The 244738-nt window shown below is 40.4% G+C and overlaps 5 protein-coding genes, 1 long non-coding RNA gene and 3 pseudogenes across 18 annotated transcripts; 3 read left to right on the top strand and 6 right to left on the bottom strand.

Annotated features, from left to right (window-relative positions):
• Positions 1 to 6915: 6915 nt before the first annotated feature.
• SUPV3L1 (Suv3 like RNA helicase) lies at positions 6916 to 33691 on the bottom strand. Of its 4 annotated transcripts, none has more exons than XM_077894793.1 (15): positions 33341 to 33691; positions 26082 to 26159; positions 25579 to 25686; positions 24260 to 24374; positions 22945 to 23113; positions 21227 to 21338; positions 18337 to 18414; positions 17174 to 17265; positions 15596 to 15776; positions 14681 to 14774; positions 13525 to 13744; positions 12034 to 12114; positions 11484 to 11660; positions 8266 to 8414; positions 6916 to 7398 (listed from the first exon to the last, which is right to left on the bottom strand). In XM_077894793.1, exons 1-15 carry the CDS (start codon positions 33615 to 33617, stop codon positions 6963 to 6965), a joined length of 2367 nt encoding a protein of 788 aa, XP_077750919.1. In that variant the 5' UTR covers positions 33618 to 33691; the 3' UTR covers positions 6916 to 6962. The 4 variants fall into 4 exon arrangements, with proteins under 4 accessions (XP_077750919.1, XP_077750920.1, XP_077750921.1 ...); XM_077894794.1 differs by lacking the exon at positions 33341 to 33691 and adding an exon at positions 32800 to 32818; XM_077894795.1 differs by lacking the exons at positions 21227 to 21338; positions 22945 to 23113; positions 24260 to 24374; ... (1 more) ...; positions 26082 to 26159; positions 33341 to 33691 and adding an exon at positions 20875 to 20949.
• A 17566-nt stretch (positions 33692 to 51257) lies between these two features.
• Positions 51258 to 82886, bottom strand: VPS26A (VPS26 retromer complex component A). 4 transcript variants are annotated; one of them, XM_077894788.1, is made up of 9 exons: positions 82739 to 82886; positions 76202 to 76351; positions 65063 to 65138; positions 63756 to 63912; positions 63008 to 63172; positions 60577 to 60683; positions 57928 to 57996; positions 55342 to 55484; positions 51258 to 53060 (listed from the first exon to the last, which is right to left on the bottom strand). In XM_077894788.1, exons 1-9 carry the CDS (start codon positions 82739 to 82741, stop codon positions 52947 to 52949), a joined length of 984 nt encoding a protein of 327 aa, XP_077750914.1. In that variant the 5' UTR covers positions 82742 to 82886; the 3' UTR covers positions 51258 to 52946. The 4 variants fall into 4 exon arrangements, with proteins under 4 accessions (XP_077750914.1, XP_077750916.1, XP_077750913.1 ...); XM_077894790.1 differs by lacking the exon at positions 82739 to 82886 and adding an exon at positions 82419 to 82698; XM_077894787.1 differs by lacking the exon at positions 82739 to 82886 and adding an exon at positions 82102 to 82210.
• Positions 82887 to 82984: 98 nt separating this feature from the next.
• LOC144312288 (uncharacterized) lies at positions 82985 to 181102 on the top strand. Of its 6 annotated transcripts, none has more exons than XR_013377778.1 (7): positions 82985 to 83244; positions 110994 to 111120; positions 137927 to 138082; positions 148214 to 148359; positions 153987 to 154176; positions 157451 to 157639; positions 160274 to 161492. It is a non-coding gene; the product is annotated as an uncharacterized LOC144312288 (long non-coding RNA). The 6 variants fall into 6 exon arrangements; XR_013377776.1 differs by lacking the exon at positions 160274 to 161492 and adding an exon at positions 180978 to 181102 and having other exon boundaries at positions 82986 to 83244; positions 110997 to 111120; XR_013377775.1 differs by having other exon boundaries at positions 82986 to 83244; positions 110997 to 111120.
• Positions 102778 to 116995, bottom strand: SRGN (serglycin). Its single transcript, XM_077894792.1, has 3 exons — positions 116836 to 116995; positions 107713 to 107857; positions 102778 to 103718 (listed from the first exon to the last, which is right to left on the bottom strand). The coding sequence occupies exons 1-3, from the start codon at positions 116909 to 116911 to the stop codon at positions 103463 to 103465; spliced, it is 477 nt and encodes a 158-aa protein (XP_077750918.1). The 5' UTR covers positions 116912 to 116995; the 3' UTR covers positions 102778 to 103462.
• Positions 168301 to 168379, top strand: LOC144313126 (U4 spliceosomal RNA; annotated as a pseudogene).
• Positions 168948 to 208424, bottom strand: KIFBP (kinesin family binding protein). The gene is made up of 7 exons (XM_077894786.1): positions 207921 to 208424; positions 201820 to 201918; positions 188035 to 188114; positions 187535 to 187718; positions 184732 to 184816; positions 176636 to 176751; positions 168948 to 170389 (listed from the first exon to the last, which is right to left on the bottom strand). The coding sequence occupies exons 1-7, from the start codon at positions 208344 to 208346 to the stop codon at positions 169514 to 169516; spliced, it is 1866 nt and encodes a 621-aa protein (XP_077750912.1). The 5' UTR covers positions 208347 to 208424; the 3' UTR covers positions 168948 to 169513.
• Positions 171025 to 172707, top strand: LOC144311984 (nucleolar and spindle-associated protein 1 pseudogene; annotated as a pseudogene).
• Positions 199146 to 200629, bottom strand: LOC144311818 (ubiquitin-conjugating enzyme E2 N pseudogene; annotated as a pseudogene).
• A 5031-nt stretch (positions 208425 to 213455) lies between the features above and the next one.
• DDX21 (DExD-box helicase 21) lies at positions 213456 to 238385 on the bottom strand. Of its 2 annotated transcripts, XM_077894779.1 has the most exons (15): positions 238208 to 238385; positions 235818 to 236267; positions 233510 to 233585; positions 232676 to 232854; positions 231131 to 231248; positions 229627 to 229812; positions 228543 to 228688; positions 226682 to 226831; positions 226141 to 226302; positions 224484 to 224603; positions 223021 to 223094; positions 220900 to 221059; positions 219955 to 220089; positions 217253 to 217297; positions 213456 to 216199 (listed from the first exon to the last, which is right to left on the bottom strand). In XM_077894779.1, exons 1-15 carry the CDS (start codon positions 238292 to 238294, stop codon positions 215930 to 215932), a joined length of 2358 nt encoding a protein of 785 aa, XP_077750905.1. In that variant the 5' UTR covers positions 238295 to 238385; the 3' UTR covers positions 213456 to 215929. The 2 variants fall into 2 exon arrangements, with proteins under 2 accessions (XP_077750905.1, XP_077750906.1); XM_077894780.1 differs by lacking the exons at positions 235818 to 236267; positions 238208 to 238385 and adding an exon at positions 234081 to 234164.
• Positions 238386 to 244738: the final 6353 nt, after the last annotated feature.

Raw genomic sequence — 244738 nt, 5'->3', positions numbered from 1 at the left:
ATATATATATATATATATATATATATGAAATAGAAGAAATTGTTTTAAAAATCTAAAGTATCTTTAGGGAAATTAAATACTGCATCCAAGAAACAAAATAACTAAAAACAATGGAACTTGGGGAGGGAGGAAGTATATGACACTTTAAAAAAACTCAGTACTCCTAGCAAGAGTTTTAAGTTCAAAGAGAAAAATTTAACTTTGGGCTAGTTAGAAAAATTCGTAACTGATAAAAAGCTTATATGACTCTATGAGGAATTTCCTAGTAAGACTTTCTGGGAATGATATAAAGGCATACTTTCTGACACATTTTCCAATATTTTTTATTTTGATAGTATTTAAACATCTATATTCTCTGGTTACATTTTATAGCATTCTTAAATTAGCTTACAGCAGTTTAAATTCAGCTAATTAGATAATGGCCTCTAAGAAATACTATACCTAGGTTGTCAGTAAATATAATAGTGTGTGTGTATATATATATATATATATATATATATATATATATATATATATAAACTTTGCTGTAACAATACAAGATATGATGTATTTATTACATTAGTAAGGGAAGAAAGCATTAGCCTAGGAAAATCTGTGAGATAAGCTTTAACATCAGGGCAAGATTTAGTTAAAAGAATATGTGGAAATACATGAATTCTAATACTATTAAAAATTAAATAACAGCAGGCAGAGTTGGTAATTCGGTTGGAAATCTTTTATATGAATTTGGTATATATATCTGAGTAGTCATGGTATATGGACCAGGTGGTGATGAAATTAAATCACTGTGTAGAATGTAGAAGACCAAATCATGGGAGGTTTTCTTCCATCATCTCTCAAGGTACAGATTCTGCGCTTCTAATGGCAAAAGTCTCCACAAAACACCCAGCACTGAAAGCATCTACTTTCTTAGAACTCAGGATCATCAGCTATTAGAATAACAACATTCTCACATGAAGCAACAAAATTCTTATCTTCTTTTTCCCTCAACACCCCAATATACTCTTTATTCTTCAGAATTCTGTGACTCAAAAGTGTATCTAAATCTATTCTCAGATAAAGACATTATGTCATTTATTGTTATTCCTCTTAATAATGAGCTCTAAGAAACAAACACTATGATAAACTAAGATTTCGAGAGGTTAGAAAATAAAGTTAGAGAAATGACCTGTGAAGTAGTACAAACGTCATGAACATAATTTCTAAATACCAATTTAACAACAATAACCCAAAAAAAGGAAAAAGGAAAAAAAGAAGCAACAGCTATATCAAAAAGGAAATAGAGAGAATGAGTTAACTTAAGGGGAGATTTAAGAGAGCTAAATCCTCACCTGAAAACAGGAAATCAGTAGCTAAGTTCTTAAAATAACTCAGGAAATAATAGGAGAGGCGTATTATGTCGTGTCAATGAAGTAAGTACTAGAAGAAATAGAATAGAGTTGAAAGTACTTGCCTCTGGCTTTTAAGCTGTGTGTGTGTGTGTGTGTGTGTGTGTATAGTCCTTTGACAAAAAAAATTTTTTTAAGTAGTTTAAGCTTATTTAACTTATGTATACAGATTAAAGTTAATATGCAGAAGTGTGGCTTAAAGTTTTTTTTTCAAAAAAAGCTTTCTTTTGAATTTATATCATGCATTTCTTTTGAATTTGAATTTATTATACTTTAAATACTCATATGCAAAGGGAATTTTATAGATAAAACGTGATCCACATCCACCTATTTATCAGGTTTGTTTTTTGTTTTGTTTTTAAAGAGAGAGAGTGCGAGTGAGTAGAGGGAAAGAATCTTAAGCAGACTCTGTGCTAAGCATGGAGCCCAATGCAGGGCTTAACCTCACAACCCTGAGATCATGACCTGAGCCAAAATCCTGAGTCAGACACCTAACTGACTGAGCCACCCGGGCACCCCTATTTACATTTTAAAAGGACTAACAAGTGCTATGCATATTAAGAAGATGAAAATGCAGCTGTTAAAACAACAGGCAATTTGTGAACATTACAAATTACTTAAGGAATTAAAAAAAAAATATATATATATATATAATAAACACATACATATGTACGTACATACCTACATGTCTTGGCCTGATTACAAGTACTTGAGATTTTCCAGCAGGGATTATCAATTTCACTGCAATTTACAGGTATGTCAATTGGCAATTCAAAGTAGTCACTAAGGTTACAAGCCTTTCCCAGACTTCTAGAAGAACCAGGGGCTTTTAAGGACATGGAGTGGATAGGGAGCACATGGTATCAAATTTTAGGGTAGATAGTAAAAATGTAGCCTTGAAGGACCAAGTTTAAGATCACATCCTCTACCCAAATTTACCAAAAGTAGTTCTTGAAATGTCTTCTAAGCCCAATCTTATTTCAAGTTTTTTGTTGTTCTCTAGCATTTTTGCCCATAAAGACAACTGTTACTTATCTCTGTCTGAAATTGTTTCCCTATGTTAAGTGACAGGCTTTTAGATAACCGTGATAATTCAGAAGTCTGTTTAAAAATGTTGCTATTTCTGCTCGTTTATATATTTTATGGCTTTGAAATAGAGCAAGAAAATAGCCTGATTTATTTATCCATTTGCCAGTTTCTTAACAAACCATAACTTTTCATTATATCCTAATAGGTTTGAGTCGGAAACACCTAGAATGACTGCATCATAACTACAGACTCCTGGTTCTAAGTTATAAGAAACTGGTGTTTTGATCGTTTTGTATGTTTTGAGTCACAGTAAGTGATTTTTTCAAAGCCCCCAATTCCACTTTGCAGGTTTATACTAGTCCACAAATACAACGTACAAAGCATTATAAGGCATAGATTATTAATCCTAACCAGTTATGTTACTGTTCACAATTTATTAAATTACCTAGCTCTGTTCTGCTGTAACTCAGGTGGGCATCTGAGCCTCATATTGATGTACAGCTGAATCCACAGTAATCTGAGGAGGGCTTTCATGCAAGTACTTCAAAACCTGCTAGAAAGCTACAAGGAAAAACAAAACAGTCATGTTTTAGAATCACTGAAAGCATGACCTTATTGGAAGGGAGACCAGGCTGTTTCGTTGGCGACAAGTAAACACACTGCAGAGAATTACTCAGGGCCATTCCAATTACATTTTTCCTTTTTGCTGCACCTATCATCTTTCTTCAGTCTCTTCTGTCTAACCATAAAGCTCTCCCTCCCCTACAAAGAAGGGAAGGGTTAGAGGGTAAACAATATTACTCTCCTTAATTCAGTGTTCAAGCAGCCCTTCCCTTACAATTGCCCCTAGCCCTGCTTCATCCGAGGCTTCATTAACATTTACCCAGAAGTCAGTGGCATTTCTATACACTAACAATGAGACTGAAGAAAGAGAAATTAAGGAGTCAATCCCATTTACAATTGCACCCAAAAGCATAAGATACCTAGGAATAAACCTCACCAAAGATGTAAAGGATCTATACCCTCAAAACTATAGAACACTTCTGAAAGAAATTGAGGAAGACACAAAGAGATGGAAAAATATTCCATGCTCATGGATTGGCAGAATTAATATTGTGAAAATGTCAATGTTACCCAGGGCAATATACACGTTTAATGCAATCCCTATCAAAATACCATGGACTTTCTTCAGAGAGTTAGAACAAATTATTTTAAGATTTGTGTGGAATCAGAAAAGACCCCGAATAGCCAGGGGAATTTTAAAAAAGAAAACCATATCTGGGGGCATCACAAGGCCAGATTTCAGGTTGTACCACAAAGCTGTGGTCATCAAGACAGTGTGGTACTGGCACAAAAACAGACACATAGATCAGTGGAACAGAATAGAGAACCCAGAAGTGGACCCTGAACTTTATGGGCAACTAATATTCGATAAAGGAGGAAAGACTATCCATTGGAAGAAAGACAGTCTCTTCAATAAATGGTGCTGGGAAAATTGGACATCCACATGCAGAAGAATGAAACTAGACCACTCTCTTTCACCATACACAAAGATAAACTCAAAATGGATGAAAGATCTAAATGTGAGACAAGATTCCATCAAAATCCTAGAGCAGAACACAGGCAACACCCTTTTTGAACTCGGCCATAGTAACTTCTTGCAAGATACATCCACGAAGGCAAAAGAAACAAAAGCAAAAATGAACTATTGGGACTTCATCAAGATAAGAAGCTTTTGCACAGCAAAGGATACAGTCAACAAAACTCAAAGACAACCTACAGAATGGGAGAAGATATTTGCAAATGACATATCAGATAAAGGGCTAGTTTCCAAGATCTATAAAGAACTTATTAAACTCAACACCAAAGAAACAAACAATCCAATCATGAAATGGGCAAAAGACATGAACAGAAATCTCACAGAGGAAGACATAGACATGGCCAACATGCATATGAGAAAATGCTCTGCATCACTTGCCATCAGGGAAATACAAATCAAAACTACAATGAGATACCACCTCACACCAGTGAGAATGGGGAAAATTAACAAGGCAGGAAACAACAAATGTTGGAGAGGATGCGGAGAAAAGGGAACCCTCTTACACTGTTGGTGGGAATGTGAACTGGTGCAGCCACTGTGGAAAACTGTGTGGAGGTTCCTCAAACAGTTAAAAATATACCTGCCCTACGACCCAGCAATTGCACTGTTGGGGATTTACCCCAAAGATACAAATGCAATGAAACGCCGGGACACCTGCACCCCGATGTTTCTAGCAGCAATGGCCACGATAGCCAAACTGTGGAAGGAGCCTCGGTGTCCAACGAAAGATGAATGGATAAAGAAGATGTGGTTTATGTATACAATGGAATATTACTCAGCTATTAGAAATGACAAATACCCACCATTTGCTTCAACGTGGATGGAACTGGAGGGTATTATGCTGAGTGAAGTAAGTCAGTCGGAGAAGGACAAACATTATATGTTCTCATTCATTTGGGGAATATAAATAATAGTGAAAGGGAAAATAAGGGAAGGGAGAAGAAATGTGTGGGAAATATCAGAAAGGGAGACAGAACGTAAAGACTGCTAACTCTGGGAAACGAACTAGGGGTGGTAGAAGGGGAGGAGGGCGGGGGGTGGGAGTGAATGGGTGACGGGCACTGGGTGTTATTCTGTATGTTAGTAAATTGAACACCAATAAAAAAAAAAATAAAAAAAAAAAACATTTACCTGGCCTATGTTTGCAAGTGTCTTGCCTATCTTCTCGGACTTACCAACGTGGCCCCCAACCTGGAGTAAGTAGGAGAATCACAACACTCCAAGTGACGTATGTTACCACTTCAATACAATGAGATCACATCCATTATCCAGGTCAATTCATGAGTGTTTCTTGAGACCATCTAGGCAAGAATGGACTAGGTCTACTATAGTATAAATCACAGAGGAAAGCAAATTCAAGAAGGTGAAGTTGCTTAAACGCAGAATATCAAAAGAAATATGTCCTAGGCATTTCACTCCTGTTTACCCACAAGCAAGGGAGAAATATAGTCAGTGCCACCTGTTTAGACTTTATTTCCATGAAAGCAAAGGATGGAAGAATAAAGATTGCCATCTCAATTACTTTTTAATTTATTCATTTCAGACAGAGAGAGAAAAAGAGTAGGAGCAGGGGAGACAGGCAGAGGGAGAAGGAGAAGCAGATTCTGCTGAGCAGAGAGCCCAATCCCAGGACCCACAAATCATGACTTGAGCCAAAGGCAGAAGCTTAACCATCTGAGCAATCCAGGTGCCCCTTGCCATCTCAACTAAATGAAATATCTTCTGAACTCTGTACTGAAGAAAAAGCCAGAAAGAGAGGACTAGCTTGGCAAAACTTGGCTGTTCCTTGACCCAATTTCAACCAAATCAGGTCTAATCCCTAGCCTGAAGTCAGTCTCAATTTAGAAGTTAAGAAATTAGCTCAGCTCCTGAAACAACCTAAGAGCTCAATTCACAGTGAACCCAAACATTCAGGTTCACTTACAAAACACTTCTTGTATACCAAATCCTGTGCTAAACAGGATCTCATCATACTTAACCTACTGGACAATTCCAAGTAGGTATGTATTATTGTCCATGCAGAGACCAAGCACCAGAGACAGCAAGGTCACTGAGCTTAGCAGTGATGAGCAAAACTGTACCCTGATCTGTACAACTCCAAAGCCTTGTCATTCTTTTCCCTTATTCTATTTCTGGCATTTCTCTGAAATTACATCCATTCATTTCAGACTGATTGTGCCTCTACTGTATTTCGGTATAGCAGTGAACTACATAGACAACAGTCTCTGCTCTCACAGAATTGACATCATTTATTAACTTACTCCTGTTTGCTCCATATCAAAATATAATCTCCATGAGCACAGAAACATTATGTCTTGCTTCCTGCATAATTCCAGCACCAAGAACAGCCTCTGGTACACGGATACAATAGACAACAATGTGGTTCAAAAATCTCTATGGGGGCTCATGGGTGGCCTTGTTGGTTGAACAACCAACTCTTGGCTTCAGCTCGGGTCATGATCTCAGGGTCGTGAGATTGAGCCCTGCATCAGGCTCTGCACTCAATGGAGAGTCTGCTTGAGATGCTCTCTCCCCCTCCCTCTCCCCCTCCTCGCACTCACTCACACTAAAATAAATCTAAAAACAAAAAAACAAAAACAAAAAACAAAACCTAACTCCAACTATGACATCTTGGGCAATAGTGTAGGAAACTGATCAAAACAACTCACCGAACTGATTTTATTCCCATACAGTTCCTTATAGTGCATTATCTTAGTGCTATACTACAAATAGCCACTATATAAAGCTTTAAATAAAATCTCTAAGACATTCATAATTAAATGTTGAAATTAACAGCAGTTTAGTTATCTTTAAGAGCTAATTTTCCCAAGCAAAAAGACCCCAGTAAGAGATAGCCACAATACCACAGCAGGCAGTAAATACATAGGAGAAAAAAAAAAGGGTTTTAAAATACTTTTATTTGCAAAAATAAAAATAAAATAAAACTAATCTGAAGGAGGCTCCTTCTTCTTTCTTCTCGTCCCTTTTGAGTGAGTTCCAGGCTCTGTTTTTTCTTTGCCATGCTCAGTTTGTTGTGTCAACCATTCTTTTTCTAGCTGTTTCAACATGTCTGCAGTGAGGAGGCCTTGCTGCACCAATCTGGAAGCAAGAGATTTCTCTTCCGCGTTGGAGGTAGGTGGCTCCGTAGCTTTACTCCCTAAAGTTTTGGTGCTACGCATCCGTCTAGCCTGGCTCTTTAAAGCTCCTGACAATCGCGACTGGTTCTCTGCTGACAAGCTCTCCAAATTCAACAGTTTATGTGTCTCAGAAATTTTAATCAGTTTGGTGATGTTGTGTACACCTTCTTGGATAATGCCATCTAGTTCTTTCTGGAGGTCTCGAATAAAGTTGGCATCTGGAAACATATCTATAAAGCGGTAGCTGGGAAAGAGAAATATTATGTTATAGCAACAGTTCTTATCAGTCATTGGACTTATCTCCATGACTTAACTACTTCTTGACACTCACTGATCCCACATGTTGTTTTTGCAAACTCTGTCCAGTGCCTTTGCTCAACCTTTGTTTCTGCCCCAGCACACCTGAGGAATATTGTCATTATGAGGGTAGGTCATTACTCGTATCTTAAGTGATTCCGATATGCTCCCCTGGTGGGACATGCCCTACCTTTGAGAATCAATGATCTAGGGACGCCTGGGTGGCTCCGTAGTTTTAGCACCTGCTTTCGGCCCAGGGTGTGATCCTGGAGTCCCAGGATCAAGTCCCACATCGGGCTCCCTGCATGGGGCCTGCTTCTCCCTCTGACTGTGTCTCTGCCTCTCTGTCTCTTTCTCTCTGTGTCTCTCATGAATAAATAAAATATTTTTTAAAAAAAGAGAGACAATCACTAATCTAGCACAGTACCTTTCAAATGTTAATGTACAAGGAAATCATCTGGGGATCTTGTTACAATGCATCTGATTAAGTCTGGGCTGAGCCTGATATTCTCTAGTTCTAACAAGCTTCCAGGTGATACAAATGCTTTTGGTCCAGGGACCACCATTTATGTAGGAAGGATCTGTAAACCTTCTCATCTACCTATCCTAACTAGAATCATAAGAAGTCCTTAAGTCATTTTTAGAATGGATATAAGCAAGGCTCAACAGCCATAATGGACAATAAGCATAATATAGAGCACACTGCAAAAATATGTCTATCTTGAGGGAACAAAAGATCATTCATTCATTCATAAACCTTTGATTTCCCCTATTACTCAGAATAATCAGAGTCCATAAAGGAAAAATCTGATACCTTAGCCATAGGTAAAGATCCAAGACATCATGGACAGCTTCTAGATCCATGAGGTCTTTAATATTCTTAGGTGGAAGTAAAGGCCATTTAATATATCGGCGTAACCATGAGAAGGTCAGCGGTTCATTCCTGCTATACTGCCTGGCAAACTGAAAGAGAAGAAAAGAGTTTGGTAAAAAACTCAAAATTCACTTAAATCTGTGATTAGAAAAAGAAAGCACAATAAACCATTAACTGTTATGTTTTAATAAAGTTCTTTATACTTTTCTATATTTTTTAAGAACCTTTAATACTTTATAAAGATACTTTGAAAAAATAGGGGTTTCCTTCACTTTCCAAAACCAGGGCAATAATATGTGCATCCGAAGTTGTACAGGAATTAACTTTCCAGGGACGCCTGGGTGGCTCAGCAGTTTAGCACCTGCCTTCGGCCCAGGATGTGATCCTGGAATCCCAGGATCAAGTCCCACATCGGGCTCCCTGCAGGAAGCCTGCTTCTCCCTCTGCCTATGTCTCTGCCCTCTCTCTGTCTCTCATGAATAAATAAATAAAATCTTTACAAAAAAAAAAAATAATTAATTTTCCAGAGCCTATGTCTGTTAACTTTTATGAACGTTTAATGTTCTAAGTTCTAGACAGACATTGAAGACTCTCATTTCTACTCTTTCATTAAACTACAAATATGAGCTGTATCTTTCTAATGTTCTCCCTTATCTTAGAGAAACTCTTTGAGGCGGTTTGGTGCAAGGTTGGGCATGAGTCAATCAAACTGGTAAAGAGACTACCTCTTCACTCAGCTGTATTGTTTTGGCCAAGCCACCACTCTGCGCTTCAGCTTCCTCTTTAATACCATAAGACCATCAGAACTCCTTCTTGAACCACAGGACACTGTTGGGAGAATGTGGCTGGAAAACCAGGCTGCTCCCAGTCCCCAACAATGCTAAGCATTATTACACATCAGACCACAACCATATGAAACAGATATGATCTATCTATAGCAGACAGACCACAACCATATGAAACCTCTAGAGCAAAAGTTTAAAATCTTTAGCTTCAAAAATAAGCTGATTTCAAATGGTTCATTTCTTAATTAGGGAAAATTATCCCTAAATGTTTAACCTAAGCAAGGTCAATTCTTCAGAGAGGCAAAGCAGTTTTAGAACAACTGTGGTTAAATAATGTTATGATTTTATTAAATTCAGTCGTACATTCTAAGCTTAATAAATGCCAAACAGGATAGCCAAGAAGACTGGAAATGTGATGATACTAACCTGCTAAACAGGACAAGCCAAACTCAATTTCTCTTACAAAGACAGGGTCTTTAATATTTTTTACCACATACTGGGGGAAACCCAGTATATAAAAGAGTTAAATACAGAGCTGCCCAGAGAAGGGAAGGGAGAGATGCCTATCGGATACCTCTGTCCAGTAGCCAGCCCCAAAGGAACTCCCTAGAACACTGATTCCAAACAACTATCCTGGGGGGCATTAGAGGCATCAATGAGATTGAGCTCTTTTATAGTTCAGTAATAATAGTGACAAGGAAAAAGGAAAAATCTCTACATTTCACATAATAACTAGTTACATAACATATAAGCAACTGTTAGACTGTACCATTCCAGACTTCTTACTCCTAGTAAAATGCTTCTGCTTCATTAGAACAGCTATTTGGAGGATGGTATAAACAGATTGGGTGCCATGGACTGAAGGTCCATCTAGGTCAATGTATAGCATTTGAGACTTTGTTCCATAAACCTCAAACTTATCCTAACTCTCCCATAAATGCCAGCTCTAAGAAACACATTATCTAGGTAAATACCTGGACATGAATACTCTAAGACATATTAATGGGAAAAGAAAAAGGCAAGTTGTAGAATAATTCATTATAACATTTATGGGAAAACACACCCATGCAACAAAACTAGAATTTCTATATGTACACATATGTAGGCAAACACAACAGAAGAGGTCTGCAATGACAAACTGTTAACTGTAGCTCTGTTACAGACTGGGATTGGGGGTGGTAACCCAATTTAACTTATCTGTAATGTTTTAACTTTGTGCAACGAGAAAGCATTTATGTAGTACTTATGCAATTTTAAAGTAATTTAGAACATAAATTTAGAAACAGATTTGGTAGGAACACAGCTAGTATGCAGAATGCTGAGTTTTACAGAGAAGACAGTAGTGAGACTCTAAATTTGAGGAAGATTCAAGAGGAGGCCTTCTGGGGGTATAGTGGGATGGTGCCCCAGGCAGAGGCAATAGGAGAGAGGCAAGGGCTCGATGAGGTGAGAGGACATGGCAGGGGGCTGGAGGTTCAGCTTCCACTACCCTTCCCTATCCCCCTTGTGTATCTTGTGTTCCTCAGAAGACAGTGGTTTGTACCCTATGCAAATGAATGAAAAGAAAAGGGGCTGGAAGCTTGGCACCAAACTCATCTAAAACCACAATCTCTGGCTCAGTGCCATATAATTAGGAAAACTGAATACTACTGCCACAGCTACCCCTATACCCTTCTCTTTCCAAAAAATAGTAACCATTGCCATCAAGAAAGAAGTATATCGGGACACCTGGCTGACTCAATTGGTAGAATATGTGACTCCTAATCTCAGGGTTATGAGTTCATATCCCACATTGGGCATGGAGCCTAGTTAAAATAAATAAACAAATATTAAAAAGCAGTCCCGGGCAGCCCGGGTGGCTCAGTGGTTTAGCGCCACCTTCAGCCCAGGGCCTGATCCTGGAGACCCTGGATCGAGTCCCACATCGGGCTCCCTGCATGGAGCCTGCTTCTCCCTCTGCCTGTGTCTCTGCCACACGCGCTCTCTCTCTCTCTCTCTCTCTCTCTGTGTCATTCATTAATAAATAAGTAAAATCTTAAAAAAAAAAAAAAGCAGTTAAAAAAAAAAACCCCACTTAAAGAAAAAAAAGGAAGAAGTATAACATTAGGCAAAGACACACTTTCTTAAAAAAAAAATTATAGTTGTTGTTTCAGATTCTTCACAAAGGCTACCATATAAACCTAAATACAAAACAACAGTTCCCCTTTCCCTCAAAAAATTGCCCTGTAGGAAAAAAAGAGCCATTTTATATTTAAGTTCTTATATAGTATCTCATACCGAAAACTCTCCAATTATTTTACTTTGAATAACAAAGTATTGTTTGGGGAAATGCACAGACTTGAAACAACTCAAAATATAAAGACAAAGGCTTACCTGTAACAATGAAGAACAGACAAAGGGCTGCTTCTTATTGATAGGAGCTGTGCAGAAAACATACCTCACTCGTAGACTTAATGGAATATGTTGGATCAACTCTGCAGAAAATTTAAAATCATCCATATTGCAGACAAAATACTGCCCATCAACTTGTGAAAAGTCTACAAAAATATCCTGGAGGGGGAAAAGATGTATTACTGGACTGCCTAAATGGGCATGAATAGAGTACTCAACTCTACAAAAGACAATCTCTTTAAGTCTCTAACAGTTTTCTAGTAAGGCCTGCTTAATTTGCTGTCTTCACAAGCTAGAAGACCTTCCCCACAGCCTTCCCAACCTGAAATACTCAGAAAATTCCTCAGGACAAAAGTCCCAGAAGATTCTGAGAGAAAGTTTTCACTTTCAAGATAAACTTCACACAGCAATGTCACAAAAACAAGACTTTCCACTGATGCCCAGGACGCTAACCAGCAATTGTCTGACATATTAACGTTTTTAGAAGAGATTTTAGATGTTAGAAGAGATTTAAAAGTGAGTTTGTACTTACAATGAGATTAGAAAGTGTTGTATCAGGGAGATGGTAGGCAAACATTTCAATCTGTTCAGCAGTTGGATGAAGACCGGCTGCCTTGAGTAAAAGAAAGAACTGTGAGTTTTTTTTCTTTTTAAAGGAAAACTTTTCTTAAGTTATTTCTAAATAAAGTCCTATATTCAGGCTAAGTTCTCACCAAATAAGTTAAATGACAAGAATTTGAATAAAAAAGAAAAATGCAACATCACTTTCCCATTTATTACCAATTAGGAAAGCTGATGAGATGATTTAGTAAAACTAAGCAATTATACCTACTGAGTCACTAGTCAATCTTTCATATATATCTTAGTTGTACTCCTAAACTCTACGATGACCTGAGTACCAAAACTGCTTTCCGGGGTCTCAGTTATCTTCACTCAACAAAAATAAACAAGGAAAACCCAATCACTTTAGCCAAGGCAATAAAACTGACAAACATAAATAAATACAAGAGACAGTGTCTAAACTGGAGGCCAGTGATCTCTTCAACGACAATCCAGTATTAATAAATGCCTACAGTAAGTATATGAGGGTGAGGGGGAGAAAGGGAATGAGAAAGAGAAAGAGCAAAGGATGAATAGAGGAAAGAAGTGAGACCTGGATCATGGGAGGAGGAAGAGTATAAGCACAGGAAATAAGGTGCACAGGAGAAAAGCGGGGGCTGTGTCATTGTCAACTGCACTCTTCACAAAAGCTACAGGAATTCTCTCAAGCACAGAATTCCCCCAGGAAATGTTTCTTTGCATCATCTCCTTTCTATCCCCCTTACCAGTGCCACTGGAAAGTGAGAAGAGCCACGTTAATCTCTAAGTGAATTTTCCAAGCAACTTAAATTGTAACAGTTTGTTTAAAATATACAGGCTGCTGCCTCATTAACTGCACTAACCAAAACTGAAGCTTGTCCTTACTGGCTCAAGAGTTTCTTCTACATTCAAGTTTCTCAAAATTCTTCATTTTGATGTAACTGTGTGTCCACCAGAAGTAAATATCCCCCTACCCCATCCATTGCTTAGACTATAGAAAGAGGATGCCCGGGTGGCTCAGCAGCTGAGTGTCTGCCTTCGGCTCGGGTCATGATCCCAGAGTCCTGGGATCAAGTCCCATGTCGGGTTCCCTGAGGGGAGCCTGCTTCTCCCTCTGCCTATGTCTATGCCTCTCTGTGTGTCTCTCATGAATAAATAAAATCTTTAAAAGAAAAAAAAAAAAAGGACTATAGAAAGAACTAAAGGAAAATCAGGTTCACTAAACTTATTCAGTCTGAATCTTTCACTTGCACACTCCCTCTGATGAAGGGGTCCCTATGCCTCTCCAAAGCAGTAAAGTAGGGCTTTCTTGACGTGATTTTCATGACACAAAACTTTCTTTTGCTTTTTTCAGTTTCCAGGTGTCAGAGTAATAGTTTGGAAGGTGGGTGAAGGAAGGAACCACTGTCCTCCACAGAGAAGTAATTAACACATTACACCTTACCTTTATAGGATTCACAGGCCTTTTCAAAATTTCCTTTAATAAACTGAGGTCTTCTCGATTCATTGTTGTCACTTCTCCTTCTTTGTATTTTGAACTGAATCTACCAGCTCTGCCAGCAATCTGCAAGGCCTGAGAAGTGGTAATCGGTTCTATTTCTTTCTCTCCCTTTTCATTGATGGTGGGTTTTATAAGGGAGTAAAAAATAATTCTTCTTATGCTCCTGAAATAGAAATAAAAGCACTCACACAGACTACTATATAAAAAACTCTCCATCATTTGAGTCATTGCAGAAATGCTCACTGCAATTCTAGTTTAGGCTTGCTTACAATCTTACAATCACTGTTTACAGAATAAGGAAAAGAGTTTTGTCAGTAATTCTTTTCCTTCCCATTAAAAAGTATTTTTTTAACAAACACGTAAATTTACTAAATATCATTAAGCTGTACATTTATAAGGGATAAACTGTGGAATATGTAAATTATCCTCCAATAAGGTACTGAAAATCTTTTTTTTAAACAAGTAAACTACATAAAGTACTCTCAGGCTGCTTTTAAAAGTTGGCTGTTATCCCTGGGTAGCTCAGTGGGTTAAGTGTCAGACTCTTGATTTCAGTTCCAATCATGATCTCAAGGTTGTGAGATGGAGCCTCATGGTGGGCTCTGTGATCAGCAAGAAGTCTGCTGGAGATTCCCTCTCCTTCTCCCTCTACCTCTCCCCTCTCACATACTCTCTCTTTAAAAACAAAACAAAAGAATTTGGCTGCTATTAACAGCTTTGAGTAGTTCTTTGATTCATAAAGGTATAATTGCTTTGATTACCTAGAGAGGAATATTTAGGCATAATACTGTTATTCCTAGAGCCAATGGCTAGCCCCACATTCCTAATGGGCATTCATTCACACACTTGCTGAAAAACTGAAAATACAGTGAGATAATATAATAGGTTAGTGGTAGGGAGTATCACTCAAAACTCCTAGTACTATGTGATACTTTCTTTTTATTCTCTCAAGAGATGAAGGCAAGATAAATCTCAGATCTGTATTATAATACCCACTGTCCTAAACCTAAGTACTTGGTCACTCTAATGCCAATTAGAAAATGTTTAATTGCCATCCAACCCATTGAATATCCATGATCATTAAAAACAAATTACTTACAAATTAAGTCCCATGCCAATTGCATCTGTAGCAACCAGGATTTTACAAGGATCATCAGGATCATTAAACTTTTTTGCTTGAGCAAGTTTGGTCCCTAAAATAAGAACAGTTTATGTTAGGTTCAGTGTTTTAAATCTTTTACCACATCACACTAAGTATATCTTGGAACTCCTCACCTTCTACTCTCTATTTTTATAAATAAAACTCATTGTTTCTGTGCACCCGGGTTTTTCAGTCAGCTATAAATAACCAATTCTTGGCTTCAGCGCAGGTCATGATCTCAGGGTCATGACAACAAACCCCACGTTGGGTGAGCATAGAGTCGGCTTGGAATTCTCTCTCTCCCCCGCCCCTCCTCCCTCTGCCCCTCTCATCCCACTTGCACTCACACACACTCTCTCTCTTACAGAAAAGAGACTTCAGGACTACAACTTCCCAATTACCAAGCTCATATTTCACATTTGAATGTTTTTGTTTGGTTTGGTTTTTAGAGAGAGACAGAGAGCACAAGCCAAAAAGGGCATAGGGAGGCTCCAGGCCCACCTCAGAGCCCAATATGGGGCTCAATCTCATAACCCTGAAATCATGACCTGAGCCAAAATCAAGAGTCAGATGCCTACCCAACTAAGCCACCTTGGCACCTCTTTAATGACATTTCTGTAAGAAAATCATCAACTCAACATTAAAATACAGTCCAACAACAGCAGCAAGAGCTATGAATAATTTAAAAACTCTATTCCCACCAAAACAAACCAGAGAAATTTTATATGACCCATAGCAAATGATTGTGCAAACAACTTAATATCTTTTACTGTGCTTTCTATACATAGCTCAGCATAAATGCAAAAATTAGAGACTTCATATCCCTTTATATTCCCATATCCCATCACTGTTATGATGAAAGCCAATAATTACCAGGTGGGAGACTGCCATATATAACAGCTGATTCCAATCCCCGAATTTCAATCTGTCGACTCACAGAATAAATATCATTCTTGTTAAAACAGACAATGCAGTCCCCAGGCCGAAGGTTATCTAATGATTCGAGTGCATGATCCAGCACGGAAATGGGGGTAAGCCTCTTATAGTTTCGAACCTATAATAAAGACATGACATTGTAAATTAAAGACACCTAACTCAACTTCTTGTGACTAATAACTAAGTGAAAAACTTGCAAAGCCGGGTGCCTGGGTGGCTTAGTCGGTTAAGAGGCTGCCATTGGCTCAGGTCATGATCCCAGTATCCTGGGATTGAAGGACTGAGCCCCACACTGGACTCTGCTCAGCTGGGAGTCTGCTTCTCCCTCTCCCTCTCTGCCAAATAAATAAATAAAATTAAAAAAAAAAAAAAAAAAAAAAAAAAAAAAAAAAAAACCTTGCAAGGCAATCAAAAGTAGCTAAAACTGACAGGTTCCAACATTTTTCAAAGGAAAAATACAGAAAAACATTTATTTTCATATTATGAATTTTACCATCAGTTCTCATTGGTATTTCTTTTTTTATAAAAAAAAAAAAAAAGATTTTGTTTATTTATTCATGAGACACAGAGAGAGAGAGAGAGGCAGAGACACAGGCAGAGGGAGAAGCAGGCTCCATGAAGGGAGCCTGATGTGGGACTCAATCCCGGGTCTCCAGGATCAGGCCCTGGGCTGAAGGCAGCACTAAACTTTGAGCCACCCGGGCTGCCCTCTGATTGGTATTTCTAAATTAATAAGATGCCATAAAGCACTTCACAAATTTTTAAAGTACTTTCATATATATTCAAGTTTCATGGCAATTTGGTAACATCATAATGGTTATTAGCTATTATTCCCATTTTATGAAAAAGTAAATAGAGCCCATATAAAGACCAGGTCTGATGAGGATTCTTTCAGTTTTAATCTTCCATAATTTGCCTAAGAATGCAAAGCTGTTAACAGCAAACCCTAGAATGCAGAATTTCTTCCACTACATTCCAACCTCTCCCTGAAAGCTGAACACAAAACTAATGGACCAATTTTTAAATATTTCCTCATCTTATTCAAGAACTATAGTAATAAAAAAAAAAACTAGGATTAAAAAGAAACTCGTTACTTTCCTACTCTATGAATTTGAGAAAGGGATATAAACTATCTCTAGCAATTAGATGTAGATCAAAGGCCCTAATACCTGACATCTGAAGCTCTGAAAACCATGAACTTTTGCTAAGCTTCAAACTTCCAACATTCCTGACTTAATTCTAAAGAGATCTGCTCAAACTCCAAAAGGTTTTGTCAAAAGAAGATGAAGAGAGTCTCTTGTATTTTTGGAAGGCTTAAGGGATGGGGCCATTCTGTCAGGATTTCAGATCATGAGATTCAATCAAGTATGTATGATCTAGTCAATTGTGAGGAAATGAAGCTTTCTTTTTAGTTAAGTTCTGATTTTGCCACTATTTGGAACCTAAGAAGCCACTGCTGGGGTACTCTAGGCTATTTGCTGTGCCACCTTGAGAACAAAACATATAATCTAGTACCTCCACTTCTTCCCCAGTCGTGTACATAAGCTCAGTAACCAGGTCAATAGCAGCAGATTCTCCACACAAATGAACTTCTTCAGCACAAAGTCCTGTTAAATGCAAAATCGGTAGTTTTTTAAAGATATGAAATTAAATATGTAACACCTTATGTAGCAAAAATACTTTAAGTTTGCTTTATGACTTTACCAAGTGTTTTCATCAATATTATCTCTGTGATGCAAACCTCAAAACATCTTTTGGTGGGCAAAGATTATCTCTAATTTTATAAATCTCAAAGCTTTTAAACTGCTTTGGTCCAAGGTTTTGAGTCTATTAGAGGGTGAAACCACCCAGGACCAAAACCTGGTATTCTGATGGTTAGCAATGAATCTTGTACTTGTGTTTTTCAAAGTAGGCTCCAGGAAATCACTGAGGTACCTCAGAGGTTAAGGACTGGAGGGTAAAAGAAACTCCAAGCTCCTAACCACTGAGCAGATCTACTCTCATCTTATAAACTTTAATGTATATGCTTTGTTTGATGAAAGAATTCAGCTACTTGTTTTTAAATTTGAAAGCACCTGCCCTACCACACAATGATCAAAAATTCACTCTAATATCAAGCAGTGGAAACATTCGTTCATGTCCATGTATCTCAAGAACTCCAATTCCAGAAGCCTATCCTAAAGAAACAAACTAAATAAAAAGCTATGGCCACAAAAATTTTTACTGTAGTTCTATCGGTAATAGAAAAAAATGTTAACTCTATGGGAAAAAATAGTACAGCTCTTTAGTGGAGAACATACAGCATTAATATGTGATATGAAAAAAAGTATGAAACAAGAGAACTGAAGAAAAGCAAAATACAAAATAATACATTCACAAAACACTATATGCATGAGGAGAAAGACTGCCAAGAAACACCACTGTCAATCCTGGTTTGTAAAGATAGCAAGATTGAAACATTTTAACTTTAACTGGTTATGCTAACTTTATAGTAAGAAAATTGGACTTCTCATTATTAAAATAATATTTAGGATAAGAACTCCCACCAGGCTAACTTTTTTATCTGATTTGTATCAAAAAGAGAGGATCCTAGTGACTCTATTTGGTAATGTCAAACAGAGGAATGAAACTCCATGCACATGTCAAAAAGCATAGATCTTAGCATTAAGACCACTAACCTAGAAGTGCTCTGGTCCAGGCCCATCCTCTGGCTGGATCTTTAATCATTTGAATTTCGTCAATCACGGCCACTTCATCTACAATAAGAAGTTATCATGAGCAATTCAGTCTACTTAAATAGTTATGAACAAATTATAGCACCAGAACTCAAGCTTTCATCATCACCATTGTCATTCATTAAGCACTTCTTTTCTGGCAGGCTTGTTCTAAATGCTTTACACTGTAACTCATTTAATCTTTACAACAAACCTATGTGATGAGTATCATCATCTAGCCATTTTACAGAATAAACTGAGACCCAGAGAAGACAAGTCACTGGCCCAACGTTACAGAGCATCTGCAGTGTACGATCTAAAAACATGAAATTCAAACCCAGGCCACCTAGCACCTAGTAGATTCATTTGTCCTATTTTCTGCAATCTCAGAGGCAGCCTAGAGAATCTGCTTAATAAGAACTAACACACCCAGGCACAGGTTCAGTCACTTGAGCATCTGACTCTTGATTTTAGCTTGGTGTGGTGGGACTGAACCCCACATCGGGTTCAGGCTTAGTGGGGAGTCTGCTTGAGATTCTCTCTCTCTTCTTTTGTCCCTCCTCTTGCTCACACACATGCTCACGCTCTCTCCCTCTCTAAAATAAATTTAAAAAATAAAAAAAAAAAAAACCTCACTCACAGAGACGTAAAAAAAAAAAAAAGAAGAAGAAGAAATTATGCTTCCAGGAACAAGAGTAGACAGCCCTGCAATAAATGAAACTTCTCTATCACAGACACCCAGAGGGGCGCCAGGAGCAGAAAGTGCAACAGAAAGTGTAATTCCCTAAGCTCTAGCTTTGCTCATTCTTAGGGGTTTCAAGCTCATAACTGGCAAAAATTAATACCTCATTTTTTTTCTAATGCCAAAATGCTTTCAACCATATAATTTTCTTTTTAAGTCATATAAATTATATTTTACTTTACTTCCTCAAATACCAAAGAGTTGAGAAGATCACACTTAAAAAAAATTAACATGCCCACAATAACAATTAGGAAACAAAAGAAAGTTCATTTTATCCTGAACAAACATAAGAACATTATTGCAACTGGGTACATAAAGACAAGATTAGAAAAAGAGGGGAAGAGGGAATTTTGATTTATAAACATCTGCGCTATCTAAATTTGTATAATGTGTTACTTTTATAATGAACTCATTTTTAAAAAACTATCCATTTACTCAGAAAGTTGATTATTAAAATGAAAAAAGCTAACCAAAGTGCATAATGTATAATCCCTATCTATTTAAACATACACACCCATAATGCACACATAAGTATATGCATACACAATACAAACAGAAACGTAGAAGAAATCTGGAAAATACACACCACAGGGTTAACACTTGTTGATTCTGGATGGGTAGGACTAGGAGGCTATGGGTTTTTTCCTTCTCTTTGCATTTATTTTTATATTTTCTATAATGAAGATATGATTGCTTGCTGGTAAGGAAAAGTTAATTTTTATTTAAAATATTTTCAAAACTATTTAAATAGAAATTCATTGCAGTGCGATATGTAATAGTGAAAAACTTTAAACCTAAATATTCTTTAGTAGGGAATGAATAATTTTAGTCATAAAATGGAATTTTAGTCAGAAGTTTAAATGAATAAACTTGATATATATATTTAAGATATACACAATACATGTATAACAAGACTAGATCTAGAAACACGCTATGTAGAAAAAGCAAGTTATGGAACAATAATACGATATGATAAACAGGTCACTGTTTTATTTATTTATTTGAGAGAGAGCACAAGCATGGGAGAAGGGCAGAGGGAGGGAAAAGCAGATAGCCCACAGACTGCTCCACCACCAGGGAACCCAATGCAGGGCTCGAAACAAGGACCCCGAGATCACAACCGGAGCCGAAAGCTGAAGCCCAACCAATGAGCCACGTAGGTGCCCCACATCAATGTTTTAAAATACACAGTCTAGGGGTTGCCAAGCTGGCTCAGTCAGAAAAGTACACGACTCCTGATCTTAGGGTTGTGAGTTCAAGCCCATTGGGTACAGAGATTAGTAAATAATAAATGCACTTTATTTTTTTAAGGTTTTATTTATTTACTTGAGAGAGAGCACAAGCGGGTGGGGGAGGGCAGAGGGAGGAACAGACCCCTCCTGGTGAGCGTGGAACCTGACCTCGGGCTTCATCCCAGGACCCTGGAATCATGATCTGAGCCAAAGGCAGATGCTTAACCAACTGAGCCACCCAATTAAAAATAAATTCTTGGGGCACCTGGGTGGCTCAGTCAGTTAAGCATTTGGAACTCCTGACTTCAGCTCAGGTCATGATTTTAGGGTACTGAGATTGAGCCGTGCCCCCTCCACTCTGCCCCTGTCAGGCAGGGAGCCTGTTTCCCCTCTTCCTCTGCTCACACTCTATCAAATAAATCTTTTTTTAAAGGTCTTTAAAATAAGTAAATAGATAAATAAAATACACGGTCTACAGTACTGACAGGTAATATGTATCAGTGATATAAAAAAAGGAAAGATATGTACCAAATACTTGATAGCAGTTGGATCAAAAGAGGAATTGAGTTGAGGAGTGGTACAAGGAAACATCATACTTGTTAACGTTTTAGTTCCTTGAAAAGAAAAAGGGAAAGGAACATTCAAAAGCAAACACCATAGCGAGTTTGGCATTTATCAGCAGTGGTGAGTACTGGGTACTTGTTGTCCTGTTCATCTCAATTAAAAAATTTTTTTACAATAAAAAACATATCTCATATGTTCATCTGTATTTTAGAATAGAAAATTACTAAATCATAAAGTGTTTTAAATGGCACGTACGTTACATGTTGGCAAACTGAATTTAAATAAAGTAAAAATTAAATAAATGGCATGTACATACAAGGAGTTGTAACACTGCACATCTCAACTGTACAAGCAACATGGGCTGCCTGTTTCCCATCTGGTCCTACGGTCACACGTTCTTCACCTGTTACCAAGTCACATGGAACACCCTAGGATGACAAAAAGAAATCTGGAGTTATTACCACCTTTAAAATAATAGCAAAAAGAAGTTTTAGGTGTTTAATAGAGTATTCTCACCATTACCATCAAAATTATTCCTAATCCTGTATAGAAAATGTTTACAAAAAATAAAAGCAGCTGTCTTACGTAACTTACGCAAACTTGGAAACATCTCAAATCAGCTAAATTCTTGAGTAACAAAACATGAGAAATTATAGCAGTTTCACTTTTTAATTTTGTAGGTTTCCGTACTATTTTGGTTTATTAAGATAAAATGAACATGGATTGTTTCTATATTCAAGAAAATATTATAAATAATATTTAAGAACATAAAGACCTCTTAATAGAATTCCTTGAGAAAGAACAACATTAATACTATGGTATAATAGTTTGGCCAGGACTGAGGGGTTCCTCAGTCAGGCTTTTGGTGCTAAATGTGGGAAAGTCCAGGCAATCTGGGACAGCCTGTTACCCTAAAGGCCTGAAACTAATCATGAGAAAATATGACATATCCAAATTAAGTGACAGTTTACAACACAAATAACTGGTAGTCTTCCCAATGTAAAGGTTATAAAGGACAAAAAGATTCCTGAAGAATCATCCAAGATTAATGGAAACTAGAGACATGATAATGAAATGCAGTGTTGAGACTGTGGACAGAATCCTAGGGGGTTGGAACAGTGGTGATGGTGTTATTGACAACTGGCAAAAATTTAAATATAGATTGTGAATTAAATAATAGTATTGTCAATATTAAATACTCTGCCTTAGAGAAATACCATGTGGTTACATAAAAGAAAGTCTTTGTTCTGAGGAAATACATTCTTACTTATAGATAAGGAGGCATAATGTATGCAAATTATTCAGAACAAAAAACAGAGAATAAAAATTATCTTCCCAAACCTATTCATCTCACATTACAAAGTCATAATAAAACAATGAACCAGAATGTGGCCCGTTTAGTGAAATGATGCCTCAGACAACAGGGCATTCAGTCCTTTGCACATCTCAACAGGTGGCTTCAGTCTTTATCATTAGTTTTAGTTAACAGATCAGAGGTCTTAATTGAAAAATAGATAAATATCATAACAGAGTAGGTTAACTCAAAGAAAGCAAAGGAGGGCCTCAGAAGAGAAGTGTCAACTATATCAATATTTTATTTCTTAAAAATATAAATAAAACAAGAAGTATGGTGAAATGTTAGAATCCAATTCAGGTTATCTGCATGTAATTCAGGTTTGGGTTATTGCATGGGCTCAGGCTACTTGCATGTAATTCTCCACATTCCTCTGTATTTGTGAAATATTCCGTGATACTGTATTCCATTTATTCTAATACACATTTTTTTTCACATTTTAGTATCTCTGAAATAGATTATATCTTAACAATTGATGGCAGGTCAGAGTTCAGTTAGCAGTATGTTTTTCTTTCTCAGTTGTACATAAAATAACGGTGTATCTTACGAAGTACAATGAACTATGGCAACTTTTGTTAGTGGTAAATTACTACATGTGCCCTTTCCCACCTCCCACGTTCACCCTGCTCAGCCCTCTCAAACTAACAAGAAAAAGAGCAAATATTTGGTAATATACTGACAGCAGCATTACTCTTTTCGAAGATCTCATGTGCCAGTAATTTTAAAGGGCCACAATACACTCCAGATTTTGCTGACAAGTATTTCTGGATTGCATGGTAAGTCTTGCCACTGTTTGTGGGGCCTGAATGGAATATTATCTTCCGCTGTATAGCTCTGGCTTCTGGGTACCTAAAACATAAGTAAACAGTTTATTCCCATTAACCTCAAAATCCATCCTGGCAAAACATCAACTGAAAATGATTTCAATGAAACATCCTGTTAATATGCACAGAACAGGATCTTTGGAAAACTAAATTAAATGACGAGTTTCAGATCCACACTAAAATAATGACTGTTTTCCAAGACTGGCATTTACTAACTAGAAGACAGACAAATTTAAATGCAAATCAATTTCTTTGATATTTTTGCCATTGTACAAGTCCCTTCTCTTCAAGAGTTACTTAAATTTAAACTGCCATCAGCTCCACAGATATGTTGACATCACTTCCACAACTCTAAATACAAGACCCTGTAAGTAAATATTTCTAGGCTTCTGAATTTCAATATATATAATGTAATAACTGACTCTTCTGTTTCTGGCCATGATGAATGGTTCGGGACTTGCCCTCCCACCACAGAGAAGTACAAAACTGGACAAAATACATGCCACAGCTGCTTGGGGGCATAAACAACAGGCAGTGTAGGACTACAAGCCCTGAAACAAAGGAACACTTGAGATGAGCCCTACTGCACTCCAGGAGGGCACAGGAAAGTGGAACCAAGAAAAGTATGACAGTCTCAATGAGGTGAGCAGCAGAGATCAAATTCAGAGACACTAAAGCAGGTGGAATTTGAAGGTCAAAGTGTGGAAGAGAAGAAAAGGTTCAGTGGAGGGGGTGCCTTGAAGTCTATGTGAGGCATAGAAGAACCAGTACCAAGGGCTGGACTGAACATTGTACAGGGCCTAGCAAAGAACAGCTTGCTAATGGTTTGAGCAGGAAGTCTCAAAGAGGCAACAAAGCACTAGATGTTGGAGTTCCAGCCACAGTGGCGATAGTGGTGAGAGCTCATTAACATCAAGGAATTCAGCTGACACTAGAGAGGCCACATTTAAATTGCAGGGCCAACACCTTAAGTATAGATTTGTCCTAATAAAACCTACAACCTAACTTGATCAGAATCAAATGGAGACACCTGAGTTAATTGCCCGTTTTTCTAAAGATAACAACTCCTAGACTCCTTATAATTATCCAGCCTACAATAAAAAAAAATGTAGTGATCGCTAAACTTCCCAAGATTAGAGACTATTTCAAATTCACAAGTAAAGAAACTAACCAGTTAGGTGGTATTCTTAAGTCACTGATTTTACGTAGGTCATCCTTACATTCCAACACAGGAAATATCTGTTTCGCATGTCTCAAGAAAAATGGAAATAAATCATCCACATGAGCTGAAAAATAAAATACTGCATTAACATGTGCAACCTACATGTTATCATATCCAGGCTTAGTGAAACTTCCTTCTTAGCGAGCTAGTCAAAGGGACATTGCCAGAATAAAAAGAAAAACTCTAGAGCAAGGAACTCTATCCTTTTCTCAGATCCTGCTTTGTCTTATGTTTTCTTCCTAATTTCACTTATGTTTTCTAGCAAAACAGCAAATTGGCTGTCAACTATCACATTCTACTCCTCTAATATAAACAGGTAAAGATCAGCATTGGTGAAAATAAAGAACCTGGAAATACACATTAACAAGAAAACCCATGGTTACTTAAGAGAAATGCAGGTGCTAACACTTTACATTTAAAAAATATAACTAGGGCAGCCCCAGTGGTGCAGCGGTTTGGCACCGCCTGCGGCCTAGAGCGTGATCCTGGAGACCCGGGATCGAGTCCCACGTGGGGCTTCCTGTGGGGAGCCTGCTTCTCCCTCTGCCTGTGTCTCTGCCTCTCTCTCTCTGTCTCTCTGAATAAACAAAATCTTTTAAAAAATAAAAAAAAATATAACTAAAGCCAACCTGCTGATGGGAACACAACAATGATGTTCTTACATGTTTTTTTCTCTTATAGCAAAAACTCTATCCTGATATGAGGGAGCAAAAAAGTCAGTAGCAATAACAGATGGAATCCATCATGGATCAATTCTATCTTCTGTGTGAGTCCATGTCACTGTGGCCCAGCAAACACACAGTAAAGAGCATAAGGTCCCAGGCTCTCTCCAGTCTAAGATGGATGGCTGATTTAATAACTAGTACAGGGACCCACTATTAAAGCAAAACGACCTAGGGACGCCTGGGTGGCTCAGTGGTTGAATGTCTGCCTTTGGCCCAGGGTGTGATCCCAGGGTCCCAGGAAAAAGTTCCACATCAGACTCCCCGCAGGGAGCCTGCTTCTCCCTCTGCCTATGTCTCTGCCTCTCTCTGTGTGTCTTTTTATTTATGAATATATAAAACCTTAAAAAAATAAAAATAAAAATGAAGCAAAACGACTTAGGAGGCCTCCCATGAAAGCACAGAATTGTTTACAGAAGGTGTTAACAGGGCCCATTCTACAAGAGACAAGCTCTGATTGGAAAAATAAACATGAAGCATGGGAAGAAATACAAAGGATACTCAACACATTTCAAAAGAGATTTTTAAAAGTCTCTACACACTTACCTGCACTGAAGCAAATATCATTCAAAATGATGTGAATATCCACATCCAGAGAATGAGACTGCATGATATAATTTCTAAAGCTGATGAAAGCTTGATGGAAGAGACGAGCTGCGGGAAACACAAAACCAAAATAGGTAGGGCTTAATTTTCATTTCTCATTTAAAAGTGTGAGAAACCTAACTCATCATAGTGTCCTTTCTTCTTTTTCTTTCTTTTTTTCTTTTTCTTTTTTTTTGGACCTATAACTGGCTTATTATGAAATCCTACAGTGAAATCCTAGTGCAACATGAAGGAAAGGTGAATACACACCTCCTTTGCCATGTGTCTGGCTCACCAGGTATACCCTGCCAAATTCCTTCCAAGACCGAAGCAAAAGTCAGAGACCTCCTCCAGACAACATGTATGTACTTGTTTCCCCGGCACACTAGGTCTCACACAAGGCTGACAAAGCTCTAATCTAAGAAATAATAAAATGTCTCTAATGGAAATGCCATTAGCCTTACCATCAAGTCCATAATCAGCACCCAGCTTCTGAATTTCTTTCCTCTTGTAAAACTTGTCTAAGATCTTCTTTACTTCATCTGAAAGAAAGATTTGCTTAACATTGGTTTTTCCAGATGGAGAAATGCTGAAAGAGCAAAAGAAACCTGAGTCCTAACACTCAAGGCACCAATCTATGAAGTGTTGCAAGTACTCAAAGGTTTAGGTCGATCAGAAGCTCTTTATGGTTTGATAGTGCACTGGAGTGTCTAGAAAAACTATAAAGTCAAATAAAAGAATGTTTCTGTTATACTGCAGAGGGATAAGCAAGGTGTCAGAGGATTAGATATCATCCTTAGCCTTCATCAGGCCACTCTTAGATGACCATATTCAGTTTCATTTACTTACAACCGTTCTAAACACCTCATAGTGAGCAATTAAAAGGTTATCTAGAAAGAACCAGTACCATAAGGACCAGATCATCATGCTTTTATGCAAATGACTAAAGAGATTGGGGATGATCTTTAGTTTGAAAAAGATGATTTTAAGAATAGATTATACTTATTTTGTTCTAGATGGCATAATAGTGGGAAGTGAGGAATGCAGATTTCAGTGAAATTTATATAAGAACTTCTAACAGAACAGTGAAAAGGGGCTGTCTCAAAGAAGTGTCAGCTCCTTGTCACTCTAAGTACTCAAGCAAGGCTTAGAAGGCTGTATTCCAAGGGTGATGATAGAGGAGGGGAGGGGTACTGGAGGGGAGGGTAAGTTAGATGGCCGCTGAAATAATACACCAGTATGAATCAATAATTTCATAACTGAAAACATTTTAATCAATCAAGCTGCAATTTTATCAACATCGTACATGTTAGATACTACTGCATTATTCCACAGAGATAAACATTCTAATGATCCAGCCACACACACCATATTTCTGGGAAAGCAAGCCAAAATGGAGGATATAGTCTTTGCCTATGAAACACAGGCCAAGTGGCCTGTGTTTCTACGTCCTGCAAAAGTACCAACCACATCTTCATGTAGTGACAATACACATAATACGTACTGAAGAAATTAAGCCTGAAAAAAGCATCCCACTAATGAAAATTTGTTTTACATAATGAAAAATTTTTAAATCAGTGGCTTAGGCACTAGATTTACCCACAATGAAATGTGAATTATACACATATATACATATATATTACCTATCACAGGCAGCTATCCTGCTATTTCTGGGTATGTTACTTTATACCAATGGGGGCAATGGTCTCGTTCCATCAATAGTGGAAAAATCAGTGACAAAAGATTGGAAAAAAAGCACATGCAACTGCTTGGGGAAATTCTGCAGACCTATAGACTCGATATAAACTGAAGACATCACATTTGTTTAGAATTAACCCATTTTCTACAACTAACCCTCCAGTGTTATGCAAGAAATCAAGATACTTAAGGAAACTTTACTCAGGACACTTTATTCAAGCATAAGGTTTCTCGTGCTAAGTGAAGGATGCTAGTCAAGAAGGACCATACTACTGTATGATATTATTTATATGAAATATCCTAATAGAAACAGAATATGGGCAGCCCCGGTGGCCCAGCGGTTCAGCACCGCCTTCGGCCCAGGGCGTGATCCTGGAGACCGGGATTGAGTCCCACGTCAGGCTCCCTGCGTGGAACCTGCTTTTCCCTCTGGCTGTGTCTCTGCCTCTGCCTCTCTCTCTGTGTGTCTCTCGTGAATAAATAAATAAAATCTTAAAAAAAAAAAAAAAAAAAAAGGAAAGAAAGAAAGAAACAGAATGTGAGGGCAGCCCGGGTGGCTCAGCAGTTTAGCACCGCTTTCGGCCCTGGGCCTGATCCTGGAGACCCGAGATCAAGTCCCACGTTGGGCTCCCTGCATGGAGCCTGCTTCTCCCTCTGCCTGTGTCTCTGCCTCTCTCTCTGTCTCTCATGAATAAATAAATAATATCTTAAGAAAAAAAAGAAACAATGTGAATTAACAGTTGCCATGGTCTGGGTGAAGTGGAGTAGGACTACAGGAATGTAGAGTGACTACTACTGGGAATGAGATTTCTTTTTGGGGTGATGAAAATGTTCTAAAATTAGAGTATGGTGACAGTCATACAATCCTGCAAACATACCACTGCACCTTTAAATGGATTAATTTTATGGCATATGTTATTTTTTAAAGCTGTTGTAAAAAATTAATATTACCTACATAAAAATCTCTGTATCAACACTTAATTTTACCTAAAAGGATGTTCCAAATCCACTACCAATTTTTGGAAAAGAAAACTGCAAAAAACATTAATGGAAATAGCACTAATTTTCTTTTTAATTTACAAAAGTATATGAAAACATAAGTTTTGTTTTTCATAAAAATTAAGCTCTAACAGTTTCACTATTCTTAACAGAATGACCTGATTTTTGGTCATAATTACTTCTCATTAAAATTAACAGTGATTAAAGGAGACACCCTCTGGATTTCAGCCACAGTAGAAATGACTCAGTCACTACAACTTTTCACCAGGTAATAGCGGTCTTCTAGCTTCCTGCAACGGGAGCCTAGGATTTAATGTGGCTATGTTGGGACTCAACTACATTTGCTAAAATTAAGAGGCGGGCTATGCTATAAACTCTAAGACAGCTACATTGTTTTAAATGATTACATTTTCTTTCTAAAGAAAACAAAACATTCCAGACAGCCCATCAGGACAGGTTCTCTTCTAAAATGTGAATCTACCTTACCTGAGGGTTACACAAAAATAATAGTCCACTTTACATCATGATAAAGAACAAATTACCCACTACCAATTGGGGTTGCTTAAACCATATGCTTTACCCATTTTGTTAAGATGTTTTAGTTCACTCGTTTCACTGTACACATCCATAATTAATGAGAATCCCACCTCAGTACATCAAAACTACGAGCTCACTTGAGGGCTGGAGAAGCAGATGGAAAAGTATACAACTCAACCTCTCTGCATAACAGAATTGGAAAGGCCAAAGCCACAGTGGAAATGCAGGTGGAGGGAAGTGATAAAAGTTAGAAGATCTCTAGGATCCACAAAGGAAAGGCAACATCAATCCTGAAGAGACTGTATCAAACCACTTAGTGGTGGCATTTAGTTCCTATCCCTCTAATATTACAACTAGTATTACTACCCCAGTCATTGAATATGAAGATGTACTAGAATATTGTTTCTAGTAGTGGTCAGAACTCATGCTGAAAACTTTTTTTTCCTTTCCAACTTTTTATTTAAATTCCAGTTAGTCAACATATAGCCTAAAGAAAAAAAGCTAAGGGAAAAAGCCTTGTTGATACACTAACCTAAAAATACATTATTTTATTAAATCCTCACATCAACCTATTTATAGGTTGGGTAGATTATCTAGGCCTCTAGGGGAATAGTTTTCCCAGTTTCTACACATCAGATTCCTCCTGCAGGGTGACAATTCAACTTTTAATTCCATTTTTCAAACAGCAAATGTTTAGTACAAATATTAGTCTATATTTTTTCATCCCCTTACATTTTTCAAAGTGCTTTGCTAAACATGTCCTGATGATCACAATCCAGAGATGTAAGCAGAGAAAATATTATGCCAATGTTACCAACTAGGAAATGGAGAAAGGTAGGTAAGTGATAAATCAGGCCAATGGAGAAAAGGTAAGTAACTTGTAAATCAGGCCAATAATTTAAGTGCCGTATGACTATCACAAATATGCACCATCTTTCTACCTAAAGTCAGTCAATCGACATCCACATGACTAAATCTGTTATAATCAACATGAAAATATAGACAAGTAGCTATTCAGCACCTCCTGTGTGACTAAAACAATGTTTGGCACATAGTAAACATACAGATCAGTTTTTATTGGAGGTAAAGACACTGTCCACCATATAAGAGTTATTAGAAAAACTGAGTCATGTGCTTACAATGGTACCTGTCTCTAGCAAACACTCAGTATTAGCCACTGCTTAAAGAAAAAAAATTTACACAGGGGTATTCTAGGCAGAGGAAATAGAATGTGTAAAAGGCCTGGAGCCTAAGTGCAGATTTCATCAATATGACTGAAACATGGTGGGCAGCATGCAATGAAGCTGGAGAGGTACCAGGGCAGACCAAGTAGGGCCTTACAACCCATATTAGTGATTAAGGACCCTTTTAAACTGGGAACAATGAAAAACATTAAACAATTTTTTGCAGGGGAGCAACAAGTTTCGATCTTTTTAAAGAACATTCTGGGGGATCCCTGGGTGGCGCAGCGGTTTGGCGCCTGCCTTTGGCCCAGGGCGCGATCCTGGAGACCCGGGATCGAATCCCACATCGGGCTCCCGGTGCATGGAGCCTGCTTCTCCCTCTGCCTGTGTCTCTGCCTCTCTCTCTCTCTCTCTGTGACTATCATAAATAAATAAAAATTAAAAAAAAAATAAAATAAAAAAAAAAAAATAAAGAACATTCTGACTTCAGGTAGAGAATGGAATGGAGATGGGCGCCTGTGTGGCTTGGTGGTTGAGCGTCTGCCTTTGGCTCAGGTCATGATCCCGGGTCCTGGGATCGAGTCCCACAGGAGCCTGCTTCCCCGTCTATGTCTCTGCCTCTCTCTCATGAATAAAAAAATAAAATCTTAAAGAAAAAAAAAAAAAGAGAATGGAATGGAATGATGAAGGTGTTCTAGGAGACACATAAGAACTATTTCAACAGTCTGGTCAAAAGATGGAAGCTGGTGCTTTAGGCTAGATTAGTTGCAGCAGAGAACGAGGTGAGTGAATTAATTCGATACTTACTGAATACTTGGGAAGTAGAATCAACAGCACCAGTCAACTGGACTTTCTAATGCACTGATGTAGCAGGTGAGGAATGGGAAGAACCAAAACTACAAGGGGTTTTTTTTGTTTTTAAGTTTTATTTACGGGATCCCTGGGTGGCTCAGCGGTTTAAGTGCCTGCCTCCCGCCCAGGGCGTGATGTTGGAGACCCGGGATCAAGTCCCACATCAGGCTCCCGGTATGGAGCCTGCTTCTCCCTCTGCCGGTGTCTCTGCCTCTCTCTCTCTCTCTCTCTCTCTCTCTCTCTCTGTGTCTCTCATGAATAAAAATAAAAAATAAAAAAAAGTTTTATTTACTTAAGTAATCTCTACACCCAATGTGGGGCCCAAGCCCACGACCAGAGATGAAGTTACACGCTCTTCCGACTGAACCAGCCAGGCACCCCTAGACCACTAGGTACCTGGAGAAAGAGCATGTTGAGGGGAAGGTAAGTTCTCTTGGACATATGAAGGTCCGGTGTACATAATAAATCTAAGTGGAAATACCTGGTAGGCAGCTAAAGAAGTGCTGAGAGGAGTCCAGGCTAGAGACAAAGATGAGGGAAATACTGACTTGAGGAGAAAGGAGAGAATGCAGAATAAGAAAAGCAGAGTGACACAGAATATAGTACGCTTTTTGAACTGAGAACAAGCCCAGAGACTGGGAGGTGGAAGCTTAACTCAATCTCTATGTGAAAATCTGTTATCTTAACCATGTGGCTATATAGGATTGTAGTAACTCACTGTTCTCTGCAGCCCCCCTTGCAACGCTGAATTCCAGTAAATTCAACATCTGGACCAATCCCAGCCAAAGGAAACGAAAAATCCTCCAGCACAATGGACTCAATGAGATATCTAAGCATTCTTCACCAGAAGAAACCCTGGTGCTGACAATCTAGATCTTCATTCTATCTTTTTTTTTTTTTTAGATCTTCGTTCTATCTTACTAGGTGCATCTACACCTTGAGGTAAACTGGAATAACTGCACAAAATATAGAACTTTGTATATTTAAGTATAATAAATAAGGCAAATTATCTCACACAAATTACTATGCCTTAAAATAATAAAGAATGAGGAAACTGTTGTTTAATGGGTTTAGGTTTTCAGTTTTGCAAGATGAAAAAGTTCTAGAGATCTGTTTCACAACAATGTGAATACACTTCATGGCTACTGACCTGTATACTAAAAATTAAGATGGTAAGTTTTCTTACGTACGTTTTGCCACTTTAAAATAAATAATACCAATAATCACATTATTTAAATCATCAAAATAATATAGATTTCAACTCCAAGTTAAGTGAAATGGCTTGCCTAACACAGTCATTAAAGAGCTGGTTAAAGAATAACACATACTGAATTCCACCACATTTTCCAGTGAAAGTGGTGGACCCCAAAACAAGATTTAGCCCATAGTATGCTGCAGTTCTACATGTATTTTTTAAGATTTTATTTATTCATTCATGAGAAAGAGAGAGAGAGAGGCAGAGACACAGGCGAAGGGAGAAGCAGGCTCCATGCAGGGACCAGGATGACGACCTGAGCCAAAGAAAGATGCTCAACCACTGAGCCACCCAGGCGTCCCTGTAGTTCTGTATTTTTAAGTTACAACAGGAGTCACCCGTGTTGCTTGTTGACCTGAACTGCCTGAAGACAGCTCCTGGAGAGCTTGTGCCCTGCCAAGCTACACCATTCCCTCACCCTCCCAGGGCTTCATTTGGTCAGAGGATCCCTTGCCTCCCTAATCATCCAGAAACCGAAAAGGTACAATCCTATAATCTGAAATTCCCCTTGAGACCATTTGCACCCTCGCTGTCAAGCCCATCCAAAGTTAGTTGCTGCCGGTTGGCTGATACTGAGCGATTCCTCTCTCTCTCTCTCTGGAGACCTGGATGATCAAGGATCCCACCTTTGCCGAGGAACCCCTTCCCATGTTCTACCTTGTATTACAGTTGGTTATCCATACATCCTTCCTCCCCGCGAGACTGTTAAGTTTCTGGAACGTAAAGGATCTGGGCCTGAGTCTGGTTCCTCTTGGCAACTACCATACAGCCTAACGGTGCCGGGATGCGGAGATGCCAGTAAATGACAAGGAATCCCGAAAGAAATCCTCCTCCGGCTTCTCACTGACCATTCCCTTGCCCCTTTCAGGGGCAATAGTTCTGGGCAGCGGAGGAGGAGCAAAGAAGGATTCTAGAAAAAAGCGGTCGTCCACCTAACGACGCAAGAAAAGTGAATCGTCGCATCAGATGAGGATTTAGACGACTCAGAAAGGAAGGCGTGAAAGGGAAAAAGACCACTCCTGGGGCAGCGCGTGAAAGGATAAACAAGACGCAGTCCCAAGCCTCGGGGGGCTCACGAACCAGCGCGGCAGGCAGACACGGGCAGGCACGACGGCAAAGCGCGAGGGGACCCGCGGGCTCCAAGGGAAGGTGGTGCAGCTTCCTCGCGGCCACGCCCCCCGCCGGGCCCCGCACTCACTCTTATCCAGAGGGCGGGTGAGCTCTGCCCCGACGTCGCCATCCGCGCTGGGGCCCTGAGGTTTCACAGTCAGCGGTACGAACAAGGACGTGTTCGGGGCTTTGGAGCCTCCTGAGGCAGAAGAGGAGGAGGCGGAGGCTACGGCAGACACGCGCCCTAGAGCCCCAGGAAGGGGTTCAACGCGGGCGCGAAGAGCAGAGCAGGCGGCGGCCCGGTGGCCCACCCGGCGCCCCGCCGGGAGCCGAGCCCACAACAGGGCACACCTGGGGAAGGACATCGAGGCCACCGGCCCTAAAGGAGGCTGGAGGGAGCCGCCGAGACCTTGGCGGTGGACAATGACGTGCCCCGCCAGCGCCTCCTGTCCAGAAAGACCCAGACCGAGCCGGGGAGCTGCCCAGGATAAAGCCCGATCGATAAATAGAAAAGGTACTGTCGCGAGATCGTTCATAAAGAAGAGGAAGAGCTTAGAAATAAAAACGCATAGAATAGAAGTTCTTGTTCTCGTTCATCTTTTTCATTATTGATTGGGTCAGCTTTCTCCAAAGAAAAGAAAACAATCAGGCACCATCGAAGATGTCACAGGTCCCGGGAGGGGCCTGCGAGCCGTGTCACGTGACGCGAACCAGGCCTGTAAGAGAGCGCGAGCCCAGAAGCACGTGGGCAGCCGGGTGCGCGGTGCGGGCCGGGCTGGCGGGGTGGCGGGTGTGCGTGCTGCGGGCACCAGCGCGGCCCGCCGACCCTCACGCTGCAGAGCCTTTCTCCGGTTTACTGGGTTCCTAGCTTGCGTTTTCTGGTTAGAGTAGCGTTAGAGAACATGACTTGATCCGGCCTTTTGAAGCGTTGCTAAGGAGTTTTTCTCCTGCGAGTTCTTAGGTGATCCCTCGCGTGACACCTGTTTTTATGATGGGAGCAGTTTGTGTGTATCGTCCAAGCAGCCGAGGTGTCACAACAGCGTAGCAAAAATAAGCCCTCCGTATCCCAGCCCAAGGTCAGTTTCATTTGCATAAGTTGAATAATGTGTGATAGAAGGTTGCAACGTGTTAATTCAACACGTTATATTTTCCACATCTCCCTTGTTAGGCCTAAAGCAACACCTTGCAACTTGAAGAGACGGGTCATGTAATATGTAATATCGTGTGTCAAATAGGATACCAGTAACATTTGCTAGTGTTCAATGTGCCTTTCATTCACAGAATGTGTGTATTTTTGTTGTTGTTGTTGTTTTTAAGATTTTACTTATTCACGAGAGACACAGAGAGAGAGAGGCAGAGACATAGGCAGAGGGAGAAGCAGGCTCCATGCAGGGAGCCCGACGTGGGACTCGATCCCGGGTCTCCAGGATCACGCCCTGGGCTGAAGGCGGCGCTAAACCTCTGAGCGCCCCCGCCCCGCGTCCCTTTGCTGTTGTTTTTTAAGTAAATTCTACCCCCAAGGTAGGACTGGAACTCAGGACCTCTAGATCAAGAATCACATGCTCCGCACTGAGCCAGCCAGACGCTCCGCAGAATATATTCCAAACTTCAGAATACAAGTAGATAACGCCTTCTCAGAAAGTTTCGGATCTGGTTTTGGTGGTATGAATGTACAAGTTAAATAATGCAAATGCTTGTTAATCTTCCGCTAATGAGAGTTCAAAGAAAGGAGCAATTTCAGATCCTTAAGGAAGCCTCTGCCAGACTTGGAAGCAAACGACAAGTAAGCTGTAAGGAAATTCTAGTCAGAGGAAAGGATATAAGCAGAGGCTTAATTATGGAAAAAGCATACCGAAAAAAAATTTAAGTAATGGAATTAAGGCGGGCTTCTTTCTGTGTTTGGCAGAGTTTTTAAATTTTTGAAGAATCAATTAGTAAGTGCCTAGGAGAGAGTGGAACAATTCCTCTGTCTCCCCCGACCCCCCTGCCCAAGAAAAAAAAATCGGGGAGGAAAACCAGTTATAACTATAGCAAAATTTCTAGCTAAAGATGGTGGATTAGTGGGTCTGAATTATGGTAGAGACCCTGTATATAGAATGGAGATAATTAACAAAAAAATCCTTAAGACAATTTTAATGTGACGGAAAATGCCACTAAATAGGGATGTCTCATCAGATTTGGACACTGAGAGAATGAATAACCCAAATACTTAATATGCAAAGAGGTTGATGTTAGTCCTTTTGTTAATATTCCTGACAACCATTTTTAATTATTGGGCCAGAATCAGCAGCTGTTATTAATCTTATGGACGTAATTACATATTCTAGTATAGTTTTACAGAAAAAAAAATCTTAAAACAGCTTTAACTGGTAACTGCACCTACTTGCTGGTCTAAATTGTGGCCTAAACTTTATGATAATGTCTATGGGTTATCCTCTTCAGCTATTCATAGAGTTCTATAAACATTGAAATGGGAATATTCAACCTAAGATTTTTACTTTTACAGGACAGAGAGCTGCGATTTCCCTTTGGGAGTTCTATCAGCAACTAGTACATGTTAGAGCCTCCATAAGTGGTTTTTTTTTTTTTTTTTTTTTTAAGAAATGAATGCAATAACCATAATTGATATCCTTGCCTTATCTCAGGCCTCCCTCATACTCTGCACAGTCACCATAATGATCTGAAAACACAAATCTGGGGACACCTGGGTTGCTCCATTGGTTAAGCATCCAGCTCTTGGTTTTGGCTCCATTTGTGATCTCAAGGTTGTGATATGGAGCTCAGTCAGGCTCTTTGCTGAGTGTGGAGCCTACTTGGGATTCTCTCTCCCTCTGCCTCTACCCCCACTCACATGCGTACACACAGTCTCTCTCAATATAAATAAATAAGATTTTAAAAACCCACAAATCTGAATAACTTATTCCTGTTTAAAATCCTTCAGTGTATTCTAAGTGTCGTGATAAAGCACATACTCCGTTCATTTGTACGGCATCCAAGGCCGTTCCAAAATTGGCTCTCCTTATGTTGTCTCTCTACTCCCCATATCTATCATTCTATTCATGCCAGAACTACACACCATTTATGATGTCTTCATTACTCACCTCTGTACATCTGAACTCATTGGGTGCCTCTCTTGTATGTCATAGGATCTAGTACACCTGCTATCAAGCGCCAAAATTGGGTCATAACTGAGTCTCTAGAGTAGTGCAGTTGAACAACACAGGTTTGAATTTTGTGCGTCTACTATTGTATGGATTTTTTTTATAAACACAGTTTTGCACATATATTTTCTCATGATTTTCTTAACACTTTCTCTAGCTTATTTTATTATACAAATACAGTAATGCATATAACATGCAAAATGTGTGTTAATCTACTGTTTATATTATTGGTAAGACTTTCAGTCATAAGTTTTGGAGAAGTCAGAAGATACACACATATCTATTCCACAGGGATCAGTGCCCCTACCCCCTGCTTTGCTCAAGGGTGAAGTGTAGTTTTCAAGCTTTGAGTGCATCAGAATCATCTGGAAGTCTTGTTGAAAAAAAGTTTTGAATAGGTGCCTGTGTGGCTCAGTTGCCAACTCTTGATTTTGACTCAGGTCATGATGTCAGGGTCCTGGGATTGAGCTCTGAGTCAGGCTCAGTGGTGAGTCCCAGAGATTCATATTCTATCTATCTATCTACCTACCTATCTATCTCTATCTCAAATAAATCTTTAAGAAAAAGTGTTGGGGTCCTACCGCCGGAGTTTCTGATTCAGTAGGTCTGGTGTAGAGCCCAAGAGTTTTCATTTCTAAATTGTTTCCAGGTGATGTATTTCCCTGCTGGTGTGGGGGCCACACTTTGAGAACACTACCATGGATTATAGCTCCATCAGGGTAGGTGGGGCCAAGAAAACAGCATATACAGTCAGAAAACATGCTGAATATATGCATAAATACCGAAATAAATGGGGGAGAGGGAAAGAAGTGGAGAAAGTAAATATAACCCAGGTGGCTGGGAATAAAATAAGCAAGTTCCTCTGTCCTTTGCCTTTGGTATTAACAAAATCTGGTATAGAGGGTTTCACAAAGCACATCCTGATATATTTCTCCCCTCATATCTTGCCTACCAAATTATGTCGCGTCTAGAATTTTTCCAATGTAAGGTTATCATGACCTAAATACTAAATTGCTTATCCTAAGTGAATTTTTAACATTTTTCTTAGAATCATGGAATATTAGAGCAACAAGGGGTCTTAAAGATTATCTGGTCTGGTTTCCCCAAACTAAGGAAAGGGCAACTATCAGATGCATTTATGGGACCTGTAGATAGCACCATCATGGCCCTGCTCTGCTCTTTCTTGCTTTGCCTCCCAGGCCTAATAAAACTAGACTACCTAGTTTGTTTCCTTTATTCTAATGCTGAGGTGCATAATAATGCTTATCCATAATTTCATTACATTTGGACTTTTTACGGATTGTTGACCATGATGGCCAAGAAAGAATTCTTGAGATATTCTACAGTACAACATAGTAAATTTATTTAAGTAGCACAGGGACAGGACCCATGGGTAGAAAGGGCTGCACTTTTGCTGTATGAAGCTGGTGGTTATATGTGTAGTACTCAAGGTGGAGGGAATGTGCAGGGAATATTAGATCATAACTGTTTTCTTCAAATTTCTACTTGTAAAACTACTTTTGAAGATTTCTCCATTGCTTCTCATTCAACTTGGTATTAACTCCTGATGAGATGTACAGGCAGTCATGAGACCCTTTAAGAATGTAGCAGCCAGCACCTATGTGATCCTTATCGAAACTGCAGGCCATAGGTCAGCTTTCTAGGCTAAAGGTGAACATTTTTCTGTTTCTGTCCCTCATGATTTCCCTCCTGTGAATTTTCGGTACTTAATTCTTTAAGGTGGTTGGAGGACAATAGGCTCATCTTCTGGAACTTCTTCAAGCTGACAGGGGTCATAGAAATGTCCCTACACATGGATCGAAATGAGTTACTGTCCGTCTCCGCATGTAACTATTACAGAAGACAATTGTAGAGTACAAAGGTGACATCGGGGTGAATTTGTTTCAAGTAGTAAGAATCATCTGCCGACTGGGCAAAGGAGTTGGGAACTGCTTGTATGTATCTCAACAATAGGAGAGAACAAGGTAAAAGACAACATATTAAGATTAATATAATAAGGGACGCCTGGGTGGCTCAGCAGTTTGGCGCCTGCCCTCGGCCCAGGGCCTGATCCTGGAGTCCCCGGATCGAGTCCTACGTTGGGCTCCCCACATGGAGCCTGCTTCTCCCTCTGCCTGTCTCTCTCTCTCTCTCTGTCTCTCATGAATGAATAAATAAAATCTTGAAAAAAAAAGATTAATATAATATAAATGTGATAAGGTAAACTATAGTCCACCTCTTACCCAGGAATTCAACCAATCATTAAATGACAATGCACGGGGGTCTTTAAGAGCACCAATTTGATTATTCATGTCAGCAATTCTGTTATATTTTTGTCATAATCTGGAATGTAGACACAACACTCCACTTTAATAATGGCACCTGTTTTTCCTTGTGCTGCTCTAAGACATCTAATGCCATTCTGTTTTGTAGAACTGTGTTTTGGATCATTTTAGTGTTTAATAATGCTATTTGGGGGGTTATTTAAGGCCTTAGTTGTATATTTGCCAAGAGCTCCATGTGCCATATGACATCTAAACTTACTGATGGAAGAAAAATAGATGCCAGATGGTCACACCAATGGAACACAGATCTGTCATTGTCTTAGATATGGAAAGTTAGCTGGATTTGTGCTAGTCTTACTGCTATGATTGTGCATCCAGGCATAACCTATGGTACATCTTCCAGTCCAGCCTAGTGGAAGCCATGACTACAAATTGGGCCCACATAACCACTGCATTCCGTTAGGGGCTAGCCATCTGATGCCTGGTTTCCTGTTCAGTCAGTAGCAAACTAATTGGTTGCCTGTAAAAAGGCTTCCAGGGAGAGCCATCCCACTTGGCAAGTATATTGGGCCATGAACCAAGGGTATGGTTTTTCTGTTCCCAGCATAACAGAGCCTTTGGCTTAGCTGTCCTATTATGGGAGTGAGCCACATATATCCATCCCATATTTGATATAATCTTTCCTGAGTGTATTGATGAGAGGTACTATGTTTTCATAAGCCTATCACTGGTTTGGCATATTCAGTTAAAATTTTGATAGTTTAAGGATAAGAGAAAGGCTTCTTATGGCCTGGAGAGTTCCATGGAACATTTAACGTAGACCAGAAAGAAACATTCTTTCTAGTAATAGAAATATCCCTCTATGTGTTGGTATTGGGGTGATGTGCCATATCAGCTATGTATTGATGTAAATAATGCCAATCTGTACCTTATGGTGGAGAAACCCACCAAGGGAGATCTGAAGTGCTTGATATAGGCAGGAAGCCACAAATATAATGCAAAGATTGGTTTTGTAGCTCAGTGTAATGTTGTGCCCATTGTAAAAAAGTTATTACTTGGGTAGGATGTGCATGTCTGCTAAAACTCTGGATGCATTAGCAGAGTCATCTGGTATATATATAAAGCATTTAGTCTTGATATTAGCATAATAACTTTTTCTTTGACTTGCAGTCAGGATATCAAGGGTCGTTAGGTTTTGTGGTGGGTTTTTTTGTGGGGGGGCGGTTTGGGGAGGTTTTGGGTTATTTTTAAAAAGATTTTATTTATTTGAGAAAGAGCAAACAAGCAGGGGGAGTGGGAGCGGGAGAGGGAGAAGCAGGCTCCCCACTGAGCAAGAAGCCTGATGTGGGTCTGGATCATGACCTGGGCTGAAGGCAGATGCTTAACCGACTGATCAATTCAGGTGCCCTGGGCCATTAGGTTTTGGAGGGCCAGTTTTCAAATTTGTGGGTGACTTCATGTTGGTTTTGGTTAAAGGTAGTTGCTGTATACTTGGCTAAAGCCTCTGTTGGTAATTTCACATCAATAGAGGTGGCTCCCAGGACAAAGATGGCTAAGGGATACAACCATTAAAAAGTTTTCTTTGGAAAAAAAAAGTTTTCTTTGCCTGATGTCTAGTCTTAATATCCTAATTATGAGGAAATGTTGGCATGTGGGATATGACTTGTCTGGGGAGGTAAGGGTGTCCCCAAGTGTATTCTCCAATCCAGTTATAGGGAAGGTGGGGCCATCCATTATCTCCACAGAGTAACAAGCGAGAAGATTGTCTGTATATGAGCTATTATGGCAATCTCTGAAGTTTACCTCGTTATCTAGCTTAAGCAAACAACAAACAGTTAAAAACAAAACTAAAATGGAACATCAACAAAAGAATGTTATTGAAATACAATTTTTCTAAATTCACCTTACCTCCAGAAATAGCCAAATCAAGACTAATTCACTTGTAAAACAAGTCCAGTTTTATTTACATAAGCTCAGCAAAAATAGTGATTGATCATGTAGATCCCTTAAAATCTGCTTTGCTGGAACTTTTCATAAGGAATCTCTAGATTTAATTTTTAATAGCCTCTTAAGGCCAGACCCAACCGAAATACTTGTCATTGGACTTGCCTGTAATACCTGAAAATTAAGATGTATTCCTCTTCTTGAGGTCCCCAAAATATCCTAAAGTTCCTGGACCTGCCAGAAAGTGACATTCTTTACTCACCTGGTAAGGCTGCTGGGAACTCTAAGCAAGATATCAAGCCAATGTTTCTAAAGGGCTCAATAGGCTCCATAAAGTCTACTAATTCCTTAAAGCTGTCTGGTCATACCTGAGTCTATGTATGTCTCTCTCAAATATTACATTCCAGTCAAAGTCTTGGTAATATAACCAATATTTCCAATGATGTCCTGTTATAAGGAGAATAGATTCTTACTGAACTTATGCAAATAACTGTAATTGCCATGAAAGAAAGAATACTCACTGAGAATTTCTGAATTCTGAGGGTTCAGGTAGGGAGAAAAGTTTAAGTGCTTCAATTTGTACACATTTCTGTAAGTCATGGGTACCGTAAGAGAAAATTTCTGGGACACCTGGGTGGCTCTGTGGTTGAGCGTCTACTTTTGGCTCAGGGCGTGATCCCAGGGTCCAGGGATCCAGTCCACATCGGGCTTCCCACAGGGAGCCTGCTTCTCCCTTTGCCTGTGTCTCTGCCTCTCTCTGTGTGTCTCTAAATAAATAAATAAATAAATAAAATCTTTAAATAAAATTAAAAAAAAAAAAGAAAATCCCTTAAATCTGGAAGAACAAACATTAGAGAACCAGCAATGTTTCATACTTCAAAGAGTCACAAGGGGCGCCTGGGTGGCTCAATTGGTCAAGCATCTGACTTGATTTCAGCTCAGGTCATGCTCCCAGGGTCCTGGGATGAAGCCCCATATCAGGCTCTGTACTCAGCAGGGAGTCTGTGAGGATTCTCTACCTCTACCTCTGCCCCTCCCCCCCATCAAATAAATAAATAAATCTTAAAAAAAAAGTCACAAAAACTATAATCATCTTCCTCAATTCAATTAGTGCCATATTACTAATTCTAGTGGTTTGGATGCAGCTTTTTTGTTTTTTGGTTAGTTCTGGAAATTCTTACCCAGTTTATTTTTTAATACTTTTCCCAGTTTAGTTCTATGATTTTAAAGATATCAAAAACCGTCATTTATTTCTTAAGGTTTTATTTATTTATTCATGAGAGACACGGAGAGAGGCAGAGACACAGGCAGAGAGAGAAGCAGGCTCCCTGCAGGGACCTTGATGCGGGACTTGATCCCAGAACTTGGGGATCACACTCTGAGCCAAAGGCAGATGCTTAACCACTGAGCCACCCAGGAGTCCCAACAACCTCCATTTATTAAAAGTCTTTTTAAAATGAATCTCCTGGGATCCCTGGATAGCTCGGAGATTTAGCACCTGCCTTCGGCTCAGGGCGTGATCCTGACGTCCCAGGATCGAGTCCCACATCAGGCTCCCTGCATGGAGCTGTTTCTCCCTCTGCCTGTGTCTCTGCCTCTCCCTTTCTCTGTCTCTCTCTCTGTCTCTCATGAATAAATAAATAAAATCTTTAAAAAATAAATAAAATGAATCTCCTTGAAGACAAAACATGCTCTTCAAGAGCATTAGAACGATAACTATAAATAACAAAAAATCTGAAATGAACATGGTTAAAGATCTCGTATAAGAATTAATTATAATGCAATCGACAAGGAAATCCAGTTATTTCTGTGACACAACATTTCAATAGTTGAAGTAGTGACCTTATACCAGGGCATATTAAAAGTTCAGGAATTTTATATATATATTTTTAAAGATTTTATTTATTCATTTATTCATGATAGAAAGAGAGAGGGGCAGAGACCCAGGTGGAAGGAGAAGCAGGCTCCATGCCGGGAGCCCAATGTGGGACTCGATTCCGGGGCTCCAGGATCACGCCCTGGGCCAAAGGCAGGCACCAAACAGCTGAGCCACCCAGGGATCCCCAGGAATTTTATATATTTTTTAAATGGTTATAGCATTTACCCATATAACACAACATAAGGCTTATCATCATTGGTTTGACAATGCTTCCCATGTAATTTAACATACCAAATTAATAAGCCTCAATAAGTCAAAAGACTTCATTTACCATTTAAATCTCCAGAAATTTGTTAAAAACCTTAGAGTGTTTTAAAGCACATATTTAAATAGGATTACAGATCATTATAAATATAATATTTATATTTAACCAAGGTGACAATAAGGGATTCTACGGGAAGTTAGATAGTTGTTAGCAAAACTTAGGTCCTTTAATATTGAGAAGTTTTAACTTTAATCAAAGACCTGATACAGACAAAATGTAGAAGCTTTCGTTTTCTGGGCAGATAAAAAAACTTTGTTTACATTTTCTTAACAAGAACAGGCCAACAGGGCTGCCTGGGTGGCTCAATTGGTTAAGCGTTTGCCTTTGGCTCAGGTCATTATACCAGGGTGCTGGGATCGAGTCCTGGGATTGAGTCCTGCATCAGGCTTCCTGCTCAGCGGGGAGACTGCTTCTCCCTCTTCCTCTGCTCCTACCCTGTGCTTGCTCTCTCTCAAATAAATAAAATCTAAAACAAAACAAAACAAAAAAACAGACCAACAATTCAAGAAAACTTTGTCTTCTTGACACAGAGAAATGCAGAATTTCAGTCTTATTATCAGTGTACTTTTAAAATCCATTCATTTTGCAGTGCCTGCCTGGCTCAATCGGTGGAGGATGTGACTCTTGATCTTGAGGACATCAGTTCAAGCCCCGTGTTGGGGATGGAGCCTACTTTATTTTTTTTAAAGATTATTTTATTTATTTATTCAGAGAGAGAGAGAGAGAGATGCAGAGACACAGGCAGAGGGAGAAGCAGGCTCCATGCTGGGAGCCTGATATGGGACTCGATCCCCCCCCTCCCCCAGGGCTGCAGGCGGCGCTAAACCGCTGCGCCACTGGGCTGCCCTGGAGCCTACTTTAAAATAAAATAATAAAATCCATTTCAACCTTATTTCTCACCATACATAAAATTCTTTTCCAAGTATTTCCCTTCATAAACCTTCTGCAGTTTTCTTTTTTATTCATATATTGCCCTAAGCCTTTTTTCTCTAAACAACTCGTCCCATCTTAGGACAAAATTACTTTCTTTTTCCCTCAACAAAAGGTATTCCCATTCCTTATAACTTTCTTATATATCTCCTACTTTCCTACAGGCAAAGTTGATTTCCTTATTTCCTCAGTCTTAATTACATTTAGTAAATTTTTAACTTTTAGAAACCTTTGTCTCTAGTGAAAATTAAGTAATAACCAATTGTGAACTGTTACCCTAGGATTCTTTTAGAGCTAAAATCCATGAATACATTTCATAATTGCTAAAAACATAAGTTTTTCCATAGTACAATCAAAAGAATAAAGCACATTTACCAACAGACTCAACTTTCCTAGGTTTCTCTGCAATAAGAGGCCAAAAGCAGACAAACCTGTGTTAACTAATGCTTTTTTTTGTTTAATTTTATTTATTTATTCATAGGGACAGAGAGAGGGGCAGAAACACAGGCAGAGGGAGAAGCAGGCTCCATGCACAGAGCCCGACATGGGACTCGATCCAGGGTCTCTAGGATCACGCCCTGGGCTGCAGGTGGCGCTAAACCGCTGCACCACCAGGGCTGCCCTAACCAATGCTTTTGTATTTTATCTTATCTGGAAAAGACTTAGATAGATATTCAATGAATTCAGTTTATCATTTAACTTAGCAAAACTTCAGTTTCAGGTTATTACCAAAGACTTTGAAAGCTATTTAGAAGTTTTACCTATAAACCTTTTTATTTAGCCTACTTATTTTTTTAACAATTATCCATGAAAATTCTGATGAAACAAACACAATTAACCCTCATATTAAGTCATTTTTTGCTGATGACTTGCAACAGAGATAACGAGCTTATTTGACCTTTAGTAAACCTTGGTAGAAGAAAAGTTTTATATTTAATGCTGATAACTCTAGAGACATGTCTACCTTAATTAAATTACCAAATTTAAATTAGCTTAAATACCAAATATAGGGATCCCTGGGTGGCGCAGCGGTTTAGTGCCTGCCTTTGGCCCAGGGCGCGATCCTGGAGACCCAGGATCGAATCCCACATCGGGCTCCCGGTGCATGGAGCCTCTGCCTATGTCTCCCTCTGCCTATGTCTCTGCCTCTCCCTCTCTCTCTCTCTCTGTGACTATCATAAATAAATAAAAATTTAAAAAAAAAAACAAATATACTACACCTGGGTCCACTAAAAGTCAACAAATTTGCTCCCCACTGTCAGTTTTTACCTGAGGCACCTGTGGAGAAATTTGAAGTGGGCAGTTTAAGTCCAGGGTGGGGTGCTCTTGATAGTGAGAGCAGGAGGAGCAGGAGCCAACGGTGCCAAGAGCATGGAGGGGCGTATAGGAGCCAGTTATGTAAGCCAGCCCATGGTGGTGCAGAAACAGGGTAGGGAGGTGGAGGCAGAGTAGGTAAGGTGCTACCAGCAAGCCTGGAGGTGGATAAAAGCCCACAGGGCAGAGAATTCCTGGTTCTGTAGATCCTCAGCTCTAATGGATGAGCAGATGGACGTTTGCTTTTTTCAACCAACAAAAAGTGAAAATAGTCCATGTTGGACCAGAGAAGACAGGGAACCTTCACCAAAACAAAGGGAGTTTTGGCAGTTGCTTGGGAATATTCCTTAAAGTCCCCACCCCAAGGTAAACTAACCAGACAATTGATTCCAATTATCGCAGCTATTAATCTGGGAAATGAATGATGGTGAAAACCCCACATACAATAAGAGTCAGACAACATTCATCCAGTCGTCTCAAGCATATGTTCCAAATCTGACACACAAAAGAAGCAGCAAACAGAGGAAACTAATGACTTAGGATAAACAGGCAGGCAGGTAAGGATCTTGGCAGCAACCTGTTTAAAAGAGAGCTATGTTGGGCAGCCCGGGTGGCACAGTGGTTTAGCGTCGCCTGCAGCCCAGGGTGTGATCCTGGGGACCCGGGATTGAGTCCCACGTTGGACTGTGCATCTTGGGGGTTGGGTTTCTTTTATAGCCGAATAGCTTGGGGGGCTTTTTCTTTAAATCCAAATTGACTTCGATATGCTAGGAGACAGCCCAAGAGGGAATCCTTTGGGATGAGGGAGCTGATCTCATAGTCAATTCCTATAAAACGAAGACAGTACATTAACTGCCTAGGAGTCCATTCCCCAAATCCCCTTCAGCTTCTGAATGGCATCCCATCAGAAATACTGCCAAAAGTTCCAGAGGTTCAGAGTGGTGGTAGGCAACCGTCCTCTCGACCACTCTGAGACCTTTGTACTACCTGAGAAGGGATATTGACCTCCCTTCCCTTCCCTTCCCTTCCCTTCCCTTCCCTTCCCTTCCCTTCCCTTCCCTTCCCTACCCTACCCTACCCTACCCTACCCTACCTTACCCTACCCTACCCTACAGAGGCTGATGAATGGACTGAAACACCATACAGATTGGGGCTGCCTCTTTCCATTTTGGGGGAGCTGATATATTTGGTAATCAATGATAATATCCTTTGAAAGCTTCTGGATCTAGTAGCAATGGGAGGGGTAGAGGCCCTGGCCTTTGTTAAGAAGGGGCTGCTATTTTATATTAAGTGTCATATATTTAAGCTAGAAGTACTTTTATTCTGAGAGCAGGACTGAGAATGCCAAACAGCCCATGGGTAAGGACAAATGAGGGACATAAGAAAATGAAAGTGTGAAACCCTCTCTAATGCAAGCAACTTTGAGGGCTCTAGCCATCATCTAGTCCCAAGGGAGTGGTCCCCATCAGGTGAGTGCCCCAACTGGGTAATAGCTCTGGGTCCCTTTCAGGAAGCACACAGACCTATCTCTGACTTTCATGCTTATCAAGAGATCACACTGAGTTACTTTAGGAAGAAAACTTACATAGGAGTCTTATGATTGGCGGCCATGCCTGAAAAGAATTCAAGTATTAACAGGTAAAACAGGGAGAGCCTGATTTCTAAGCCTAGTGCCATTATGGCCAAGGTACTGGTGTCCAGTCAGGTGGCAGGAGTTTGTCCCTCCCCATAGTGTAGGCAATGGGCAAGAGGTTCTCTCCTGAGCACTCCACAAAGACTTGTTCCAAAGGGTTGTACTACTGAGGACATTTTTGGAAAGGAACAAGTAAAAAACAGACTGGGGATAAAGACGACTTACCAAGCCACATCAGGGCTCTGGGATTCACTCCATAATCCCTGTACACGCCACCAAAAATGTGGGATGGTTGAGCTCGACTGCCAAGAAGTAATTCTTGGGACGTTTTACGGTGCAACTTAGTAAGTTTAAATAGCACGGGGACATGAGCCCTGGGCAGAAAGGGCTGCACTTTTGCTGTATGAAACTGGTGGTTAAATGCTTGGTGCTTAAGGGGGCAGGGACATGCAGAGATCAAAAGTGTTTTCTTCGAATTTCTTCTCATAAAACTACTTTCATAAGATTTCTCTGGTGCTTGTCATTGAGCTCGATATTAACCTGATGAGATGTACGGGCAGTCAGGACTTTTTTAAAAAAAATATTGCTTACTAGGGAGAGAGAGTGAGCAGAGGGAGGGGCAGAAAGAGGGAGAAAGAATCCCAAGGTAGACTCCCCGCTGAGCAGGGAGCCTGACTCAGGGCTTGATCCCAAGGACCCTGAGATCACGACCTGAGTTGAAATCTAGAGTGAGTTGCCTTGAGACCTTTTAAGAACATAGCAACCAGGGGCACCTGAATGGCTCAGTCAGTTAAGCGTCTGCCTTCAGCTCAGATCATGACCTCAGGGTCCTTGGGATCAGGCTTCCTGCTCAGCGGGGAGTCTGCCTCTCCCTCTGCTGCTCCCCCTGCTTGTGCGCTTTCTCTAATAAAATCTTTTTTAAAATGTAGCGAGACTCATGAGACTGTTTTCTAAAGGAGGACACCTAATTTTATAGTCACTAGGAAAATAAGGTTCAATTATTCAGATATTGAGTGTATATCATGTCATAAGCACAAAGTACACTAAAACGAGACTGAGCCAAGAGGCTTAAAATCCGTAAAATTAAAGTCTTTTATAAAAGTGTGCTAAGCACAGTCCTGGAGGTATGCATACCCTGGCAGCATGATAAAGAACATCAGGCACTGACTTTGAGACGGAAATGGTGTCTGGCAAGACTGGCTAGGGGAGCCTTACAAAAAGCTGGCTGGAGTTCAGGCAGGAAAGCGGGCATTCTCCAAGGGGTCTAGAATAACTGGAGCTGTTTATAAGCATGGAATTTAAGCTTTCTCCTGGAATCAAGTCCCTAAAAGATTTTAGATAGAGGAGAGACATAAGAATTATGCTCATAGAAGGCCCCAAGCAGGGTGGTGCCTGGGTGGCTCAGTAGGTTAACCACTTGCCTTTGGCTCAGGTCATGGTCCCGGAGTCCTGGAATCCAGCCCCACCACATCAGGTTCCTGCTCAGCGGGGAGCCTGCTTCTCCCTCTCCCTCTGGTGCTCCTCTCTCCTGCTTGTGCTCTCTCACGCGCTCACTCTATTAAATAAAATCCTAAAGAAGAAATCACGTGTGTCCTTCACCTCCTTTCCCCTACCAATATCATATAAGGGATTCCTGGGTGGCTCAGGGGTTTGGCTCAGGGCATGATCCCAGGGTCCTGGGATAGATTCCCACATAGGGCTCCCTGCAGTGAGCTTGCTTCTCTCTGTGTCTCTGCCTATCTCTCATGAATAATTTTTTTAAAGATTTTATTTTTTTACAGAGAGCGAGAGGCAGAGAGAGATACAGGCAGAGGGAGAAGCAGGCTTCCCCAAGGGACCCCGATGTGGGACTTGATTCGGGACTCCGGGATCACGTCCTGAGCCGAAGGCAGATGCTCAACACTGAGCCACCCAGGCGTCCCTTTTATGAATAAATTTTTAAAGAATCATATAAGGCCCCAAATTCTAACTACCCCTTTAAGTCACATTTTTGTGAACTCCCTCAGTCTTTTCTCCTGCTTGTCTTTTGTCAGCTTAATCAGCAGGCTCCCAAACACAGAATCTAAGAAAGTACAAGAGAAGTTTTTCCTCCCCAACAATTCAAAACACTGCCAGCCACTTATTTCTATTATATAGTTTCCCCCTTTTATGATTTCAAAATAATAAAACTTTTAGGGACTGCTTCTCAAATTTAATAGAGCCTAAGGTAGAATTGGTTAAAGTATTCTAGTTTTTAATCTGACAAGTCCACTTAAAAGGAATTGTGATTCTAGATTTCTGTAATTTGTTACTGTGGTTTCTTTAAAAGCCCAGGGTGCTGGATTTACACTCTAAAAACCTTAGTTTAGGGCAGCCCCAGTGGTCCAGCGGTTTAGCACCACCTTCGGCTTTGGGTGTGATCCTGGAGACCCAGGATCGAGTCCCACATCGGGCTCCCTGCATGGAGCCTGCTTCTCCCTCTGCCTGTGTCTCTGCCTCTCTCTCTCTCTCTGTGTCTGTCATGAATAAATAAAATCTTTTAAAAAACAATAAAAACCTTAGTTTAGGTGTTTTTTGTTTAGAATTAACATCTTTTAGATGTTAACACAACCATGTTTATGTATAACTGAAAAACCTTAAATATGACAAATTAATGCTTTTTGGTACTTAGAATTAAGAATTGCAAGGTAAAGTAGGAAATCTGAGAGTAGGGAAAGTAGATATTTACCAATAATTATTGAAAGAAAACTTGTATAAGAGGGTGTAAACTGAGCATAACTGATCAGAAGGGTTAAGAATTACTAAAATTTTAGTTTTCCTAAAAACTGATTTGTTTTTTTTTTTGTTGTTTTTTTTAAGATTTGGAGAGCGAGAGACCGAGCATGAGTGGGAAGGGCAGGGGGTAGGTTGGGGCAGAGGGAGAAGGAGAAGCAAACTCCCCACTGAGCAGGGAGCCTGATGTGGGGCTGATCCCAGGACCCTGAGATCATGACCTGAACTGAAAGCAGACGCTTAACAGAGCCACCTAGGCACCCTGTTCCTGGTTTTTTAAAGATTTATTTTTAGAGAAGAGCACGTGTGCACGTGAAGGGCAAAGGCAGAGGGAATCTCAAGCAGACTCACCACTGAGCCCTAAGCAGGGCTCAATCCCAGGACCCTAAGATTATAACCTGAGCCAAAATCAAGAGTCAGACACTTAACCAACCAAGCCACTCAGGCACCCCCATGACTTTTTAATTCATGAGGTTCTCGCTATTAGATTCCCTAACAAATTCAAAATGACTAAACGATGTCCATGTTGTATTTTTTTTAGTTCTACTTAAAAAAATAAAGTTCAGGGGATGCCTGGGTGGCTCGGTGGTTGAGCGTCTGCCTTTGGCTCAGGGCATGATTCCTGAGTCCCGGGATCGAGTTCCACATTGGGCTCCCTGCACAGAGCCTGCTTCTCCCTCTGCCCGTGTCTCTGCCTCTGTGTCTCTCATGAATAAATAAAAATCTTTAAAATAAAAAAAATAAATAAATAAAGTTCAGGGGCGCCTAGGTGGCTCAGTTGGTTAAGTGTCCAACTTGATTTCAGCTCAGGTCATGATCTCAGGGTTATGAGATCAAGCCCACTGGGCTCCCATTTGGAATGGAATCTGCTTCTCCCCCTCCCTCTGCCCTTCTCCCTGTTTGCATGTTCTCTTTCTAAACTAAATCTTACAGTTCAAAACTAAAAAAAAAAAAAAAAAAAATTACTAGTGACGGAAGCAACCATTCACTTGGTTTGGACAATGGTTCTCAAACCTGGATGGTTTTCTGTAACGCTCATACCCTGCCTCTGAAATTCTGATTTTATTGGTCTGGGTAGGACCTGGCATTGTTATTTTAAAAAGTTACAGTGATTTGAACATCAGCCAGGATTGAGAACCACTGGATTAGATATTGTACTTTTTAAAAAATTAAGTAATCTCTGCACCCAACATGGGGCTCGAACTCATGACCCTGAGATCAAGAGTCACATCTTGGGTCACCTGGGTGGCTCAGTTGGTTAAGTGTCTTCAATCTTCATTTTTGCTCAAGTCATGATCTCAGGGACCTGGAATCAAGCCTCACATCTGGTCCCATGCTCAGCAAGGAGTCTGCTTGAGGATTCTCTCTCCCTCTCCTCCTGCTCACCCATGCTCTCTCTCAAATGAATATTAAAAAAACAAAAGCCATATGCTCTACCAACTGAGACAGCCAGGTACATCTGTCCTTTCAATAATGACACAAATTTCTCAGTTTATTTCTAATTAATTGGCCAAGTTTTTACTCAGTTCACCAAATATTTCAAATTTTATTCTTGGTTATGCAACAAAGTCTTAAGCAAAGTGAATAAGCATCCTATTTATAAGTTTTAAGCCACCTAATTAAAAGTATTATATAACTATTTGAAATTGGAACTGACAATATTTATAAAAACTTGTCACAAATATAGCTTCCTAAACTATGAGCAATCCTGTCCTCAATGATAAATCTGACCATGAGATTTGAGAATAGAACTATTTTAATCATTCAAATAGCAAGCTCAGGATCATTTCAAATTCTTTATTATACATCATGGTTGCACAATTTGAGGCTGGTTAAATACAATTGGTTTTCAAAATTTCGAATATTTCCTAGATTACTACATGCAAGTGACCATGAAAATATTTGGCATTTTTAAATTTTGAAACTCTGAACAGGCACTTACATGAAGGAAAACATTACCATTCACAGATAGCCACATTTAAAATAGATGCTCCAGCACATGGTACATGGAACCTTTTGTCAGTAAAGAAGTTGGTTACTGACCATTTTATCAAAGTGCCATAGTAGTAAACAGGTTTAAAGAAATGTAATTTGGGTTACTTAGCTTACTCAGAAAGTAAGGTTAACTGACAAGACTTGCACTGAAGTGTATAAAAAAATATTGGTACAAAAACCAGTGAACCCTAAGTGAAAGTAGTTTCACACAGCAGGCTTCATTTTAGTTCCTACACTCCACATTTAGTGTATCTGAGATCAGACCCCTATGCATATAAACAGATGATTAAAATCATCTTTTTGAAGACTTTGAATAAATGACTTGAATTTAGTGTTAACAAAATTTAAAGAAAATGGGTGAAATTACATTCAAATTTGAACTAGCCAAAGTTCCAGTTTAACAAACATGAAATTGTCCAGATCTAGATAACTACATGCTTCCCAGGTCCTCCTGAGTTCCCCATCCTCAAATTTTCCCCTGGAAAGAGATGAGAGTATTTATGAAGGCAAGAAAATTATATTTGTATGTATGTGGTAAAAATATGCCCTAAATTTTAAAAAAATTCAAATTTATGGAAAAATTATATAGTTTTAACAAATTCTAAAATGCCAACATAGTCAACTCTACATTGCAAAAAACATACAGTGGTACCTGCTGGATAGTAGTAGCAAAATAGTTACTTAATATGGCAAAAAAGAAAGAATGAATGAAAGAAAAGAAGAGAAAGAAGGCAGGGAGAGAGGGAAGGAGGGAGGGAGGGAGGGAGGGAGGAAGGAAGGAAGGAAAGGAGCAGCAGCAAGCGTCAACAGTGACAGGCCACATAACCTCAGGGACAAATTTTACATTCCCACCACAGAAGATTTCAAAGAGGATACAATTCAGGAAGTCATGGAATGGTAGAATCAAAAGCACCTACAGTGAAACCCTCTGTATGCATTTCTCGAACACACATGTAGAAACATAAATGTATTTCTCAAAAATATTGAGATGCCATATTTTAAATCTTTCCAGGATGTTAAGGCCCACTCAATTTTTCTATTTTTATTTGAACACAAAATATTTAATTTTTTGCATGTAGAGAGTAAGAGGTAATTATTAGCATGAAAAAGGAGAAAAGTATTTATAATTAACATTACGAAGAAAGCAAAATTACAAATACCAGCCTACTTACATGAAAATCTTTAATGTTTATGTTGATGCATATAGTGCTCATCATCAAAGTGTGCAGTAAAAAAAAGAAAAAAACGGCAGCTTAAGAAATTTCCAGTGTTTCAAAGAAAGCGCTTTTTTTAATGTATATACATGAAGAACATTTAGTTGTATCATAAAATAAATGCAGCACTGTAAGATAAAGGAAGACTATTGTAAATGGAGTTTTGGCCTTTTCCCCCCCTACAAGCTGCAACCATCTTTAATCTGAATTTAATCTCAATGGATATAGGAGTTTTTTGCTTTTCTTTTTCTCTCCTATTCAGTTCACATTTCAGGCTGTTCAGGAGATGCCTGTGATTCTGGTGATTCAAATCGCTGGTGGAAGTTTGTTCTCTGTTTCCTCAATTTTTCTGGAGCTTTTCTCCATAAAATGATCTCCTAGTAAAATAAATGGAAGACATCAACAAATTAATATTCTCATATCATGTCTTAAATCTTCTTGGATTTATGGAAATAATGCCACTTCAATTTAATGACATCAAAATTAAATTCTTCCCAAGGAAAGCTGTTCTCTTTGTTGAATGACCTACTTTCTTCCAATTCTAAACTTGGACCACCCCTTCTACCAGCCCTGGTCCCCTCTCATCAGCACCTATGCACAACACCACCACCAATCCTATCTGGCACAAAATCCTAGCTCTCACTGCTTTAAAGAATTCCTAAAACCTGTCCTTGGTTTGCTATTTTGCCCTTATCCACATTCAAACCTTTGTCACTTCAACCTTAGACACTCAGAACTTCTTGGTAGATGCTCTGCCTCTAGTGCCTGAGGCCCCTTTCTAATCCATCTTCCAATCACTACCAGATTAGTCTAAAACATTGCTTGGATTGTACTTCAGTAGTTCTCAGCACCTCTAAGATAAATCTCAAATCAGACATTCGATATCCTTTAACACCTTTATCCAATTTACCAATATCACTGTGTTCCCACCACCAGCCAGTTAACTCTCTACTCCCAATGCACTCTAAATACACTTGCCCTAAAATTTCTCCTAAATATTCTTCAAATATTTATTCCTCTATCGAAATCTTGCCCTAACCAATCCATCCTGAGATCTCTTTTAAATTCCTAAAGTTAAAAAAAAAAAAAAGTCCTATATTTGCTTCATAAAGTCATGACAGGCTATCATGGTTATCAAACATCCAAATGAATGTCCATGGGAATCAATGTACTCATTTTCAACAGGGCTACAAATATGTGATTGATTTGGAAACTGTAAATAGTTTGTATAATCTTTTTTTATAGACAGAGTTGAGGGGCAGAGGGAAAGGGAGAGGAAGAATCCAAAGCAGGCTCTACACCCAGCAGAGATCCCAATGAGAGGCTCTATCTCACAACCCTGAGATCATGACCTGAGCTGAAATCGAGAGTCAGACACCCAACTGAGTCACCCAGGTACCCCTATTTCATCTATCGTGAGCTACAAATTGCCTACGTTTAATTTTACAGCATTACGACAATATTAGCAGAAAAGGTTTGCTCTCTTCTATTGTCAAACTAAGTTTTCTGTTAATTAGCTTATATATCTTTCTCTTTCCACACATGCAATGTGAGGACCTTGAGGTCAACCTATGTTTATAAAAGATAGTTTTTGCATTCTTCACAATACTCAGTGCAGAGTAGTTTTTTTTAATTTATTCATGAGAGACACACACAGAGAGAGGCAGAGACATAGGCAGAGAGAGAAGCAGGGAACCCAATGCAGGACTCGATCTTGAGACTCCAGGATCACGCCCCGAGTCAAAGGCAAATGTTCAACCACTGAGCCACCCAGGCATCCCAGTGCAGAGTCATTTCTAATTTAGTTCTGAATACTCAACTGACATTCAAATTTTATTAATCCAATTCATAATACAAAAGACCATTCCAATCACAATCTTAATTGAAAAATTCACCAATGGCTTTTAATTGATTTTCAAATGAGAACAAGTTTTATGATAAACATTTTATATAATGAAAGTAATGATTAGATTTTGGTCATCTCAGTTACCTTCATAACAGAATGGAAATCCCAGAATCCATCAAGTTAATAAAATCATTCAAAGTGATAACAGAAATCTACATTTGTTGATAAAGATACTCAAAATACTACTGAATGAAAAAGCAAATTAAAGAACAACACACATAATATGATCTAAATGCACTTATGCAAGTTTTTCTGGAAAAATAACCACAATGGGGATCCCTGGGTGGCTCAGCAGTTTAGTGCCTGCCTTCGGAACAGGGCATGATTCTGAAATCTGGAGATTGAGTCCCACATCAAGCTCCCTGCATGGAGCCTGCTTCTTCCTCTGCCTGTGTCTCTGCCCCTCTCTCTATGTCTCTCATGAATAAATAAAATCTTAAAAAAAAAAAAAAAAAAAAAAACCACAATGGTGGTGGAATTTTTGTTGACTATTCTTTATTGCCTGATTTTTTTAAACAAACAGTAGGTATTATTTTTATAAAAACAAACTTTCAAAAGAAAACTAAAAGCTCTGTTAAATGACAGCTCATTATGGAGTCCTGTGTAATGACAGGGAAGAGATCTGTCCTAACCCTATTCCATTCACACCTACTTCCTTATCATTAAAAACCCCACTTGCTTGGTACGTAAAGCTCAGAAAAGTGTTTTCATAATTGCTGTAGAACAAAACATCAGTCCAACTGGCACCATACCTGCTGCTTGAAGTACCTTCTGTCTTCCTCATCAACAAGGACTAGATTCAAAAAGTACCTTACTGAAAATTTTTTGTTCACATCTCTCATTGTTGGAGTTGGGTCATATCCCGCTAAAAATAGTCTTATTGGAATTGATTCACCTGAAAGAAAAAGCAAAGTCCATTTAATTCTAAAGATGATTAAATATAGTCACATAACACTTAAAACTAAGCATTATAGAGAAGGCACTAACACTTTAGTTCTTCATTAGATGGTAGCATAAAAAAAACTTTAGACCAGGGTTTCTCAGCCTTGCAATACTGACATTTTGGGCCCAATAACTTTTTGTTGTAGGTAAGGTCCTACACACTGTAGGACATTGAGCAGCATCCCTGGCCTCTACTTTCTAGATAGCAGCATTCCCCAAGTGTGGCAACCAAAAATAACTCCAGGAAACAGCAAATGCCCAGGGGGTGGCAGGGGTAGCAAAACTGCCCCTAAATGAGAACCACTGCTCTGGAGTCAGAATGCCTAGATTCAGAGGCCAACTCACGGGATATGTGAATTTGGCCAAGCCATATAACCATTGTTTCAAGTTCCTTTTCTGTGAAATGGAGAATACCAATAATATCTGTCTTATAGAGACTTGTAAGGACTATATGAGTTAATATATGTAAAAAGCTAGGAATAGTGCCAGCAAGTAAGTGCTGTTTTAATAGTTTTGTTATTCTTTCAATGAAGTTTACCATAATTTCTAATAATATGCATAAGTTCTTCAATACTTATTAACTAATTCATCCAAAGCAACAAACTGTTCTGAATGATGATTATTCCTCCGTTACCAAAAAGATTGCTATTCAGATTCTCATGGCTTCTTTCCTAAGAGTAACTATTTGCATATTCTGTCTTGAAACTTTTATATGTAATACTTTTCTGATGCACATCCATTTCCTGAAAGATATATGACCCATTACTTTACATAAAACTTTGTAGCTGCTGAAATTTTACAAAGTAATGTTGTATAACAGGAGTGTACACACACACACACACACACACACACACACACGCAGGTCTTGAAGTCAGAAAGGCTGGGGCTCAAGCTCCAATTCTGCAATGATTAGCTATTGAAGGCAGATTATGTCACCATAAAATCTGCCTCTTTGACATAAAAATTATTTTGAGCTGAAGGCAATTTAGAAGCAGCAAAAAGCAGAAAAGACTCCTCATATTCTGCCTAAAGGCAGCATATAAATTCTCCCTTTAATGAAGACAGAGTCTCATCAGCCCAGGGATGGCTGGCTGATTAGGAATCAGCAAACAAACCTTACTCCAGCCATTTCCTCCCTTAGATTTAGCTTTGCACAGCTTGTCACAGCCCTGGAAGCCTACACCTGCTTTCCTTTGTCCAATTAACTCTCCAAATTTATTGTTCTTTTGAAGATGCCATACCTGCTGAAATTCTAAGCCACTATTTTGAATTATTTTCTGTTCAGGTTTCTCCTGTGTGACATGCACTGCATGCATTAATAAATGTTTTTTTTTTCCTTTATCAATCTGTCCTTCTGTTAAGAGTCCCAGCTGAAAATCTAAGATGGGTAGAAATAAAGTTCTGCCTCCCTTACGCTTTACCTTTAACAAATTTTTTGAACTCTTTGTATCTCAGTTTAATCTGTAGAATAAGGGATGTCATACCTAACTCAAAGGAAACATTAGAGCACCTCAGACTACAATGCCTAGTCTATAGTTGACACTCAGTAAATGATAGCTACTTTTTGAAATAAATACTAACAAAGTGAGAAAGGCCGGGGTGCTCACTTTGGCAGCACATATACTGAGAAAGGCCAAAGATATAAATGTAAAATGATAAACAGTGAGGTGTCTGGCTGGCTCAGTCAATAGAGCACGTGACTCTTGATCTCAGGGTTGTAAGTTTGAGCCCCATGTTGGGTGTAGAGATTACACACACAAAAAGGTTAAAAATCCTTTTAAAAAAATTATATATACCGGCTTCATTATCTTGGATACTGAAGATGATAACAGAATTGCTTATTTTCTTGGGGGCCAAAAGGACTACCAAATCGCACAGAAATTAATGATCAGCTACACTGAACCATGTATTCAGCATGAGTAAAAAAGACTTACCAAGATAAACTACTGAAGCAGAAGACAACCAAAACATTACAAACTCAGAACTAGAGAGGAAATAATACAAATGTGTCTTATAAATACTAAATTTAATTTTTTTCCCTTTTTTTTTTTTAAGTAGGCTCCATGCCCAGTATGGAGCCCAGCTCCAGCCTTGAATTCACAGCCCTAAGATCAACACCTGAGCTGAGATCAAGAAACCAACTGAGCCATCCAGGCACCCCTGAATACTAAAATTTAAACTGAATAAAAAATTAAACCTTATTTCAGACTAGGAAGTACTATTATAGTCTTTCAGTATGTATACAAAGATTATTTTAAAAATATTATCATAAGAATCATTTTAAAAATCCACAAATACGTTTACACTACATAAATATTTTCAAACTAAACTGCCATGAACACTACCTATTTGTACTACCTATCACACAAAAGTAGTAAATGAAAAAAGTATGTTACCTTTTACGGGTGCACCATCCATTATTTCATATTTTGCAATTGTTTCTGTTTCTGTGGTGGTACTGGGTCCTAGCACAATAATGTAAATAGCATTTAAAAAAATAATGTAAATGACATTAAGTTAAATATTTCCAGAATATAATTTCCAACCTTCTATCTTATTTTCCAACTATATTATTTTAGTTTATTATTTTAATTTATCCTCCCATTTTGTGAAAATGTTGGTCATTTTTTCTTTTTTTTTTTTTTTTAAGATTTTATTTATTTATTCATGAGAGAGACAGAGAGATGCAGAGACACAGGCAGAGGGAGAAACAGACTCCATGCAGAAAGCCTGACGTGGGACTCGATCCAGGGTCTCCAGAATCATGCCCCGGGCTGAAGGCGGTGCTAAACCGCTGAGCCACCTGGGCAGCCCTTTATTCTATTTCTTGATCTACACTTAACATACTTATCACTCAACTGAATGTTTCACTCTTCTTCCCAAATATATAGTTCAGAAAGAATCTTCTCCACAGAGTTCCTTCTATCATTTCTAATATCTACTAAAATAGAAACCAGCAATACACATCAGAAATAACCACCGTCATGCTAGGTTTCTCTGCAATATCCAAACTTTCTTTCAGTTAGTTAACTTTAAATGGAGAAAACATCAAACTGAGTTCTGAGAACTATTGATATAGTTCTCTTAAATTTGGGTATTTGACTTTTAAGAGATTATTTGACCCCAGTCATCTGCAAAAAGTCAATGATATGATAAATAAAAAAGCATACTGAAACATACATTAATGATCCCAATGTTGTAAAATATATAATATGCAAAGACTAATTAAACTCTGTTCTGAATGGGTACAGATTATTTTTTATTTAAACTTTTCTAGAATCAGGGATCCCTGGGTGGCGCAGTGGTTTGACGCCTGCCTTTGGCCCAGGGCACGATCCTGGAGACCCGGGATCGAATCCCACGTCGGGTTCCCTGCATGGAGCCTGCTTCTCCCTCTGCCTGTGTCTCTGCCTCTCTGTCTCTCTCTCTCTGTGTGACTATCATGAATAAATAAATAAAATCTTTAAAAAAAAAAAATAAAAAAAAAAAAATAAACTTTTCTAGAATCAGCACAATTTTTTAACCAAAACAATGTTTAAATAATTTCTTTTTAAATAACGAAAAGAAACCCGACAATTGATTTTATTTTTTTTGACATTTGAATTTAATATCTTTAAATCATTTAAACTTTTATTAGCAGGTGAAAATGGAGATTAAGAAATCACAGATGTTTCTAATTATGACTCCAATTATAAATTCTTAAAAAGTGTTGCCTAAAATCATTTTCAGCAAAAACCCAACAAAGGAAACAAATTAAATCTATACACTAATTAAAGTTAAAAAGCAGTTAAAAATAATTCTGGGGCAACTGGTCAGCCATCTGGAAAAAACTAAAGTTGGATCCGTATCAAGATACATTCCAAATAAATTAAAAATTTAAACAAAATCTCAAAACTGTATTATTTTAGGAGAATCAAGCACAAAAAAATTATATTTAGAACCTCAGTGTGAAAAAGGCCTTTCTGTGGCACAAAACCTAGAGAGTATAAAAGGAAAACCTGGTAAATTTTACTACACAAACAAAAAGAACTTCTACATGGCAAAAACCATCATAAGCAAGACAAACAAGGGAAATTTTTGCTGCTTTTAATACAGAAAAAGGAACTGCTTTCCCTAATATATAAAGAGTTTCTACAAATCAGTAAGAAAAGACCAATAATCCAATAGAGATGGAACAAAGGATATGGATAGGCAGTCGGTACAGAAAGAAATACAAATAGCTTTTATATACATGAGAAGATGCTTACCCTCATTAAGAATGAGAAAACTAAATTAAAACTACAACAGCAATTTTTTCCCCTACCCATCAGATCAGCTAAAAAATTTTATAATGTGTTGGTAAGAACAGGAGGAAAAGAGGCACTCTTCTACATTCCTTGCTGGTAGTAATGCAAACTGGTATAACCCTCAAAGAGGACAAACTGATATGTATCAAAGTCACAAAAGAATATACTCCTTGAAATAACAATTCTACTTTTAAGTTTTTCATCTTGCAAACACACTTGCATACATGCAAAATGACATTATGAAGCACTGTTTGGAATAGCAAATGACTGGAAACAACCTGTAGCAGACTGGTAAAATTCTAGTAAACCCACAGAAAGGAATACTACAAAAAAAGATGAGAAAGTACTCTACACACTGATATGCAAAGATCTCTAATATATTAACTGAAAAAGCAAAATATACATTGTACATAAACATTTAACTTAACGGGGGGGGGGGGGGAGGTATAATATAGAGATACTTTGTATACGTATAAATATCAAGAAGCATTTTAAAACTTATAAACATATGACTTATGAGTAAATGGAGTACTACAAATAGGATGCTTTTTACTATATATAGTCTTTTATCATTTATTTTTGAACCATGTGAATTTATAACTTATTCAAAAATTAATTTTTAAAAAAGCATAAATATTAAGCAATATTAAGTATCAAAGTTAGTATTAATATGTATATTTATGTTATGTCTAAACAATATTTTAAGATTTAAAAAATTTTAAAACAGGAATTTTAATTCAAATATTCTTTTTGACTTACCAATTCCTGTGATCTCTTTTTTGATCAGCTGTAACTCCATATGTTGGATTTTTATTCTTACTAATAAAAAGTAAATTTTTCCAACAATCACATCCTTTAGATGATACCTTTGGGGAAAGAACATACCTCATTTACTAAAAATCAACTTAAAAAATATGAAAACATAGAGGGGCACCCGAGTGGCAGAGCACAGTCAGTTAAGCATCCGACTCTTGGTTTCAGCTCAGGTTTAATCTGAGTCGTGAGATCGAGCCCCACATTGGACTTTGGGCTCAGTGTAAAGTCTGCTTTGGATTCTCTCTCCCTCTTTCTCCCTCTGCTCATGCACGTGTTCATTTGCTCGCTCTTTCTCTCTCTCAAATAAATAAATCTTAAAAAAAAAAAAGGTGAAATATGTCCCGAAAGGCTTTAGCAGACATCTTTAGGGCAGTAACTAGGAATAAAATACCATTTGGGGGGTACCTGGTTGGCTTTGATGGTTAAGTGTCTGACTTTGGCTTGGGTTATGATCTCGGGGTCCTGAGATACAGCCCCCCTATGTCTGGCTCCTTGTCAGTAGGGAGTCCACTTGTCCCTGTCCCTCTGCCCTTCCCCCTGCTCATGCTCTCAAATAAATAAAATCTTAAAAACAAAACAAAACAAAAAAACCCAAAACCATGTTCTTTTTTTTTTTCCATCATTTTACTATAAAAATAGGAATCAAGCTTTTACTTGACCATCAATATACCTCAAAGGGAAGAATTAGCCTGATTTACTGATGGGTCATTTACTTAGAGATTAGTTTCCAAAGAAGTTAAGCACAGAAAATTAAGATTGTTATGCTTGCGATATTTATTTGGTGTATAAAGATGTTTCTGAACATTAAAATTCTACACAAGAGTTTAGTGTCCTGTTACTCTAAATGCTAGGATAGTGCAGCTAACAAAGCACTTGCCCACAAAAAGGAGACTCCACAGGTTTATTGCTATGATAACAAGTCATCAAAGTCCTTTCCCACAAACTCTGAAATGATGTGGTAATAAACCTGGAAATTACAATACCCAGAGGGCTTTTTAACCTTCTCCCAGGTTTGGATCTCAGAATAATATCCCAGGAGTTGACCAATGTAATTATGTCATCCTGAAGGGAGGCTTCCAGTGACAACTTTTTAGGTCCTAAACAATCTGATAATTTTATTAACGATATAATTTAAGACTCTGAAGGCATACTTATATCACATTTTTAAAAGTGACATAAACTGGCGAGTGGCAACTAATAAAAGTCATGTAACAGAAGGCTGTCTGTCAAAAATAGATGAATAAAAAAAAAGAATAAAAAAATAGATGAATAAAATCTTTAAAAAATAAAAAATAAAGATTTTATTTATTTATTTATTTGAGAGAGAGAGAGAGAGAGAGAGAGAGAGAGTAGTGGGAGGGGTAACCGAGGGAGAGGCAGGCTCCCCACTGAGCAGGGAGCCAGACATGGAGCTTGATCCCAGGACCCCGGGACCATGACCTGAGCTGAAGATCAAGGCTTAACTGACTGAGAGCCACCAAGGCACCCCATAAACTAAAAGAAATTTAAGAGTCAAACAACCAATGTGTCTGGATGCCATGTATTTGAGCAAATTTTGTCTGGATACTGATTTGAACAAAGCACATGGGAAAAAAAGACATTTATAACAGTATTATAGTTACATTAAAAATGATACACAATCTTTATGGATAAAATTCTATGTCTGGAATTGGCTTCAATATTATCTCGTGGGAGTGTCAGGGCTGGATCCAGATAAAACAGATCTGTGTACTGACAACTGCTGCAGCTGAGCACTGAGCACCTGAGGATTCACTGCACTGTTCATGTACTTTGGACTATGCTTAAATTTTTTCATAATAAAGTTTAAAAAGGCATTAAAACAATAAACAAAACAGGAGCCCACTTCTGTAAAGATACAACATAATACGTATCTTTCCCTCTCCCATGGAAAGATATACAAGATATACAAGATAATTATGACTAAGTGGTAAAAATAATAAACACATCAAATAAAATTTAAAATGTGTTTTTTTTATATTGCTAAAATTTTCAATAATGAAAACGTATTGCTTATGTAGGCAGAAAAAAAGTATTTTTGTTTAGTTTTAAAGAGGTAACTAGGCTAAAGTTCTATCAACCCAGAAAGGTAAATTTTTTAGTCAGAAGGGATTAGTTGCCTTTTGAGATGATAAGATCCTCTACAAAAAAATCACTAAGCACAGACTTAAGAAATGAATATGAAAGACACCTGTGCTGAGTCTGAAAATACTTTTTTCACTCAGAAAAATAGTCTGTTGGACTATTAACATTAATTTCAATTCTATCCTTACTTTGACCAATTTACAAAGACCTGCAAAGCTTATTTCTTCATTTTCCCCAAACATTTAAGTTATCTGTTGTTAAAAGTACTTACTTTGATTTATTATATTCAAATTCTATGTGTAGACAATCTTCAATACCCACTTCCATCTTAATAGAGTTGTTAACATCAGGGTATGTGGCAAGCTGGTGAACAATAAGATCATATTCTTTTACCAAGTCTGTCAGTCTTCTTACTATTGTCACTTTAAGAAAATACCTACAAAGTCAAAGGAGAGATAAGTTAAATCTCATATGATAAATTTTAGTGTTTTAAATAAGCAAAAATTAATTGCAACCCAGCTTTCTCCTTGCTGATCCTTTGGGATCAACTTACTTCATGAAAGAGTTCTAATTTTTAAATTCCCCTACCATTAAAAAAAAAAATACAAAGTGCAGTATTAAGAATAACGTACATACTTTTTAGATGCATTTGAAGTGCTACGGTCATGCCTACCTGAGGAAATCTCATCGTTTCTTAAGTATATGTCAAATGAGATTTGCTGGGAAACGAATGGATTTTGAGGTAATTCTGTTTATGAGACAAAGGAAGTACCTGGAAGAGGATTCATACCAAGGAAGTATATGACTAAAACTTCTCATGATGGGGTTCTCTAAATCTATGATAGAAGGCTCTTATTACCTCAGATGAGCATTAGCTAGACAAAACTATTTGGCAGAATTCTTAAAAATCTGAAGCATATCAGTCCAGAATTATAATTAGAAGTTCTAATAAGACATTCGATAGTAGCCATTACTTTATGGTTTTGACACCAACTATAGCTGTTAATACACATTCATACCTCAAGCGGACATTGGCACCGATGTAAGATTCATATGGCTTTTCAACTTGCATAAATTCAAAATCATAACTTCTGCTCTGAGTCAATTCTCCAGGCAAGGCTAGTTCTTTCACTAGGTTTACAAATTCATGAGTATTACTCTTGTCATTGAAAAGTTCTAAGAAATTTTAAAAAACAAAAAGGACCAATTACATTTTATATCTATTTCATTAAAACCCAAACTTCTACCTCCAAAGCAAATAATTTTTACCAAAAGAATTAGCTGGACTTGTCTCTAAGATACTAGAGCTACGATATAAATTCCATTATCCTCCTCATTATGCTCCACCTAAGCATAAAAAAATTCAAGGCGCACAGCACAATGAAAATATCTATCATAAAAAATTTATTCATTCCTTTAACGTAGTAGGGTTTGTCCAATATGAAGCTGTTTTAACAGAAACATTTCCAGCAATTATCTGAACTTCCTCCCTTCAAGGCAAAAAGCATTTGTTGTTTTGCTTTAGTTAGGCAAATATGTTACCTTGATGGAAACTATAATATACAAAAGACTTATCAACTATCAATGAATTATTATAATTTGCCCCTCAAGTATAATCTCATCTGTAGTAGATATATAAACAAATATCTACCAATTCTAATTTTGGTACTCTAAAAATGTAGATCTTTAGAAAGCTAGATTTAAAATCTAGCTATGTACATGGTATTAGAAAGACCCATTTTCTTTTCTCTTCTTGAATGTGTAGTACCAAAAGATTTATCCAGTTTAACTCCTACTAAACCAAGAATGCCTCTGAAATACATGTGTGGAAATGTACACAAGCTGATCTAAGTCAGGAAGAAATTACACCTTTCCTTTTCACATAGAATTTTCTTGACAGGTGAGGCTGGCTATAGGCACACTAGGTTAGGAATACAAATGGCATGGGTAATTAAAGGCGAAGGATGAAGGTGACGACACTGGTAATTGTAAAGCTGGTGAAAATTGTAGGCAGATGGAAATTTCAGTGAGTCGACTAATTTACTTGAATTATTTTCCAAGGCTGGTAGCTTACATAATTCCTTTCATTTTTAGTAATTAAGGTTAATAACAAATAAAAGCAGGAAGAGTCAAATATCATTTAACACAACTTAAAAAAAACACGATTTAGTGTTTATAAAATAATATTATCCTCTTTTTTATGCAAAATAAATTCCTTCCTTCCATAAAGCTAAGCTCTAATTCAAGTATTTAAGTGCCAAATCCAACCCTCTTCAAACTCAGTTATCATTAAGGAAAAAAAAAAGTAATACTATTTAAAACTCACCAATTTGACCTACAAATTCAATTCTAATTCCTTGGTGCTCTAGCCTCTTTCCAGGTTGCTTAAAGGCTAGGTTTACCTGCCAAAACATGAAATTGTAAGATGTTAACAATCCTTTGAGTGGGCCTAATAGATTCCTTCCAGATGAATGTGATATTTAAGTATTTCAGATGCTCATTTCTCAAGTTTGAGATACCACCACATACCTAGATCATTATGACTTTATAGTACCAGAGAACTTATAACTTACTCATATACAATCACTCATACATGTGCTTAAAAGTACCTGTTTTGTTAGGAAGGAATTCTTTATAAGCTGGAGAACTATACAGACTCAAATCAAAAAAAGGGGAAATTTGCAACTAATCAAATGTGTTTTCTGGTCAAATAGTTAAACAATTCTACACAACAGCATTTTAATGTAATCACTAATTTGAAGAATTTACCTAAAAGATCACTTTTAGCTCTTTACAACCAAAAATATATTTTAATTCCTAACCTTAAAAGTAATGTTTATTCCACTGAATCTGCTACTAACGCTAAAAACAGAATGTCTAAAGATTTGAGTATGACTTAGCTTACATATTTTTGAAGTAAAATATATAATCTGGAAATCCCTAAATTCACATCTGCCAAATGGAAACCTTAATTTTATCATTTTTTTAAATTTTATAAATTTTTGACTAAATATCTATAAAGCACATACATATTAAAATTTTTTCCAAATGTTTAAGGATTAGCTAACATACAAAAAAGTGTACTTTCAGATTTACTTATTTTTATTTTATTTATTTATTCATGAAAGACGGAGAGAGAGGCAGAGACACAGGCAGAGGGAGAAGCAGGCTCCATGCAGGGAGCCTGATGTGGGACTTGATCCGGGGTCTCCAGGATCACGCACTGGGCCAAAGGCAGGCGCCAAACCGCTGAGCCACCCAGGGATCCCTCAGATTTATTTTTTACTATAAAAAATATTAACATGACTCTTAAAAGCTTTTTTTAAATAATGCTTCTCTAAAGGTAACAGTAATCAAGGGCCAATAAAAACAAAAATCCAATTACTTTCTTCTGTAAACTATACTAAAATACTCACTTTTTCTATCTTCCATATCTGTACCCAGAACAAGTTAGTTACTTTGCCTTCCAAATTAATTTCTCAGAAAAAAGTAAATAAATAAATTATGGTACATCATATGATGGAATATTATTAAAGTTTAAAAATAATAAGATCAAAGAATTTTTAATGATGTGGGAAGATGTGCATGATATGTTACATGAAGGAAGCATGGTCAATTTTTTTTTTAAGATTTTATTTATTTATTCATGGTAGACACAGAGAGAGAGAGAGAGAGAGAGAGGCAGAGACACAGGCAGAGGGAGAAGTAGGTGCCATGCAGGGAGCCGGACATGGGACTCGATCCCTAGTCTCCAGGATCATGCCCTGGGCCAAAGGCAGGCGCCAAACCGCTATTCCACCCAGGGATCCCAGCATGCTCAAATTGTATACAAGCATAACGCCAATTAGATTTTTAAAAACTACATAAAAGAGATACTCTTAAAGCAATTATTTCTGGGATATATAATATGAGTAATTTTGTTTTCTTCTTTGTAGTTTTTAAGATTTTGGTTTTTTATAATAGGCAAATAATACTTTCAAAGTCAGAAAAATATTTAAAGGAAAAAAAAGTATACCTGCAGGCTTCACATACACTAACAAGTCGCATTTTAGCTTTGAACCACAAATTAAACAAGCCTAACTCCGAGTTATTTCATAAGCCAGGCAGTAATTAGAGCTATTCTTTAATTTATACTAATAAAGCACATAAAAACAATATACTTTTTTAAATGCTATTTGGCAACAGTTTTGGGAAATGTCTTCATTTGAACATGGCTGTGTCTGATATTTTTAGAATTTTACAGTTCTTCAAAAAACACTTTGAAATCCTATTTTTAAGGTAGAAATATAAAGTTATTCCATTTTTCTACCAAACTGCCTAACCTCTGAAATTGTCCTTGGTTTCCCGCCAATGTCAAAACACAGTTGCTTTTAAGACTAATGCAAGATATATGGAATCTGAAGGATCCCAGAGTTGGAAGGCATAATTAAGCATTTTTATTTAAAAGCTGTTCTCCAAGGGAACATAGAACCGTAAATAAAACTATGACTGTGAACTGAGTTAAAGAATTTTAATACTAAGTCTGTTATACTTTTATAACTTTTATTGTAATTCCAAACTTACAATGTAGTTCCAGGAACAGCACAAGGAAATCCCACATAACCATTATTTAGATTCATGTTTGTATTTTGTCCCACATGATTTATCAGTTTTCTCTACATATACACAGATGCATGCATACATATACAACTTTTTTCCACAATTGAGAATAATTTGGAGACGTCATGCTCCTCCTCTACCCATAAACACTTCATCTGCACCTAAGAAAATAATCTCTTACATAATTACAGGGGAATTATCAAAATCAGGAAACTTACAACTCTATAGTTTATATTCAAACTCCAACAACTGTCCCAATAATATACTTTACACCCTTTCCCCCTCCTGTCCTGGCTCCAATCCAGGATCACGTTACATGTAGCCATCTCTCCTAATCTCCTTTATTATTTTTTTAAGATTTATTTTATTTATTCATGAGAGACACAGAGAGAGGGAGAGACATAGGCAGAGGGAGAAGCAGGCTCCCCACTGAGCAGGGATGTAGGACTCAATCCCAGGGCCTCAGGATCACGACCTGAGCCAAAGGCAGGCAGACACTCAACCACTGAGCCACCCAGGTGCCCCCCTTAATCTCCTTCAATCTCAAACATTCCTCAGTCATTGCCCTTTTTTTTTTTTTTTTTTTTTTTGAGAGAGAGCGTGTGCACAAGCAGGTAAGGCAGGGCAGAAGGAAAGGGAAAGAATTTTAAGCAGGCTCTATATACTCAGTGTGGAGCCCAACATGAGTGAGGCTCAATCTCAGATCCCAGAAATCATGACCAGAGCCACAATCAAGAATCAGACACTTAACCAACTGAGCCACCCAGGTGCCCCCAGTCATTGCCTTTCTTGACCTTGATATTTTTTAAGAATACAAGTTACTTATTTTTTAGAACATCCCTCAATTTGGGTTTGTTTGATATTTTATCACAGTTAAACTCAGCTTATGCATTTTTCCTAAGAATACCACAGAAACGAAGTTGTGTCCTTTACAGTGTATCTTATTATGAAGTACATGATGCCAAATTGGTGATTTTAACTTTGAGTTAGGGTAATCTACCAGATTTCTTCAATACAAAGTTACTATTTTTTCCCTTTACTATTAATAAGTAATTTGAGAAATGTGAGACTATGTATACATGTTTAAAAGGCCATGAAAGGGGACACCTGGGTGGCTCAGTGGTTGGGCGTCTGCCTTCAGCTCAGGGTGTGATCCTGGCATCCGGGATCGAGTCCCACATCGGGCTCCTTGCATGGAGCCTGCTTCTCCCTCTGCCTGTGTCTCTGTCTCTCTCTCATTGTCTCTCATGAATAAGTAAATAAAATCTTTAAAAAAAAAAAAAAAAGCCATGAAAGATGCCTGGGTGGCTCAGTCAGTTAGGCATCTGCCTTTGGTTCAGGTCATGAGTTCAGGTCATGATCTTGCGGTCCTGGGATCGAGCCCCACGTCAGGCTCCCTGCTCTGTGCAGAGCCTGCTCCTCCCTCTCCTTCCTGCTTATGTCTTTTTTTTTTTTAAGAAAGGCCATGAAACAAAACATAGGGAAACAATCTGTATATAAAACATATTCACTGCTCTAACAAGCCAATCTCAAAGCTCATTCTTCAGCATATAATATTTTGTAGATGTCTCAAATAATGCTGTCTTCAGAAACTGTATAAGGAGTAAAATTCATCTATATTGTAATTAAGACAAACATCTATCAATGTACTACATACCATTTATAGTATCATTTATAGTGAATTGCCAAGATATTTGCACTTTATTGTTGCTGGATATTGTGGTTATCCAAAATTAATTTCCAACTGCTGCCAGAAGAATATGGTCCATATTCATTTTGGTGAAAGATACTGCAATAATATTCTTTGTTTAAAAAATTAAACTATAAATCCCTATAATCTCAGAATAAGCATATGCCTGTGTTCACTTTTGTAACAAGGAATAGAGTTTACGTTAGGTGACTTGGCACTGGCACCACCACTTTAAAATAATTTATCACTAACCAATCTAAAAGAGTGTTAAGGAATTATATCTTATGAACCCATCAAAAATATACCCAAATTACTATGAAATTTTTCACAATTATTGTAACTCAATAATTAATCAGTAAGACTTTCAGAATTACTCAGAAGATATAGTGATACAAACTATATTTTTAAAAGAGGAAACCCAGCTTAAATATATTCTTTTTTTTTTTTTTTTGCTTAAATATATTCTTAAAGCATAAAAAAAAAATTCAAGATATAGTCCAACTGTTCCAGACTTAAGGAAGATTTGCCACTTGAACATGAACCAAAGCAGTAAATAGTCTACCTAAGGGTTAAAAAAATCTAAGTATCTTTTAAGAATTTCTCTATCTTTTAATAATCTAAATAGTCCAATTTATCTTAAGAAATGCTCCAAAAACACTCCAAAAAACTTTTAACAGATAGCAATTAATTCTAACTTTAAAAAGTATATGCGGGACACCTGGGTGGCTCAGCGGTTTGGCGCCTGCCTCCGGCCCAGGGCATAATCCTGGAGACCCAAGATCGAGTCCCCTGTCAGGCTCCCTGCATGGAGCCTGCTTCTGTCTCTCTCTGCCTCTCTGTCTGTGTCTCTGCCTCTCTCTATTTCTCATGAATAAATAAATAAAATCTTTATTTAAAAAAAGTGTATGCAAAAAAAAAAGTGTATAAGAGTCCTAAAACATTCTTTTTAACAATAGTGCTAGAACTGAATGTCAACATACAAAAGAATGAAGTTGGATCCCTACCTCATGCCATATACAAATATTAACTTGAATGGATCAAAGACCTCAATGTAAGAGGTAAAATTACAAAATTCTCAGAAGAACGCATGGGTGTAAATCCTCACTGCTCTGGATGGGCAGTGATTTCCTAGATAACACCAATGCATGAGCAATCAAACAAAAAGACACAAATTTGGACTTCATCAAAATTTAAACCTTTAGTAATTCGAAGATGTGACGAAGGAAGGAAGGAAGGAAGGAAGGAAGGAAGGAAGGAAGGAAGGAAGGAAGGAAGGAAGGAAGGAAGGAAGGAAGGAAGGAAGGAAAGACAAGTAAAGACAATTCAGGGAACAGGAAAAAATATTTGTGGAATATAACTGATAGTGGACTTGTATCCAGCATATATAAAGAACTCTTACAACTCACAATAAAAAGACAACCAAATAAAAAATGGTCAAAGCATACAAATAGACATTTCTCCAAAGATTTCTCCGGCAATAAGCATGTGCAAAGATGCTCAGTATTAGTCATTAGGAAACACAAACCAAAACCATAATGAGATGCCACTTCATACTCACTAAAATGGCAATAAAAAATACAGAATATATTTAGTACTGCCAAGAAAGCAAAGAAGCTGGAACCCTCATACATTGCTGGAAAGAATGTAAAATGGAGCAGCAGCTTTGGAAAAGATTAGTGGTTCTAAAAGTTAAACACAAAGTTAACATATGACTCAGCAATTCCATTTCTATAACCAAGAGAAATGAATACATACATTCACGCAAAAATGTGTACACAATGTACAGCATTATCTGTAATAGTCAAAAAGTAGAAAACCAAATGTCCTTACATTCTCTGAACTGTCTTCACTAAGTTATTGTTTAACAAAGGTTCTGTTTGGGGTGATGAACAAATTTTGTAAATAGTGGTGACTGGTTGTACAACCTTGTGAATGTAATTAATGCCACTGTAATTAATGTAATTAATGCCACACTTAGGAATGGTTAAAATGGCAAATTTTATTATATATATATATATTTTTTTTTTACCATTTTTTAAGTAAATGAATGTACTTTTAAAGCATCACGCTAAATGAAAGGAGCCAGACATAAAAAGCTACATATTTTGATTCCATTTATATAAAATTCCAGAGTAGACCAATCCATAAAGAAAGAAATCAGATTTGTAAATTAGTGGTTACCAGGTGTTTCAGTTCATTCAAGCTACTGTCACAAAATACTGTAGACAGGGTGGCTAATTAACAACAGATAATTGGGATCCCTGGGTGGCGCAGCGATTTGGCGCCTGCCTTTGGCCCGGGGCGCGATCCTGGAGACCCGGGATCGAATCCCACGTCGGGCTCCCTGCATGGAGCCTGCTTCTCCCTCTGCCTGTGTCTCTGCCTCTCTGTCTCTCTCTGTGTGACTATCATAAATAAATAAATAAAATCTTTAAAAAAAAACAAAAACAAAAACAGAAATTTATTGCTCACAGTTCTGGAGGCTAGGAAGTTCTAGATCAATGTACAGCAGAACTCTCTTTCTGGTTCACAGATGGCTATCTTTTCACTGTGTTCTTATATGGCTGAAGGTACAAGGGATATAAGAGAACTAATCCCATTCATGAGGGCTCTGTCCTCATGACCTAGTCATGTTCCAAAGGTCTCATCTCCAAATACCATCACACTGAATATTAGGTTTCAACACATGAATTTTATGATGGCACAACTATTCAATTTATGGCATTAAGTAAATGAATGTTAATGGTATGGTGTTTCTTTTGGGGTGATGAAAATGTTACGGAATTAGAAGTGATGGTTGCACAATTCTGCAAATACAGTAAAAACACTGACGTGCACACTTTAATAGGATGAATTTCATGGTCTGTGAATTATACTCAATAGGCTATTTTTTTAAAAAAGAAAAGAAAGTAAATGTTGCAAATAGACCAATGGAACAGAACAGAGAGGTTGGAAAAGAACCACACAACCTCTGTTTATGACAAAGGTGATATTGTAGTACAGTGAAAGAAAGGATTATAAGTTTTGGGTTTGTGAGATATCCATACAGAGGAGTAAAAAAAAAACTAGCTTTAACTTCCATGTCACACAGACAAAAGCAACTCCAAGCAAACTAAGGATCTAAATGTGAAGTGTAAAATAAAAAAAAAAAATTTTTACAGGAGAATATCTTCATGCCCATAAGGTAAGCAAAGATTTCTTAAATAGGATACAAAACACACTAACAAAAAGGAAACATAACATTTGCAGTATATTAAATTTAAGAATCATTCATCAAAAGATACTAGTAAGATAGTGAAAAGTCATACCAGAAAGTGAGAGAAAATATTTACAAAACGTATACAAAGGACTCTATATAGAGAAGCATAAAAGCCTCTTACCAAGAACATACAAAAAAAATATTATGCATCAATGAGAAAAAAAGTCAACTGAGTAGAAAAACGAGCTCTCCTCACCATCCCCCCAAAACTTGAATAGGCACACTTCATAAAAGATATCAAATGGCCAATAAGTCTATGAAAGGTTGCTCGACTTCAGTGGACGTCAGGGAAGTCAAAATTAGTATCAAGAGAATGAGACCATGAGAAGACAAGCCATAGACTGAGAAAAAAATGTGCAGAAAACACATCTGATAAAGGACGATTATCCAAAACATACCAAGAACTCTTAAAATTCAGCAGGAAAACAACAAATTTAAAAGTATGGGATCCCTGGGTGGCGCAGCAGTTTAGCGCCTGCCTTTGGCCCAGGGCACGATCCTGGAGACCTGGGATCGAATCCCACATCGGGCTCCCGGCGCATGGAGCCTGCTTCTCCCTCTGCCTGTGTCTCTGCCTCTCTCTCTCTCTCACTGTGTGCCTATCATTCATAAGTAAAATAAAATTTAAAAAAAAGTAGGCAGAAGAAAATAAATAAAAGTAGGCAGAAGATTTGAACAGGCACCTCACTAAAGATGATATACACTTGGCAAATAAACATAGGAAAGATGTTCAACATCGTATTACCACTATACACCTATTAAAATGGACCAAATCCAAAAGGCTGACAACACCAAATGCTGGCAAGGATGTGAAGCAACAGGAACTCTCACTGCTGAAGGAATACAAAATAGTAGCACTATGCTGGAAGACAGCTTGGCAGTTTCTTACAGAGCTAAAGATAGGCTTACCATACAATCCAGCAAGCACACTCTTAGGTACTCATTCAAATGGGTTGAAAACTTATGCCTGTACAAAAAACTGCACAAAGATGTTTATAGTAGCTTCATTCATAACTGCCAAAAATTGGAAGCAATCAAGATGTCCTTCAGTAGGTGAATGGATAAATAAACTGTGGTACTTCCTGACAATGGAATATTATTCAACACTAAAGAGAAATGAGCTATAAAGCTGTAAAAACATAGAGGCGCCTTCAAAGTATATTACTACGTGAAAGAAGCCAATATGAAGAAGCTAGATACGGTATGATTCCAACTACATGACATTCTGCAAAAAGCAAAACTATGAAGACAGAATTAAAGGTCAGGGGTTTGGGAGGCAAGACGGAAGAGATGAAGAGGCAGAACAAAGAGGATTTTTAGGGCAATGAAATACCTTGTATGGTATTATAATGATGGACGTACATCATTATACATTTGTCCAAACCCACAGAATAACACCACCAAGAGTGAACCCTCAGGTAAACTACAGACTTTGGGTGATTATCATGTGTCAATATTGGTTCACCCTTGGTAAGAACTGTACCATTAAAAAAAATAAATAAAAGAACTGTATCATTCTGGCAAGTAATGTAGATAATGGTAGAGGCTATGCATGTGTAGGGGCAGGAGGCATACAGGAAATACCTGTACTTCCCTCTCAATTTTGTTATAAACCTAAAACTGCTCTAAAAAAAAAGAATTCTTAAAAAAAAAAAAAAAGATCTAGAAAAAAAGTGTGCAAACAGAAATTCACATGTCAGGAATATCATAAAAGGGATTTATTCTTGCTCTGGGTGGGAGGTCAGACTCTCAGAACTTCAAAATTATATCTAAGGTAGAAAGCATTTTTATATAGAGACATCATAATACAAATCCAAGTTTGGAAACCAATTATTCAGTCCAACCTCCTTAATTTTAAGGTGAGATCCAGAACGTTAAATGACTGCCCAGAGTTACCTACCAAGACAGTGGTAAGGTCAAGGCTAGATCTTCCAACTCGAACTCAATGATCTTTTTATTATACTCAGTTATTTCAGAAAACCTAGACTTGTTCTTAGTGAATGTTACCTTAATGGGCCACAGGTAACCAATGCTTGTTTTCTTCTTTCTTTTAAGCTTTCTTTTCAAAGTACTCCTAAGTCATCTAAAGGTATGCCAGGAATCAATATTAACAGCAGCTACATCACTTGCAAAGGAGAGAAAATCAAACATCATGTACCCCTCTGATAAAAAAAACAAAAACATACCACCACATATACTCTTGCCAGAAGAACTGAATTTGACTCTGATCAAGCTTCTAGATACATCTACCAACTTATAGTCAATAACCGTATCATGAGTATGCAATCACAGAGAACTCTACAGTTCAAGTCTCCCACGTTCTTCAAAGTATAAGAAAGGCATGAAGAGAAAATTCGAGATTAAAAGATATTTAAAAAGCTGTATCAATATTTTTAAGGGAGCAAGACTCAACAAGAGACACGAAGAATTTTATTATTATAAAAGCCAGCATAGTAGTTTCTTTAAAAAGGAAGAGGCTATGTTTGGATCAGACACAGGCGTAGCTGGCAAAATTCTCCTTCTTTACTTGAATGGTGATTACAAGAAGATATGTCTTATGATTATTTGTTTTGTGGTTTTCAATATGTGTTTTATTTTACAATAAGAAGGTTAAAAATGAAAAAAATCTCAGGCCAATAAATAATCAGATTCCAGGTAGAGTACCTTTTGAGCAAAAGAAAATATTTATCTATAAAAGATGATAAATGTAATCTAAAGGCCCACTATTTTTTTTATAAACCACACTGAAGTAGCTTTATTCCCCTTAAACATTCCATCTTCCTTTATTTGTCCTATAAACATCAGCCACAAACTCCTAACTACCCAGATAACCAGACAATGAGTGTTCCCTACTAGACTTAAAAACAACCTAAAAGGGGTACCTTGACTAGCTCAGTCAGTAGAGCACATTACTTTTTTTTTTTTTTTTTTTTTTTTTTTTTTAAAGTAAGCTCCAGGGACAACTGCATGGCTCAGTGGTTGAGTACCTGCCTCTGGCCCAGGGCGTGATCCTGAAGTGCCAGGATGGAGTCCCAGGATAGAGTCCCACATTGGGCTCCCTGCATGGAGCCTGCTTCTCTCTCTACCTGTGTCTCTGCCTCTCTCTGTGTCTCATGAATAAATAAAATCTTTAAAAAATAATAAAGGAAGCTCCATATTCAGGCATTCACCCAACACTTGAACTCGTGACCCCAAGATCAAGACCTCAGCTGGGATCAAGAGTTGGTTGCCCAACCAACTGAGCCATCCAGGCACCCTTACAGACTCAACTCTTAATATTAGTCAGGGTCATGAGTTCAAGCCCCATGTTTGCCGTGGAGCCTACTTAAAAAAAATTATGATTAATGAGTATTAATCATAGTCGCTAAGGTATAAGATTGTTTTTATACATCAATCAATAAGGAAAAGGTGTAAAAGTGAAACCTTACAAAAGGAATCACAAATATACCTTACCATGTATAGATACATTCCAAATGTACACTAAGTCGTCTATAGAGTACCAAGAAATGAGATCAACAGACAGAATGGTAGTAGGATAGAGAGATAAAGTATAAAGAATGAGAAAGAAACATTTAAAGGTATGCTAAAGAATTATCCTCAATCTCTCTAACCCAACTTAATGTAAAAAGAAAAACAAACTCAATGAATCACAGCCCTACTGGAGAAACTGAAGCAAAATAGGTCCATAGTCACAAACATAAAATTCTGCTTGCAATTTTAGACCTTGCCTCTGTAAGCCTTCCAGTTTTAAGAGTCTTTCCTGTAGAGGTTCTAATGAATCAAGGATTTTAGCTAACCCTCGCCCCCCAAAAAACCTTCCACCTCTAACAAAATCATTCAAATTTAGAAACAGCACAGACAACTTTGATAATTCTAATATCCTACAACTAGATACTTCTCACAAGCAAAAGATTTACCTTTCCTGAAACGGATTCTCCATCATAGAAAAGATAGTGTTTTTCTACTTTGCCATCTTCAGTTTTCATTTCAGCCATTTTTCTGGTTTCCCCATCATTAAGGACAACATCAATCTCACAAATGGGTCCAAAAAAGCCTCCAAGAAAACTCTGAAATAAAAGGAAAATGCTCATAATTATGTTTTGTCAGACACCACATTTTGTACCACCACATTTTGTACCACCACATTTCAAGTCTAATTATCTATGACCTACAGTTAAACAAATCTGTAAGTCCAACACAGAAATAAGAACTTACATCAAATTTTACATCAAAACTAAACAAATTTAGTATAACAATGTACATACAACTAATACTGTACTGTACACTAAAATGTGTTAAGAGAACAAATTCATATTGTATGTTTTTTACCACAGTTTTTAAAAAGACAAAAAGAAAACTAAAATTTAAACATGCTATAATTTCAGGGACACCTGGATGGCTCAGTAGGTTAAGTGTCTGCCTTCAGCTCAGGTCATGATCCTGAGATCAAGCCCTGCATTGGGCTCCCTACTCAGCAGGGAGTCTGCTTCTCCCTCTCCCCTTCCCTCTCCCTCTGCCTGCTGCTTCCCCCCCTCCCCGCTTGTGTTCTGTCAGATAAATAAAATCTTTTAAAAAAATAAACATGCTATAATTTCAATCATTTCCATAGGTAACCACTATAAATAATCAATTACTATACACCAGTAATCTAAAAAGTTAATTAACATCTAGATTTGAAAAGTTACCTTCAGTTATACTTCTATGCTGTTATTTCATAAAGCCAAACTCATACAATCCAAATTACTTGTACAAATCCAAATGAATTATTATAACATACTGCTTACTATAAAATGTACTGCTTTACAGGTCTGAACAGGATGTGTTACATTGTATAAATCCTTGGAATAAAACTGACTCTAATGGAGGAGACTAAGTTTCTATTAATTTTTCCAAAAAAAATGCATATGCCTTGTTATGTAAATGCTGAATAGGACAGAAACATAAGGGGCAAAGATCAATTGCTTGAATGCCAAAACACATCAGTTGATTATAATATACAATCCATTAGCAATTCCAATATCAGATATAATTGTGTATCATTTTTGTCACTATAGAAAGCTCATCTTCCAGCCTTTATTAAAATTTCCATTAACAATCTCCTATCCTATCATCCTACATCCCTTCTTAGTCTGCCCTACACAACCATAGTAATCTGTTAAAAACATAAATCTGATCATATTCTCTGCTTAAAATCCTTCAATGGGCTGGTAAGAGTACAAATTCGAACTACTTTAGAACAACAGTTGGCATTACCCAGTAAAACTAAAGAGAGACATATCCCATGACCCAACAATTACACCCATAGATTAGATCTATTCTAAAGAGAAACTCTTACCCACATGAAATAGAAGCAAATATAAGAATGTTAATATAAGAATGTTAATCATTGTTCACAAAGCCTCAAATAGGAAACAATCCAAATATCCATCAAGAGAATGGATACAAAAAAAAAAAAAAAAAAAAAGAGAGAGAGAATGGATAAATCTTATTCTAAAAAAATATTTTATTTTCTATACAGTACACAAAGGAGTAAAACACAACTATAGATAAGAATGGCTCTCACACACACTATATAATTCCATTTATTAAAAAGCCAAGAATAGGGATCCCTGGGTGGCGCAGCGGTTTGGCGCCTGCCTTTGGCCCGGGGCGTGATCCTGGAGACCCAGGATCGAATCCCACATCGGGCTCCCAGCATGGAGCCTGCTTCTCCCTCTGCCTGTGTCTCTGCCTCTCTGTCTCTCTCTGTGTGACTATCATGAATAAATAAATAAAATCTTTAAAAAAATAAAAATAAAAATAAAAAATAAAAAGCCAAGAACATGTAATATACATTATAGCATTAGAAGTCAGGAAGTGGTTAGAAAGCACAGAGTTTCTGGGGTGCTAATTACATTGTTTTTATCTGAGCGCTTCACACACAGGTTTGCTCATTTTGTGAAAATACATCAAGTTTTACACTTATTTGTGCATTTTTCTGTACTTCAATGTTATTTTAAACACACATGTGTGCAAGTGCTCATGTACACAAAAACACACAGACACAAAGACACACACTGTACTCCCTAACGTGGCTTACATGTATCTGGCTCTATCCATCTCTCCAGCCACACCAGCCTCAAATTATCCAAGTTAATCAAATTTGACAGGTTCCTTCTCATCCTAGACCAAGTATCCTTAACCTAACTAATTCATCCTCTGAGACTCAGCCTGACTCATTTCCATAAAGAGGCCTTCTGTACCTTCCTAAATTGAAACTAGTGTCTCCAAATTTAGGCTTCACAACACCATGTAGTTTTATTACTTCACCAATTGTTATAGACGTGTACTTATTCAATACCTGAATTCCTGACTCAACTGTAAACTCCATGAGGATAGATACATCTTTTGTTCATCACTGAAGACATAATAGCTAGGGATAGTATGTGGTATGTAGTAGAAAGCACTCAAATATCTTTTGAAAGTTAAATTGATTTTGAAAAAAACACATACTGTCCTAACAAAAAAAAAAAAAAGGATACACAAAAGAAATGAGTTAAATCAGAAATATCTGAAAAGACTAGACCTCCCCCAGAAAATTAGCTTTGGTGCAGTAGCTAAGTCTAGAGCAAGGAACTTGCATCAAGCCTCAGTTTTGTCCTAAGTTGGCAGAGTAACATCAAGCAAGCTAATGATCCTCTTAAAACTCTGTAGGTCTACACAGTGATACTGCCATCAAAGACAGCGTTTTCCTAAATTCTGAGCTTGCTTTTTTTTTTTGTTATTATTAATCTTATATTAACAGAAAGATTATAATTTCAAGAATCAACTCAAAGAAATGCCAGATTCATACTTCTGACATACTACAAAGACACAAAGAGCATTTTTCCCCTTTCGATATGTTTTAATCTTTCCTGGTAACATAACAAATAACAAAGTCAATTTTAACCAGAAAATTTGATTTTAATCAGAAAATTATCCTGAACTTCTTGTGGAAAAAAAAAAATCACATTTACTGTACCCAGTTAGCTTTCATACTTTCAAGTTTTAAACTCAAAGCTTGCACAAAAAGGTCTATTTTTTCGTAAAGGTTACAGATATGAGAATGTACAGCTCAAAATCAGGCTGCTGATATTTACCAATTATCAACCATGTACAAACTACAGAGCCAGTCAGGGTGGGGGGAAGTTGCTGTGGGAAGAGCGATTATAAAAGGGTAGAAGACAAGAGCCTCATTTAAGATATAAAATAGAAGAAGGAAAACAAAATTTAATTTTCTCACTCCCCCTTAATACATCCCAGAGCTGCTTCTGGGAGAAATGAGATTTGAAAACTAAAAATTGTTCCATGGATAAAAGAAAATATTATGGTAACTTTTTCCACTTATGGATACTTAACACACAGAGCTGAACTTAGGATTTGAAAGCTGATATTAAAAGATCAAGTAGGGGATCCCTGGGTGGCTCAGAGGTTTAGCGCCTGCCTTGGGCCCAGGGCGTGATCCTGGAGTCCCGGAATCGAGTCCCACGTCAGGCTCCCTGCATGGAGCCTGCTTCTCCCTCTGCCTGTGTCTCTGCCTCTCTCTCGCTGTGTCTCATGAATAAATAAATAAAATCTTTTTAAAAAATGAAAAAAAAAAAGATCAAGTAATCAAAAATAACAAAACCAAAATTGCCACTAAATAAAGTGATGCCGGGCAGTCCAGGTGGCTCAGTGGTTGAGCGTCTGCCTTTGGCCCAGGGCGTGATCCCGGGGACCCGGGATCGAGTTCCGCATCAGGCTCCCTCCATGGAGCCTGCTTCTGCCTCTCTCTCTCTCTCTCTTAGTCTCTCATGAATAAAATCTTTTTTAAATAAATAAATAAAGTGATGTAAAAGAGACTCAAGTCTTATAAAACTTCACAATTAATAACACAATTGAACAGTCTTATTTTGACACCATCAGTAAAAATGAAAAATTACTAGACGTTAAAAAATGTGAAAGCTATGTGCTATCTTCTATTACTTTCTGTATGCACGAAGCATTTCATAACCAAAAATTTAAAAATAGACTTACTTTTCAACACAATCAAAACACTAAGATGGGGAGAGATCAGAAGCTATTTTAAAAAGTCTAGTTACGGCACACACATGATACATTGACTAATAAGCCACAATACTTTAACAAGGTTAACACCACCATTAGAATTTAGCACCAGGTTAACATCCAGTTTTTCACACGAGGATACATGAAAAATGAACAAGTCTTACCAAAAGCCACAGAAAACTGTTCATGTCTTACATTTAATAAGCAAATGACCGAAAAATATCTGAGAAAAAAGTTTGTCTTTTTTGTTTTCCTTCTAGAAGGAGTTGAAAGAAAAAGATTTCTCTACCCAAAGTGCTGCTTTTTAAGTTTTTATTGCAAGATGTGCTTCTGTCATTTCAAACAAAAAGTCATAAAATTAAAATCTTTTACTTACTCACAAATTATAATTCTTGTGATATGTAAAGAGGAAACAAAATACATAATTGACAGAATAGTAAAGACTAGTAGGAGGCAGAAAGGAATGAAAATTGTAAAGGTTAGGATACATTAGCACAAACTTCTGCTGAAATTACAAGAGAGACACTTTAAAGCGAAAGACTACCCAGTTCTGGCAAAGACATCTTCACGGGAGCATACATAATGAGAGATTTTCAGGAGCATCATTAGACAATAATGCAGAAGTCAAAACTCAGGTAGACTTTAAGTAACTAAGCTGCAAATATGTATGACTGTTAAAAGATGACAGCATTGTTTTTACGGTTTTCTACTTGTGGCATAACCCCGGCACCACCTTTGGGTTAATTTAAGATTTTTCATATAATTCGTAATCCTGTATTGAGCATTACCATCCAGCAAAATTACACGTGGGTATGTTAAAAGTCCACAAACTTTCTAGCTCACACTCAAGAAATCTCACTACTTCCAGTGGATGTAAAGAAATGCAACTCAAGGTGAGTGGAAGAGGAGGCTCTCAAAATTTACACAAGCAATGAAACAGCAGATTTCCACACATAGATTACATTTATGCCCATTTCAGCATTATTAAGCTTTACAATTTGGTTTGATGAGTAACTAAAGTGCTCTTAAACTAATCCAAAAACTCATTAAAAGCAGTAATTTTTAAAATAAACAAAAGATGGGAAAGCCTTTTGAGTCTTCTTGGCAAATCGTATTCAATTAAAGAAGACTTCCCTAACTCCCTGGCTGGGCAAGGTCTCTCAATACTTCCTGGTTAGGTTTAGCACAGCTGTTAATTTCCACGTTAAATAATTACACAAAGAGATGTTTACCTCCCTCTAGATTGTAAGCTGCAAGACAGCAAGGGCTGTTTCAGTTTTGCTAGTGGCCCTTGAATACGTCTAAGTAATTATTTGCTGCATGAAAAAAAAGAGGCCCCAAGTTTAAGAAGGGATATGCCTGTCTTTACTTTTCTGATTTTTAATCAAATCAACACGCCTTCTGAGTTTAAAATGTATTTACTCAAAACAGTTTTTTTTTTTAAATAAACCTAGCTTCATCTTCGGCCCAAAGTCTCAAGCAGTTTACTGAACTGGTGAGCTCTGGGGAGGCTGACAGTCGCAGGAGCACACAGTAGGCGCCCAACGTATGCTCGCTAAATCAAAACCATGGAGTGAGCCCAACGAGATCCAGCCTAGAGCCGCCGGCCAGCACGCAGAGCTAAGCGCACCGTGCCCCACTGACTGGTTAGAGTCCTCGGACGTCCCTCCCTTCTCTCTTCCCCAGGCCATTTCAACATCCCAAAGCGGTAAGTTTCTAGAAAATGGCTTAGGGAAGGAAAGGAGAGCCAAACCTTAAAGCAGCGGGCACAAAACCAGTGTCTTTTCATTTGAAGACGTCCCCACTTCAATGTCCTTTTCCTTTTCCGCTCCCGTTCTACAAGTGTCAACCTCAAGGCTGAACTGGGGTCAAAGATATCGCAGAAATGTCACCAGAGAGAGAAAAAAAAAAAAAAAAAAAAAAACAAGGCGAAAACCCGGAGTTGTATCAATCTCGTGACACGCCGGAGAGGCGTGCCCCAGGCCGTGCCCGCAGCCCGGAACTGGGGGCCCCCGGGTCGCTCCACCTGAAGGGAAGCGGGGCCGCCCGGAAGGAGCGGGGTCGGGCTACCTTGGAAGGGGAGGCGGCGCGGCGCCCCCGCAGAGGCGGGGTCCGAGGGCCCAGCCAGGGCCCCCACAGCCGCTCGAGGAAGGCGGGGAGAGGCTCCGACATGCCCGGAGAGCGCGCCGCCGCCCGCAGGTGCTCGGGCCTCGGCGAGACCGGGAACAGGCGGCGGCGCCGCCCGCCCGCCCTTCCCCGACCCCGCGGCGGCCAGCCAGGCCTAAGCCGGCGCCCCGCCGCACCCGCGACACCGAGCCCGCCGTTGGCCGGCCCGCCGCGCGCTCTGGGGCCAGGGCTGCAGGCGAGCGCGCGGGCCGCCGCGCACTCACCATTGTCAGCGCCGCCGCCGCCGCCGCCGCGTCCCCACCACTTCGCTCCGCTTCCCTCAGGAGAACTCCCGGTCCAGACTCCCTCCTCCCCGGCGCCCGTCACGTGACCCCGAGCCGCCGGCCGCACGTGACCCCTCCCTTCCTTTCCCTGCCTTGCCTCCGCCGGCTCCAGTCCCCTCGCGGCCGCTTGCCCCGCCCCACGGCCAGCCTGGCCCTCGAGGAGAGGCGGTTTGGGGGCGGGGCCTCGCGCCCCACCCCGCGGCCGAGGAGGCGGGGCCGCCGCGGCGCCGTCAAGTGGGAGGGGCCTGCGCGACGCAGGCTCCCCGGGCTCGCCCCGCCTTCCCTTCCGTCACGGGGGGGCGCCCCGCCCAGTGCAAGTTGGAGTCACTGGGAGAGGCCGGGGGAGGGAGCGTTTGTCCCGGAGGCGCTCTCCCCGGGCGGGCTACGGGGCGGTCCCGGCGAAGGCGCGCGGTTACCCGAGGCGCTGCTTCCTTCGGCCTCGCAAGGTACGTGCTCCCTTAAGTGCAGGGATGAGCCATTCTGCTTCCATCTTTCTGGAACCCTACCCAGCTCCCTCTCCCGCTGAGAGCTGCTGGGTTTTGAGAACTTGCTAGCTTTATAGCCTCTGAAGAGCCGCCCAGTGGGGAAAATGTGAGGGTGCCACATCCGCTGCTTTGTAAAGTACGCGGATAGCTCGCAACCCAGCCACCTGAGCGCTGCAGGCCTGCGACGGGGAGGGGGCGGGCGGGGGCGGGGCGGCTTCGGCGGCTTCCGACGGCAGGTGGTGCCGCTAGCAGGTGCTCCGGCCTTGACCGCATCCCAGCCCTGTGGTGTAAGCCTGGAGCCCTCCAGGGAAATGGGATGCAGTTTTCAGGGGGGTTTTATTTATTTTTATTTTTTTCTTTTTTATTATTATTTTTTTATTTTATCGTTCTTTAAAAGCAGTGTGGAACCACCACAGTGTATACTGACCAAAGCAGAAAAAAAGAAAAATGATCATCTGAACTCACCATCGTAGCAAAACAAAATCAGGTTTGTGAGTCAGGGCCATAAAGCAAGTATAAAATTTTAAAAAGCCGAACGACTGGGTGGCTCAGTGGTTGAGCGTCTGCCTTCGGCTCAGGTTATCTGATCCGAGTCTCGGGATGAGTCCCACATCGGGCTCCCCGGAGGGAGTCTGCTTCTCTCTCTGCCTATGTGTCTGCCCCTCCCTCTGTATCTCTTATAAATAAATTAAACATCTTAAAAAATAAAAATTAGAGCATGGTGTCTACAGTAGAATTCACCTAGAGATAACAAAAAAAATAGAAAATGCACAAATATGTGGTAACTAAGCAACATAATTCAAAACCTCTGTGTCAAAGAAGACATCAGTGGAAATTTAAAAATAGTTTGAACTAACAAAATTATAATACAACATATAACTTATGGCATAGAGCTGAAGTAGTGATTACAGGGAGATCTGTAGCTTTAAATGCATATATTTGAAAAGAAGAGCTTTAAACTCGGCAGTATAAGTTCACATCAAGAAATAAAATGATACTAGCATGTGCAGGGAAGCAGGGGATATTCAACTTTGCTGTGAACTTAAAACTTCTTTAAAATTAAAAAAAAAAATTTTTAAAGCCCTCACATGGGTAAGTGCCATGACAAATCAATGGGGAAACGACAGTCTCTTCAACAAATGGCATTGGGAAAACTGGATATCCACTTGCAAAAGAATGAAGTTGGATCTTTATCTTACGCTATATACAAAAATTTACTCAAAATGGGTTTAAGATCTAAAACTATAAAACTTGTAGGAGAAAAATCTTCTTTGGACTTGACAATGATTTCTTGAATACGACACCAAAAGCAACAAAAATGGCACATAGGACAGGTGACAAAAGCAAAGATAGAAAAATGGAATGGTATCAAACTTAAAAACTTTTTTGCATCAAAGGACACAACAGAGTGGAAGAGAAACCTATGGAATGAGAGAAAATATTTGTAAATCATATATCTGATAAGATATCCAGAATTTTTAAGTTACCCCTACAACTTAACATGCCCTTAACATCTAAAATGTATGAAGAATGACTACAACTCAAAAAAAATAATAATAACCCAGTTAAACAATAGGCAAAGGACTTGAACAAACATTTCTCCAAAGATGATAATACAAATGTCCAGTAAGCATATAAAAATACACCTTTCAGATAAATGCAAATCAAACCACAAGGTAGCATCTCACACCTATTAGGATGATTACTATTAACAAAAACAAAAATAGCAAGTATGGGTGAGGATATGGAGAAATTGGAACCTTTGTGCACTGTTGGTGGGATTGCAAAAATGGTGAGCCCCCTATGGAAAACAGCCTGAAGGCTCTTCAAAAAATTGAGAATAGGGAATGTCATGACCCAGCAATCTCACTTTTGAGTATATATATCCAAAAGAATTGAAAGTAAGGTCTCAGAAATATTTGCATATTCACATTCATAGCACATATAAACATTCACGTTCATTCATAATACCCAAGAGGTAGAAGCAACCCAAATGTCCATGAACAGGAAAATGGAATATTCATCCATCTTAAAAAGGAAGGAAATCTTGTCACATGCTGCAACATAAACACTGTGCTAAATGAAATGGGCCAGTCACAAAAAAGACAAATACCATATGATTCCACTTATATGAGGTATCTAAGCCAAATTCATAGACACAGAAAATAGAATGGTGGTTACCAGAAGCTGGGGGAAGCGGGAAAGGGGAGTTACTATTTAATGGATACAGAGTTTCAGATTTGCCAGATGGAGATCTGTTTCACAAACAATGTGAATATAATAAACCACTACTGAAGTGTACACTTAAAAATGGTTAAGGTGGTAAATTGTATGTGCTCTTTACTACAATAAAAAATAAACTCTGAGAGGAGGAAGAACAGAAGTTAATGGAATAGGGGCACCTGGGTGGCTCATCAGTTGGGTGTCTGCCTTTGGCCCAGGTCATGATCTGAGGGTCCTGGGATCAAGCCCTGCATTGGGCTCCCTGCTCAGGGGTGAGTCTGCTTCTCCCTTCCCTCTGAAATCTCTCTCACTCTCACTCTCTCTCAAATAAATAAAATCTTTTTAAAAAGTCAATGGAATGGAAATAGGCAAGCAATAGAGAAGATCAAGGAATCCAGTAGTTGGGGTTTTTTGGGGGGGGATTGCGTATATTCTACACAGAATTTACTCCCAGACCATAAGTTTTTGTTTCTTCAGTTTCTTCTAGGATATCTTTTTCGTCAGTGCAACCTCCCCTTCTGGTTTATGAACAATCTGCTCTTTTTCAGTAAGGATCAGATGATGTGGCAGGAAGAGCTCATGTATGGGTTAATCCAGCCATGAGCCCTGTAAATTCTACACCATATCCTAGGGGCTTTGTTCACCTGGATGTGCTTAGTGACTAGAGAATCTACATCTAAACCTTTAAGTTCAGAATTACTGTCTGCATTTTTAAGCATGTGTAATAAAAATTTTATACTCATCTTGGGCCACTGACCCTGTGTCCAGCCCCACTGTTTGGCCTGGACACACCTACCAACTCCATCTTGTAGCGATGGAATGGCACACACTGCTTCTGCAAAGTGACATCTTTCGGATGGTTGGTGGATTTTCAGATATGCATACCCTTGATGGCCTGGGCAGTTTCATCTGTGTTCTTAAAATGAACACGAAGATTTGAACCTCTTGATTTACATGATTTTGTAGGGTTTTCTGGGTTGACCAAATAGTGAGCCATTTTCAGAGGTCACCCCAGGCTGCTTAGGGAAAGAGCCAATAGTTGGTTCTTTGAAAAGAGTAATAAGGCACCTGTGGCTCAGTGGTTGAGCGTCAGGTTGTGATCCCAGGGTCCTGGGATCGAGTCCCACATCAGGCTCCTGGCAGTGAGCGTGCTTCTCCCCCTGCCTATGTCTCTGCCTCTCTCTGTCTCTCATGAATAAATAAAAAATTTTTTAAAAAAAAGAAAAGATTAATAAAGTGGATAAGCCTCTGGCAATACTAATCAAGAAAATAAGAAAAAAGGTAAATTAACAGTATTAGGAATGAAAAAGAAGACATCACTTCAAATCCTACAGACATCAAAAGGATAATAGGGAAATATATGAACAACTTTTATGCCAATAAGTTTGACAACTTAGGGGAAATGGACACTTTCCATTAAAACAGCTTTTTGAGGGGTGCCTGGGTAACTCAGTCAGTTAAGCATCCGGCTCTTGGCTTCCGCTCAGGTCGTGATCTCATGGGTTATGGAATCAATCCCCACGTTGGGCTCCATGCTCCATGGGGAGACTGCTTGAAGATTCACTCTGCCCCTCCCTCCACTTGTGTGCCTTCTCTCTCTCTCTGTCTCTCTCTCAAATAAATAAAAGGATCTTTAAAAAAAAACTTTTTGAAATGAGCATAAGAGGGGCTCCTGGGTGGCTCAGGCAGTTGGGCATCTGCCTTCAGCGTAGGTCATGATCCTGGGGTGGTGGTATCGAGCCCCGCATCAGGCTCCCTGCTCCACAGGGAGTCTGCTTCTCCCTCTCCCCACAGCCTGCCAGTCCCCATGCTTGTGCTCTCTCTCACTCTCTCTTGCTCTGTCAAATGAATAAATAAAATATTGGGAAAAAAAGGAAATACAAAATCTGAACGGTCTTATTTCAATGAAATTGAACAGTAAATTTTATTGAACAGAAATCTTCCCACTCCAAAACTCCTCTAGGCTATAGAATTCACTGATGAGTTCTACCAAAATGTAAGGAGGAAATAACACCAAGCTGTTTATACAAACTTTTTAAGAGAATATACGAGGAGAGAACACTTGCCAACTCCTTTTCTGAGGCCACCATAACTCTAATATCAAAATCTAACAAGGACATTACAGCAAAGAATACTGCATGCCAATACCCTTCATCAACTTAACTATAAAAATCCTAAACCAAATTTATAAAGCAGAAATTTCTGTAAAAATCATGACTTGCGGGTTGGCCCTATACTGGTTAAATGTGTTCCTTTGCATATAAAATTCCTATTGAATGGAGTAAGACAACATTTTTATATTTTTTTAAGATTTTATTTATTCATGAGAGACTCACAGAGAGAGAGAGAAAGAGGCAGAGACACAGGCAGAGGGAGAAGCAGGCTTCCTGGAAGGAGTCCAATGTGGGACTCGATCCCAGATCCCTGGGTTATGCCCTGAGCCAAAGGCAGACACTCAACCAGTGAGCCACTCAGGCGTCCCTTTTTATATTTGTTTTAAAGTTCATTTCTGTTATTGTTGATCCTCAAATCAGTGTTAAATATAGATAAATGAAACAAAAATAAATGAAACTTTTAATCTAAGACAGCAAAGATAAACTTAAGGAGAAGGAATGTGTTAGGTTTTCTCCTTCTAGATCATATATTTATATATATTCCTCTATCAAATAACTGAGAGTATTTCCTGGAGATAGATATTTGGATTCTGGGATCCAGACAAGGATCCAAATGTTTGTTTATTAAACATATACTTATTGAGTGCTCACTAAATGGCAGGTGTTGTTTTAGGCTATGGAGATAATTAGAAAAGAAGAAGAGGAGGAAGGAGGAGGAGGAAGTTGTTCTTGTCCCCAAGAATCTTATATCCTAGTGTAGGAAATGGTCAATAAACAAGTAATTAAATATAATATTTTCAATTAGAAGAAACATGGTGAAATAAAAAGAAATAAACATGGTGACAAAAAAAATAAAAAAAATAAACATGGTGACATGACTGGAAAAGAGCTATTTTTAGATACGGTGATGGGAAAGTGACATTTAAACTGAAATCTGAAAGGAGGGGTCCATCCCAGGCAGAACAGTGAATGCTAAGGTCCTGAGCTAGGAAAAAAGTTTGTTCTTTCCAGGAATGGAAAGACAGCATAATTGAAGCTTAGTGAATGACAGGAACAGTAATACAGGATGAAGAGCAGTTAGAGAACAGCTGACTATAATAAGGAGATCTAAAGATGTTGCTCTCCTCTCTAGATCCAAGGATGATTGTAGGGTCAGAATTTTATTTTTTTTATTTATTTTTTTAGGGTCAGAATTTTAAAGCAGTATTTCCTGATTTAGCCTGTGTCCATTCACAACCTTGAGGAGAACTATCTTCCATCTCCATTCCAATGGAGGACTCTTGTTTATTGCCTTAGAATAGTCTGTCTTCCCCACTAGACTTAGGGAAAGTACCAAAAGCTACAACTTCATCCCATACCTGTGGCCAACTGCATTACCAAAAACCCAGTAAGCCCACAATAAATATGTTAACTTATTTTTTAATTATAGCTGTTGGACTACTTGGAGATCAACTAATCCAACTCTTTTATTAGGATTAAAAGACTATACAACTGTTTACTGTAAAACAGCTGATGTCCTGACTCCAGTTCTTTTTAACTTCTAGCCTACCCACTTGACAGTAGTAAATAAGACACTAGTCAAAGCACATTTAATAAGTCAGATAGAGGGGATGCCTGTGTGGCTTAGCGGTTAAGCGTCTGCCTTTGGCTCAGGGTGTGATCCTGGAGTCCCGGGATCAAGTCCCACGTCGGGCTCCCTGCATGGAGCCTGCTTCTCCCTCTGCCTGTGTCTCTGCCTCTCTCTCTCTCTGTCTCTCATGAATAAATAAAATCTTTAAAAAAAATCAGATAGAACCTGGATGGGGTCCAGTGATTTCTAAATTTCTAAAAGCTATTTTAAAGCCATATCAGGTATTAGTATATTTGTAACTGTACTAATATTTTCATTGAGTTGTGATAAGAAAACCATTAAGAGATAATGCAGATCTTCATGAAATAACACGTTATTAATAAAAGAGGAAGGCGATTTTTTTTTTTAACTTAGATTTGGGAACGCAGGGGTGGCTCAGTGGTTTAGCGTCTGCCTTTGGCCCAGGGCGTGATCCTGGGGTCCCGGGATTGAGTCCCACGTTGGGCTCCCTGCGTGGAACCTGCTTCTCCCTCTGCCTATGTCTCTGCCTCTCTCTCTCTCTCTCTCTCTCTCTCTCTGTGTGTGTCTCTCATAAATAAATAAATAAAATCTTTTTAAAAAACCCTTAGATTTGCCTGTTATCTTGACTGCTATTCTGGTTCCCACCTACTCTTGTCTGGAGGCCTGAATATCAACACATCAAAGAGAATCAATGAAAGAAAAGTAGCAGCAGCAAAGAAATACTGGAGAAGCCAAGTATAAATAAGAGCTGGCAAATAAATAAATAAATAAATAGATAGATAAATAAATAAATAAATAAATAAAGCTGGAAAAGAAGGTCACACCAGAGGCCAATTTATACTAATGACTTGTCCTACTGATCAAAACCCAGTAACTGTGCTACTGTAATAAATGCAAGGAGCAACAGAACTGTCAAGCAAGTTATTTATCTATTTACCCATCTACCTATTTGGCAAATCAGAATGTTAAAGTTAGATGCTAAGAAGTAGTGTTTTAAAAAAAAAAAAAAAAGAAGTAGTGTTTTGACAGGCAAGGACTGTGACATCACTAAATTTGCCCTTTGGGGGGGAAAAAAAAGATGGGGAAAATGTGACTAACTTATAAGCATTGACTTTCATAAACAATAGTACTAGATTTAGGTAAAAAAGTATTGGGGGAGTGGGGGGGCAGCCGGGATGGCTCAGCGGTTTAGCACCGCCTTCGACCCAGGGCCTGATCCTAGAGACCTGGGATCAAGTCCTACGTCGGGCTCCCTGCATGGAGCCTATGTCTCTGCCTCTCTCTCTCTCTCTCTCTCATGAATAAATGAATAAAATCTTTAAAAAAATTATTAGGGGAAAAGATAATCTAAGTTTTTATCTACCTACCAGGAACCACTTAAAAGAAAAATAAGCACTTATTGAAATTCATGAAGACTAAAAAGTCCTATTAATAACTGTGACAGTGTAAAGGAGCAACTGTTTGCAGAGTTGACAACCAAAGCTAAGTAAAAAGAACCAAGTACAAATACACCAAAAGAATGAAAAAAAAATCTAAAGTATACTGAGAATAAAAATAGTTTTTCTCAGGACATCTGGGTGGCTCAGCGGTTGGGCGTCTGGCTTTGGCTCAGGGTGTGATCCCAGGATCCCGGGATTGAGTCCCATACTGGGCTTCCTGCGTGGAGCCTGCTTCTCGCTCTGCCTGTGTCTCTGCCTCTCTCTGTGTGTCTCTCATGAATAAATGATTAAAATACAAAAAATATATATTTTTTCTCAACTTAGAATAAAATCTGTTGAATATATAATTATGAATCTATTTCTCAAGTTTTTATTCTGTTTCATTGATCTATCTACGTTTATGCAATACTACATTGTCTGGATTACTATAGCTTTATAGTAAGCCTTGAAGTAAGGAAGTATAATTACTACAACTTAGTTCTTTTCTAGAATGCTTTGGTTAAGTTCTTTGTATTTCCTCATAAATGTTTGAATTATTAATCCACCTCTTAAAAAAAAAAGCCTGCTATGATTGTTATTGAGATTGATAGCTCAGTTTGGTGGAAATTGACATCTTAACAATACTGAGCTTTCCAATCCGTAAGCGTGGTTTACTTCTCTATTTGAGTCTTCTCTAATTTCTCTCAGCCATATTTTTTAGTTTCCAGTGTAGAAGTCTTGCACATCTTTTTTTTTTTTTTTTTAATTTTTTTATTTATTTATGATAGGCATGCAGTGAGAGAGAGAGGCAGAGACACAGGCAGAGGGAGAAGCAGGCTCCATGCAGGGAGCCCGACGTGGGATTCGATCCCGGGTCTCCAGGATCCTTGCACATCTTTTGTTAAATTTAGCCTTAAGCATTTATATTTTTGATACTATTTTAAGTGGAATTTTAAATTTTCATTTTCTAATTCTTTAATGCGTGTGTGTGTTTATGCATGTGTATGATTTTCTATATTGACTTGTATCTTGCAACCTTGCTAAATTTCTTTGATGATTTCCTCTCATCTATTTTCTGTCCTCTTTTCCTGGATCTTCTATTAATCATATATTGGGCTTAATGGAGTGATTGTTTCATTTTCATATTTTTTCTTTCCTATTTTCCTCCTATCTGGTGGTTGGTGGTGGTGGTGGTGGTGGTGGTCGTTGTCGTCGTGTTCTCTTTTCTAGGTGATTTTCCCCAATTTTATGTTCCAACACTTATAATTTTTTTATTGCTGTTTTATGGTAGCCAGCTTCTAAGATGGCCTCCAAAAAACCATACATCTGTGTAGTCCCTTCTCAAATTCTTCAAGGTTGATCTGTATGCCCAACACAAAAAGGGGGAAGTGGTAGTGTGTGACTTGCAAGGCTGCTTTTGTTTTGCTCTCTTCTGGATCATTCACTCTAAGAAAAGTCAGCAGCCATATCATGTAACCCAATAGAGAGGTCCACATAGTGAGAGATGGAGGCCTCCCGTGAACACCTAGCACTAACTTTCCAGCTATGTGAGTGAACTATCTTGGAAAGATGATCTTCCCACCCCAGTGAGGTCTTCAGATGACTGCTACCAAAGCTAACATCCTAACTGCAATCTTATGAGAAGACATCCCCCACCCAGGAGTCTAGACCAGAACTATCTAGGTAATCCATTCCCAGATCTGATCCATAAAAACTGTGAAATAATTAAAGTTTATTGTTTTAAACCAATAAGTTTTGAGGTAATTTATTAACAGCAATAGTTAACTAAAAGATACTATTTTATTTTTAATTCCCAAGAGCTCTTTCTTATTCTCTGAAAGGGTCATTTTATTGGCATTTTGTCCTTGTGAAGATAAAGAAATAAAACATCCAGTAATCAACATATAAACATTTAAGATATAGATTTGTGCATAAATTACTGAGATAATTTCCTCTGTAACAAATCACATACCAAATAGCTTCATGATTGTGATAGTAAAGTTCCAAGTTTCTATGGACCAATGATAAGTAATCATACTATACCATTATAAGCTGGAAATATAACTGATAAGACTTAAGTCCAAAAATAATCATTGGTTTAGTGCAGTGGTTCTCAAGGAGGAGTATTTCTCCCTAATGGGCATTAGTCAATATCTGAAGACATTTTTGATTGTCAGGTCTGTAGGAGCACTACTGAGATCAGAAATGCTGCTAAACATCTTGCAAGCACAAAAAAAAAAAAAAAAAAAAAAATCTTGCAAGCACAGGACAGCCCCCTACAACAAAGAAGCATCCTGTCCAAAATGTCAATAATGCTAAAGCTGAGAAACTCTGGGTTAGTATTAACCTAAGAAGACAAATAGAGTTGTGAAAGATCAATTGTATTAATATTTTAAGCAGTGACTCAAATGCTAAAACAGACTACATGCTGAGGGAATGGAGACAAAAAACCTTTTGCAAAATCAATCATTCTCTTTTGCATCTTTTTGTTTGTAATTATTATAGATTTGAAAAAATATAATGTAAAATGTATTATAGCTATTTATGTGCTTCCCCTTCTACATTGTAAGTACTCTTTTTTTAAGATTTTATTTATTTATTTATTTATTTATTTATTTAGAGAGGGAGGGGGGAGGAAGGTAGGAGAGAATTCAAGCAGACTCCACACTGAGCACAGAGCCCGATGAGGTGCTCAGTCTCATGACCCTGAGATCATGACCTAAGCCAAAATCAAGAGTCAGATGTTTAATGAACTGAGCCACCCAGGTGCCTCCATTGTGAGTACTCAACTATTTATTTATTCCTGTTCCCTTGATCCTTTGTAGGTTTTGTCGATTATATAATATGAGAAAAAGTGACCATGAATTAATTAGTCAAAAATACAAATTAGAAGAAACCCTAACTCCTCTCCCTTCAAAAAGCCCCATAATTATGATAAATTATTGACAAATAAAATCCAAAAGGTAAAAGAGAATTAGAAAAAACCTGCATGGGTCCCATTTTTCTTAACGTGCCTGAGAATTTTTACTTCTACCTACCTACCTTCGTTTGTGCCAGGCAAGACTAACACATTCATTCTCATTCAATCTCTGTTAGACTCTAAGCTCAAGGACAAAGGCTATCTTGTGTCTTTGTTTCCCCCTGTATCCCAGGACCTAGCACAGTACCTGGCACATAGATGGGATCTTTAATCTTATGAAATAGCTGTAACACATGTTTTCGTGATTATAATTGTTTTAGGGGCTTACTATGTGCCAGGCACTGAGCTAATGCCTCATTTGATCTTTACCACAACCCTATGGGCAAATATTGTTACCCTATAGTATAGATAATGATAATAACCTAGGTTTATTGATCACTTACTCAATAACATTGTTCTGAGCACTTTACATACATTTATTTAATCTTCTCAATAAACCTGTAAGGGAGGCACTATCATTATCTTCATTTTAAAGAGGAAACTAGGTATGAAGAGGCTAAGTAATTCATCTAAGCTTACCTAGTTGGTAAGTGACAGAGTTTTGAATCCAGGTAATCTGTCCTCAGAGTCCACACAATTAACCCCTTCACTACATTGCCCTCCCTGGACAAGCTTAGCAAAATTAAGTAACTTGCCTTGAGCTACAAAGCTAATCAAGAGTGAAATTGATATTTGAGCCAGGACTTTGCAATTCTAAAGCTTATACTTTTTCATGTGATCTAATTCTCTCTCCAAAGATAGAAATAGTCTACATTCCCTTTGTGGCAAGTATAAGATCTTTCTCCATGAAAGTGTCATTTTTAAAATAAAAATCAAGCTAGGCTAGGGATGGGTTAAATGGGTGATGGGTATGAAGGAGGGCACTTGTTATGAGCACTGGGTGTTGTATATAAGTGATGAATCACTAAATTCTATACCTGCAGCCAATATTACACGGGATGTTAACTAACTGGAATTTAAATAAAAACTTGAAACTACAAAAAAAATTAAACTATATTCTTTCTTCAAATGTGTAAAACAGGGAGTACCTGGGTGACTCAATGGTTGAGCATCTCCTTTGGCTCAGGTCATGACCCTGGGGTCCTGGGATCAAGTCCCATATCAGGCTCCCTGCAGGGAGCCTTCTTCTCCCTCTGCCTTTGTCTCTGCGTCTCTCTCTGTGTCTCTAATGAATAAATAAATCTTTTTTTTAATGTGTAAAACATAACACTTAAATAGAAAACTCAAATCAGTATGTGTATTTTCTAAAACATGCCTTTTTTTCCCCTCTGCTATACTAGTTATAGGAGCCAAAAAATAGGTCTCATTACAGTAACACCCTACTGAACATAAAAACTCACAAAGTTCCTGTTAAACAATCACAGATTTATTAATGGAAAGATCAGGGTATAACTTAACAACTGTCACTAAAAGTAAAATGCTATAAAGATAATTCCCAGAAGTTGGGTTCTATGAGAAGCCAACTTACAGAGGACATTTACCAGGGGGTGTTCTTAGGATCAACACCTGTGCAGAATCAGAAGGTACCTGAAAGATGACAGCCATAGCTTAAAGTTCAGTAGGATTCTTATTATGTCCCCTGGTAAAGAAGTTTCCCATAAGGAACTGTAACATCAAAATCTGCAAAACACAGAGTTACAGGGATAGGAAGCACAAATTCCCCAAGTGGGTTTGATGTTAAGTACGTCCTATCCTATTTCCACATATTGTTTCCTGGAACCATGTAATCTACATATTATGGACCCAGCACAATATAAAGTTTATTGAGTTAGCATGTATACTGCATCCTGGAAGTTGGCATCCCAGCCTCAGTTTATTATATCAAAGCTGGTATCTTGGCTGTACCTTCAACAGATTATCATTCTATTATGTTGGTGGCATCTAGGAGATGTGATATGTGATAGAATCAGTGGGTCCCATAATCATGTGCCACTGCTAACTTCTTTGCTGTAAAGTGGGTCCCTAGGTTTGATGCAATCATGTTTGTGGATCAAACATTCTATAAGCCCTTAGATATTGATGTTGCTGGAGGCCCTGTGGATAAGAAAGGCAAATCCATACCTAGAATACATGTCTGTTTCTATTAGAACAAATCTGTGGTCCCTCCAGGATGGAGGGGGCCTAATATAGTCAACCTGCCACAGAGGTCTCCTTGAAGAATGGTGCCATATCAGTGGCTCAATAGTGAGCTCTGTTGGTAGCTTATGGGACTCTTGGAAGCATCAGTACCTAGATCAGCCTTGGTCAGTGGGAGCCCATGCACAGCCTCTATCCCTCCCATCATGGCTACTCCTTCATGAATGTACTGTGCTAGCGTTAGGGTAGCTGATGACAGAAGCTGACCGACATTTGCCCAAGTCTTTCTGCTACCTGGTTCTTTAATGTTTCTTCTATGATGGATGCTTTCTGATGGGCATTACCATTTGATACAAAGATTTTCACACTGTATTTTACCTTATGCCATTTACATGCCTCTACCCCAGACTTCTTAGTTCCCAATATACTATCTTTCTTAGGCCCCTGACCAAAACATTAACCACAACCCATGAAACTATATATTCCAATCTTGGGCTACTTCTCTTTCCACACAGAGTAAATGACCAGGTACATCACCTGAAGCTCTGCCCACAGGATTTCCTCTCACAGTTCTTTTCTTTTTTTTTTCTTTTATTATAACTGCTTTCAATACATATTTTTTTAAGATTTTATTTTTAAGTAATCTCTTCACCCAATGTTGAGCTCCATTTATAATCCCAAGATCAAGAGATCATGCTCTACCAACTAAACCAGCCAGACGCCAGACCCCCCTACAATACTTATATTTTTTTTTTAAGATTTTATTTATCTATTCATGAGAGACACAGAGAGAGAGGCAGAGACACAGGTAGAGGGAGAAGCAGGCTCCATGCAGGGAGCCCGACATGGGACTCGATTCCAGGTCTCCAGGATCACACCCTGGGCTGAAGGTGGCGCTAAACTGCTGAGCCACCCGGGCTGCCCAAGCTGATTCTTTAAAAGAATTGCTAAGATTGACAAACCCCTGGCCAGACTTATCAAAAAGAAAAGATAAAGAACCCAAATAAATAAAATTATGAATGAAAGAGATCACAACCAACACCAAAGAAATACAAACAATTATAAGAACATATTATGAGCAACTACCAACAAATTAGACAATCTGGAAGAAATGGTTGCATTCCTAGAGATATATAAGCTACCAAAACTGGAACAGGAAGAAATAGAAAACCTGAGCAGACCTATAACCAGCAAGGAAATTGAAGCAGTAATCAAAAATCTCCCAACAAACAAGAGTCCAGAGTCAGATGGCTTCCCAGGGGAATTCTACCAAACATTTAAAGAAGAATTAATACCTATTCTTCTGAAGTTGTTTCAAAAAATAGAAATGCAAGACGCCTGGGTGGCTCAGGAGTTGAGTGTCTGCCTTTGGCCCAGGGCATGATCCTGGAGTCCCAGGATCAAGTCCCATGTCAGGCTCCCTGCATGGAGCCTGCTTCTTCCTCTGCCTGTGTCTCTGCCTCTCTCTCTCTCTCTCTCTCTCTCTCTCTCTCATGAATAAATAAAATCTTAAAAAAATAAAAAGAAATGGAAGGAAAACTTCCAAACTCTTTCTATGAGGCCAGCATTACCTTGATCCCAAAACCAGACAAAGACCCCACCAAAAGGGAGAATTACAGACCAAAATCCCTGATGAACATGGATGCCAAAATTCTCACCAAGATACTAGCTAATAGGATCCAACAGTGCATTAAAAGAATTATTCACCATAACCATGTGGGATTTATTCCTGGGCTGCAAGAGTGGTTCAACATCCACAAAGCAATCAATGAGATATACTACATTAATAAAAGAATGAACAAGAACCATATGATCCTCTCAATACATGCAGAAAAAACATTTGCCAAAGTACAGCATCCTTTGTTGATTAAAACTTTCATGGTGTACGGGATGAGCACTGGGTGTTATTCTGTATGTTGGTAAAAAAAAAAAAAAAACTTTCATAGTGTAGGGATAGAGGGAATATATGAAAAGCCCACAGCAAATATCATGCCTGGCTTCAGCTTCACAGCACCGACTGATTCTCTTGTTAGGGGCTATGTAGTTGGTGAGTTTAAGTTGAAGCCAGTTCTCATTTACCACTCCAAAAGTCCTAGGGCCCTTAAGAATTATGTTAAATCTACTCTGCCTGTGCCCTATAAATGGCACAGTAAAGAAAACAGTCAATAAAACCAAAAGGCAACTTACAGAATGGGAGAAGGTATTTTTGCAAGTGATATATCAGATAAAGGGCTAGTATCCAAAATCTATAAAGAACTTATCAAACTCAACACCCAAAGAGCAAATAATCCAATCAAGAAATGGGCAGAAGACATGAACAGATGTATCTCCAAAGAAGACATACAAATGGCCAACAGACACATGAAAATATGCTCGTCACTTGGCATCACGGAAATACAAAACCACAATGAGAAAAAAAAAAAAACCACCACAATGAGATATCCCCTTAAACTGTTGGTAAGAATGCAAACTGGTACAGCCACCCTGGAAAACAGTATGAAGGTTCCTCAAAAAGTTGAAAATAGAGCTACTTTATGACCCATCAATTGCACTACTGGGTATTTACCCCAAAGATACAAATGTAGTGATTTGAAGGGACACCTGCATCATCCCAATGTTTATAGCAGCAATGTCCACAATAGCCAAACTATGGAAAGAGCCAGATGTCCATCAACAGATAAATGGACAAAGAAGATGTAGCATATATAGATATAGATATAGATACAGACACAGATAACATATATAGACATAGATATATACAATGGACTACTACTCAGCCATCAAAAATGACATCTTGCCATTTGCAACGTGGTTGGAACTAGAGGATATTATGCTAAGTGAAATAAGTCAATCTATCATATGATCTCACTCATGTGGAATTTAAGAAACAAAATAGAGGTTCATAGGGAAAGAGGAAAAAAATAAAACAAGACGTATTCAGAGAGGGAAACAAACCATAAGAAACTTCATCATAGAAAACGAAGTCACTAGAGGGGAGGGGATATGAAGGAGGACATATGATGTAATGAGCACTGATGAATCACTGACCTCTACCTCTGAAACCAATAATACAATATATACAATATATGTTAATGAATTTAAATAAAAAATTTTAAAAGATGTTTATATAAAAAAAGGAGAAAGCAAAGTAGCCTTATGTGAATATGGAGTAAGTTTGAGTGGTCTGGATAGAAGATCAGACCAGCCACAACATTCCCTTAAGCCAAAACCTAATCCAGAGCAAGGCCCTAACTCTCTTCAATTCTGTGAAGGCCAAGAGAGGGGAGGAAGCTGCAGAAGAAAAGTTTGAAACTAGCAGGGGTTGGTTCTCAAGGTTTAAGGAAAGAAGCTGTCTCCATAATATCCAAATGCAAGATGAGGGGTTGCCTGGGTGGTTCAGTCAGTTAAGCATCTAGCTCTTGATTTCAGCTCAGGTCATGAACTCAGGGTCGTGAGATCAAGCCCCAAGTCAGGCTCATGAACTCAGGGTCGTGAGATCAAGCCCCAAGTCAGGCTCAAGTCAGGGCATGGAGCCTGCTTAAGATTCTCATTCTCTCTCTCTCAAAGAAAAAAAAAAAAAGGTGAGGAACAAGTGCTGATGTAGAAGGTGCAGCAGTTTATCCAGAAGATCCAGCTAAGGTATAATTCATGAAAGTGGCTGGCTACACTCAATTAAAGATTTTCAATATAAACGAAACAGTCTTCTACTGGAAGAAGATGCTGTATAGGACTTTCATAGCCAGAGAAAAATCAATGCCTGGCTTCAAAGCTTCACAGCACAGACTGATTCTCTTGTTGGGGCTATACAGCTGGTGACTATAAGTTGAAGCCGCTTCTCATTTACCACTCCAAAAGTCCTAGGGCCCTTGAGAATTATGTTAAACCTACTCTGTCTGTGCTCTATAAATGGAATAAACCCTAGATAATAGCACATCTGTTTACAACGTGGTTTACTGAATATCTTAAGCTCACTGTTGAGACCTACTTGCTTAGAAAAAAAAGATGTATTTCAAAATGTAACTACTCATTGACCATGCACCAGGTCACCCAAGATCTCTAATGGAGATGTACAAAGAAGCTAATGTTATTTTCATGCCTACAAATACAACATCTATCCCACCACCCTGGATCAAGGAATCATTTAGACTTGAAAGTCTTAACATTTAAAGAAATATATATCTTAAGGCTATAGCTACCATAGATAGTGATCATCTGATGAATCTGCACAAAGTAAATTGAAAACCTTCTGTAAAAGATTCACCATTCTAGATACCATTAAGAACATTCATGACTCATGAGAAGTAGTCAAAATATCAACATCAATAGGGTTGTGGAAGAAGTTGATTCTGACCTCATAGATAACTTTCAAGGATTCATGACTCCAGGGGAGGAAGTAACTACTGATGTGGTGGAAATAGCAAGAGAACTAGAAGTAGGAATGGAGCCTGGAAATGGGACTGCATGACTGCAATCTCATGACCAAACTTGAACAGATGAGGAGTTGCTTCTTATTGATGAGCAAAGAAAGTTTCTGGAAGTGGAAACTATTCCTGGTGAAGATGCTATGAAGATGCTTGAAATGATAACAAAGGATTTAGAATATTACATCAACTCAGTTGATAAAGCAGCAGCAGGGTTTGAGAGGATGGACTCCAGGTTTTTTTTTTTTTTAAGATTTTATTTATTTATTCATAGAGATGCAGAGAGAGAGAGGCAGAGACACAGGCAGAGGGAGAAGCAGGCTCCATGCAGAGAGCCTGACGTGGGACTCGATCCGGGGTCTCCAGGGTCATGCCCTGGGCTGCAGGCGGCGCTCAACCGCTGCGCCACCGGGGCTGCCCTGGACTCCAGTTTTGAAAGAAGTTCTACTGTGGGTAAAATGCTATCAAACAACATCACATGCTACAAAGAACCATCCAAGAAAGGAGGAGTAGATCATTGTGGCAAAATTGTTTTATTTTAAGAAATTGCTGCACCCTCCCAATCTTCAGCAACCACCATTCTGTACCGTCAACAGGCATCAACATCAAGGCAAGACACTTCACTACCAAAAAGATTATGACTCACTGAAAGAGAGTGGTTAACATTTCTTGGCAATAAAGTATTTTTAAAGTGTGTACATTGTTTTTGTAGATGTAACACAATTGCATACTTCATAGACTACAGTATAGTGTAAATATAACTCTTACATGGAATGGGAAACCAAAAAATTCATTGGACTCACTTTATTGCAATACTCACTTTATTGTGGTCTGGAACTGAACTTGTAGCATGTCTGACGTATGCCAGAATGCTGCAGAGGAAGCCCATTTGTATTCATATTCAGCCTTTAATTCATTATCCTTGATTTTTCATTGTCTCTTTTAAAAAGTATTAATTGCCTCCAGCAATAGCCATCTAATACTATTGTCTTTATGTTACTACTTCCTCATATTTCTCAATGCCTCATATACTACACCCTGGTACACTTCCTTATGCTGTTATACCATCCCAGTCCATCATCAGTGAAAATTTTAACAACCTGTGCTGCATCTATGACCAGGAATGGGGTCCTCATTGCCAGCCAGGCAGCAGGGGATCTAGCTCCAAAAATCCCATTTTAAAGATTTTATTTATTCATTTGAGAGAGAGAAACAGAGAGCGTGTACATGAGAGGTGGGGAGGGGCAGAGGAAGAGGGAGAAGCAGACTCTCCACTAAGTAGGGACTCAATCCCAGGACCCAGAGATCATGACCTGATCATGACCTGAGCCGAAGGCAGGCACTTAACTGACTGAGCCACCCAGGTGCCCCATAAATCCCATTTTAGTATCTGCTTTCTACCCCTCCGGGCACCAATTGTCAAAGGTTGGATTCTTCATGGAGCAATGTAGAGAGTTTCTAAGGGAGCACTCTCAGGATAGGTATCTGTAAGGGGAATGAAAGGAAGCAAGACTAAGTAAAGGAAGAAACTGCATGCAAAGCAGTCCCAACGAAGTATTGGCTGACCTGTGAAGAAGCTCTAAATCTGTGATGGTCCTTCTGAATTTCCTCAAGTTCGGGAAGCACCTGGCATTCAGATGTCTACATTAACTAGTCATTAGATGCATTCTGCCCTGGGAAAGTGTGTGGCCTTGAACAAGATGGATTTTTTCAGCAGAGATTGATTTAAATAAATCCTCAGTTCTGAATTGGTGATCTGGACTGTGCAGAGCAAGATTCATGACAAAGATGCTGGCAAGCTTTTCAGAACTCAGGGGAACAGAGATGGGAATAGGCTTCGAGAAGAGGAAGTGCTTGAACAAGAATAAGCTTCTTGCTTTCCCATAATTGTTTTCTTGATTTGCTAGTTTTGGGGTTTTTTTAAAACAAATGTTTCAGGTTTTAAGATTTTATTTATTTACTCATGAAGGGATCCCTGGGTGGTGCAGCGGTTTGGCGCCTGCCTTTGGCCCAGGGCGCAATCCTGGAGACCCGGGATCGAATCCCACATTGGGCTCCCGGTGCATGGAGCCTGCTTCTCCCTCTGCCTATGTCTCTGCCTCTCTCTCTCTCTCTCTCTCTGACTATCATAAATAAATAAAAATTAAAAAAAAAGAATATTTACTCATGAAAAACACAGAGAGAGAGAGAGAGAGAGAGAGACATAGGCAAAGGAGAAGCAGGCTCATTGCAGGGAGCCCAATGTGGAACTCGATCCCAGGACCCCAGGATCATGACCCAAGCTGAAGGCAGACACCCAACCACTGAGCCACCCAGGTGCCCTACATGGTGGCTTTATTTATTTATTTATTTATTTATTTAATTTATTTATTCATGAGACACACAGAGAGAGAGGCAGAGACACAGGCAGAGGGAGAAGCAGGCTCCCTGCAGGGAGTCTAATGCAGAACTTGATCAGGACTCTGGGATCATGACCTGAGCCAAAGGCAGACACTCAACCACTGAGCCACCCAGGTACCCCTTGATTTGCTAGTTAATAGGATGATTCTAGTTACAAACTGCTCTGTAAAATAATCTCACAGATATTTTATGAATAAGACTTCTAGAAACATCTGAACAGAAATAATTATTTCCTGAGTTTAGAACAAGAGATCCCAGACAGCTTAACACATTGGTTATAGTTCTGCTTTAATAAGGTAACGATTGAAAATACACAGATATCTAAGGAAAAAGTAAAGCAGTATGAAGTAATGAGAGTACAGCTGTTCTTTAATTTGGGTCTTAAGTGTCTCATTGTAACAGCAATCGTAGTTCTCAACAATGTCCACCAGCTCTACAAACACATTGGATGGTAACATAAGAGCAGTACACTTTACACTGGACTTGTCAAAAACCCACTCTAAATTCACTGTGTGTTTCATCTGGGTTTTCATAAGAGATAAGACGTATCTATAATTCACAACCAGAGTCATGTTTCTGAAGACTTACAGAAATATTGCCTGTCAATTTGCCTTTCAAATTGAATTTTTTAAATAGTATAATTTATTCTTTAAAGCAATTTTATAGACATGGGCTTTCTGGTTCATTTCATAGTGATATTGGTTGAACATGATACAAAGGAAATACAGGTATTTTCCAGGACAATAGGATAGATAAAGGAAGCTTTAAGAATTCATGAGGGGAAAAAAAAAAAAAAAGAATTCATGAGGGGGGAAAAAGGGTGATAAAACCTAAACTTCTTTTTCAGATGTTTTAAAATTTCTATAAAACCTTTTGTTCCAAAATTAATCACTTAACTATGGTACATAAAATGTATTGAATGCATTCCCTGACATCAAGATGGGAAACCCTCTCTTTTATATAATAAAATCCTCTTCTGGTCCATCTTGGCCCAAGTCCTGGTTGTCTGAGGGCAGATTTCTCTTAAGAGGCCTAAAGTTATCATAAAAATCATTGTTTTCATCTACTGGTTGGTATTCCTGTTCAAGTTCAGGTAAGAAGCCACTTCCAGAGCCACTTCCAGATCCTGAGCCAGAGCCAGAGCCAGAGCCAGATCCAAAGTAGTCCTCAGAAATAGGAAAGATATCATTCAAGTTCTGGGATCTTGACATTCTGAAGATAGAAAAATGAAAAAAAAAAAAAAACAGTAAAGCTTGAGACATAAGGATAATCATAATAAATTTTTTAAGATAGAAAATTAATGTAGCCATCCAGTTGCTCAAATTAAAAATTAAAGTTTCCCAGTTATTCAGTGCTTTAAAACAAAAAAAATGAAATCTTTCTACATGTTTGCCTATAGTTATTATACTTAACTCATTGCATTTATCAATCAACATCTATGCATTGCAGACTCATATAAACAGTGCTAATTTTCTTATAATTAGTATTCCTATATTTGGTAAATTTACTTTTAAGAGGTCATTTATTTTTTTAAAAAGATGACTTTTCCCATTTTCTCCCATCAAAGAAAGGACAAACAAGTGTAAGTTAGCCCAGACAGATGACATTATTTTCTAATTTAAAATTTCTACAAAACATCTAATAATACACAGTGCTTAAACAAACTCATTCTTAAATTCTTTGGAACAAGTTAAATATTATGTTTGCCTCCATATTGACATTCAGTTTCCTCTCAAAAAGTGTATTCATTCAGCTGGGTTCAGTTTGTGGTTAGAAGTCCACACAGCACCAAAGACCAGAGCAATGGTGCTACCCCTCAATGGTAGAACAAGGCAACTAAGTATCAGAGACAAAAATCTAGTTTCATAGTCTGTGGGACATTTTTTCCAGGGAAATAATGGAACTACGAGCCATATAACAGATTAGAGCATCATTCATGCGTGCATTCAGTAAATACTAAACATCTGATCCCTGTTCTAAGTGCCTGGGATAGAATGGTGATTGATAGATGAGGTCCCTGCTCAAGAAATTTATAACTTATTGGGGCAGACAGACAATAAAAAGGAATAAATCAGGAAAATATGATTTACGATTTTTACTTCTCTTTTGCAGAGAAGTGAAATAGAAGAATGTAATAGAGGGTGACCAGGAGATTAGACTGTGAGGTCAGGAAAAAGGCATCAGAGCTGGAAACAGATGTGGTGGTTACACACACACACACACACACACGTGCACATGCACACCCATAGTAGAAACCATGGAACAGGATGTGGCCACCTAAAAAAAAAAACATGCAGAGAGAGAAGAGGTCCAGGACAGAGCTGGAGCCACACCAATACATTAAACATTGAACAGAGGAGAAAGAACAATGAGGGAAGTAGAAAACTCAAGATAAGGTGGGGCCATGGAAGCCCAGAGAAGAAAGCATTTCAAAGCAGTGGGGGGAGGGAGGCAGTCAACTGTTTTTGAAGGTAATGAAGTTGACCAAGTAGAGAAGTAGGTAAGTAAACAGTGGTGGTGTTAACCAGGAGTAACTGTGACCTTAGCAAGCATTCTGAGTAGAAGTTCAAGCAAGCAGAAGGGGTAGACGGAGTGGGAGACAGGAAGCATCCCTTTCAGTGTTACTGGGAAGAGGAGCAGAGAACAGAGCAATAGCTGGAAAGGATGCAGAGTCAAAGAAGAGACTTTACCTAACTGTACAAGATGCTAGAGAAATTCAGCACACTTATGGGAAGGAGAACCTAGGCTCAGAGGAGGAATCGCAGAACTGAAGTCCTAGAGAAGATGTGTGGGGATAGGATACCCAGTACAAGGAAAAGTGGCCTTAGAAGCTGCCACAATCAGAGTCCAATCAGGAAACTCATCTAAGTATCTAACACAGGAAATTACTTATACAGGTGATGGAAAAGCAGTGGAAGCCAAATAGGAAACCCAGAGATGAGCGACAATCAGAAACTATTTCTCTCTCTGGGCTAAAGGAACAATAGAATATGGTGGTGTTGCCTGAGCCCAGCATCTGGTGGGAGCTGAAGCCATGGATGACACAGCCCTGCCAGAGGTGCCACCCAAGGCTGGGATTGAGAAGAAACAACCAGTCTCTCCCTGCCTCCCATGCACCCCAGTCTCCCTCCTCTGCCTTCCATTCACCAAACTCAACCACAAATCTGGGAGCCTAAGAAAGGCAGACGATAGGATGAGCCCTCATCCCACCCCCAACCTAATAGAGCAAGAAGGAAAAAGGAGAAATAATGGATAGGAGGGCAAATGGGCCCAGGACCAATATAAGAGCAGGGACTGTTCATTCATTCTTAAGTATCAGGAGTGTGAGAGTAAGAAGAAAAAATTCCTGGCTGAGGAAAGGGAAGATCATAGAGATTTAATTTTTTTTAAAGATTTTATTTATTCACAAGAGACACGCACAGAGAGAGAGAGAGAGAGAGAGAGGCAGAGAAACAGGCAGAGGGAGAAGCAGGCTCCATGCAAGGAGCCCGACGTGGGACTCGATCCCAGGTCTCCAGGATCACAACCTGGGCTGCAGGCGGCGCTAAACCGCTGCACCACCAGGGCTGCCGGATCATAGAGATTTAAGAAGAGAAGAAATGATGTAAAATAGTTGTTTTGTAAAACTTGCGTTATTCCTCTAACATTTTAGATTTAAATGAATTACTATGGAAACTCATGAGTTCAAATAATGGAGAATGCTATAAACTCAGTTTCAGGCTTAATTCTGTGGACTAAAAGTAGAAGCACAGAAACAGGATTGCAGAGTGGCATTTTGAGGATGGTGATATCCTCTCTCATGCAGCAAATGCCAGTGATGAAGAGAGTCACCAGGATGAGGGCCTTACCTGGTTTGGGCATGAGGATTTATTTACCCTGCTTCAAGGAGAGTGATTTTCTAGATTTAATCTTCTAAATCTAAAGATTAAACTTTTTATGATTATCCTTTTCATAATATATTTTTGCTGCATGTTCTATAACCTTGATCTTCATTGAAATCATTGATTCTAAGACAATTCAATTTTTGTTACTTAAGAATTCCTACTGGTATCTTTTTTTGCAAGTGCAAAGCAGGTTTTGTTTGATCAAGAAGGTTTGGCTTTCTCTTTGACAAGTCATGGCCCATTAATTCTTCCTTCCCCTAATTTCTTGGGTTTTTTTTTTTTTAATCACTGCTATCTAATCTCAGGACATTTTTTAAAAATATTGTATTTAGGGCAGCCCTGGTGGCGCAGCGGTTTAGCGCTGCCTGCAGCCCGGGGTGTGATCCTGGAGACCCGGGATTGAGTCCCACATCGGGCTTCCTGCATGGAGCCTGCTTCTCCCTCTGCCTGTGTCTCTGCCTCTCTCTCGCTCTCTCTGGGTGAATAAATAAATAAATCTTTTTTAAAAAATAAAAAAATAAAAATATTGTATTTATTTATTCATGAGAGACACACAGAGAGAGCCAGAGAGAGGCAAAGGGAGAAGCAGGCTCCCTGCGAGGAGCCCCATGTGGGACTTGACCCCAGGACCCTGGGGTCACACTCTGAGCTGAAGGCAGATGCTCAACCACTGAGCCACCCAGGTGCCCCTAATCTCAGGACATTTTTATCACCCCTCAAAAATCCTGTACCTGTACTCCCCACTCTGTATTCCTCTTTCTCCTCCAGCCCCCAGTGATCACTGATCTATTTCCTACCTCTATGGATTTGCCTATTCTGGACATTTCATATCAATAGAATCATGCAATATGTGGCTTTTTGTGTCTAGTTTCTTTCACTTTGCATAATGTTTTCAGGATTCATCCATGTTATAGCATGTATCAGTACTCTGTTCCTTTTTTTTGGCCAAATAATAGTCCACTTCAGGGATATACTATGTTTTGTTTATCTATTCAGTTGACAGACTTCTGTTGGATTCTAATGTATAACATGCTCTACTTATATAAATAGAATAGCGTTAAGTCGTTTTCAATACTTGTTGGTGAGGAGTACTTGATTTTTTGTCTTGCTACCATGAAAAGACCTTGCAAAAGTATAAATGAATCATGCATTCTTGCACTCATATACCAGTAAATACAGTACTGTTTTACCATGTACCATGCAATGAAAACCAAACCATCAAAGCAAGGGCCTGAAGAAAAACACTCTGGACAATGCTCCCATCTCCAAGGCAAGATCTCAACAGAGGTTGGTGAAAGTAAAATCAGAGAAAGTGTACTTACGAAGAACGGTCAGTCGGAGGAAAGATTCTGTTGGATTCACCTGGAAGTAGGTCAAACATTGGTTCCTTTTCATCAATGCAGTTTGCGGAATTACTGTCAGGACTGCAGTGTACCCACTGGTACGTGGCTCTCTTCACAGGAGAACCTGTCCAAACAGGAACCCACATGGTTAATAAGTATCTCATACACAGCTTCTAATCACTCTGTCCCTAAGAAATTTTTGATTAAATTGATTCTGAATTTGGTAGAAGATAAAGTGTGAGCAGGTTTTATGATCATAAATGTAACAGGAGTATGCACTGTGTGCCAACCTTTTATATACACTTGTCCTCCCAACAACCCTAAAAAGTAGCCCAGAGTTTAAGGTTAGAATAGGTTTTGGCAATCAGCTGCCTGTAGTAACATCCCAGCTCTGCTACTGGTGAATTGTGAAACCTTCACTTCTCTAAAAGAATAAGTAAATAAATCTAAAAAAAAAAAAAGGAGAAAGAAAGAAAGAATGAGGCAGCTCTCTGGATACTGATATAGATTCTCCAGGGTAAAAGAAAGTAAGAAAAAAAAAGTAAGGAACACTGTGCATTGTGTTATAACATTTGTGTGTTTGTGCTTTGAAGACTACACTTACATATATGCTTAAATATATGTATCTTGAACCTCTGAACAGATACACAACAAACTGCCTCTGTCAGGGAATTGGCAGGCAGAAGACAGTGGAAGGAAGGACACTGACTCCAAAATATTCTTTTGAGTGGCACCTGGGTAGCTCAGTGGTTGAGCATCTGCCTTTGACTCAGGTCGTGATCCTGGAGTACTGGGATCGAGTCCTGCATCAAGCTCCCCATGGGGAGCCTGCTTCTCCCTCTGCCTATGTCTCTGCCTCTCTCTCTGTGTCTCTCATGAATGAATAAAAATATTTATATATATATATATTCTTTTCAAGCTTTTGATTTTTGAGCCATATATATGCCTTCTCTATTCAAAATTAATGATTTATTTTTAACAGGTTCATTGAGGTAGAAATGACATATGCTGTACACATTTAAAGTGTACAGTTTAATGTTTTGACATATCTGTATACCTGTGGAACCTTCCTCAGGCCATTTTAAAATCCTGCCTAGTCCCTTCCTTCCTCCTGACACATTCCCACAAGTTCCCTACAACCATTAATCCATTATCATTATAAATTAGTTTACATTTTATATTCTATAATTTTACATAAATGGATTCATACAGCAACTCGTCCGCGGGTTTCCTGACAACATTTTAACTCAAGGACTAATTGGGAGGACAGTCTGTTTAGATATTCCTTACATCTAGACTGCTTTTGGTTTTATTTGTTAAAATAACACTTATGAAAAAAATAAAATAACACTTCTGTTAGAAAAAAATATGTGTTCACTCTGGGAAATTTTGAAAAATGTAGCAAACAAAAGAAAAGAAAAATTACCCCTAATCTCATTCTCAACATCCCCAGAGATCATGAATTTTGGAGTTTGGAGGGTTTTTTCCTCCCCCGAGGTATCTGTTTCTAGGAAAGTATGCACAAGTTATGTCCTGTTCTCTTCTGACAGCAGCTATCAGAGGTTGAAATGTGGAGCTTCTACCAAGGTCAAGTTCACTTTACCTCTCAATAGGATGACCAAGGATTTTGTTCTTAAGAGATTGCAGAACCACAGAACTTTTTGAAAATATCCTTTCTTTATGAGTCTCTGTCAATTTGTGCTCAGTTTTGTCCTAGCTAGTATCTCTGATTAATTTTATAAATACAGCATTACCAAGTTATTGCATCAATATATTTATGATATATATTTAAATATCTATAGATATATAAATAAAACATAATGTATAAAAGATACATATAGCTGTTCACTTTATTATTTATTTAAAATAGGCAAAGAGGAAATAACTATATCAAAACATCTGCAAATACTGAGATAATGAGGCACTCATATGAGAAAATATAGACCAAATGGTAAAAAAAGCAGTGGTTATAGAAAAGACTCTGGACCATCATAGGAAAATCTATATTTAAAAATAGTGGAAAATAAATAAATAAATAATAAATAAATAAATAAATAAATAAATAAATAAATAAATAAATAAATATAGTGGAGGGCAGCCCCAGTGGCTCAGCGGTTTAGCGCCACCTTCAGCCCAGGGTGTGATCCTGGAGACCCGGGATCCAGTCCCATGTCCGGCTCCCTGTATGGAGCCTGCTTCTCCCTCTGCCTGTGTCTCTGCCCTTCTCTCTCTCCCTCTCTCTCTCTCTCTCTCTCTCTCGAATAAATAAATAAAATCTTTAAAAACAAATAAATAAAAAATAAAAATAGTGGAAAAGCAGAATTACCACTCTGCATAATAGTTGTTAATGCAACTACTACAAACAGATATTAGGGGGAAATCTGAGGAAATAACTCAGAAATATAACGGTGGACTCTGGTGATGTCTCATTTTGTCTTATAAACTTTTATAATTAACAATATTCCTTTAAAAAATAAAAGATTCTAATGTAGAAAGTAAATATTCTCCCATTTTCTCTCTTTCTTCCTATCTTTCTTTCCTTTGTAACTACTGTTCTATCACAATGTTCCCCATGGTTCCTGAATATCACTTACCATATTGGTCTGGGGTAGCTAGTCATTCGAAATGGGTTAACTGGGCAGCCCTGGTGGTGTAGCGGTTTAGCGCCACCTTCAGCCCAGGGCCTGATCCTGGAGACCCGGGGATCGAGTCCCGCATCGGGCTCCCTGCACGGAGCCTGCTTCTCCCTTTGCCTGTGTCTCTGCATCTCTCTCTCTCTCTCATGAATAAATAAATAAAATATTAAAAAAAAACAAAATGGGTTAACTCTGTCACTGCCTGGAGACTGGAGGTAAAGTAGCAAGATGACACCCACTGTCTGTCTTCTGTCCTTGACCAACTTACTTAACCTCCCTGTACTTCAATTTCTTCATCCATAGAATGGGGACAGCAATAGATCTAATAACGAGATATAAATGCTAGGTTCTTAGAATAATACCCACCACCATGGTCAGAGCTCTTTAAATGGTAACTTCCCTGATGAGGAAGAAGACCAAGGAACCAATCTCTGCTAGTGGACAGCTTATAGAGATCAAAATTTAAGTACTCATTCTACCATTCATCTTTCAAAGATGAATAATAGTGTCCCAAAAAGTTCCCGTTCAAATGAGACAAAAGTATGTAAAACATCTAGCACAAATCTTTGCGCATGGCATTTAATATGTTTTCTTTCTTTTTCCTTCACTGATCCTTTCCTGAAGCAGCCTAAGTTTGGACCTGGTTGTTACATAGAAGCCCCGCATTGCAGGTAGCATAAAAAAATCCAACATCTCCAGCAGAGGGCAACGGCTTCACACTCTGCTGGCTAGGACAGCGCTGCCCAATAGGGTAAGACACCCACGTATCGAATTTTCATGGTCTAGCAGACCTAATTTTAAGTCAAAAAGACAAATGAAAGTAATGTCAACACATTTTACTTAGCCAATTTCTTCAGATATCACAATTTAACATATAAACAATATAAAGGTTATTAAGGAGTATCTTACATTTTTCTTTCATGTAAGTCTCCAAATCTGGGGTATATTTTGCGCTTATAGCACATTGCAGTTTGGACTTGCCACAATTCAAGTGCTTGGTGGACAGAGTAGGTCTAGGCATTCTCCTTTACATGCAATTGATGTGCTAAATATCAAACTGAGGTAATCTTTGCATAGATAGGAAGTTAAACAGAAAAGTAAAACTAAAACTTTGTAAGGAAGCATCCGGGTGAAAGACCATATCTTTTCACTGGTATAACAAATGCACCTCTGGCAAATTAGTGAAAACAAATTCTAAAATACAAAATTACTCCCCAGAATTCAAATTTCTTTTGAAATGTATAAGGAGGGACTTCTTGGGGTGCCTGACTGGCTCAGTTGGTAGAGTATGTGACTCTTGATCTCAGGGTTATAAATTCAAGCTCCACTTTGGGTGTAGAGATTACTTAAAATCTTTTTTTAAAAAATGAGGGGCTTTGCTTCAGAGGGTGATAAAAATGTTCTAAAATTGACCGTGGTGATAGTTGCATGTATCTGTATTTTTTTTTAAGATTTTATGTATTTATTTCAGAGTGAAAGACTTGGAGAGCACAAGCCAGGAAGAGAGGGAGCAAGAGAGCGAGAAGCAGACTCCCTGCCAAGCAGGGAACAGGGCTCAATCCCAGGACCCTGGGATCATGACCTGTGCTAAAGGCAGACACTTGACCTACTGAGCCACCCAAGCGCCTCTAAATGCTTTAATGGATGAACTGTATGGTTTGTGAAGGCTATGTCAGTAAAGCTGTTTAAAAACTTGTAAAGAGGGTCGCCTGGGTGGCTCAGCGGTTGAGCAACTGCCTTTGGTTCAGGGCGTGAGCCTGGAGTCAGAGATTGAGTCTCTAGTCGGATGGAGCCTGCTTCTCCCTCTGCCTAAGTCTCTGCCTCTCTCCTTCTGTGTCTCTCATGAATAAATAAGTAAAATCTTTTTTTAAAAAAATAAAAACTTGTGAAGAAACCAAAGATAGAGGTCCCCTCCCTCTCTCCCACCAAGTTTATCTAATTTGGGGCTAATCCTTTTCAGTAGGCTTTAAATAAAGAGCATGGTTACAGACACAAAGTTCCCTGCATATTTGTTGAAGGATGTTGGCAGGATGTGAGTTCAACAGTTTCTTTCAGCCCCTGACGTTGTGGGAATACCTTAACTTTATCTTGCTTGAGAGAAATGTCTTACGATTACCATAATTGAAAAAAAAAAAAACTAAAGGGAGAATGCTAGCGGACACAAAGGTTATCTTTCTCAAAGGCCCCACCTACTAGATCTGCTGGATTCCAGGGAAAAGAATGGTGTTTATTTAGAATTCTTTCCCTCACTGTCCCTCACCACACACACAGTTGCTAGTCCTGCTTTACAAAAATGCTTTCTGTGAATGAACATTACTCCAGTCATCTCTCTGCATCTTTTTTCAAAAATATTTTTATTCCCTTTTTATTCTGTTATTTTTTTAAGTAGATCTCCATGTTCAACATGGGACTCAAACTCAGAACCATGAGATCGAATCACATGTTCTACCAACTGAGCCAGCCAGATGCTCCTCTCTGCATCTTTTTATATCACAGTACCAAATTTCCCCTCCAACATCATCACAATTTACTAATTTCCTATTTTTTTTAAGATTTTATTTATTTATTCATGAGAGACAGAGAGAGAGAGAAAAGCAGAGACATAGGCGGAGGGAGAAGCAGACTCCCTGCAAGGAGCCTGATACGGGACTCAATCCCAGGACCCCAGGATCGTGACCTAAACTGAAGGGAAATGCTCAACCACTGAGCCACCCAAGCACCCCCCAATTTTCTATTCTTACTGGAGAGTTGCTACAGGTGTGTTACAGAAACTTAAGCAGAAAATGCCATGAGGGGGGTGATTAAAAGACCATTTTGTTCATTGTTTTGGTAGCATTGAAACAGACATCATTGCCCTACTGGGCAATCAACTCTACAAGATAGATAAGGTTCCCCCACCCTTGTATGGTTTGACAACTATTTATGTTCTAAGTTTACTTTCAATTTCTCACTCTCTATCCCTCAATTCAGTGGTAAACTTCATAACAAGTTTATAGTCAAAGCAAAGTTTTTTGTTTTAAATAAAGAAAATCTTGGGGTGCATAGCTGGTTTACCCCATAGAGAATGCAACTCTTGATCTTGAGGTAATAAATTCAAATCCCACATTGGGTGTGGTGATTACTTTAAAAATAAAATCCTTAAAGGTATGCCTAGGTGGCTCAGTCAGTCAAGCACTTGACTCTTGTTCTCAGCTTAGTTCTTGATCTCAAGGTCATGAGTTCAAGCCCTCATTGGGCTCCATTATGAGTGTGGAGCCTACTTAAGAAAAAGATATTTAAAAAGAGAGGAAGAAAGAAAGAAAATCTCTAATCCACCTGGAAGACAGCCAAGTTGCAGGAGAAAGTTAATTCTGCCCTGAAATCAGATGACCATTTCTGTCTGGTATTAATTAGTTGTAATGGCCTAAAGCAAATTTCAAATATTTTGCAAGAGGTTGATCTGCAGAGCAAATGAGGTGGTGAATGCAAGATCAGTTTTCTCCTCTATAAATTGATGTTAATTCCTCCTCATAGGGAATACGATGATCATTTACAAGAGAACAAACATGAAATCACTGTGCAAATAGCAGCACACATGGGTAGAATCTGTATCTACTATAAGAGTGTGGAGTGAGTGCATGATCCGGCCACACCTGCTCATGGATTTTCCATTTTCTCTCTTTATGGGCATCTTTTTAAAAAAGAGGTAATAAAAGAGTTTAGGATTCACAGACCCTATCAATAATCAGTAATCCCCTAGAGTTCTACATTAAATCGGTAGCCACCTGTGCTCTCCAGGATCCCCATGCAATGCCAAATTTCCCATTCTTTGCACCTGATAGACACGATTTTACATCATGTCTTTACTTGGGTTTGACTTAAAGTAACTGATATGGGCTGAGTTATGTCCCTTCAATTCATATGTTGAAGTCCTAAATCTCAATACCTCAAAATGGAATTGTATTTGGAGATAGGTCCTTCAAAGAGGTATTAAGTTAAAATGAGTTCATTTGGATGAGCCCTAATCCAATAAAGCTGGTGTCCTTCTAAGAAGAGGAGATCAAAACACAGACACACAGAGAAAGGACAATGTGAAGACAGAAAATGGGCTTCTGCAAGCCAAGGAGAGAGGCTTCAGAATGAAAACAGTTCCACTGATGTCTTGATCTTGGCCTTCCAGCCTCCAGAAATGTGAGGAACCATTTCTGTTAAGCTCCACCGGTCTGGGTACTGTGCAGCCTTAGTAAACTAATACAGTCACCTAAGATGTTTTGAATATGTTCAGTAAAAACAAGCCAAAAGCCTAGTTTGAGCAGTGCAGTCAAACCAATGATTTAAATATTTAAACTTTTTTTTTTAAGATGGTGAAAGAATACTATCAAATCCTATCTGGCGTCACAAGAATGTATGGGGAAATAGTGGTGTGGCTCTGCATTACTGCCTTGAGGTGCTGTCACACACGCAGCCATGGGTGGGCATCTATTCCCCTTCTTATTCAGATGTAGGCACAAACCCTTAATTCCAAACACCAAGTGCACTCCTCCTTTGGAAATACCCTAGTTTTTCAGTTCATTCATTCTATCTATTTTGGTTCCTTTTCCAACAAAGAGCTAAACCTACCAGATGATGACATAAATGCTAGTACTTTATACGATTTCATAATGATTTCTTCACTTCTTTCTGATGAATCACCTACTACATAAGGAACGTTTTTGTCTATTTAAAGATTTTATTTATTTATTTGAGAAAGAGCATGAGCAGGGGCAGAGGGAGAGGGAGAAGCAGACTCCCTGCTGAGCAGGGAGCCCTGACTCAACGCGGGGCTGGATGCCAGGACCCCAGAATCATGACCTGAGCCATCAAGGCACCCAGGAATGTTTTTGTTTCAATTCTAGGTTTACCTACTGAATCGTAGTGGGGAATGTGATATTTTGGGGGAAATCTTGAATATGTAAAGACTGACTTAGTTCTGGCAGGGGTAGACCCTTCACCACCACCACCAACTGGTCACTCAGGTCTGCATATAGACCTCATTACTCTGGGTCTTGTCAGAACATATTAGGGAATTATTTCATCAAGTTCAAGATTTTCCCTAAAAGATCCAAGCCTATTCCCTAAAATCAGTAATGTTTTGTACTTTAGAAAATACAGATTAGTAAAAAAGTTTCAGCAACACTTGCTGTTATTTTCAATAATTGCATAACAAGAAGAAAATTATTTTATAAATTTCCAGTACATAATGAATGTATGTGAGATTATCTGTACGATCTCATTTCCATCAGAAGTAAAAACAAGACAACTAGAAGTCACTTTGAAGAAATAAATCCAGGACATATGTTGTCACTGTGAGTCGATATTTCCTGTACAAATTGGGGGAACTTAAATATTTTTCTACTACAAATTCTCCCATCTATATATCAGGCCATGACCTTCTGCCTTATTTAGACATAATCCCTTATTTACCAAAGGAGAAAAAATTATATTTTTTTTACAAACTGATCCTTTCTGTTATCTTAGTCATAAGGATTAGAAGTTGTTTCAGTCTGACTAAACAACCCTGAATGATAAAGAAATCTAACAAGAAATTTCCAGATGTAATGTATCTCCGAGCAACAGCACAAACACTAAAATTCTTTGGTCTCTCTTTAAACTGGGAGGGTCTGTACTATGTCTAACCACAATTGAATTTTCACTAAGAACTAAATTAGAAAAAAAAAGGAAAAAATAGAAATTTACTCTGATTTTTAATATCTGTCATTTCCCACTGTTGCAGTAATTACGACACCACCATAATATATTAAAACTTGAGACTGGGATGCCTGCGTGGCTCAGTGGTTGAGCCTCTGCCTTCGGTTCAGGGTGTGATCCTGGGGTTCTGGGATCGAGTCCCACACCGGGCTCCCTGAATGGAGCCTGCTTCTGCCTCTGCCTGTGTCTCTGCCTCTCTCTGTGTCTCTCATGAATAAATAAATAAAATATAAAATAAAACTTGGGACTGATATAAACCCTTAGGGACAGATCAACATGCCAAAACACTCGGCAGTGCTATCTTCAACAGATAGGTCATTTTCTATATTCCTTTCTTGAGTTTTTTCAATTTGTAGCGTAAAATTCAATTCAATTAACACATAGTGTATGATTAGTTCCAAGGTAGAATTTAGTGATTCATCAGTTGACCTTCTTGAATTTTTTTTTCCTTTTTGAATTTTTAAAAGTTCATTGACTATACCTGTTCATCCAACAATAAAATAGCGAGTCGCAATCATTGTGAGAGTTTACAAGGCTACACCTGCCTCAGAGTTTCACTTTTCTTGGTACCAAACTTAACCAAACTCGCATTAGGGACTTCAGCCCACCCCCCAAATCCTTTCTCTTTGCCTCCTTTCCCATAATATAATACATTCTGTACCTTAAAATGAATACAATCATTTGTGTGGATCCCCAGGGCTTACAAAGATTACAGGGGGACAAGATTCCTGGGTCTTACCTTGAACTGAAAAATCCAAAACCAGGAGGAGGGCAAGAGCCAGTACAAGCCTACTGCCCTGGAGGAGCAACTGCATCGTGACCAGTTCACTTCAGTTCTACTGCTCACACACCAACCTCACGATTAGGAAATGTAGCAGGGTGCACTCTGTCCCTTTTAGAAAAAGTTCCAAAACCTCAAACCCTGCCCAGAACACACGTCACAATTTCCTGAACAAATAGAAAGAGATCCACATCAAAACCCAGAACGATAAAAAAAAAAGAAGAAGACAGCAAACTAACTATTCATACCCATTATGAAACTGCACTGGACTCTCCCCAGGTCTGCTTTTTCAAAAGTTTTGTTGTTTGTCACTTGCCTATTAGTAATTTTTTCCCACTAAAACAGTAGAATCAACATTCAGTACAGTCTTTTTCCTTTCTTCAATAAATAATCTAAACACAAGTTTGCTGAAGAGTCTGCTGTACTGGGGACGAGTGGGAGCTAAGGTGCTGCCTTTTCATCGCTGAGGACCTTCATCATAAAGTACTAATTTTCTTTTTCATCGGGCTTAGCATAACTCACGGAGTCAAGCTCAAGAAGTGAAAGTTCAAAGCTGAGTTCTCATCTACAAATAAGTCTTCTCAGATTTCAGATAACTGGTTTCTTATTGGATACAGATGCTTCCACTGGATCCCTGGCTCTCCCTCTACCTCAACAGTGAGTGAGGATTTTGGGTTGCCAAGAGCTAGGTAAAACAGGAAAAAAAAAAAAATCTTGCATTTCTCTGCTCTTTCACACAAAGTATTTCTTATCAATTTGATTCCTTTTATACTTTTCATCTTTTCTCTTGATAGAATTGCCCAACTTGATCTTGGGGTCCTCTGGCCGGGAAGAAGCCAAGGAATCAGAAACAAGATGTGTGTGTGGGGGGTCCTCTCAGTGGGCTGCTGGAGCTAAGAAAACACACTGGCCTCTGCCTCCTTCTCCAGGTCCTGGGGATCATACCTACACTTCTGGAGGCCAGAGGAAGCCCGGGTATAGACAATACACACGGGAGTTTATCTTGCATTCTGGCCCCGGGGGTGCACACTGTTTCCTTCTATTCAAGGCTCTCCCCCTGGATGTGCCTCTCCCTACAGGCCCCCTTGCCAGGCACACACTCGCCCTCCAGACCTCTGGCGGGAGGGAGGAGTTTCCCTTCTCTTGTCTTCAGCTTCCTGCTGATTCCTTTACCATTTCCTGCCAAGGACAGGCCTCGGAACCTAATCGCTGGGTGGCTGTGGTGAAGTCCATGAGGGTCCTCAGAACCAGCTAGAAGGGTGGCGGGGGCTCCTCTTCAGTTGGAACCAGCCCCCAAATTCACAAACCCAGTGAACTCCCCACTGTGGAGAGTGGTTTCAGCTTGAAGTAACAGCCTTCATCGTCGGTCCCTTTTAACCCTATCTCCCAATTTAAAACCCTGGCAGCAGAACACTAATCCCCTTCCGTAAACCCTGCAAAGCCTCAGAACTGGTAGAGCTCGAGCTTCACCGTGGTCATTTGGGCGGCCTTTTATATTTCCGTCCTTCATTTTTTTTCTTTTATGGGCCTTGGTAATTCTTAGAAAATGGCTCAGGGGCGCCTGGGTGGCTCAGTGGTTGAGCGTCTGCCTTTGGCTCAGGTGGTGATGCTGGGGTCCTGGGATGGAGCCCCACATCAAGCTCCCCTCGGGGAGCCTGCTTCTCCCTCGGCCTATGTCTCTGCCTCTCTCATGAATAAATAAATAAAACCTCTTAAGAAAAAGAAAACGGCACAGTCTTCTCAAACGTTTCTCTTCTCCCACTGACACTGACAACCGGCTGTTTCTTTTCCAAGGTAGCCATCCCTCACTTGCATGTCCGTAGTCCCTGCTTCAAGCTGTAGAGGAGCGAGACAAACTAGTGGTGGCCAGAAGTCCTGGGGCCCAGCTTGCCTCCCTTACTTAGCAACTGAGAGATGGTGGCCACCTCCTTGGTGCTGTCCTTCTAGTACTGACAGTGGTGAGGAAGCCAACGAGAGGGGCCCAGGAAAGCTCGTGCACACTCTGTGAGGGATGCGTGGGCGGTGCTCCTCTGCGCTGGATACCTACCGTCTTCTTGCCGCAAATTTCCTCCATTAACCAAAAACGATCATCTGTCTCTAAACCATACCCTCTACAGTAAGCCTCTTCTCCATAATTTTAAAAGACAAATTCTTCTCCAGACTTAATCCTTCATTTACCAGGCAATCTTTTTTTTTAATATTTTATTTTATTTATGACATACAGGCAGAGACATAGGCAGAGGGAGAAGCAGGAGAGTCTGGTGCGGGACTCAATTCCGGGACCCCAGGATCACCACTGAAGCCAAAGGCAGATGCTCAACCACTGAGCCACCTGGTGCCCCCACCAGGCAACCTTAAATACACCTACTTTACTTCACTCTCAATTGATTTGCCTGTAAATTGAGCATCCTTATTCCTTGAGCACCAAAAAAAAAGCAATCAGAGGGAAACTGAGGAAAACAAACCATGAGAGACTCCTAACTCTGGGAAATAAAGGGTTGCAGAAGGGGAAGAGGGTCGAAGGATGGGGTAACTGGGTGACCCGCACTTTAGAGGGCACTTGATAGCATGCGCACTGGGTGTTACACTATATGTCAGCAATTTGAATTTAAATAAAATTTTTAAAAGATTTTATTTATTCATGAGAGACACAGTGAGAGAGGCAGAGATACAGGCAGAAGGAGAAGCAGGCTCCCAGCAGGGAGCGCAATGCAGGACTTGATCCCGGGACTCCAGGATCACACCCTGAGCTAAAGGCAGATAGATGCTCATCCACTGAGCCACCCAGGCGCCCCTAAATAAACTATTTTTAAAGATAAAAATAAAAAAATAATTAAAAAGCAATCAATGTGCCTGCCTCCTCCCCTCTTCATGCAAACATGGCTTTTCACTAATTATTAGTTTCAGGGTAGTCTTTTTATTTTTTAAGAAAGATGTTATTTATGTATGTATGTATGTATTTATTTATTTATTTATTTATTTATTTATTTATTTATTTAAGATAGAGCACAAGGGAAGGGGGTGCGCAGAGAGCAAAGGGAGAAGCAGGCTCTCTGCTGACCAGGGAGCTCGGTCCCAGGACCCTGGGACCATGACCTGAGTCAAAAGGAGACACTCAATTTACTGAACCACCCAGACGCCCCAAAGGTGATCTTTTTAAAAAGCAGATCGTTTTAGAGCACTTGAAACGTCCTTGCATCACAACTCAGCAGAACACTTAAGATGAATTGAGGTTGTCAGAGGAGATACTGAGGGCAGCACAAAACAACTCTGAGGGACGGCTCCAAGACTCATTTCTTTTTTAAAGCTCCAAGTTAAAGGTTCTGCACTCAGCAGCTGCTAAGACTTCCTTAGGTCTTCACTGGAGATCTTGACTCTGAACTGGGCATTGTGCCAAAAAAAAAAAAAAAACCCAAGAGCAAATAGACCCCATACCAAATCTGTCTCTAGAGTCTTAAAAAATGACCCTTGCATGAATATTTGATTTCTAGGATGGGAGGAGACCTTAGAAACCACCTCCTTCACCCAATCAGGTGGAGACAGTGCATGTCCAGAAAGGTACACGACTTGCTTGCTGCTGGTCATACAGCTGGTGATTGGCAAAAGCAGGTCTAGAACTCAGGGTTCCTGATTCACAGTCAGTGACAGATGAAGGTGAAGATTTGTAAGTCATCAGAGGTCTTCCTTTTAATCTTTTTCTTTTTTTAGAGGTACATACTGAGGTACTGTTTGGAATGAGAAAATGATTATGATTTGCTTCTAAATAATCCAGTTTCAGGAGGGGGATGAAAGAGGGATAGCAGTAGATTGCTGAAGCTGAGCAATGAGAAAAATCAAGGTTCATTACACTAGTATCCCTACCTTAATATATTTTTTAGAATTTTCATAACAAAGTGCTTTTTAAAGAAAAAAATCAAATTTATAAAAAATATCTTTATCTTATTCAGAGTTCATATAAGAAAACATCACCTTGGAGGGAAAAAAAATTTTTTTTTTTTAAAGATTTATTTACTTGAGAGAGAGAGAGTCGAGCAGCGGGGAGGGCAGAGGGGGAGAGAGAGAAGCAGACTTCCTGCTGAGCAGGGAGCCTGGATGCAGGACTCCATCCTGGAATCCTGGGAACATGACCTGAGCCAAAGGCTAATGCTTAAACAACTGAGCCACCCAAGTGCCCCCCCCCCCGAAATTTTTTTTTTAAATTTTATTTACTTATTCATGAGAGACACAGAGAGAGAGGCAGAGACACAGGCAGAGGGAGAAGCAGGTTCCATGCAGGGAGCCCAACGTGAGACTCAACTCAATCCGGGGCCTCCAGGATGAGGCCCTGGGCTGAAGGCAGAGCTAAACCGCTGAGCCATCAGGGCTGCCCCCCAGAATTTTTCTTTAAAAAATGACCTCTTTAGTCATGGATACCAGGCACCTTTGAGTTTCCCATTCTTTCAGTTCTGCTCTCATTCCATCTCCACCCCTTTAGCGGATGGGGAGTCTGTGGCCAAAACAGTCTTGGTCCCAAAGGAGTGGTGACTATTGTATTCTTAATCCCTTTATAGAGTATCAGTGGATGGGTCCCTGGAGAGTGGTGCTCTGAGAGAGGGCACAGGCTCCCAGGCATCCCCCATTGGGCTCCTTCCCTAGCTCTTCCCTTCTTATCACTAAAGCCACACAACTAGAACAGGGTCCCTCCTTGTTGAAGATCTCCATTGTCCTAAACAAGAAGCTTGCCCAGGTGTTGTTATCTAAAAGTTTAATAACTTCAGGGTTTTCATCTTGGACTAGAAAGAGGGGAGGGGCAGAGCTCCCCCATCATAGTTTGGGTCTATAATTTGACAAGAAAAACAAGGGGCAGCGGGTATATAGGCAATCTCTGTACCTTCTGCTCAATTTTTCTGTGAATCTAAAAATGCTCTAAAAAATAAATTATATTTTAAAAAGGCATAAAAGAACTTCTCAGTTGCTACCTGAGTCTAGTAGAAGACATTCCAGCTCCAAAAATTGTAGGGCTTTAGAGAACCAAAATTTGCAATGAAAGAGCCATGTGAAAAATACTATTAATATAATAGCTGGGGATGGGGGAATGTGTTCCTTCTCTTGGAAATATTTTCACAGAGTCAAAAATATTGGAAACAAATCTTTTAGAGAAAATTTCAAACATAAAGAAAGAGGAGTATGCATGTGGGTTAGAGGGAACCAACCAGGCCCTGGATGGTTCAAGGAATGACCAAGAAAGACGGTCCTGGGCTCTGGGGTGTCTTAGTTGGTTAAGTGTCTGCCTTTGGCTCAGGTCATAATCCTGGGGTCTTGGGATCAAGCCTCAAGTCGGGATCCCTGCTCATTTGGAAGCCTGCTTCTCCCTCTCCTCTCCCTCTGCTTATTGTTACCCCTGCTTATTTCTCTCTCTCTCTCTCTCCCTCTCTCTGTCAAATAAGTACAAATTTTTTTTAAAAAGAAAGAAAGGAGGTCCTTATTTGACTTCTTTTCCCCAAGACATGCTATCTATCAACACTATTTATCTTTAGGAAATTATATTTTCTAATTAAAAATCAATAAATGCTCATTATGGAAAAGCAGGCAATTGGGGAGGAGCAATGGGGGGAGGGATGCAAAAGAAATGACAAATTCCTCATCACCTTCCATTCAGAGATTACCACTGTCATGATCTGCCTTTGGTAATTCAAAGGGGCACACACCACTCACTTGAACACTGGGTTCCCTCTCATCCCCCCTTATGGCCAGTATATTATATCCTACTCTATGGCACCTAGCCCCATGTGTTCCCAAAACCTAGTTGTCAATTCTAGCAAATCCCATAACCCACCCATCAATTCACCACCTCAAGGCTCTGAGCTTCCTCTGCAGAGAAACAAGCTATCCAAGTTCCCAAACCCAGTGACAATATTTCCTATGCTTCACAGCCCAACCTCATTCCTACTCCCCCAAACACACACACTGAAGTTCCATTTACATACCTGTGATTATGTTTAACGTTATTGGTCACTAAGGAAGAGGGAAGTTCTTCTCCCTTAATTTGTAACCACAGAATATTAACCAGATATTCAACGGCTTTTTGATGTCAATCCTCTGAGGCTGACCGCATTTACCAATTAAGTTACAGCACTTTAGTTTGTTCTTATTTTTAGCCAAACTCCATGCACCACCCCCCATCTGCTTTTTTTTTGGTTTTGGTCATTAACATGAAAAATGAACAGAATCACTTAATAAAGTTCTGTTTAGAAATTTCACGGCTTGGTGAGGTTATTTATTACATTGATGTGGTAAAAATTTTTCTTATGGTCAATCTTAACTTTTCACCCCCTCCTAAAGAATGAAGGGATACTGCTCACCCTCCACCCAAACAGATAGAATCTGCTGGAATCAGCTGTTTTTCTGACATCAGTGATATGTCATTTGATGACCTATATTTGATTATATCCTTAAATGGACTAAACATCTAGACCAGTTTAACATGTTTCTGTACATCACCCATGGCACTGAATGAATGAGTGTAGGAATTCATTCCATATTGAATAATTCTTATTTTTTTTCATGTGCTAGTCTTGTCTTCTCATCTAGATACTCCAGGGATATAGTTTCAGTTTTGGCTGTATAGAATATAATGGGGCTCAAATAACTGTTGATGACCAAAAAGTTAGTAGTGGTATTTCCTAGACAGTCGGATAATAAATGTTTTTTCTTCATCCTTCTCAGAGTATGCCAAATTTGGTAGACTAAAATTGTATATCCTGTTAGTAATCAAGGAAAAAACACTCAAGAAAAATATTTTGATTGTTGACATAAATTTAACTTTAAAAATTACTAATGGAGAGCATTCTTCGGATAATTTCCTAGGGACACAATAAGACCAAAGAAGTTGAATCAAAGATTAGCATTCAAGAACTGCCTGATAAAAGCAATTCTCCTCTAGGCAATGGGGCTGGGCATACTAAAGACTGGTAAAAAGTAGTAGTCAGGAAGGCTGAAGGAAAATATCATCTGTGGGATAAACAGGGCAATCTCACCACAAATGAAACAAGAATAGAGTTTCTTTTCAGATTTAAGAACATCCATGGAAGTAACAATACTACTAGCTCATGGAGATGAGAGGCCTCTTCCACCCTTCCCAAAGCTTGAAAATAAGGACATGAGGCCCTCTTCAAACAAACTTGTAATGACAAACTGGAGGAAAGACATTCAAATTCATGTCTGAAGAGGCAAAGAGAAGAGGTCTTGTCCTCAAAATCAAGTGAGCCTTCCCCAAGGCATATCCTACTTTGAACACCAAACTGAAATTTCCTTGAATTGGACAGAAGGGCATTTCACCGAGGGGAGATGGGGTGGTCTCTCCTTCCTGGCTGGTGAGAATGTAGACAAAACAATTCAGCAAAATTCCTACTTCAAGGGACTCCTGATACAGTTTTCAGATAGGATGGGGCTGGTGGGGAGAAAGGAAAAGACGGTTAGAGGCAAGCAAAGAGCTTGCTCAATAGATCACAATTCAAAACCACACTCTTGAACTTGCAGGGTTTGCATCAAGATCCTCTTTGTTCCATATGACTAGAAGACCCCCATCCCAGAGGCCTTTCTGCACATCATAGTGGTGACTGGGAGGGACTCAGGGCCCAGCCTGACTTGCCCATCCCAGTTCACTGCCAAGAACTATCCTCCCATTACTTAGAACTGCACTGTCCAATATGGTAGCCACATGTGGTGAATCTGAATTGAGATATGTTATATTTGTAAAATATACATTGGATTTCAAAGATGTAGTAAGGAAAAATGTAAAATCTCATTAATAATTTTTATATTGACTATATGTTGAAATATTTTGGATATATTGGGTTAAAATATATTAAAATTAATGTCACTTGTTTTACTTTTTAAAATGTCACTACTAGAAAATTTGAAATCACATATAATAGCTATGTACATTTGTGGCTGTGTAGGGGAGGAAAAATGTCCCTATACTCTTCAAGACTTTTCCAACTAGTCTAAGAATTAAATTGACATCAGATAGATTAATAGGAGGAAAAAAACCCCAAAGTTTAATTATGTGCACATGGAGGCACAATAATGAAATTGAGACCCAAAGAAATGACCAAGGCAGGCAGTTTTTAGACCTTTTAGACAGAGAGACAATAAATCTGTGAGGAATTGACAACACAAAGAAAACTTTGGAATCTTCAATTAGTAAGGAATAATAACTGGAATCTGGGCTGGGATAGTAAATTAGTAAAGTAACAATGGTTTTTTAATACAGCCTTCTTGGCTCTAAATTTCCCATCCCTGATGATAAGATGTCTCTTTACCGCTTGGTACAGGGAGGGAATCTTTCACATGGGAGATTTATTTGTTGCTTTCTGGAGACAAAGATAGTTGTCAGAATGTTCTTTTTGCTTTGACTCTCTCTTAAGTGAATTTTATTTAAAACAATCAATATGTCAAAGTGACACATTTTGAGGTGACCTGCCCTTGCCCCCTACACCATTTCTACAACATTGGCTTAAAAAATGATGACTCAAGGGATGTCTGGGTGGCTCAGCGGTTGAGCATCTACCTTTGGCTCAGGGCGTGATCCTGGAGTCTGGGGATCGAGTCCCACATCGGGCTCCCTGCATGGAGTCTGCTTCTCCCTCTGCCTATGTCTCTTCCTCTCTCTTTGTGTGTGTCTCTTATGAATAAATAAAATAAAATCTTAAAAATAAAATAAAATAAAATAAAATAAAATAAAATAAAATAAAATAAAATAAAAAAATAAAATAAAATGAATAAATGATGCTTCAAGATTAAGGAAAATCTGGGTTAGGAAGAAGAGAGCTACATAACCTAAAAGTATGCTTACCTGGAAAACATTCCCTGAATAAGCAACCTCAATGAAAAGCACTCAAACATTGCTTAGAAAGAACTCATACAACCCAGAGCATCCACTGTTGGCTATTTCATTAGGACATAGGTACTAGGGATGCCTGGGTTGTTCAGTGGTTGAACACCTGCCTTCAGCCCAGGGCATGATCCTGGAGTGATCCAGGATCCTGAACCACATCAGGTTCCCTGCATGGAGCCTGCTTCTCCCTCTGCCTATGTTTCTGCCTCTCTCTTTCTGTGTCTCTCATGAATAAATAAATAAAATCTTAAAAAAAAAAAAAGGACAGAGGTACTAGACTAAGGACTTTATGTGTGTTAATTTACTTGCATATTACAACTGCCCTGTGAAGTAGGCATCATTTGTATATCTATTATACAGATGAGGAAACTGAGACACAGAGGTGGGATTTGACTTTTGGCAATCTGACTTAAGACCCTAACTGTTACTTCACACCCTATACCCCAACCCACTTCCTTTGACCCCTCACATGAGCTCTCCTTTCTGGATGTACTTCCTTTCTGGATGTACTTTCTGAGAAGGATCTTTTCTTTATTACTTCTATTTCCCCAGCAAGCCCATCCCACCTCCACCTTGGCATTAAAAAACCAAATACTACCATCTGTCCTGAATAGGGAAAGCCCTTCCCTAGAATCACAGGGTCCCGAATCCTCGAGTCTGGGGCAAAACCAAGTGTCTGACAATATGGTGCTCTCAAATTTCTCCTTTTAGCACCTCAGTGAATTATGAGAACACAGTTTTATATTTCTGGCCCCTACAACCTAAAGGCTAGGAAAATTTACCAGGTTGTATCTTTTTAACGGCAAAGACTGGGTTGGTTTTTGTTTTTTTTTTTTTTTTTTTTTACCTTTTGCATAATACTTCCCAAACCTTCCCAAACTGACAGTTGGCTGTTTGCGGATGTTCTGAACCTCAGCTAAGGAAATACTCTAAGGAGCAGCCAAGAGGGGCCCTCTTGGAACACAGTTCCCACAAAGGGAAGACGGTTAAATGCTGGTCAGATGAAGCCTTTTGCCTCTTTCACCTCATCCCCCCCCCCCCCCCCAACTAAAGGCCATGCTCTTTCTCTCTTTTCCTCAGAAGCCATGGAAGTTAAATGGTTTTGCTTTTGGTTTTTAAGTCTCAATAATAAGAATAATTAACTTATTCATCCCAGAAAGATGCTGCAATGGCCATCTTATTTGTGACGTTACTGCAATTATTACTTAGTACTACAAAGGGCACTCAGGGAATGAGGAGGCAGGACACCAAAGAGTGGTCACATGTTAGCTGTCTTCTTTTGCAGATGAGGCCACTAAGGCCCCAGGGGTATACAGCTCAACACAAGGCCATGTCCCAGTTGTGAAAGAGCCTGGGTCAGAGCTGATTTCTGTTGGCCCAGAGGTTTGGGCAGAGCCTGGTCCCCAGGGTCGGATAAATCACCCCACCCAACAGAGCCACCACCATGTGATTAGCATAGGCATGCAAGCCCTCCTGCCTCCCCTTGGCCCTTTCTCAGACTTCTTATCTTTCCGGTGGCCCCTTCCTGATGTTTGTGTTGGATTTTGTTTATTTGTGATTTTAACTATTCCTGCTGCCTGAAACACTCTATTTTCAGATACCCACATGGCTAAATCCCTCATCTTTTTTCAAGTCTTGACTCAACTCTGGTTTTTTTTGTTTCTTTGTTTTTTTAAGTAAACTCTACACCCAATGTGGGGCTTGAACTTATGATCTTGAGATCAAGAATCACATGCTCTACTAAGCCAGCCAGCCACCCCAAATCTGACCTTAAGAAGGCTAATCCTGACTCCCATTTCATACTGCAGCCTCTTGCCACACCCTGTACCCCAGCCCACTTCCTTTTCTTTCTTCTATAGAATTTATCAACTCATTGTCTGCCTTCCCCACTAGAACATAAGCTGTAAGCTCCACGAGGATAGGGATCTTTTGTTTGCTGATGTACACCAAGCACGCAAAAGAATCCTTGGTCACAGCAGATGCTCAGTAAATACTGGTTGAAATGGAAAATGTCCAAAGCTGTTCTCCACGTTCACCAGCTCAGACTGTAAGAATATCAGGACAAGGATTGGGTCTCTGCCACAGGCCCTTGCAGTGCTAAGCATATAGGCAGGCCCTCCCTCAGGTTCAAAGTCAAGTCTAATTCATATAAAAATGTCAGGAGACTCCTCTGACTCCCTAAAATAATATTAAGGATTATTTTATTTCCCTACTTCTTTATACTTTTATTTCATTTCTAACTGTTCTAGAAAATGAAAATAACAAATTAAGGTAAAATAAAATTCTGAGGAAGGAGAGAGCCTGAAAAACTCTGAACAGGTTTCTCAGGGATGTGGACTGGAAACCAATCTAGTGGGAAGGAGCCAAGTCCCTTTTGCTTCAGAGAACTGGCTCCGAGAGATTTTGAGACATCATAAGACTATTTTCCAGCACGTAAAGAGGTGATCAGCAGTTTCCCATCTCTACAGAGCAAGAGGATGTGTCTCTTTCTGAGTATAAGAGAGTTCAATGAAATTTAGAAAGAATGCCTTCCTTAGGAGATGCAATGCTAGAACAGAACCAGGAGAAATTTGAGACTTCAAACCTTATTTATTTATTTTTTAGATTTTATTTATTTATTCATGAGAGACACACAGAGGGAGGCAGAGACATAGGCAGAGGGTAGAAGCAGGATTCCTGCAGGGACCCCATGCAGGACTCGATCCCAGGACCCCGGGATCACACCTTGAGCCAAAGGCAGATGCTCAACCACTGAGCCACCCAGATGTCTCAAGATTTCCAACTTTAAAGTAATCTTTTGACTTTTTAAAAACAAACAAATAAAGCTCCATCATCCATAGGACAAAGTCGGTGTTTCCTTTCCCAATTCCTATGGATTCTAAACATTAGGGTCAGGGCGCCTGGGTGGCCCAATCAGTTAAGTGTCTGTCTTCAGTTCAGGTTGTGATCCCAGGGTCCTGGGATGGAGCCAGGCTCTCTGCTCAGTGGAGAGTCCACTTCTCTCTCTCCCTCTGCCCCTCCCCGCCTGCTTGTGTGTGCTCGCTCACTCTCTCTTACAGAAAAATATGTAAAATCTTTAAAAATAAATAAATAAATATTAGGGTCTTACAGTAGCAAGAAAAATGGAGTGGTTGGGGGTCAGGGCTTGGCCCGAGACTTCGAGGGTTCCAACCTGCCACTTCCTAGCTGTGATGTCAGGCGTGTTGGTTAACCACCCGGGCCTCAGTTTTATCATTAAATGAGATGATGATTGCACCAACCTCCTAGGAACACGGGATCAAACAAGTATCCGTGTGAAGAGCTGGCACATGACAACAAAGAATAAAGTCAGCACCCAGTCAGCACCCAGCAAATAAACTCCCTCACCATCGGGTGTGGTATAGCTGGAAGTCCTTAAAAGCCTACATTACTTCCCCGAGGCAGAGGGCTGGAATAGAGACCGAAAGGGTAGTCTTAGTTGAGGCAGAAGCTATAAGGAGGCACACTGGATCTGGGAGCTGAAGATGGGAAATTGTGGGGAGAGGGTGGACAACTGGGAAGTCAGGACACGAAAATGGCAGGAAAAAATCTGAGAATCTTAAACCCATTTTCCTTGATCTTGGGAGAGGAGGGACCTACAATGTGTCAGGAGACCATGATGGTGAGGTCCGATCCTCACATACTTCTGCCAGGTTGGCCTTACCATCCCCTCCCCACATCCCCTCGGTGAAAACCAAGGCGCAGGGCTCCGTTAAGGGGAGAGTAAAGGGGAGGGAGCCAGGACACGCACATCTCTGTTCATGAGGCCAGGCGGAATTACAATTAGTAGTCCAGGTAGACTCTCTAGAAAAAAGATAGAATTGCTGTGAGCATCCCTTGCTATGGGCACATCATGACTATCTCCTTTGCTCTGCCTTGGGTGAATTCTTTCACTGCCTGTGCCACTGGCCCCACCCAATAGGGATGCCCCACAGCTCCCAGGTCCAATATCCCCCAGCTTGATCTGTTGGTTAATTTTTCCAGAGCTGAGTCACCTTGTAGTTCTTTTTCCACTGGAGAAATGGCTCAGAGAGTCTTCTTTTCCAGATCGGGAGCCTTCAAAACCTTACCCTCAAGGAGGAACTAGTTAGTGGTTGTATTTCAGACAGGGTGTGGTTTAGTAAGGGAATATTCTGAGGCAGGACCTTTACCAGTTTAGCAAATGCCAAACCAAGCCAAAAACACCATACTCATTCTTTGTTTATAAGTCAAGTCTTCCCACGTGCTGACAAAAGGGCTCCCCTTGACACTGGCACCGGGATCCCAGGAAGGGAAAGGTGACAGCGAATGCCCTACCTTCCAGTTCCACAGAGGCGCATACTTGAAGCAAGATGGAGGTGGAATGGAAGACCAAAGAGGGAAGTCAATTAGGCAACCACTCCTCCCTAAGGGAGGCCTTTATCACCCTCCCTGAACTCTGAACCTAGAATGGGATCCCCATGTGGACAAAGGGGTCTTCCCTCTTTTTTTGTGATTTTATTCACACTCACAGAAAACTAAAGATAAAAAAAAAAAATTAAAATTTTTTCACTTAAACCACTTTAGCTGAAAGGAACAAATTTACATGAAATCAAGCCAAGAGGTCACAGTACTTAAACTTCCCCTTTGGTTGGTGGTTTGTGGATCAGATGTGTTTCTTTTCCCAAGTCTTTTTCTTTTCGAATCAAATTACCTCGGACCCCTGTGAAAAATGCCTCAACCTCTGCTACAAGCTGCCCACTGAACCACTAGTTGAACAAGTATTTATTGAGCGCCTGCTATGTGCTAGGTGTGGGGCCCTGGGTGAGGCATGAACAAATCGAACCAGGCCCTCGAGAAGCTCTGTCTAGCCAAGACAAGTAAAGGACTTTCAGCTACCCACACCCTGGTTATGTCTATCATGAACCCTACCGCAGAGGTTTGGTTTTTATGCTATAATGCTGTTGCAACAGTCAAAATTTAAGAAAAACCTTCGCCAGTCACTGTCCATGATCTCACTGCCTTAGCACAACCATTTCCATCTGCTTCTTCTTCCAACTCCTTACTACAACATACCCATATTTTACAGCAGGCGCAATCACAATACATTTACCAGATAATATTTTTGCACCATTTAAATTTTTCTATAGGGATCCCTGGGTGGCGCAGCGGTTTAGTGCCTGCCTTTGGCCCAGGGCGTGATCCTGGAGACCCGGGATCAAATCCCACGTCAGGCTCCCGGTGCATGGAGCCTGCTTCTCCCTCTGCCTATGTCTGCCTCTCTCTCTCTCTCTCTCTCTCTCTCTGTGTGTGTGACTATCATAAAAAAATTTTTTTTTTCTATATTCCTGCCTAGTCTTCATCATTAGCCTTTCCAAAAGGCTACGTGCTATCCTATCCTGATAACTGTGCCAGAGTTACAAACTATTCCCCTACTGTTGGACTTTCATGTTTTTGTGGGGTTTTTAGAGTTGCAGTGTTCACTGACTTAGCAATGCCTGTGGAGCACGTCCTCCATCCGAGGTCATGTGCTGACAGCACGGGGCCCACAGCATCAGGGCCCAAGGAGCCACAGGCCAGCCATGGTCCTCACAGAGCTCAAAGTCGCATTGGCCCTTAAAGTCCTTAAAGGAACACCAGCAAACTGTTTCAATAAAGTGCAAAGACCCCTTGAAGGACATACCAAGTGCATCATGCTAAAAAGCCCCCCTAGAAGGAACCAGAGCCTGAGAGGCTCTACATTTTCACAATGACTGAAGTGTTTAAGGAAGTCCCAGCTCCCAAGGTTCGGTCCCTAGCAGAGCTGAAAGCACCTCCACACAAAGCTGTGTTTCTAAGTGGCCATTCTTCGGATTTCACTGGCAACAGAGGGAAATCCCACGTGTATTTCAGAAGGAACTCCCTAACCCTGTGGACCATCCTGGAAACCCCAGACCCCCTCCTACTCATGGAAGAGTCTGGCATGTGGGGCTGCTTCACAGTCTGGCCTGTCTGTGGACCTTTCTTCTCTTCTCCACTTCTCACTCCAGGTGGATGGAAAAGGAACCTGGAAGGTGACCCATGGCTTGGTTTCCCCACTGACTGACTTTCCTTCCTACTCTTTCCTTAGAAATAAGCTTTCTAAGAACTTTCTTTTCATTTACCCTACCCACCAACACTCTCTTTCCCATAAAATCCCATTCTCTGGTCCCCACCCTACTCTAGCTGCCAGAAACTGATGTAGAAGAAAAACCAAAGGTACACAGACGAGCTGGAAATCCCAGCCCCCAGGAAGCCTTGGGTTCAGTTTATGTGCTTGTGGGTTCTCCCTTTCTCAAGACTTTCAGTTGTGTCTCTAATGGTGGGAGGAGAGATGGTTACTGGTCAAATTTGCCCTTCTGCCCTTCTGGCACAAGAGAACTCCTCGTGTTCTCCCCCTCCAAGGTTGGCTCCAAAGGCCCATCTCCAGTGCTTGGCAAATTTTGAGAGGTTTGGCAAAGCACTTATCACATAAGATCATGCTGTATTGTGAAGAGCAGTTCCCTTGCCCCTAACGCCTCACAAGCAGGCACAGATCCCACAATGACAGCCTGGCTGGAATAGCAAATAAGGAGTCTTCTCTGGAAGCTTCAGCCTTTCCTAGTCTTTGTGAGACAGGGGATCCGAGACAAGTCATATCCAGACCCAGTCCGGCCTGGTGATGGGATGACAGAAGGACCCTCCCCACCAGCAGAGGGCCACATACCAAGTACACTAGGCACTTTGGTCTGGATTCCAGAACTAGCAGCAGACCTGAATTAGGCTCCAGGAGTCTGTTTTGTTTTTTTTGTGTGTCTTTTTTTTTTTTTTTAAGTAGTTTCGATGCCCAGTGTGAAGCTTAACCCAGGGCTTGAACTCATGACCCTGATCAAGACCTGAGCTGAGATCAAGAGTCCAATGCTGGGCAGCCCAGGTGACTCAGTGGTTTAGCACTGCCTTCAGCTCAGGGCCTGATCCTGGAGACCCGGAATTGAGTCCTGAGTCGGGCTCTCTGCATGGAGCCTGCTTCTCCCTCTGCCTGTGTCTCTCTCTCTCTCTCTCTCTCTCTCTCTCTCTCTCTCTGTATGTCTCTCATGAATGGATAAATAAAATCTTTAAAAAAAAAAAAAAGAGTCTGATGCTAACTGACTAAGCCATTTAGGCACCTCTGGAGTCTTTTTTATAAGCACCCCAGTGATTCTAATGTTAACCAAGGCTTGGGCCCAAGTCCCTCCTCATGCCAGCCAGGAGCTAAGCCTCTAGGAGGGCTGTGCCTTGGCCACAGCAGCACAGCGTCGAGGAGGAGGAGGAGGAGGAGGAGGAGAAGGGGGAGGAGGAGGGGGAGGAGGGGGAAGAGGAGAAGTTCTCGGCTCTATGCTCCACAGCTACTCCTTGACGTACCACCTCCTGTATAGTATAGTACCCGTTATTTATCCTGTATAGTAACCGTTATTTATGTCAAACAGCTGTCATTGCGGGACCCCAGGCTCCCCATCTCCCTTACTGCAGCCTCCTAGTTTTCAAGCTTGGCTGCATATTGTAATCACCTGGGAGCGTTAAAAACTCCAGAAAGCCTTCAGTGGAGTACAAGAATCGTCCTCTGGTATTGATGAAATTTTGGAATATAGATGGGGTCTGGAGCCGACAACCAGGAAAGAATTCTCGAGACGTCTGGTGCAAAATGGTAGTTTTATTAAAGCACGGGGACAGGACCTGTGGGCAGAAGGAGCTGCTGCCCTGGGCCTGTGAGGAGTGGCTGATTATATACCCAGGAGTTGGGGGAAGTAAGCAAAAAGGAGATTCCAAAAGGATTTTTTTTAAAGATTTTATTTATTTATTCATGAGAAACACACACACAGAGAGGCAGGGACATAGGCAGAGAGAGAAGCAGGCTTCATGCAGGGCACCTGATGTGAGACTCGATCCTGGGACTCCAGGATCATTCCCTGGGCTGAAGGCAGATGTTCAACTGCTGAGCCACCCAGGCGTCCCCCAAAAGGATTTTCAAATGCTAAGGAGGACCTACAAGATCCTGGAGGCCTTGCCATTGTCAAATTAAAGATGGCTTTTCCCTCTGGCAAGGCATTAAGACAATTGGAAACTTCCCGAAGACACACATATCCCACTCTGAGGTATGGGATTGTTTGTGGGATATCAGCTGTGCTTTGTCCTCAGCCAGCCCTGCTCCCTCATCAATATTCCATCTCCACCATAACCCCCTTCCCCCAGGGCTACCCCCAGCCTCTGGCAATAGGCTAGAAGGGATTTCTGTGACTGTCTGAGATTGAATGCTCATTTTGCTCCGTCCACTTTATGAACCAGCTGCATCAGTGGGATCTAAGCTTGAGAAGGACCGAAGACTTCAGGGGAAGGGAGGTAGCACTTCACTCTCCTAGGCCCCCAGCGGGGGCAGGAGGCCTTAAGGTTAGACAAACACAGCTATCTGCTCCAGAAGCAATCGAGGCATGCACTGCCCTCGAGCCACCCAGTGGAACATGGGACCTTCTCGCCCCCTGAACATGTTGCCAAATACCAGGGGAAGGAGCTAACAGGGTGGTAGGAGCTACAGCAGGCAGAGAGAGCCAGTGTCTGAACCCTGCTCTGTCTGCCAAGATTGGGCCCTTTCAGCTTCTAAAGTAGCCAAGCTAGGACTCAGATCCAAGCTTCCAGATTCCACATCTGGTGGTCTTCCCCATTAGTTGCTGTTGAATAATCGCATGAAGATCTCAGAGCTCCCCATGAAAGTCATCGCCAAGCTCTCCTCAGAAGAGGGGTGCTGACAGTGACACCTCCAAGTCGGCAGCCCCCAGGCCCCCGTGCACTCTCTACCTCTCAGTCTCCCCAGCTCTGGGTCTAACTTTTCCTTTCTTCGTTATTCCAGATCCTTGGTCTCGGTATTTCTGGGCCAATGTGACTGAGGTCTAAAACAAAACATGCTTGAATTTTTTAAGAAATAGACCCTACTGTGTCCCAAACCAAACCCCCACCCCACCCCCACCCCCACCCAAGGAGAATCACTAGTCCATGCCCAGAAAAGGCAGAAAAGTTTGGACTTGTAGCAGCAACTCATCTCTCTCTCTCTCTTTCTTTCTCTCTCTCTCTCTCTCTCTGTCTCTCTCTCTCTCTGGCTCCTGTCCCAGGCTGTGTCCCGGCCCTGAGCTGCATCTCCAAGGACAGGGAAATCTTGAGTATTTTACATATAATAAGACTATCTTCAGGTCAGCTGACAATCTGGTCCAACAGAGGACTCAGAGATTGCTTCCCAAGGTCTGCTCAACCTGGAGAGCACTAACACGCAGCCAGCCTGGGAGATAGCTTGGAGGGGCGGGGCAGTCAGGCTAGGCATCCAAGGTCCTTGGTCCTTGTTGGGCTGGGGTTGACTCCTTGCCATTTGTGACTTGGTCAAAAGAGCACTGAAATTAAATGGAGGAGATGGGTTCATTTGTCACTCCATTAATCTATTCACTCCTCATCCATTCATTCATTTGCTCATTCAATAGTTAGTTTGAGGGATCCCTGGGTGGCACAGCGGTTTGGCACCTGCCTTTGGCCCAGGGCGCGATCCTGGAGACCCGGGATTGAATCCCACATCGGGCTCCCGGTGCATGGAGTCTGCTTCCCCCTCTGCCTGTGTCTCTGCCTCTCTATCTCTCTGTAACTATCATAAATAAATAAAAAAATAAAAAAAAATAGTTAGTTTGGAGGCATCTGCTATGAGTCTGGCACTGCTATGTACTAGAACAGTAACAAGACACCCCAAGGAGCTTAGTTATGGTTTTCTCAAAGGAGTCCATGCCCCTTAAAGGGTGCTTAACTTCTAAAACCATTAAAGAAACCCCTTAAGACAATGATGAACTTTCTTCTGAGAAAAATGACTAACCATAAAATTATTTGTGTAATTTTAGGGATCTCAAAGAAACTCCCTCCCCTCAGGTTACATCTCCCTGTCTGATGACTTCTCCCTGGGATCTGCCACCAATACTCATTCATTCCCTACTGTAGGCCTAAGTTTCCCCATTTGTAACATGAATTCTCTGGACTCCCTTGGCCAAATGATTCCTGACCTGGTCAAATCTCAGAAATCACAGATTTTAGAAGTGACCATCTAACCCTCCAATTCTTAGAGAGCAGGGCCGGGGTGAAATGAGAACAGGATGAGGAAAGTATGTATGATCTTGGAAGTACCTGAGAGTGAATAGAAGGTAGAAGACAGAAAGCGTTGTCCTTAAAGAGAGGTAGAAGGAAAGAATACTCCCACCCCAGCCCACCGTATAATTAATCTTCCCCCAGGACAAAGGTTGTCTGGATGGAGTAAGAGTTAAATCCCTTTTAGGTGCTAAGCTTGGGTGCTAAGATGACACCCAGAAGCCACTCCTTTAATCAGAGGAATTCCCAGGAGGATGAGGTCACCAAATCCCTCATTCATTTAACAAGTAATTATTGAGGAATGGTCCAAGGGAGACCCAGGTGAACAGGCCAGAGGAGACCCCTGACCTGGAGGGGTTTCCTTTTGGGAGGAGTAGAGACAGACCACTTGTATGTAAAACAAGCAAGATCATTTTAAGTAGTCATAAATGAGGAGAGAATAGAGAGTAATGGGATAATCAAGGAGTGGAGGCTACTTCACACCACGCAAAAAGTGATGTTTGAGATTAGGCCAGAATGATAAGAACAAGCTAGCCAGGAGAAGATGGGGGGAGGGGCTTTCCCGGCAGAGAGAGCAGCAATGGGAAAGGTCCTGTGGTAGGAAGGAGTTTGGCAAAGCAGCAACAGGGAGAGTGGGAGGCAGTGGTGTCTGAGAGGCAGGGCGGCCTTAATAGCCAGGAGCTGGAAGCCACTGGAAGTTTTCACAGAGAGGCAAGAACGGAGGCCTTTAAGTGGGTCCTCCTCCCCTTCTCCCTCTGACCTCATCGCTTCCCTCCCTCCTCCTCCTCCCCCAGCCACACTGGCCTCCTTGCTTTTCTACAAATTTTCTCACACGTGAAATCATCTGCGTATTCATGGGTTTATCGCTGTCTCTCTGCCGAGATGTGAGCTCCTGAGGGCAGGGGTTCTGTGCTGCTCCCTCCTACTCCCCAGCACCTGAAGAGTACCTGACACTAGCAGGTGCTCTGGAACTATTTAGGATTCATTCTAGGATGAATGAAGCACTGAGGAGGCAGTTGCAGTAGTGGCTGACAGTAGGATGACAGTGGGCTTGGAAAAGGATGGTAGCAGATGAGATGGAGGCAAAGGGCAGGAAAGTGAGGCTGAGCAAGTCCAGAGCTGGCTGGTCCGAGGTCCAAGCTCTTTTCTGTGCCCACATAGTAGGCCTGCAAAGCTGAAAATGCCAGACCCCCCATCTCGGACTTGCTCTTCTTCATCTCCCTCCTTGTTGCCTTTCAATTAGCATAGACACCTGAACTAGATCAGAGACAAAAAACCAACAAACTAATTTTTAAGACTATGCCCAGACCCCTAAATTCCTACAAAATGTCAATAAGGGGGACCTAGGTGGCTCAGTCGGTTGGGCATCAAACTCTTGGTTTCAGCTCAGGTCACCATCTCAGGGTCAGGGGATGGAACCCAAGGTCAGGCTCCAGGCTCAGTGGGGAGTCTCCTTGAGATTGTCTCCCTCTCTCTAAAATAAATAAATCTTCTTAAAAAAATGTAAATAAGTAGCTAACCTAAATTTACAATAGAACTTAGTATATTGTTTTCTTTTTCTTTTGAGATATAATGCCCATTCCACTATATGCACCCTTTTAAATTCAGTAGTTGTTTTTTTTTTTTTTTTAGCATATTCACTACTATCTAATTCCAGAACATTTGCATCACTCCAAAAAGGAGCCTTAAACCCATTAGCAGTTGCTCCCCATCCACACTCACACTACCTCAGGCCCCAGCAAGCACTAAATCTGCTTTCTGCCTCTATGGATGTGTCTATTCTGAACATGTCATATAAATAAAATCACACAATAAGGAGCCTCTTGTGGCTGGCTTCTTTACCTAATATAATGTTTTTGAAGTTTGTCCGTGGTGTAGCATGTACTTGTGGCTGAATAACATTCACCTGTATAGATGCACCTCATTTTGTTGATCCACCCATCCGAGGATGGACATTTGAGTCATTTCCACTTTTTGGCTATTATGGTTGTGCTGCTATGAGCATTCTGTACAAATGTTTGTGTGGACATCAACTGTATTTCTGTTTTTCAGCATATACCCAGGAGTGGAACTGCTGAGTCAGACGGTACCTCTGTTGTGGAACATTTTGAGGAACTACCAGACTGTTTTGTAAAGCTTCACCTCTGTTATCATCCTCTGTGTTGCTGAGGTGGGGAGGAAGTGAGATGACTCACTCACGATCACCAGGTAGGAATGGTGCACCGGGGTGGGGTTGCTGCTCTTACAAAGGAATCCTCTGCTTCCTTGTGGTGCATTTCACCCATGCTTCAAAACTTTTGGGTGCTCTCTGGATGCCAGTCACTAGTCTAGGTGCTGGAGATACTAGAGGTATTTGAGAACAAGAGAGACATGACCCCTGCCTTCTTGGAGACACAGTCCAGTGGGGAAAACACAGTGACCAGATAATTGCAGTTTTGACAGTGCAATGGGGAAGTCCGGGAGAGGATGTACCTCAACTTAACCAGTCCTTTGTGCAGTAAGAGCCTGGGCTCGGAGCCAGCCAGCCCAGGCTTAAATCCCTGCACCCCACATGCCAGCTGGAAGACTGGGCAAAATCCCAAGTCCCCATGCTTTCATTTCTCATGTGGGAAACAGAGTAATAGTATCTACTCTGAGGGTATCAGGTGGATTCAGCGCATCAAAGCCTATAAAACACTTCAAACCTGGTGCTGGTAAACCCCAAAGAAGTACCAGCTGTTGACATTGCTGTTAGACTCTCTACACCTTACCCATCACTTGGGAACATGAATCCTGGTCCCTCAAACTTGCGCTGTTTCAACTGTTCCTATTTGCAGCACCCCCCCCCCCCCCACACACACACACACACTGTCCTGGCCGGAATCAAACAGAATTCCCACAATGCTCTGTTCCAGCATCCTGCAGTGTGGCTCATCTGGTTTGATGCTCCAGTTAGAACCCCTGACTGCCAGGTTCCTTGTTGTACAGGAAAGAAATGCTTTTTTTCTGTTCTTTTCTCCCTACCTAGATTATAAGCTCCTTGTAGCCAATCTTTCTCACTCCTGCAATGCTAAAACATGCTGGCAAGAAAACAAATGGAGGCAAAGTCTCAGAGTGGGTGGTAGGGGCTTCAGAGCACAGGCTCTGAAGCCACACAGACCTGGTGATGAGCCCTGCTCTGCCCCCTTGAGCCACCTGACCTAGGGCAGTTTGCTGAGAGCTTCTGGGCCCCCTTTCCTCATCTGTGAAATGCAGCCAGGGGCAGCTGCTTCTCAGAGCCATGTGGGAGGATCAGCAGTGGGCTGTAGAAGTGCCTTGTTGGGGCCCAGTTGATACCCCATAGCGGGTGGTTGCCACAAGTCACATCATGGCAGAGCTGCACAGGAGCCAGAGCCCTGCCAGGGCAGCACACCCTGCAGAGGCAGCTAAGTACAGGAAGTACACAAGGTCAAAAGGAAAATGAGCTCTCAGAGATGTCTTCTGATCACTATCATGTATACTGGGTAAAATGGAACAGAATTTGCTGTTTGGGCTTCTTTTTTTCTCTCCTCTCCTTACCTCATAGATGCTTCTTTTGCTATTTTTATTAAGTGCAAATGGTACCAGAAAGTATTCGTGTAAACCTACCTGGGAAATTATTAAGAAATGCACAAGAGCAGGGATTATGCAATCCCCAAACTGCCAGGCCTCCTCATCAGCCCACCAGCTGGAGAAATACTCTTAACTCCTGAGCTACACTCTTTCTAACAAGTGTCCTGGGTTGGCTTTAATACATTATTCAAGAGTTATGACAGAGCATAGTTAAAAATTCCTCCCACTAAAAAATACAAATAAAAATAAATTCCTCCCACTCCATGGTGTCCTACAAAGGTGACCGACCACACATCAGCAGTGCCTGTCCCATATTTAATCTTCAGAAGTTTGTGAGGAATAATAACATGTTGCCTTTGAAACATGTCTTTTCTTCAAGTGGGCTTCATTAAGGATGAACTGTTTATTTGTATCTAAAGCAGTCACAGAATTTGTCTATTGCAATAAGCAAGGATCCAGAAATATAAGTTTTGTGTGTATATATATATTTGTGTGTGTATGCACATTTAAAATGCATATATATATTATTTTTCAAAAGATTTTATTTATTCATTTATTTTGAGAAAGAGAGATAGTAGAGGAGGGGCAGAGAGAGAGAGAGAGAGAGAATCCCAAGCAGACTCCTCAATGAGCATGGAGCCCGACTCAGGCAGATCCCACGACCCCAAGATCACCACTCGAGCAGAAACCAAGAATCAGATGTTCAACTGATGGAGCCACTCAGTGTCCCTTTATATATATTATTTTATAAGTGGCTTCCCATTTTTTCCCATGGCCATTCCAAGAGGCAGCACTCATGTGGGGAGGGTCATTGCCCCTGCAAGTCTCATTGTGGTACCTGAGCTTCTTCAGGTATCCAAAAGAGGCCCCAGTGGCCCGGCTTCATGTCCGTTTTATATTCAGGAGCACTTATAAACCAAGAGAATTCTGCACAGGAGGAACTCCTAAATATAATTCTGGACTCAGAGAACTCTCTTTTTGGTAGGGGTGGACCTGAAACTCACGTTTACTTAGCAAACCCCTGAGGTAGAGTGAATGAATTGTGCAGACGAGGTCAAGTGTGTGTGCTGGGAGGGCGATGGCAGGAGTGGGTGGTAGAGACGTCCTTAAAGATTTAAGAAAACTTAAGAGAACAAACTCTTCTAAGACCCCAGTTTGGTCAAGGCACATGCTAATTATAAACCATTCTTATCTAGATTCCCTTTTTCAAATATACACTCAGACTCTTCACTAATCTGTATTTTGCCCCAAATTGATCAATTTTTTTTCAAGATTTTATTTATTCATGAGAGACACACAGAGAGAGGTGGAGACATAGGCAGAGGGAGAAGCAGACTCCCTGGAGCCAGATGCAGGACTTGATTCCAGGACCCCAGGATCATGACTTGAGCCAAAGGCAGACACTCAACCACTGAGCCACCCTGGTGCCCCTGCTCTAATTTGACTATGAAATAAAAAATTGGTTGGAGGCAGGACAAGAGAATTGGCTTCCCTTTGGTGGTGCCTTGAGCTGGGCAATAAAGAAGAAAAGAAGAGAAGGAAAAGAGAAAACAGAGAAGAAGAATACTCTGGTCCAGACTGAACTAATATTAAAGGAAACCTGGAGAGAGGACTCTGGAATCCATGCACTGCCGAGCCCTACCCATACCAACACCCCAAGGCTTTGCCCCCAGACTTTCTGAATCAATAACTGAGGAGAAATAGCATACCTGAAATACACCCTGACTCAGATGACTCAGGGCCTGTGGGCATAGCTCTCTCAAACCCCAACCTCAGATGCCTGCATCTTGAATCACTCTTGATCTCTTTGGGGATTTGAGTCTGCCCTGACTCTCAGAGGGATTTACGAGAGGCACATTCCCCCCACATTTCCTCCCTGTTTGTAGGTGGAGGCAGTTGAGAGATTGTAGGTCATCCTCTACTTATTTCCAGTAGGTTCCTTTGGTCACCAGCAGCAGGCTCTCCACCACTGCCAAGAGGTATTTGGGGAGGGGAGTCTAGGCCCACTTCTGGGGCTGCTCAGCTTATGAAGGGAAGACACCACTTCCAGGCAGCCTGGATGCAAAAGCCTTTGGCCTACTTTCCTTTCGATTTCAGCAAGGGTGAACACTCTGTGCGTCTCTGCAGTTTGGTTCTTGTTAAAATCCTGAACCTTCTCTCTGATTGAGGAGGAAGGTCTTGGATGCAGAAGAGGCTAAAAAAATCCTGGGACTTCCCTAGGTTACGTCTCAGGGAGAAAACCTGTTCTTTCACAGTCAATCAAGAGTTAGGAGGGAGGGGACACCTGGGTGGCTGCCTTGGGCTTGGTCCTGATCCTGAGGTCCTGGGATTAAGTCCCACATTGGGCTCCCCTCAAAGAGACTGCTTCTCCCTCTGCCATGTCTTTGCCTCTCTCTACATCTCTCAAGAATAAATACATAAAATCTTAAAAAAAAAAAAAGAAAGAAAGAAAAAAAAAGAATTGGGAGGGAGGATGAGAACTGGGAAGGATTCAAAGCCTCCGCTGCCTTCGCCTTGGGTGCCTATTGATATCCTGTGTTTATTTCTACCACTTGGTCTCCCTGGTTTGATGTGGAACCAGAAGGCCTGCCCTCCATCCCACTTCCTTCTCTCCAAGGTTGATGCTGACACGGAGGGGAGAGGGCATCAGACTAAGCCAGCAGGGACCTGGGGTCCTGGCTCTGCCACCTGCCATGCGATGGGCCTTGGGGGATTCACTGCACATTTCTAGCTTGATTTTTTTCTCCCCTAAACACGGGGCTTCCACCGCGGGGGTGAGAACCTCTGAAATGGCACGCAGAATTTGAATGATACACATGCATTCTCCTGAAGAGAAGAGTCTGTGGCTTTCCCCAGTGGCTGAAAGCATTCCCTGACCCTCATGTCTGAGGACACCGTTCTCTGGCTCTGGGCACCATGGGGGCCATTTCCTGGGTTTGCCATTTGTCAGAGGTTTTTTTGTTTGTTTGTTTTTTTCATTGTCAGAGTTTTATGCAGGCTCTTACCTCAGTGACTTCCCACTCAGACATCTGCCCAGAACCCTCTGACCCACTCGGGGTCTCCTGCCACCCACAACTACTATTCCTTTGCTTAACAAGTCTTGTTCATGGCTGCTGAGCCAGGAGGTCAAGTTCCACAGGCTGACACTGTCACCTCTCACCAGCTGGTCACCAGAATATGTGCCTTCCACAGCAGGCACATCTGCGGGTGGGGGGTGGGGGGGGTGCACCCCAAGGACACTGTTAGGGTCTGGACAGCTAACACCCCAGCCATTGCTCCACCCAAGACCTTCCTCTTGGAGCAGAGAGAAGATTCAGGATTTTAACAAGAACCAAACCACAGAGACTCACAGAGTGTTCACCCTTGCTGAAATCTGAAAGGAAAGTAGGCCAAAGGCTTTTGCATCCAGGCTGCCTGGAAGTGGCATCTTCCCGGCAAGAGCTGAGAAAGCTGAGTGGTGCAGGAAGTGGGCCCAGACTCCGCTCCCCACCCCTTCCCTGCGTCCTCCAAACTCAGCCCACAGAGCAACCTACGGAGAGCCCACTCTCCACAAGCCCACAAGCCCAGCCGGTGGGAGAAGGTGGTGGAAACTTCATTTAAAACGAACCCAATGGGAGGAGGGGAAAAAAATAAAACGAACCCAATTGTTTCTGATTTGCTCTATGCACCTATACCAGCTCCAACCCCAAAGCTTCCCAAGGTGTTATTCTCTTCTTCCTCGGAGTTCCTAGCTCTGCTTCCCCGCCACTAGGCTGAGCGCTGCTCCAGGGCTGGGGCGTGTCTGGGTCAGGCTTGGGTGCCCCGAGCCTGATGAATTGAAGAAGGGAGCACCGACAAAAATCCACAGGACTCCTGTGTCTTTCTCTGATAGCAGGGGCAGGACAGGACAGAAGGGCCAGAAGGCAGCGAGGAGCCAGTGGCTAGCAGGTGCCAGCCCACCGTCCTCTCCCCCGGTCCCAGAGACACAGAAGGGCCCCCCAGGCTGCCACGGGAGGCTCTCAACACAAACAGAGGCCAGACAACTCTAACCAAAAACTGTGTGACCTTTGTCTGCAGACCAGACAGGCGAGAGAGGGAGTTACTATTTCTACTAGATGCCATTTGTCTTCTCTTGGGGTCAGCAGGGACCCTCCTCTTAAAATACATCTTCACCTGGGTTGGGGAGCATTTTGGCCATTTAGGGCTGTCCAAGAAGCCCTCCTCAGAATCGTGTTTTAAAATACATGAAAGAGAGGCACCTGGGTGGCTTAGTTGGTTAAGCGGCTGCCTTCAGCTCAGGTCATGATCCCAGGATCCTAGGATGAGCCCTGCATCTGGCTTCCTGCTCAGCAGGGAGCCTGCTTCTCCCTCTCCCTCTACCCCCCAACTTGCTCGTGCTCTCTCTTTCTCTCAAATAAGTAAATAAAATCTTTTTAAAAACACATAAAAGATACATAGAATTTCAATAAAAACACTCATATTGAATACCAGTAATCAAAATATCTATTTGTGATATTGTGACTCATGCTTTTTTTTTTTTAAGATTTTATTTATGTATTTGAGAGAGAGAGCAAGAGAGAGCATGAGCAGGGGGTGGGAAAAGGTGAGAGCAAGTCTAATACTTCCCTTAATTTTGATGGGGGGGGTGAACTTAAATGATATTTCAAGATACACACAACAACCATAAAGTAATATGAACATGCCTGTGATTTCTATGGGTACAGAGTCACTGTTCACATTAATGTGGTTTGACACCCACATCAATAACGGAAGAAAATGCTCAATTTCAGTTAGTGGTTGGTGGAAATTAAGGTGTAATTTATTCCCAGGCCAAGTTCACATACTCCTTTAGATTTAATCTTGTATCTTCAGGATTAAGTATCCTCAGTCCAGATCCTTCCACAGCACTGGTTCTCAGCCACTTGCAGCAGTTCTCAAATCTGACTGCACAGTAGAACAGCTGGTGAGCTGGATGCCCAGGCCACACCTGACCACCTAGAATGCAATCTCAGGGACACCCAGGGTTGCTCAGTGTTGAGCATCTGCCTTTGGCTCTGGTTGTGATCCCAGGGTCCCAGGATCGGGTTCTGCATTGGGTTCCCTGTGAGGAGCCTGCTTCTCTTCCCTCTTCCTGTGTCTCTGCCTCTCTGTCTCTCATGAATAAATAAATAAAATCTTAAAAAAAAATAGAATGCAATCCCTGAGGATGGGGCCCTGGAATGCTGTTTTTGTTTTGTTTTAATTTTATTTTATTGAAATTCAATTAATTAACACATAGTATATTATTAGTTTCAGAAGGAGAGATCAATGATTCATCAGTGGCATAGAACACCCAGTGCTCATTCCATCATGTGCCCTCCTTAATGCCCATCACCCAGTTATCCCTTACCTGCAGGGATTGCCCCCACCCCCCTCCACTTCAGCACACCTCAGTTTGTTTCCTAGGATTAAGAGTCTCTTAAGGTTTGTCTCTCTCCTGCTCTCTGATATCATCTTGTTTTATTTTTCCCTCCCTTCCCCTATGATTCTCTGTTTTGTTTCCTAAATCCCACATATGAGTGAAATCATATAATTGTCTTTCCCTGATTGATTTATTTCACTTAGCATAAAACCCTCTAGTTCCATCCCTGTTGCTGCAAATGGCAAGATGTCATTCTTGTTGGTGGCTGAGTAGTAGTCCATATATATATATATATACATACACATATGTATCTCCCACATCGTTATCCATTCATGTGTCGATGGACATTTGGGCTCCTTCCATAGTTTGACTATTGTGGACATTGCTGCTATAAATTTTGGGGTTCAGATGCCTGGCATCCTGTTTTGCCTTGTTTTATTAATTCCCCAGATCCTACCATGCAGCCAGGATGAAGAGCCACCAGCTAGAAGAATAGTACCAGGGGAGTGAGCCTCACTGGGTTAGAGAGATGGGCACGACAGCAAGCCTGAACTCCGCTCCCATGACTAGAGTATGGGCATTGCTGCTCACTCACCACGTCTTTAAAGACCTACTGGGTGCTAGCCCAGGCTAGGTGTTGTGTTGGGCATAGACAACACCACAGAGACCATCCTAGACCTGCACTCCCCCCAACCTTTGGCTCCTGATGCTCTTTCTTGGGTTGGGCCCTCCCTCTGAACTGTCAGACCCTGCAGGGTTGCGTCCACTCTCTCTTTCAGCTCCATACCCTGGTCCATGCACACTCTCTCCCCACCTACCTCACCCCTACGCAGCTGCCTTGAACAATTGTTCAAGGGGCACCACTTGCTTTGTGTTCTATGAAAATGGCACCTCCTGGAATTGTGCAAGGACGGACACTGCCTGCCCAGCTCTGCACCCAGCTCTATTCCCCACTGCCTCTCTGCTTCTGGCACCAGGCCTGGCACACTCTAGAAGTCATCTGAAGAATTCCTTTTTGGGAGCACCTGGGTGTCTCAGTCAGTTAAGCATCTGCCTTCGGTTCGGGTCATGATCTCAGGGTCTTGGGATTGAGCCCCACGTTGGGCTCCCTGCTCCGTGGGGAGCCTTCTTCTCCCTCTCTCTCTGCCCCTTCACCCCCATTCAAGTGCTCTCTTTCTCTCTCAAATAAATAAATAAAATCTTAAAAAAGGAAAAAGAAAAAGAATTCCTCCATGTTCTCTGTATCTTAGGTCCTGTGTCAGGAAAGACACAGAAGAGCAATCCATCATTCTGGACTCTCCCAGTTCTACCATCTAAGATTCTTCTTTACAACCTATTCACTTGTTTATTCATTTCAGTTTATAGATATTTGAGTACCTACTATGTGCCAGTCACTATTCAAGGTGCTTGGGCTATCTCAGGGCAGAAAAGGCACAAATCTTTGCCCTTGTGGAGTTGGGCTGGGAGTGGGGTTTGGGAAGACCTGAGCAGCACGTGATGCTTCAGAACTTAAGGGCATGCTACCTGGGGGAAGTGAACTAGAGTGAAGAGGACAGCCGGGCAGTTGGAATGCATTCCTCTTAGATAAGGCAGTTGGGGAAGCTCACCCAAGAAGCGAAGCGGACATCTGAGGGAAGACTTAAAGGAGGGGAAGGAGTGAGCCAGGTGGAGAGCCCACCTAGGCAGGAGCCTGGGGCGACTTACCCCGTTGCAGAGAAAACCAGAAACCAGCCTCAAACTCTGAAGAGACAGAGTGAAAAGCCTCAAGCCTATCACTGCAGGAAGCGAGAAGACATGGAAGAAGGGATTTTAGGACCTTGAGCTTCAAGAGTAAGTAGCAAAGAAAAAAAAACAACTCTGTTCTTATTGGGACAACAGCACTGGATCACTTTGGCAATAGCCACGGATAGCCAGCCTCCCCCCAGCCAAACAATGAGGGAAGGAAGGGGGCTGGAGGAAGTGAAACCCTTGAGCTAGAAATCTTGGAAGGCCCCGCCCCACTGCCACCCCACCCACCCAAGGCCAGAGCTCCAGAGGGACTGCCCAGGCCTTCTCTGCTTGGGCTGAGCCCCGGCACCTTGGGTGGGTGGGTGACCCATGTCACTTGAGCCCTTCCTGCATACCTTGAACTCATCAAGCACTGTCCTAATTTGGGGGCCTTGTGCTTGCTCTTAGCTCTGCCCCGAATCTCTGAGCCCACAGGCTTCTGTTACTCCCTCTGTTCTCAAGTGTTTTCTCAGAATTGTCTTCCCTGCCCGTCCTCTCCTATCAAACATAGCCCACCACCTCTACCACCTGCCCTCTCCATCCCCCCACACGCAGTGCTTACCACGACCCGACATTATATTGGGTACCAATGTACTGACTGTCTATTTCCATCACTAGAAAGCGAGTTCTATGGGGGCAAAAACTGTGTCATATTCATCATTGTGTCCCTAGAGTCTAGACCAGTGCCTGGCACACCCTAAGCACTCTGTTCTGCCCTTTCCTGGCTTAGGAGATGCTGTGGAAACTACCCAAGGACTAACCAGATTCTTTGGAGATATCTTTCCTAGCAAGATACTCCCCAGTTGCACTGGATTGAATAGTATCCTCCCCAAAAATTCACATCCACTGAAACGTCAGAATGAGATTTTGCTTGAAAATAGGGTTTTTGCAGATGTCATCAAGTAAAAATGAGGCCATACTGGATTTAGATGAGCCTTACTCCAATTGTCCTTATAAGAAGAGGAAATTTTGGACATAGAGGGAAGATGTGGGTCAGAAGGAGAAGGCCACGTTTTCACAGTGGTAACGATTAGAGTGATGCATCTACAAGCCAAAGACTGCTGGCCACTTCCAGAAGTTAAGGAAAGGGAAAGAAGGATCCTCTCGGAGAGCCTTCAAGGGAAGCATAGCCCCACTGACACCTGATTTTTGACTTCAGGTCTCCAGAACTGTGAAAGAATACATTTGTTTTAGCCACCCAGTTTGCAGAGCTTTGTTAGGGCTGCCCTGGGAAACGAATACACCAGTGTTACCTGGAACTCTGATCTCAAAAGTGGCACTCCATTTGCTGGGTGCCTGTCTCTGGAGGGACCCAGAAGCATCAGACATGTCCCTGGCCTCAAGCTTTCAGTCTAGTTTTGGGAAGACACAACTTACAGCCTGTTCTTGCAGATTTCCCAGCAGATTCTAGTAACCACATCCTGAAAAAGAGGAAGTGCCCAGCTTGCAGTGAAGCACCCACAGTTGTGAGGAGCACCCGGGGAATGAGGGGAGAGGGGGTGAGTCCTCGCCAACAGGATGTCATCACAGAGCAGCGCTATCCAATAGATACAGCGTGCCAGCCACATATGTCATTTTAAGTGTTCTAGCCATATTTTAATTTTATTAATTTTTTTTTCAAGTAGGCTCCATGCTGGGCGGGGCACCCAACCAGGGCCTGAACTTACAACCCTGAGATCAAGACCTGAGCTGAGATCAACACACAGCCGCTGAACCGGCTGGGCCACCCAGATACCCCTCTAACCACAGTTTTAAAAAGCAGAAACAGGTAAAAGAAATTTCAATAAAATATGCTCTTTAGCCCCAAACAGCCAACATATCTTTTAATATCTAATCAATATAAAAATTACTAATGGGATCTTTTCGTTCTCTCATACTCGGTCTTCAAAACCCGGGGTGCGGTTTGCACGCAGAACCCATCTGAATTCAGACCAGCCAGAGTTCAAGGGCCCAGGGACCACCTGCGCTGGAAGGTGGCTTCGGGACCGACCAGCAGGGCTGCCCGCGGGGCCCACGGACCCCGGGGTTCATCAGTGAAGTCTGGGAAGTCCACCGAGTTCCCTGAAACCGAGTCGAAATTTGAGCGTCCCTGCTTCCCTCCAGCCTCCTCCCTCCCCGCGCCCCCCGCGCCCCCGGACAGGGCTGGAAGTCCCCGGGAGCACCTGCCCCCCCCCCGCCGCAGCGGGGGATCCGCGGGCGGGGCGGGGCGGGGCGGGGCGGGGCGGGGCGCGCGGTCCCGGGCTCCGGGTGACGTCAGCAGCGGGGGGCGCGGGCGGGGGCTGAAGTCCGCGAGGCCCGGTTCCCCGACCTTTCGCAACGCGGGTGACACACTCCCCCGCGCACGTCTTAGTTCTCACACGAGTTTCCACGGAAAGAACCGCTTCCTCCGGGCTCCGGCCGCTCCCTCCTCCCCAGAGCGCGTCCTCGGTCGCAGCCCGGCTCTGGGAGGGAGGCTCCCTCTGGAAACCCTCCAGCCCTCCCCAGGCCGACCCAGGAGGACGGGTGTGGACCGTGCAGGTCGTCGCCTCGGAGTCGCCTGGGGCGGGGGGTGCCGAGAATGTCGGTGCCTGGGCCGCAGGGCCGTCCGTCCCCGGGGGCTGGGGACAGGGCCCAGGGCTCCTCTGCTGAGTTGTTCCAGGCTGCCCTTCCCTTGCTCTTGCACTCGCTGCTTTTTCCGAAGGGAGGTGACAGGTCAGGCACCTGACTTTTCAGGCTGGACTCCTGCCAGGGTCTGGTGCTCTGACTTGGGCAAGTGGTTTTTAACCTCCCTGCTTCTTCATGTCCTTTCATGCAGCATGAAGATACCACAAGAATAAGTCCTGCCCAGCTAGAACAGCCCTGCTGTCAGCCCAGCCCTCCCCCTCGCTCACACCCCTGCTTAACCCCGTTGACTGCCCACTCTTCCCCATCCAACCGGGAAGTTCCTTTCAAGTCCAGTGGCTTGAAGAAGAACCAAAAGTTTCAGCACATATACGGTCAAGATACTTCCTTGAGTTCCCCCAAAGATGCCAAAATAGAGCCATACTTATTTTCCCCCAAAGGATGGAAAATGAATCTTCCTGCCACCAGTGTCGTAGTCTTTACATGATTCCAAGCAACACTACAGACTTCCCTATAATCTCCATCCACAGAAATGTTGACGTTGACCATCAGCCACACATAGGGATGATTTCACACATGGGGATGATCACATGTGGGGATGATTTCTTTTTAAAGATCTATAAATTCTCAAATAACATACTGTTTCAGAAAGATCCCTGAGGGCGTTGACATGAGGACTAAGCATGGATTCTCCTCTTGCTGGGTGGACAATGGGGGAGCAAGGAACAGCGCTAGCAGGCTTGACCCCCTGGAGCATCCTGACGTCCACTCTCTCTTCCTCTTTCCCCCTTCATGGACCTCTACTCCAAGCAGGCTGGGCTCCTCCTGGTGACTTGGCACCACTGGACTATCCTAGCCTAAGCCCTTACCACCACCCATCATCCCATCCCCTTTCCTCTTTGTCCTGTCTCAGCCTCCCCACCCCACCTCCTCCAAGAAGTTCCCAGGCCTCTCCAACTTTTCAGACTTCCCAAAGCCTGGAAAACCTACCCCTCCTCTTTGGCCTCTGTGCTGGAAGCTGGAAGCCTGGGTTCCAAAGCAGGGCCAGTATGGGGGCCTTGCACCGAAGAAGTGCTCAACACAGTTTTACTCATCACTGCTCGATAGGCTGCTTCAATGGTTAGAAGTGAAAATTCAGATAACTTAGGGCCTAGACTAAAGTATATCAGACTAAGAACTGGCCTGTATGACTCATGTTTACATCCAGTCCCACTGAACTTGAAATTGCAAAAGAGAGGAAACAAGGGTTACTACAAAACAGCCTAACCACAGCGCGCACTCATCTTGTTTGTTATCTTCATGTGACGCTTTTGGTTTTAGAAACATGGGCCTATTGCAAGATGAGTTCTCTGAGCCAGGAACTAGGTCTTCTCTATTGGATCAGTGGGCGACAGAGAGGGTGGGCCTCTACTAAGGGCTAGGGCCTTCGTCACATTCAGGAACACCTTTCCATAAAAGGGCTTCCCTTCAGTAAAATGAATAACAAAGTCAAGGAGGAAATATATGGAGAAGAGAAAAATCCTACCCAGGATTTGTGTGTTTCTCCTGAGTTATCAGTCTCTTTTACTTAATGGACACAGTATTAAACTGTGTGAATGATCTAGTTTCCCCTTTCTCATTGGCCACTGGGAAGCTCAGAGTCAATCCCAGGACCTGCCAAAGTGAGGATGTCCATTTCTTTTTTCTTTTTTCTTTTTTTTTTTTTGCGGATGTCCATTTCTGTATTAGTCTCTTGGCTGGCTCCACTTCATGTTTCCATATTCATTTTTTCCTCCATTTTTCTCATCAATCTGCTGAAATTTGCTTTAAGTTCTCTTAAGAATAAGGAGGAGGGAAAAGGGGGAAAAATGGAATCAAGAATAGACAATATTACAGAAGTGAACATTTATGTAGCACGTATGCAAGGCACTATGGTATATGTCATCTCACTAAATTCCCCAACAGGCCCAGCAGGTAAGTACAGAACTATTATTTTCCCCAAATCAGGATTACGGATGCAGAAAGGGTAACTGAGAGAGGTCAGGATTAGACCACTGGGGAAGGGTGTGGCTGAGACCAAGCCTAGGTCCGGGTGACGCCAAAGCTTGGGCTCTTAGGCGGCAAATCTACAAAAGCACATGTAAGCCATGTGGGGTTCCCACGGAGTCTGTGGAATTAAGGGTTAGAGAGGTCACTTACGGCCAACCCGCTAGGTTCTCGGTACCTGGGTTGTTATGACAAACAGCTAAGATTGAAAGAGCCTGTGGGTCCCAATTCTAATGCCACTCATTGATCCCAAACCCAGACCTTGGGGGTGACACTGGGACAGCACACCCCCTGAGGGCAAGGCCTGCATCTTGTTTCTGTGGGTCCCCAGAGCCCAGCATGGTACCTGGCCCAAAGGAGGCCCTCATAATAAGTGTTAAACTAATAAATGAATAAACAAGTTCACAGATGCTTCACAATCATTTTTGGAACTGTGCACATGCGGATGCCTTGGTGGCTCAGCGGTTGAGCATCTGCCTTTGGCCCAGGTCATGATCCTGGAGATCCAGGATCAAGTCCCACATCGGGCTCCCTGCAGGGAGCCTGCTTCTCCCTCTGCCTGTGTCTCTGCCCCTCTCTCTCTCTCTCTCTGTGTCTCTCATGAGTAAATAAATTTAAAAATCTTAAAAGAAAAAGAAAAAGGAATTGTGCACATGAAGAGAGCAATGCCCAAACCACACAGATGTATTCTGATCGCATACACAACACAGACACACAGACACGTTCAGACGCCAGTTTCCTACAGAGGCCCTGCCTTTTCCACAGCAATGCTTACATAAGTGCTGCACAGTTTTTCAAATTTTAGTGAAAAGGGAAAAAAAAGTAAGTTGTCTTGACTAGTTTATATCTAGGGTAAAGTGGAAGATTCCAGGGGCCTAAGTAGGTCATCACACTTAGATGGCTGAGACATTGGATTCTGACAGCAGGGAAAGCTGGAGCTGACATGGAATCAGTAAAACATGGAGGTCAGCCCCTGGGTGCCCCTCACCAGGCAAGGCCATGGGAGTCTCTGGACTTTTCAACTCCCCACATCTGTGCTCAGTTGAGGCCTGGATTGTTCTTTTTGTCAATAAGCACTATCAGCAACTGGAAGGCAGAATGGATAATGAGGAAACTCCAGGGTACTGGAGTCCAAACTGGGCTCCATCCCATCTCAAGCACTGTACTGTCAAGGTTCTCCAGAGAAACAGAATGTGTGTATATACAGAGAGAGAAAGAGAGAGAGAGATTGGGAGAGAGAGAAACAAATAAAATAAATTTTATTTATTATTTTTTAAGATTTTATTTTTTATTTATTCATGAGAGAGAAGCAGGCTTCATGCAGGAGCCCAACGTGGGACTCGATCTCAGGACTCCAGGATCAAGCCCTGGGCAGAAGGCAGGGGCTAAGCCATCCAGGGATCCCCAGAGGCTGTGTTTAAGAGCAGTCTGCACACTTGAAACTAATACAGTACTATATGTTAATTATACTTCAATAAAGAAATAAGAAAAAAGAAAAAAATGAGAGGTCTGGAAACAGAATTCCTTCCTCCTGGTGGACATGTTTTTTCTTTTAAGACCTCGATGGATTGGTTGAGGCCCATCCACATTACGGAAGGTAATCTGCTTTCCTCAAAGTCTACTGATTGATTGAAGGTTGTTTTTTTGTTTTTTGTTTTTTGTTTTTCATGAGAGACACACAGAGAGAGAGAGAGAGGGGCAGAGACACAGGCAGAGGGAGAAGCAGACTCCCTGCAGGGAGCCCGATGTGGGACTCGATCCCAGAACCCCGGGAACACACCCTGAGCTGAAGACAGACGTCAACTGCTGAGCTATCCAGGCATCCCAAAGTCTACTAATTTAAATATTAATCTCATCTGCAATCAACCAATGGTGTACCCCCCCCAAGACCCCCCAACATTCAGATGTGGAAACCCTATTGTCGGTGTGACCGTATAGGAGTATTAGGAGGTGGGAACTGTGGGAAGTAAGTGAATCACCATGGTGGAGCCCTCATGAATGGGGGGCAGAGAGCGGGCTTCCTCTGAGGAGGCTGCCAGAAAATGGCTGCCTGCAGCCTGGAAGAGGGTTCTCACGAGAACCCAACCCTGCTGACACCCTAATCTCACACTTCCCGCCTCCAGAACTTTGAGAAATCAATTTCTACTGTTTAGAAGCCATCCAGTCTGTGGTACTTTGCTACAGCAGCCCCCCACTGACTGAAGCATCGTCTTTAAAACACTGTCCCAACAACGTGTCTTCACTGGTGTCTGACCAAACAACTGGGCGCCACAGCCTAGCCTAGCTGATGCATAAAGTCAACCATCCTGGGCACTTACTAGCTTTGTGACTTGGGCCTCAGTGACAGTCGCAGAGTTGTTGGCAGGGCGGGCATGGGCGCATACACGAGTGCTTTGCACAGCGGCCAGCACATGGGGTGGGGGCGGGTCCACACAGGGCCCTGGCAGCTGAATTAGGATGGGGACCCAGGCCTCAGGAGTCTCGTGTGCATTAGTGGCACCTGAGCCACCTTTTCAACCAGGTACGTACATCCCGCCAGGCTCAGTAGAAGACAGCAGCATGGCAGCAGGGACACATCCCGACTCACTCCTTCTGGCAACACAGAAGCCACGGGTAGGAGCTCCCTCTCTCTACACGCTGGACCATGGGGTCACTTTTGAGTTCACCCTGAGGGCAGTGATGCTAATGCACTAGCTGAGGGGAGACCGTATTCCATTCTGAGGAGGGCCAACTCCAGTGACTGTCTCTGTGTGCTCTGTCACCCTACAGGAGGGACCAGGTATCAGAGACACCCATCGAGAAAAGATGACCAAGAGTCTTTCAGCAGAGTTCTCATGACCTGAGATCATGATCTGAGCCAAAGAGTCCAACACTTAACCGACTGAGCCACCCAGGTGCCTCCAAAGTCTTCACTCTTAATTGCCAATGACGGGAACTCGAATTGATCTAGGCAGAAGAGGTAATTTGTTGGGCCAGTGGGAGCTTCAGGCACACCTGGATCCAGGTGTCATAATCACCATCAGGAATCTGATTGTGCTTCTCTGGTTCTCTGTTTTCCCATCTGTGAAGAGTTTGTGCTGTTGTGCTCAACCTCACAGTTTCATCAGAAAAATGCAAATTAAAATAACAATGATGGGGCACCTGAGTGGCTCAATCGGTTGAGCATCTGCTTTTGATTCAGGTCACATCTGAGGGTCCTGGGATCGAGCTCCACATCAGGCTCCCTGCTCAGCAGGGAGTCTGTTTCTCCTGTCCCCTTCTGTGTGCTCTCTAACTCTTTCTCTCAAATAAGTAAATATAATCTTTAAAAAAAATAAAATAAGATCCCATTTTCATCCACCCGGTAAGCAAAAAGTTGCACAAAGTGACATCTAAAGTTAGAGAGGATGTGGGGAAACGGATACATTTGTTCATTACCTGAATTGCTACAATGCTTGGAGAGAATAATATGGCAATGTCTTAAAATATGTGCATTGTTAGAGGTCAGGATAGGAGGTACCCTTGGGAGGGTACTGCAGGGGCAGGAGGCAAGCTCCTCTGGTGCTGGCAATGTTCTGGGGGTTTGTTGTTTTATTTTTCAAGAACAGTTGACGCAATGTTACATGACTTTCAGGTGTACAGTGTAGTGATTCCACAAGTTCATACCTTCTGCTGTGCTCACCACAGGTGTAGCTTCCATCTGTCACCATACAGCGCTGTTACAATACCTCTGACTGTTCTCTATGCTGTACGTTTCACACCCATGACTTATCCATCCCTCATCCGGAAACCTGTATCTCCCACTCCCCTTCACCCATTTTGCCCATTCCCTGCCCCTGACAACCATCAGTTTGTTCTTGTATTATGTCTGTTTCTGCTTTTCCTTGTTGTTGTTTGTTTTGTTTTTTAGATCCCACATATGAGTGAAATCATATGGTATTTGTCTTTCCCTATCCGACTTATTTCACTTAGCATAATACCCTGTAGGTTCATCCATGTTACAAGTGGGAAGATCTCATTCTTTTTATGGCTTAACAATATTCCATTATTGTGTGTGTGTGTGTGTGTGTATCACACATATTCTTTATCCATTCCTCTACTGATGGACGCTTAGATTGCTTCCATATCCTGGTTATTATAAATAACACTACAGTGAACATAGGGCTGCATTTATCCTATTTTTGTTTTCTTCGGGTAAATACACAGTAATGGAATTACTGGATTGTATGGTATTTCTATTTTTAATTTTTTGAGGGACCTCCATACTGTTTTCCACAGTGGCTGCACCAATTTACATTCCCACCAACAGTGCATGAGGGTTCCTTTTTCTCCATCCTTGCCAACACTTGTCTTTTTGATACTAGCCATTCTGACAAGTGTGAGGAGATATGTCATTGTGGTTTTGATTTGCATTTCCCTGATGGTTACTGATGTTGAACATTTTTTCATGTGCCAATTGGCCAGTTGTATGTCTTCTTTGGAAAATGTCTGTTCAGGTCCTCTGCATTTTTTAAAAATTGAATCATTTTTTGATGTTGAGTTATAGAAGTTCTTTGTGTATTTTGGGTAATAACCCCTGATTGGATATATCATTTGCAAATACCTTCCAATTCTGTAAGTTACCTTTGCATTTCATTGATGATTTCTTTTGCTGTGTAAAAGCTTTTTATTTTGGTAGTGTCCCAACAGCTTATTTTTACCTTTTTCCCCCCTTTCCTGAAGAGACCTATCTAGGAAAATGTTACTAAGGCTGATGTTAAAGAGATTACCATCTGTTTCCTTCCAGGAGTTTTATGGTTTCAGGTCTCATGTTTAGGTCTTTCACCCATTTTGAGTTTATTTTTGAATATGGTGTAAGAGAACAGTCCAGTTTCATCCTTCTGCATGTAGCTGCCCAGTTTCCCCAACACCATTTACTGAAGAGACTCTCTTTCCCATTGCATTTTCTCACCTCCATTGTCATAGATTAATTGACCATAGAAGTATGAGTTTATTTCTGGGCTCTATTCCATTGCATTGATCTGTGTCTACTTTTGTGCCAGTACCATGCTGTTTTGATTATTATAGCTCTGTAGTATATCTTGAAATCTGAGGTGGTGATACCTCCAGTTTTGTGCTTCTTTCTCAAGATTGCTTTGGCAAATCGGAGTCTTTTACAGCTCCACATAAATTTTAAGATTATTTGGTCTATTTCTGTGAAAAATACTATTGGTATTTTGATAGGAATTCCAATGAATCGATGTTCTGCTTCCTGATCTGAGTTCTGATCACATTTTTGCGTTCTATTCATGAAAATGCATTAAACCATACTTTTTTTTTAAGATTTTATTTATTTGAGTGAGAGAGAGAGAGAGAGAGAGCAGAAGGGGAGGGGCAGAGGGAAAGGGAGAACAACATTCCCTACTGAGCAGGGAGCCTGATTCAAGACTTGATCCCAGGCAGGACCCTGGGATCATGACCTGAGCTGAAGGCAGACACTTGACTGACTGAGCCACCCAGGCGCCCCAAACCATACATTTCTTATGATGCACTTATATATGCAATTCCTTTGATCCAGTTATTCTAGTTTTAGAAACTTATCCTATAAAAACATCAATATGTATTGACATGTGAGGATTCATTCACAAGCATGTTTATTGGTTTATAATTACATAAAAACTGAAAATAACATGACTGTTCATCCATGGAAATAGGTGAATAGACAAGATCTATCAATGCTACAGAATCAGAATCTACTTATAAGAGAAAATTATATCAAGGGCACCTGGGTAGCTCCGTAGGCTGAGCATCTGACTCTTGACTTTGGCTCAGGTCATGATCTATGGGTTGTGCGATCGAGCCCTGTATCAGGCTCCATGCTCAGCAGAAGTCTCCTTCTCCCTTTCCTTCTGCTCCTACCGCTGTTCTCTCTCTCTCCATAAAATAAATAATTCTTTTTTAAGAAAAGATTTATACCAATCTGTGTTGGACTGGAGAAAGGTTTATGAGAAATGATTAAGTTGGGGGGAGGAGCAAGTTGCAGAGTAAGACTATGATTCCATTTTGGTAGAAGAGCAAAATGAAGGAACTCATATCTGTGTTCATATGTTTGAATATATGTATTTGAGTACAGATACAGGTGAAGAAGGACACCTCCAACACTGTTAACTTAGATTCCCTCAGGGGTGCAAGGCTGGAGAAAAATGAGGAGAGATTTTTGTATATCTCCACACTTGACTGCTTATAACAAGTATCTATTACTTTTTGAATTAAAGAATTGAATAAACCAAGAAAAAGGCAGATATGGGACCTAGGAGAATACAGCTCCATCCTGAAGAAAAGCATCAAAGGAAAGTTCGGGGATGAGAGCTGAGTGTGGGATCCAGAGAACAATCGTGAGAACCGAAGCAGGAAGAAGCGGTCCTTTGAGGGGGAAGAGGATCGATAGAGATTATGATATGATGGTGAGTCTAACAACCAGAATCATAAGGGCAGATACTGAAGGGGGAAAGGGCAGTTAGAAACCCAAAATGAATATAAATCCATAGCTCCCCAAAATGAATATAATCATAGTATATTTTACTTAATTCTGCAGTGGGTGATATTTACATAATATTGCAATGTAGTTTATTAACTTTTAGAATCTTACATTAATATAAGAACTTGAAAAAAAATATAAGAACTTGATAATGATGGGGTAAAATGTGTACATATCAGGGCTTCCAGTGTAGAAATGAATGTATAAATGGTTTGTGAGGTCCATGAAAGTTAGAAAGGAAGGGTGAGAACACCAATATCCTTATCTTAGCAGGTGGTCAAGACATGGGACACACGTGTATATGCATAAATATTAATATTGAAATAGTGAATGCATATTAATTACATGTTTCTATGTACATATTCATTTCATATTGTTATACAGACAAGCATACCTCATTTAATTGTACTCTGCTTTACTGCACTTCACAGATAATTGCATCTTTTGCAAACTGAAGGCCTGTGGCGACCCTCCCCAAGCAGGTCTATTGGAGTCATTTCTCCAACAGCATTTGCTCCCTCTGTCTCATTTTGGTAACTCCCACAATATTTCTAACCATTTTCATTATATTTGTTAAGGTGACCTGTGATCAGTGATCTTTGATGTGACTGTTGTGATTGTTTTGGGGTGCAAACCATGCCCATAACAACACTGTGAACTTAATCGGTAAATGTCATGTGTTCTGGTTGCTCCACTAACCAGCCTTTCCCTCATGTCTCCCCTTCTACTTCAGCCTCCCTGTACCCTGAGGCACAACACTATTGAAATTAGGCCAGTTAATAACCCGACAATGACCTCTAAGTGTTGAAAGAAATAGGTGCATGTCTCTCCAGATCAAAAGCTAGAAATGATTTTTTTTTAATTTTAAAGATTTTATTTATTTATTCATGAGAGACACACACACACAGAGAGGGGCAGGGACACAGGCAGGGGGAGAAGCAGGCTCCACGCAGGGGTCTCCAGGATCATGCCCTGGGCTGAAGGCGGCGCTAAACCACTGAGCCACCCAGGCTGCCCTAGAAATAATTATTAAGCTTTAGTGCAGAAATCATGTCAAAAGCTAAGATGGGCTGAAAGCTACGCCTCTTGTGTCAATTTGTGTCAAGTTGTGAATTAAAAAAAAAAAATTACTGAAAGAAACTAAAAGTGCTCTTCCGGTGAACACATGAATGATAAGAAAGCAAAACAGCCTTATTGCTGACATGGGGAAAGGTTAGCAGTCTGGGCAGGTCAAACCAGCCACAACATATCCTTAAGCCAAAGCATAATTCCGAGTTCTCTTTAATTCTACGAAGGCTGAGAGGGGAGAGAACTGTAGAGGAAAAGTCTGAAGCTAGCAGGGGTGGGTACCTGAGGTTTATGGAAAGAAGCCATCTCCGTAACACAGAAGTACCAGGCGAGGCAGCAGGTGCTGACAGAGAAGCTGCAGCAAGTTATCCAGAAGATCCAGCTGAGATCACTCACGAAGGTGGCTGCACTAAACAACAGATTCTCAATGGGGATGAGACCGTCTTCATGAGAAGATACCATCCAGGACTTTCCTAGCCAGAGAGAAGTCAGTGCCTGGCCTCAAAGCTTCAAAGGCCAGACTGAGGGGCTAACGCAGCTGGTGGCTTTAAGTTGAAGCCAATGTTCCTTTATTGTTCTGAAAATCCTAGGGCCCTTAAGAATTATGCTAAATTGGGGGCGCCTGGTGGTTCAGTCAGTTAAGCATCTGCCTTAAGCATCTGCCTTCGGCTCAGGTCATGCTCTCAGGGTCGTTATCAAGCCCCATTTCAGGCCCTCTGCTCAGTGGAGAATCTGCTCTCTCTCCCTCTGCCCTCCCTCCTGCTTGAACTCTCTCTCAAATAAATAAAATAGAAAAAATAAGAATTATGGAAAATCTACTCTGCCTGTATAAATGGAACAAAGCCTGGATAGCAGCATGGTTTACTGGGTTTTTAAAACCCATTATTGAGATCTACTGCTCAGAAAAAGATTTCTTTCAAAATATACTGCTAATCATTGACAAGGCACCTAGTCACCCATCATCTCTGATGGAGATGAAAAGGAAATTAATGTTCTTTTCATGCCTGGTAACACAACATCCATTCTGCAGCCCTGGAACAAGGAGTGATTTCAACTTTCAGGTATTATTATTTAAGAAATACATTTCTTGGGATCCCTGGGTGGCGCAGCGGTTTGGTGCCTGCCTTTGGCCCAGGGCACGATCCTGGAGACCCGGGATCGAATCCCACATCGGGCTCCCGGTGCATGGGGCCTGCTTCTCCCTCTGCCTATGTCTCTGCCTTTCTCTCTCTCTCTCTCTCTGTGACTATCATAAATAAATAAAAAATTTTAAAAAAAGAAATACATTTCTTGATGCCATTGATAGTGATTCCTCTGATGGATTTGGGCAATGTGAAAACTACTGAAAAGGATTCACCATTCTAGATGCCATTAAGAACATTCTTGATAGGAGCATCTGGCTGGCTCAGTTGGTAGAGCATGTGACTCTTGATCTTGGAGTTTTAAGTTTATTATCATTACTTTTTTAAAGATTTTGTTTATTTATTCATAGAGACACAGAGAGAGAGGCAGAGACACAGGCAGAGGGAGAAGCAGGCTCCATGCAGGAAGCTCGACGTGGGACTCCATCCAGGGTCTCCAGGATCACACTCCAGGCTGCAGATGTCACCAAACCGCTGCGCCACCTTGGGGGCTGCCCCGAGTTTTAAGTTTAAACCCCTCATTGAGCATAGAGATTACTTAAAAATAAAAAATATATATTTTAAAAATATTTATTTATTCATGAGAGTCACACAGAGAGAGAGGCAGAGACACAGGAAAGGGAGAAGCAGGCTCCTTGAGGGGAGCCCAATGCGAGACTTGATCCCAGGACCCCAAGATCATACCCTGAGCCAAAGGCAGATGCTCAACCACTGAGCCACCCAGGTGCACCCAAAATAAAAAAATCTTTAAAAAAAAAAAATGATTCACGGGAGGCAGTCAAAATATCAACATGAACAGGGATGTGGAGGAAGTTGATTCCAGCCCTTACGGATGACTTTGAGAGGTTTGAGACTTCAGTGGAGGAAGCAACTGTAGATGTGGTGAAAAGAGCAAGAGAACTAGAATTAGAAGTGGAGCTTGGAGGGCAGCCCCGGTGGTGCAGCAGTTTAGCGCCGCCTGCAGCTAGGGGTGTGATCCTGGAGACCCAGGATCGAGTCCCACATTGGGCTCCCTGCATGGAGCCTGCTTCTCCCTCTGCCTGTGTCTCTCCCTCTCTTTCTCTATCGCTCATAAATAAATAAAAATTTTAAAAAAAGAAGTGGAGCTTGGAGATGGGATTGCCTGGCTGCAAGCTCATGGCCAAACTTGAACAGATGAGTTGCTTCTTGACGAATGAGCAAAAAGTGTTTTCTGGAGATGGAATCTACTCCTGGTGAAGATGGTTGAAATTACAACAAAGGATTTAGAATTTACATCAACTCAATTGATAAAGCAGGAGCAGGACTTGAGAGGATGGACTCCAGTTTTGAAAAAAAAGTTCAATTGTGGGTAGAATGCTATGAAACAGCATCACATCACCCATGAAAGGAAGATTTGATCAGTCAGACAAAATATACTGCTGTCTTAAGAAATCACTGCAGCCACCCCAACCTTTAGCAACTACCACCCTGGTCAGTCAGCAGCCACTGATATTGAAACAAGACCCTCCCCCAGCAAAAAGATTACAACTTGATGAAAGCTCAGATGGTGGTTAGAATTTTTTTGATAATAAAGTATTTTTTAATTAAGGTGTGGACATTGTGTTTTATAAACATAATGCTGTGGCATACTTAATAGACTACAGGACAGTATAACCATAACTTTTATACTGCACTGGGAAACCAAAAAAATCATTTGACTTACTTTATTGCAACATTCACTTTATTTTGGTGAATCTCAGTATCTTTGAGATATACCTGTAATACATACAGTTTAGCCAAAAACAGTAGTAATATTGAGAGATATTAAAGAGGTAAGGAGGGGTAGTTGGGAGCTGTAAGTGGAAGAGCCAAAAGATGATGCTATCAATTGATAAATCAAGAAATGCTGATATGAAGTATTATTACCACATATCTGAGTAACCACCAAAAGACAGTTAAACAGGTTCCCTCTTGGGAGTGGTTGAAGGGGATGTGTGGGGAAGGACAGTAGCAGGAACTGCTACTTTTTACTTTAAACTCCTTGAAACTATTTTTAAATTAAGCATATTTCTTTATTTTTAAAAACTTTTTAAAATACTAATTCAAAGGGATACATGCACCCTGCATTTATAGCATTACCTACAACAGCGAAATTATGGAACGAGCCCAAGTGTCCATTGACTGACAAATGGATAAAGAAGATGGTGTATATACACACAATGGAATATTACTCAGCCACATAAAGAATGAAATCCTTGCCATGTGCAATGACACAGATGGACCTGGAGAGTATAATGCTAAGCGAAATAAGTCAGAGAAAGACAAATACCATATGATTTCACTCATATGTGAAATTTAGGAACCATAACAAATGAGCAAAGGAAAAAGAGAGGCAAACCAAAAAACAGACTCTGAACTACATAGAACAAACTGATGACAAGGTGGGAGGTAGATGGGGCGATGGGGGAAATGGGATGGGGATTAAGGAGTGCGCCTGTTGTGATGAGCACCAGGTGTTGTATGGAAGTGATGAGTCCCTAAATTCTACACCTGTAACTAATATTGCACTGTATGTTAACTAGCTGGAATTTAAAAGCTTGGAAAAGAAAAATGTTAACTTTAAAAAGAAAAAAAGGAAATGAATGCAATTGTGAGTATAAGTAACATTTGGCAATTAGAGAACTAAAAAAAACTAAGAACTACACATTGATGATAACCAGTACCTTACGAATGGATGACACTGCCCCAGGGGAGCCTGCAGTGACTCGAGAACCTACATCAAATCCTCACAAGGTAGTAGTGCAGTGTCGTGGAAGGATGGGAAAGAAGCGTTTCAAGGAAGGAGTGTCAGCCTGTCAAATGCCACACTAGCAAGAGGTCAGGAGTGACGAGGACTGAAAAGCTTCCATTCCAAGGCATGGCAGCACGGAGGTCCGGGATTTCTGGTCAGTGGCTAAGTCCGCCATATGCTACATCACATATGCTGCTATATGAGATAATGTGCCCCGAACGTACGAACACTGGCATCTTGGACTGTCTGGCTACTGAAGAAACAGGGGAGGATTGTACTTTTCTCATTCACAGAGTTGTAATTTCTCATCCACCCAGCATGCGACTCTCCTCCAAAAAAAAAAAAGACAGTATTAATGGCAGGCCCCAAGTTACAAACCTAGGTCTCTGTTCTGCAAGTGGGAGGGGTTCCCAAGGGAAGGGCCAGGCTGTCTACTATTTGAGAAAGGACTGCATCTTCATAAGTAGACACTCAATTTTTCTTTTAACCATAAGTCACCAGAACACAGGCTTTCTTAGGGTATGAGGGCGAAGACATCTGTGTATTTGTTTCACCCTAAACTTGTCAGTTTCCTGAGAGACAGTCCTGGCTCTCACACCACTGGGAAAACAATTTGGGTATTTCCATTCAAATCTCCCAAGAATTGCTGCTTGGCAAATAATCTCTCCATTTCTTCGCCTCCCTTCAGGCATTCTAGAACATTTTTCAAGGGTCATTAGAAAGTCCCTAACTCTCATCCAGGAGGCTTCCCCTTTGGCCCCAAGAGACCTTGGGTTGTGGGTACCAGTCTAGGTGCCTCACTGGCAGGTTGGACCAAACAGATTTCTCCTAGTGCAGGGAGATGCTCAGGGAAGTGGGAAAAAGAGAGAGTTGCAACTTCTTAGCCATCTAAAACTGCTGGGAATGTTCATTTTGTCCTCTGTCCCCAGGCCGGGTTTTCCTTGGGATCCAGTAACTTTCTGGTTCTGGAGGCTTCTCCCTGAAAAGCTGCTCCAGTACACTCTAGCTCTATCTCTTTTCTCTTAGTTCTAAGCAGCAGGGGTTCTTGCATCTTAAGTATAATTATCCCAATTATTCAACAGTTATTAACTATCACTAAATAATAAATTCCCGCTGCTGACCCTGGAACAACGCAATAGCCCATGTGAGAAGCAGCTTCATTAGCAGTCGGTACTTGAATTTGGAGCTCGTATTTGAAACCTACAGTTTGGCAGCTTAGTTCCATGTCTGCTGAACAGCATCACCCAAGCCTCTCCTACATCACCAGCGGCCCTGGACGGTGGCTCCTACATCACCAGCGGCCCTGGACGGTTCTTGAAGCACTCCAAGGAATCCCGAAGAGACTTTTGTTTACAACGTGTAATCATATATTGGATCGGATCATTCCAAACATACCTTCTGTATTTGGTATACAAGCTCCACTGACTTCACGTGGTAACATATGCATAGTATTTTCAAATTAAGGAGGTAAAAGCAGGCCCATTAATTACAACCTAAAACACTCTGGCACATGCTCAAGTGAAACCTAATCTATTCTTCCAGGTGAGCTTGGGAATCATTTCTCTATATTTGTAAATGAAACATAATGAGATTTTTATGGTCTCATTAAAATGTGAGTGCACAGAAAAACATACGAAGGATTAAATACTCAGAAGCAGAGTTCAAAACTCTTGAGTCTAAAAGGACAGTAAGTTCTTAACATAAAGCCATCCCATAGTTTTGCATAATCAGTAGAGCAGATTGAGATTATTCTGTTCTCATTTTTACAATTTCTTACATGATTGTACCATTTTCTTAGTGTTCAAGCAATAGGTTTTGGCTGAAAATTAAAAGCACAAAAGTCATCCAAATGAGATAATAGATGACTTTTAAAGGTGATGAGTCTCTTGATAACCAAATCTGACTGGGGGTGCTAACAGGAAAGGCAAAGTGATTAAGATAACCAGTGGAGAAAAAGTGAGTGAGATAACTCAGAAGGAAGTGGGGGAAAGAGCTCTGTGCTGATCGTTGGCATGCGGCTGCTTGGGTTATGTCAGACTCAGAAACTCATTATCATCCAGCAGGTTGATTTTCTTTCTTTCTTTCTTTTTTTTTAAGATTTTTAATAGATTTATTAGAGAGCGAGCACAAGTGTGCACACACAAGTGGGGGGAAAGGCAGAGGGGGACAGAGAGAAAATTCCAAGCAGACTCCTCACAGAGTGCAGAGGCCAACAGGGGGCTTGATCTCATGACCCTGAGATCATGACCTGAGCCGAAAACCAAAACTTGGACGCTCAACTGACTGAACCACCCAGGTGCCCCTTAAAGATTTTAAGTAATCTCTACATTCAACATGGAGCTTGAACCTATAATCCCAAGATCAGAGTCACATGCTCCATTGACTGAGTCAGTTGGGCACCCTGGTTTTTTGTTTTCTTAACTATGATGTTGAACCCTATTTTTTTTTTCTTTTCAAAGATTTATTTATTCATTCATGACAGAGAGAGAGGCAGAGACATTGGCAGAGGGGGAAGCAGGCTCCCTGCAGGGAGCCCCATGCAGAACTCAATCCCAGGACCCCGGGATCATGCTCTGAGCCAAAGGCAGACACTCAACCACTGAGCCACCTAGACGTCCTGAACCCTATTTTCACATAGGACATGTTCAAGGCCTTCTTGTCACTTCCTGTAGATGAAAAATAATAGGTCATGGCCTGAGAAAGAAGTTACTGGCTTAGAGTCTGGTTGGATTACAAGTTGTATGGGTTATCTGGGGCAGAGTTTATGAGAACTGTACTTTTTCTGGGGTTCTTCCTTGACACACAGTTCCTGGATGCCTTCTTGAATTGCTTTCCATTCTAGGTTTTCTCAAAGTCCAATAATAATAAAACAATTTGAATGGATACTGTGGCCTCCAATTTTTTTTTTTCCTAAGAAGATTACACATCTCTAGAGTACAAAATGACTAAAGGCCTGTTTATATTCGGCCACCTACAATATGAGTTCACCTATACCTACTAGGCCATTTAGAAAATACTGTTGCCCTGACATATTTTTCTCTCTTCATATTTCATAATTAGAAACAGATTATGATAATTAAAAGCAGACATGCAATATGGGTAGCTAGGAAGAGTTTGGAAATACTGCAACAGCTACTTTGCTTACAAAATAGATAATTTTGGGGGTGCCTGGGTGGCTCAGTGGTTGAGTGTCTGCCTTTGGCTCAGGTTAGGATCCCGGGGTCCTGGGATTGAGTCCCACATCAGACTCTCTGTGGGAAGCCTGCTTCTCCCTCTGCCTATGTCTCTGCCTCTGTGTTTCTCATGAATAAATAAATAAAATCTTAAAAAAAGTCAGACATTAAAAGGTATTTGCAAAGATGTAAAATATGCCACTTTTTTGGAAAATAATTATTTTAATAAAAGTTTATGTTTAAATCCAATGGGTTTACTGCCATTTTAACATAAACTGCTAAAATTTTAACTTGAAAAAAAAATTAAAAATAAAATTTTCTTTACTTGAGTTTTAAGTAGGGTAAATACAGAATGTTATACATAAAATCCCTTTGGCATCCTCAATAATTTTTTAAAAAATTTTATTTATTCATAAGAGACACACAGAGAGAAGCAGAGACACAGGCAGAGGGAGAAGCAGGCTCCATGTAGGGAGCCCAGTGAGGAACTCGATCCTGGGACCCCATGATCACACCCTGGGCCGAAGGGAGGCTCCCAACCGCTGAGCCACACAGGCCTCTGGGCATCTTCAATAATTTTTTTTTAAAGATTTTATTTATTTATTCATGAGAGAGACAGAGAGAGAGGGAGGCAGAGACACAGGCAGAGGGAGAAGCAGGTTCCATGCAGGGAACCTGGTGTGGGACTCGATCCCGGGTCTCCAGGATCAGGCCCTGGGCTGAAGGCGGTGCTAAGCCTCTGAGCCACCCGGGCTGCCCTATCTTCAACAATTTTAAGAGCAAAGCGGTCTTGAGACCAAAAAGTTTGAGAACTACTAATCTAGAGAAGCAATGCAGTGTCAGAGGACAGCTGTCTTTAGGAAGCAAGCCTCAGGAAAAGCAGTTTGTAGAGTAGGATATGCAAATAGAATGCAGATTGCCAAACAGCCAGTCAGCTTCTCTGCTGATAACTAAAGACAGTCCTTAAAATATGAACAGAAACCACAGGCAACAAATGACAAACAGCAGAGTATATGGATGGCTATTAGGACAAAGACTGGTTTCAAGACCAGTGCCTGTTATACCTGAATTTTATCTTTTGAACTCAAGTTGAATAACACAGTTGGAAGGAAGAAAAGTGACTAAGGTTTATGAGGCTGTCTTACAGACCATATTCTCAGAGCTTAAAACAATGACTAGCGCACAGAAAGAGCTCAGCATTTGTTAAATGAAAAATGAGTGACTAGATAAATGAAGTTACGAAGGTGAGTAAGTTGGAAGCAAAATGACTATATTAAGAAAGGCTTCTAACAGGGGGATTTGTTCTAGTATCAATTTTCAAGAGCTGAAGAAATGAGAGTAGCAGAGTGGTTATCACTATCCCAAGAACCCTCCCTCCCATCTCTCAACCCTCTTCACTTTCCTTTTAGAGTCTGATTGGGGATGTTATTAGCAACCACTTCATCTCAAGCATCTTAACATCCTAAATACCGTATGACCTAAATAGAACTCTTAATTCTAACCCCTCACTCCCTCATAGAAACATGCTTCTCCTGCACACTCCAGCTTAATATGGTTCTTGATTCTTTTCCCCTCATGGCTTCCATTTATGTCCTGTCCTTCTATTTGCAAAGTGCATAATTTATTCACTCCTTTCTTTTTTCTTTTTAAGATTTTATTTATTCGTGAGAGACACAGAGGGAGAGGCAGAGACACAGGCAGAGGGAGAAGCAGGCTCCATGCAGGGAGCCCAATGAGGGACTTGATCCGGGGTCTCCAGGATCAGGCCCTGGACTGAAGGAGGCACTAAACCGCTGAGCCACCCAGGCTGCCTCCACTCCTTTCCATCCCTACTCTATCACCCTAGTCCAAACCACTCGGATTAATCTTAACAGACCCTAGCTCATCTCCCTGTGACCTACCCCCGTGGTGTCTGATCCACCCCACTCCAATGTATTCTCCCCCTAGGAGCCAGAGTGGTTTCTTAAAAATGCCAAAGAGATTATGTCATTCTCCTTTTAAAATTCTACAAAAGTTTCCCACTGTGCCTAGAATAAAATTCAAACTCCTCCTCTACAAAACCTTCTCCATTTGGACTCTCTTATCCCTGACTGACTCCATCCCATTCCACAACCCTCATATGCTCCAGCCACCCTGGCCTCTTTCTCTATTCAGTTGTAAATTCCTTCCTAAATTTGTTTCAGCCTGACTGCCCAGCACTCTCTGGAATACTCTACTAAAGAAGCTTTACTGTCATTTTTTCCCCATTTAGTTCTCCATGTCATCTTCTGCATTTTCAGAGGCCTCTCATGATCATAACAGCTAAACGAGGCACCCCTTCCTATTAAATGCTTACTGCATCACTCTGGTTCCTTCCTTAATAGCACTCAGGACTGAAATTACTTTGCTTCTGTTTCCTTGCTCCAGGAGAGCAGTACCTTGTTTATCTTGTTTCAATATTGTACCCTTTACGAGCTTTGCACAGTGGCAGTATCGTAGCCAATGAGGTTTATCCAAGGTGCAATTATTGCTAATTGTACCCTTTACGCTTAGGAAAGTAAGAATAGTACCTGACCCACAGGAGACATTTAATAATCAATATTAAATAACAAGTGAGTTATACATCGCTGTTAAACTCTATAATTTTTTTCCTGGAAAATGATCTCAGAGGTAAAGCAAGGTGTTCACCACACATATATAAATGTTACAGAATCTTAGAGTCGACTGAGTCCTAGCCTTTCTGAAGCAAATTAATAGGCTACATACAAAGCTATCCTCTGTATCAGATCTTACAAATGATGTTGATTTTTGTGCTTCATAGGGACTCCATTTCAATTCTGCATTTCTTGAAATGACTAACATATATTAACAATATTATTTTGAAGTACATATCCTTTTTCAACAGTACTTAAAGGTTTATAAATATACCAAAATGCTCTAAGAAACTCAGCCAGTAAGATTTTTCTGGCACAGAGACTATCTCAAATACTTCTTCAATGAATGAGGTTTTAATGTTTTTCTAACTGTGCAATAATGCCAAAGAAATAGTCTTCTCTGGCTTCAAATAAAGCAATACCTTTAGAGCGTAAAAAATAAAACTCTTACAAGAAAACAAAAGAGTACATGGAAGCTTTTATTAGTGAAACAAGTCAATTTATTTTATTTCCAACAAGGCCTTTTCCTCTAGAAATGAGACAAACTACTTTATATTACTTTACAACAACATAACTTAGTTTTTTGATGTTTTCAGAAAAGGAACAATTTCTCTGGGAATTAGGAAAGTAAATATTTTGGGAAGAAAAACTACAGTAAGTTACTTTTCAATTAACAAGGCCTGTCTACCAGGCATGTAACTCCAGAATTGTTCCTCTTAACAAATCTGTCAAGTACCAGCCAAACCTATCTTTGGAAACTGAGGCAGGAAAGATTTCTACTTAAATAGGAAACAAGCAATCTAACATACCAATCACATGTCACCTTAACAAGGCAATTTACATAATTAGGTATAAATTATTATCTTTATGTTGATTAAGGTCCTAGCAAAGACTCAACCAGTCTGTTACGTCAAGTTCAAACTGCACTCATCTGGCTATAAAGGTAAACATCACAATGGAATTGGGCCTGTTTGACTCAGGGGGAAACTCTCTTCAATATTGCACATTTTCTTTCATTAAAAACAAGGATTATTAAGTCAAGGCCATCTTAGTTCGGAATCTCTCCATTTTTGTTGGAAGAAGACTCACCATCTCTTTACTAAGCTCTAACTCAACTTCTATTTCCTGGGCAGCCTCAGGGTGCTTTTCACAGTAATCAACAATAAATTTGTAATGTTCCAACGATGTTGCCAAATTTTCTAGCTCTTTCTTGGGATCTGCAGTGATGATTTTGCCATAGAGACGGGCAACTCGAAACTTAGCTAACATGGCAGGACGAAGAACATCTTCCCCTATATGCTCAGGAAATACTTTATTCGGGTCTCTCAGGGAGTCTAAGAAGAGCTGGTAGTACTTCAATGCTGACTTATTGAGATTATTTATTTTTTTTACAATGTGTGAATCAGGGTCTCTCAGCTTGTCAGCAATGGCAACCTTCAAATCCATCATATCATAGTAAGCATGTGCAATCTCAAACTGAATCTGTCTGTTGACCAACAGGTAATACTGTGGATTCAGGTCCACAATGAGGGGCTCTAGCATGGCTATTCTACGTTTATGCATCTTGCACCGTCTCTCCATATCAGTTTCAAAGAATGCAAGCACCTTAAACAGAGCACTGTGGTCTTGGACAACTTCAATATGGTCAGTGACATAACCATCAATCTGAAAGAACTCTTTTGCCTCAAAGACATAATGTTGACCCAGTAAGAAAAGTTCTCTGGCTTCTTCAAAGTCTAAAGGTCTCAGATAGCTCACTTTCTCCTCCACTGCAGAGATGGCATCACACAGCTCACCGGTTCCAAACTGTACAGCTTTTTTCCTCACACTTTCCTCCTCATCTAGTTCTTTTTTCCGTAAAGCTCTCAGCTCAGATTGTTTATCAAGATCAAGCTCTCCTATGTTGTCCTGAAAGAAAAAAAAAAAATTACGGTGAGGTAAGACACTGGTCTCCCGCTGTCAAATAATATTATGGCAAACTTAAGAGGAAAGAAAATAAAGCCCTCTTTCTCAGCTGGGTTTATGGAGGTATTACAATCTTACACATCTTTTAAAACTCCTTTCTTCTAATTATATTTCAAGTGTATTAAGTATGTAAGAAATAGAAAAAGGTATTTACATCAAATAAGCTGCTTATATATGACTTTCCTCTTTGGGAAACAAACACTCATTTATAGTTTCTCCTTCAGGCAAGATAAATGCATATGAAAGAACTTTAGAGACTGAGAAATATTATACACCTGTAATACATTAATAGTATTTTAACATTAGAGTAAGACTGTATTCTACATCCTAAGAATATTGCACAGAAATGCCATTAAGATGAATGATATGTTTATGCTAGAAGTTACTGAGTGAAATAGAACTGTCCTAGGTCTCAAAGACACTAAGGTGAAGACATAATTAAATCTACCATCATAAAGTTATCTCTCAGGGCCAAAAAAAAAAAAAGGTAAAATGGGGCACCTGAGTTTTAAACTGCTTTGCTGAGTGTGGGGTACGAGTTCTTTGTGTGGTGCCTGGATGCAGCTCGTGGTGCCTGGATGCAGCTCACCACGGCCACACCCTCCCTTGAGGAGCTTGACTCCTTCAAGTATAGCAACCTGCAGAACTTGGCCAAGAGTCTGGGCCTCCGGGCTAACCTGAGGGCAGACAAGTTGTTAAAAGCCTTGAAAGCCTACCTTAAAGACGAAGCAAAAAAAGAAAATGAGAGTCAGAATGGAAGTCAAACTTCTGCGTTCTCTTGGGATGAGACTGAGATGCATATCAGCAGCCAGGAACAAACTAAGAGGGAGCCAGTTGGCCACATCACCAAAACAAGGAGAAGGTGCAAGAACCCTGACTCCCAGGAGGAACATTCAGAGAGAAAATGAAATGATCACACTGAATTCCAGAATCAAGAGAAGCAGGAAAACCAGGATCTCAGAACTGTTGGAGAAGTTCCTTCACCACCAGATGAAAGCCAAGGAGAGGAGAATGCAGTTTCCGCAGGAAAAAGTAGAATAAATGGTAATGAAGATTCAAAGGTACCTGCAGAAAGAAAGAAGCCTCTCTATGCAGATGGGTTTTCCAAACCTGGGACCTATAAACGCTACTCCAAACTTTAAGAAGCTTCATGAGGCTCGTTTTAAGGAAATGGAGTCCACTGATATATATTGAGAGGAAAAAGAAACATTTTGAAGAACGCAACTCATTTAATGAACTGAGGAAGCAGCCGGTCACCAAAGAAGTGGTGGGGACTCCAGTTCCTCTCCGGGGAAGGCTCCCTGAGGCTCGAACTCCCTCTGGCCAGTGACGCTCGCAGGGCCAGCCCCTGGGCCCTGCAGGCCAGAGCACCTTGTGTGGGAAGGGGTCCGCCAAGCGGTCCATTCTATCGGCTACTAAAATGAATGTCAGGTTTTCAGCTGCTACCAGAGATAATGAACTTAAGTGTTCATTGACCAAGACTCCAGCCAGAAAGTCTCCACATGTGACCGCACGTGGGAGTACTCTAAAAGGCCAGGCTGTGCTTGGACATGCAAGTTAAAGACCGCGAAGGGGAATTCTGCTTCTGTTGTTAACCCATTTAAGTCAACAACTGAGGCAACACGGACTCCAGTCTCCGACAAGAAATCTGTGTTTGATCTCAAAGCAAGTCTGTCTCGTCCCCTCAACTATGAGCCACACAAAGGCAAACTGAAACCATGGGGTCAACCTAAAGAAAATAATGCTCTCAAGCAACATGTCAACAGAGTTAGCTTTCACAAGAAAACTTATAAACAACCTCCTCTCCAGACTCGGGAGGAACAACAGAAGCAACATGAACAAAGACGAAAGGAGAAGAAAGCAAAGGTTTTGGGAGCTCGAAGAGGCCTCATTATGGCTGAAGATTAATTTTTTAGCATCCTGTGAATATTACTTCATTCTGAATCCTTTCTTTAATGTAAATATTTTTCTATCTTCCTCACTTGAGTCAAGACTTCTTTCTGCTGTTTCTTGTTCACTATCTATGTAGTGTCGGTGGGTTCTTCACATGCTGTGTCTCCGAAAAGACCTTATTAACCTTAAAACTCACAAATTCTTTGAATTTTTTCTTTTACCTAAGTGTCCATACAATTCAGTTTTCTGAGACTCATCCTATATATAATCTTGAGCTAGATTTTTAATGTCAAGTTTCCTCTGCTGACAGAACTGGAATCCTCTTCTAGACAGAAGCATTTACCTGATGGTAGGTAATTCTACAAGCTTTAGTACCTCTTCCTCCTCTAGAGAACCACGTAGTCTCACTGAAATGGAGAGCCATACACATCGGTAATGGCATCTTCTACCTATGTGAAGTGTTTTATTACCTACACAGGTCTGTTCAGATCACTTGATGTAATTGCCATCTATCACTCAATATATTCTTAAAAACTCCATAGCTCATTCTAGCTTTACTTATTTAAAAATATCCAGGCCTATATTGAAATCTGAGGATTGCTGCTTCAAGGATCAGTACATTCTGTCAGTTATGTCTTACTCGTTTTATGGGAAAGACTAGAGTTGGTTAGCATCATAGCCATGTTTGTTGCCCCTAAGTGGAGCTTCTGAACTTTGTACTGATTAAGATTTTCATGAATGTTTTCTCATGATGGTAGATTCTTTGCAAATAAACGGACTTCCAGATTGAGTTGAGCAAAAAAAAAAAAAAAGTTAAATGACTTAAAAAAAACTGACTAAGCCTACTCTTGGTTTCAGCTAAGGTCATGATCTCATGACTCCTGGATCAAGCCCTGTGGCAGGGTCTTCCCTCAGCAGGAAGTCTGCCTGAGCTGCTCTCCCTCCCTCCCTCTCTGCCCCTGCTACTCACCAAGCTCTCACACAAAGAAATAAGTAAATCTAAACAACAAAAAAAGACTAAGCTCACCTTCCTCTTCCTGGCCAATAAAACTGAATATCAGATCCCTCTGAGCTTCACTCCCAAGCCTTTTCTTCCTATCAGACAACACTATCCCTAGATCTGCACTGTTCAAAACAGTAGCCTCTGAACACATGTGGATGACTCCCAGGAGCTGGAAATGTGGCAAGTTCAAACAGATGTGGGCTGTGTGTACAACATACACACCCAATTTCTTTCTTTTTTTTTTTTTAAGATTTTATTTATTTATTCATGAGAGACACAGAGAGAGAGAGGGAGGCAGAGACACAGGCAGAGGGAGAAGCAGGCTCCATGCAGGGAGCCCGATGTGGGACTCGATCCCGGGTCTCCAGGATCATGCCCTGGGCCCGAAGGCAGCGCTAAACTGCTGAGCCACCCGGGCTGCCCACACACCCAATTTCTAAGACTTAATACAAAAATAATTTTAAATATCTTTAATTAATATTGATGACCTATAGAAATGACAATTTTTTAAAAAGATTTTATTTATTTATTCATAGAGACAGAGAGAGAGGCAGACAGAGAAGCAGGCATCATACAGAGGGCCTGACGTGGGATTCAATCCAGGGCCTCCAGGATTACGCCCTGGGCTGCAGGCAGCGCTAAACCGCTGCGCCACTGGGGCTGCCCTAGAAATGACAATTTTTAAATGTAATCTGGGTTTTAAAAAGTATAAAGTTAATTCACCTTTTTTCCTTTTCTAATGTGGCCATTAGAAAACTGAAAATTACATACATGGCTGGTATTCTATTTCTATTGAACAGTGCTGCCCAACAGGAGACTCTGTTCATACCCATGGCTCTAACTGTCATCCGCAGGAGGATGACTCACAAACATACAGCTCTAGCCCATACCTCTTTTCAAGCTTCAGACCCCTAGGTACAGGATAACCTCTCCTCCAAGGACACGCAAAAGCTCTTCATCTGCAGGATGTCCACAGTGGAACTCCTATTCTTCTTCACTGTTTCTTATTCTAGAACTGTTTTAGTGAAGAAGCCTCCATCAATCTGGACCACCTAGGAATCATCCTTGAGACATCCCTCTCCTCACCCCCCTTTATCCTGCACCTTCAATCTATCACCAAGTCCTTTGCATTTTGCTTCCTGAATACCTCTGGAATCCATGCTTTCCTCTTCCATCTCTTGTGCTACCACCCTAGACCAAGCTCTCTACACATCTGACCTGGACCATTCCCATGGTCTTCTAGCTAACCTCCCTCCTCTACTATTGCTTCGCCTCAATTCTTTCTTCATTCTGCTACCTAGATGCTCCAAGCCTTCCAAATTCTTCGAAGGCCCTGCTTGCTCCAGCCCTTTCCTAAGTCTCACATTACAGGCTCTCCCATTGTGCTCCTACCTCACAGGCCTTCGTTCTGTTCCATTTAACACCACGCTCCCTGTGCCCCAGAACATGCTGTTGCAGCTCGCTGGAATGCTGAACCTTCTTTTCTAGCTAATTCCTGCCCACCCCCAGAGCTTCTTCAGTTACTTCCTCCAAATGTCCTCCATCACGTGTCTCTCCTTTGTGGAACTTATCAAAGCTGCACTTTCACATGAGGTAAAAACCCAAGTCTATTCTTTTTTTCTCACAAGACAACAACTAGCATAGAGCTGGCATAAATAAATCTGTGTAGGTGTTAAGCTTAAATTGAAAAAGGCTTTTCAGGTAAACAGATGATCAAAGGATGAAGTTAAAATAACAAAGTCAGATTAAGAAAAATCTGAGTAATTTAATGGCAGGCAACTATTTAAAGTAGTTTAATCGGGTGCCCAGTCTGGAAAACATCAACTAAATGAAGGGTATGAATTAAATGGCAGTGTATTTTGCTTGGCACAATTACTTCAAATGCAAGCCCTAGTCTCCAAAATCTTCCTTCTTTACTTGCTTCCCAGCTCCTTGCTTATTTACATGCTTTCTAGGCTGCTTTCTGAGCAGAAGAAAGCTGACAGCTTTTCCTGGCTCTGGCTTCTCTAGACGTAAAACTCCCCCGTTCTCCCTTACTTACTTTCTTTTTCAGATGCCTCATCTTTACCATCTACTTTTAAAATGCTCTCACCCTTGCACAACATAGGCCTCCAGGATTTTGCGGTTTGTCTGTTTGGTTTTATTCTGTTTAGTAGTTTCATAAGTTCTGTATTATTACCAGTAAAAATTATTGTACTTTAATGCATGCATTAAAAAAAAAAATTCTTCCAGGAAAGTCTTCCATGCATCTACACTCAGTATTGCTTCCAAATTATTTACTTTCCTCCTTAGTGGTTAGAAACTAGGATTCAGTATGGATTAGTAATGATGATGATGATGATGACCATTAACATTTATTAAGGACTTAGTATGTCTAGGACACTTTTCTGAGCCCTTTGCATATGTATTAATTTAATTCTGATAACAACATCACTAGGTAAGTACTATTATCATCTCCATCTCCTTTTCTTGTTTTTTAAGATTTTATTTATTTGACACAGAGAGAATGAGAGCACAAGCAGGGGAGTGGCAGGCAGAGGGGAGAGGGAGAAGCAGGCTTCCTGCTAAGTGGGGAGCCCGATGTGGGGCTCCATCCCAGAACCCTGGGATCATGACCTGAGCTAAAGGCAGAGACTTAACCGACTGAGCCACCCAGGCACCCCATCTCCACCTCTTTTGTGAGAAAATTGAGACAAAGAGAGATTAAATACATTGCCACAAACATACAGCTATAAACTGGCAGGGCTATTTCCAGATATATATATTTTATAAAATAAATATAAATTAAATTATATACTGTATAAATGATATAAAGGTTAGATTGCTTATAGTCTAAAAAGAGGTAAAGGGAAAAGCTAAGAATGTGAATAGAGACAATACAAAGCAAAAATCTATGTGATTTAGGAAGGGCAAGGAAAGTTCTATGGAGTTTAAAGGAGGGAAATGATACCAGTAAGCAATGAAGAATTCATTACACACTGAACAATTAATATATTAAGAACCTACTGTGCCTGGAGATAGTGATATAATATGAATATGATGCAGCCCCCACCTCTCAAGGAATTTATATTTTATCCAAAGTAAAGTCTTTAAGGAAGAAGTGACATTTGAGACAAACCTTAAATAAATTGGACTCTAAAAAGTAAAGATGGGAGAGCAAGAAATATTTGAGACCATTCTGCATGCTTTGCATAATAAACAGGCAGTGAGCCCAATGGGCATAGTTCCCATTTTAAGCTTTTACTTACATTCTGCTTATTTAATAAAGAAAAGGCAACTTTTGACAACATTACCTGCATGGAAAGCTGGGCATTCTGTAGGAGAGTCAAACAATATTTGATCCAGCATCTTGCTATTTCTCCTTTTCTTTGATGATAAAGCTCTGGCACATCACCTTCAGCTTCAGTAGCTAAAATCACATGACATTATTTGTCCAGGTTAATGGTCACAATCATAATTTTCATTGTGTATTACATTCTTTTTATATTACTTTTTCCTGAACTTAAAAGTAAAGATTCTCAGGGCACCTGGGTGTCTCAGTCGGTTGAGTGTCTGCTTTTGGCTCAGGTCATGATCCCAGGGTCCTGGGATGGAGCCCCACAGCAGGCTCCCTGCTCAGTGGGGAGTCTGCTTCTCCCTCTCCCTCTGCCCCATCCTCCATTCATGCTCTATCTCTTTCAAATAAATAAGTAAAATCTTAAAAAAATAAAAGTAAAGATTCTCACTGAAGCAGTGGGGGGAAAAAACCCACCCCAAATTCCTACCACCCAGAGGCACTCACTGCTATTATTTTTGTATATTTCTTTTAGGTTTTTCTATGTGTCATCTGTCGGTAAAAATTAAGGCCACAATATAATATATATTCAATTTTGAATATAAGGTTTTCTCTATATATTATACCACTAACACTTTACCAATATCAACTATTTAACAGTTTTAAGAATAGCATTATATGTAACGAAATAGGTATTCCCTATTTATAAAACCATTCTTCTAATTCTAGGCATGCATTGTTTCCACTTCTATAAGAAACAAGTCTAAACAAAAAGATCTCTGTGCATAATTCTGTCTGGATTTTGGGTTATTTCCTTAGGACAGATTCCTAGAAGGAGAATTTACTGGATCAGAGTTTATACCATTTTTTTTTATATATACCATTAAAAAAAAAGATTTTAGTTATTCATTCATGAGAGACACATAAAGAGGCAGAGACATAGGCAGAGGGGGGAGAAGCAGGCTCTATGCAGGAGCCTGATGCGGAACTCAATCATGGAACTCCGGGATCATGTCCTGAGCCAAAGGCAGATGCTCAACAGTTGAGCCACTCAGGTGTCCCAAGTCTATACCATCTTAAATGTTCTTGATACCTACTGCCGTATTATTTGAAAAAGCACTCTAACCAACAATATATGGGGCTACTCAATGAAAGTATTCTGAAAACATTGGACACTGTTATTTTTTTAGCTATTTTTTTAAGATTTTATTTATTCATATGAGAGAGAGAGAGAGCGAGAGAGAGAGAGGCAGAGACACAGGCAGAGGGAGAAGCAGGCTCCATGCAGGGAGCCTGACATGGGACTTGATCCTGGGTCTCCAGGATCAGGCCTTGGGCGGAAGGTGGTGCTAAACTGCTGAGCCACCCGGGCTGCCCTAACTTTCTATTTTAAAGAGTAAAAATAACTCACTGCTTTAGTTTATACATCTTTGTTAGTCTCTATTTATTTATTTATTTTCCCTTTATGAATAAAGGGAAAAAACAAATATTTAATAATGTACATCTCCTTAACTCTTCATAATCTCTATTCTTCTGATCCACAATAAAAAATTTGTGACAAAATCTGTAAAATGACTCAAATATAAATATGTTTTTTAACTGACATATAACCTTATATTAGTTTCAGGTATACAACATAATGATTTGATATTTGTACATATTGTGAAATGATCACAAGAAGTCTAATTAATGTCAACCATTGAACATAGTTACAAAACTTTTTCTTATAAGAACTGTTAAGACCTACTCTTAGCAAAGTTCAAATATGCAACACAGTATTATCAACTACAGCCACCATACTGTAAACTATACATCCCCATGACTTACTTATTTTATAACTAGAAGTTTGTTCATTTTGACTTCCTTTACACCCAGCCACCACTTCTGGTAACTGCCAATCTGTTCTCTGTATCTATGGGTTTGGTTTTCTTGTTTTATTTTTTTAGATTCACATTTAAGTCATAGCATACGGTATTTGTCTTTCTTACTTATTTTACTTGGCATAATGCCTTCAATGTCCAACCATGTTACCATAAATGACAAGATTTCTTTTTTTCCCCCTCCAAACCATTGTAATAGCTAAGCTTTTTTTTTCCTTCATGTTCCAATAAATAATTTCATCCCTATTAAGGATGCATGCCTTGGGGCACCTGGCTGGCTCAATCGGTACAGCATGCCACTCCTGACCTCAGGGTCATGAGTTAAAGCTCCACATTGGGTGTAGAGCTTACTTAAAAAAGAGAGAGAGAGAGATAGGGAGAATGCATTCCTTAGGTATTTAAAGCATCTTATGAAAAACCAATGTTCGTTCGTTCTTTCCTTTCTTTCTTTTTCTTAAGATTTATTTATTTATTCATGAGAGACACACAGAGAGAGGCAGAGACATAGGCAGAGGAAGAAGCAGGCTCCTCGCAGGGAGCCCCAATGGGGATTCAATCCCAGGACCCCAGGATCACACCCTGAGCCAAAGGCAGATGCTCAACCACTGAGCCACCCAGGCGTCCCCCAATGTCCATCTTCATGATGTTCACAGACTTGTTCCCAACCTTAGTACTATGAGTTTGATTTTTTCTGTCCTTATTTCTAAGCCTCTAAGATTGCTGAATCCCCTACCAGGGGAGGTCAGGAGGTGGGGTAGGGAAGGGTTAGATCAGTTGTTGAGCTTAAGCAGTAGAGTATGGAGTTATAAGTTACAGGTACAGAACCATCATGCTTGGGTTTGAATGCCAGCCCTGTCCCCTACTATCTGTGTGACACTGGGCAAGTTGTTGAACCACTCTGAGCTTCAGTGTCCCCGTCTGTCAGGTATAGATAATAATAGTAACAGTCTGATAGTGTAGCTATGAGGATTTAATTACACAAAGACTTAGGACAGGATTTGATATGTGGATGCTCAACACCATTATTAATCAAACTGTATTAATAAAATCCAGTCTAAAAACCTGTGTGATCAAGGTTTAAAGTACCTAGTTTAAGATATGAATTCTCTAATTCATATCTATACATGGACCTTAGGAGTTAGTTGAAAGCAGTTTCAACTTGATTGTTTAAACATTTACTTTTGGGACACCTGAGTGGCTCAGTGGTTGAGCATTTGCCTTTGGCTCAAGGCGTGATCCCAGGGTCCTAGGATCGAGTCCTGCATTGGGCTCCCTATGGGGAGCCTGTTTCTCCCTCTGCCTGTGTCTCTGCCTCTCTCTCTCTGTGCCTCTCATGAATAAATAAATAAAATCTTTTAAAAAAAAGTAATAAAAAAATAATCATTTACTTTTATCACCTTACTCATGCCATGGTGTCTGTTAAGATATAGTGTTGGGGTGCCTGGGTGGCTCAGCTGGTTAAGCGACCAACTCTTGATTTCAGCTTAGGTCATAATCTCAGGGTCATGAGATCAAGCCCTGTGGCTGAGCATGGAGCCTGCTAAAGATTCTCTTCTCTCTCTCTCCCTCTCACGCGTGTGCCCCCACTCTCACTCTCCTTCCCTCACTCTCTCTGAAATAAATAAAATCTTAAAAGATTCTCTCTCCCCTGCTGCTTCTCCCCTAAGTTTGTGCATGTGCACACAGTCTCTGTCTTTCAAAAAAGAAAAGAAATAGTGTCAAACAAGGTGAAAGCACAACTATTAACCAATTTGTCAAAAATTCCAATTTAGTGAAATTCAAATTGAAATGGGAGTTCTCATGAATTAAAAGGTAGTCTCTAAGTGCAAAGCTTCCCCTAAAATAACATTCAGAATGATGGATATAGTTTAATGAAGGGCCATTTCATTTTGTACTGCAGGTCCTATGTCCAGTTTTACCAAAATATTTACTATGTTACATCTGTGGAGGGCATTCTTTTTTGCAAGGAAAAATTTATTTTAATATTTTTCCTGATTTGGGGCACCTGTGTGGCTCCATCTGTTAAGCATCTGGCTCCTGATCTCAGCTCGGGTCTTAATTTTGGGCTGTGAGTTCAAGCCCCACACTGGACTGCAAAATGGGTGTGGAATATACTTAAAAAAGAAATAAAATTAAAATCTAAACAAATAAATGAATAAATAAATTTCATCATTTAAATTATTTTTGTTTCCACTATTAAAAAAAAAATCCTTTAGGGATGCCTGGCTGGCTTAGCAGTTGAGCGTCTGCCTTTGGCTTAGGGCATGATCCCAGAATCCCAGGATCAAATCCTGCATCAGGCTCCCTGCATGGAGCCTGTGTCTCTCTCTGCCTATGTCTCTGCTTCTCTCTCTGTGTTTCTCATGAATAAATAAATAAAATCTTTTTTAAAAATCCTTTGTAATGCAAATTAACATTTTCCATCACCATATTAGATTTAATGTAGTATTACTACTAATCCGTGTAAACTCTCCTCCGTAGTCTACCTTTTCCCATCAGCATGGATGTGCCACCAACACCAAGCACAACAGTCACAGGGTCCAGCTCTACAGGGAGAAAATCAAGTTGCTAGACTTCCAAATAACATAGAAGCATGGCACTTCAAGTCATTGGTGAGTTGGATTAACTCCTTTAGATGAATATTTGTTTCAGCAGAAAAAGGTTTATTATTTTTTTAAGATTTATTTATTTATTTGAGAGAGAGAGAGAGAAAGAGACACAGAATGGGGGGAGTGGCAGAGTGCAAGAGGGAGAGAATCTCAAGCAGACTCCTCATTGAATGGGGGGCCCAACATGGCGCTCAATTCCATGACCCTATGATCATGACCTCAGCTCAAATCAAGAGTCAGTTGCTTAACCAACTGAGCCACCCAAAAAGGCACCCCCCCAAAAGTGGTTTTTATCTCCAAAAGTAAAACTAAGGAGACAATGTACAGTCGATTCTCATTATTCGTGGTAGTTATGTTCCATAAAGTCATCATGAACACTGAATTATTCAAAGGCTGAAACATTACTCCTCAGGAAAATACAGAATTAGATTTCCATGAGCTTCTGGTCACATTTTCATTAACTGATGAATATATATAACTTCATTTTGTGTTTCTGTTTAAAGATCCCTTATGTAATATATATTGTTGGCTTATTAACACTGAACACTTATTAACTTATTATCACTTATTAACACTGAACACTTACTAACACTGATCAACAAACAGCTCTATAACTTGTGCCTGAATGGAGTTTATCTAACACTATAACTTCTCCGTTAGGGACATCAGAGCCTTCATGTGCTAGGAACACTGGACAGTGCTTCAGCACTACAGTTAGGGGCCATTTTAAACAATGAGATTGCCAACAAAAACCCACAAAAATGTGAAGAATGGGGTGCTAAATAAACAACAAAAAGGACACTTATTTACTATAGGAGAGCTGAAACAAGGAGCAGAGTGTTGTCTTGTTTGACATCAGCTGGGAACGTGCACCTCAGGAAACTCAACTTCTTTCCTATTCTGCACAAATGACCACAGAAGTGCCTCGAGTACTGAGTTTGGGGTTTTAAGTAAATTTTAGCAATAGGTGAATCTGCAAATATGGACTCCACAAATAATGAGGACTGACTGTATTTTGGAACTTGCACTTAGATATGAAGTCCTTTTTCTTTCTTTTTCAGAAATAGCTGGTGGGTCTGGGTACTTGACTTCCTTAAGGTTTGGAAGCAAAAGTTACTGGGTTGATAAGTTAGTAAAATGTGCTCAGGGGCCCTATGCAGGTATATTATTGATTTTATAATAATAAAAAGTACCAATCTTTTTTTAAAATTGAGTTACAATTGACACATGACATTACAGCTGACCCTGAACAACACAGGTTTGAACTGTACAGGTTCACTTATAGCTCAATTTTTTACAGTATAACACTATAAATGTATTTTCTCTTCCTTATGATTTTCTTAACATTTCTTTTATCTGGCTTATTTCATTCTAAGAATAGAGTATTAATACATATAACACACAAAATATATGTTCTTATGGTAAGGCAGCTGGTCCACAGTAAACTCTTAGTAATTAAGTTTTGGAGAGCCAAAATTTATACGCAGATTTTTAACTACACAGGGTATAGGAACCCTTAATCCCCTCCCCCACATTATTCAGGATCAACCATATATTAATTTCATATGCACAACATAATGATTCGATGTTTGTATATATTGCAAAGTGATTATCACATTAAGTATATAGTTAATATTTATGACCCCACAGTCCAATTTTTCTTGTAATGAGACTTTAAAGATATACCCTCTTAGCAACTTTTATTTAAGATTTTTTAAATTATTATTTATTCATGATAGTCATAGAGAGAGGAGAGAGAGGCAGAGACACAGGCAGAGGGAGAAGCAGGCTCCATGCCGGGAGCCTGACACAGGACTCAATCCTGGGACCCCGAGATCACACCCTGGGCCAAAGGCCGGCGCCAAACTGCGAGCCACCCAGGGATTCCCCCCTCTTAGCAACTTTTAAATACGCTATATAGTATTAACTATAGTCACCATGCTAACATTACATCCCATGACAATTTATAATCTGAAGTTTATATCTTCCACTAAAAAAGATTTTTTTCTTTTTTTTCTGAATAACCTTTTTTTTTTTTTTTTAAAGATTTTATTTATTTATTCATGAGAGACACACAGAGAGAGGCAGAGACACAGGCAGAGGGAAAAGCAGGCTCCATGCAGGAAACCCGATGTGGGACTTGATCTCGGGTCTCCAGGATCACACCCTGGGTGAAAGGCAGGCACTAAACCGCTGAGCCACCTGGGCTGCCCTCTGAATAACAATCTATTGTGTAGATATACACCATACTTTCTTTATTCACTCATCTATTAACGGACACTTAAAGTTGTTGTTATATCTTGGTGACTGTAAAGAATACTGCAACAAACGTGGGGGTGCATATACCTTTTTGAGTTAGTGTTTTCTTTTTCTCTGGGTAAATACCCAGAAGTGGAAACACTGAACTATATGTTATTTCTATTTTTAATTTGAGGAATCTCCATACTGTTTTCTTTTTTCTTTTTTTTTCCATACTGTTTTCCACAGGGGCTACACCAATTTACATTCTCACCAATAATACATGAGGGTTCCCTTTTCTTCACATCAACACTTGTTATTTGTCTTTTTCATAAAAGCCATTCTCACAAGTATGAGATGATATCTCACTGTGGTTTTGATTTTCTCAAATATACGTGTTAACTGTGATTTTTAAAACCAAGTAAAACACTATAATTAAAAAATCAGACATTTGCACATCACTTATGCAATATTCCAACCAAAAATGTGTAATCAGATTCTTAGCTTAAGGAAATATCAAACACCAATTGATGGAAATCTAATGTAATACTGGCTTATATTTTTCAAAAATGTCTATGTGATGAAAGAGAAAGAATGGCTGAGGAACTGTTCCAGATTAAAGGACAATAAAGAAAAAAAAAAAAAAGGACAATAAAGAGATGTGACAATTAAATGCAGTATGAAATCGTGAAATGGATACTCTAATACTAGAAAGGACATTACAGGGATAATTAATGAAACAAATATGTATTATAGAAAAGAGAATTATATCAATGTTACATCTCCTTTCCTATGATTATATAACAAAATATTCTTAGGAAATATACACTAAATTATTAAAGGGGTAAAGGAGGGATCCCTGGGTGGCGCAGCGGTTTAGCTCCTGCCTTTGGCCCAGGGCGTGATCCTGGAGACCCGGGATCGAATCCCACGTCGGGCTCCCGGTGCATGGAGCCTGCTTCTCCTTCTGCCTATGTCTCTGCCTCTCTCTCTCTCTCTCTCTCTCTCTCTCTCCTCTCTCTGTGACTATCATAAATAAATAAATAAAAATTTTAAAAAAAAGAGTAAAAAAAAAGGGGTAAAGGAGTCTAATGTATGCAATCTTTTCTCAAATGGTTCTGATGGACAATAAAATGTGACTGCTGGGGGGGGTGGGGTTGGGGGCAGATGTGAGAACACTTGTCCAATTTTAAAATGTCAAAATTAAACATGAGCTGGTTTCCAAAAAAAAAAAAAAAAAAAGTGACTGCAAATAAGGCAACTATTAAAAGTTGAATTAAGAAGGGCTATGGTAGTTCTTTGTTATGTTCTTGAATTCTCTAAAATTTAAAATGATTTCAAAATGTTTTTTAAAAGCTGTGCAATAAGACATGCACATGTGGACTTACTGTCTTCTGTTGTTGAGACCTTTCCAGTTTGACCAAAAATGACATTAGCAGCAGATAAACAGTGCCTGGCCTCCATAAAACATAGCTGTTGAGGAAATAAACGAGAGTAAGTGCAATTATCACCTAGCCTTATTTGCAATTAGACTTACATAAAGCCTTCTACTATGAGAAAAGCTATAAAATTAGGTAAAACCCACTAAGGAAACCCTGTATGGTTGCTAAACATTAAGAAGGAATAGGACATGTATTCTCTGGTTAAAAAGCTACCTCAAAGATTAAAATAATAAAGCCCCCAAACTCTTAATAATAATCCAAACTGGCTGAGAGACAACTGCTGACTGAACCAAAAGTTAGCTCTCCTCAAGCTATCAGTAAGTATAATACCAGAATGGCTATCATCCTAAACTGAGAATGCTTCAGATGGCTCTGTAGGTTCAGTTCATAGAGCCAAAATGCCATGCATGATAAATATGTAGGCAACTTACACCCTGTCAGAGGACTCGAAGATTGGATTTTCTGAAGTTTAGAGATCTCTCTATATATCCTACCTCAAAGGTAAAAAGGGTAAATATGGATATGAAGATATTCCCCTCTTCTAGAATTTTGAGAGATTTATGTATAATGAATGAATGAAGGCTCCCACCCTGAAGTCAATAGATTTCCCTGAAGTTCTGAAGTCAACAGATTTCCACAGATGAACTATATGGAATTGCTTTACCAACACACTTGAAGGCTTCCTAACTCAAATCTGGGCATGGTAAAGTTGTCAAACACTTGGAGAAGATCCCCTTGCTAACATAAACACTTTGCATCTATCATGTAAATCACAGGACCAACCCAGCAGAAATACAAAGTTAAAGTCCAACTTTTAGTTGGAAGCCACCCTCATTAATTAAATGTCTAATTCATATTAATAATACCTCATTTTGCTAAGATTTTTCATGGTTGGCTATGACTGTATAAGCTCAGCACTAAGTGTATCTCTCCATTACAGCAAATTCAGAAGCCACCTTTAGAATAGCTGGGGTACCATGTACAGTATTAGCCCAGCAATATCTACAGATCAAAATGTTGGTGTTAAACCTCAGAAACCCAAGGAATGTTACAGTTTACGTAAAGAAGCTTTAATTGTCCCTCTGCAATCCCTTACCCATCGTTATCACTTTAGCTTTGTTCACATTGGTTCCCTGCAAGCAACCACTGCTAGAACAGTGAGTGCCATGTGCCCTTGAGGTGGCTGGTAAATGTGGGACTTTTAGCACCTGCCAGGTAGGGACACATAAAATAGCAAAACCTCATCACTGGAACCAGATGAAGATGAGAATGATATAAATGACAACTGCATCGTTTTAAGAAAAATGGTTCAAATCTCTGTTTGCAATAGAACTCAGCTAGTTGTAACAAAAACGTATAGAACATTTTGGCTTAAAAAAAAAAAGCACAGGGTGGGGGAGGTACTAATGAAAATCACCGCATGCTCCACATAAGCAATGCTTAACAACTTTAAATTTTTTATTACACTTTAAATTAATATCTAGATATCTTATTACTATTAATATTGATGGAGTTTCAAGTGTTAATTAAAATCTCAATGAATACATAGCTTTAAAGTTGCTAAACAAAACAAATAAGGGGCCTCTGGAAGCTATAGAAAAAGGTGCCACAAGCAGAGGCACCAGATAACACTTCTGATGATGATCACGATGAAATGGATTCATGAGTTAGATTTAACCAAATGCTCCAATATACGCAACAGCGTTACTTACACGCTTGATCTTAGACCAAAGTCCTAGAAGCGATGCTGCAGTCACCACAGCCCTTTCTCGCCTGCTAATAGCTTTTCTGAATGAAATTCTGTGGGACAATACTTTAAACATAGGGCGCATTTACAGAACCAGCACTAACAGAAAGCTTAGGAAGGATAAAGGCCCAGTAAGGATATGGCAGCAGGTAACCAGAGAGATTTAAGGAAACCTGATAAGTAAAAAATTACCAAAATTTCAGAGTGAATTAGAAATACAAATAAAAGTAATTTCTATTGCTGAGTATCTTATTGAGGATTAATAGAAAATTTGGCTGGGAAAGGTGGCTAACAAGGGTTTTAGCATTAAAACTTAGAGACTAAAGGAATAAACAGATCAATTAAAACTATACCAACATGATTCCGAATAATTCTGTATATGTGCTGCCGAAGCAAGCACAGACTCTGAATAATTCTGATAAACAACTGAGAAGCTCAAGTTTGTTCCTATGTAATCCTCCAGAAGACGTATATCATAAAGAGCTACAACTCTGGAATTGAACAGACATTTCCCACAGAGAAAAATTACTATAGAGGAGTTAATTCTAAAGAATAACTGAAATGCATCACATGCTTTTATCGAAGCCCACATTTAACAGTCAACTTCCTCGGACAAATCCTCATAGTTACCAGATTACCGCTGCATAAAGATAAAACTGTATCTCTAAAGAAAAAATCTGTAGTTTAAGGTAACATCTCAAATGAACTAATAGTGTCCTATAGCAAAAAAGAATTGGTCTTAGGTAACTAACTTGTAATTTTAGGGGCTAGCAGCATGTAAGACAATGATAAAACTCAGCATCTTACAATTCAAAAAGATTAATGCAAAAAAAAGCTATAAAAGTCTAGTATACTGACAAACTGGGTTGCATTTTTCTGTCCAATTTACATCATAAAATACAAGCTACCTGTTTTTAAAGGATGACATTTTCAAGGTACTACTGATTCTATTTTTATATACACTAGCAGTAACTTTGTTAGACAACTATTTGAGAAGCTTACCTTATTGATGTAAAATTGTGACAAGGTGGCAGCATTAATAGCCCACTCTATAGGATGGTAGGCATTGTGTTCAAGCTGGCGTTTTAGGGTACTGTGACAATAATGAGCAGCCTTCTCAAACATTTCCATATGCTGGTAGACTTGAGCCAGGTAATAGAGGTTATGAGTATAAACCTTCTCAAATCTATGAAGAAAAAGTGAATATTTGCACAATGGTTTACAATTTATAAGGAACTTTCATACAGGTTGGTCCTCATCCCAACTCTTTTGAGTTGGGTATGGCTATTGTATCTATCTGACAGATAAGGAAAATGGAGCCTCAGATTTGAACAGAGTCACATATCTAGTAAGTGGTAAATGGAGGTTTTTAAATCTATGTCAGAATCCACATTCTATAGCCTTAGAGTGTCTCAAAAGAGAAAATACTGTGCTTTTTGTAACAATCATCATATCTATACTATATGGAATTACCTGTGAGAGCTGATTCTGTACCTACTCACCTTTTTGATCTCTCCTGTTCAGCAAGTTTCTCTTCTTCAGGAAGAAAATGCTCAGTAGGATCAAGAGGAGGACTCCCAATCTACAATTAAAGAAAAACAAAACTCTAAAATTTTAAATTGTAAACACCAAGCGCCCTCCTCTGGAGAAACTGGAGAAATCAAATTTTTAAAGCCTAGTATACTCCATTTTTCACTATTTCATTTTCATGTTACCCAAGAAGGAATTTTCTTAACCATAAAATTTTAAAGAATCAAACAAATAAAAGGAGATTGCCTAGAAGCTCACACTTGACAAAATTTTAACTGCTGTTGGAGGTGAACCTCAAATACATTTAAAAAGATCTACCAGGGAACCCTGGGTGGCTCAGTGGTTTAGTGTCGCCTTTGGCCCAGGGTGTGATCCTGGAGACCTGGGATCAAGTCCCACGTTGGGCTTCCTTCATGGAGCCTGCTTCTCCCTCTGCCTGTGTCTCTGCCCCTCTCTCTCCTCTGTGTATTCTCATGAATAAATAAATAAATAAATAAATAAATAAATAAATCTTTATAAATAAATAAATAAATAAAAAGATCTACCAATTTGCCTTAGAGATGTATAACTCCTTTAGCCTTAATTTTGTCTGGTAAAAAAAAAAATCTTTTAAAAACCTACATAAGGGATCCTTGGGTGGCTCAGCGGTTTAACACCTGCCTTTGGCCCAGGGCGTGATCCTGGAGTCCTGGGATCGGGTCCCACATCGGGCTCCCTGCGTGGAGTCTGCTTCCCCCTCTGCCTATGTCTCTGCCTCTCTGTCTGTGTCTCTCATGAATAAATAAATAAAATCTTTAAAAATAAAATAAATAAAATAAAAAATAAAAACCTACATAAGTGCTCGCTTCGGCAGCACACATACTAAAATTGGAACAATATAAAAACCTACATAAGTGGAGCACCTGGCTGGTTCAGTTGGTAGACCACATGACTCCTGATGGGGTGGGGGTGTGTGTGAATTTGAACCCCATGTTGGGTGTAGGGATTACTTGAAAATAACATCTTAAAAAAAAACCCTACATAATTATGACAAATAAAAAAGATATATTCAGGGATGCCTGGGTGGCTCAGCAGTTGAGCATCTGCCTTTGGCTCAAGGCGTGATCCTGGAATCCCAGAATCGAGTCCCACATCAGATTCCCTGCATGGAGCCTGCTTCTCCCTCTGCCTATGTCTCTGCCTCTCTCTCTGTGTGTGTCTCTCATGAATTAAAAAAAAAAAAAAAAAAAAAGATATATTCATCCTTAGAGTAATATTGTCCTAAACTGACCGCTACCGAAAATCATATCAAAGTTTTAAATATTTGCTTTAATATTTTTTTCCTTAAGGGAATGACAAAAGTATATAGATTACCCTCTTTTAATACAGGGGCAATAAAATCAGTGATTCTATTGCTTACTGCCTTGGCCAAGTCACCCAATCTCTCTGTACTTCTGTTTTCTCATTGATAAAATTACCTCATAGGATTGCTAGAGGATTCAATGTGTTAATACGTGTAATCATTTATAATACCAACTTAAGCCCTCCAAAGGAGCACAACTTAACTTCTGCCTCATTCTACTTCTATGAGGATAGACCCATCTGCAAGACCAGCCTTGCTTTAAAGTGAATTCACTAAACTGCAAGGAGCAAAAGTGCCTTCCATTTTTAAAAATATGATCTTACATTCTGGATATAAATACTAGAAGTATCACAATTAGGGTTCCTAGAATTCACAGAAAGTAGAAATGACTAAGACAGGAAGCAAGGGCCAAGGCAGACATAAGAGATAAGTTAATTCCTCCAAGATGGCAATAATTTTGAAGGCTGTTTATATGCTTACTCTAAAAAAAAAAATGCTTACTTTTTTTAAAGATTTTATTTATTTATTTAAGACTGACAGAGATAGCGACAGAGCATTAGTGGGGAGGAGAGAGAAGTAGGCTCCCCACTGAGCAGGGAGTCCGACACAGGGATCAATCCCAGGACCCAGATATCATAACCTTAGCAAAGGCAGATGCTTAATCGACTGAGCCACTCATGCACCCTTGCTTATTACCCTTTTAATGAAGGGAATTAGTCAATATATTATTTTCTATACATACTTCATTGTTACAGCTACCACATGTCATAGATAACCCCATCAAACCACTCTGTTCTCTGAACTCAAACACTGGTATAACTGAGTACTGTTCAATGTATGTTTTATGTTTCCATATTAATACTAATTTTTAATGAAATATAGATGTATGGTATCTATGGTATCTATTTTGAGGGGGGAGGGCAGAGGAAAGCAGGAGAGAATTTCAAGCAGGCTCCATGCCAAGCGCAGAGCCCAACTCACAACCCTGAGATCATGAGCTGAGCTGAAATCAGGAGTCAGATGCTTAACTGACTGAGCCACCCAGGCAGCCTATATCTTCACAATTGAAATGAACAACTTCATGTATAAGAGCGTGAGCCTGAAATCATGAAAAGAGGTGTTTTATACAGATAGATGTTTCTGTAATTTGTCCCACACAACTGACTACAAGGCCCCGCATAGACACAGGCAGGCTAAGAAATGCTGTTTGTGAGACTCATGTTGTGTGAATGACCTCGGGAACCTGGTTGTTTGAAATACACAATCTGGCCTTCAGGTCAGAACTGGCCCTTCTGTTCTGGACATCAAGAGCTACACATCTCATCTCACTTCCCCTCCTGCTCCAGACTGGGCTGACCTCCCGGAATGGAATCCAAGAGGGGAGGCAGACACATATAGCCCAGGCTCCTTGAAAATACAAAAACAAGATAACAAAGAAATGTAGCTTGTTCCAAACTGCACGTAGGCAAACAAACGTTTAACTTCAAACCTCATCATTTGCCCTATAAATATGGCCTGTATGGGGATGGTCAGTTGGAAGTCTCACCTAAGGAGAGGATGCTCCGCCCAGGCCTCTTGGGTCAGGACTCCAACCTGACTGCTTTCACAGGGCTTCTCCAGTTAATGAGGATTGATGTTGTAAGAACCCAACATGATGTACCTTTGCCTTATTCTCATTTATTGCCTACTATTACCTTCATCTATGTGTAGATTCCTTTCCTCTTCTGTTTCCATTAGGTTTCTATAATAATAATAAAGTTTTCCTTCCTTTTTGAAACCTAAACATGGCTGTTGTGAATCTTTTGTTCAGAACAGAGAGAAACATTTCCATTTGGCTTTGTGGTGTTCTGCTCCTCTTAGTACATTAGGAAGAAAGTTAAAATACTAAGGTAGGGGATCCCTGGGTAGCTCAGCGGTTTAGCGCCTGCCTTCGGCCCAGGGTATGATCCTGGAGTCACAGGATCGAGTCCCACATCGAGTCCCACATCGGGTTCCCTGCGTGGAGCCTGCTTCTGCCTCTACCTGTGTCTCATGAATAGAAAAAAAAAAAAAAAACAAGGTAGAAGACTTTTATTATTTATTTATTTTTAAAGATTTTATTTATTTATTCATGAGAGACACAGAGAGAGAGAGGCAGAGACACAGGTAGAGGGAGAAGCAGGCTCTCTGCAAGGAGCCAGATGTGGAACTCGATCTCAGATCCCAGGATCATGCCCTGAGCTGAAGGCAGACGCTCAACTGCTGAACCACCCAGGCATCCTACTAGAAGACTTTTAAAATGTACATTCTAAAATTCCTTGGGGAGGGAGAGCCTGCATGACTCAGCTGGGTAAGTGTCTGCCTTCAGCTCAGGTTATGATCCCAAGGTCGTGGGTTCGGAGCCCTGTGTTGGGCTCTCTGCTCAGCCTGCTTCTCCCTCTCCCTCTCCCTGCTGTTCTGCCTACTTGTGCTCTCTCTGTCAAATAAATAAATAAAATCATTAAAAAAAAAAAAAAAAAAAAAAAAGCATCTGCCTTCAGCTCAGGTCATGATCCTGAGTCCTAGGATCAAGCCTGGTAGCAGGCTTCCTGCTCAGCAGGGAGTCTGCTTCTCCCTCTCCCTCTGTACCTACCACCCCTTTTTGCCCCCTGCCCTGGATTGTGTTCTCTACCTCAAATAAATACATAAAATCTTAAAAATAAAATTCCTTGGGGGTTAAATTAACATGCTGATTTGCTCCAATCTTTATCCTCCAGGGGCAGCTTTTTAGGGGTAGGGACCATACTTTATTTCTATTTGATTCCCTAGCATTTTGCACAGTATCTGGCACATAGTAAAAACAATAAATGTCTAGTGAATTAAACTGACAAAACAAATAGGAATGTTCCATCTGCCATCTGCATTCTGCTCACAGCACATTCCTCTTATCTATTATCATCATTTTGGTATAGATATCAAAGTCCTCTCTATACTACACAGTTCTTAAAGGAGCACCTCACATTTGTGCTTTAGACTAAGTCTAACTACTAAGTGAGACAAGAGTACAGTGGTTCAAAGTATGGGTTCTGGGGCAGCCCCTGGTGGCTCAGCGGTTTAGCGTCACCTTCAGCCCAGGGCGTGATCCTGGAGACCCGGGATCGAGTCCTGCGTCGGGCTCCCTGCATGGAGCCTGCTTCTCCCTCTGCCTGTGTCTCTGCCTCTCTCTCTCTCTGTCGTCTCTGTGTATTCTCATAAATAAATAAATAAAATCTTTAAAAAAAAAAAGTATGGGTTCTGGAATCAGATCATGTGAGTTGAAATCCTAGCTTCACCACTTATTATTGTGAGGCCTTGGGCAAGTCATAATCTAGTGTGCTTCTTTTTCCTCATCTATATAATAGAAATAATAAAAGAATCTACCTTATAAATTGTCATGAGAATTAAATGGATAATATGTAAATCATTTATAATAGTGCCTGTAGGTACTGTAAATAAGTGTTTAAATGTTTGTTAAATAAGTAAAATACCAACAAGTGGGAATAAAACTAAAAAGCTTCTACACAAGTAAAGGAAACCAACAACAAAATAAAAAGGCAACTTGCCAAATGGGAGAAAATTTCTGCAAATCATGTATTTGAGAAGGGGTTAATATCCAAAATATATAAAGAACTTATGCGGGGACAAGCCCGGGTGGCTCAGCGATTTAGCGCCGCCTTCGGCCCAGGGCCTGATCCTCTGCCTGTGTCTCTTATGAATAAATAAATAAAATCTTTAAAAAAAAAAAAGAAGAAAAAAAAAAAACTCATGCAACTCAATAGCAAAAAACCCCAAACAATCTAATTAGAAAATGGGCAGAGATCTATATAGACATTGTTCAGAAGACGACATATAGATGGCCAATAAACACATGAAAAGATGCTCAACGTCACTAACCATAAGGGAAATGCAAATCAGAACCCAGCTGTCAGAATGGCTATTATTAAAAAATACAAGAAATAACAAGCGCTGGCAAAGATCTAGAGGAAAGGGAACACGTAAGCACTGTTGACAGAAGTGTAAACTAGGCAGCCTCTATGGAAAACAGTATGGAGGGTTCCCAAAAAATTTAAAATAGAACTATCATATGATCCAGCAATTCCACTTCTGGATAATTATCCAAAGGAAATGAAAATACTAATTCAAAAAGACATAAGCACCCCAAAGCTCACTGTAGCACTTTTTACAACAGCCAAGACATGGAAACAACGTAAGATAAATGGATTTTAAAATGTGGTGTGTAGGGGATCCCTAGGTGGCTCAGCGATTTGGGGCCCACCTTCGGCCCAGAGCATGATCCTGGAGTCCTGGGATCGAGTCCCACATCAGGCTCCTTGCATGGAGCCTGCTTCTCCCTCTGCCTGTGTCTCTGCCTCTGCCTCTCTCTCTCTCTCATGAATAAACAAATAAAATCTTTTTTAAAAATAAAATAAAATGGAAATTATTTAGCTATAAAAAAAAGGAGGAAATCCTTCCACTTGCAATATGGATGCACTTTAAGGACATTATGGTAAATGAAATAAGTCAGAGAAAGACAAATAGCATATGATCTCACTTATATGTACAATCTTAAAAACAAAACAAAAAAACATACACAAGGGCAGCCCCGGTGGCTCAGTGGTTTGGCGCCGCCTTCAGTCCAGGATGTGATCCTGGAGACCCGGGATCAAGTCCCACGTCGGGCTCCTTGCATGAGGTCTGTTTCTCCCTCTGCCTCTCTCTCTGTGTCTCTCATGAATAAATAAATAAAATATTAAAAAAAAAAACACGCACAAGAAAAAAGAGTTCCTAGATGGAGAGTAGACTGGTTGTTTCCAGGGTGGAGGTAGCAGAGAAAAGGGTGAAGGTGATCAAGAGGCAAAAACTTCCAGTTATAACACAAATAAATCCTGGGAATGTACTGGTACAGTATGGTGCCTACGGTTAATAATACTGTATTGTATATTTGAATTTTGCTAAGAGAAGAGATCTTACAAGTTCTCACCACAAGAAAAAAAACTGTAAATGTATGTGGTAACAGATATTAACTAGACTGGTGTTGAACATTTTACAATATATACATATATTGAATCATTATGTTGTATATCCTATACTAATGTTATATGTCAATTATATCTCAATTTAAAATAAAGATTTAACATAATGAGCAAACAAATCAGCCAGAAAACACAAACGAGTAATACACATAAAAAGGCATGAAGTAAACACTTTCAAAAGAAAAAATAAAAATGGAATATAAACACTTAAAAAAAATCAAAGAAATTCAAGTTAAAATGAGATATTTTGCCTACAATAACAGATTTTTTTAAAAGCTATATAAGGGAAAGTTGTGAAGGAGATGAGAACTTTCATACACTAGTGAAATAAGAGTACATTGCTGGTCTTTTTGGAAAGCAATTTTATAACATGTTCAAATGCTTTTAAAATGGCCATTCTCCAAATACTGAATGGCACAACTTATATGTGGCATCTTAAAAAAAAAAAAAAAAAGGGTGAACTCCTAGAAATAGAGTAGAATGGTGAGTGCCAGAGGCTGGGAGAAGGGGAAATGGGGAGAATGTGGGCAAAGGGCACAGACTTCCAGTTATGAGTCTAAAGATCTAATAAGAAAATAAATAAATAAATAAATAAAGATCTAATAAGTAGCATAGTGACTATAATTACAATACTATATTATATACTTGAAAGTTGCTAAGAAACTAAATCATAAATGTTCTCATCACCCCCTCCAAAAAATAAAAAAGTAATTATGTAAGGTGATGGAGATACTAACTAATCCTACTGTGGTAATCATTTGTAATATATCCATGTGCCAAATTATCATACGGTACATCCTAAACTTATACAATATTATATGTCAATTATATCAATACAGCTGGGAGGGGTGCCTGGCTGGCTCATTGGTAGAGCACGAGACTCTTAATCCTGGAGGTGTGAGTTTGAGCCCCACACTGGGTGTACAGATTACTTAAAAAAAAAAAAAAAAAAAAAAAAAAAACTGGTAAAATAACTTTTTAAACTTTTTTTTTTTTTAAGATTCTATTTATTTATTCATGAGAGACACAGAGCACAGAGCAGCAGAGACATGGGGCAGAGGGAGAAGCAGGCTCCCTGTGGGAAGCCCGATATGGGACTTGATCCCAGGACCCCGGGATCACACCCTGAGCCAAAGGCAGACCTCAACCACTGAGCCACCCAGGCATCCCTTAACTTTTTTTTTTTTTAAGTAATCTCTACACCCAATGTGGGGCTCAAACTCATGACCCCAAAATCAAGAGTTGCATGCTCCACTGAATGAGCCAGCCAGGTGCCCCAGATGTGGTCTCTTAACCTCAAACAAAACCTACTAATGAATAACTACTTATAACTATAAAATACATTTTCTTTCTAATTACTTATTCTATATCTGAGCAATTTTATGGAGAAAAAGAATTCCTTTATCTTAATACAGTAACTACTCAACAATATTGCCTTGGAAGGCAGCATGGTACAGTACAAAGAGCAAGAGTTTGGGGTCTGACAAACGAGATTTAAATCCTGATTCTTTCACATAGTATATGTTAACCTCACTGAATCACAAACTACCTACCTATAAATGGGAACAACAGTACTTCCTTCATAAAGCAAAAAACCCCAGTGCCTCCTTCCTAAAGCTGTGAGAATAAAATACAGCCTGCTTATACACTCAGTAAACATTAGTGTATATTAGTTACAACTTCTCAAACAAAAAATGTTCATGTTCACAGGGGATCCCTGGGTGGCTCAGCGGTTTAGCCCCTGCCTTGGGCCCAGGGCGTGATCCTGGAGTCCCGGGATTGAGTCCCACGTCGGGCTCCCTGCATGGAGCCTGCTTCTCCCTCTTCCTGTGTCTCTGCCTCTCTCTCTCTCCCTGTGTCTCTCATGAGTGAATAAATAATATCTTTAAAAAAAAATGTTCGGGATCCCTGGGTGGCGCAGCGGTTTGGCGCCTGCCTTTGGCCCAGGGCGCGATCCTGGAGACCCGGGATCGAATCCCACGTCGGGCTCCCAGTGCATGGAGCCTGCTTCTCCCTCTGCCTGTGTCTCTGCCTCTCTCTCTCTCTGTGTGACTATCATAAATAAAAAAATTTAAAAAAAAATTTAAAAAAAAATAAATAAAAAATAAAAAAATTAAAAATAATGTTCATGTTCACTACTTATAACATCTAGTCCACCTTTCCAGGGAGGATGAAAAAATGCTAATAGAGTATAATCAAGGTGTATGCATGTATTGTATACATCTTCCATGTATTTATGATCCAGATGTTTATCATTTTAACGGTGATATCATATTCCCTTTAATTAGTGTACCATAGTTTACTTAACCATTCTGCAACTATATGATATGCAGAACATGTTTCCAGTGACTTTGCATTAAATACTCTATTATCTGCCCCCTACAACATTTCCGTGTTGTTGAGATAGGAAAGCTATCCCCATCTTACAGATGAGGATGGGTGGCACAGGTCTGTGTTCCCCCAGCTCAATCAGTTATAATAACCACAAACCAAACTAGAATCCGGGTCTCCCATCTTCAGATCCAGTGATTTCCCCTGCTATGTTTAGATCTCTCCTTTACCTGGAATTATATTTCTTAACTACAGATTTTTCTTAAATAACATGCTAATGCCTGCTACTATTAGGTCCATAACTTATGAAATACTAAAACTATTTTTATTCAGAATGATACTAAGTACAAAATCATATAAACAAATAAATTTTCCACCTAATACATATATGTGTGTATATATACATATATATTTAAACTGCAAAGCTCTATTAAATTCAAGCATTCACACAGTAGTAACATTCTTTTTTTGGTTGATCTGGATGGACAAAGTGAAATAATCACTCATTATTTCAAGAAATTGGTATCGTTCTAGATGCTGTGGAAACAGCAGTAAATACAATAATAAAAAATACCTTGTCAACAGGGAGCTTACATTTTAGTACCAGGGATGGGTGATGAAACAAGATAAATCACTAAAATGAACAATGTTTTAGATAATGATAAGTGTGAGGCAGGAAATAAAGCAGGAGAGGAGGGCAGGAAGTATTACAGGGGTGGTTTGTATTGGATGGAGTGGCTATTGAGTCCTCACTGGATGGAAGACATCTGAGTCATGAGCTGAAGGGAATGAAGGAGTGAGCCAGGTAGATACCTGGGGGAAGAGCAGTCTCAGCAGAGGAAACAGTTAAGGGCAAAGACTGTGAGTCAGGAGCTTGTCTGGTGTGTTTCAGGAACAGCAAGAAGGCCAATATAGCTATAGCACAATAAGACAGGAGGGAATAGGAGAAGATAAAATTAGAAAGAGCACCTGGGTGCAACAGTCGGTTGAGCATCCAACTCCTGGTTTCAGCTCAGGTTGAGATCTCAGGGTCGTGAGATCAAGCCCCACGTTGGGCTCTGCACTCAGCACCAAATCTGCTTAAGATTCTCACTGCCTGGGCAGCCCAGGTGGCTCAGTGGTTTAGTGCTGCCTTCAGCCCAGGGCGTGATCCTGGAGACCCAGGATCGAGTCCCACGTCGAGCTCCCTGCATGGAGCCTGTTTCTCCCTCTGCCTGTGTCTGTCTCTCATGAGTAAATAAATAAAATCTTTAAAAAAAAAAGAAAAAGAAAAAGAAAAGATTCTCACTGCCTCTCCTTCTGTGCCCCCCAAATAAATAAATCTTTTTACAAAAAACTTACAGAAGTAATAGTAGCCAAATCAAATAACTTGCAGTCTTCATAAGGTCTTTGGGATCTACTCTGAGAGAGATGGGAAAGCCACTAGCAGACCTTGAGAGTAGTGACGGGATGTGATCTGCCTCTGAACAGGCTATGGACAGTCTGAGGGGGCATGAGAGCAGGAAGGCCAGGCAGGAAACTACAGCAATAATCTCAGCAAGATAGGGTGGCAGCTTGGACTAGGTAATAGCAGTGACTTGAGTCTAGATATAATTTAAAGGTGAAGTCAACTATAGATTAGATACAGTGTAAGCAGAGGCAGAGTCTCCAAGATTCTAGCCTCAGCAACTGGAAGCAGGGGAGGTGAGGAGAAGGTTATCAGAAGCTCAATGTCAGACAGTAATTTTAGAGACATCTACTCCTTTAAAAAGTGCAAATGTCAAATCAGCAGTGGGACAGACAAGACCGGAATTGGAGAGGTACAGATTGGAGATAAAATTGGGAGCCATCAGCTAAGAAATGGTATCTAGAATAGGGAAATGAATGCAGATGGAAAAAAGGAGGTGTCCAAAGACTCCACGGTGGGCACTCCAGAGGCTGGGGAAATACGGAGGAAGCATCACAGACTGAGAAGAAAGAAAAAGAGGTGGAACAGCTAAGTAAAAGAAGTGTTTTAAGGAAAAGAGACTAAGAACTGTGCCAAATGCTAGATTGAGCAACTATGTCAAATGCTACTAATAAGTCAAATAAGATGAGGACTTAAAATTTACCACTGATTTTAGCAACATAGAAATATCTGGTGAACTTGGTAAGACACTGACTTTTCTTTCTTTTTCAAGATTTTTTTCAAATAACACAAACACATTTATCTCCAATTTGTATGAGGCAAAAAAAAAAAATATCAGAGACCAATGCTTTACACATACTCAGGGCCAGCTTATAAATGTTCCATTTAGTGGTATCTTAACACAAATCTGCATAGGTGAAAAGAAACTGGCAAAATCTACTTCTTGCCATTCAAATTGTCAGATGGTGAAGACCAAAACAGAATGTTCCAACAGTTTTAATTTTTAAGATTTTAATTATTTATTTGAGAGAGAGAGAGAGTACATGCACACTGACATGGTGGGAAGGGGCAGAGTGAGAAAGCAGACCCCCTGCTGAGCAGGGAGCCTGCTGAGACTGGGGACTGGGATGAAGTAGGGACTCAGGACCCAGGACTCAATTCCCATATCCCCGATCCTTGAGGATCCATAGTGAGGGCTGTGATGTTTGTTTAATGTTCCCATTTTGGTTCAATCAAGTCTGTCCATCTATAGCACCTAAATAAAATTAGACTTGGCTAGAGAGCATATTCTAAAGAACTGGTTAGCTGCTTTTAACCAATGCAATTAGATCACCATAAAAGGGGGAAAGGAGCCATAAAATTAAAATTACTTCTCCCCCTCAAAAAAATAAAATAAAAATAAAAACACCACACCCTTGCAGCTAATCCCAACAATTACCTTCTTTCACAGTGTCTTATACTTAAACCATGATGCAGGAAATGAATAAAAGCCAGAACTTTTAAACATTTCACAACAATCCAGATGGTACTTCTAGCCTCTGCTCCTGCTTTACAAAGTGAATCAGGACAAGACATAGATCTGCTACTGTGTATTTAATCACCAAAGGACTGAAGATGTCTGGGGTTTTATTCTGTCATGTCTCTAAGACTGTGTCCATTAAGTGCAGACAAGAAGAAGTCTTGATAGAACAAAAATGATGCATGCTTGATGATCAGATCGATTTTAAATATTACTCATAGCATATAGCTTAGTCAATGCTCTAGCTGTTTCTATGGCTTGGGCTTCATTTATCTTCCACTGCTCCACTACATCATCATGCTGGATTGGGAGCACTTACCAAAGGAGAGCAGAATGATGCAGATCTGCAATACTGGGGACCATTTATCTTTCAAAATATCTAAGCATATTCTTCCCAACTTGCCTACATTAGGATGATAAATTTTGGTCATGAAACATAGTTTAGGGGCTACCATCGAGTATTCTTCTGGAAGGAATAGTTGAAGTTTAAAAGTCTCTCCCTCAAAGGGGAAGTCCTAGAGGCCAGCAATGACCAAATGAAAACAGTGGGCATTGTTCTCATCTGGTTCTGCTTTAATGCCAGAAACCACTTCTGCCAGCAAACGCTGGGTTTCCTTGACAATTCCGTGGACCAGCTCGGCCATCTTGTCAGGTCCCAAGTTCAGCCTCTGATCTTCACTCTGGCTCTGCTTACTTTACACACAAGTGCTAAGATTTTATTTTTAAGTATTCTCCACCCCCATCATGAAGCTCAAACACATAACCCCAAGATCAAGAGTCACATACTCTACTGGCTAAGTCAGCCAGGCGCCCCAATAAGGCATTGATTCCTAACTCTGAATGTGAGAAACCTCACAATATCTGGTTATTTAGAGGAGTGCTACACATAGCCTCAAAACAAAATTAACCAAAATCCGTTTTAATTTTAGAAGACTGCCAACATTTTTTTTAAAAACTAAGCTTTGGGCAGCCCTGGTGGCTCAGCGGTTTAGCACCGCCTTCAGCCCAGGGCCTGATCCTGGGGACCTGGGATCAAGTCCCACATCAGGCTTCCTGCATGGGGCCTGCTTCTCCCTCTGCCTGTGTCTCTGCCTCTCTCTCTCCCTCACTGTGTCTCTCACAAATAAATAAATAAATAAAATCTTTAAAAAAAAATAAAAAAAATAAAAACTAAGCTTTACTTTTTAGAGCAGTTTTAGGTTCACAGAAAAATTAAGATGAAAATACAGAAATGCCCTAAATACCCCCTTGCTTACACACATGGATAATCTACAAACTGCCAACTTTTAGTAGGTAAAATTTATTAAGGAATGGATGGTAACACAGTAATTTGCCACCTTTGCAGGACTCTAAATAGAAATTTTTGATCTAGGCTCCCAAGAGCCCTAGAAGTTCGATAGCACCTCTTTAGTACTACCACAGTGGGGTGGGAGGACGGTATTTAGTGGATTGGGCTGAGGGTTCTTCTGACCTGCTTAACCAAAGCAGCTCAATCAGTTTTTATAAACTGCATTTCAAAAGGATTTCATTGGAAAAAAAAAAAAATCACTGAAAGCCCTTTCTCTGAGGCAGTGGCTCTCAAAGTGTAGTACCTGGATAAAATTATCCAATTATCTCAATATCACCTGGCTACCTTGTTAAAAAGGCAAGTTCTCAGGCCCCAACCAAGACTTCCTGAAGAGTCTGGGAGTGAGCGCTCCGTTTTAACAAGCCCTCCAGAGTCCTCCAGACCAATATATGCTGAAATTTGAAAACCATGTCTCAAAGACTTCAGATATTTTGCTTAAGTAGCTGTTTGCATTCCTTTAAGCACTGCTATTCTCAGTGGAAACCAAAATAGAATTTTTATAATGATTTATTTATCAAAACAGAATTTTTAGATTCTAACTGAAAATATGTCAATATCAAATTTTAGGATAACATCAGACAGAATATTTCCTATATAATTATATTTGGACTAAGATTGCACTTCAACTCTATCTGATGATTATTTTGAAGACCCCTATTAGGTGACCATCTAGATAGCTCTACAGAGAGGTCCCTGAGTATACTGAAGAGTCATGTACTCATTTGTAAATGAGGAACAAGACCCTTCAAATCTTGATTAGTTTCAATAAAAATTTAAAATTTATCTGACATAAAACATACCTCTTTCATATACTGCTTATATAGTGCTTCTGACGATTCTAGGTAAGCTTGTGCAGTTTCAATTTCTTCTCTTTCAGACCACAAGATACCCAGGTTATTCTGGAAAACAAAGAAAAGAGAAATAAGTAATGACCATATAAATCTTATAAATAATGACAGTAAAAACCTTCCAATTGGGATGCCTGGATGGCTCAGCGGTTGGGCATCTACCTTTGGATCAGGTCATGATCCTGGAGTTCCGGGATCGAGTCCCACATAGGGCTCCCTGCATGGATCCTGCTTCTCCCTCTGCCTGCCTGTGTCTCTGCCTCTCTCTGTGTCTCTCATGAATAAATAAATATTTTTTTAAAAATCTTCCAATTAAAGTAACTTTCAGGGGCATCTGGGTGGCTCAGCTAGTTGAGCCTCTGACTCTCGATTTCAGCTCAGGTCATCATCTCAGGGTCCGAGGAACAAGCCCCAAGTTGGGCTCTAGGGTCAGCAAGGAGTCTGAGATTCCCTCTCCCTCTCCCTCTGCCACCTCCCTTTAAATAAATAAATAAATCTTTTAAAAAAATTTCAATGAACTTCTATATTATTGGTTTCTTTTGTAACCCTTTATATTTTATGTTATCCATTTAAAATTATTATTTTATGAAATATAGGCTTTACTAGACTGCAAAAGGGGCACATGACACAAAAAGTGTTTAGAAACCTTATAGTTTAAATGCGACTTGATCATTCCTCTGGAACAAAAACCTCTGGTCTTCTGGTTTCACATGTTTCTATTCTATCATTTTTTTAAGTTAAGCGATCAGTCCTCAGTAAGGACTCTAGGTCATAGGGATAATGTACTGAGATTGGACAATTGTTTCCTTTTTACTTGTGAGGGTCCTTTGTAGGACCCTGGGGAAACCTGAAGGGCCCTGGCCCGCTACTAACTTAGGGCGTGATTACTCTGTATACCCATGCTCAAAGAATATAATCTCCCTTAATATTCATTTCCTGATCTTAGAAATGGATACACAAGTCACCTTGTCTCACTCTCTAGTTCGACTTATTTTTCCTGACAATAGTCCCTGAGAAATTCCATTCAGCCATGACATCAGTAAGCCCAACCCCAGCGTACTGTACCTACCCTAGAGAGTCTAGAGATTTCTCTAGTACCAGGAACTGGATGGCCACATTTGCTCTATTTTGATGGGATGGTGACATATTTAGCCTGCCAGATTCAGGGTAGGCTGTGCCACAGAAAGCAATGAGTCTGGTGTGTGATAAATCTTAAACTGAGTCAAGAACCCTAGAGTGTGTCTAAAAATGACTCAAGTTTTTTTTTTTTTTTTTTTGAACCATAACCTCTTGAGATCTTGAAGGTAAAGACTATGCAACAGCTCTAGAATTGATTTGATTTTTCAAAATTAGTATTGTAATGTTTTGGTTTTTAGTTTTGCAATTCTTTTTACTGAGATATAACTGACACATAATGTCAATGGTTTTTTAAATGTTACTCCACAAAGATAACTACTATTGACATTCCACATAAAATTATGTTTAAAAATAATATAAGTCCTAAAATATACCAGAAACTATGATATCGTTCACAGAGCATCATCATTTTCTTGTCCTCAGGATACCAGACTACAAAGGAAAAAGATTAAATATAAAATAAAAACAGCTAGAGTCACCTGGGTAGCTCAGTCAGTTAACCACTGGCTCAGGTAATATCTCAAGGTTGTAAGGTCAAGCCCCATGTCAAATCTTTAAAAATAAATAAATGAAAATAAAAACAGCTAAAAAGATGTAACTGGTGAATTCTACCAAACACTTAAGAAGTAATACCAACTCTACATAACTTCTTCCAGAAAAGAGGAAAGAACCTTTCCATCTTAAACTAAACGAAAGGCATAACAAGAAAACCACAGCCTAATATCCTTCATGAACACAGATATGAAAAAATATTAAAATTTTAGCAAATTGAGCTCAACAATATATAGAAAGGGTAATACTTCATTCGAGTTTTACTTCGTAAAACCCCAAGTGTATTTTATCACAAGAAGGTTGGTTTAACACTGTAAAATCATTCAAGACCATTCACTATATTAACATACTAAAAAAGAAAAAAACATGAATGTCTCAGATGCAGCAATGAAATAAGGATGCTGAGTGAAAGAAGTCAGACCAAAATAAGAGATACACGGCATGATTCCAGCTATGAAATTCTAGAAAATGTGGAGGAGGTGCCAAGGAGAAAGAAGAGAGAGAATAAAGGAGAGAGGGATTACAGAGGAACACAGGAAGCCTGTAGGGGTAATGGCTATGTCAATACCTGGATTGCAGCAATTGTTACTTGGGTATATTCATATGTCAAAATTCATCAAATTGCGTACAGTTCATCATATACCAGTTATACCTCAATATAGCTATAAACACACACAAAAGATACTCTTTATACATATATATCCTGGGAGTGGGGAGAATAATCTACTAATTTGTTAGGATATTTTACTTAAGTGAAGTAGTTAAATTTCACTCAAGATGAGGGATGCCTGGCTGGCTCAGTGGATGGAGCATGCAACTCTTGATCTCAGGGTTGTGAATGCAAGCCCCACAGTGGGTGTGGAACCTACTTTAAAAAAATTTTTTGAGGGCAGCCCCAGTGGCGTAGCGGTCTAGCGCCGCCTGCAGCTTAGGGCGTGATCCTGGAGACCCGGGATCGAGTCCCACCTCAGGCTCTCTGCATGGTGCCTGATTCTCCTTCTGCCCGTGTCTCTGCCTCTCTCTCTGTGTGTGTGTGTGTGTCTCTATGAATAAATAAGTAAATAATCTTTAAAAATAAATTTAAAAAATTTGGGGGACACCTGGGTGGCTCAGCAGTTGACTGTCTGCTTTTGGCTCAGGGCGTGATCCTGGGGTCCCGGGATCGAGTCCCACATCGGGCTCCCTGCGAGGAGCCTGCTTCTCCCTCTGACTATGTCTCTGCTTCTGTCTTTCATGAATAAATAAATAAAATCTTAAAAAGTTTTTTTTAATTAAAAAAAAAGGTGACAATATAAGTGCATACTGCCGATAGCAAAAATTAGAAAGAAAACTAGAGAACAATTTTTTTTTTTTTTTTCCTTGAGAGAGAGAGAGAGAGAGAGTTCATGCTTGAGGTTAAGGGGAGGGGGGTAGAGGCAGAGAATCTTAAGCAGGCTCCACACCCAGCACAGAGCCCAATCTCACGATGCTAAGATCATGATCTGGGCTGAAATCAAGAGTCAGGGGCTTAACCAACTGAGCCACCCAGGTGCCCCAAAGGAGAAAAATCATTCTTAAGGTCAGCAGAACCCAGTGATGATAGAAAGGGATAGTCTCTTTTGATAATCTACTTTAGATATAGGCATCGTATTTCTATAGTTTCCCAGGAAGGAAACACCAGGTTGGAATAAAGTAGTCAGAATATCATAAATTCCCATGAGTTGTTACTTTCAAACTTTTTCCTACACACATGTACACTTAGTCTTTTACAAAATAGAATCATTCTATCTAATTCTAAACATGCCTTATGGTCTTCCTTCTCCCCCTTAATATTGCTTTTTCTTTTTTTTTTTTTTTTAAGATTTTATTTGGGCAGCCTGGGAGGCTCTGCAGTTTAGCGCCGCCTTCGGCCCAGGGCATGATCCTGGAGACCAGGGATCGAGTCCCATGTCGGGCTCCCTGCATGGAGCCTGCTTCTCCCCTCTGCCTGTGTCTCTGCCTCTCTCTCTCTCTCATGAATAAATAAAATCTTTTTTAAAATACATATTTATAAATGTATTTATTATAAAAATAAATATTTTATTTATTTATTTGAGAGAGAGAGAGAGAGAGAGAGAGCATGAACAGGGGGCCAGGGGTGGGAGAGCCATAAGGAGAGGGAGAAGAAGGATCCCCGCTGAGCAAGAAGCCTGACATGGGGCTCCATCCCAGGACCCTGAGATCATGACCTGAACTAAAGGCATGCAGGCACTCCAATACTGCTATTTTTGGTTAACAAATATAAATCATTATATTTTAGTGGTTGCACACTGTTCTTCTGGATGGATGTATCAACATTTATTTAAATATGTATCTACTCATGATATTAATTTCATTGTTTTTTTTTTAATTGACAATGCTGTGATGAACATGTTGACATACTTCTGCATCCTGTCCCAATATTATTTTAGGATATTGATATGAAATTTGTAAGTCAAAGTCTTGACTCCAGAATTTGATACCGACTAATCTTCAGAAAAGGTCTGTGATTTGTATTTCCACTAATAATGCTAATAGACAGTATTTGTTTCCTCATAGTCTCCCAAACAAGTACAAGTAATCACTATAATAATGTCTGCCAACTTGACACAATATTTCTATGTTAGTATGCTTTGTTAGTACTAAGATCAAATCGCTCATCCCTGGGATCCTGGGTAGCTCAGTCAGCTAACCTTCTCACTCTTGGTATCTGCTGGGGTCATGATCTCAGGGTTGTTAGATGGAGCCCTGATTTCTCTGCACTTGGCAGTGAGTCTGCCTGAGATGCTTTCTCCCTTCCTCCCCTCTCTGCTTGTTCCCTGCTTGTGCACGCGCACTATCCCTCTCTCTAAAATAAATAAAAATCTGGAAAAAAAAAAATCTCTCATTATGTATAGCAAATATTAAGTGTAATAACATTTCAGTGTGGTAGTGCTACTGGAATAAACACATCAACTGGACAGTTGTTAGAAACACATTAGCACAAACTAAATCTAATCAAATTACTATTGCTGTACAGTTCTAGTACCTGGTAGGCTAGTTTTAGTGCACTATCTTTTTCTTTTTAGTTTTTTTTTTTTTAAGGTTTTATTTATTTGACACAGAGAGCACAAGCAGGGAGAGAGGCAGGCAGAGGGAGAGGGAGAAGCAGGCTCCCTGCTGAGCAGAGAGCCCCGCACAGGACTCAATCCCAGGACTCTGGGATCATGACCTGAGCCACAGAGGCAGGCATTTAACCCATGAGCCACCCAGGTGCCCCACTGGACAAATATTTAGAATGTCCTACTATGCAGGAGGTACTGAGGTTATAAATAGTGTGCAAAGAGACATAGCTCTTATCACGTAGCTTTTAATTTTATTAGGCCATGATAAAAGAAAATGACCTATTCCATCTCCATTTTAATTTTAAGGTTTTTCTTTGAGGCCTACTTATCATATGATGGATTTTGGTAAATGTTCCCTGGATGAGGCATATTAAGAACTGGAACTACTGGATGTAAGGGTTTGTGAGCTTACGCCAAGTTCCTGGCACATACAAATTTGTACTTTGAAGTGTTATGTTCCCGAAGAGAATGTCAGATTTATTTCTTAATAAATCAAGTACCATATAAATGGGAAACGGTAAGTCTTATAAGAATTCAAAGATACAAGCTCAGAACAAAATGATCCAAAGAAAGTTACTAAAAGTATGAAGTTTGTTTTCCTTTAGGTTTGAAGAATAGGAGTTCCCCCGGGGGGCAAACGAATCTATATACAGAGAGAGATTATATATTTATATTTATATAGTTTTTTAAAATCTAAAAATCTAAAGATTTTTAAACAATTTGTTTTGAATTAAGCATGCACTCGGGTCATTCTCTGTAATTTCCTCGAGACTTTAAGATTTAAATCACTTTGGACTTCCTCTTAATTTTTTTTTAAGATTTTAAAAAATTTATTCATTCATGAGAGACAGAGAGAGAGAGGCAGAGACACAGGCAGAGGGAGAAGCAGGCTCCCTGCAGGGAGCCCGACGCAGGACTCGATCCCATGTCTCCGGATCACGACCCGGGCTGCAGGCGGCGCTGAACCGCTGAGCCACCCGGGCTGCCCGGGACTTCCTCTTAATAGAGTCAACAGGAGGTGGACTGGTGGAGGAGAGTGGGAAGGGGCATTTACGATGTCGTAGGGGCTCAGGAAGCCAACGTGTCGACCACGACTAGGCGAAGCAGCAAGTTACGTTGCTGGCGGTTTGCAAGCTGTTTATTCCAACGCTTCAAAAACAGGGGCCCAGATCGTGCCTGATAACGTGCCTCAGGCCTTGGCGAGAGCGGGGCCCTCTGCACCCCTCGCCTCTGCCGACACCTGCGGGCGGGGCTCGCTCTCACCTGCGCCTGGATGTAGAGGGAGACGCAGTCCTGCGACAGCCGGTACTTGCGCAGCAGCCTCAGGCACTTCACCAGGTGCTCCTCCCCCGCCGACAGCTCCTCGGTGTCGATGTGGTTCACCCCCAGGTGGAACTCGATCACCGCCAGCCTCACGGCCCCCTGGGCGACGGGCCCCTCGGCCTCCAGCACTTCGGCCGGCAGCGCCAGGGCGTGGTCCCCCGCGCCCAGGCAGTCCTCCGCCTGAGGCCGCTCATCCTCGTCCTCGGGCGCGGGGCCCAGCAGCGCCTTGACCTCTTCCAGCAGTGCTCGGGCGCCGTATTTGGACTTATAGGGTTCTTTCTCGGGGTTTTTATGCAATTCCACCCGCGACAGGGCTAGCGCGGCCTGGAATTTCTCACGAATCTCGGCCCACGGAACACTCGCCATAGCGGCCTCTACAGCCCGGGTGTCCCCAGTGTTTGCAAGCCGGACTCCCGCCTTCTTTCTGCTTTGCGACGCTTCACTTACGGCCCCGGGCAGATTTCCGACACCACAGAACCGTAACCAATGAGGTGCGCCAAGGGAACCGCAATACGGCTCGGCAGTGACCAATGGAAAGGCGGAGTGGGCGCCACAGCAACCGTTGTCATGGAAACGAAGCTGTCACTAAGGGTGGGCCCACCTCCAGCCCCACCACCCTCTGCGGGAGTGAATTCTTCTCTCGCGTGACCCGCAGAAGTTCTATCCACACGAAAGGATCGGCTGACTTTAACAGAACACGGGGAGATCTTGTTTATAGAAACATACTTAACAATTTCTCGTTAGTTGCCATGAGCTGAATGACAGAAACCTTTTGATATTTGTATATAACCTAGTCCATAAAAACAAAAACAAAAAAAAAACCTAGCCCATGACTGGATGAAAATGTGACAATAAGGACTCATTTATTCTTGATATATAGCTTCTTGAGTGAAAGGTAGCCTTCACCACATAAAAAGCAATCAGTGAGGGTAGTAGGAGATAAAGTCAGAAAAGGATTGTAGGCCCAGTTATGTAGGGTTTTTAAGGCCATGATAGGGACTTTGGCTATTCTAAGATGGGAGCCATTGGATGGTTTTGAGGGAGTGACAAAAATCTGATTTATAGGATTATTCTGAAAACCACTGAAGGGGGAGACAGAGAAAAGGCAAGGAGATTGGGGAGGAAACCACTGTAATAATCATAGTAGGTGCTCAATACCTAGCTGTTCATGATAGGAAAGGAACTAGCATGGTTAGTCATGGTAGCTAATTACTTACTATGAGCCAAATAACATTCCACATATTAAAATCATCTAATCTTCAAAACTAGTATTGCAGTGTATGTTGACTAGCTGGAATTTAAATAAAAACGTGAAAAAAAATAAAAAATAAAAACTTGGAGAAAAATCATCTAATCCTCACAACAACTCTATGAAAAATTATTATTCCCATTCTGCACATTAGGAATTGAGGTCTGTAAAGATTAATAATTTGCCAAAGGTCATACATATAAGTAGGCAGTTTTGCTCCAGAGCCTACACTTTTTTCTTCAGAGCCTACACTTTCAATCCGTATGTTATGCTGTTGTAGTAGGAGCTCAAAAAATAAACCTCCATGACGCACGTGCTGATCTCTAAATATCTAACTAGAAGAACACCCAGATAAAAACTTTCAAAATGGGAATTTTTGGAAAAATCCTTACACAGACGCACTTAAAAAAAAAAAAAGATGTGAGACTAAGAAATTTGCAATAGAAGAACTCAGGCTGCCATATGGCCTTCTTTTTATATTGGTATTTTGGAGGTTGAACATTTTTAGATCCCTGTGAAATGTTATAAAGCAATCTCTGTGAAAGGTGTGCATAGGAGGCAGAGCACAGATCACCACAGTGCAGTGAGCTGAGCTCTGTCTCATAAAAGGTGACAGCATAGAGACAAAAGTAGAAGGCATCTGTAGTGAAAGGGAGTTAACTTGCTTGGCCCAAGCATAGCTAATGTCTACCAGTTACACTCATTGCAGTAAAAACTCCACACTAAAAGCGCTAACTCTGGGCCACTTGGTGACTCAGTCAGGTAAGCATCCGACTCTTGATTTTGACTCAGGTCATGATCTCAGGGTCATCAGACAGAGCCCTATGTTAGGCTTCGCACTAAGAGTGGAGTCCGCTTGAGTCTCCCTCCTTCAGCCCCTCCCCCTTCGAAAAACATAAAAACCAAGAAAAAAAAAGAAAAGATAACAAAAAAGACTAATTCCTGAGGATCCCTGGGTGGTTCAGTGGTTTAGTGCCTGCCTCTGGTCCAGGGCGTGATCCTGGAGTCCCGGGATCAAGTCCTACATCAGGCTCCCTGCATGGAGCCTGCTTCTCCCTCTGCCTGTGTCTCTGCCTCTCTCTCCCCCTATGTCTATGAATAAATAAATAAAATCTTAAAAATAAAAGACCAATTCCTTTGTCTTTTTTTAACAGCCCATCTAATGGAAAACTCCTAATGAGACCAATGGGACTGTATCATTTTCAGTATATAGTCTTGATCTGAAAGTCTCAGGAAATGCAACTAGACAAATGAACAAAATAAGAGGTATCATGTTTGGGAAGGAGATGGGAAAATTATTATTTGCAGATTAGATATGATTGTCTTCCTGAAAAAGCAAAGGAAAACAACTGAACACAGAAAGTAAAAAAGTAAAAAAAAAAGAAAGTAAAAAAGTTCAGTAAGTAGGCCAATCACGAAGAAACAAAAACCAACAACTTTTCATTGGGGCAAAGATACAGTGAAGAAAAACATCAGTTTTAAAGATTTATTTTATTTGAGAGACAGTGTGCAAACACACTTGTGCTTGGCGGGAGAGGCAGAGGGAGACAGAGATAGATATCGCCAGCTGACTCACGCTGAGCTCAGAGCCTGAAGCCTGAAACGGGGCTCGATGTCATGCCCCCAAGATCACGACCTGAGCGGAGACAAGAGTCTGATGCTCAACCGACTGCAACAACCAGGCACCCCAAGATCACTTTTATGATAGCAACAATGACAACAATCAAGAACAAACTCAAGCTATTTAATGAGTCAGAGAAAATACATATATATATTTATATATACATATATAATATATACATTATATATATTATATAATATAAATAAAATATAAATACAAATTCATATGTCTTGGTTCCTGGATTGTAGGCCAGCATTTCCTTTAAAAAAAACATATATATGATAGATAGATAGATAGATAGATAGATATCAGGCTCTCTGCTTGGAGGGGAGCCTGCTTGTCCCTCTGCCTATGTCTCTGCCTCTCTCTCTCTCTCTGTGGCTTGGCAGAGACATAGGCAGAGAGAGAAGCAGGCTCCATGCAGGAAGCCTGATGTGGGGCTCAATCCCGGACTCCGGGATCACGCTGAGTCAAAGGCAGACGCTCAACTGCTGAGCCACTCAGGCATCCCGTAAATAAAATCTTTAAAGAGGGGCAGCCCCAGTGGCGCAGCGGTTTAGCGCCGCCTGCAGCCCAGGGTGTGATCCTGGAGACCCCGGGATTGAGTCCCACATCGGGCTCCCTGCATGGAGCCTGCTTCTCCCTCTGCCTGTGTCTCTGTCTCTCTCTCTAGCTGTGTCTCTATGAATAAATAAATAACATCTTTTAAAAAAAAAATAAATAAAAAAATAAAATCTTTAAAGAAAAAGAGGCTTTTGCTGGCCAAAAGTCAGACAATCTGAACATCCATAAAATGACAGCCACCAATTAAAGTGTATCAAATGTTAAAATCCATCAATTTATCATGAATCAACACTAACAATGAAATACTCACTGGCCACCTTTGGAAGGAGCTAGGGAACCAAACCGCTGAGCCACTCGGGCATCCCTATGGAGCTAGAGAACCAATTATAATTTTGGAAATTGGTACATAAATAAAGGGAAAAAGGGGTAAATAAAGGGAAAAAGGGTGTGGCTCAATCGTTTAAGTGTCCAACTCTTAATTTTGGCTCCCATCATGAGATCGAGCTCTGCGTCCAGCTCCTCACTCAGCGAGGAGTCGGCTTGAGGATTCTGTCTCCCTCAAGCCTTTCCCTTGCCCCGTCTCTCTCAAAAAATAAAATAAAAAACAAAGGGAAAGAAAATCAAGCACTTCTCTGCCTTTTCTGTAGGAATAGTATTCAGAGTAACAAGTGTTAAATTTCTTTCGTTAGAGGTATTCCAGCTAATGAAGAATGAGTATCACCAAGAATCCTAATGAAATTATACATGTAAATAGTAATGATCTTTTGCTACTAACATCAAAAGACAGAGGGACAACTGGACCCTTCTAGATCTAATTATCAATTTACATTAAATACAGGGGGGAAAGGAGCTTGTTAAATGACAGAGATGTATCAGCTGGGAAGCCTGGGTGGCTCAGTGGTTGGGCGCCTGCCTTTAGCTCAGGGCTCCCTCGCGGGGGATGCCTGTGTCTCTGCCTCTCTGTCTCTCATGAATAAATAAAATTTTAAAATCATAAAAAAAAAAAAGATGCATCAGCAAAATTCAAATATATTAGAATCTACAGAACAAATGGACTGGCTTCTTCAGTTAAGTTACAAGGCAGGAATTCCTCTTCTAGAGAGAAATTTGCCAATATATAATAAATCTCCATATAAAATAAAAATTTAAAACTACATATGCACTTACCTTTTGGCCCAGCCATCCCATTTCCAGGAATATACCCTCAAGATACACCTCCAACAGGATGAAAATACATCTATACAAAGTTCCCCACTGTAGCACTGTTTAACTGCAAAACACTGGAAACAATCAATGTGCCCATACATTAAGAAAATGGTCAAATAAACTATGGTACTCCACACAATGGAATACGATGCAGTTTTCAAACAGCAAGAGTTAAGATTTCTATGGGCTGATGTGATTTCTAGAATATGCCATTAAGGAAAAGACAGCGAAGTGCAAACAAGTATCTATAAGACAACACCCCTCAATGTAATATCCTGGTTTTGATCCTTGTATTAGGATTATGTAAAACATTAACCCCTGGGGGAAACAATTATTCTAAGGAATCAACAAAATTAAATGTCCTTTAAAATATTAATGTTCCTCAGAATTGCTTTCTAAACTTTGTCCCAGGGAGTTCTTATGCATTTCTAGGTGATAGACAAGTAGGCAAAGATTTATACAAGGAAATTCATTTGAGTTATTCATAACAGTGAAAAACTGTAAAAAACTAACACAGCCATCTAGATTAAATACAGTGGCATACAAATTCTATGAGATACCATGTAGTCATCAGAAATTTAAAGATCTGTACCTACAGAAAAGTAGTGTACACATATTGAGAAGGAAAAAGCACTTCACAAAAACACATATTGAGAAGGAAAAAGCACTTCACAAAACTGAATGATTCAAATTCTGTAAATGAATTCTTGGAAGAGTTGCTCACAAAAAGGTTAAATATGGAGTGACTCAAGTTATTTTTTTCTCCTACGTTTGGATTTTCACACCCATAATTTAAAGAATACTCAATTTTAAGAAAAGCCACCAAAAACATAAATAGGAAATATTAATACCTTTATTCTGGCATAATGCAGTATTTTATATATTAACTCAATTTTACAGAAAAAGCATTTTATGTACAATTGTAAAGAAACTGCTGCACCGATAGCTCCAATGTAAATGGATTGTATTTTAAAAGTTCATTGAGTTTGTTACATTGGAAAATATTTTCTCCATAGAAAATAGTAAAAAGCACATTTCCCACACTAGTCTAACAACCCCATTAAAATCAAGTAATAGCTGGATGATGTATTTTTAAGTATGGTGTGAATTCTGGGATCCAGGAGAAACTTCAGCTTCATTTATTTGAAACAGCCATGTTTTCCTTGAAATTAAGTTGTATGAAGTGAAACTCCCATTAAATGCCTCCCCCCTACCCTTGTTTTCTGCCAGATTATTTTTCTGTAGGCTAATCCACATCAAGGTTTTAATTGCTCCTTCCTAAAGGAAGGTAACGTGTCCTTTTAATCTGCTTGATAAGGAACCATTCCTATTCAAAGTAGGAAATATTTTGGTTGTTATTAAAATATGCTCAGTACTTGAGCAAAACCAGAATCTAAGACATTATTATCTACACAGCACATGAGTTGTCAGTCATCAAACACCCTCTCCTGAGTCCCTGTGGCTTGATGGGAAGCCATGAGGAGTGGGAGGAAAAGTGGTAAAATGGACAAGTGGATCATGAAAGAAAAGCCAAAAGAATTTCTGAAAACAGAGAAACATCCAGTCAGGAATGAAGGACAGACCTGAAGTCCAAACAGAGGAAGGACACATTGCCTCAAGCATCAAAGAATTGATCTGCTATTTGAACACCTTACTGCAAGGTCACAGGGTAAAAGGCAGTTAGATAAAAGACTCAATCCAGTGAGAAAAACCAGGGCTCAGAAAGATTTTAACTGTTCAAAAATAATCAAATGAAAACAAGACAGGCCATGTATATTAACTTCTCCTATCAGTGTATTCCCTGAGATTCCCAGTACAGAATTTCTAGGAACTAAGGCAAGAAAACAATGCCATTCTTATGCTCCTGCACCATGCAGAAGTTTGTCAGAGAAGTAATATTTGAGAACTCAGAGAGTTACCTGGCCAGGGGCTATATGAAGTTCTTCAGTTCCCTCAAAGCAACAACTTAAAATAACCATACAGAGACTGTCCTAAGCAGCTATAAAACCTTTTGATGGAATAGCAGTCTTACAGAAACAGATCCTACACCATGGCTACAGGAACTAGGACTCTGAGAAAACATACTGAATCATTCTACCTAAAACTCCAATTTACGCATTAGAAGTTCATCTCTAGAAACATTAATAACCTGTTTTTACTGTGAAAAGAATGTTTTATCATGCATCTTTACTTGCTCCTCTCTTTGTTCTCAACAGAGATGCAGGTTTCCTTCTCACATGTGAAAAACATTTTCAGTGGGTTTCCTGACTCTTGTCAGCAATGCAAATCTCTGCCCCTGACCCCCTAATTCCTTCTTGGTAGATAATGTTAATCTTCCAATAGAAAGTGGAGTACATTATCATCAAGCACCTATTATTCAGCCTCCTTACTTACAAAGAAAGTTATGGGGACATCTTACACATCTGCAATTCCTTAAAGACACTTGCTTTCTATTAAAATACTTCTTTATACATAAATAGATAAAATCTGTGAATAATTCATGGAAGGATCCATCACCTTAAAAAGTTAAAAATGGGGATCCCTGGGTGGCGCAGCAGTTTAGCACCTGCCTTTGGCCCAGGGCGCGATCCTGGAGACCCGGGATCGAGTCCCACATCAGGCTCCCAGTGCATGGAGCCTGCTTGTGTCTCTGCCTCTCTCTCTCTCTGTGACTATCATAAATAAATAAAAATTTAAAAAAAAAAGTTAAAAATGTATCAAAATGTACATAACAATGGCAAATCTATATAATGTCTCCATTTGTGTCACCATCCTCCAAACCTAGAGCATATGCTGCCATAAAATGTATTACCTCCCAGCTAAGTTTGAAACCTTGTTTCAAGACATTGCTCAGTACTAATTCTCAGAAGACATGTTATAGGACCAGGTGAGTCACTGTTAGGCAGATGGCTGAGGAATGCTAATTACAGACCCAAGCCTGGACTGTGCAGAGTGCCTCTCCAGAGAACGCTATCTTCCCCATAGGTATTCAAGGAAGGACACTATTTAAGTATAAGGACAGATCAACTTAAAAAGTATGGGCAAAATCATGCTTGATTTTATCTTACAACCCACAGTGTATCAGAACAAAATTTAATGAATTCATACATCCTTTCAAAAGATAAACCTGATACAGAAGTAGCAATAGTTACAAATCATAATCATTGGATGAAATAATTTCCATGAAGCTTGTCTCTCTGGAAAGAGATGGGGACAAGGCAAGTGGTCAGGAAGGAAACAGTGTGCTTTTAACCTTGCAGGAAAATCAGTGTTCAGTTCCATGTTACTGCATAAACTCTCCACTTCAAATTACTGCCCAAATGCTTTACTGAAACTCCTCTTCTGGCCTTTGTTTTGGAATCTGTTATTTTTGTTGCCACCTCTTGATCGCTGTCCTCTGAAGCTTCGATTTCCCTCCCGCTGTCCTCTAAAGCCTCGACTGCCTTCCCGCTGTCCCCGGGAGCCTCGACTGCCTTCCCGCTGTCCACGGAAGTTTCGATATCCTTCCCGAGGTCCTTCCAGCTCTGGTTGCTCTGTGGCCACGGAGAGCTGCCAGCGACGCGAATCATGCCATTTTTCCTGCAGAGAGATGGTTTTATTTTTACCTGCTCTGATTTTTTTTAAAGATTTTTAAATTTATTTATTCATGAGAGACACAGAGAGAGAGGCAGAGACACAGGCAGAGGGAGAAGTAGGCTCCATGCATGGACTTGATCCCGGGACTCCAAGATCATGCCCTGGGCCAAAGGCAGTGCTAAACCGCTGACCCACCCAGGGATCCCCACCTGCTCTGATTTTTATTGAATTTGGTTTAAAAAGGCAAGAGAAAGACCATTCTCTTGCCTTTTCTCTAAAGAAAAACCTGACTGATAACCCAAGTGTTTAAAAGGTCAGTGGTTAAAAATAACACAGCCCTCACGGCCCAAAAGCCAGTCATGGCAGTGCAACAAAGTAAGTTTCACTACAAGAAGTACCCTCATCACTGTATCATTTATTCAATTCAATTACTACAGGTTATCCACAGCTGTCGGGTAGTAAAATATGCAAATATACCATATACAAATCCATTCCTCACAGCAGTAGTGAATGAAGATAGAGCAATTTAAAAAAATGTCTATGTAAACCCCATACAATATACACAAAGAAAAAAAGCTAGATATTATTCACAACTCTAGAGAAAGGAAAGAAGGAAAACAGGCAGGCTGAGTAAGAAAACTATCAGAATAAAAAGACTAGGAGAAAAAAAAAAAGACTGGTTAGGAGAAAAAAATACTAAAATTCATTAAATCTAATTGTCTTTTAGAAAAGGGACTAGAGCTGTTGTTTCCCTTTCGATTATTCTGTATTTTCAGTAATGAATACATTTCAAAGACTTATTATATTTACTTGCTTACTTACTTATTTTAAAGAAAGGGCATGAGCAGGGGGATGGGGAGGGGGAGAGGGAAGAGAGAGAATCCCAAACAAACTGAGGACAAAGCTCAACACGGGGCTTGACCCCGTGACCCCAACATCATGACTAAGTCAAATTCAAGACTCGGCTGCTCAACCAACTGAACCACCCAGGCACCCCAGTAGTGAACATTTTATAATTTAAATACGTTAATTTCAAAATCCAAGAGACAAGAATACCTGTATTTCTGTTAATGCTGCAGTAGGGACGTCGAAGCAAACCCCCTAAAAATCAAAACAAATGCAAGTTAACCCAGCCTTTCACCAAAGCCAGATGTGTACATTGAGTGATATTCCCAAAGATCGAGGTATTGTATTAAAAATCAGAAACAAAAAGACTCCAGGTATTAACTTTAGACCAAGGCCAATACATTATGCCTCTCAAAAGCACAATACCAAAAACCTAAGGATATTTTTCCCCCTAAGGATATTTTTAAAAGGGATTCCAAAGGATTCAGAACTGACTAGAGATCATTCTTGGATAATTCCTTAAGTACCTATTAGCTACATTTTAGAGCTGAGGAAACAGGTTCAGAGAGGCTGACTTGTCACAGGATCCCAGCTCATAAGCAGGGCAGATTCTAAAAATCTGGTCAGAATGGCTCCAAAACCAATAGTTTATATTAGAAATACACTTCTTTCACAAGAGAAGTGTATAGTCATCACTATTCAAGATGACCTAACTAAAAGTAGAAAAAAAAATTTTTTTTAAGAGAGGGAGGGAAGGGGGAATGGGTGAAGGAAAGGGAGAGAGAATTGTAAGCAGTCCCCATGCCCAGCACGGAGCCCGATGTGGGGCTCCATCTCACAACCCTGAGATCATGACCTGAGCTGAAATCAAGAGTCGGACGCTTAACTGACTGAGCCACCCAGGCACCCCAAAATAAATGATCTTCTATTTTTTTTTAAAATTAGGTGTGCCTGGGTGGCTTAAGTCAGTTACTTGTCTGCCATCAGGTCACATCATGATCCCACGGTCCCAGGACCGAGCACTGCATCCAGCTCTCTGCTCAGCGGGGAGTCTGCTTCTCCTTCTCCCTGTCTGCTCTTCCCTTCCCTGCTCATGTTCTCCCTCTCAAAAAAAATAAATAATAAATAAACACTACAGTAACAGTGCCATCACCCCCAATTAAGGAAGTCCTGTTTCTTGGTTTGCACCAAGGTAGCTGAACTACCCCTGCAACAGACTCCTCTCCTCTGGCTGCTTTTACATAAAACATCTTATGAGGCTTACCTCATTTCCACCCAATAATTCACACAATTATAACCACAGGTAGCATCAGGTACTGATGGATTTTACAATTAATGGGAATCTTCATTCACATGTATTTTTTCCATTTATTTATTTATAATCTCTACACTCAACATGAGGCTTGTACACAGGACCCCAAGACAAAAGTTGCACGCTCTACCAACTAAGCCAGCCAGATGTCCCTTCATTCACATATAATACTAAGTATTTAACACCATGCCCTCACTGGAGCATAAAATACCTAGAATATAGTTTTTCCCCATTAGTATATCATAGTGTTCTTGAGGCTCTTGGTCAGTAGCATGCACAGCAAGGTAAAAAAAATTTAACTGAATAAAGGCACATCCTAAGAACTCTGAAATCCAGATAAAGATGCTACCAACTCTACCACCTGGCCAGGGAAGCTTCACAGGGAAACTTAATGCCAGGTCAAGTCATAAAGGATAATGGGGGGAAAGAGAAAGAAAGCAAGGTGCACATGGCACTGCTGGAGCAGAGGGTACTGGCAGGGAGGAGGCAAGGATGAAACTCATAAAGGGAGCAGGAGCTAGTTCATGAGGACTCTTCTCCTCCATGTGAAGGCTGAGACTTTAACCCATACAGTATGTGGAGTTACTTAAGGAGGTCAACATAGACATGCAGTTAGTGGACAACAAATCTGATCTGGTTCATTAGGCCAGTGGTTCTCAAAATATAGTCCATGCACCCCTGGAAACCTGAGATCTTTTGGGGAGGTTCCACAAGGTCAAAACTATTTTCATAACACTAAAATGTTAGGGGTCCTTTCCACTCTTGTTCTCTCATAAGCACACGGTGGAGTATACCAGACACTGAGTTACATGTGATGGCATCACTGCTCTCTGATGGCTAATGGAATAAGTTTAGGTTTTAGAACTCCAGGTTTAATTTCTGATATGGTAAATACTAATAGGTATCACTCACATAAACAAAAGCTTTTTGGTATCCCCAACATTTATTAAGAACGTAAAGGAATTATAAGACCAAAACGTTTCAGAACTGCTGTGCTTGTGTGTTCCGTTACCTGAGAGCAGGACTGGAAGAAAGAACACCAGGTTTGGAAGGCAAGATTTTAAATTTCGGGTTTAAATTAAAACCCGAAGTCATTAAAAGACTTTGGGTTTTTTTTAAAGATTTTATTTATTTATTCATAAGGGACACAGAGAAAGAGAGAGGCACAGACACAGGCAGAGACAGAGGAAGAAGCAGGCTCCACGTAGGGAGCCTGACGTGGGACTCGATCACACCATGGACTGAAGGCGGCACTAAACCGCTGAGTCACCCGGGCTACCCAAATTAAAAGACTTTGGATTCAATTTTGAACAATTTTAAGTTGCTCAATAACGCCACCTGGGCAGAAATTGTCAGGGAAGCAGCTAGATGTCCATGTCTGGCATTGTGTGCATAGTTCAGGGTAGAGATACAGATGGGATAGTTGTCAGTGACTAAAGGGCAACTGAAGGTCATGGATGATGCCCAGAGAAGACTAAGTAGAGAGCAAAAAGTGCATCATCCCCACAGAACAGGGAGAAGCCTCCATTTGGAGTTTTATCATCCACATTAAACTACTGAACCAAAGCAAGGTCACAACAGAGGCCCCAGTATTCCTTACCTGCTTTCCTTTGAGAAAAACCATTCCTTTCACTTTGGAATCAATATCCTCTCCCAGCTGCTCTTTAAGTTCTTTCCAAGCATAACTAATGTTTGGCATTTCAATTGAGCATCGTAAGATCATGGTCACAAAGCCCTTACAGAAGAAGGAAGAATGAAATTAGTCTCAAACCTAACTGATAAAAAAATTACACTCATGTTTCTAAAATATTTCCAGAAAAGTTCTTCCTAAAAGCATATACTTCTTCCTTCACCTCCAACATATACACACAAATTAGGACAAGTAAAACTGGGGAACTCAGAATGAGATTGATGGATTGTGCCAATGTTAGTACCCCAGCTGTGATACTACAGTTTTGTAAGATGTTACCATTGGTGGAAACTGGGCAAAGTGTAAAAGGGATCTCTCGGTGTTAGCTCTTACAACCAAATGTAAACCCACTGGCTAATTGAATTTAAACAAACAAATGAACAACTATATATAAACCTACAATTACTTCAAAAGTTTCATTAAAAAAAAAAGCATATACCTTCCTAAGTTTCTAGATATACTGGCTAAATATATCATATGCATTTATGTGTTTATACGGTTGGGGTTTTTTTTTTAGGATTAAAACTAGTAACCTATGATTCACATACCGTAACACCATTTTGAAGTATATAATTCAGGGGTTTTTAGTATATTCACAAGGTTTCAACCATCACCACTATCTAAAATTCTGAAACACTTCATTACCCCAAAAAGAAACCATATACCTATTAGCACTCAATGTCATTCCCCCTCAATTGAGACACAGGATACTACGAACCTATTTTCCGTCTTAATGGGTTTTGTTTACATACATCTACCTTCACACAAAAGTTAAAGCAACTGGTAAGTCTAACTGAACCCTTTCAAATCCTGCTCAAACTCAAAATATGAAGTGTTAGAGTATGACAGCCTTACCGCATCTGAGTTGATCAGAGAGCGCTGGTCTACTGATGTGGCACCTGAAATATGGGCCAAGGCTGCTGCCAGGGCTTCCACGGCTCCTTTCTCCTCTATTAGTTTCTCCGCTGACTGCTTGAAATGACTAATGGCAGTGGGAGGCACAGAATCCAAAAGCCTATGGTGTGATTGAGTATACTTGTTAGGAGAAAGGACAGAAGTGTACAGATTGCATTTTCAGGGCAAGAGCATCTCAAGATAAATCGCTAACTTTCAAATATTTCATATACCTAACATCATTTTGATGCAATGGATACAATCATCACACATTTCTGTAAAAATAAATCCATTCCTCTGATTGCATCTAATTTGATTTTACTGTCAAATAAAAAGTTTCATCCCAAGAAAACAACAGAATGAATATCAAGATGTTCACCACAATATTATTTATGATAAAAATAAAATCTTTTAAAAAAAAAGAAAAGAAAAAGAAAAAACCACAGCTATTTCCATCCTAAAATAAAAGGAAAAAGGACTTCCCTATCTGCTTAAAAATGATATGGACTTTTTATGAAAATACACATTGGTTAGGGAGTCACTATTATCTTGTTGATAATAAATGTCACTTCTTCAAAAGAGGTCATCCAGGACAAGGATGAACAAGGCCACATGAGGCAGCCTCTTTTGGAAGGGCTGCCCCTCTAGAGGACATCTCTCATACCCCACCAGCTTGTCTTTTCTCCTGCCTGGCCACCTAACCCCAAATTGCCTTAACTGGTGTCATAGAGAACTCTGTCTACAGAATACTTAAAGCCAGCCATGCTAAAATAAATTTGAAAATTATTTTCCTTTGGAGAACTTTCTTGAGCTATTAATTAATATCCTAATATCCAGCATTTCCTCTGATCATAGACCACCCCCCCATTTCTGCACCCAGCAAAGGGCCCAATGCTTAAACTCACAACCCTGAGATCAAGACCCAAGCTTTGATAAAGAGTTGGCTGCTTAATCAGCTGAGCCACCTAGGTGTCCCCACCCTTATTTTTTAAAAAATAAGTATTACACATATTTATTTATTTTTTTAAAGAAAAATTTTAAAAACTTTATTTATTTATTCATGAGAGACACAGAGAGAGGCAGAGACATAGGCAGAGGGAGAAGCAGGCCCCAGACAGGGAGCCTGATGTGAGACTCGGTCCTGGGACTCCAAGATCATGCCCTAAGTCAAAGGCAGGCATCCAATCTCTGAGCCACCCAAGTGTCCTGCATTACACATATTTATAACAATTATGGAAAACAGTCTAGAACTGACGCTCAGACTCAGTGGTTCTTAAGCAGGGGAGGTAGGTCACCTCTTGGAAATCTTGGGAAAATAATCCAGAACCTTCCTGGTTTCGTAATACTAATCCCATTCTCACCCCCCGGAATACAATGCATAGCCAGAGATGCTGAACTACCCTTCCCCAATGCCAGTAGCACTTCCAGTGACAAACACTGCTACTTCACCTAATCTTCACCCTCTAGAAATAATTTAAAGAAATGATCAACTCATTCCTAACAGCTGGGGGACTAGACTGAGGACAATGTAGAATATAATCTGTGACTCTCTAATCAATTTTCACATGAGAAGCACCCACACCATGTCTAAGATATGATTCCTTAAAATGCCCAAGGCAGGCTAAATTATTAATAATGGACAGTGGCTAAAAAAAAAAAAATAAAAAAAAAAAATAATGGACAGTGGTTTCCTCTGGTGAACAGGATTGGGTAGGAATGAGTGTGGGCAGCCCGGGTAGCGCCACCTTTGGCCCAGGGCATGACCCTGGAGACCCGGGAACGAGTCCCACGTTGGGCTCCCTGCATGGAGCCTGCTTCTCCCTCTGCCTGTGTCTTTGCCCCTCTCTGTCTCTCATAAATAAATAAATAAAATCTTAAAAAAAAAAATGAGTACAAATTAGGATTTTAATTTTTACTTCAGCACAGTATTTTCATAAGAAGTAAGTTATAAATCACTTAAAATAATAAATAAGATTCAGAAAAAAAAAAAAGATTCAGAAGACCAAATCTCTTAACTACACGAAGTCAGGCAATAAATGGAACAAGCACTACAACAGACTACAGCGGCAGCAGGAAACATACCTGATGGCATCTTTGCTGGAAGCTTTTATGATCTCTGTTGCAGATGGGACACCTATTCGTTTAAATTTAATTCCCTACAAGAAAATGAGCCAGTTTAATATACAATGTGGTCATTAACTGTTTTCATTGAGATTAAATCTTCTAATTTTTTTAATATTATGAAACATACTTATTACACATTTGAAAGATTAAAAAAAAAAGAAAAAGATAAACTATTTTAGAATGGTTCTAGATTTATGGAAAAGGTACAAAGATACTACACAGTTCCTGTATGTTTATGTACTGAGTTTCCCTATTATTACCTCTATGGTACATCGGTCATAGCTAAGAAATCAACACACTACTATTAACTGAATTCTAGAGTTCATTCAAATTCCACTAGTTTTTGTACTAATATCCTTTTTCTGTTCCAGTGACAACATCACATTGAGTTATCATGCATTCTTAGTCCCCTCCGATCTGTGGCAGTTTCTGCTTTTCCTTGTTTTTCATGACCTTGTCAGACTTAATGAGTACTGGTCAGGTATTTTGTAAAAATTCTGTCCCTTACTGTAAGGCTATCAGGTTTTTTGCATGCTTAGACTGAGATTATGGGCTTGGGGGAAGAAAACCAGAGGTATGTCTCATCACATCGTTCTTAAGGCATTTGTTTATCACTGATGTTAACCATATCTAACCAGGCAGTGCTTGCCTGCATTCTGCACTACATGTAAAGTGCCCCCTCCTTCTCCTTAAGCAAGTCACCAAGTATAGTCAGCTCAAGGGGAAGGGGAGAAATTAATCTGTCAGAAAAACCCATGTTCTCTCTCCCATCCTAAATTTATTTATTTTTTTTTTAAGATTGGTTTATTTATTTGAGGGAGAGAGAATCCCGAAGCTGACTCCCAGCTGAGTGTGTAGCCCAACACAGGGCTCGATCCCAGGACCCTGAGATCATGACCTAAGCCAAAATCACAAGTCAGCTCCTTAACCCACTGAGCATCCCAAAACACCCCTATTATTTTGGTTTTTAAGCAATTCCTATAACCCTCGATCTATGTTAAAAATATATGGGGTGGGGCACGGGTGACTTCAGTCGGTTAAGTGGCTGCTTCTGGCTCAGATCATGATCCTGGGGTCCTGGAATTGAGCCCCACATCAGGCCTCCTGCTCAGCAGTGAGTCTGCTTCTCCTTTTGCCCCTCAACCCAATCATGCTCTCATGTCTCACTCTCTCTCAAATAAATAAAACCTTAAAAAATATATGAGAAAACAAAACCACCGCTTTCAAATGCAAACTTATTTCAAACTGGACTTGATATTGTAGGACAATGTATAAAATAATATGTATCTAACAAGCTTTCGATTATGGCCACATACTAGAAATAAATACAATTTAAAGTTAATAAAAATTGAATTATAAAAAACAAAGACTGAGTTTAGAACTCAATATTTGCAGAATGAAGGCTAAGAAAACAATTTTACCGCTTTTTGCTCCACTTGTGCTAACTGATACTCCTCCTTGTGCTGATAAAAGCAGATGCAAATCCCTGTCCTTCCAGCTCTGCCCGTCCTCCCAGAGCGATGAATATAGGACTCCACATCCTATGGAAATAAAATACATGAGTGACACAAACAAAGGACACAAAGACCTGAGTGGTGTATGCACAGGCAGGTGTGGTGGTTATATTATATACCAGAGTATGAAGTTCCCTAGCATTTCTAAAATAACGAACGGTGACAATTTTTAAAACTCTCTAGAATAGTGGTCCCCATCCAATTATTCAAAAAGCATCATCTAAATAGTGCTGTGTTACAGAGGCACATATGTAATTTCAATCTCCAATTTTCTAGTAACCCACTAAAAAACAAAAATTTAAATTAATGATATATTTTTAAACTCAATACATCTAAAAGTTGTATCACCTCAATATGCTACCTATATGAAACAGCTGATCACTAACATATTTTACATTTTTTTTAAAAGGCGTTTATTTCTTTTTTTTTCAAGTTTTTTTTTTTTAATTTTTATTTATTTATGATAGTCACAGAGAGAGAGAGAGAGGCAGAGACACAGGCAGAGGGAGAAGCAGGCTCCATGCAACGGGAGCCTGATGTGGGATTCGATCCCGGGTCTCCAGGATCACACCCTGGGCCAAAGGCAGGCGCCAAACCGCTGCGCCACCCAGGGATCCCCATATTTTACATTTTTTGGTAAGGCTTCCAAATCTAGTGTACATAATAGAAAGTTTAAAATTATTATTATTATTTTTAAAGATTTATTTATTTATGATAGAGAGAGAGGCAGAGACACAGGCAGAGGGAGAAGCAGGCTCCATGCCGGGAGCCCGATGCGGGACTCGATCCCGGGACTCCAGGATCGTGCCCTGGGCCAAAGGCAGGCGCCAAACCGCTGAGCCACCCAGGGATCCCCTTATTTTTAAAAATCCAATGTTTATTTTATACCTAGAGTACACGTGTTGATTCAGACTACTTCCAGTGCTTGACAGCTACACATGGCTGTGGCCATCATATTGGACAGCACAGTTCTACAGGACCCTTTAAAGAGCTGGTGCCTTCATAGTAATCAGGTATTTTTTCTATCATTATAAACAACCTTCTAATCCTGAAGGATCTGCCAATTTGTGGGGGTCCTCACATTTGAAGCAACGGGAACAGAACAAGATCTTTTATACCAACTTTTATTCACGTGAAGCACTGTCCACACCACATAACCTATGTTTCAGGCCCTCCCTAAGACATTCCCATCACCCTCAAACCCAAGCAATTTTAAACACAGAGACTATCTTTTCTATATCCTCTAGCTCATGAGTTTATCCCACCCTGACCCTGCCTCAGTCCCCCCAATCTTCAAAGTCCACTTCGCAGCTATCCTACCTACATGAGCTTATCAAATCTCCCTCCAACCAGAAATAATCCTCCCAACCTCTGGACACTGACCACACTTCCACTCAGTTCTGAAGGAAGGACCTCAGAAGAGGTTTGTTTTTAAAATCACATGTAGCATTCCCAGCACTCAAGAGATACTTATTACTAACCACAGGAAGTAAACAATACAACTTCCCATTTGTTTTAGTAGTCAAAACAAACAATAAGATGAAACATAATATAGAATACTTACCTTTGGTGGAGAACTCTGTATCACCAGATCAACCTCAGGGATGTCTAACCCACGAGCAGCAACATTAGTTGCAACCAAAACTCCAAAATCACCATTTCTAAAACCTTTCAGAGTGATTTCTCTCTGCTTCTGAGGAATATCTCCATGCAATGACTGGGCATCCTGCCAAAGAAATAAACTGGCTTAAGATACCAACAATACAGGTACTTTTCATATCACCCATAAGACCTGTAAAGACATTTCTATTTTGTGATACTCCCACTGAAAATAAAGCAGAGGGAAAACTATGTGCCTTACATCGATAAACCTCAAATTTTTTCTTACTCCTTGGTCATTAAATCAATGTCCAGCTATACTTACTGGGTAAAGATCACCAGACAAGAGTGATCCAACCTACTGCATCAGGATAGCCTTGGGTTTGGGTCACCCTTCCCTCATCTGTGAGAGGAGACTGACAGATCAGGGGAGCTCTCACAGGGAAACGGGGTCTATCAGTTGGATGAGGCTCCCTCCCTATAGGAAAGGGAGGGCAAGGACCAACCTGCCTTATGGACACATTCTGTGACAACTCCTGGGCTTCTTTCTTGGTTTCGCAGAAGATAATGGTACGCCCATGAAAACCACTATATACTCGGATCACATCCCCAATAACTGCTGCCCTTTGAGTCCAGTGGCACTTGATAGCCAGGTGCTTATGAGAGGGAAAAAAAAAAGATGTATTTAGTAAAACCTACCTGAAACCTGAAATCATCTGCTCAAAACTACTAGTGTTAGAAGCAATTGTTTAAGCCTAACTAGAGCAGACCACTGCCACCGCTGTGTAGAGAAAAAAAAAACAAACCTAAACCATTAAAGCAGAGAGCTGTCTCTCTCTCTCAAATTAATAAGCCTTTTTAAATTTTATTTATGCATGAGTGATGGAAAGAGAGAGACGGGGGGCGGGGGGGGAAGGTGTGCAGAGACACAGGCAGAGGGAGAAGCAGACTCCCCACACAAGCCCAATGTGGGACCTGATTCCAGGACCCCGGGATCACGCCCTGAGCCAAAGGCAGATGCTCAATTGCTAAGCCACCCAGGTGTCCCTAATAAGTCTTTTAAAAAGTTGTGGGACACCTAGGTGGCACAACTGGTTAATAGTCCAATTCTCGGTTTTAGCTCAGGTCATGATCTCAGGATTGTGAGATCAAGCTCCACATCTAGCTCAGTACTCAGTGTGAAGTCTGCTTAAGACTCTCTCTCCCTCTGTGTCCCCTTCCCGCCCCCACACATGCTTCCTCTCTCTAAAATAAACAAATCTTGGGCAGCCCCAGTGGCTCAGCAGTTTAGTGCCACCTTCAGCCAGGGGCGGGATCCTGGAGACCCGGGATCGAGTCCCATGCTGGGCTCCCTAGATGGAGCCTGCTTCTCCCTCTTCCTGTGTCTCTGCCTCTCTCTCCCTCTCTATCATACATAAATAAAATCTTTAAAAAATAAATCTTAAAAAAAAAAAAAAGTAGGGAGCTATTGTTCCCCTTTCTCTGGTTCCTCGATTTCCTTCTTTCCTCCCTCCCTCCCTCTCTCCCTTCTTCCTTCTCTCCTTCCCGCTTTCTTTTGTTTTTTAAAATGCCCAGCATGGAGCCCAATGCAGGGCCTGAACCCACAACTTTGAGATTTAACCCAAGACAAGATCAAGAGTTGGATGCTCCAGACACCTGGGTAGCCTGGATGGCTCAGGGGTTAAGCGCCTGCCTTCAGCTCAGGGTGTGATTCTGGAGTCCAGGAATGGAGTCCTGCATTTGGGACCCCTGCATGGAGCCTACCTCTCCCTCTGTGTCCCTCATGAATAAATAAATTAAATATTAAAAAAAAAAAAGAGTCGGATGCTCAACCCACTGAGCCACCCAGGCATCCCTCGTTCCTCTATTTTCTGAACCAACCAGGAAAATGAAGAAAAAGAAACATCATCTCTTCATTCCTACAGGACACCAAGGAACTGACAAGAGAAAAATTTCTGAATGTTTCATCCTTTCACCCACTTAAAAATGCAATTAGTCAGCCTGCAGGTCTGTTTCTTGGTAAAAGGAATTCTATGTGCTAGAACCTAACATGAAAATGGCTTCAACACAAAGTACTAGATTCCTCTGCTGCTCTCAAAGTATTTAAATTCTAGGTATAACTTCTTCCGACTTACATAATTCAGACAGAGATTCCAAAAGATTTTGAAATCAGACTACCAGATAATGAAATTTAGAAAACACAGATACTATACAACTCAAATAAAAATAGATCTTTACTTGGCCCTTCACATGGATCATGGATTTAGTATTTATCCATAAAAAGTGTATATTTACCAGTCTTAATCAGACAGGGAAAACACGACATACAATTTTTTACTAATTCTAGCAGCTGAATGAATCATTTACCTCCACGGTTATTGCCGTTTTCTGGGTCTTTTTACCAATCAGGTCCACCTGTTCATATGTAGATTTCATGTATTTCTTAGCAACATTATATACCCAATGAGGGCAAGTTGCAGAAAAAAGCAATGTTTGGGGATTGTCTTCTGAATCTTTGGGGGAAAAAAAGTCAGTATGAATAACCCAAATAAGCCTACACAGTACTCCACATCACCCAGTTCTTCCAGGGTCCAACAGCATGCTACAGCAACAATGTGAGGCCAAGCCAGGCACTTATGACACAAAAATGAAAGACAGAGATTCCCAATGGGCAAAGAAATACTACCCTAAGTAATTTATGTGAAGGAGATCACTAAGCAAGTAACCTATGATAACACCAGAACAGATTCTATACTCCTCTATACTCATTTCCTCAGTCTCTTGAGTTTAGGATTTCAGTCTATTCATTCTTTGAGGTCAGGTACTGAAAAGCTCCCCAACCCTCATGTTTTATAAAGTTTGCTCTTTGAAGAATACTGCATTTTCATGTATTTCAAATGGTGGTTTGAGTAGATAGAACTCTTTTGGAGAGAAATTAACAATGTACATTGAGAAACATGAACTATTTATACCTTTTAACTCAGTAATTTTATTTCGGGACATCTATCCTAAAGTATAAATTCCAAATACTGACGTGTGAAGGAAACTTTCTGCATAAAAATGTTTCTAAGCAGAATTATTAAATTACCTAAAAATTAAAATACACAGATGGAATTAAATCATAGCACAACCTCTTCAGTGTTATGCCAAATTGTTGCATAGCAAGATTAAAATTAACACACACACACATGCACAATAGTACAGAGTCAGGAAAAAAGAGATCCAAAGCAAAGCACATCAAGCTGGAAGAATATGAGATTTTTCTTCTCTTACTTTCCCAAATTTTCCCCATTACAATTATGTGATAAATCATGATTTTTAAAAAAGAAAGTTAAGTCTTCCTAAATAAAATAAGTCACCCCCTGATATAAGGCTTCATTTAGCTCTAAGACTACATAGTCACCACTCTTCCTCTAATCCCTTCCATCAGTTCCTTGAATTTGGAGCTTACCTTTTTTGTATGCCACACTTAAAATCTCTTCCACTTGATCAGCAAACCCCATATCTAACATCTGGTCAACTTCATCCAAGACAACATGCTTAAGTTTGGTGAGATCTAGCTTGCCATTCTGAAGGTGGTCTTTGATACGACCTGGGGTCCCAACCAGGATATCAATCCCATTCCGCATACGTTCAACTGTAAACAAAATCAATGATAAGACAGGCTGAGTTTTTAAGTCCTTTTATTATTTTAAGTCCTTTTATTTTATCTGGGGTATCCATTAAATACATTTTTATTCTAAAATATTTATTAACCACAAGCACAAGGTAATATGCTAACTACCAAAAATAAAGATATTCAAGGCATTCCTTAATCTAGTGGGAAGAACAGGTAAGAAATGACAGCCCAGTGTATTATGTGACATTAAGAGAAAAATGCACCAGTGGGGGACAGAACCACCAGGAAAGAAATGCCTTTCTTGGTGGTGGAAAGTGTCAAGGTTTCACAAAGTGGAAAAGAGAATCTTAAAAGAATAAGAACTTTATATAAGGTAAGCAGGTATGGAGAGAACGAGACCAGGAAAAAGGGCAAGTATTCCGAGGTGTAGAGATGTTCAGGAAAACGGAGTCCAGTATAACAAGGTAAAGGGATAATGATGCAGCTTTTTACTGAATTACCCTTGCAGTCTAGGGTTCGTACTGGACACTCTATGTACATTATCTAATTCAATCCTCACAACACCCCTGGCGGGGGGAGTTTAGTAACCTTGGAAATCAAGCAGCTTGAACTTAAAATCACACTGTGAGCAGAGTTCAGATTCAAACATACACTTTTCTGATGTCAAAGCCTAGTTCATTCAACCAAAGCTGAAAAGACATAATTAGAAGCCTTGCATGCCAATGCCAACATTTTTATTTTTTAAAGCCTTAAATCCAAAAAAAAAAAAAAAAAAAAAAAGAAAAGAAAAGCCTTAAATCCTTTCCCAAATTACATATCTGCTCTCATAATAAAGTTTCAAGGTCTTGAACTGGTAAGTAATGGAATCCTACAGGATTCCAGTAGGGACTTGCATTTGGCTCTTAGGCCCAGAGAAAAGGCGGCCCACTGGTAGCAAGAAAGAAAGACTCCAAAAGAGGCAGATCCATCATCCTTGACAAAGAATAACTCTGAATCATGACTTTCTAGTGCCAAAAGCCCAAATGGACTCTATCCTCTCAGATTCAGTAAGAGATCTTTGTAGCCTTTAGATAAACAGAGCAGTAATACAAAAATCCGAGTAACTCTATATAGGATTTGATACACATCATCATGTAGGACCATATTCTTGACCATCTATAAACAATAATGACAAAAGAAAACCACAATAAATGATTAAACAATCCTAAAAAAATTTTTTTTAATTAAAAAATAAATGACTAAACACGGTAAAATCAGATTTCAAGGCCAGAGAAATCTAACCAGAGCATTCAGTAATAGCTGGCATTTTCCTTCCCTCATTTTTGGAGTTACTTACTTTGACCTCCATAGGGAGTTCCACCATAAAAACAAGCCACCGCCAGCTTTCTTGTGATGTCACTGAAGTCTCTGCTTACTTGATTTGCCAACTCCCTCGTGGGTGCAAGAACCAGTACCTGAAAAGGAAAAACTAATCACTGAATTCAAAGTATTATGCAGTATTTGTTTCTTAACAAAATTGGAATTCACCAGAAGGCTCAACTCATCTTAACAAGTATTTTCAAAATATCTATTATATGCTTTGCAACCTACTTGGTGTGAAGAATCAGATATAATAATACAGTCCCTAACAAACCTACTCAGAAATTTGTGATCCTACCAATCATAAAAAAGTAGGGCCAAAACATGTGGTGCTCCAGGAGGGCTCACAGAGTAGGCCAGAGGAACTGGGGAGTTTCCTGGAGCCACTACTACCTAAATAGCAAAATAGCATTCTAAGAAGCAACAACTTGAGCAAGGAGTAACACTGCTGATAACATTAGCTAATCTTTGAGCTTTCACTGTCTCAGGCTCTACTAAATGTTTACTATGCATTGTTCTCGTTTAATTCTCACAAGTTATTCACCCACCTACAATAAACACACAATTTTGAACCAAAAGGCTAAGAAGCAAAGCAAACCTGGATTTAAATTCAGACAGTTGGGTTCTGAAACCAAGGGACTGAACCTCTACACTAAATTGAAAGTAGAACAAAGACAAATTAAGGCAGGACCAACCAACGTGGTGAGGGGCTTTATATCCCAGAGCAGTCTGAGTTTGACCCAACAGGATATTTATTTAACAGAAAGGACTATAGGTCCTTAAGTAAAGTAACAACATGAAACATGTATGATTTAAGAACATTCATTGATTCATCAGATACATTCATCCAATGGATATTTACTAAATATCCACTATGTGCCAGGCTGGAATAATTCCAAGTGCTAAAATAATCCATTTGTTTAATGCTGCATTTGTTTACAGCAATAAACAATGAATTACTGAGGGAGGAGTATGGACATTGAAAGGCCAGTAAACAAGTGAGGTGGGGCCAGAAAGATGACACGATGACAACACAGGTTATGTCAGTGAATTTAAGGTTTGTCAAATGCCGGGTTCTCCAGAAATGAATGAACCCAATATGCACAATCTTGACAAGGAAGCTTGGTCTCTTCATCTCTGAGTACCCCTCCTTCTACTTATGCATCTCTACTAAAACTGTTCTCTCCACCTAGGTAAAAATGGTCAGAGATACTTCATCAAACCTGTAAGCCCCAGGGACATCTAATGGTTTGAAGGGAACACAATGGGCATTAATACAGGTGATCACAACCACTGAGTGGATTATCATATTTAAACTTACAGGGTTTGTGGCCAACACTCTTAAAAGAATAATCCTACTTTAATTGCAAATAAAGATCTGTAATACATATCAAAAAGAAAAGAAAAGGCTCTAAGGAGAACCCACTAAAAAAACGATAGTATATGATGTAAACAATGCCTAAGAGATGTTTTGCTCCTATGCAGATATGGAGCTCTTAAGCTCTGTGTTAAAGACAATTACCTGAGGGGCACGACCTCTTTTCCTGTCTTGCAGTTCTCCCTGGAGCTTCACAATCAAAGGGATGGCAAAGGAGAATGTCTTCCCAGTTCCTGTCCGCGCCTGTGCAATTAAGTCCTTTCCACTATAGACATGGTAAAATGTCTTTGCTTGTATAGGAAACAGGAAGGTCACCCCACGGGCTGTGAACAAATTAACCATGTTATCTGGTAATGCAGTTCTTAACATCCCAGCCATGCTTCCGGTCCTGCGGAATTGAGGAATTCTACCTTCCAGTCAGTATCTACAAAGTCAGGTTGTAATGTATTCTAGTAGTGAAGAATGTGCTTGACTGAAAGTTATCAACAAACTTTAAAGCACCAAATTATGGTAAATATTATTTAAGACTTTAGTCACTTGTCATGAAATCTCATCCACAGGTCAACTGAAGCACCCAAATGAGGTGCTTTGCAGTTCAGACCATGCCACACTTGCTTCAGAAAATACCTACTCAAGCATCTGTGACTACCTAATTCATTCACAGGGACACTGCTAGGCTGAGTTCTGAGTCAGGTTTGTACCGTTAAGAAATGCCTTACAAGAGGGCAAGGATAAAAAAGAAAATACGAACATGGCATGAAACAGTGCAATCAGTCCTCACACTTCTGAATACACATATTGGTTTGAATAAAATTGAATCACCTACTTAAGAGGCAGCAAAGCCATCACTAGTACAGTCCTGTACTGTATACATGGATCTATTATATGGTTGCATATACTGTCCTTTATCTCAACAAAAACAGTGGAGTGCTTCCAAATAAATATTCTAACATTATACAGTACTTCCAAAAATATTACCTTTGAGAAGTTTAATAGTCTCTTCAGATATGGGAAAATTAGAGAAAGCTCCTTCTTTCTGTTCCACAGGTATTTCCTATCAAGTAAAGGGCCACAGAAAGAAATTAGAAACTTCACCCTTACAGGTAATCATAGAGAAGCCTTCTGAGAAAGAAACAAAAGAACCAATTCTAAAACATCTCTTCTAAATCAACCAAAAATAGAAGATCCGAAAAGGAAATATACCATAATCACCTATAAAACTCTACCAAGAGAAAAATCTGTAGCAAATATACACCATACATATACTATGTGTGGCTAGTGAAGGCAGATTCAGTGTCAACTAAGAACTATTCTGTTGCCATCGCATAGACCTACAATATACAGTAGTCCCTCCTTATCCAAAATGGATTTGTTCTAAGACCCCCAGTGGGTACCTGAAACCACAGATAGTATGGAGCCTTATTTATTGTTTTTTTTTTTTTTTTTTTTTTTTTTACCTACACATATATATTCAAGATAAGTTTTTAAGTTAGGCACCATAAGAAACTAACAACAACAATAACAAAATAGAACAACTGTAACAATATACCATAATAAAAATTATGTGAATGTGGTCTTTCTCTCAAAACATCTTCCTGTTCTGCATTCACCCTTCTTGGGATGATGTGAACTGATAAAATGCCTAGGTGAGTTGAATGACATAGGCATTGTGATGCAGTGGCAGGCTACTATTAACCTTCTGACAGTGTGTCAGGAGGAGAATCATCTGCTCCTGAACATGGTTGACAGAGGGTAACTGGAACCCTGGAAAGCAAAACATCAGATCGGGGGGGACTACTGTATTGCTGAAAGGTCACTAACCCTTTTCCACCCAGTCACATCTTTCACATATATCCACAGAAAATAAGAAACAAACATTTAACACAAAGTGGTCACTGTGGCATCATTCTAAAGTAAAAAATCTAGGGACGCCTAGGTGGCTCAGGGGTTGAGCATCTGCCTTTGGCTTGCGTCGTGATCCCATGATCCCATGGTCCCATGATCGAGTTCCACATTGGGCTCCCTGCATGGAGCCTGCTTCTCCCTCTGCCTGTCTCTGCCTCTCGCTTTCTGTGCCTCTCATAGATAAATAAATATTAAAAAAAAAAAAGTAAAAAATCTAAATGTCCAATAGAGGAAATAAGTGAATTTCTAAACATTTATATGATGGATTGTGAAACCATTAAAAATATTTAACATTTATTTTTTTTAAAGATTTTATTTATTTCTTTATTCATGAAAGACATACACAGAGAGAGGCAGAAGCAGACAGAGGGAGAAGCAGGCTCCCCGTGGGGAGCCCAATATGGGACTTGATCCCGGGACCACGGGACCACCGCCCTGAGCCAAAGTAAGACGCTCAACCGCTGAGCCACCCAGGCGTTCCCCTAACATTTTTTTTTTTAAAGATTTTATTTATTTATTCATGAGCAATACTGTGAGAGAGGCAGAGGAGAAGCAGGCTCCTGGCAGGGAATCTGATGCACAACTTGATACAGGGGCTCAAAGGCGGATACTCAACGACTGAGCCACCCAGTGTCCCAATATTTAACATTTAAAATTGGAGGGGGGGGGGATGTGGGTGGCTCAGTCGGTTAAGTACCTGCCTTCGGCTCAGGTCATGATCTCAAGGTCCTAGGATCAAGCTCCACATCGCACTCCTGCTCAGTGAGGAATCTGCTTCTTCCTCTGCCCCCTCCTTGTGTTCTTTTTTTTAAAAATAAATAAAATCTCTTAAAAAATAAAAGTGGGGATAAAGAGGAGCTTGAGTGGCTCAGTCTGTTAGTGTCCGACTCCTGGTTTTAGCTTAAGTCATGATCTCAGGGTCATGAGTCTGAACCCTGCATCGGGCTCTGCATTCAGTGTGGAGTCTACTTCAAATTTTCTCTCTCAGGTAGCCCCGGTGGCGCAGCGGTTTAGCGCCCCCTGCAGCCCAGGGTGTGATCCTGGAGACCCGGGATCAAGTCCCACATCGGGATCCTTGCATGGAGCCTGCTTCTCCCTCTGCCTGTGTCTCTGCCTCTCTCTCTGTTTCTCATGAATAAATAAATAAATAAATCTTTAAAAATTTTCTCTCTCCCTCTCCTTCTGCCCCTCTCCACCAGTAGTGTACACACACTCTAAAAATAAATAAAATCATATATATATATATGGAGATCAAGAGTCACATGCTCTATTGACTGAGCCAGGCATCCTCTCCCACTTTTAAATACCAGTAGCAATTAGCTACTTATTTATCTGAAACAACAATAAAAACTACATTCTATACATTAAAATACAACTTTACCTGCTCTAACTCACTGCTACTTTCTTCCCCTAGGGTTTCACTGGTGTTAGAGACAAGTCCAGAATGAGGGAATCCGTTCTTCAGTTTGGGGCTTTTCTCTCCAATTTCTCCATTCATTTCCTTTTCTTTCTTCATCTTCTTGGGCTTAGGAGCACTTATCTCTTCTTCAGAAGGTTCTTCACTTTTTATTACTTTTTTTGTTTTAGGAGAAACAACTTTCTTTTCAAAGGACTCCTTTGTTTTTTTCACACTTTTGGTTTTAGGAGAAATTACGTCATCCTGAGATGGCTCCTCTTTCTTTTTTGCCTTTTTAGATTTAGGAGAATTCATGTCAACCTCATTAGACTCAGCTTTCTTTTTAACTTTTTTAGCTTTAGGGGAAGGAATTTCTTCTTTTACTTCTGTTGCCTCTTCAGTCTTAATAGATTTTGGTTTCTCCTTTCTACCTTTCTAAAAAAAATTAAAGAAAATACAAACTACTGAGTAAAGCAAGTATACATTTGTATGACACATCAATGTTGGATTATTTAAAGATCACATAATTTTGAACACAATTGGGGGGCATTTTTCAACATCTGTACTTTCACCTTATAATAAATCAAAACACTATGCACCATTTCTTAGCTATATGGACTTAAGTACCGTTATATCAATAATTTCATCAGCTTATAAGAGAACGCAACGCCTCTTGGTATCTATTCAAATTGTTAGTTGAAAAAGTTGTAAAAAAAAAAAAAAAGTTGTAAAATAAAACTTTCATAGGGGATTTAGAGTGGCTCATGGGATGCTCCAAAAGACTCTAAACCACATATGTATGACTATAGAAAGAGATCAAGTAGTTTAATTCTAATAGAGTAATAAGGTCATATATGTCCACAGATGGACGATGTTAAGCAGATTTCTTTCTCTGCCAGAATTCCTGTACAGGTAAAACAGTGATTCATAATATCTGTCTTGGCTATTGACAAGTGCAAATTAATTTTTACAAAGACACTTTACGAACCAAAAATCTATAAACCCCCACAATCTATCACCCCATGTGTAAAAAAGATGTATCTAATTTAAGGGGGGGGGGGAGCACATTACAAGGAAATGGAATGGGTGAAATCTCAAAATCAAAACTCCAAACCCAACCCAACCCAACCCAACCCAGGGCTATGGCTCCTACCTGAAATGTCTGACCTTTTCCAACTTTTCATATACTGAAAGTTAATTAATATTACCGAAACCAAGTAGACAGGTGTTGTAGCCTCTGTTAAAACCTCTCTGAAATGCCAATTCCAGAACTATGGAGATTATATTTAGCTGAAATCTGCCTCTCTGAACCTTCAGGCCCTGCTTCTGCTCTCAAGTCATGAGTGACGCTAATCTTTCCCGAATGATCACCTTTCAGCTATCAGAAAAATAATCTAGTCTCCCCACAAGACTCCGGTTCTTTCATCCCTTCGTTCCACCGAGTAAGAGAGGATATCCTAACCCGGTGGTCTCCTCTGGAATGTGATTGGGTTTGGCCATGTCCCTCTTCACTTGAGCATCCCACAACTGAATACCTTCACTGATGTGGAGCAGGTAAGCCAGGACCACTTCCTCCCCACCTGTAAGGACAAGTCTGTGCTCCCTCGGCTTCCTACAATGCCAAAATATTGCTGTTGTAAAAGCTCCGCATCAAAAAGACTCATACACAGCAAAGGAAAGGAAATTCTAAGTCATGCACAACAGGAATTCAGGGACAATTTTTGTTCTCACCGACTGATCTTGGAACAGAGACTCGGTCACAAGTTAAATCACTAAGGAATTAACAGTAAAGAGGCAGACCGCTATCAAGGCAACGTAAGACCCCTACACACCGCCGACCCTCTATCAAAAAGATGCTGTACACTCGGCACAACAACGTATCTTTTCACCTTTCCACGGGAAATCTACTCAGTAGACGTTAAGCCGAATACTTCATCTTCTTAAGGCTGCTCACCGGCAAACAAGTTGTACTTCCTTACTACTAAAGTGTCACTCAGAGGTATCGCCAGTCTATTCTGAAGCTTCGGTCCCTACCTGACCTGACAACTCCCTCCGCACACGCTCACACCCGGAGTTAGCGAGCCAGCAACGTGGGGCCCGAGCATGAGCATCCAAATGCGCACCGGGCGCGCGGCGCCCAGACTCCCGGGCCACGTGGGAGGCGCTCACCCCAGCTCCGGCCCGCCTGCGCCGCTCGTGCGCCCACCGCCCGCCGAGAGCACGGGTTCCTGGCACCCTCCCGGTCGAACCCCACACCGGGACCCGCACACGCCGCGTCCGCGGGCGCGCCACCGCCGCCCAGCCGAGCACCCCACCCCGCTCCCGTATCCCGCTCCCCTCGGCGCCCCGGGTCGTCCCTCGGCCCTCGGCGGCACCTTCTCATTCTGCTTCCGCGGTGTCTCCACTTCTTCCATGGCGGTCTCGGAGTCCAAACCCGCGTCACTAAGGAGTTTCCCCGGCATTGTTCACCTCAAGCAATTCGGGCCGACCGGTCAGGTCCACCGCGTGGAGAGGAAGAGACTGTACTCCCCGTTTAGACCACCCACTTTCGTCACTTCCGGTAGCAAGGCGGTTCCGGCGGAAGCAGAAATCCCGGGGGAGGCGGGGGCCCACGTGGTCAGCGCGGGCGCCGGCGCTGCTCTCCGTGCTGCGGGGTGGGGAACTGTCCGCTCGCCGCGCCTGGCCTGGAAGGGTCCGGATGCGAGGAACCGCAGAGGTTAACAAACACTGGCCAGATCTCCGTGGCCCCAACCTGATAAATGACTTTATCACGCTTTTCCGTGGTTTATGTTAGATCGCTGGAGTTGGCAAGATCCTTTCAGGCACAGACGCGACCGAGGTCTGTTCTTGATCACCTGGCCGAAGGGCGCAGACTCACAGGCCTGGTTAAGAACTAGAGTTCAGTCCGGATTCGGTGGTTCCTTTATGCGTGCACGCAGACATCCCCTGAGCATTCACAGTAATGCCAGGTAGCGGACAATGCACAAGAGTTGTCATCCAGGAACTTTATAGACTGCTGGGAGATAGACGGATATCAGCTGTTCTGAAGACACAGAGAGGCACCTGTCGGTAGAGAGGGCCCCAAGCCACGTGGACCTCTAAGAAAATACTGGGCTCTAAATCCTGGATAATTGGACAATACACTAATTCAAGGAGTTGAGGGAAAGTGGTCCATTGAATGATCTATGACGGTGTCGCTGAACTTTTCTGAAAAACTACTGATCCAAAGAATTGGGAACCACTTCAACACAAAATCATTTTTAAAAAATGAGTTAAAACAAAAATCAGTTGAAATCATGCCTGGCTTTGAAAACCCGCACTGCTTGTCCTGTGATTTTGCACACATTACTTAATCTGAACCTGAGTTGTGCATGAAATGGGAGTAACAAACTTATCTCATAGGCTGAGAAAATTAAGATAATGAAACGGGTTTAGCAGTGCCTGGCACATAAAGCACAATAAATGAGAGCTATTAAAACATGTAGGTCTTTAGAAAGACAACTTAAAATATAATCATTTTATGATGAAAATGCTGGAACTTTTATTTCTGTATTTCATGAGATTAGTTTTTACTGCACATTTTTAAATGACAGTTGAAAAATTTCATGTTTCACATAAACTATTATTTGAGGTTTCACAGTTGTTTAACAAATTTACATATTTTAACTTACACTCTGATCTCTTTAAACTAGGAGCCTTGGTTGATCCATCTTTGCATCCTGAAGATTTCAAACAGTGCCTGGTACATAGACATGTAGTAGATTGACACTAAATGTTGATTGACCATTAAAATGGCAATGTTGTGGGGTGGAGGAGAAAAAAGAACCCCTTGAAATAAATTTTAGCTAGATGCCCAGGCAGGAAAGCAGTTCAGTCACCCTGGTATTAGGTGCGGGAGAAGGGGGGAGCAAGCATGAGTGCAATTAACCAACTGACAAAATGCTGAACATCTGGGACTTCAGACTTTGAAGTACGTGAAGGCTCAGTTCCGGTCTCAAGGAACCTCTGTAATGATACTGCTATAAACAGTACAGGGGCATTTTTATTATTAATAGATATTCAACAGGAGAGTAAGCACAAAACACTACTTAATGGGAAATTGTTGTCAAGGCTTATAAACTAAGTAAGTTCCTTTGTAATATACCCGCACATAGGCAAAAGGCCAAAAATCTAGAGGAAGCATGAAAGGCCCTTTCTGCCTCAAAGGTAGCCAAATTACAGTATTAAATGTAGTTATCAGTTTAAAATTCAGCAACCAGTAGAAAAAAAAATGGGTCTCGTGTATACATTTGATTGGAAATGTGAAGTTCTGTTTGAATATTGATTATGCCATAAGTTTCCTCTGATGTAGATAATGCCATGTTTTCATAAAATTGGGGAGAATTTCTATTTCAAAAAGTATTCAAACATAACACACGCACATAGTGATTCAAAAATATACACAGTAATTTCTAGATTCAAAAATCTAGCAGTAATTATCTGAGTGATATGATTATGGATGGTTTTTATTTTCTTCCATTTGCTTCTCTATTTTTTTCAGTTTTCAACAATGGATGCACATTACTAGTATGAAAAAATATGGTTTAAAGGAACTTCTTAAGCACTACCCACAAAACAGGAAACAAAAACAATGTGAGAGGAAGCTCTCAAACATTTACACCTAAATGTGAACTCATTGTTCAAATTTCTATTGCTGAAGGGAATAAAACATACTTACAAATTTAAAAACTGAAGATCAGGGTAACTGATTTAATTAAGTTCGAATAGCTGTTAAGAGACCACACTAGGGCACAGAGTACCAAACAGGAGGCTCCGAATAGCCAAAAGGTGGAAAAATGAAAGTGCTGGACTCTATGAGGAAGGAGCAAAATAAAGGGCTGAATGCAGCCCAAGCTGAAAATTCTGCCCCCGCCTTCTTCCAGAAGGCAAGGAAAGCTATTGCTTAATCGTGTCAGGACCTCCCCCACTTTCCTTGCTAATAGGAAAGCAAGCCTTTAGCGAGTAGACCCCTAAAATCTACCTCCACTTTGCTAGCATTTACCTACATGCTTCTTTCACTCATTTCCCTGAAACCCTTCAATGGCTGTCCAAAACAAGGTCTACAAAGCCTTCCAAGATGGGACTCTTGCCTTGTTCTCATCATTGCTTTCCTCATAGTGAAGAGCCCAGCAACGACAGCTACTTATTGTTCGCCCTACTCAGGTCTTGTTTTATTAGCTTTTCCGGGCCTTTTCCTGGATGTCCATTCCCACTTCCTGTTCCTTTTACCTGACTTAATTCATGTTCAGTCATCAAATCCAAAAAGTTTTCTCTAAACCACCACCCCCACTCCTGGGCTGGACTAGGTGCCCTTTTGCAGAGCTCTCAAATTATTGCACTTAGTCATTGCCATGGACCTAAGTTTATGTGTCCATCTATTTCACTAGATTCAGAGCTCTTGCCAGGGGCAGAGACTAGATACACCTTATTCACCTTTGTGCACCATAGTGCCTGGGACGTTGTAGATGTACAACTTATTTTGACTAAATTATCAGTACTCATGCACCTTTGTAGAAATGGAGCCTCTCTTTCATCTTCAGTATAAATCCAGAGCTCACAACTACTCAAATGCAGAGTCAGCTGAGACTCCTCCCTACCTCCCCATAGTTATCTGGAACTCCATTTCCCATAATCAAAACTTCTCCCTTTCTTAATCTAGCACTGAGTCCTCCCCACACCCATTGGATTAACTGAAATCTGGCTCTTCTTGAAAAATATTCCTGCAACTTTCCCACACATATGTTGTTCATTCCCTCACATCCCATGTACTCTGGTATCAGTGTCCTTGTCTTTTCCTCAAAACCATTTCCAACTATTACTCCTTCGCTATCCGAGTAAATGCCCTTGTCCCTTGAAAGATAGGTAGCAATATCACCCTATACCCCTCCTCATTCAGGTAATTTAACCTCCACCATTCACTGATAGTTTGGCACCTGGCTTAGTCTTCCTCTCCCTCCTCAGTCCTGGAGACTTCATTGTCCACAAAAACACTCGCACTAGCTTCTCCATTCTTTAACTATCTCAATTGAAATAACCGTTACCCCCAAGAGGCCTACTACCAAACCCTGCATTTGTCTTGTTCCCAACTGCTCCACTCTTGAAATCTCAGAGTTCTAGATACAAATACATCACTCCCTTGCCCCTTCTACATTCTCCGTGTTATCAACCCCACCTCCACTTCAATCCCTAGGCAGTCTAGACTACATGGCCCATTACTCCAGTCACTATTGCCCAAGTCCTTAACATCTTCACCTAGTCATCCTTTCATCTCACAGAACAAACCCCAATCCTAGATCAATCGTCTTCCATTTCCATTCCTACAACAGAATATTGTCACTACAGAAATCACTCAAGTGCTCTAATTGTTCCCAGTACACATTCAGTCTCTAATCTCAACTGGACCCTCAAAGCTACCTGTGACCCTTAGTTTGCATAGTAAGCTCTCATCTTGTTCTACAGTTGGTACGTCAGCATTTCTACAATTTTTTTTTCTAAGATTTTATTTATTCATGAGAGACAGAGAGAGAGAAAGAGAGGCAGAGACACAGGCAGAGGGAGAAGCAGACTCCATGCAGGGAGACCGATGCAGAACTCGATCCCGGGTCTCCAGGATCACACCCTGGGTTGAAGGCGGTGCTAAACCACTGAGCCACCCGGGCTGCTCAGCATTTCTACAATTTTCTCAAATCTCCTAGCCTGCTATTTTCCTCTTCATCCTCAGCAGATGACCATGAAAGAATCCCACAAGTGCCTGGGTGGCTCAATCAGTTGAGCATCTGCTGGCTCAGGTCGTGATCTGTGTCCTAGGATTGAACCAACATAGGGCTCTCTGCTCAGTGGTGAGTCTGCTTCTCCTTCTCATTCTCCCTCTGTCTCTAATAAATATAATCTTAAAAAAAAAATCTTAAAAAAAAAAACCCACAGAAAGAAATAGAAGACATCAGGCAGGCAATCTGTCAACTTTTTACCTTAACACCAGCAAATTCACCGACATGATAATCACACTTTTTTTCTGGCAAAATGTTAGAGATGTGCTTCTTAGATAGCTAAGATTAAAATCTCCAGTGTGTGCTTGAGCTCATCCTTCTGAGTCTTCATAGAGATCTTGTCCCATCATATATTCTTTCTCTTCCTTGCTCCTTTCTGGTTCCTGCCCATATTAGTAGTCCATGCTCTAATTTTCTTCATCCTTCCCCAATGCACACATACAAAAATTTGTCATCTCATGTCCTTTCTTTTACATTCACTGTTAGCTTATTCTTCCCTATCTCACAGTCAAGTTTCTGGAAGACATGTTTGCTGTCCCTAGTTCTTGATCTCTCATTTCCTTCTGAACCCACTGCTAAATGGTTTCTACTCTCCATACTTCATTATACGGTTGCTCCCCATGTCAAATGTCTCCTTTTTTGCCAAATCGGGTGGCCATCCCAGGCGCATCTTCTGGTTCCTTGAAAGCCTCATATTCCTGGGCTTTCTACCATCTTCTTACCTCCTCTTGATGGTGATGGGATTTCCTTCTTCTGCTATGCAGTAAATACATTAGTCTCTCTGGGTTCCCTCTTTAGTCCTCTTTTCTTACTATACTTTCACTAGATAATCTCTTCCACTGCCTTAAGTACAATTAACATTTTTAAAAGCTATGCCCAAATCTTGACACCTCCAGATCTCTTTCCCGCTTCAAACGTATAAATCCAACTGCCTACTGTTTATCTCCTCTTACATCTTTTATTATCTCAAGCGCTATTTAATATTAAAATATACCCAGTATTGAACTAATCATATCCTTTTCTCCCTCCCCACATAGCTTTTCTTGTTTTTCCTCCTAGCATTTTATCTCAGTGACAAAAATCTGTTTCATTCTTTTGCATCTGTCTCATCCTCCAATTCAATCAAGTACTAGTCCTAACAATTTTATTTCCTACAACTTTGGAGGTGTCTGGTTGGCTGGGTTGGAGGAGTATGTGATTCTTGATCTTGGGAACAAGTTTTGAGCCCCACACTGGGTGTACAGATTACTAAAAAGAAATAAATAAACTTAAAAAAAAAAACTAAACAAAAAACTTTGGAAATCTATCCATGTTTCTCAGTGTCACCACTGCTATTTAGCACAGTGGTTAAGAATGCAGATTTGGAAACTAGACTTACTTGGGTTTAAATCCTCACTACCCTACTTACTATCCAGCTGTGATTCTGGACAAGTAATAAGCTCTCGAATGTCTCGGTACTTATCAGTCAAAATGTTACCTAACATTAGTGCAGACCACCATCATCTACTTCACATTACTCCAATAGCATCTTAAGAGGTTTCCTGACCTCCAGTCTGGCCCTTCTTCAATCCAGTCTCTTTGGTGTAGCCAATAATCTTTCCTAAAACACAGATCTCATCATGTTACTCCTTACTTTAAATCTTTTAATGGTTTGCCACTGTCTTCAAGAGTATGTTTAAACTTAACAATGTACACAAGCCCTTAAAATCTGGTCCCTGTTAAATACTAAATCATTCTCTCTTATGCCTATCTCTGCCTCAGTAAACCAGACTAAACTAATTGTAGGTCCTCACACTTCCTATGGCATTCTCTGGCTCTGGGTATCTGCATATGCTGTTCTCCCTGCCTGTAAACCCTCTCTCTTCTAAACTCTTCTTCCCACTATACACATACTCGCTTAGCTAAACAGATACTTTTGTTTGACTCCTTCTTTTGGGTATCACTTCTTCTAAGCCTTTCCAACTCCTAAGACTGGTTTGGTGCACCCCAACTAGGTCCTTAGCATTCCATACTTGCCTTTGGATGTTAATCTCACTCAATTGCTGACTGTAAGTTCCTTTAGGAGAGAGCTGTGCCTTGTGTACTACTAATATCCCTAGC

The sequence above is a fragment of the Canis aureus genome, chromosome 4 (genome assembly GCF_053574225.1).
Source record: "Canis aureus isolate CA01 chromosome 4, VMU_Caureus_v.1.0, whole genome shotgun sequence".
NCBI lineage: Eukaryota > Metazoa > Chordata > Mammalia > Carnivora > Canidae > Canis > Canis aureus.
Note: the sequence above shows the minus strand (reverse complement) of the source record. Positions and strands in the feature narration are given on the sequence as shown.

Excerpts from the sequence above, each read along its gene's own strand:
- SUPV3L1 (XM_077894793.1), bottom strand. The coding sequence starts at position 33,617 with ATGTCCTTCCCCAGGTGTGCCCTGTTGTGGGCTCGGCTCCCGGCGGGG. Across the intron at positions 25,687-26,081 it reads TGCTGATTATGGACTTGATG|CTCGTCTCTTCCATCAAGCT; the intron begins GTAAGGCTAATG and ends TGTTTCCCGCAG. Across the intron at positions 23,114-24,259 it reads TTAAGAATACCACCTAACTG|GTACCCAGAAGCCAGAGCTA; the intron begins GTTAGTTTCTTT and ends CTTATGTTTTAG.
- VPS26A (XM_077894790.1), bottom strand. The coding sequence starts at position 82,520 with ATGTCGGAGCCTCTCCCCGCCTTCCTCGAGCGGCTGTGGGGGCCCTGG. Across the intron at positions 63,913-65,062 it reads TGAATTTGTAGGTCAAATTG|AACTTTTCAATGACAAGAGT; the intron begins GTGAGTTTTAAA and ends AAAATTTCTTAG. Across the intron at positions 60,684-63,007 it reads TTTGAATATAATAAATCAAA|GTATCATCTAAAGGATGTGA; the intron begins GTAAGTACTTTT and ends CTTTCCCCAAAG.
- SRGN (XM_077894792.1), bottom strand. The coding sequence starts at position 116,911 with ATGCAGTTGCTCCTCCAGGGCAGTAGGCTTGTACTGGCTCTTGCCCTC. Across the intron at positions 107,858-116,835 it reads TTTGGATTTTTCAGTTCAAG|GTTCTCCTGTGAAGAGAGCC; the intron begins GTAAGACCCAGG and ends CTGTTTGGACAG. Across the intron at positions 103,719-107,712 it reads CCTCCGACTGACCGTTCTTC|AATGTCAAGATCCCAGAACT; the intron begins GTAAGTACACTT and ends TTCTATCTTCAG.
- KIFBP (XM_077894786.1), bottom strand. The coding sequence starts at position 208,346 with ATGGCGAGTGTTCCGTGGGCCGAGATTCGTGAGAAATTCCAGGCCGCG. Across the intron at positions 201,919-207,920 it reads CCCTCTACATCCAGGCGCAG|AATAACCTGGGTATCTTGTG; the intron begins GTGAGAGCGAGC and ends TTTGTTTTCCAG. Across the intron at positions 176,752-184,731 it reads GGTCTCAACAACAGAAGACA|CTACTGAAGCTGAAGGTGAT; the intron begins GTAAGTCCACAT and ends ATGTGATTTTAG.
- DDX21 (XM_077894779.1), bottom strand. The coding sequence starts at position 238,294 with ATGCCGGGGAAACTCCTTAGTGACGCGGGTTTGGACTCCGAGACCGCC. Across the intron at positions 226,303-226,681 it reads AGAATGTGTCCATAAGGCAG|GATGCCCAGTCATTGCATGG; the intron begins GTTGGTCCTTGC and ends TTTCTTTGGCAG. Across the intron at positions 221,060-223,020 it reads TCCAGCAAAGATGCCATCAG|GCTTTTGGATTCTGTGCCTC; the intron begins GTATGTTTCCTG and ends ATCACACCATAG.